A 288,358-nucleotide genomic window follows, 5' to 3' on the forward strand; every position below is an offset into this window, starting at 1 on the left:
TCTTGGATTTAACAATTATTTGTTCCCTATGCTTCTTTCATCTATGCATCTGAATCAGTCTTTGCTTGGAGCCTTTTGTTTATGTTTAAAAGCTGCCCTCACTTCATCATTTCACCAAGATGTTGGCTTTTCCCCTTGCCTTTACACAGTTATTTCTAGGCATTCCCATGCTGTTTCTAGTACAGTATTCCTGTATGCGACCCATTCTATTTCTGCATCCTGAACCTAGTTACTGTCTGTCTATGGAACTCTTTGCTAACTGGCAAATAAGTTAATTTGGGAGGGAGGATTTACACAAGTAGTACAAGAACCAACTTGTCTCAATTACTTACTAGATGTATTCTTGGTTAAACCATGGGAAATTGTTGGTAAAACTGAGGTAATTGAAGGAATAGGAGACTATAAGGCTGTAATAATCGATGTAGAACTCGTACCAAAAAGGCTTAATAAGAGGGTTACACAAGACAAGAAATTGTACAGAAAAACTAAAGTTGATGAATTTGGGACTTACCTTAAATCACAATTCAGTTGTTGGATAAGTGAAAGGAGTAATGTGGATACACTTTGGGCTAAATTTAAAGGAATCATTTGGGAAGGAGAGAAGAGATTTGTACCTGTTAAGAAGGGTAAAATGACCTCAGACCCTGTTTATTATACAAGGGAAATAAGAAAATTAAAAAGAAAATGTAGAATAGTAAACAGGAAAATCAAAGAGGGTAGGGAGAGTAGAGAAACTAGAAAACAGCTAATGAAGAAACTGAATAGAGTGAAAAAGGAAGCAAAAGAGAATTATATGAATGGCATACTTCAAGAGGGTAATGGCCACAAAGGGAAATGGAAAAAGCTGTATTCGTATATCAGGAATCAAAAAGGTAGAGGAATCCAAATTCCTACAATGGTGGGAGAAGGGGGTGAACACTATTTAACAGATACTGAGAAAGCAAACCTATTTAGTAGGGAATTCAGAGATTCAGTAGATGATTGTCAGGAGTTGGAAACCAAAACAGAAGATAGAGAGGGAGAGAGACAGAGGGAAACAAGAAGCTTCTCATTCACAAATGAAGATATTTTCAGAGAAATCCAACTGCTTCAGCAAGGAAAAGCAGCAGGAAGTGATCAAATTACTGGGGAGGTATTAAAGACAATGGGGTGGTACATAGTGCCTTATTTAAAATTTCTCTTTGCTATGTCATAAATAATAGTGTAATACCAAAGGAATGGAAGGAATCTATAATAATACCAATTTATAAAGGAAAGGGTGATAAAAGGAAACCAGAGAACTACAGACCAATCAGCCTGACCAGTATAGTTTGTAAAATACTGGAGAGTTTAATATCAAAGTACATCAGAGGGATATGTGATGATAAAAATTGGTTCATGAGGAGCCAGTATGGATTTAGAAAGAAATTTTCTTGTGAGGCACAACTGGTGGGATTTCAGCAGGACATATCAGATCAATTGGATTCAGGAGGTCAGTTAGATTGCATAGCCTTTGATAGAGTGGAACATGGAATATTAAAGAAATTGGAGGGAATAGGATTGGACGTAAGGGTTACACGTTGGATAAAAACATTTCTAAATTCAAGGGTTCAGAAAGTCAAAGTAGGAAATAATGTATCGCAGGAAGATAAAGTTTGGAAGGGAATTGCACAAAGTAGTATAATCGGTCCGTTACTTTTCTTAATATACGCAAATGATTTAGGGAACAATATAACATAAAAAATAAGATTGTATGCAGATGACATAATTGTTTATAGGGAAATAAATAACATTGAGGATTGTTCAGAATTACAAAGGGACCTTGAAAGTATCCAACAATGGGTTGAAGAAAATAATATGAAGGTTAATGGAGGCAAATCAACTGTTACAACTTTTACAAACAGGAGCTTTAAAACTGAATTTGAATATACTTTGGGTGAGGTAGTTATCCCAAAAGATGGCAAGTGCAAATACTTAGGTGTGAGATTTGAAAGTAATTTGCACTGGAAGGGTCATGTTGATGATATTGTTGGGAAAGCATACAGATAGTTACATGTCATAATGAGGCTACTTAAAGGATGCAACAAAGAATTAAAAGAAAAAAGTTACTTGAGTATGGTTCGTCCATTATTGGAATATGCAGATAGTGTTTGGGATCCTCACCAAGAATACCTAATAAAAGAAATAGATAGTGTGCAGAGGAAAGCAGCAAGATTTGTAACAGGGGATTTCAGGAGAAAGAGTAGTGTATCAGAAATTTTAAAGGAACTTGGGTGGGAAACTTTTAAGTAAGAGAAGGGAGAAAACTAGACTTATAGGATTATATAGAGCCTATACAAGAGAAGAAGCATGGGGAGATATCCATGAGAGGCTTCAGTTGGAAAATAATTATATCGGCAGGGCAGACCTCAAATATAAAATTAGGAGCAATTTTAGCAGAAGCGATTGGGGTAAATTTTCATTCATTGGGAAGGGTGTGAAGGAGTGGAACAGTTTGCAAGGGGTAGTGTTTGATCCTTTTCCAAAAACTGTACAGATATTCAAGAAGAGAATAATCAGCAACAGAGAAAATAAATGAAGTGTTAGAGGGCATTCAACCAGTGCAGGTTATTGTAAATAAAAAAATGTGTGTGAATAAATTAATTTCATCCCCTGGTCTAAGTGATGGAACCAACCAGAGGGAAAAATATTTTGGATGTGGTGCTGATAAAACCAGATGAGCTCTATAGGGAAACTGAAGTAATAGATGGTATTAGTGATCATGAAGCTGTTTTTGTGGTAGTTAAAAATAAATGTGATAGAAAGGAAGGTCTTAAAAGTAGGACTGTTAGGCAGTACCATATGGCTGATAAAGCAGGTATGAGGCAGTTTCTAAAAAGTAACTATGATCGGTGGAAAACGGTAAATAAAAATGTAAACAGACTCTGGGATGGGTTTAAAGAAATTGTTGAGGAATGCGAAAACAGATTTGTACCTTTAAGGGTGGTAAGGAATGGTAAAGACCCACCTTATTATAATAGAGAAATAAAGAGACTAAGAAGGAGGTGCAGACTGGAAAGAAATAGAGTTAGAAATGACTGTGGAAGTAAGGAGAAATTGAAGGAACTTACTAGAAAATTGAATCTAGCAAAGAAGGCAGCTAAGGATAACATGATGGCAAGCATAATTGGCAGTCATACAAATTTTAGTGAAAAATGGAAGGGTATGTATAGGTATTTTAAGGCAGAAACAGGTTCCAAGAAGGACTTTCCAGGAATAATTAATGAACAAGGGGAGTGTGTATGTGAGGATCTTCAAAAGGCAGAAGTATTCAGTCAGCAGTATGTAAAGATTGTTGGTTACAAGGATAATGTCGAGATAGAGGAAGAGACTAAGGCCAAAGAAGTAATAAAATTTACATATGATAACAATGGCATTTACAATAAGATACAAAAGTTGAAAACTAGAAAAGCGGCCGGAATTGATCAGATTTCTGGGGATATACTAAAGACAATGGGTTGGGATATAGTACCATATCTGAAGTACTTATTTGATTATTGTTTGACCGAAGGAGCTATACCAGATGAATGGAGAGTTGCTATAATAGCTCCTGTGTATAAAGGAAAGGGTGATAGACATAAAGCTGAAAATTACAGGCCAGTAAGTTTGACATGCATTGTATGTAAGCTTTGGGAAGGCATTCTTTCTGATTATATTAGACATGTTTGTGAAATTAATAACTGGTTCGATAGAAGGCAATTTGGTTTTAGGAAAGGTTATTCCACTGAAGCTCAACTTGTAGGATTCCAGCAAGATATAGCAGATATCTTGGATTCTGGAGGTCAAATGGACTGTATCGCGATTGACATGTCTAAAGCATTTGATAGGGTGGATCATGGGAGACTACTGGCAAAAATGAGTGCAACTGGACTAGACAAAAGAGTGACTGAATGGGTTGCTATATTTCTAGAAAATAGATCTCAGAGAGTTAGAGTAGGTGAAGCTTTGTCTGACCCTGTAATAGTTGAGTGGGGAGTTCCTCAGGGCAGTGTTATCGGACCTTTGTGTTTTCTTATATATATAAATGATACGAGTAAAGGAGTGGAATCGGAGGTAAGGCTTTTTGCGGATGATGTTATTCTCTATAGAGTGATAAATAAGTTACAAGATTGGCAGCAACTGCAACGTGACCTCGAAAATATTGTGAGATGGACAGCAGGCAATGGTATGTTGATAAACGGGGCTAAAAGTCAGGTTGTGAGTTTCACAAATAGGAAAAGTCCTCTCAGTTTTAATTACTGCGTTGATGGGGTGAAAGTTCCTTTTGGGGATCATTGTAAGTATCTAGGTGTTAATATAAGGAAAGATCTTCACTGGGGTAATCACATAAATGGGATTGTAAATAAAGGGTACCGATCTCTGCACATAGTTATGAGGGTGATTAGGAGTTGTAGTAAGGATGTAAAGGAGAGTGCATATAAGTCTCTGGTAAGACCCCAACTAGAGTATGGTTCCAGTGTATGGGACCCTCACCAGGATTACCTGATTCAAGAACTGGAAAAAATCCAAAGAAAAGCAGCTCGATTTGTTCTGGGTATTTTCCGACAAAAGAGTAGCGTTACAAAAATGTTGCAATGTTTGGGTTGGGAAGAATTGAGAGAAAGAAGAAGAGCTGCTCGACTAAGTGGTATGTTCCGAGCTGTCAGCGGAGAGATGGCGTGGAATGACATTAGTAGACGAATAGGTTTGAATGGCGTCTATAAAAGTAGGAAAGATCACAATATGAAGATAAAGTTGGAATTCAAGAGGACAAACTGGGGCAAATATTCATTTATAGGAAGGGGAGTCAGGGATTGGAATAACTTACCAAGGGAGATGTTCAATAAATTTCCAATTTCTTTGAAATCATTTCGGATAAGGCTAGGAAAGCAACAGATAGGGAATCTGCCACCTGGGCGACTGCCCTAAATGCAGATCAGTATTGATTGATTAAGGAGTTTGGACAGCCAAAGTAGGGGACTGCCTGTTGGGGTGAAGTACAATGGGGACTTCGAGGGCCCTGGGACTGCTACGGTAGCTGTGAAGGCCCTTCAGGTACTCTGAAAAGTGGTGGCAAAAGGGGCTCTGGTTAAGACACAGCAGGTCGTTATGCTACTTAGGTTCCAGATTGGGGAAAAAATAAATAAATAAATAATTAAATAAATGCTATGTAAATTTTAATCTTATACCAATTGTATAGTATCATTTGAAGTAATTCGACATACTGTATAATAGTTGACTATATTTATAAGTAGTTCAGAGATATTATAAGTAGAATTTTGTAAACAATATAAATTTATTAAGGATGAGCTGTGTGTTTAATAGAAAAAAATGTTGGCATAAATTGTGTAATATTGTATTATAGGAAAATTTTCTTCTCTTGTTAATTTAATATTTAGTGCTTGACAATAGTGTATTTTAGTGTACCATTTGCCACCGAGGTAGACATCTCATTTGCAAATAAAGAGATTTTGATTTGATTTTGATCATATCCACGTATTTCTGTCTAATTTCTTTGTCTTGCAGATTCTCTACCCTTATTTGTCTGCAGACAAATTTCGTCTTCTCTATCCTAGGTTGCATCGCATATAATAATGTGGCACCAGTACTAGGTCTATACTTTCCCTGTTAGCGCTGGTGGGGTAATAGCATTACAAGAGTGGGCTGGAGAAGGGAGACCAAAATAAATACAAACAACATAAAAATAATAGCACCAAACAAAACAAGACGATTACAGAACACTTACAGTACCTTTATACACTCCCTCTCCACAAGACGTACTGGAGAAAACCATACTGCAATTAAAAAGAAGAGGGGACAAGACCTAACACAATGTGTGGACAAAATTGACCAGATCAGTGACAGGATAATTAAAGTTAGACTTGGACTTGAGAGTGGAATCAGGATTTTATACAGGTTTATGCATCCCAATCAGGAATGCAGATGAATATATAGAAGAGTTTCTAGAAGAACTGGAAAGCTGTATTGAAGACAAAGGGATTATAATAATGGGAGACATGAATGCACATGTTGGAACAGACAGACAGGGAATAGAAGAGATAATTGGCCCTTATAGCTATGGAAACCAAGATGAAAAAAGAGATTTGGTAATAGATTTTTTTAGAAGGAATGGATTAACTGTTGGCAATACATGGTCTAGAAAAAAGAACTCACAAAAAATAACTAGATATGCTTGGGGAGATAGAAAGACAAATACAAATATTCTGGTGGAGAAGGAGAAACGTAGACAACTGGAAGTTGTGACAGCAATGTCAAGAGCAGATTTCAAAGGTGACCTTAAAATGGTGGTAGCAGCCTAATTAAGACTTGGTAAAATAACAAAGTTAACAGAAAAAAGGGAAATAAAAATAAAGGGATGGAAGTTAAAAGAGAAAGAAATAAGGGAAAAGTTTCAAGAGGATCTGAAGAAAGAAATTCCCACAGATGACGTGAACAGTGTGGAAGAGGAATGGACATGTTTCAGAAAAGGTTTTGTAAAGTATGCAGTAAACACCTGTGGAAGACTATCAGGGAGGAAAAAGGAAAATGAGACTCCTTGGTGGAACAGCAGGGTAAAGGGAGCAGTAAAGAGAAACAAATGGCTTGGAGGAAGTCGAAAGGTAGCAATAGTATAGAGAATTAGCAGAAATATAAAGAAGTCTTGCCTTTGCTGGCAAGATGTAGTGTTTACAGTGCACTATGTCTTCTGGTATGGGCTAGAATAAATTTGTTACTTTCATTGACCTGTCTCAGTTTTATCCTTAGCTTTGACAATATGAAAGTGACTGAGGTATGAGTGATGTTAGTAATGCCATTCCTTATGCAGCCAGTCCCTGCTATGAAAGGTGTGAAAATGTCGTTCATAGGGTCGGTTAGTGCACGCATTTTAGTGGGCTTGGCAGACTGATATGCAATAACAACTTCTGGCTCAGTGAGGAAAGCAACAGGAAACTACCTCACTCCTCATTTCCCTAGTACGCCTCTTCAGTGACACCTTGACCATCTATGACAGCTAATAGTGGACCTGATGAGGATCCAGCCAGCCTTCAGGCTGAATACCCAACATACATGCATACATACATAAAGAAGCCAAAAATGTATCTAAGAAAATAGTACAAGAAGAGAAACAGAAGAACTGGGAAAATTTCACAAAAACTTTACAGGAGGATGTATGGTTTGGTGAAGAATAGTTTATAAAATAGGGAAGATACATAATTTGTAAAAATTGAAACAGGGCAGATATTGACGCAAAGAGAATACTTCTTAGAATTGCTAAATACACTGACTGACAGAGCAAATGCAACACCAAGAAGGAGTGGTCAGAACTTTATGCCAATTGCAGGGTAGACTGACGTCACTGAGGTATGTTCATGATGTGAAATGCGCCGCTGTGCTGCGCACGTAGCGAACGATAAATGGGACACGGCGTTGGCGAATGGCCCACTTCGTACCGTGATTTCTCAGCCGACAGTCATTGTAGAACGTGTTGTCGTGTGCCACAGGACACGTGTATAGCTAAGAATGCCAGGCCGCCGTCAACGGAGGCATTTCCAGCAGACGGACGACTTTACGAGGGGTATGATGATCGGGCTGAGAAGGGCAGGTTGGTCGCTTCGTCAAATCGCAGCCGATACCCATAGGGATGTGTCCACGTTGCAGCGCCTGTGGCGAAGATGGTTGGCGCAGGGACATGTGGCACGTGTGAGGGGTCCAGGCGCAGCCTGAGTGACGTCAGCACGCGAGGATCGGCGCATCCGCCGCCAAGCGGTGGCAGCCCCGCACGCCACGTCAACCGCCATTCTTCAGCATGTGCAAGACACCCTGGCTGTTCCAATATCGACCAGAACAATTTCCCGTCAATTGGTTGAAGGAGGCCTGCACTCCCGGCCCGGCGTCCGCTCAGAAGACTACCATTGACTCCACAGCATAGACGTGCACGCCTGGCATGGTGCCGGGCTAGAGCGACTTGGATGAGGGAATGGCGGAACGTCGTGTTCTCCGATGAGTCACGCTTCTGTTCTGTCAGTGATAGTCACCGCAGACGAGTGTGGCGTCGGCGTGGAGAAAGGTCAAATCTGGCAGTAACTGTGGAGCGCCCTACCGCTAGACAACGCGCATCATGGTTTGGGGCGCTATTGCGTATGATTCCACGTCACCTCTAGTGCGTATTCAAGGCACGTTAAATGCCCACCGCTACGTGCAGCATGTGCTGCAGCCGGTGGCACTCCCGTACCTTCAGGGGCTGCCCAATGCTCTGTTTCAGCAGGATAATGCCCGCCCACACACTGCTCGCATCTCCCAACAGGCTCTACGAGGTGTACAGATTCTTCCGTGGCCAGCGTACTCTCCGGATCTCTCACCAATCGAACACGTGTGGGATCTCATTGGACGCCGTTTGCAAACTCTGCCCCAGCCTCGTACGGACGACCAACTGTGGCAAATGGTTGACAGAGAATGGAGAACCATCCCTCAGGACACCATCCGCACTCTTATTGACTCTGTACCTCGACGTGTTTCTGCGTGCATCGCCGCTCGCGGTGGTCCTACATCCTACTGAGTCGATGCCGTGCGCATTGTGTAACCTGCATATCGGTTTGAAATAAACATCAATTATTCGTCCGTGCCGTCTCTGTTTTTTCCCCAACTTTCATCCTTTTCGAACCACTCCTTCTTGGTGTTGCATTTGCTCTGTCAGTCAGTGTATTAAACAGTGAATTGGTAGATGAGAAGGAGCAAGAAGAAACAATGGAGAAAGAAGAACAAGGAAAGGAGATATCGATGTTAGAAATAGAGTAAGCCACACAAAAGGTGAAGAGTGGTAAAGCAGCAGGAGTGGATGAGGTAACTATGGAAATGATAAACGCAGCAGGACCAATAGGGCTACAGTGGCTGTATAGATTATTGAGAATAATCTGGAGGAAGAAAGGGATCCCAGAAGAGTGGGGAAAGGGTTTAATTATCCCGATATTTAAAAAAGGTAATAAAAGGGAATGTAATAACTACAGAGAGAACACCCTTATCGCCCATGTAGCTAATATATTTGAGAGAGTATTGGAAGGAAGACCGAGGTGGAAGCTAGAAGGAGAAATGGAAGAAGAACAGTAAGGTTTTAGGAAAGACAGAACGACATTTGACCTGATCTTTACATTAAGACATATGATAGGAAAAAAGATGGGAGTTTGGAAAAGACATAGTGATGACATTTATTGACATTGAGAAAGCTTATGACAGTGTGCCCAGACAGTTGGTATGGGACACATTAAGGAAAACCAAGTTGACAGAGTGGAAGTGCAAATGATAAAAGCTATGTACAAAAATTGTGTTAATAGTGTGAAGACTAGTACAGGAAAAACAAAAGGGTTTGAAGTTGAAACTGGTCTCCGACGGGGAAGTGTACTATCCCCCATACTATTCATCATAGTCATGGATGAAATTCATAAAAATATTAAATAGAGATTGGGAAGACAGACAACATAAGCTATGTTGTTTGCAGATGATATAGTGATATGGGGTGAGGATGAAGTGGAAGTGCGAAAACAAGTAGATGTATGGAATCAAGAGATAGAAAAATTTGGGATGAAAGTAAGCACAAAGAAAAGTAAAACAATAGTTATGGCAAAGGGAAGAATGAGGAAAGATAGAACTGAATGGTGAAATTCTGTAAGAGGTTAAAAGTTTCAAGTACCTACTTGGAAAGTGTGATCACACAAGATGGAAAGATAACTGAGGAAATTGGGAAAAGAATACACCAAGCAAGCAGCTTCTACCGGAGTGTAGGGGTATTTTGTGGAACGAAGATGTCCTGAAGAATTAGAAGAAAGTATTATATTCAACCTATTATGAACCCATACTAACCTATGCAGCTGGATCATGGACTACAACAATACTAAGCAGTTAGACAGAGCAGTGTCCTTCTTTGCTGCAATTGTAAGGAACAGAAACCCCAAGCTCAGAAATCTGTCTACGCAGCAGGTATTAATGGCAATTAATATGTCACCGCTGCACATCCGGCGACAGGTAGCTGACCTGAGTTTCCTCCACGGGATCTTAAATGGGCATTACCGCTCGGAACATCTTGTCTCACTCTTCTCTCTCCGTGTTCCTTCCCGCTCCACCAGAACCAAAGACCTTCTCCACATTCCCCACACTCAGCACTCAATACTTCAACGATCTTTCCTAATCCGCCTCCCAACACTCTTTAACAATATTAAGAGGAGACAAGAACTCGATATAGCATCAAATAAAAGTGTATTCGAGAGGTGTGTAAATAGCCTCTTAAAGATAAGTTGATGTGAAGGGATTATACCGCCATCTTGACCCACGGCGACTTGGCTATGAATATGGACATTCTTATGGTTTTCGATTTGGACAGTTGTTATTAGTAGGCTGTGTACCTGATCTTGTTATATTTTGTTATGTTTGTTATATTTTATTATGAAAGTTTACAATTGTTAAATAGTCTGTTGGCAGTGCAAGTGAAATTTGCTCAGTGTAGCTGTATCTTGTGCTTTGTGAATAAATAAATAAATAAATAAATAAATAAATAAATAAATAAATAAATAAATAAATAAATAAAACGAGAGGAGAGTAGAATACAGGCAGTGGAGATGAAATTTTTAAGAGGTATCGAGGGCAAGACCAGAAAGGATAGGATTAGAAATGAAGCGATAAGGAAAAGGACAGGAATCTTGAAACTTCAAGACAGGATAGAAATAACAAAGCTAAAGTGGTATGGGCATATGATGAGAAAGGGAGAAGAGAGAGAGTGCCAAAAAAGAAGCTTTTTCAGAGAAGTTAACAGGAAAGAGACCACGAGGAAGACCCCGAAAGAGGTGGACAGATTCAGTGTGGGAGTGCATAGAGAAGAGGGGAGGAAAGCCAGAAGATGTACTTTTTTTTAAGAAGAGTGGTGGAGAGACAGGCAGCTATGGAGGTCCTTGATTCACAACCCGACCCAGGAAGCTGGAAACGGGAAATGAAGACGATGATGACAAATATCGTTCACTAACCTGAGGACCAGTATCATGTTATGTCTATGTAAATGACAAAAACCTTTGTAAGTTTTAAAAAGAAAATTTAATGCCAAACAGCAAACTAAAGATGAAATTTAAAAACATAAAATTTAAATAACAATACTGAAAATCAACCAGCAGATGTTAATCCAAAAGTATAACATATTATGAATAATTAAATTGAAAGGGAGGCTTCCTATAAATAAATAAATAATTACATACCCAGAATTTCTTTTTTGTAGTTAACATACATCACTAGCAGAATACTGACAGGGAAGGTTAAGATAAAATGACAAGTAGAATTCTTACAATAGAGTGCTGGCAATCATCCCTTGGTCAAGTCAGTTTAAACATAATAGGCAAAAAAATAAAATTTAAATCCATATGGCAGTGCAGGAGATTACTGGCAATGACCCAGTGTCGAGTACTGGGTTAGCTGTCTTTCTGTGAACATCTTGATGCAGTGGACGGAGGGATCGCTTCTTCCAGACAACTGAACATTAGTACACAGTGTCTCGCTTCTAACTCGTAGTGGGCACAAAAATGCTCGGTACCGAGCAACAATGAAGTTCACGCCACTGTCACCAGATGGCAGACAAGTCCAGTATCGTAATGATCGCCAGAAATATGACTCGTAGATAATAGAATAATACTCACGTTCATGGTAAGAATAAGGTGGATAACACCAAGTTTAACATTTACACAAAATCAAGTAGATGCGAACCGTACATATAAAATAAATATTAATTTAGCTTTAATAATGCCACAAGGCTTGGAGATACTTAGTTCACTACAGATCAGATAGTGGTCAGTATTATTGAAAAATCCCTGGAACACCTGCACATTCCTAACAGATTTCCAGAATTCAAAGTCTGTTATGATATAGTCTTATGCTAGAAGAATGTATTCGTGGCTACTATTCCCATACTAGCAAGAAGTCTAATTAAAGATTTCCATTCCTATTAGCTTTCATATCTTCCCCACATTTACCGATCACCTTCTCATATCCTTCAGTTCTATTTTGATATCTCACATTGAAATCACCCATTAGCACTATCCTATTCTTGCTGTTGACCATGACTACGATGTCACTCAGTGCTTCATAAAACTTGTCAAATTCATTCTCATCTGCACCCTCACAGGGTGAATAGACTCGAGACAATTCACGTCCAAATTCCTCCAACAACTGAATCTACCTCCATCATTTGCTCATTTACGTGCTTAACCCTCTATGTAATAGACAAGAAAAATGTTCCACCGATCAATACTATTTATTGTGAATGAATTATTGCACTAGTACCGGTTTCGGCCTCTCTTGGCCATCATCAGCTAGCACACAATATTTACAGTCATTAGACAAAATTACAAAGGTGTTACGTTAGAGCATCCGGATGTCTAATGAAAAATGGAAGTAAAATATATTGCAGTATGTTGCGTTAAAATATCTCTGATTAAAGGTGGTGATGGTTATAATAAACTAAAACCTATTAAGTGTGCATGGACATGAGTACATAAACACATTAAAATATATAGGCCACATCATAAGACACTAAAAAATATAGCACATTAAACACATTAAAACATAGTATATTTTAAAAACGTCTATTAAAATTTGAGTTCATGTTGCGTAGCATTCATTCTTCAATCCTCGTGTAGTTCTTGTGTTGATTAAGTTGTATTAGGTGATCATCGAGAATGTTCTATGGCTGATATACTTTGTATTGGTATGTTATAAGAACTCTTGTCATTTTTCTATCTCTTGATTCTATACATCTACTTGTTTTCGCACTTCCACTTCATCCTCACCCCATATCACTATATCACTATATCATCTGCAAACAACATGGCTTATGTTGTCTGTCTTCCCAATCTCTATTTAATATTTTTATGAATTTCATCCATGACTATGATGAATAGTATGGGGGATAGTGCACTTCCCCATCGGAGACCAGTTTCAACTTCAAACCCTTTTGTTTTTCCCCTTTGGTTTTCATCTGAAAAGTGCCAACGTTCTTTCAAAAGGACGTTCAGTATTTATTTGTTATTATTAAAAGTAACAGTCGTTTCTTTTCAGAATTTCCCAATATAGTTAAAGACTTACTATTTTTGCAATAAACAGCCTTGTTTATTTTCAAGGCCATTCTTTCAGTATATTAGTCCAATCAGCAAGCATATTTATTGGCGCGACTGTGCAACTTGTCCGCTCTGTGTGTAGTTGTTCTCGATCTTTTACTTGTTCATTTATTGCTGTGAAAATGATTATATGAGTCGTCTATTTACAAAACCGGCCATCTCCAAATGGTTAAATTTTTCAGGAGACCGAAAAAAATGTATAAAATCTAAATAAAGAGGTTTGGAAGTATTTGTATTTGCTTTATCACTTATAAACAGCACTGTAATGAATGTTACAGAATGCCAATGTTTTATTCGTATAATTATTTGAAATATTTAAAGTTCAAATTTGGAGATGGCCGGGTTTGCACCAAACAAAAGAAACTGAAGGAATGAAAATGTACAAAAAAAAAGAAGCTTTATTTAAAAGTTAAAAAATCAATGCAGTATAAAAAGCCCAATGTATTTACGCAAAATTAACCACACAAAAAATTAAAATTATACTTTAAAAAACATTAAACATTAATGCCATTGTCTACACTGTGCTCACATCCATCTTCGTCATTTTGTGGAAGGTTATTGTTCTCAATGAGTTCTTTGTAAAACTTAAGCACTTCAACATTTCTCCACTGAGTCCCAAAATGTTTAGTCAATAGAGATTCAATATCTTTTGCCTTATATTGTTTAGTATTTTACCAGCATGTATAACTTTTGGATTCGTCATCAAAACACTTTTGCCTTTCTTACAAACGCGTAATTTTGTTCCAACGTCTATTCCGTAGTTGGGTTCACCTTGGATTACCATTGAATTGCCTCCTTTTGATTTGGTCAAAATAACCCTTTCCACAGCAGAAAATTTGAAGCGACATTTCCCTGTAGGCTTGAAAATAGAATTCTGTTTTCAAGTCAAAGTCGGGAACATTGTCATCTTTTCCTAGATGAAATAATTTGGATACTGAGAAAGAACATTATGAAATTCCTCAGGTTGTATTAAAGTTTCTATTTTCTTTGTTTGTTTTTCAATGAGCCAGAAAACTCTATCGGATGGTAAAATTGAATGGCCTGTCACAGGGAAAATTAACTCAATTTCCTCAATGCTTTTAGGTACCTTTGTGACAAACCAAAAGGAGAGCAGTGACATCATAACAGAATTTTTGTTCTCCCCCCCACATCCATCAGCAAAACACCTTATGAAAGAAACATTGGACATATCAGTAGTATTTAGCTTATGATAAAGCGCTGATGCTATTTCATTACCTTTTCCTGGACCTTTCAGGTGTCACTTCATCAACCTTAGTGTCCATTTTTCCCAATATGATTATAATAGCTACACAGTTCTATGATAAACCACAACTTTCCTTACAACACCTACAATAGTCACCATGAATCAGCTGTTCTTTCCCACACAATTGTTGCAATAGTCTGCCCTCTAGCTTTAGAGGAGATGGCCGGTATTGCAACTCATGACCCTACGCGGACGGCCGTGTTTGCAACCAACTCCAATTTTTAGTGAAGTAAATAAGCTGGACGGAGGCCGAGCTTGCAGCTAATACTTTGTTACCTTTGTAAAAGTGGACAGAGAACACATTCAGCACAAAAAAGTGGATTTTTTTGGGAGATGGCCGGTTTTGCAAATAGACGACTCATATATCCATTGTGCTTGACAAAACATAAGTGTGTTTGAGAGGTCTTGGGGAAAATATACTTGTACTAAATTTTATTATTATTATTTGTAGTATGTTATGTGTTATTTAAAAGACGTTTGTACCGTTATCTAGTAAGTATTGATATATAAACGAAACGAGTGTAATTAAAGTTGAATTTTTGGTTCATTTGGATATATATAGAGCCTCCGTGGCTCAGACGGCAGCGAGTCGGCCTCTCACCGCTGGATACCGTGGTTCAAATCGCGGTCACTCCATGTGAGATTTGTGCTGGACAAAGCGGAGGTGGGACAGGTTTTTCTCCGGGTACTCCGGTTTTCCCTGTCATCTTTAATTCCAGCAGCACTCTCCATTATCATTTCATAGCATTTATCACTCATTAATAAATCACCTTGGGAGTGGCGACCCCATTGTAATAACAGCCTATATATGTTTCATTCATTACATCCCTGACCCGGTCATTGACTGGAAAACAGGTTGTAGTTTTCATTTTCATTGGATATATATATTAATTATTTTTACTACAGATTTATTTTAGGCACAAAATGAATGAAATTTTCAATGTAGCTTCATATTAGGTTGTACTATTCAATAAATATGTTTGCAACGTATAAATTTTTTTTTGTTCTACCTAAAGTTTATTGCTAAACTTTTTTGTTTTATTTTTAATTAATATTTTTGGGTTTTGCCTGCCAAATGTTTACTAATGGTCATAAATGAACTAAGTAAGGCTTTATTCGTATAGGCAATCACATTAGTAAAAAAAATAATGAAAATTTTAAGTTTCTATCTACAATAACTGCTGAACTATGAGTCATCAAACAAAAGCTTGCAAAAACTGGAAACTGGCCTTGGCGTTCAGCGGTAGGAAAATCATAATAGCAGGCGGCACTCAAAAGGTTAATAGAAACTATTCCTGACGAACAGTTCACCACACTGCCCTTCCCTTTTTAACACTAGTTAAGAACACTTTATAATCTCCTATCTCTTGTTTGTTACCTTCCCTTACCCAAATGTCACTTACTCCTAGCACATCCAGATGCATGCTTTGCTGACTCAGCCAGTTCTGTTTTCTTTCTGCCATAAGCCCCATTATTATTGATAGCTCTCCATCAAATTCTATTTTGTTCACTAATGGCCGGTTTCTGGAATGACAGTTATCTGTAGATGCGCAGTTATCAGTGACTTAACATGGTGATATGTTCAAAATGAGTTTCTGAAACAACAGTTATCGACTTCTCCACAGTTATCTCCGCAATGACTGGTAACTGCAGCTAGTGCTGTAGTTACCTCTATATTAGAACTGATGCCAACAAATACCGCTATAAGGCACCACTACATACCGTTTCGTATAAGGTCTTATATTAGTTTCGTAAACATTAGAAAGTGATAATGAACTGGTTATAATATATTTACAGTCATTCATTGTAGTTTTAACGTGCTTGGGTGTGCTGGACTCAACAATATTTTGGTTAGTGCGTTTACTTCCATGTTATCACTGGCTTTAGTCACTGATTCCACTTGTATGGTGTCATCTGTCCCAGCTGTTTAGGTTCTTATCTCCTCGGAGCATGACACCTCTACTGTAGTTATATCTTCCAATACAGGAAATGAATCGTCAAATAAAATAGAACTGGAATCAAATGGATTTGCATCAGGCTCTAATTGATCTTTCAGTGTAGCTACCTTTGAATCATGAGTCCCACCAACAGTTAGTGAACACAATCTGAAATTATGGAGAATTTAACATTAATATTTATATTTGTACTAAATAATAAATATCTTAGGTACCGGTATGCATTTAATATAAACCTGCTGAATACCTAATAAATATCGATATTTCATTGCTTTTTTTAAAAATGCTTTTATATCCTTTAACAGGTGACGTGAGGTCTCATAGACTCCCAATAAACATAAAACATCTGGACTTCTTTAATTAAAAATATTGCAGGGAGCTGTAGTTTATGTTGCCTTCACACCCTGAGTCAGGGTTAACTTGCTACGTTGTGGACTTCACGTCAGCAGTTGCGAGAGTATTTTTGTCAATGCATGTTGCGTGGTCAGTGTAAAAAGATCTACAACAGTTGCAGCGAGAACAGATAGATATCACACCATCAGTCCAGAACTTCACTGACGGAATGAAAGGTTCCAAAGTGTGCGGCACGTTGTCATTTATGTGATTATATTAGTTTACGCTCGTTGTGTTCTGGATCAGTGAAAAGTGATCTGTTTGGTAATTGCGGTATATTTTTATAATTTCAATGACTACAATGATCAAGGTGATATTTAAGACGATGTCTGCATACTGTGAATAAGAAAGAAGGGGAAATAATATATACCTAATTTTTGCATCATTAAATCGTACATATTTTCATATTATGAGAGATTATTACATGCTGAATCAGATTGATTGAGATGACTGTGTACATATTTGCCAACCATTTTTCACTGTAGAAAACTTCTGCTAGTAAAAGTAACTAGATATTACCAAAATAACCCTAAAAACATTTGCGTAGAGACATCTATTGGAGGATGAGAGATACTAAACATGACGATAACTGTACTGTTTACTACCAGGGCTAATAAATCTGGATTTAAGTTTCCGGAAACTCATTCAAGTTAACAGCACAGTTAAAGTTACAAGCACTTTTAGGTAACTCACAGGTAACTGTGGTGTACCAGAAACCAGCCATAAGTTGTGTTTCCAACTTGTCAAATGGAAGTGGGACTCCGTTACTCCCATAGGTCCCAGGCTTGCTGTTCTGAGTGTGCTTGGTGAAAATTCAGAGTTCCAGTGAGAATCTCTTCTCTAATGGATTAGGGACCATTGGTGGATTGTGTAGTTGTAGCTGCTTGAGCACAAGAAGGGAAATGACTCAGAATATGTCCGAGATGCCCACTCGTATTCCATAGCAACTGGTATCACAAGTCTCAGCACCACTTACGAGGCCACTCAGCCACTACCCGTTTCATGAACTAGGATGTGACTACAGTAACCCGTACCTAAATATAAGGATATTAAAATGCTTATAAACTCTCTTTAGTATTAAAAAAAAAAAAAAAAAAAAAAAAAAAACATGTCCGGCTCCATGGCTAAATGGTTAGCGTGTTGGCCTTTGGTCACAGGGGTCCCGGGTTTGATTCCCGGCAGGGTCAGGAATTCTAACCACCATTGGTTAATTTCGCTGGCATGGGGGCTGGGTGTATGTGTTGTCTTCATCATAATTTCATCCCCCCCCCATCACGACGCGCTGGTCGCCTACGGGCGTCAAATCAAAAGACCTGCACATGGCGAGCCGAAGTTGTCCTCGGACACTCTTGGCACTAAAAGCCATATGTCATTTCATTTCATTTTAAAACCATTAGCAGTAAAATATGATGGCTGGCTACATAAAACCTCTCTTTATTAACAGGGCAGGACAGCTAGTCATGTTTTTACTATCAGGAGATTTTGATATGAAAATCAGGAAAAATCAGGAGATTTTGATATGAAAATCAGGAGATACAATTGGTCAAAACTGCTTATACTACATGTGTTGAGCAATACATACATTGCCCTAGCAAGCTCAATGCATCATGTCAAGTCCACATTTAAATTAACACAAATTTCCAGGGAAACTGAGTGGAATCAAAATGCACAAATATTTTACTCTCATGTATTCATATTCATTGATACCTAAATACTTGTTTACAACAATGGAAAATTTATAAGAACATGCATGGCATGGTATGGTAGGCCTACCTTCGTTCCATCTTACTGATTTACAGAAACTTCTCTATCAGTAGAAAATTTCCATTGATTAAAAGAAGCTTCAGTGGCAGATTTTGCCTGTCTGAGAAAACCTCTGTCAAAGGTTTGTTGAAAGCACTTACCCTGTAGCCTTGATTTTACTGTCAACAACCTCTCCAGGTTTTCATCACCAATAGATGACTTTATCTGTGTTTGTGTTTTAGTCACCTGATTACATATCCTCTCACATTCAGCGTTTCTGTGAGGGATTGTTAAAATACCAAGAATAACACAAACTAATCTATCATCAGTGAAGTACGTTTGAACTGATGAGAAAAATTCCTCCTCCTCGCCATGCTTCAGATGCTTTACGAATTGGGAAGTGCAACTACCAATGACCAAGTCACAATCATTCTTCTGGTTTCCCCTGCTTTAGTAATTGACTTACAAAAGAGAGGAGGATTTAACCACTGAAGGTTGTACAAATTTTGATATCAAATTCCTTAATGTGTCCAGCATCAGATCTTGCAGTAAATGGATGTGAGGCACACTTGACTGCAAAATTAAATTTGATTTATCAAATGTAGGTATAACATTTGATAAAAACAGACATAAAGGCTTATTTAAATGTGGTGACAGGAACATGAAAATCCTTTCTTCACGAGACAGACTGCACTTAATGAAGGAATCCTGTTTAGTTGTTTTGGGTGAAGAAGTACATGGGTTCTTGGTTCTTTTCCTTGAAGGGGCAGCACCCTCTACTGATGTTTGTTTCATCTTTGGAATATGGTAAGTTTCGAGACTTCTAAGCTGACCTGTCTTACCAGACTTCACTTCATAACTGAGCAGACTGGACAAAGGCTGCCACTGTTCCAACAATCTGGATAAACATTTGCCCACAGAAAGCCACCGGGTAGACACATGCTTTAAAATTTTCCTTGTTTCAACATTGTACAATTAGCTTTACCTCACAGCGACACAAATAAGTCTTATGGCGACAATGGGATAGGAAAGGGCTGGGGAGGAAAGGAAGTAGCCGTAACCTTAATTAATGTAGAGCCGTAACATTTGTCTGGTGTGAAAATGAGAAACCATGGAAAACCATCTTCAGGGCTGCCACTTGTGGGGTTCGAACCACTATCTCCAGAATGCAAGTTAACAACAGCGCGCCCCTGTCCGCACAACACCAAACTCACTCGGTCCGATTCCTTAGCTTTGTACATATGACGGCTTCCCCATAATCGCACATTAAATTCAATAACACTTCTAATAACATTAAGAACACTGCCACTACAACTTCAAATAATACAGGAGTACTATGGTATATATTATAAGACTTATTGTCTCAAAACCTGACTATTGCTACAAGGCTAAAAATTACATATCTCTATTCCTTCACAGGAAGTATATGAATGAGACTATCGGTCTCTAATAAGCCTTCCGAAAATAGTATAAACTCATGCTCCACAAATGTGAATCACTCATGCACTTTGATGCCATTACTTAGCAAATACATAGATGAATATATTGCATCACGCACCCATGCGGTTATGCAAAGTGCAATGCTATTTATCTATATATGTAAGATAACATACTCTGACTGACTGATTCATCATCGCCGAGCCAAAACTATTGAACATAAAGAAATTAAATTTTGAGGATACATTTATATCACATTGTAGGTGCTCAAAAGGGAGGATTTTTGGATATTCCATCGCTAACGCGGTGAAAAGGGGTGGTGAATTTTTTAAAATCAGTATATCTCAAAAACTTAACAGTTTAAAGGCGTCAAAATTGGTATTTGGAATCTCCATTAAAAACAATGAAACACTTTTTTGTTTTTGGAAAATCCACTTAAGGGGGGTAATAATAAGTGAAAAAGGGGTAACATCCTTTTTATGAGGATACTTATATCTCAAAAACTGAAGATGTTACCGATGTGAAATTTGGTACATGGAATCTCCTTTAAAAATAAAGAAATGTTTATTTTTTTTCGTTTTCTGAAAATCCACACAAAAAAGGGGGGGGGGGGGTGAATTTTTAAAATGAGTACATCTCAAAACTCAAGATGTGAAAAGTGGTATTTGGAATCTTCTTTAAAAATAAAGAAACATGCATTTTTTTTTTGTTTTCGAAGAATCCACTTAAGAGGGTTAAATTAAAAGAAGTGAAAATTGGGTGAATATTTGAAATTAGTATACTGGTATCTCAATAATTTAACATGTTATAGACGTAAAAATTGCTATTTGAAATCATCTTTATAATGAAACACGTAATTTTCTTGTGGATAATCCACTTAAGGGGTGGGGAGTGGAAAGGACTGAAGAAGTGGTTGCATCTTTTAATGGGGATACTTATATCTCAAAAGCAGAATAAGATACAGACGTGAAAATTGGTATTTCGTATCTCCTTTAAAAGGAAAGTAACACGTTTTTTTTTTTTTGGAAAATCCATTTAAGGGGGTGAAAAGGACTGAAAATGGGTTGAATTCTTTTTATGAGGATATATCTCAAAAACTTAAAATGTTACAAACGTGAAAATTGGAATGTGGGATCTTCTTTAAAAATAAACACACATTTTTTTGTTTTCGAAAAATCCACTTAAGAGGGATTAAAAGAATTGGTATTTAGAATCTCCTTTAAAATAAACACATATTTTTCGTTTTCGAAAAATCCACTTAAGGGGTGGAAAGAATTGGAAAATTGGATACATTTTTAAAAAGAGTGTATTTACAGTATTATATCTCAAAAACATAACATGTACCAAAAATTAGTATTTGGAAACTCCTTTAAAAATAAAGAAACTTGTACTTTTGTTTTAGGATAATCCACTTAAAGGGGGGAGAAAAGAAGTGAAGGAGGAGTTGAATTCTGATACACATATCTTTGAATGTTAAAAAAAAAGCTAAAAGCCTGTCAAAAATCGGGAGTCTCCTGCCTAAATTGGGAAAGTTGGCAGGTATGCTTGTGGAATGATTTCCACACCAGGATCTATAGCTGGTCCACTCATCTAATTGGGTGTCTACCTCAGGGTATTAACCTTTCCTCCCACTACAAGTTTCTCCAGGATGCTTTCTTCTGGTGATGTGTCTAAAGTACTGGGACTAAACCTACTTGATCTGCTCTAGAAGTCTAGTCTGGACGACTTCCAGCATGGTTTAGCATTCAGTCCAAGAAATTTAGAGAGGCGTCAGTAACCCATATCTTCAAGATCTCTGTTTACCTCTTATCTGCTGGTTTGATCGTCCAGGTCTCAACTGCCTAGGTGACAATGGGAAATTGAGGGCTTGTGCTACTGCAGTTTTGTGTTCTTGGTAACAGTCTGATCGTTTTGTGGTAGCTGCCGTGGAATAACTCGTCATAGTTATTTTTCTGGAGAAGTATTCTTGAGGATAAACATTTTTAATAACAATAATATGAAATGAAAATTTAAAACAAACTCAACATGATAATACAGTATAAACACTGGAAACACAAAACTGATTAGTATGTTTCGTGGAACAGAATCTTTAGAAATTAGCATCTTGATGAAGGTCTAGTTTCATTGAAAAGATTTTGGAGAAGTGGGTTTCTCTTTGCCTTACTTTGTTTTGTCTGTTATTACACTCAGCACAGTATCCTGTAATATTCTGAGTGTGCAGCTTGATGAAATGTGATTTATGTCCACCAACTCTTCACCTCTATTTTATAGATGTGCTATTGTGTTAACACATGCTACTTGTAGAATAAATTTATGCCAAAAGAGCACAACAGGAGACTGTGATGTCAGAACATACCCAACATATAGAATAAAGAATAATGTACTGTAGGTTCATATGAATATAAGATATTAAAAGATCACACCTGACCTATCCTCAGGCAGTTTAAAAAATAACTATGACTCTGCATAGTTTCTGTTTTGTACAAGGAATTCAGGGAATAACACAGAAATATTAAGTTTCTACTAGTCAGTTTATGACTTTTTGAAACTTTTGATGATGTATTATAATATTTTACAAAATAATCATAAACTTGTAGCCACAATGATTACTATATTATTATATCACCTATAAGACAATGACTGTACAGTTTATACATTTCATAATATAGTTGTTGCTGCTTCATTTTAAGAGTTTGGAATAACAAGGTCATAATGATGTTTCAAAAGGTTCACCACGAATGGACTATTGTAGGTATAATTTACACATTTTTATTAATAAGAAGTAAAAATAAGCAAAACTTGTGGTCCAATCAAACAATATGATGTCTAATAATATATAGTAATAACTACAATGTGGAATGGCACAAGTTGAGATTTTATTTCCACTGCAACTACCGACGTGTAATAGCTGGTTGGGAAGAAAACCAGTATTTGGTACCAAGCCAAATCAAGAGTGACAGAATTCCTGTGCAGCAAATGCCAGCAATAGCTCGAATCTTCCAGTGAACACGGTAAGTTCTGAGAATAGACAAGATCCTCAACACTTGTTCTCGAGTGTCTTCCACTGTTCCTGAATTTTCCACAACAAAGTGAGCTTTCTCACACTTACTCTCCAGAGGCATCTGTGCACTGATACGTTTCTTGGCTCTAGATTCAGGCATACTATTCCGATCCATTAGCCGTTGCAACTGCAAGTCTTCTTCACTGCAAAATAAAGAATTTCACAATCACTGTCATTATTTAATTTTAAATAGGTAAATCTTCCAAAAATATGCAGTATTCCAAGATATGGTCAGATGTGATATTGCAGATGCAGCGTAATCTACTATTGTTTAAATTTTGAAGGTATAAAAAAGAATGTAAACTTTCTGTGGGTAAGCTTTGAATACAGATTTCAAATTTAGTTTTTATTGTAGAATAGGTAATTAACAGCCAGTTACATTCTTCTTTTGTTACCATACTACTTATTTATACATATAACAAAAATGTGAGACGGCAGCGCGTCAGCCTCTCATTGTTGGATACCGTGGTTCAAACCCTGGTCACTCCATGTGAAATTTGTGCTGGACAAAGCGGAGGCGGGACAGGTTTTTCTCCGGGTACTCCGGTTTTCCCTGTCATCGTTCATTCCAGCAACACTCTCCATTATCATTTCATAGCATTTATCAGTCATTAGTAAATCACCTTAGGAGTGGCGACCCCATTGTAATAACAGCCTATATATGTTTCATTCATTACATCCCTGACCCGGTCAAAGACTGGAAAACAGGTTGTAGGTTTTCATTTTCAACAAAAATGTAAGCAGGAGCAATATTTGCCTCTATGTTTGTTCTCACTCGGAAATGGCTGGAGATATTTCAATGACATCGTAGCCTACAACGAATCAGGGGATATGGGATATATGATAGATCCCACAGTTTGTTTTGAAATCTCCACAGACCAGCCAGAAGACGTTAATAGGGAAAAGCTGATCTATAACTTATTATAAAAAGAAATTTGGATTGAAGGACATTAAAATATGATTAATGGTAGGAGATCGAGGGACTATTCCTTGATTCATTATGTATATGGGAAACCAGACTTTGCTTGCCTGTCACCACAAGCACCAGGACAAAGGGTGAATGACAAAAGAGTAACCTTGGTCAAGCTGGCTTGGCTGGTACACTTGTACCCTGGCCAGTTTTAACAACAGCTTCAGCAGAAAAAAAGAGACCTTCGGGACTAATAAACACAAAAGGAGTTTACTCTGAAAAAAAAAAAATAAAAAAATAATGCTTGTCTGTGTTAGGCATAACAAGTCAGAGGAAAAAGAGGGATTGCCTCCTTCTGAGGCTTGTTCATTCCCACACCCAGACTGCTAGAGTGAAGAATTTATTGTAATGAAGTCAGCAAAGAATGTTCAACATTGACCCATAAAAGTCCTGATTGCAGATAGAGCAAAAATGGCAAGGAAATACTTTTTAGATCTTAACTACATCTACAGAAATGTATGCAACATATTTATATTTCCAATAGATGTTATACTTATGATTTACAGACAAGTCGAATATCTGCATGATTATTGTGGAAACCTGAAGCACTTTTTGAAAATACCATTACCGCTCTTGAAACGCGAGGATATTCATAAACTGTGGATAGCCGATGGCTGAAGAGATGACACTTAGAATCCTACCACTTGCACAATAGGTTCATTGTACACTGACTGACAGAGCAAATGCAACACCAAGAAGGAGTGGTCAGAACTTTATGCCAATTGCAGGGTAGACTGACGTCACTGAGGTATGCTCATGATGTGAAATGCGCCGCTGTGCTGCGCACGTAGCGAACGATAAATGGGACACGGCGTTGGCGAATGGCCCACTTCGTACCGTGATTTCTCAGCCGACAGTCATTGTAGAACGTGTTGTCGTGTGCCACAGGACACATGCATAGCTAAGAATGCCAGGCCGCCGTCAACGGAGGCATTTCCAGCAGACAGACGACTTTACGAGGGGTATGGTGATCGGGCTGAGAAGGGCAGGTTGGTCGCTTCGTCAAATCGCAGCCGATACCCATAGGGATATGTCCACGGTGCAGCGCCTGTGGCGAAGATGGTTGGCGCAGGGACATGTGGCACGTGCGAGGGGTCCAGGCGCAGCCCGAGTGACGTCAGCACGCGAGGATCGGCGCATCCGCCGCCAAGCGGTGGCAGCCCCGCACGCCACGTCAACCGCCATTCTTCAGCATGTGCAAGACACCCTGGCTGTTCCAATATCGACCAGAACAATTTCCCGTCGATTGGTTGAAGGAGGCCTGCACTCCCGGCGTCCGCTCAGAAGACTACCATTGACTCCACAGCATAGACGTGCACGCCTGGCATGGTGCCGGGCTAGAGCGACTTGGATGAGGGAATGGCGGAACGTCGTGTTCTCCGATGAGTCATGCTTCTGTTCTGTCAGTGATAGTCACCGCAGACGAGTGTGGCGTCGGCGTGGAGAAAGGTCAAATCTGGCAGTAACTGTGGAGCGCCCTACCGCTAGACAACGCGCATCATGGTTTGGGGCGCTATTGCGTATGATTCCACGTCACCTCTAGTGCGTATTCAAGGCACGTTAAATGCCCACCGCTACGTGCAGCATGTGCTGCGGCCGGTGGCACTCCCGTACCTTCAGGGGTGCCCAATGCTCTGTTTCAGCAGGATAATGCCCGCCCACACACTGCTCGCATCTCCCAACAGGCTCTACGAGGTGTACAGATGCTTCCGTGGCCAGCGTACTCTCCGGATCTCTCACCAATCAAACACGTGTGGGATCTCATTGGACGCCGTTTGCAAACTCTGCCCCAGCCTCGTACGGACGACCAACTGTGGCAAATGGTTGACAGAGAATGGAGAACCATCCCTCAGGACACCATCCGCACTCTTATTGACTCTGTACCTCGACGTGTTTCTGCGTGCATCGCCGCTCGCGGTGGTCCTACATCCTACTGAGTCGATGCCGTGCGCATTGTGTAACCTGCACATCGGTTTGAAATAAACATCAATTATTCGTCCGTGCCGTCTCTGTTTTTTCCCCAACTTTCATCCCTTTCGAACCACTCCTTCTTGGTGTTGCATTTGCTCTGTCAGTCAGTGTATTTCAAACAAGAGGATTTTGAAGTCATCTGCGACGATCAATTTTCGTGGTTGTGTGTAGAGGTGTGTTGGTGACGTTATTTTTAAAGAACACCTGCACATACGTGAACGAAGTCGCAGGAAATAGCTGGTTATCAATGTAGTGTAATTTCAGAACATTTAAGAACAAGAGAGAGGTACATAAGTAGATCCAAACGAAGCAAGGCATCCTGCACAGCCCTCCACTGGTAAACTTACCGCTGGAATGTCCGGTCTGCGCTCACTAGAATGTAATTTAGTGAAAAATTCAACTACCAGGTTCATTCTTAACAAGAAAACCCGCAGGTGACAAACTATTTTAAGTGAGGAAAAAGCATGTTGAAATAGGAGCTCTCTTGGAAGAACTCGAACAAAATCCTTGTCACGTTTCACCATACAAGCTAATGTGTTGTTATCTTCTGCCCACAAAGCAACACGACTGTTAAAAGCCAAATTGTACAAACCCATGGCTGCCCAACATTTAAAAGGACCTGACAGTTTCACTAGGGTTTGGTACTGTAAGTGGTTGCTTCAGTCAGTTCACGATGAATGTGTTGACCCAGAAATTCTAGTTTTTAATGATGAGGCATGGCTGCACTTAAGTGGCTATGTAAATAGTCAAAACAAACACTACTGGAGTGCAGAAAATCCACATCAGCTGCACGTTTGTCCCCTTCCCGGTGTAAATATAACATTTTGGTGCACAATAATTGTTCGCAGAATTATAGGGCTTATATTTTTGCATGAAACCATATGCTGACTGATAAATAGAGCTCATTCTCAGGCCATTCTTTCAAGAGCTGACAGAAGAAGAAAGGAACAACTGTTACTTCATGCAAGATAATGTGATGGCACACATTGCTAATCGGTCTATAGAGATAATACAGGAAGTTTTTGAACACTGTGTAGTTAATTATCCTGTTAGATCTCCCAAATTAAATCCCTGTAATTATTACCTGTGGGAGATGTTGAAGGGAAAAGTTTTATGTGTACAATCCTCACACAAGAGAACAATGCACCAGTTATTTTGAACAACACACGAGCTGAGATTCACCGAATGTCGGCAAACCTGTTTAAGGCCCGGTTTCACAGTATACGCTTAAGCCTTGGATCGGGCTTAAGCGGGAGCTTAAACTCTGGACAAGTTTCACAGTGGGGAGTGCAAGTGGTAAGCCAAGCTTATCTGTGACTGGCTTAAGCTGTATGAAACTGAGGTTTAAGCTAAGGATTCAGTTCAGATGGTAGAGCGGTGGCCTTCTTATAGCCCAACTTGGCAGGTTCGATCCTGTCTCAGTCCTGTGGTGAAGGTGCTCAAATTCATAGTTAGTGGGACGTAAAACCAATAACATTAACATTAAATAACTTATATTTCTGAATATATTTAGAGGCTCGTGAAATAATACAGTTTCCGTGTTCCGATTTACAGTAAAAGAGACAAAAATGTCGGTCGGTCACTTGCTTTCTTGGCTTACGCTGCGTGAACCATCAACGATAGACCCCAAGTGTAAGTGTACGAATTGTAGAGCATAGAAACCTCTACAAAAAAAGTCCGCGATGGTATATACCTATTTCCAACCGTTTGCCCTCTAGAAGCGATTTTATGCTATACTCAGCGGTAAAAAAAATATAACGCCTTAACATTAAATAAATATTTCGATGTTATCCTCGAATTCCTCATCGAAATAAATTGTTTGACCTCCTCCAGTATTTTATAAGGATTACAATAACCTTGTCAGGACATTATTTGCATGAATGGTTCAGAAGTTATGGCCATTTTAGACTGTAGTGGTAATACGTGTCAGCAGGACGGGCGAGTGACCTTTTTTAAACTTTATTTTTGTTACTATTATTGGAATCACATTTTCCGTTCATTTTTCTAAATTATCTTGGCTGATAAATGATGTATAACCTACAAGTCAATCAACCATAGGCTACGGATGTAAACAAAGATGAGAATTGAATCATTGCGCATGCGCAAGCATTACCAACTTCGGAGATGTTCAGCTTAGTAAAGCTGCAAATGGTCCCCCTACTGTGAAACTCGCAGCGTTTAAGCCAAAGAGTAAGCCTTGCTTAAGCGGCGTGCGTGGCTTACTAAAGCTTCGGCTTAAACTCAAACTGTGAAACCGGGCCTTAGAGGTGCCAGGTCCAATGCTGCTCGTCCAATGTAAGTGACTATGTGTTGAGCCCTTATTGAAGTGCTCATTTAATTAATCAGTCATTTATTCAAATATACAGAGAATATTACATTTTTATTAACTACTAGTAAGTGGCAGGAAACATTATATTCAGCAGCACAGGTCGCAATTCCTGTAGGGAGCTTGGAGCTCGGGTTTGTTTGCTCGCCAGCTAAGTTTGTAAGGTGGAATTTCGACATGACGTACACAAAGCAGAACAGGGAAACAATAGAACTCCAATGGACAACATTTCAGATGACCGGCGAGAGGCTAGGGTCGCCTACGAGAGATGTTTGAAGTAAGCGTCAGGTACGCGAAGTGTTGAGCCAATGAAACGATAGAGCCACCGTTGATATGGCTAGGCATTGTTCTAGGGAAGATATGGCTCCAATCGAGCATACAACGGCGTCTTCGAGGATGAATTAATAAAAAACAATGACCGCGTCAGTTACCCTATTACTCGGCAAACTTCTGTGCAGGTAACATCGTAAGAAGTTTTTATTTACGCGAGTGATCGTGTGGGGACTTGTAAAATTTTGTTGGAAGACTCTCAGTCTGCATTTATTATTATTTATTTATATAGTTTACGCCCACATTGGAGCACTTTAATCAAACCCAAATACATTTATGTTAACAAAGAATTAACTGAAGATTTAGCTTGCATCATCTTCTTCCTTTCCCAAAATCTCTTCATTCTGGCTGACCTGGCTGCCCTTTCTTCATCAGATATGACATATTGTTTGTGTTGTACAGTTTTTAATGACAATCTTATTTTTGTTTGTTCTTGAGAATCCTTTTTTCTTCTCTATTTTCAATTTGCTTCATTGTAATATTCAGCTCTTCTAAATCATTCTGAACTTCTTTAAACCAATTATTTTTTGTTTTACTCTTCCAAAAGTAATTAAATAGTTGTTTTACTATCCTATTATCATTTAATCTAGAAAGATGACAGAAAAAGGCAATTCTTCTTTTTCTCATTGTATCTATTATAGATTCACTTTCCCTATAAACCACTGCATTACGCAATAATCTCCACTGCCCATCCACCTGATGTTTTTTATTAATGATTTTTCTGAGTATCCTTCTGTCAACCTTTTGCAGTGTATCCATTGTTGCTTTGGTGTTCAATTTAAATAGTGTTTCACAAGCATAAGTCGCTTCAGGTTTAATGACAGAACAGTAATGTTGAAGTTTAGCATTTACTGAAAGAGATTTTTTCTTGTACGTTGGCCATGCAATTCGTTGTGCTTTTTTTAACTTAAATGTTCTGCTTTCTATTGATGATTTTTCATTGGAGTTCCAAGTTATAATTTCACCAAGATATTTAAACTTATTCACAATTTTAATTCGTTTGGTATTGACTAAGGTAATGGTTGGTGCTGTAACAGGGAAGGTTGGCATTATTTCTGTTTTTTCATATGAAATTTGCAATCCAACTTTTCTTGCTATGTTATCAAGTTCTTCTATTTGTAATTTAGCTTCTTCCATATCATTAGCAAGTAGTGCAAGATCATCAGCGAATGCTAGAGAATTGAGTCTTATTTTTCTGCCAATCTTGATGTTAGGTTGACACATCTTATTCCATTCCCGCATGATTTTTTCCAACACACAATTAAACAATAATGGTGAGAGTCCATCTCCCTGCCGAAGTCCAGTATTAATGTCAAATGGCTTTGAGAGTTCATTTCTAAATCTGACTTTAGATTTAGTGTTCTTAAGGGTAATTCCAATAAGGCGAATAAGTTTTGGATGTAAACCAAATTCTTTTAGGATATTCAATAATGACTCATGATACTATCATACGCCTTTTTAAAATCAACAAAAGTGATAACTAACTTTTTGTTTTTAACCTTATGATGCTTCATAATCCACTTTAAACTGATAATTTGATCTGGACAACTTCTCCTGAATGAAAACCTCCTTGGTATTCTCCAAGTTCACAGTCAAGTTGTTCTTGAATTCTCATGTTTAATAACTTTGAAAAAATTTTGTAAGTGATATCCAGCAATGATATCCCACGATAATTGTTGGGATCTGATCTATCACCTTTTTTATGTAAAAGGTGTATTATCGCTGAACCGTGTAAACTGCGATCCCCCTCCCAGACTATCTTTCTTCAGTGTTTTTACAGTGTATGTGCTTGCAAGCTGTACTATGTATTGTGTAATTTGATGTATTTACATGTATTTTATTTCCTATCCTTGCCCCTCTTATGGAATAAATGTATTTTTGCCCGTTCCGCATGTCTTCAGGGAAATGTAGAAGTATTCTCGCCCTGAAGAGTCCTCCCTCCCTTCCGAGCTCTCTCTATCTCTCTTGCTTCGCGCCCCTCTGCAACTCCCTTCTCTTCTAGAGGGGAGTTTCGGTCCACGTGACCGCTGCTCGGGTCGCGGTCGTTCTCCTCGGCCGGCCGGGTGATTCTGCTGTTGGCACTCTGAGCAGTCTGTTATCTCCCGGGCTTGCCTTCTAGCCCGTCGATCCCGGCACGCTAGCGCGGAGGTAAGAGAGATAGAGGGATCTTGCTATTGTACTGTCCCCTTAAGATGTCGAAATTTAAGGTGCCTGAGGTAAAAAGGAGGCTTGTCACTGTGTAATGATAGGAACCTTGTGCTTTGGATTCGATCTTTATTTAAGATTTCTAGTTGATGTGTTTGATTCAGTTTAAAGAAAGTATTTTCATGGCCGAAACATTCCATAGTGGGGTTAAGTAGGTGTTGCTTTTCTACGTTATTGTAATCCACTACGGATTCTCTATGTGCCTTCGGGCGTTGCGTTGGTTAAGAATTCGGAAGGCCATGCTTAATTTATTCTCAACCTTATTGTAATATTTGAAGGTCTTTCATATTATGTTCGGGAAGTTGCAAAACGAAACCCTTCACGTATGCATGTGAACTTGTACCTGGTAGAGAGGGCTGGCTCCCTCATTAGTGTTTTGTAATAATTCTGAGTGTATATACGGGTATTATCCTCTTAATTGTAAATTGTTGTTACTTGATGTTTTTAAAGCAGTTAAAGTTTCCGAACTTGTAATTAAAGAAGCTTGGCGAGATATCGTTGTTAATTGGTGTTGGTATCTTTCGCTTAATACGACCTTTATCCAGCCCCTTCGGGCCGCCGCTTTTCCTAGCCCGTACCTGCCGTACCAGCTGGTAGCAGAGCGTGGTTGTATGGGGCTGGTGTCGTATTAGTAAATGTACTTGATCGCTTGGGAGGGGGTCTCTCGGTGTCCCTCCGCCACGTCGTGCCCCATTTTGTCCCTTAAGTTATCAAAATGTCCACTCGAGATGTAGCTTATCCGGGCTCACTCCGAAAGGAAGAATTACTGTATGAGTTGACCATTCGGAATCTTGAATCTCGAGGTACGGTCAAGAACGATGAAGCATTATTACGAACCAACTTAGATAAGCCAGTCGTTGTACCCTGTTATACCGATGGCGAGGTGGGCAGTGCCGCGTCCTTGATTGATACTAATTTAACTGATATTGCTTCAATTATGGAATTTTTGGAAAGCGACGTAGTGTCTAGTCATCAGTTGAGGAGAGTTCAAGGTCGCCTCACGCATTATGTTCAGCGTATTGGGGACCTTTTGTCATTGGAGTTAAAGGATGAATTGAGGACCCAAATCAAGGACATGGAAGGTAGAGCGCTTAGCTTGTTGGAGAAAACTGACTTATGATTGACGAAATTGGCAGGCAAAACCAAACCTGTTTTGGTCTCCGTGGTAGGTGGAGATGATTCGGATAAACCTATAGGGAATAGAGAGGTTGGAGAACAGCAAGAACAGCAACCTTTGCAATCTATCCCACCGTCAAATGTGTCTACATTCTCCAATATTCCTCATCCATTAACGCTAATGTTGAAGGGGGCCCCATACTACTCTGTCAATTCGGCGAGCGACACTGTAGCCTTCCTTCGTTTCTTGGTCGAATTCCTGGACCATGCCCTGGTTTTTGGAATTTCTCATAGTCATATATTGCAGATTATCTATCCCTTCGCGAGTGGTGGGTTGTCGTATAGGATTGTTAAGGCCATTAAGGAACAGGAAACTATTCAGCAATTCCACGCGCACTTATTGACGCATTTTATTCCAGCTAGGGCGTTAAATTCGTTTGTGCAGAAATTTTACTTCAGAGTCCAGCGTAATGATGAGTCGTTGGCTGATTTCATTTTGGATATTAAACATTACGCCAGGGTTTTTGCGCTCCATTTTTCAGAAGAGCAAATCGTCTCGACTATTGTTGAGGGCATAAACCCCTTGTATCGTTCTTGTTTGTGTTTCGCGGCCCATCCCCGCAATTTTTCGGAGTTGGAGGCAATGGTCGTCGCCGCGGAAGGAGTTCGTCATGCGGACACCTTGCGTACGGGAAGGAGTCCTTCATCGCCCTATGTATCCGGCGCTCCCGCTTCCAGAAAGCCTGCAGACCTGAGAAGGTGTTATGAGTGTGGATCACGCGATCATTTGCGGAACCGTTGTCCCACTAGGACTCCTGGTCGTCGCCCGGTGGGCACGTCGGCTAATGCCAGTGTTCCTAATAGGAGTAGCAATTTGGCTTGTTTTAAGTGTGGGCGCCCGGGGCATTTTGCGAAGAACTGTGCTGGAACTTCAGCGTCAAGCTGACTAGGTAAGGGGGCTTCCGTCCCTCACAGTCCCCCAGTTGATGACAGCCCTCGTTGTGCTTCTGTTCAGCCTTTATGTGATACGTTTCCGCCCGAGTGTTTACGGATTTCTGCGGATTTGAAAGGTAGTGCTCCCTTCATTAAGGTTGAAATGGGGAACGAGCCTGTATCGGCCTTGCTGGACTCGGGGAGTGTAGTTTCCTTGGTCAGCGAGAAATGGTATATCGCACATAAAGCTATATGTAAGTTTTCGGACTTGCTTCCTGACTCTGTTTCCTGTGTATCAGCCAATTCTTCTATGGTCGATATTATAGGTAGCTTCACTAGTAAAATTAGAGTGTCTAACTTTTCTTGGAAGTTCTCCTTTTATGTAGCCAAGGATTTGTCATGTCCCGTAATCCTTGGGACAAATTTCTTTTCTTACTCCGGATTGGTTCTGGACCTACAAAAGGGAGTTTGTTGGTTCAGATTCTCCCAATCGGTAAAGATTCCCCTTGGTTCATTTAATTCTGTGTCTTTCCGGTCGGTTACGCCCCCTCAAGAGGAGCTGGTATGTGATCTTAGCCATCTCCCTGAGGATCAGGCGCGGAGTGTGAGGGAGTTGTGCGACACTTTTTCGGACGTATTTTCTGAGGAATTGGGCGTGACCAATCTTTTGGAGTATAAAATCGAACTCTCTGATTCAACTCCAGTAAGGATTCCCCCTTACCGTTTGTCTCCGCCTAAGATGAAGGCGCTGAAGGAGATCATCGTTAAGATGCTTGACCAGGGGATTATTCAGCCGTCTACGTCCGCTTATTCCTCGCCCATCTTCCTAGTCCCTAAACCTCAGGGCGGGTTCAGGCCTGTCCTGGATTATAGGGTCCTCAATAAGAAAATTGTGTTGCAGTCCGTGCCGCTCCCCGATTTACACTCCTGTTTCTCCTGGTTTAGGAAGGCTCGATATTTTACTATCTTGGATTTAAATCAAGCCTACTACCAGATCCCCTTGGCTCCTGAGTCGCGGCATGTGACAGCATTTGCCACAGACTGGAATTTATACGAATTTTTGCGTGTCCCTTTTGGCATATCGACGGGCGCCGCCGTTCTTACCAGGCTTTTGGATAAGCTGTTTTCGGACATTAAATTTAACTACCTATATCACTATCTGGATGACCTTGTGGTCTATTCTGAAACTTTCGAGGAGCACCTGTTGCACCTTAAGGAAGTGTTGATACGCCTTCGGGAGGCGGGCCTTACCGTCAAGCTTTCTAAGGTCTCCTTTGCGAGGCCCCAGATGTCTTTTCTTGGGCATGTGGTTTCGCCTGACGGTGTTTCCGTGGACCTCTCTCGTACCCAGTCCATTCGTGAATTCCCCCCCCCCCTAAGGACGTGAAAGGCGTAGCACGGTTTGTCGGCATGATAAATTTTTTTCGCAAGTTCATTCCGGACTTCGCTAAGCGCGCCAGCCCGCTTAACTCCTTGCGTCGGAAAGGGGTTAAATTTGATTGGGGACCCTCTCAGCAGGCCGCCTTTGAAGATCTTAAGTTGGCCATCTCCAACGCGCCTATTCTTGCCATGCCCGATTTTTCTAAACCGTTTATAGTCCAAACCGATGCTTCTGCATCCGCTGTCGCCGCGGTGTTGTTGCAGGAGTCAGAATTTGGCAGACGCCCGATTGCCTATGCATCCAGGACCTTGTCCGCCCTGGAATCGAAATACTCGGTGTACGAGCTTGAAGGTTTAGCCGTGTTATTTGCCCTTGAGAAGTTCCGGATGTATTTAGAGCACGTTAAATTCCAACTTGAAACGGACAACCAGGCGTTGAGCTGGGTTCTGGGTCGTCCTCGAAGAACTGGCCGTTTGGCCCGGTGGGCGATCAGGATCTCTGCCTTTCAGTTCGAAGTGCGCCACATCCGGGGGTCGGATAATATTTTGGCTGATTCTTTAAGCCGTATGTACTCTCCCGAGGTGGTTCAAGATGATCAACCCTTTGCTGTTGAGTCCCTTGCTCTGCCGATTTCTGCGGCGTTTCTGTCAGATACCCCCATATTGTATCATGACATTGGAAAAATTCAAAGAGAAGACCCTTACTTGGGACCCATCATCCAAGATTTAGAGCTAGGTAAACCGGTTGCTCCCTACGAGTTACGGAACGGAGTCCTGTGTTGTACGGCTCGCCACGATAAAAGGATGAAGGTGGTGGTACCTGCCGTTCTCATGCCCATGATTTTTAAATATTTTCATGAGTCTCCTCTTGCGGGCCATCTCGGGGTCTTTAAAACAAGAGAGAAAATCCGTGAGAATTTCATTTGGAAGGGATTGGATGGTGAAGTGCGCGAATTGGTTAGAGCTTGCAAGCTTTGTAAAATTAGCAAGCCACCGCTGAATACTAAGGTCGGGTTTCTATCTTCTTCTCAAGCTACTCGCCCTATGCAGCGTATGTTTATAGACTACGTTGGGCCCCTCCCCAAATCGAAAGGGGATGGTAATAGGTTCATTCTTGTTTGTGTTGATGCTTTCACTCGCTTTACCTGGATGTTTCCTACCAAGCTTGCTACTGCTGACACCACGGTAAGGTGTTTGAAAAGCATTTTTTCTACGTTTGGGCCTTGTCAAGTTTTAGTTTCCGATAATGCGAGGGCTTTTACGTCCAATTGCTTTAAAAAATTCTGTTTCGGCCTTTCTATCTCTCACGTTACGACCTCTGCTTACTATCCTCAGCCGTCGTACGCGGAGAGGGTAAACCGTAATTTGCGCTCGGCGCTTATCGCCTTCCATCATGAAGATGTTTGGAGGTGGGATACGACTGTTCCTTGGTTAACCTATGCTTTCAATACTGCTGTTCATGAGGCGCATAAGTCCTCCCCGTTTTCTCTCATGTTTGGTTTCATACCTAACTCACCCTTGTCAAATTTGTGGAATATAAATGATCTGTTGCCGGAGAATATCGATCCTCCTAATGTTAGGGCTACATGGAAACGTGCTATGGCTAACCTTAAGGTCTTTAATTTAAGGAAACAGCAACGTTACAATCAGGGGCGAAAACCTGTCAGCCTGGCCGTCGGTGATAAGGTTTTTGTGAAGAATTTTGTACCTTCGAGTAAGCTCTCCCCCCGCTTTTGGGGGCCTTGTACTGTTATTAAATTTTTGACTCCTGTCACATTGCTCCTGAGGGACCCCGTGGTGGAGAGGGTGTTTAGAGTCCACCTCTCTCAAGTCAAGCCTGCCTAAATTGTTGGTGCCATTTGCACCAAGTTCGCCTCGCTTCGAATCACTTGTGGAGGGTTTCCTTAGTTAAGGATGATATCTTGTTGTATTTTAAAATGTTTACCATTGTTAAACGGTATCTTTTGATTAATTGTTCTTGTATTTCCTTTTACCTCACGCCCCTTCCGGCCTTTCTCTCCCTCCCGTCTTGATTTCCCGCCTTACCTCCGCGCTGCTGCCGGGTCCTTATGCGGCCTGGCGTTGTCGACCTACCCCCGGTCCTTCCTTGAAAGGTGCAGAGACAGACTTCTGTTGGCTCTGTTATTTTTCCAGTCATTTGGTGCATCCTGTTGCCGAGCTCTCTGAGAGGGCCCCTCGGTGGAGCTGTTGGTACGTCTTGCCCTGGCTGTGACCTGTTTTTCGGCTCCTCATGGACCATGTTACGCCTTCGGAGCCCCCATCTTCGTGCCTATCTGTTCTTATGGCGCACAACTCTTTCTGGTTGCTCGCCTGCTGCGACCTAGCTATGTGAAGGACCGAGTGGGAAATTCGTCGCTGTCACTTATTCGCCAAGTTCCTGTCCCGCTTATGAACTTTCTGTGTGGCTCAAATTCCTCCGAGTCCACTTGTCATTCTACAAAAGTCTGCTCCTAGTAACAGGAGATTATTAAAGGCACAGAACCTCCTTATGTGCATTTCTATTCAAATTTGAATTTGAAGTTTTGAAGTGATTTTGGGAATGTGTTCTCCTTGAACTAGGAGTATTTTCCAACCCCATGGAACTCTTTTTAGAAGAACTGCATTTATATTTTATTTTTAAGGACTACTCTCATCTTCTCCGGCGTCGGCTTTTAGGCGGGGAGGATCTGAACCGTGTAAACTGTGATCCCCCTCCCAGACTATATTTCTTCAGTGTTTTTACAGTGTATGTGCTTGCAAGCTGTACTATGTATTGTGTAATTTGATGTATTTACATGTATTTTATTTCCTATCCTTGCCCCTCTTATGGAATAAATGTATTTTTGCCCGTTCCGCATGTCTTCAGGGAAATGTAGAAGTATTCTCGCCCTGAAGAGTCCTCCCTCCCTTCCGAGCTCTCTCTGTCTCTCTTGCTTCGCGCCCCTCTGCAACTCCCTTCTCTTCTAGAGGGGAGTTTCGGTCCACGTGACCGCTGCTCGGCTCGCGGTCGTTCTCCTCGGCCGGCCGGGTGATTCTGCTGTTGGCACTCTGAGCAGTCTGTTATCTCCCGGGCTTGCCTTCTAGCCCGTCGATCCCGGCACGCTAGCGCGGAGGTAAGAGAGATAGAGGGATCTTGCTATTGTACTGTCCCCTTAAGATGTCGAAATTTAAGGTGCCTGAGGTAAAAAGGAGGCTTGTCACTGTGTAATGATAGGAACCTTGTGCTTTGGATTCGATCTTTATTTAAGATTTCTAGTTGATGTGTTTGATTCAGTTTAAAGAAAGTATTTTCATGGCCGAAACATTCCATAGTGGGGTTAAGTAGGTGTTGCTTTTCTACGTTATTGTAATCCACTACGGATTCTCTATGTGCCTTCGGGCGTTGCGTTGGTTAAGAATTCGGAAGGCCATGCTTAATTTATTCTCAACCTTATTGTAATATTTGAAGGTCTTTCATATTATGTTCGGGAAGTTGCAAAGCGAAACCCTTCACGTATGCATGTGAACTTGTACCTGGTAGAGAGGGCTGGCTCCCTCATTAGTGTTTTGTAATAATTCTGAGTGTATATACGGGTATTATCCTCTTAATTGTAAATTGTTGTTACTTGATGTTTTTAAAGCAGTTAAAGTTTCCGAACTTGTAATTAAAGAAGCTTGGCGAGATATCGTTGTTAATTGGTGTTGGTATCTTTCGCTTAATACGACCTTTATCCAGCCCCTTCGGGCCGCCGCTTTTCCTAGCCCGTACCTGCCGTACCAATCGCCATATTCCACTCTTCGGGCATTTTTTCAGTATTCCAAATGTCTATGAGGTATTTATGTAAATTCTGAATGGTTTGTGTATTAGCATTCTTCCATATTTGTGCAGTTAGTTGAATCTCCCCTGAAGCTTTGTAATTTTTAAGTGAATCGATGGCTTTCAACACTTCATTGTAATCTGGTGGTATAACCTTTTCTAATGGTATTTTATTTTTTGAATGAAGGTCATACTCTAGGTATTGTGTTGGTTCTTTGCTATTAAGTAATTCTTGAAAGTATTGAGCTAAAATTTCTGCATTCTCTTGGTTACTATGTGCCAGTTTTCCATTTGTATTTCTCATCATAAGTGTTGGTGGAGTATAGTTTGATTGGTATTGTCGAAACGTTTTATAAAAATCCCTTGTCTTATGATGTATGAATGCTTCATCTATGGCGTTTAATGATTCTTTGTGATAATTTCTCTTAACCCTTCTGATTTCTTTGACTGTTTGTTTTCTAGCATTATTTAGCTCTCCACGGGACTTTTCTGTTCTCTTTTGTTGATCATTCAACCATGCTTTGTGCCTGTTTTGAATCACTGTGTCACACTCCAAATTCCACCAAGCATGTTTCTTTCTTTTTTTAATAGGAGCAATTTCTTCAGCTATGGTTTTTAATTTTTCAATTACCGTCCCCAAATTGTCGCTTAGAGGAATTTTATACCTTTCAAAATACAGTTTATTATTAATTAGGGAGAGAACAGTTCCATTTAATCATTTCAAAATGCATAGTAGCCTGCCTGTGTGAATAGTTTTCCAAGGGCATAAACTTTACAATTTCCAGTCCAGCCTTTTATAAATGGGAAATATTTGACCTAGTTACGGTAGTAGATAAGAGAAGCGGTTCCGTGACTGAATGGGAACTGGTTTCACGGTCAGTGGAAATTACTACCGGTAAGACACCTGCTGTGGGATGAGCAAATACCCATGAAAACAAAAATGACATTGTACAAGTCCTATTATACACCAATTCTTACGTACAGTCTCGAAACCACAACACTGACCAATAGAGATAATTCCAAACTTCAGGCAGCTGAAATGAAATTCCTATGCACTATGATCTAGAAAACCAGGAAAGACAAGATTAGGAATGAGAAAATTAGAGAAGAAGTAGGAATAGATGATTCTCTCCTCAATAAGATTCAGATATCAAGACTGAAGTGGTTTGGTCACATGAAGAGGATGCCAATAAACAGAACTGTAAGGAAGGAATTTGACAGAAAGGTAGAAGGAAGACGACCCGTGGGAAGGCCACGAAGGAAATGGATAGATTTAGTTAAGAGCGATGTACTGCTGAGAAGTCATGATTGGGACAAGTTGGTGGAGGAAGAATGGTACAAGGACAGGATGAGATGGAGGAGGCTCATATACCACACCCGGGAAACTGGAGATGGTTTAGGATGATGATGATGATGATGTAGTATTCTAGTAACCGGCAGGTCGATCTTGACCTAGTTTCTACATCGTGAACGAGGGGATGTTTTAGACGACATCCAGAAGCAGGAGCAGGTATTATTAACTAGGGTAGTCTGCATTTAATCTATTCAAGTTTTCTAATACTGGGAGAATGGCATTTAACTTACAATTACCAAAGGGAGAGAACAGTTCCATTTAATCATTTCAAAATGCATAGTAGCCTGCCTGTGTAAATAGTTTTCTGACGGCATACACTTTACAATTTCCAGTACAGCCTTTTATAAATGGGAAATATTTGACCTAGTTACAAGAGTAGATAAGAGAAGCGGTTCCGTGACTGAATGGGAACTGGTTTCAAGGTCAGTGGAAATTACTCCCGGTTGTAGTATTCTTGTAACCGGCAGGTCGATCTTGACCTAGTTTCTACATCGTGAACGAGGGGATGTTTTAAACGACATCCAGAAGCAGAAGCAGCAACGGAAAATACGACATCACCTTTCTACCCCTCGATGGAGACAAAAGGACTGATCCAAGTCTTTTCTGAAGGCAGCATCATCATCGATATGGCTGGCTAAAAACAAGATGGGGTCGGCTGTTTCCTGAAGAAGAGTGGCGATAAATCAATGAAACAGATGAGTACAGAGTTTTTAATGTAATTATGTGAGTGTGAATGTGTTTAATGTTGCAAAAGGGGATAGGTTAGTTTTGATATTTAATTTCAGTAGATGTAGCTTTGTTTGGAAGGACTACGTCGTATTTAAAGTAAATGATAGGAAGCTTGTTAATGTAAATATAATTGTAACATAAATGTGGACCGTTTGCATGAGGTCGCAGCTTGCTTTCTTACATTTTATTCTGATTTAATTAGCTGAGTGGTTAGCGTCATTTCTTTTATGAGTCAGATTCTCATTTTAGCCTCATATATTTGATTTGTTTTGCTTTTAGATTTGAGATGCAGTGTACGTCTCGGGGCATAATTATTATTGTAAATAAGGATTCAAATTAAAGTCAGGAAGGACTAGATTAAAGTATTATTAATGGGAGCTCAAAGTGTACGGAAACATGGCGTCACGTTTTCTGGGATTTATTGCATGATCAAACGTCGCATCATTCTAGGACATACAGCTACGGCAAAATTAAAGATGATCTGGCAAGATAGAGCAATATCTATGAATACGAAAAAAAGATTAGTCCATTCACTTGTGTTCTCCATCTTCCTGTATGGATGCGAAACTTGGACCATAACAGCTAAAGACAGGAACTGACTCAACGCTTTTGAAATGTGGTGCTGGAGAAGGATGATGCGAATACCGTGGACAACCGGGCGAACAAATTATTCTGTCATCCGGGAAATTGGAATACAAGAAAGTTTATGCCAAGTTGTGTACCAGAGAATCCTGCAATTCTTTGGTCACATTATGAGAAGAGAGGATGACAACCTGGAAAAATTAATTGTCCAAGGAAAAGTTTCTGGTACAAAAAAAAGGGTTGATCAAGTAAGAGAGATCATGGCCTTACCATGGAGAATTACTGTCCCGAAAACGCAAGTACGTACAGAATGGTATCAGCTTATAAAAGAAACAACAAAGTCCTTGGGTCACGATACTCAGTCATGAGTGGAACGACTGGAGAGAGAGAGTGTGAATGAGAGTGTGTAAGACGGTGGATTGTGGATCCACAAATTTGTTAGCGTCATCTTGACGACTATTTTGTATATCTAGGTTGTAAATTAGTAATTGATTCACGAGTTCCATGAATGCTGTTTTGTATTTCGAGTTACGAGTATTAGATTAAAATTTCTGTAAAATTATTATTATTAATTTAAATTTATTATTATTATCAATAAGAGTTTCTCGCAATGTAGGATTGAGATATTTCAGTAACATTCCGATGTTCAGACATGATCGATTGTCTATGTGGCAATTTCTTAGTTTCAGTTTATCATATTTATTACAGAGTTGGCCACTTTATTATTCATGTTTACTTTAAGGGTGAGTGCTTTGATTCGTGACCAGCACAGTCGTGTTTCATGCGAGCGAATGTTAGAAGATGTCCTTCATATTTCTTCGGGTTTTATGAAACTTTAGGACATGAGATGTTATTTAGTGTGATTTTGAGTAAGAGGACGCGTTCCTCCTCTGAAAGGCCCGCATTTTCTTGATTATGTGATTTGCCTCGGGTAGAATGTTGAGCAGCGTGTGTAAAGGGTTGGACCCTGTGGTTTTGGTATTGCTGCTTTATTTTGGGAGACATGGATCTCCACTTTGAGTCATTCCGCCGTGTGTTGGCAAGGGTGATATGTTGTCTACCGAGGAGAGTTTTATTTGAACGGCCTATACTTTGTGATTTTATTGGTTCTGTCCATGTCTCTATGGTTGTTGCAGTTGACTAATTGTGTTTCCTTTTATTTTATTGAGGCTTTGAGTGGATGCGAGTTGCGTGAATGCCGCATGCTTTTTTTAGTGAGCCCTGGAAAATATGACAATATGTTTTATTTCTGTGAATGTATATATTTTGCCATTTATGTGATTTTGATTTTGTGTGGTTCCGTCCACATTGTTTGTTATGCTCATGAGATTGCTCATGACTCATGATGTATATATTTTGTGCGCAGGATGTTTTACCACTCAACGTGTTATATATTGTACAGTTAGGTTAGTTTTGTTCCCCCCTTTTTGTGCATTAAATCATGTCTTTTCTTAAGGTTAGGGACCCCACTGCAATGTCAAGTGTGCAGAAATGGGGAACGTACTCATCTACAGTTAAAAGTGTTAACAAAAAGTAAAGCCAGGAGCGTGTTGCGGGCACGCAAGCCCATGTGTTAAAATTAATGAAACTTCAAGATTTCATTTGATATGTTAAGTATGTGTGGCGGCATACACTGTAAATTTGTAATATATTCTGATCCTCGAGATGGACTTTATCCAGCTGGAAAAAATAAAACAATCTGAGTCATGTAAAATCTGGATCATTTGATACCTTGCTATTTAAAAAAATATTTATCTTGTTTATTTTTAAAAAACAGATTTTCCTCCAAAACTGACATTATGCTTTGCCTTGCCTTATTTGTAGTTTTAATTGTCCTCACCGTGTCCATATTTAATTATATGTTCCCCATCAAAATCCAGGGTGTAGGTATTTTAGGGCATTATTTTATCATAGTTTGGACTGAGCACGACTGGGATCGGCTGACTAGTCTGGGGCAAATTACCTTGATAGTGGACAGTGTGATTACAGGATGAGGCGACTTTGTGCATATTAGTGCGACTGATCCCAATACGAAGAGTGTAACAAGACTGTGTCCACTGCAAGCGACTGACTACAGCTGAGAAGCGGCAAATCCTCCTCAAATGGGATTTGCTGCTTGTAGTCAATCGCCCGTACACCACTGTTCCTACAAGCACTTGGTTGTCTTCAGTCATCATATGCAACATTATTTTTATTATAGAATGAATCAACATTAGTCATGAATGTAGACAGTGAAAAGGTGATTGGTAAAGTTTGTGAAAAACACCCCTGTGGAATATGAATGATAAATTATCATTCTCGAGATAAAAACAGCGCAAACTATGGACGAATGTTGCAGAGGAAGTGGGTATTGATAATGGTACGTATGTCTATCATTTAGTTCCCTTTCTTGATGGGGGGGGGGGTGAGGGATGAGGTGAGATGAATTGTTTGATGATGCTTGTTGTTTTAAGGGGCCTAATATCAAAGGTCATCGGCCCAAAGAGATGAATTTGCAGGGTGTGTTTTATGACCAGATCGCATCCTGATGCCAGGCTTAGTTGACGAGCTAATGAAGATGAACTGATGATGGTGAATAAAACTGGGTAAGAAGGTGGAAAGAAATGGAAAACCGCAGAAAATCATTCTCAGCACAACCGGTGGCGGGGTTCAAACCCACACATCTCCCAAATGCAGAGGTTGGTTCCATAGCCATAGCATGTTAACACACGTGGCCAATTCGCTCGGTGGATGTTGATAATGGTAAGTAGTCTATTAAATTATTATTGATTCATAATTTCAGTAACATGTGCAGCTTCTGCTGGTATTGATCCACAGCAGTGTAGCTCAACTGCTGAACAACCAAAACTGATGCCTCCAACAACAACCAAAACAAACAACATATGTGCAGGAAAACAAAAGATTTTAAAACTTGATGATGATGACAAAACATTTCTTGAAACAGAGAGCAAAATTACAATAACTTGTCGAAAGTAAAGCCGTTAAGGATGACAGCGATTATCAAGCCTCCTTCCATATAAGAAGAATGTTCCTGACAATCATAAAATAGCTGTGAGAAATAAGCTCGTTTTATTTAAACATAGGAATTTCATTTTGTCCGTATTGAACTGAGAAAGGATGTTAGGAAAAACTTAAAACGGTCCACCTTTTCAATACAAAAATGTTATATTTATTTATAACATGCATTTGCACTTGGAACTAGTTTCGACGCTGTGTTTGCGTCATCATCAGCCAAAATGTGGGAAATAGGCAAGATGTAGGCATTTATATTACACAAGGCGTTACATTAAACAATACACATCTTATAAGGAGATAAAAACAGGGACGAATATAGAAACAAATGAATCGTTGAGAAAACAAAAGTTATACATATTAAAAATAACCTTAACCACATATCTTGCAGTGCGAAAGTGTTCTTCTTGAATGATTCCTGAATATAAAAAAAACACGCGCACACATTTCTGGAGAGCCAGCAGGCAGGACAAAGTAAAGTGAAACCTTAAGAGTTCTTCTGAGAAGAGTTCCTCATTTTTTCTATGTTCCGACTAACTAATGAAGTCTCCCTTGAGTTCCTGATAAACATACATAACAGGAAATTCTCCTTCACTCTCAACAATAGCTCTAAAGACCAACGGTAAAATTTTTATTTTAAATATTGTGCAGAGACGTGAAAGCATGATTTTGAACATGATATAACTCCTTCATATAACCCGGTTTTTTAATACAAGGTGTTGCATTAAATAATACACATCTTACGAGGAGATGAAAACAGGGACGAATGTAGAAACACATGCATCGTTGAGAAGGCAAGTTATACATATTAAAAATAAGCTTAACCACACAACTTGCAGTGCGAAAATATTTGCCTTGAATGATTCCTGAATACAAAACGCGCGCGCACACACTTCTAAAGAGCCAGCAGGCAGGAAAAAGTAAGGCGAAACCTTAAGAGTTCTTCTGAGAAGAGATCATCATTTTTTCTATGATCTGACTAACTAATGAAGTCTCCCTTGAGTTCCTGATAAACATACACAACAGGAAATTAAACAATACACATCTTACAAGGAGATGACAACAGGGAAAGTTATACATATTAAAAATAACCTTAACCACACATCTTGTAGTGCGAAAATATTCGTCTTGAATGATTCATGAATACAAAACACACGCGCATACATTTCTGAAGAGCCAGCAGGCAGGAAAAAGTAATGTGAAACCTTAGGAGTTCTTCTGAGAAGAGTTCATCATTTTTTATGTTCCGACTAACTAATGAAGTCTCCCTTGAGTTCTTGATAAACATGCACAACAGGAAATCCTCCTTCACTTTCAACAATAGCTATAAAGACCACGGTAAATTTCATTTTTAAATATTGTGCAGAGACGTGAAAGCATGATCTTGAATATAATATAACTCCTTCATTTAACCCAATTTTTTACACAAGGTGTTACATTAAACAATATACATCTTACGAGGAGATAAAAGCAGGGACGAATGTAGAAACAAATGCATCGTTGAGAAAGCCAAAATTATACATATTAAAAATAAGTTTAACCACACAACTTGCAGTGCGAAAATATTTGCCTTGAATGATTCCTGAATACAAGACGCACGCGCACATATTTCTAAAGAGCCAGCAGGTAGGAAAAAGTAAGGTGAAACCTTAAGAGTTCTTCTGAGAAGAGTTCATCATTCTTTCTATGTTCCGACTAATTAATTAAGTCTCCCTTGAGTTCCTGATAAACATACACAACAGGAAATTCTCCTTAACTCTCAACAATAGCTATAAAAGACCAACGGTAAATTGTATTTTAAATACTGTGCAGAGATGTGGAAGCATGATCTTGAACATGATATAACTTCTTCATTTAACCACCTTTGAAAGTTTCTCTCTATATTACATAGCTTCATTAACACACCATTCTGTAAATGCACAATATAATCTTGTAATCTTCACAGGTCCGGTATTCAGCTCGACAAGAAATTTGCTCCAGCAAATTTTTAAAGATGAGGATGAATTGCGTCAAACTTCTCTGCACATGCCATCTGCATATACTTATACAGAATCCCTGTCATTCTGAACCATCGAACCAAACGCTGAAACAAGCCCATCCAACGACTCTCTTCAGGTGGGTCTGGCTCTACAGATGTGGGCTTTCAGGTGCACCATAACAAACACAGTGTTAAAGTGCTATGTGTTGTGGAGTTACCAGGAATGTTTCTTGAGGGTTTTAAATTGAAAAAGAAAAATGGTTGAAAACAACATGAAGAGACTTAAAATTAGAACAAAAGGTTTTATATTTCTGTTTAATCTTTCTTACGTGAAGTTTTCTAATGGATGTGTACCTTCCTTATTTTTGTATGTTACACTGATAGGCTATATTAAATTACAAATTCGAAATTTGGTTTAAAAATTATTCTTATCACTTACTTTAGATTCACAGTTAAACATTTCAGAGGTGTTACTGCCTTCCTGAAGTTTGACATTTTGACTAATCTTGGATCTATTACATTTGAAATATACTTTCTGGACGCAACCAATAATAATCGAAGAACTTCTGAGGGCTTTTTTTTTTAACCAAATTATCGTACAGATGATGGAATTCTCCCAGTGGCTTCCTTTTAGCTAGTATTGGGTTTACCGAACACCGATGTTTTCCTCTGGTGCTTCATCAGGTAGGGAATCTCCAAAATGCAAACTAAATCCTTATTGTCCATCTTACAGAATCTATAATGCTTTTAATAACTTGTGAATGCCTACTTAAGGAACTTACACAGTACAGACGCCAACTGACAGTTGCGTGTAGCCTCTTTCAGAGAAGAGCAGCCTAATAGTTTCACCAGAAATAGCTTTCTATAAATGTGAAATGTTGTGATGTAGTGGGAAGAAACCCAGCAGGGCAACTTTACTCACCTGTCTCACTTGTTGCCAAGATACAATGGGTACAACAATTTATTGCATATAGCTGAATAAGACTCCCCAAGCAACCAAGCCCAGTATCCTTCATAACCACATATCACCACCCTGGTTGCCACACAGTCAATCATCTCTCATTCTCATCTCACACCTGTCACCTTCCTTCAACAAACAACCCTGTGTCCGGCTCCATGGCTAAATGGTTAGCGTGCTAGCCTTTGGCAACAGGGGTCCCGGGTTTGATTCCCGACAGGGTCGGGAATTTCAACCATAATTGGTTAATTACGCTGGCATGGGGGCTGGGTGTATGTGTCGTCTTCATCATCATTTCATCCTCATCACGACGCGCAGGTCGCCTACGGGAGTCAAATGAAAAGATCTGCATCTGGCGAGCCAAACTTGTCCTCGGACACTTCCGGGACTAAAAGCCGTATGCTATTTCAACAAACAACCCTACAAACACAATCAGTCACCGACCAAACCAAAAAAACATTCTCACTCTCTATGAACCCCCTCCTCCATTTGGCTCTTTCACCTCTGAACACAACCACTGCAAGATCTGCCACCTACGTTTCACTAGTAACATCATGAACAATTCAGAATATGGACATCAACTAGTGCTCAGGTCTGGGGAAGCACCCAACTTTAACATTAGATAACCACTCCTTTTTTACATTCTCTTGTCTCACATATCTCCCCAGTCCCTTTACCTCACAACAGCATCCACTTGTCAACAATGAACACCGTCATTCTTATTGTATCCTCCACTGACAAAGGCTGCAAGTGAAAATTTTGGACCACTGTCTTTGATTTACGTATAGGCTTACTCCATCTACATGCTTACATAGTAAGTTGCTACTCTCCATTTGTTTCCTATACATATAGTATCAATCAAACACCAATGAGCTTCATTTGGGGCTGACACCCAGGAGGCCATTTACCAAGTCTTTTATTAAATGATTTCAAAAAAGTATGAATTTCATCAAAGACCTTCCTTGGTAAATTATTCCAATCTCTCATTCCTCTTTCTATACATAAATATTTTTCACGATATGCCTTCTTGAATTCCAACTTTATCTTCATATTATGATCTTTCCTACTTTTAAAAACTCACTTCAAGATTATTCATCTACTAATGTCATTTCACTCCATCTCTCTGCTGATAGCTCAGAACATACTGTTTAATCGAGCTGTTTGTCTCCTTACTCCCAAGTCTTCCCGTCCAAAATTTTCATACGCTACTCTTTTGTCAGATAACACCCAGAACAAATCATAGTGCTTTTCCTTGGATCTGTTCCAGTTTTTGAATCAACTAATTCTGGTGACGGTGCCATACACTGGAACAATACTATAAATGGGGTCTTATCAGTGACGTATATGCCCTCTCGTTTACAATCCTGCTATAATTCCTAAATGGCCACCTTCATGTCATAATGGTTAGTACTATTAGCTGCTGTTGTCAGGGGCCTGGGTTCGATTCCTGGTACTGCCAAACATTTAACCCTTTGACACCAACCTCCATACGTTGTATAGATCTCCTTTTCTTCACATGCTGGCGACCTCCATGTGTGGTATGGACCCCTGCAGGCCTCCTTCATTTTGTTCTAGCTTGTTAAGTTTTAAAACTGTCAGGATGGAAATAGTATATCTTTGAAGGTGAAGATCTCTGCCTTCCTTGTATGTATGAATTAGCCCAATTCAGTGTTTCTTTTTTTCTTTTCTAAAGTGTTTGAAATAGTTTGACCTTTTTCTGGTTGAGAGCATGTAGGTTTCAATTTCTGCTGCCTTCCAGCGGATATACAGTATGTTTCAATACAGGATTCCCTTATGTAGACTGATAGTATAAATTGCCATCTCTTCACTGATATGAATGTTGACATCACCTGGTGAGAATTCCCAGGACTATTATACTTTCAAGGCCTTGAAACCTCTATCGAATCATATTTGCTTAAGTCGCTGTCACTTTGAAATCTGATATTGTGTGGCGTAGCAGGTTGGCATGGTGCAGTTTGAATGAAAGAGAAGTAATTAAATTTAATTAATTAGACGATAACAGCACTACACCAGACTGAACTGAGCAAGGCGAGATTGAATGCATAATATAAGGAATGGGAGGGCACGGTGCGTGCGACCAAGTAATGGACGACGAAACACGCCCTCTTTCTCATGAACTAATCGTCGCATTAATCTGGGATACAATAGGTGCTAAGTGAATCTCTGAACTATTGTTCCCGGATCTTCTACTTAAAGTTCCCGAGCCAACGATTATCCTAGTTTTCAACCCAGGCAAATACAAGAACGTCACTTTCATTCCGTACAAAATGTGGAAGGTCTCTTCTACATTCTTTTGAGTCTCTACTGTAAACATTTGAAAATAATCTGAGCTAAACTCTTGTAACAGTGAATTTTTAAAGAGATTGCTGCATTCTGAATCACCTCCGCCCACTGGGTAAAGTACACTCAAATATTTCCCATCGCTGAGGGGTTAAGAACTGTACATACAGCTGACCAAAAGTGGCAGTATGCCTGCAAACAGCTGCACCATTTCGGGACGGGAACACAAGTTTACTTGTTCACTTCCGTAGTGTAACGGTTACAATTGGAGGCCTGGGTTCGATTCCTGGCACTGCCAGAAATTTAAGAATGGCAAGAGGGCTGGTATATGGTTAAAATGGTATGTGCATCCCAAATCTACTGGGGCTGTGCCTGAAGAAAGCTGCCAGGATGAGGACACGAGTTTACCCCTAAATATAACCGTGAAGAAATCTGTATCCTTAATTTACAATCTTGTTAATGTGATTACCCAAATTAAGGTCTTCCCTTATATTAATACCTAGAAACTCACAGTGATCTGTAGCAGGTACTTTCATCCCATCAACATAATTAAAAATGAGAGGACTTTTCGTCTTGGTAAAACTTACAATTTGACTTTTTACCCAATTTTCCATCATACCACTGACTGCTGTCCATCTCGCAACATTTTAGAGTTCTCTTTGCAGTTGCTCACAATCGTGTAACTTATTTAATACCCTATACAGTATAACAACATCATCAGAAAGGTTTATCTATGAATCCAGTTCTTTGCTCTTATCATTTATATATACATACATACATACATACATACATACATACATACATACATACATACATACATACATACATACATACATACATACCTACATACATACATACATACATACATACATACATTATCATTATAGACTGTTATGCCTTTCAGCGTTCAGTCTGCAAGCCTCTGTGAATTTACTAAATGTCGCCACAATCCTCGATTTGCAACTAGTGTTGTGGCCTCATTTAGTTCTATACCTCTTATCTCTAAATCGTTAGAAACCGAGTCTAACCATCGTCATCTTGGTCTACCTCTTCTTCTCTTACCCTCCATAGCAGAGTCCATTATTCTCCTAGGTAACCTATCCTCCTCCATTTGCCCCACATGACCCCACCACCGAAGCCGGTTTATGCGTACAGCTTCATCCATCGAGTTCATTCCTAAATTAGCCTTTATCTCCTCATTCCGAGTACCGTCCTGCCATTGTTCCTACCTGTTTGTACCAGCAATCATTCTTGCTACTTTCATGTCTGTTACTTCTAACTTAGGAATAAGATATTCTGAGTCCACCCAGCTTTCGCTCCCGTAAAGCAAAGTTGGTCTGAAAACAGACCGATGTAAAGATAGTTTCATCTGGGAGCTGACTTCCTTCTTACAGAATATTGTTGATCGCAACTGCGAGCTCATTGCATTAGCTTTACGACACCTTGATTCAATCTCACTTACTATATTACCATCCTGGGAGAACACACAACCTAAATACTTGAAATTATTGACCTGTTCTAGCTTTGCATCACCAATCTGACATTCAATTCTGTTGAATTTCTTACCTACTGACATCAATTTAGTCTTCGAGAGGCTAATTTTCATACCATACTCATTGTACCTATTTTCAAGTTCCAAGATATTAGACTGCAGGCTTTCGGCACAATCTGCCATTAAGACCAAGTCGTCAGCATAGGCCAGATTGCTTACTACATTTCCACCTAACTGAATCCCTCCCTGCCATTTTATACCTTTTGGCAGATGATCCATGTAAGCTACGAACAGCAAAGGTGAAAGAATACAGCCTTGTCTAACCCCTGTAAGTATCCTGAACCAGGAACTCATTCTACCATCAATTCTCACTGAAGCCCAATTGTCAACATATCATTTTATATATATATATATACACAATAATAATTTTGCAAATGTGTATAACATATCAGAAAGAATGTTTTCCCAGAGCTTACATGCAACACATGTCAAGCTGACTGGCCTGTAATTATCTGTTTTATGTTTATCACCCTTTCCTTTGTACACAGGGGCTACTACCTACTATACCAGCTCTCCATTCATTTAATATAACTCCTTCATGCACACAGTAATAAAATAAGTACATCAGATATGGTACTATATTTCAAACCAATGACTTAAGTATATTCCCAGAAATGTTATCTCCGGGCAAGTTGGCCGCACGGTTAGGAGCGTGCAGCTGTGAGCTTGCGTCCGAGCCACACTGTCGACAGCCCTGAAGATAGGTTTCCGTGGTTTCCCATTTTCACACCAGACTGTACATTTAATTAAGGCCATGGCCGATTCTTTCCACCTCCTAGCCCTTTCCTATCCCATCGTCGCCATAAGACCTATCTGTGTCGGTGCGACGTAAAGCAAGTTGTTGTATGTGTGAAATCTTATAAATTCCAGTTGCTATTCTTGTTTTAAACCTTTGTATCTTTATGCAAATATCTTTGGTACCATAGGTAAATTTCAGTACTTTGCTAGTATTAGTCACCTCTTCTACCTAGACATTATCCTTATATCCAACTACCTTTACATTCTGTTGACTGAATACTTCTGCCTTCTGTAAGTCCTCACATATACGCTCCCCTAGTTCATTAATGATCTGTAGAATGTCCTTCCTGGAACCTGTTTCTGCCTAAAAGTATCTATACATATCCTTCCATCGTTCCCTAAAATTCATATGGCTGCCAATTATGCCTGCCACTATGTTATCCTTTGTTGGCTTTTCTGCTAAATCCAATATCCTAATAAGTTCCTTCAATCTCTTCTTACTCCTGCAACCAGTCTTAACTCCAATTCTTTTGAACCTGTACCTCCTTCTTAATCTCTTTATTAATTAATTAAAGTGAGGTTTATTTATCTCTTGAACACTGCTGTCTGGAGAAAGTGAAACACCAAGACCGAGAGCTGTGATCACAATGCAATTTATTCCACAGATTAGAGCCATGACAAGACACAAATGATTACAATTACAGACCTGTACAGGCACAGTGACTGTGGAACTTCAATACAGCGTAGCGTCACCACGAGCTGCAATCAGAGCCGCTAGACGTTGTGGCATGGAATCAGAGTGCTGCTGGGGTGTGTAGGCATGTCCACAAATTATCAACAGTGGCTGCAGGAGGACCTAAACGAACAAGTTGTCAACCGACCACATCCCAGACATGTTCGATGGGCGACATGTAATTGATAAGGAGATTCAACCTATTCAATACAAAATAATAAGAAATGTAGTGAATTACATTTCCATTTAATAATAAGTAGAAATGGTACCGGTTTCGACCCTAGTCCAGGTCATCATCAGCCGATTAAAACATGAAAAACAATGCATAGGAAAAGGAAATAAAAGATCAAGTACACTCCGGATCAGTAGAAAAGGCGATATAAAAATGAACAGGGGTAGACACTGTAATATTCTTCAATACGGAACAATGAAATTTTTAACTTTAAAAGGGCGACATGTCAGGCGAACGGACAGGCCAGGGAGGCAGTGGTACCCGTCGTTCTTCGAAGGAGGCTTGCACATTCCTTGCTACACGCACTGACAGACAGTGTCCTGCAGGAATATGGCATGTGGAACAGCCTGTAGGAGGAACAGTGCCTCAAGCTGTAAAACCTCCCTGATGTAGCGGTAGCTGTTCAGGTTGCCCTCAAAACATAGGAGGCGAGATCGCATGTTAAAGGCAATGGCATCCCAAACCATCACACCTGGTGCTTGTCCGTTATGCCACTGAACAATACAGTCTGCCTGACTGCATTCACCACGGCGGCGTCTAACGCGTATGCGGCCATCACTGTAGGACAAGTTGAAGCGGGATTGGTCCGAAAACACTACATTTTGCCTCTCAGCATGCCAGCATCGGTATTCAACAAATCTTAATTGGTCCGTATTGACTAGGTTCATATAATATGCTACGGGTGATAGTTTGGTCCGCCCTGTCAATATATTATTATATTTTTGCTATTTGCTTTACGTCGCACCGATGCAGAGAGGTCTTATGGTGGCGATGGGATAGGAAAGGCCTAGGAATGGGAAGGAAGCTGCTGTGGCCTAAATTAAGGTACAGCTCCAGCATTTGCCTGGTGTGAAAATGGGAAACCACGGAAAACCATCTTAAGGGCTGCCGACAGTGGAATTTGAACCCAGTATCCCCCAGATGCAAACTCACAGCTGCGTGACCCTAACCACACTATATCATTATATATTATTATATTACTGATAATATATTGACAGGGCAGACCAAACAATCACCCATAGTATAGTTTCGGTGTTCACGTGCCCACTGCAATCTGCGACGTTGGTGATTGCTGATCAATGGAACCTGGTGCAATGGCTCTCAGAAGAAAGTGTCAAACTGTCCATGCAGACATGACCACACCCATTGCAGTGCTCCAACGTCGAGCCAACACTGTGGACGAAGTTGTTCTGTCCATTATGGCCAAGCGGACAAGACGGCGGTCATCTCGTGCTCTGGTCATATCGTGTTGTCCAGTGCCCTGTCGGTGCTGTGTATGGTCCTCTTTTCTCCACTGGTTCCACATATGCCTCGCTATTGAAGCAGTGTGCCCTGTACAGGCTGCAATGTCATGGAACGACAGGCCCACCTCCCGGAGCCCAATCATTCTGCCCTATTTGAATGTACTCACATGCTGATATTCCACCCTGTGATGTTGGTGAGGCACAGTGGCACTCGGGTACACAATCCACTTCGTATGACGGGTCCACACCCACTGAGCATTGCGTAACACTGACCTGGCTGGTCACACGCAGGAGGGCACTGCTGGGACTACATGCACGCCATCTCTCTGCAATTTAAATCACTTATTATGGTTCCACTGTTCTACACGTCCTCTGATTTTTCGTGTTTCAGACCATTGCTCCTGAGTGTTTCACTTTCTCCAAACAGCAGTGTATTTCTTTTAATTCTATTCTAGTTAAGATATATTACATCTCATACATACCATGTGACTACTATTATCTTGTATATGTATTCTATCATACTACCACTCTCAAATAATAATGGTAAATCCATAACAATAAATGGGTGGCCTGGAACAAACCAAAAAATTAAAGTAATAGTAGACAATGTAAATATTTTGAATATATATGCAAGATACACACACTCGAGAAATATTGATCAACAATAGTAAGATGAATTCCTTCTCACCTTTAAAGAAACATTTAACAACTGACCAGTACATTTCTTTTTTAATTTCAGGATGTGTAATCTCATTTAGTTTTTTTCTCATTTCAACATTTTCAAAAATAATTTCACCTAGAGCTTCACGATTTAGGTGCCCATTCTTGTCGAACACACCTTCTCCAAATTCCTTCTTTATTTTATGCCATGCTTTTCTTCCTGGCTCGACAACTGTTATGGAAGGAATAAAGACAAGTTTTCAATTACAGACTTACACAAGCAAACACACAAATATAAAAATGATAATTCCAGTTTAAAGGAAGCTTTCAGTTTTATATGAATACTGATATCTGGATGACTGCCACAGGCACTGTAGTTTTCCTTAAATTCTGAAATGTAGGGAAGCACATTTATATTTCAAAAATAGCACATGAATTGAGTAGATTTAGGTACATTATGTTTGTTTCATATCACAACTTAATGGTAATGTAATCAAAATCCCATGCTGCTGACAATAAATGAATAAATAAATAGGTAAATAAATAAAAATAAATACAGTAAATGTAAGAGCAGAAACAAGTGTACATGCCCATCTTCATACACCCACACACATCTCAATTACACAGAGAAGAGGAGACATGTGAGATGATACTTTAAACTGGCAGTACTCAGCAATGGATCTGTAAAGCATCAAAGGCCAAGTACATGGACTAAGGTTAAATATGTTCCAAATCATCATCTTCTTGGCAGTCCACATGGATTAAGCCTTTTCTGACACCGGGATGTATTCACTATTGCAAGTTCCTGCAGTGGTTGGTGGTGTGTGTCGTATCTAAATGAGGTTGTGTATTACAATGAACACAAACACCGGCCAGTGAACTGGTAGAATTAACCAGAAACAGCTAAAACACTGGTCCAACCAAATATCGAACCCAGGGCGCTCTGAACCGATGGCCACATTCAGCCAAGGAGCTGGACCATAGATATTCCAAATCCTAACAACAAAATTGCGATCATACATTAAGACTAGACACTTCATGTTGAAATATGACTTCTTAATAATGTTTGCCCAGTATATTCACATTTATTAGTAAGGTTTGGGTAGATGTACACAGGGTACCTATTCTTTTAACATTATTTTATAATGAAACAAAAATGTTACAAAGAAAATGATTTACTACAAGCAGAAGCATTAATGCTAAGATACAGGATTTGGAAAGTGCTTAGTTCATTCCACGAGACAGGCACAGTGAACACGTAAGCTGAGGAATATCGATGGCTTTATTTTAAAACCTCGTGTGTCCCAATGCTGATGATATATATGTGCAGTCCATCAGAATAATTTTCATTGTGTTCATTTTCCTATGCTAATCTCTCTTTCTTAGCATTAATCCCGACTTGCAGGGTCTGCTGCTTTGCTACATCTCCTCCATTTCTGTCTGTCGTTGACATCTTCTGGTGTTAAGCCAACACTGTGCATGTCTGCCCTGATGTTGTCAGTCCATCTCTTTGCCGGTCTTCCTCGTGGTCTTGTTCCCTCTGGGTTGATGTGGAGCGTTGTTTTGGCAACTGAGTCGTCCTGTTTTCTCATGACGTGGCCGTACCAGCGGAGACGGGCTTCCCTCACTTTGTCTATGATGGGCGCGACACCAAACCTTTGCCGGACGTCCGTGTTCCTTATGTCACATCGGGTCAGCCCCATGGACCATCGAAGCATCTTCATCTCCATGGCTGTCAACATTTGCTCCTGTTGTTTCGTCATGGGGCGACATTCAGTCCCATAGATCGCTGCTGGCCGTACCACACTCTTGTAAACTTTTGCCTTTAGATATTGAGGCATCTTTTTATCACAGAGGACTCCAGTGACCTGTCTCCACTTGAGCCAAGCTGCATTTACCCTCATCCGAGTATCAGGAGTGGTGTCACAGTTTGAGGTGACGACGGATCCCAAGTACTTAAATTGCATGGTCTTCTGCAGGTCTTCTTCACTGATACTTATGGTACCTCTGGTTTGGGGGCCACATTCCAGGTATTCTGTCTTCCTATGCTAATGTGTAAAGGAAAATGGACCTTACCATACTGCATTGCAGGGATGTTGTTAGCCTGGTGAATTTATGCACTCCTACAGTATAATGTATTTAAGGCTCATTTTCCTTTACATATTGGCATAGGAAAATTAACACAATGAAAATTGTTATTGCCGGGCTGAGTGGCTCAGACGGTTAAGGCGCTGGCCTTCTGACACCAACTTGGGAGATTCGATTCTGACTCAGTCCGGTAGTATTTGAAGACGCTGAAATATGTCAGCCTCGTGTCAGTAGATTTACTGACACGTAAAAAACTCTGCAGGACAAAATTCCAGCAACTCAGCATCTTCGAAAAACTGTCAAAAGTAGTTCGTGGGACATTATAAATTATTATTATGACGATGAAAATTATTCTGATGGATTGCATATATATATGTGGCTGGGAGGCGCGACCAATCTTAAGGAATATAATGGGTAGGAAGAGCATTGGGACATACGAGGTTTCAAAAGAAAGTCATCGATATGAATATTTGCTTGAGGGGGGAGGGGGAGGTTGTACATCTTTTGCTAGCTTAAGAGGGGATGTAACCGAGAATACATCACCAGAAGGCAATTCAGTTTTAGGAAAGGTTATTCCACTGAAGCTCAACTTGTAGGATTCCAGCAAGATATAGCAGATATCTTGGATTCTGGAGGTCAAATGGACTGTATCGCGATTGACCTGTCTAAAGCATTTGATAGGGTAGATCATGGGAAACTACTGGCAAAAATGAGTGTAATTGGACTAGACAAAAGAGTGACTAAATGGGTTGCTATATTTCTAGAAAATAGATCTCAGAGAGTTAGAGTAGGTGAAGCTTTGTCTGACCCTGTAATAGTTGAGAGGGGAGTTCCTCAGGGCAGTGTTATCGGACCTTTATGTTTTCTTATATATATAAATGATATGAGTAAAGGAGTGGAATCGGAGGTAAGGCTTTTTGTGGATGATGTTATTCTCTATAGAGTGATAAATAAGTTACAAGATTGTCAGCAACTGCAACGTGACCTCGAAAATGTTGTGAGATGGACAGCAGATGGATGTTGATAAACGGGCCTAAAAGTCAGGTTGTGAGTTTCACAAATAGGAAAAGTCCTCTCAGTTTTAATTACTGCGTTGATGGGGTGAAAGTTCCTTTTGGGGATCATTGTAAGTATCTAGGTGTTAATATAAGGAAAGATCTTTACTGGGGTAAACACATAAATGGGATTGTAAATAAAGGGTACTGATCTCTGCACATGGTTATGAGGGTGTTTAGGGGTTGTAGTAAGGATGTAAAGGAGAGTGCATATAAGTCTCTGGTAAGACCCCAACTAGAGTATGGTTCCAGTGTATGGGACCCTCACCAGGATTACCTGATTCAAGAACTGGAAAAAATCGAAAGAAAAGCAGCTCGATTTGTTCTGAGTGATTTCCGACAAAAGAGTAGCGTTACAAAAATGTTGCAATGTTTGGGTTGGGAAGAATTGAGAGAAAGAAGAAGAGCTGCTCGACTAAGTGGTATGTTCCGAGCTGACAGCGGAGAGATGGCGTGGAATGACATTAGTAGACGAATAAGTTTGAATGGCGTTTATAAAAGTAGGAAAGATCACAATATGAAGATAAAGTTGGAATTCAAGAGGACAAACTGGGGCAAATATTCATTTATAGGTAGGGGAGTTAGGGATTGGAATAACTTACCAAGGGAAATGTTCAATAAATTTCCAATTTCTTTGAAATCATTTCGGAAAAGGCTAGGATAGCAACAGATAGGGAATCTGCCACCTGGGCGACTGCCCTAAATCCAGATCAGTATTGATTGATTGATTTTAAAATGAGACAGTAGAAAATGGAAACTGTAAACAATTATCAATATAATCTTCACATATTATATGATAGCTTACAGTCACCTCGGTTGAAAAAAAAAAGGTGGCACCAGTCGTGAAGAAAGTTCATTATATGACCTGAAATAGCGTAAGTATTGATAGTATCACAGACCAATATATATATATTTTTTTTTTGCTATTTGCTTTACGTCGCACCGACAGATATGTCTTATGGCGACGATGGGATAGGAAAGGCCTAGGAATGGGAAGGAATTGGCCGTGGCCTTAATTAAGGTATAGCCCCAGCATTTGCCTGGTGTGAAAATGGGAAACCACGGAAAACCATCTTCAGGGCTGCCGACAGTGGGGTTCGAACCCACTATCTCCCGATTACTGGATACTGGCCGCACTTAAGCGACTGCAGCTATCGAGCTCGGTACCAATATTTTGCACACTTAAATTACATATACTTATTTTAAACTTTAGCGGACCTGCAGTGTATGGGTAGCGTGCTGCCTCTTACCGAGAGGCCCTGGGTTTGATTCCCAGCCAGGTCAGGGATTTTTACCTGGACCTGAGGACTGGTTTGAGGTCCACTCAGCCTACGTGATTACAGCTGAGGAGTTATCTGACAGTGAGATGGTGTCCCCGGTCTTGAGAGCCAAGAATAATGGCCGTGAGGATTTGTCGTGCTGACCACACGACACCTCGTAATCTGCTGGCCTTCAGGCTGAGCAGCAGTCGCTTGGTGGGCCAAGGCCCTTCAGAGCTGTTGTGCCATGGTGTTTGGTTTTGGTATTTTAAACTTTTTAAAATTTTCCCAATTTGATTTTCATTGCACCAACACAGATATGTCTTACGGAGACGATGGGGCAGGGAAGGATTAGGAATGGGAAGGAAGCTACCGTGGCCTAATTAAGGTACAGCTCCAGCATTTGCCTGGTTTGAAAATGGTAAACGACGGAAAACCATCCTCGAGGTTGCCGACGATGGGGTTCGAACCCACTACCTCCCGAATGCAATGCTGACAGCTACATGACTCAAACTGTGCAGCCACCTGCATTCTGGAAACAAGAAAACATAGTGCAATATCACAATAAATGCCCTGTAAAACCTATGAATATCTTCAAAAAACATCTTTCAACTTATTATTTACAATCACTAAAAATTTCAAAGCATCAGGACTTGTTATTTCAGAGGAAAGTTTACCTATGTGGTGAGAAATGGTAAGCTCAGAAAACAATGCTCAGATTTCTTGATGACATGATTCTAATAATGTATGTTTAATAACATTCATGAAATAAAGTTCAGTTATTTTAAAAGCCTAATCATTACCAGTAAAATGATCAAATTTGCACATTTTTTTGTGTTTAGTAGGGTTTGCACTTACAATTCAGTGGATAGTTACATAATTGTTATGCTGAAATGATTTAAAAACTAGTATCAACAATATACTATCTTTTAGGAAAAGTTCTTTTTCCTTCTTAATATCTTTCATATCAATTTTACTAATTTTTGTATTAATTCTTTTTCAGAAAAATTACTTGTGTCAAACCATGAGGTGTTGTTTATATAAATAAAATCACTATCATGGCAAAAATTCATGCATATATATTCAATAGTTTTTGAATTATGATGGAAACCAGGTGTAAAATTGAACAATTGAACAAATGACAGGGTGGGACATAGCAGATAACATGCATGAATATGAAGTAATACAGATAATTATACTTTTTCATCAGAATAAAAAGGTAAGTTATTCTATAGAAAAAATTGGACAAATTTATCTTTTAGTGACTGTATAATGGTTCATGTATTCAAAATGCACTAAAAGATATTAAGTGAGGATATTTTGCTGTTATCACTCAAGTTAAATGAATTATTGAGTGATGTGGCTGTGAGTGTTAACGTGCTGGGGCTAGAAAGCCATGATTTGCATTTGGCAGATGAGTGGGTTCGAACACCACCGCCTGGTGTCCTAAGAATGGTTTACTGTGGTTTCCCACTTCTACTTCCAGGTAAATGCTGGGGCAGTTCTTATTCACAGGCTAGGGCCAATTCCTCCATCTCCTTACCCAAATTCATAATAAACTATATCATAACTGACTTTGAATTCAGGAAATTTGTTAGGAATGTGTGAGTAATCTGGGGATTTTTAGATGATACAGACCACTATTTGATCTGCAGTGAACTAACTATCTCTAGGAAAGTGAAATCTACAGAAAATTTCTAGGAGGAGGAAATTAGGCAGAAGTACATGGATATGATCAGTGAAAAGTTCCATACAATAGACAGTAAGCAGGTGCACAATACAGAAAGAGAATGGGTGCCTGTAGTAGAAATAGCAAGGGAATGTCCAGGAACAACCACATGTAAAAATAAGGAAAAACTAACATCTTGGTGGAATGATGAAATGAGTGCAGCTTGTAAATGTAAAAGGTAGGTGTATCAGAAATGGCTCCAAACAACGACTGATGCGGACAGGGAAATGTACATAGATGAAAAAAATAGTGAAACAAATAATTGTTGAATCCAAGAAAAGACGCGAAAATATTTTAGTATTAACCTGGAAAGGTTAGGTCAAGCAGCAGGGAAATGTTTCTGTACAGTAATAAAGAAGAGAAAATAGAAAGTAATACTGTTATGGGTAAATCAGAAGTCATAGTAGATCCCAGGGAATCCCTGGACATGTGGGAGGAATATTTTGAAAATCTTATCAACATAAAAGGAAATCTTTCCAATAATGTTGAGAATAACTGAGTTCTTCAGGAGGACAATAATGTTAGTGAAATTACGCTTCAAGAAGTGGAAAGGATGGGAAATAAACTCCATTGCCATAAAACAGCAGGAACAGATCAAATTAGACCTGAAATGGTGAAATATATTGGGAAGGCAGGGATGTAACTCTTAAAGTTTTTGAGTCTGTCGGAAACTCTAATCATAACACATATAATACACACTATTAAACAAGCAATGACAATAACTTACTCAGATTCTATCAAATCACTTTAAATCATGCACATGTGTACAATATTGTTTACGTTGTGCAAAGTTGTCACGGATTGTGAATTGATGTTATGATCAAGTGAGAACAAATTATGAATGCAGTAGTCTTCTACTGTCACCTTAATAACTGTCCTGTGTTGAAGCCATTTTACAGTACTAGAAGATGACTACACCACACTTGCTCAATCGCAAGAGAATGGTGATGAACTCAAAGTCTTAATGCGTGATAGTACATCGCTGACAATAGAAAAAGTAACCCTTCCAGGCACCATGACTACCACTATGTGCAATATGTCAACTGGAAAATCCCATCCATTCTTGATGCTTCATTTTCAACACAAGTTCTTTGACAAGATCCATTACTTAAGCCATTTAAACTTTCAGGCCACTTTTCATCTACTCTTGGATAGATTTTTTGCTCATCTATTCAAGACACTCGTAATTTGACTGTCGATTGTTTGCCGTGACAACTCAACAAAGTGACTAAGCATAAGGTCTCTTCTTGGGGAATTTTGGAGAACCAATGGCCCATTTCAGCCACATTCACTTGGACATTGTTGGCCCACTACCCGTCTGCGAAGGCTATCATCTCCTCACTGCTACTGACAGATGTACCTGCTGACCAGAGGCTTGGTCCGTGCACACCATCACTACCAATTTTGTCTTCCAATCTATGTAACTACTGGCCAAGGGAAACAATTTGTGTCTACTCTCTTTCACAGACTCATGACACAATTAGTATGACGAAAATCCATACAACCAGTTACCATTCATGTGCTAATGGTGTGGTAGAGCATCTTAAAAAACAATTAAAAGCATCGCTGATGTGTCATGGTGCAAAAGGAAGACCAGAAAGCTTCTCTGGCCAAACCAGTTTTTGGGGAACTGCTACACATCCCTGCAGAAATGGTAGCTTCTTCACTCTTTTCTTCCACTTCAGTTAATCCTTCAGATTTTGCAAATGAACTAAGGAAGGTAATGGCTGGACTCAGGCTTGTTATTGCCTGTCGCCATAGTCAGAAGACAGGGCTTGGCAGTGGTCTCTCATGATTTTGCAAGAGCTGACCATGTAAAAACTCTGGTCCTTACCTTGCAAGTTAGCCATAGTGAGATGGCATTTGACGCTCAAGACTGAAAAAAAGGAAGCAGTAGTGAGTATAGGCTGCGTGAAACCAACATGCATAGACACAAAATCGCTGTTCCTACCTGCACCAACACACCTGACACATCTACTACCCCCACTTCATTCAGTCCACCTAGCACTTCTTTTGCATGTGACTTACCCTATGTGTCATCACCACCTAGGAGGTATAAAACGTGACCAGGACAAAGAATTTGCTTTGCCCGTCCATTCGATTTGTGAACTTACCTTCTCTGTGAGGGGCGGGGAGGGATGGGGTGGGATTCATTAACTGAACATACCCCACTTATAAACACACACTCATTCAACATTCAATATGTTTTTTACAATTTGCTTTACGTCGCACAGACACAGATAGGTCTTATGGTGATGAAGAGATAGGAAAGGGCTAGGAGCGGGAAGGAAGCTGAGCTACTATCTCAAGGCACAGAAGAAAACATTGATCAGGTTGTCATCTGACTGAATAATGTCTCAATCATCAACATCCACAAACCGACATGCATTTTCTGGCCTCAATATGTTGTACCAACTGCAGAACATACTGCAATTTATGAGGGGGATTTCAATAGTCATCATAAACTCTAGAAGTATTCTAAAACAGATGATTGTGAACTTAAATTAATGCACTGGTGCGAAAGTAACAACCTCCGTCTAATATTTGACGCTGAAGATCAAGGACCTTTTCTATCGGCTGCATGGGGTAGAGATTCAAATCCAGATTTATGCTTTGTCAGCTCCAATCCCTTGGACACTACACTGCACGCAAAGTGATGGGAGATTTTCCTCATAGCCAGCAAAGACCAGTAATCCTCGAATTTGGTGTCACAATTCCCATTCTACGATCAAAGCCAAGCCCCAATGGAATTTCCAGAAAGTTGATGCGCCTGCATTCTCTGTTGAGCTAGACAAATGCATTCGTTGGATTCCCCCAAATCACCAAAGTTATCAACATCTTGTTGGCGCAGTTATATCTACTGCTACAAAATGTATGCCCAGGGGCTATCGGAAAGAATATGTTTCTGGCTGGAATACCGAGAATGAGGAATTATCGAAGAATTTCCAGAAAAACAGCGATGCAGAACTCCCTGACAAACTTCTGGCTAGCTTGGATGATTGCCGAAGACAAAAATGGGTTGAAACAGTCAAAAGCTTAGATTTTACTCATTCTAGCAGAAAGGTCTGGGGCCTTCTTAGAAGGCTAGGAGAAGGTGCACCAGTAGTAAAGAGTCAGCCTCAGGTGACACCTGACCAAATAGCATCCCACATTGTAACAACTTCCCGAACTCCAGCTGATAAGAAGCATACAAAGTATGTTAGATGGCAGCTTTGTGCTCTGAAATCATCAGCACCTCGCATATCTAACTATTCAATTCCCTTTACAGCTCTTGATGTTCAAGAAGCCCTCAAAGAACTAAAACTTGGTAAGGCACCTGGATTTGATGGAATTCATCCCGAATTCCTCATACATATGGGAGACAATGCAAAGAGATGGATGGGACAGTTCTACACAGACATTCTTCAGACTGGACAAATCCCACCTAACTTCAAGAGAGTTAAAATTATTGCCACACTGAAGCCTGGAAAACCTGCAAACAGACCTGTTTGTTACAGACCAATAGCCCTCCTTAGCTGTTGCTACAAACTCTTTGAAAGGCTTATCTACAACAGAATTAGGTCTACCATTTTAGAACTCATTCCTGTGGATCAGGCAGTTGCAGACCTAATCGAAACTGCTGCGAGCAAGTAGGCTACTTTGATTAACATCTTAAAAGCTTAAAATATCTGCTGTCATTCTGGATCTCACTGCTGCCTTTGATACCGTATAAGGATTGGTTTACAAATTACTCAGAGCTATACCCTGCAGAACGATTGCACAGCTTATCAACAACATGCTCAACGACAGGATGATGATGATGATGCTTGTTGTTTTAAGGGGCCTAACATCGAAGGTCATCGGCCCCTAATGGAACGAGATGGACGACATGATAGATGAAAGTTAAAATTTTAAAATTTATCCACTGACCAGAGTTTAAAAAATGGTGTTGAAGAAAAATGAGTGTGAGAGTAAAACAGGAATAAGGCATTGCCTGGAAGTACAGGTATATATATAATTTGCGTTAGACGTTAAAATAACACATTAAAATATGCAACACAAACTAAAATGAGGTCAATGGGATAAAAGCGCAATGAACACAAATACACTAGGACAAAGGACATTATTACACACGATAAAAAAAGACCACTATCCCTCATAAAGCAGATGACGAGGTGTGCTGACTGTTTGTCATCTCGCAGGATAAGGGAGATTATACTTGGGAGGTTAAGACTACGGCACAGATCGACCAGGTCTACACACTCCATAAGGATGTGTACCACGGTAAGATGATCACCGCAAGTACACACCGGAGGGGGTTCTCCTTTCAATAGATGGGAGTGAGTCAGGATACTGTGGCCGATCCGAAGACGACATAATACTACTGCTTCCCTCTGCGAAGCCCAGAGGGAAGTCCTCGATACCTTCGTTGTTCCTTTTATCGCTCTCAGCTTATTTGAAAGTGGAATGGCCTGCCACTCCATCTCCCAATGGGACATAATCAGATGTCTCAGCTGAGTGCGAATATCACTTGCTAGAATCTTGTAAGGCAACGGGGGCAGTGTAACTGCCTCCTTGACAGCTTTATCTGCTAATTCATTGCCCTCTACACCCATGTGGCTTGGGAGCCACATAAACGTAATTCTGGTGCCGACATCCGAACACCCGGCCAACAGGTCCTGGACCCGCTGCACCAGAGGGTGCCGAGGGAAACAGGTATCAATAGACTGTAGCGAACTTAGGAGTCAGTACACAGAAGAAAGTGTCGGAGCTCATTGAACAATGCGTACCGCAGAGCTTCACAGATGGCATAGAGCTCCGCTGTGTACACACTACAAGTTTCTGGGAGAGCAAAACGAAACCTATCATTGTCGACAACGAACGCACAACCCACTTTCATGTCTGTTCTCGAGCCATCCGTGTAAACAACGGCTGAACCTGGATACCAGCCAAAAACAGACAGGAAGAGCCTCCGATAAATCGAAGGGTCCGTGTTTTCCTTATGGGCCAGTGTACAGATCAAGGAGTATTTCAGGTCGTCACACTACCCACGGAGGTACCCCACTTGGTTGTCTGACAAGGCAAGGAACCGAAGGTACGTAAAACAATCTGTGACTGCTATCCAAGCGCATTCGAATCGGTCGCGTTGCTCGAGGGCAAGCAGCGTACAGCCGACGGTTTCCATTGTTGAATATGCAAGGATAGCTTGGATGAAGTGGCATCTGTCGCAAATTTGCAGCATACAATAGAAGCATTTGATGGCGTCTCAGGTGTAAAGGCAGAACACCAGATTCAGCGAGCAGGCTAGCAATGGGGCTTGTACGAAAAGCTCCTGTCGCCAACCTAACCCCGCTGTGGTGGATGCTGTTCAGCTTGTCTTGCTGAGCCATATGCTGCACTGCCGTGGTCTAGCCGTGATAAAATATGTGCCCTCTAGATTCGAAGGAGCACCATGCGGTCAGTCCTCCAACTGGTGCTGCTAAGAAACTTCATGATATTCAGCTTCTTAGTGCATTGCACTTTTAACTGCCGCACGTGGCTCCCACGATAATTTGCTATCGAAAAGGAGCCCAAGAAATCGGTAAGTGTCAACTACAGGAATAGCTACATTTCCTAAATAAAGTTCAGGAGGAGGGTGAAGAGAATGTTTGTGACAAAAGTGGACAACACAGGTCTTTGTGGTGGAAAACCGATTAGCCATGTTCGAAGATCCACTGCTCCACTCTCCTAATAGTTTGTTGTAATTGTCGCTCTGCGACTGCCATATTACGCGAGCTATAGTGCAGAGCAAACTCGTCCACATATAGCGACGGTATGACCGCTGAACCCGCAGCAGCATCAATACCATTTATGGCAATCGCAAACAGAGTGACACTAAGAACCGATCCCTGTGGGACTCCATTTTCCTGAATGTGGTATTGCGAGTATGTCCTCCCTACTCGGACACGGAATAGACGGAGGGACAAGAAATTCGGAATAAATACCGGCAAGTGACCTCAGAATCTCCACTGATGCAGGACTGAAAGGATACCATATCGCCAGGTGGTGTCATAGGCCTCTTCTAAGTCAAAGAAAACAGCTACCAAATGCTGTTTGTGGAGAAACGCATCCTGGATAGAGCTCTCCAGATGTACCAAGTGATTAGTGATCGAGCGAGCGGCTCGAAAACCACACGGATACTCGGACAAGAGTCCTTGTTTTTCAAGACACCACACAAGTCGGCGATTTACCATCCTCTCAAATAGCTTACAAGGCAGTTTGCAAGACAAATCAGTCTGTAACTTCCTGCATACTTAGGATCTTTGTCAGGCTTGAGGACTGGAATAACTATGCCTTCTCGCCACTGAGATGGAAAATCGCCCTCTATCCAGATTCGGTTGAACACACGAAGGAGATATAATAGACTATCCTCACTAAGGTGTTTCAACATCTGGTTATGGATATTGTCTGGTCCAGGAGATGTGTCCTTGCAAAGCGCTAAGGCGCTGCGGAGTTTCCACTCCGTAAAGGGCACGTTATAGTCCTCTGAAGCTTGAGTGGCAAAACTGAGGTGATGACATTCTGCCTCCTGCTTCAGAGCGAGGAAATCAGGATGGTAATTCTCGGAGCCAGACACATCCGCGAAATGGCTAGCTAGATGGTTAGCAATCGAGAGTGGGTCAATGACGATATTGCCTGCAATGGAAATTCCCGGTACAGAATATGATCCTTCGATACCCGAAATTATATTTATCATCACATGTAATACCCGAAATACGCTGAAGTTTAGTCCACACTTGAGATGATGGACTATGTGACGTCAGTGACGACACATATCTCTCCCAAGAAGCTTTCTTACTTTGGCGAATAAGAACTTGCGCTTTAGCGCGGAGTTGTTTAAATGTTACCAAGTTGGCCACAGTAGGCTGTCTATGGTAACGTTTATGAGCACGACGGCGTTCCTTGATAGCTACTGCTATTTCTTTCTTCCACCAACGAACGAGTTTTCGGCGAGGAGTCCCCGAGAAGGACGAAATGGACTCCTCAGCAGCAGCAAGAATAACTTGGGTGATGTAAGTTATTTCCTCGTCGACGGTCCGCCTGATATCGTCATTAAAGACAGCTAGTGATGTGTACTTTGGCCAATCAGCATGTTTAAGAATCCATCGAGGGGCAACCTCGACAGATTTTTTGTTTCAACAAAGTAAGGATAATGGGAAAATGGTCACTGTCACAGAGATCATCGTGTGTATTCCACTGAAACAGCGGAACCAACGTTTGGCTGCATAGACTTACGTCTTTTTTTTTTTTGCTTAGTTATTTTATGTCGCACCGACAACAATAGGTCTTATGGTGACAATGGGACAGGAAAGGCCTAGGAATGGGAAGGAAGCGGCTGTGGCCTTAATTAAGGTACAGCCCCAGCATTTGCCTAGTGTGAAAATGGGAAACCACAGAAAACCATTTTTCAGAGTTTGCGGCCGACAGTGGGGTTCGAACCCACTATCTCCTGGATGCGAGCTCACAGCTGTGCGCTCCTAACTGCACGGCCAACTCCCCTGGTAGACTTACGTCTATGCGAGAATATGTGTTGTAATGTACACTAAAGTGAGTTGGTTTCCCTGTATTCAAAATACATAAATCCAGCTTTGTTACTAATCTTTCCAGCTCTCGTCCCCGGGGGGCAAGACGTCTCAGAGCCCCATGTGGGGTGATGGGCGTTAAAATCTCCCAACAAGATGAAGGGAGGTGGAAGCTGATCTATAAGATCAGTGACATCATTTATGTTAAGAGGCTGGCCTGGTGGAAAAAAAATGTTACACACTGTTGCTATGACAGGCAGCAGTACCCGCACCGCAATTGCTTTCCGTTGGGTCCTTAGAGGAACGTCCTCCTTATAAGTATCAGAACGGACAAAAATACCCATGCCACCAGACGCCCAGTGGGCATAATATTGTTCTGTCGAGTATAGTCTGAAATTTCTCAAGACCGTATGATGACCTGGTCTGAAGTTTGTCTCCTGAATACAGACTATACTCACTGCGTACTCATTAATGAGCTGAAGTAGCTCAGCAAGATTCCTGGCATAACCGTTACAATTCCACTGTAACAGTGCCATAGTGTGGGTGTGGACTTCTGAAGTTTAGGTTAGCAGCAGCAATATGCTACACTCACATCCCCATCCGAAGATGGAGATAAATGCTCCATGTTGCAGGCTTTGAATTTCTTAGACATAGTCCGGGGGCAGGGTTTCTTCCTACGACGGGAGCGCGCCTGTTTTCCATGAGGAAAACCCGCTGGCGCAGAATCAGACCCTCCGGGTGCAGGGCGTGAGGCCCCATTTGTAGGAGATGTTGAAGAACGCCTGGTAAGGGCGCTCTTCTTCCCCGCCCTCGATTCTTGTTTAGACGGGCTGGGAGGTGATTTCCCAACCCTGGTCGACGATGCCACCTCCGCCGGCTTAGGCATGGCTTTCGCCGACCTCGTGAGGGAAGGAGACGTTGTCTGTGCCGATGTAGGTTTCTTAGCCGGCACAAGCTTATTGGTGTCGAAGGCCGGGATGGACCCGCCTTCAAACTCGTTCTATTTGCCTTGGGCAAAGGTGTTCCAGTTGAAAATAAGGAACCTGGGAGAGACTGAGCTATCATGTTGAAGTCTAGTGTCTTGGTCGATGCATTCATAGAATTAAACTTGCGGCGCGCTTCCTGGTAGGAAAGACCATCCAGGGTCTTGATCTCCTGGATCTTCTTCTCACTCAGATAGGTCAGACAGTTCCGATCTTGAGGAGAATGAAGACCAGAGCAGTTAGTGCACTTGAACGCAGTTGTGCACTCCTCCACGCCGTGAGCTACTTTCCCACAAGTACCACACACAGACTGATTCAAACAACGAGATACCATGTGTCCGAATCTCTGGCAATGATAGCACCGCATAGGAGGCGGGATGTACGGCCTAACATTGCAACGAAAGGTTGTTACCTTGACTTTCTCGGGCAACAATGACAATTTGAAGGAGACTATGAACGCACCCATGGCAACGTCTTCACCGCTGACTTTGCGTGTGATACACCGGACGTGGGTCACGGCACGGTGCTTCATGTCTTCCATCAATTCATCGTCAGTATTCAGAACGAGATCACGGTGGAAAATAACTCCACGAACCAGATTCAAGGTTTTGTGCTCTACCACTTTGACGGGGATGTCGCCAAAGTGGTCGCACTTAAGCAATCGATCTGCTTGGAGCGCAATGCTCGTCTTCAGAAGCAAACCACCATTCCGCAACTTCTTCAGATCCTCAAGTTCACCGTATACACCTTCGATGTGACGACTAAAAAGAATCGATTTAACCAGCTTAAAATCCTGCCCATCGGTTCTGGTAGCAACCAGAAACCTAGGGAAGCTGGAACCCAGACTAATACGCTGTGCTTGTTCTCAAGGGGCCCTTAGGGCATCAAAAGTTAAAGACTTGGGTAGCGAACTATCCGAGGAGGCAGGCGGAAGGAAGTTGTTTCGACACCATGCCTGAAATGATCCTCCCCGAATGCCACCCACTCCGATCAGGGGTCTTTGTAGCCGAAGCAAACAGCCAAGGCAATACCCACCTGGTCATAGCCGGTACTGCCCGGGGTCCGATGATGGACGATGCCTAATACGGGAAGACTGAGGCAATGAGTACTAGGACTCCCTTCCTCCAGTCACCCGCAATAGCATGTACCCTATAGCATGTATAGAGCACTAAATTTAGGTAAAAGTAAATAAGAATATGTCCTTCTGGCATTCGGCTGTGCGGGGACCTGTGTTGTTAGGCGGATACTACTGCCCGCGTACATGACACTCCCACCTGCCGCTTCCTGGGTGGTTACTGACACGGGCTTTCGAGTGTAGTCACACACGTAGGAGGTCCATCTCCGAGCAGCACGCACATCAAAAATTTTGAAATGGTCTACAACAGACCCTCGGAAAAATGAAAAATAAAGAGGGGACCATGGCCACATGACCCTTTTAGTCGCCTTCTACGACAGGCAGGGATTACCTGTGGATGTATTCAGCCTCTCCCATCCACAGCAGGTCCAACACATTATACCAAACCGCAATCCATGTTCGTGCCTAGGTCGCCCCTTTTATTCGCCTCTTACGACAGGGATACCGGGACAGGAAATTCCAGGTCTGTTTAGATGAAAAGTAAACTGCATAATGGTTTTCCCCAGGGATCAGTTTTGTCACCACAATGTTTAATCTGTACATCTCTGATTTTCCAGAAACAATATCCAGAAAGTTCTGCTAAGCTGATGACTTGACCCTGGGTACACTACACAAGATCTTTGAGAAAACTGAAGACATTTTGACTAAGGATTTATCCACTCTGGCAGAATATTTCAAGAAATGAAGACTCAGACCCAGTAAAACCAAGACGGAGGTTTCTTGCTGCCATTTGAGTAACCAGCTTGCTAACTTAAAATTAAATATCACCTTCTCCAATCGAGCACTTCATCACAATAAGTGCCCCAAATATCTCGGTGTTACGTTGGACTGGACTTTATCATTCAAGCAACATCTTTTGAACTTGTTGAAGAAACTGAAAACCCGAAACAATATTATTCAGAAGCTTACTGGTACTACTTGGGAATCCACTGCAAACATCCTGTGCTTTTCAGCCTTAGCACTGGTTTTCTCTACTGCACACTATTGTGCTCCAGTGTGACATAATATACAGTTAAAAAAAATTAGGGGAACATGTTTTGTAACGTCTGGTATGTGGACGTTAATTTGGTAGATAGGGTTCCAATGGTCGTACAGCATACCTTGAGACCTTAGCTACTCAGGCTATGTCAAATCAAAGTTATACTCCATCTGTAGACGTAGCCATGCATTAAACTGTCAGGTGACCCCTCAAAACAAAGTGAATAGTGGTGCGTCTGTGTGTCGTTGTGAGGTATACAGACTACTGCGGTCATCTGAGCACGTTGTACGTAATCCAGTACATCCCATGAGACATCTTAACAAGGTTCAAGTCACAAGGGCAGTCACTTTGATCCCGGAAGGATGGACTCTTTGTTATGTTGCTGTGGATCTCCATGTCTCTCCGACAGCGCTACAGTGAGGAAGGCCAGTTCACAAGGAGGGTTGAACAAGGTCGTGGACTCATGACAACCCTACAGGGTGACCGATATCTGACCATCTGTACACTGCGGCGGCGTTCAGCAACTGCCAGAGAACTGCAACAAGACCTCAGGAGGGTCACTGGAGTCACAGTGTCTGACCAGACAGTAAGGAACAGGTTAAGAGAAATGTCGTTACGACCCAGACGCCCTGTTCAAGTGCCCATTTAACACAGCAACATCGCGCAGCTCGCCTTCTGTTTGCCCGTACCCATGTCAACTAGCAACTTTGCCAATGGAGACCTGTGTTGTTCACAGACGAGTCCAGATTTCCCCTGACACAGCGTGATGGATGTCAACATGTATGGAGACGTAGTGGCGAGCAGTACATGCCAAATGTTGTCCAGGAATTTAAAGTTAAAAACTTAATAATTATTCTGTATTGAGCTAAGAATCACAATACTAAAAAGAAAATATATAGGTTCCACCTTTTCAATACACTGTTATTAAGTTGTACCAATTAAGAGAACAGGGCAAAAGGACTAAATCATAAACAATTATAAACACACATAACAAATATAAGACGTTAATCACAGTCAAAAGGTTGTAAGTAGAAATTTCAATATTTCGGCTGATGACAACACTTTAAATGTGTCAAAATGGTCCCAAAGTTAACATATTGTAACTTAATATTGGTACAACTTAATAACAGTGTATTGAAAAGGTGGAACCTCTATATTTTCTTTTTAGTACTGTGGTTGTCCAGGAAAGCGCCCAATTCGGACAAGGTTCTGTGATGGTGTGGGGTGGCATCAGTATTGATGGCTGTACGGATCTTGTTGTCGTCCGTGATAATCTTACTGCTGCGGGGTACATCGAGCAGATACTGTTACAGCATGTATCAGTTGCTGCATATGGTGTTGGCCCTGAATTCGTACTCATGCACGGCAATGCCAGGGCTCATGTAGCGCGCATCACCAGAGCTGTCTTGCGAGAACTGGACGTTCAAGGGATGGAATGGCCAGCAGTGAGTCCCAACATTAGTGCCATCGAGCATGTGTGGGATAGGCTTGACAGAAGTGTTCACGGGCATCCTGTTCGCTCACGACTGAAACGCACCTACTTCTAACTTAGTCTAACTCTCACTAACTCCAGGCAGGTCGTTCCTCTATTATATACCTGGGCTGGCTCTTCTAGAATCGTCCGGATGCTGGACGGATCCAGGAACATCGCGAGATGGAACATTCCAGATTAATCGTGGAGTCATTTCCATACTCTTCTGCTACGGGACCGCGAGCAGAAGCGAGTGGGGCTGGCCTAGCACTTAAGCGCTACTAGTGATTGGCGCAGTTGAAGCGTAAGGGGTGGGTCTATACGGTGCCGGGCCGGGCCCACTGCCAGTTGACATGGCAGACGCTATGACCATTACAATAATAATGCCTAAAGTGAATCAATGTTTTCTTTCTTAAGCCCCATTTACAATGCAAATGTAATGTAAACTTAAAATTAACGGTAACTTAGAAGTTAGCGGTCACGTTATCTAATGGAACCATTCACAATGCGCCGACGTAAACTTAACTGTGAGTCCGTAAAATTAGGGGATTGCAAACTCCAAGTTCTTGCGGTTAATTTTACGTTAGGTTTAAGAACCAGCCATTCAAAGCAGACATAAACATTGTATTTTGTGCACGATAATATGACTTCTTTTGACAAAACACTTGTATTTCTCTTTCAAAATAATCTTTGTGTGTATGATAAAAGGAAAAAAGAATTACAAAGACGACGTACCGAAAAATAATACGTGGAAATAAATACGCTGTATGAAATGTGATGGTAAATCAAGGGAGACAAGCTCGCAGCGCCGGCGACCGGACGAGAGACAATCCCTGTCATAGATAAAACAGTGTCCCTGTATATTTCTTAACATCATGACAGACTACTAGTTTACAAAAACAATATCATCCAAATATCTCAGCGGAGTGCGATAGCTATGTTATTTTGACCACGCAACAGTGGAATGAATTGTATTGTATTGAATAGGTGGTGTAATAAAACACTCCTTGTGTAAACTTAGTGTGATTGCTAGGCGCATAGATTACATGTAACTAATCTCATTATTAGACCCGTATTGAACTATGCTATGATATACTAACAATTTGTTGGTTGTTTTGATCCACCTTGTATTGTATTGTATTGAAAATGTGGATCAAAACAACCAACAAATTGTTAGTATATCAAGGCGCATAGATGTCGATAAAGGACGCCTTATACTTCTTTTTATTAGGAAAGGGAAATCAAATCATAAGATAGTGTCAAACAGTTCAGGTTTCATCTGCATGTACAAAACGAACTGATGAGGTTCATTTCTTACAGTAGATTACCAAAATCGCCCTGACCTCCTTTGATTCAAGAGATAAACCCATTTTTCTGCACCGTTGTTTAATTCGCCTTTTCATGTAAACTTACATAGCTCCCAGGAGCAAAGCAAGAGATGTCTGAAGTAATATGAATTCCGCTACCACGTTGTTTGATTCCATCGAGATATTAAAATATAAAACTGCGAAATAGCCTAAAATCTGACTTCCGTGCTAAATAACATGGCAGTGTTTTGATTGGCTGCTGTGTACTCTTTACGTCCATGTTACGTTCCTCCATTGTGAATACCACAAATTTTATGTTAATTTTACGGTTACGTTAGGGCGTTAAGTTTTTGGTTACGTTTCCATTGTGAGTTGGGCTTTACTACGTATAGCCTATATTGTATATTATGTATATAATTTCCTTGCCATTCACTAATAATAACAACTCTGTCAACACGGTAGGTAAGCAAAACTGGTGAAACTTACAACATGACTTTTCACTCTGTTTATTAGCACACCGTCATCCATCTCTCAACTTTTTTCTAAGATCTTTTTGCCGTTGCTCACAGTCCTGTAACTTATTTACTACTCTATACAGTGTAAAATCATGTAAAAAAAATCCTAATCTGTGATTCCACTTCTTTACTGTTATAAATATGTAAGAAAACATAATGGTCTAATAATTCTGCCTTGTGGGGAAATGCCCCCCTCCCCACCTTAAGAACATATAGAGTTACAAGGTACAATGTCCGTTGAATCCATCTTATACCAGTAGTCCAAGAGCACATAGGTTACACACTTAAAGACACAAGTCTTAGAGCCAATATAAGTATATACATTATTACATAGTGCACGAGTGAGTTCTCATGTTGGGGTGTGTTTAGCTTCCGAATGCCACCACAAGACAAACTATTAGTGTTACGAAACTGTTATAATCTTTGAGCTGGTAAGATCTGGGAGTAGAGAGACCAGTTGCTAGAATAAGTAGTCGTTCTGGGCTGTCAGTCGCGAGATGGCGTGGAAAGACTTTAGTTTCTACAAAGACAGTCTCATTCGTGCCATTTTCTCTAACAATTTACAGCAACAAAAGATGGAACAGAAACAAAACAAAAGACTCACGAAATACAAACAAGCATAATTCGCCTACATAATCATGTAATTTAACACATTCAAACATTTTCTCTTTACTTCGTGACCACTGTGGAGACACACCATTCTAGATGACCTTGTGGCTTATTGAAGTTTTCCAATAGAATATAACTGCTTATGGCTTTCTGCTCTAGTATGAGGCTTTCTTAATGATTGCAATGACCTCACTCTGAGTACAGATGAAGCAAGTACAGCAAGTCTAACAGGAACTGTTTAAGTTAGATCTAACTGGGACAAATATTTGCTCATAGGAAGAGGAATCAAAGATTGAAATCATTTACCAACGTGAGGAGGGTTCTCTGTGAATGACATTTGATACAGACCTCTCTCAATAGATTTGGTCAGTGTGAGCACCAGTTTATCATTTTAGTAGATGAATAAGCATGAGTAAATAGGCCTACCTCCAAAGAAAAATATATGGTCTGTTAGGTCAGGAGATCTTGTGAACCAATCAAATGTTTGCACCGACACAGATAGGTCTTATGGCGACGATGGGATAGGAAACGCCTAGGAGTTGGAAGGAAGCGGCCGTGGCATTTGATTGGTGTGAAAATGGGAAACCACGGAAAACCATCTTCAGGGCTGCCGACAGTGGGATTCGAACCTACTATCTCCCGGATGCAAGGATAGGTAATCTGCGACCTGGGCGACTGCTCTAAATGCAGATCTGTTATGTGAGATTCACATCTCTGGGTTCCCAGATATCTCTCATCCGACACTTCTTTATGTGGCCACAAGGTGTCAACTTTTGCACAATACATCTTTTTTACAATTTGCTTTACGTTGCACCGACTCAGATAAGTTAGGTCTTATGGCAACAATGGTATAGAAAAGGGCTAGCAGTGTGAAATAATATAATAATGTTATTGGCTATACGTCCCACTAACTACTTTGACAGTTTTCGGAGACACCAAGGGGCCGGAATTTAGTCCCACAGGAGTTCTTTTAAGTGCCAGTAAATCTACCGACATGAGGCTGATGTATTTGAGCACCTTCAAATACCACCGGACTGAGCCAGTATCGAATCTGCCAAGTTGGAGTCAGAAGGCCAGGGGAGTAAGTGACCATGGCCTTAATTTAATATAATTCCTAGTTGTAATAATATTTTGTTGAGATTTTTTTAACTCCTCAATAAATATTACCTCTTACTTTGCAGCCACCGTATATATGAGGATGACATATACTTCTGTGAAGACCCGGAAAAATCCTGAGTCAAACATCAAACGAAGTGTAAAGTAGCCAAACAGTGCACAAAACATCCAAACGTTGTTACGGGCTCACCAATATCAAGTATAACTGTGATGAATGCAGCTCCAACAGTACAATATGTAGACGGCTGCACTCCTAAACCAGCAGATTTGCAACAGACTATAAAATACCCAGTGAAGAAAATGTTCTGGGTATGTTTCACATAGAGTATGAAGGTGTGAGACCCTTAGTGCCAATCTACGGCATGATGAAAAGGGAACAGTACATCGAAATACTGGAAACGAGAGTTCTTCACGAGCTGCAGAAAATTTTCCAGATAGTGGCAGAATTCTTCAGTAGGATTTGTGTCCAGTGAACACTCGTAACATTAATCTCATACACAACATGGGGGATATTTGTGAAAGGAGACTTAGGCTACAAAATTTGATTGTAGGACAAAAATGTGAATAATAATATAAGAGAATTTATTGAACTCCAACCTATTCAATACATTACAGGATGTTAACATTTTTAGTTAAACATCGTTAAAATGGAGACATGTTTCGCCCTCCATGTGGGGCATCATCAGTCATATCAAAGCACCTCAAAATTAAACCAGATGTCTGGTTGGAAATTATGAACATAATATGTAAGAAAGAATACATTAAAAAACACGTACAAGGTCCTATCCTAAACGAAATAACAATAGACTAGTTACACATAGTAAAATACGCTAGTGGTTTCTTAATATTAAAATGAGGCCATCATATGTACAGTATAACAATGAAAGTAATCAAAGTCTATATGATATTGAGTTTGATGGTAGTTCTACGTGGTATATACAAATGTTGGCTACGTAGAACTACCATCAAACTCAATATCATATAGACTTTGATTACTTTCATTGTTATACTGTACATATGATGGCCTCATTTTAATATTAAGAAACCACTAGCGTATTTTACTATGTGTAACTAGTCTATTGTTATTTCGTTTAGGATAGGACCTTGAACGTGTTTTTTAATGTATTCTTTCTTACATATTATGTTCATAATTTCCAACCAGACGTCTGGTTTAATTTTGAGGTGCTTTGATATGACTGATGATGCCCCACATGGAGGGCGAAACATGTCTCCATTTTAACGATGTTCAACTAAAAATGTTAACATCCTGTAATGTATTGAATAGGTTGGAGTCCAATAAATTCTCTTATATTATTATTGAGATTCTTTCAATACGGAAAATAAAATGATTTTCATTACTTGTAAAAATGTGAATGACGAGTTTAACTGAAGTGGATCAGACCTATCATGATTGTGTAATATAACTTATAAAATAAAATGTTATTAATTTAACACTTCGGTTAAAAGTGCCCTGTTTCACAAACACATTTCCAACATTTGGTATGAAACAATTGTTACAAATTAACACATTTCCGTCAGATTTCTGAATGCGTTTGGTGGTGAGCGTCTTTTGTTTTTTTATATAAAGTGCTCCTAGCGGTATGTTGGAATAGTATTTTGTCACACATATTTGACATTATTACAGGTTACGGTTAGCAGAGACTGCTAAAACGTAAACATGTGTAGTAACAGGCAACAAAAGCGTTATTATTATGAATGCGGGACAAATGTTGTTATAAATTTTAATTTGAAAGTATGCGAGTGAGCTTGAAAAATGAAAGAATGGACTGCTGTATCACAACTTTCAATGTTATTCTTATATGAGTGCAAACTAAGGCTCCTACATCACCGGGTAAATGTGATAATTGATATGTTTTGAATGACTTTCAGGCATTCTTTTACTGCGGGGAAAATAATTTGATGCCTTGTTAATGCTGCAATGGAAGCAGGAATTCTTTGCAGAATTCTACACTCTCTTGTCTTGCACTCATGTACATAGTCACCTACAATTATATTAAAAGTGTCTCAAGCATAATATCTAACAAGCAGCGGCCAGACCCTACGGTCAACTGATTTCAACAAGCTTCAATGTATCTGTGGGGGGGACACTCAACTCGTGTATATGGGTTTAGGTCAATACGCTTTTGTTCTCGAAAAAAAATGAGGTCAAATATCATGACATAGGATTCGCTTCGGACAAAGTGGAGGTGATAGGACACTAAAAGGCGGACAAATTTTACTGAAACATGTCAGATCTGCAACCTAATAATTTCTGAACAATTGATGAATCCCTGATTCCAATGCCATGCATATATACTTCAAGTTACATCACAGTCAAACTGAGTGGTGGCCTAGTGGTCACTGTACTTGTCTGGGAACCTCGCAGACATGAGTTTGAGTCTCGTCGAAGCTATAATTCTTGTACAAAATAAATTAATATTTGAGAGAACGTGAAGATAAAAATGGGAACAGAAATATTATGCAATTTGCAATACACTTAATTTTCTACGTGTAATTAATATAGGCCTAAACATTTTCACAGTTACTGCTGGATCTCTCTCTCTCTGTATATAGGCCTATATATATTAATTTGAGGTAAAAAATTAAGTTCACTGCAGTTTGCCTAATATTTTTATGCACATTTTTACCTTCATGTTCCCTCAAATAATAATTTAATGTGTATAAAAAAATATAGCTACGGCGGGACTTCAACTCACGTCATCGCAGTTCATAGACAAGCACGGTGACCACTCGGCCACCGCTCCGCTTGACTGTGTTGCAACTCTTCAAATATATACACATTGCATTAGAATCTGTGCATTCATCAATTTTTGGAAATTATTAGGTTGCGGATCTTACATGTTTAAGTAAAATGTATTTGTCTTTTAGTGTTTTACCTCCACTTGGTCTGAAGCGGATCCTGCCTCACAACATTTGTCCTCCATTTTTTTGAAAACGAAAGCTTATTGACGTAAATCCTTATACACAAGTTACTGTTGAGTGTCCCCTAACATGTACATTAATTAGCTTGTTGAAATCGATTGGACGCAGAGTATGACCTCTCCTTATAAAATCTATAAACTACTGCTGCACTGGGGACACTGATAAGATTCAATCTGTTTGAAACTCTAAACTACTTTCAATTTCTTCTAGTACCTTGTTCATTATGGCTTTGGTAATTAGATATCTTTGTAGAAATCTTTCTTCTGACAACTCTAAAAAGTCATCTTTTCTTATTGTGGGTCGCCCTTTGCCTTCTTCAGTTTATAAAGTCTTCATACATCAGTGAAGCTTCAAACTTATGTCTTCTACACGCTTCCATTTTGAAAGGTTAGAAGCTATTAAGAGGTACAACACAGGGCTGCTGCCATGTTAATTTAACACAAGTATCAACAATTTGTTAGAGTTAACAATTCTTGATGAGACGGCAATTTTGTTAAATTATGTGTTAAGTCTCCTTAATAGCAATGTTAACACTTAACATTCGTTGAAGAAACTGGGCCTGAAGGTAAGGTATATAAAGATGATTAAGGAAAGAACACATACATTATCATAGGCTACTCCAATTATTTTTGCACGGACTGTACATGACTGTAAGAACACCTCTGCAAGGTGAAGACCCAACAAGAAATAAGTTAAAAGACTGAACTGTGGATGCAAAATGTTGCTCGATGTAATCTCTCTGGTCTCTGTATTTATAACAAACTACAATAGAAGCAGCCATGATCCATCCCGTTATTTACAAGACACTGAAGTGAGAGATCACAGAATACCACTACCAGGATGGTTGAGAGTGAGAATCAAATCCTCCTATCTTCTTGAATGTTCTTATAAGACTGAATATACAGTGGCTTGAAAAAGTATAAGGACACCTCCTTACATAGTATATATGTAGATGGTCATCTGCCTGTATACTTTTTGTACCAGGCGGTACACCTCCGCGCCGCTAATTCAAACATCGCGCCAGTTGAAACTCCTCTACTGGAGGAAGCTTGAACTTTAACTTCCACATTAATGCTAAGATTTCTCAGAAGATGTCATTACTACAAATTTTGAAGAGATCTGAACTGTGTCTTTTTTGATTTATTTTTGTTTTCTCTGTAGTAAGAAGTGTGAACATTCTCTTCTAGATAGCACTACTTAAGAACTACAATTGTGCACCCTAGTGCGAAGTGAAGGAACTTTTTTGTTTTTTTGAAGAAATTTAGTATGTATAAGTTTGCTCTTTGTTAAATTTCTTTCAGTCATTGTTTGAGTTGGCAATGTTAATCCTTTCGTTCCGCCAGTTTTGAATTTAGCCAATCCCGAATTTCTTTAATTAATTTTTGACCAATCAGGTGTATCTTCTCCAATCTAGCCAATAAAGTGAGGGGTGTGTGGGTTCTCATTCATGAAACGTCTCGAATTTTCCGCGAGGGTATATAAACTGCTGTGTTTCTGGTCTCGGTGCCACTTCAGTAACATCTTTCCTAGTGTGATTATATAGCAGGGGGCGGGAAGCGCCTCTTTCTTCGGGCAGCAGTTCAACCATCAGGTAATGGCCGTTTTATAACTTATTTTCTTGCCAGCTCAGCAGTTTAACCCTCGGGGCGGGTTCGAAACTTTCCTCATGTAACCTATATTTAAAATGTAAAAGACACTTGGTATAAATTCTGTCTCTTTAACTACAAATTGGGATAGAGAGTGCCTAACCCTCTCGAGCTCCCATTCATTTTGTTTTGAGGTGACTACGTTTTTATAACAGTTTCCCTTCTACTCGTAATGTCATAACATTTTTCAATCGTGTCACCTCCGTAGTATGGGGTTAGCCCTTGCATAAGCGGCCTTGTGCCAAATAGGATTTAAAGAAATGTATTAGGAGTGCAGTTTCGCCTCTTCTCAAGTTGGTATTTTGGAGGCCATGTAATTGTCCGGTTTCTTTACGGAATAGGCCTCAGTAGGTTGGGTATTTTTACCCCTGTTTTTATGTGCTTGGAGGTCAGCTTGAAGGTGGAGTTTGGTGTGGCCTTTGATAGGCTTGAACTTTGAGAGCGGGTTGCTCTTTCTTAATGTTGGTTTCTGTGTGCCTCAAGCAGGCTTTACTGAGTAATAGGGAGCAAGTGCTCCTGGGCATGATTGGGGTTTTCTGCCCCTTTGTCAAACTTTGTTTTTGGGTAAAGTTGGGCTAATTGCTCAAGAATTGTGAATCTGGGGCTCGAAGCCCAAAATCCATTAATAAACCGTAATTGTACTTTCTTAACTTGTGGATATACAAATGAGTTCCTGTTATACTTGTTGTTTCTTGATCTTGAAAAGAAAATATAACCTTGTAAAATTTTAAATCAACTTTAATTTCGTAAGTTGAGACCTGTTCATCCCAGCACCTTCTTTCACCTCCGCACATCCACAATACACCGTATCACTTTTCTAATATCAAACAATGTGATAAGTTTGGGGTTATTTGTATTAAAACTGAATTGTATTGGTGAAAACTAGAACTCTTGAAGATAAAATGTTATTGATTATTTTGTGATTTTCTGTGTGCATAAAAATTACAAAGTATTTTAAAATAAAAAGTAAATTTTCATTTTTGATCAAAATGAAGCTCTACCAGAAAGGTCTCAGCATTAGTAGTCAAGTTTATTCTAGAACTAGTTCTGCTTGACCCACCTGGGTTGGAACTTGGTTTGAAAGGTCAAATTAAGCAAAAAACATTAATTTGTGCACGGTCCTAAAATAATTAAAATTTCCTGCCTCTTTGACTTGCGATTGCACAGTCCTGTTCATAATGTTCCTTCTACCGGCGAGTTGGCTGTGCGCGTAGAGGCGCGCGGCTGTGAGCTTGCATCCGGGAGATAGTAGGTTCGAATCCCACTATCGGCAGCCCTGAAAATGGTTTTCCGTGGTTTCCCATTTTCACACCTTAATTAAGGCCACGGCCGCTTCCTTCCAACTCCTAGGCCTTTCCTATCCCATCGTCACCATAAGACCTATCTGTGTCGGTGCGACGTAAAGCCCCTAGCAAAAAAAAAAAAAGGTCCTTCTCGCCTACTCAACAGTTGGAAACAACAATGAACTTTCAATAGTCCGTCAGTGAGTCACTGCTGCTTAGTTACTGTTTTATTACTTCTTAGATTGTGCTGGTCCTTGTTTTGCAATATGCCCCATGCCAGCGTCAGTGAAAGTGTGAAGTGGGTGGTTATTAGCATGCATAAGGCTGGTCAGTCTCTTAGGAGCATAGGAAAGGGGTTAAAAGAGAGCAAAACTTGCGTGGAACAAATCGTACAGAAATTTAAAGCTACCGACAGTGTAGCTAATGGTCACAGATCTGGACGACCTAAGACAACTTCACCACGACAGGACCGAGCTTTGATCGTCAAAAGCAAAGCAAGCCATACGGCTACTTTGCCTCAATTGTGTGTGGATATGAGAAGAAATTTTGGTGTGGAAATCAGCAATTTCACTGCATGAAAAAGACTCGAAGAGGCTAGATTGATGTCTTGCACTGCTTTACGCAAAGCACTACTGAGCAACCTCCACAGGAAAGTCGTTTTAAATGGTGTAGGGAACGAAAGAACTGGATGATGTAGAGTTGTATTTTCTGATGAAATTTGGTCTGAACCGTACCCATGAGAGTGGAGAATAAAAAACCGAGTAATTTCTGCCTGTTTATATAGCTCCTGTTGACGAGCAGCTCATCTCCTTTCTCCTAAGTCTTCCCAGCTCAAACTTTGCAACATTTTTGTAACGCTACTCTTTTAACATAAAAATGATATGGAAGCCTCCACCTTATCAATACAGTGTTTATTTACTATTGATTACAGTAAATCCAGTACAGGTTTCGACCCCTATGGGGTCATCCTCAGCTGTCATACATCAAACTAGTTTCAAAAACATCACATTACAAAGCGTTGCATTTGCATGAAAACTGACCCAATTTGACAAATGATTAAAAACAAGTTAAATATTCAAATAGTAAGAATAATAAAATGGGTCCTTTGCTTTTAACTTTAAAAGTTACATGTTGTGAGAGGCATGTGACCTCATTATTTCGTTGATCTAATGAACATCAATTAAAATTTTTACATACTTATGTATACTGATATTTATGAAGTTATTACTATTTACATTTGTGATATTGAGATATTACAATGTTTAAAAAAAAATTATATGTACATAAAAAGTTGACTCGATATAACAGGTCGTTTAAAGAATGAATGAAGTAGTAAAAACAAAATAAAATGGGTCCTCTTTCTACTCTAACTTGTTACATGTTTGTTGATACTACAATATTCCTGTTGGTATGGTAAGTACACAGGTATTATGGAGTGCTACTATTTAATGTTGAAACTTATAACTGTTTTTAGTTCATTCCAGTGTTTTCTTCTTCAGTTGATTGTATAATATTGCAGGTGATGTAAATATCTTGAAGATTCTAGACGTTGTTATGAAGAATTACGTCTTAATTTATAATCGGTCGGATGCATTGTCTGTGTACTATATTCTCAGTATGTACTAAATGCTGAGTTAAAATTGCGTATAATGAGCTGAAGTTTATTTAGTTACAGCGTGCATCTTAGTATGGCATTATACTATGTCAAGTGTCAAACAATATACATTTTGATGTCTTGGTGATAGCGTGAGGGCTTCTTTTATGTTGTAGGCCGTATTGTCTGTAAATAGAAATAAATTGTGTAAAGAACGGCATCTGATGAACTGTAAGGAGTGAAGTATGTGTGTGTTGTACTTACGTTGGGTGTTGACACTGTGTGCGCGTTGCACGGCTGCACGTCGAGATCTGTAGCGTGTTAGTTTGGGACTGTTGCTCGCGGATGTGGAGGGGAGGTTTGGAGGGATGGGAGGAGCGACTGTGGAGAGAGCGGAACTAGAGTGGGAGGGATCTTTAGGCGGTTCTTTTGTATGTATGGAATGTTGTTCCTTGACTCTTCAAATAATGACTTTTTAGGAGGGGGATAACTATATCGAAAAGAATGTTGTTGTTTTTTCCGTAATTTCGTTTAGGTTGAAATTTGGGTTGACGTTTTGATCTAAGTTTATGTAAAATTCTTCTAAGATACTGAGCAAGGGGCTCTTGGGGTTTGTATTCAAGATTTGCATGTCATTGTTAATATTTGTAAATTTATGTTTTTGGTCTTCAATATGTTGTCCCAAACCTGAAAAATGTCTATGCTTAACTGCATTAATGTGCTCGTTGTATCGTATCTGGAAGTTCCTTCCGGTATGCCCTATGTAGCTGGCTTCGCAGTCATTACATTTCAAGCGACAGACACCTGAGTGGTTGTATTGATTTTTATTTTTAACAGATTTAGCATTGTGTAAGATGTTGGCATTGCTACGTGTGGTTTTATAGGCTATCTTTAGGCCTCATTATTTAAAAATATTTGTTATAGGATGTATGTGGCTATTGTTATAGGTGAATAGTACGTAGTCTTTTTTGCTTTTCTCGGTTCTGGTTAACTTGGTTTTGGGTTGGTTTTTTATTTTGTTTATGATCTTGTTGATCATTTCTTTTTTATATCCGTTCTGTCTGGCTATTTCATGGATTAAATTCAATTCTTTGTTTAATTCTTTTTTTTGTTTGTTAGTGGTATGTTGTATGCTCTATATATCATACTGTAATATGCAGCTTTCTTGTGTGTATTTGGATGGGTAGTCTATTTTTATTGTATTGGATGTGTGAGTGGGTTTTCTGTATATATTGTATGTTAAATGGTCGTTATGCCTAGTTATAGATATATCTAGATAATTTATTGTGTTATTGTTTTCAGTTTCCATGGTGAATTTTATATGGGGATCTATTTCATTTAGTTGTTTTAAGATTCTTGTTTCGTTGGTGTGCCTATTGTCTATTATAACAAATACGTTGTCCACAAATCTGCACCAGAAGGGGATATTATTTAGTTTTTGGATTTCTTGATGTTCTAAGTAATCTATATATATTTCAGCCAGTATACCTGATGTTGGAGAACCCATGGGTAATCCTTTTTGGTGATATATAGTGTCAAAAAATTTGAAATAATTATTGTTGATGGCAAAGTGTAGTAATTTTATGAATTCCTCTATTTCTAAAATACTGAGTTTGCTGTGATTTTTGAGATTGGATTCTATGATTTCTATGGTTTTTTGTGTAGGTATGTTGGGGTACATATTTATTATGTCATATGATGCTAATCTATGGTGCTGTTCTATTTTTATGTTTTTAGTGATGTTACAAAATTCTATTGAGTTTCTTATTGTTTTTTTGGCTAAGAATACGTAATGTTTTTTGAGAAATGTTTGAATAAATTGTGATAATTTGTAGGTGGGACTTGGTTTATAGTTTATTATAGGCCTCATAGGGATGTTGTCTTTATGGATCTTTGGGTATGCTTTAGCAGTAGGTAATCCTGGGTTCGTTGTAATAAGTTTCGTGGTTTCATGTTCGTTTAAAAGGAAGTGGGTATTTTTAGTAAGGTTTTTAGGTTTCTTTGAATGCTGTTGGTAGGGTCCTTATTTTTGATTTGAAAGGTTTCATCTTGGAAACAAGTTTTGGTTTTAGTTATGTATACGTCTTTATCCATAATAACTGTTGTATTACCTTTGTCTGCTTTAGTTATTAGTAAGTTGTTTTGTTGAATTTTGTTTTTGAGCTTTTTAAGTTGTGTGTGGTTCATGGCTACTTGTTTGTTGTTCTCTTTACTGATTCTATTAATATACTGTGGCAATTTTTTCTTAATTTCATATCTAATTTCATCCTGTTGTGCATAGGGTATTTTGTTTATGGCATTTTTGGTTTCGGTAATGATGGTGGTGATATTTTGAAATATTGAGTCATTTCCCCAATTGTGTTTGGGTCCCTTGCTCAGTATAATGGATTCTGTTTCATTAAATTCTGTGATAGTTTAATTTTTCATTGGTGGATAGAATACATGCTGGTCATTGTCAATAGGTTTGGTCAAGTGTTGTCTATTGGGTGTGTGATTCTGTATGTGTTGGTCATGTGATTGTTTTAAACATTTAGTTTCTTGTTTAATGTATTCTGCTTCTGTATGGCTATGTTTGTTATTTTTTCATTGGTTATTTGTTGAAAATTATTCCAGTAAGTGTCTGGTAAGCCACGGGAAGCTTTCAGGTGCGTTTCGTACAGTTGTGCGTTGAGGTGTTGTTTTTCCTTGTACATGAAATTAATTTCTTCTTTTAGCCAAATTCGGTTTGTCTTTTTCTGTATATTTCGGGTTTGGTTGGTATTCCTATGTTTATTATTGTATTTTTTGAGAAATTTTGGTGTTAGGTCGTTAGGACGCTACTCTTTTGTCGGAAATCGCCCAGAACAAATCGAGCTGTTTTTCTTTGGATTTTTTTCCAGTTCCTGAATCAAGTAATCCTGGTAAGGGTCCCATACACTGGAACCATACTCTAGTTGGGGTCTCACCAGAGACAAATATGCTCTCCCCTTTACATCCTTACTAAAATCCCTAAATACTCTCATAACCATGTGCAGAGATCTGTACCCTTTATTTACAATTCCATTTATGTGATTACCCCCATGAAGATCTTTCCTTATATTAATACCTAGGTATTTACAATGATCCCGAAAGGGAACTTTCACCCCATCAACGCAGTAATTAAAACTGAGAGGACTTTTCCTATTTGTGAAACTCACAACCTGACTTTTATCCCCGTTTATCATCATACCATTGCCTACTGTCCATCTCACAACATTATCAAGGTCATTTTGCAGTTGTTCACAATCTTGTAACTTATTTATTACTCTGTACAGAATAACATCATCTGTGAAAAGCCTTATCTCTGATTCAACTTCTTTACACATATCACTGATATGTATAAGAAAACATAAAGGTCCAATAATACTGCCTTGAGGAATTCCCCTCTTAATTTTTACAGGGACAGATAAAGCTTTGCCTACTCTAATTTTCTGAGTTCTATTTTCTAGAAACAGAGCAACCCATTCAGTCAATCTTTTGTCAAGTCCAATTGCACTAATTTTTACCAGTAGTCTCCCATGATCTACCCTATCAAATGTCTTAGACAGGTCAATCGCGATACACTCCAATCGACCTCCTGAATCCAGGATATCTGCTATATCTTGCTGGAATCCTACAAGTTAGGCTTCAGTGGAATAATCTTTCCTAAACCCAAACTGCCTTTTATCAAACCAGTTATTAATTTTGCAAACATATCTAATATCATCAGAAAGAATGCTTTCCCAAAGCTTACATACAATGCATTGTCAAACTGACTGGCCTGTAATTTTCAGCTTTATGTCTATCACCCTTTCCTTTATATACAGGGGCTACTATAGGAACTCTCCATTCATTTGGTAAAGTTCCTTCATGCAAACAATAATCAAATAAGTACTTCAGATATGGTACTATATCCCCCGAAACCTTATCAATTCCAGCTGCTTTTCTAGTTTTCAACTTTTGTATCTTACTGTAAATGTCATTGCTGTCATAGGTAAATTTTAATACTTCTTTAGTATTAGTCTCCTCCTCTATCTGGACATTATCCTTGTAACCAACAATCTTTACATACTGCTGGCTGAATACTTCTGCCTTTTGAATATCCTCGCATACACACTCCCCTTGTTCATTAATGATTCCTGGAATGTCCTTCTTGGAACCTGTTTCTGCATTAAAGTACCTATACATACTCTTTGATTTTTCACTAAAATTAGTATGGCCACCAATTATGCTTGCCATCATGTTATCCCTTTTTTTTTTTTTTTTTTTTTTTGCTACTTTGCTTTACGTTGCAACGACACAGATATGTCTTACGGTGACGATGGGAGAGGAAAGGCCTAGGAATTGGAAGGAAGCGGCCGTGGCCTTAATTAAGGTACATCCCTGGCATATTATCCTTAGCTGACTTCTTTGCTAGATTCAATTTCCTAGTAAGTTCCTTCAATTTCTCCTTACTTCCACAGCCATTTCTAACTCTATTTCTTTCCAACCTACACCTCCTTCTTAGTCTCTTTACTTCCCTGTTACAATATAGTGGATATTTACCATTCCTTATCACATTTAAAGGTACACACACTATTTTCACATTCCTCAACAACTGCCTTAAACCCATCCCAGAGTCTGTTTACATTTTTATTTATAGTTTTCCACCGATCATAGTTACTTATTAAAAGCTCCCTCATGCCTATTTTATCAGCCATATGGTACTGCCTAACAGTCCTAATTTTAATCTCTTCCTTTCTTTCACATTTATTTCTAATTATTACAAAAACAGCTTCGTGACCACTAATACCATCTATTACTTCAGTTTCTCTATAGAGCTCATCTGGTTTTACCAGCACCACGTCCAGGATATTCTTCCCTTTAGTTGGTTCCATCACTTTCTGAATTAGGCGCCCTTCCCATATTAACTTATTTGCCATTTGTTGGTTATGCTTCCTGTCGTTCGCATTACCTTCCCAATTGACATTTGGTAAATTGAGTTTCACCCGCTACAATCACGTTCCTTTCCTTATCGTTTCCCACATAGCTGATTATCTTATCAAATAATTCTAAATCAGCATCTGCGCTACCCTTTCCTGGTCTGTACACTCCAAAGACATCAAGTTGTCTATTATCTTTAGAGATGAGCCTTACCCCTACAATTTCGTGTTTGTCATCTTTAACTTTTTCGTAGCTTACAAATTCTTCTTTCAAGAGAATGAATACTCCCCCTCCCACCATTCCTATCCTATCTCTACGATACACCCTCCAGTTCCGTGAGAAAATTTCTGCATCCATTATATCATTTCTCAGCCATGATTCAACTCCGATTACAATATCTGGTAAGTATATATCTATTAAATTACTTAATTCTATTCCTTTCTTTACAATACTTCTACAGTTGAGCACTAACAGTTTTATGTCATCCCTAATTGATTTACAGTTCCCTGTTCCCTTAACACCGCTCCTTAGGCCACCCTGTTTCCCTGAATGTACCTCCCTATAACCCTTCTAAACAAATTTCCTAACTTATATGTAATACCAATATAATGGTCCGTTATTGGACATTATAAATTTTCCAGCTAACTCATTCTTGGTTGCCTGCGTTTCGCCCTCGTGTGCTAAGTTAGGCTCGTCAGTTGGGACTTAGCACACCACCCAAGACGCAAGGCTAGTGCATACCGTGGAGGCCACTGCATAGGCTATTTGAAGCCACCAGCAATGCACTATGAGAGCTATGTCTCATTTCCAAAAATAGATGCCTGCCTGGCCATCAAATGATGTAGTTGATTCCCATAGGGAACCTAAAATATTTGTCCCGAATGAGTGAATTTATAATACCAATATAATGGTCCGTTATTGGACATTATAAATTTTCCAGCTAACTCATTCTTGGTTGCAAGGAACCCAACTACATCATTTGATGGCCAGGCAGGCATCTATTTTTGGAAATGAGACATAGCTCTCATAGTGCATTGGCACTGCTGGTGGCTTCAAATAGCCTATGCAGTGGCCTCCACGGTATGCACTAGCCTTGCGTCTTGGGTGGTGTGCTAAGTCCCAACTGACGAGCCTAACTTAGCACACGAGGGCGAAACGCAGGCAACCAAGAATGAGTTAGCTGGAAAATTTATAATGTCCAATAACGGACCATTATATTGGTATTATAAATTCACTCATTCGGGACAAATATTTTAGGTTCCCTATGGGAATCAACTACATCATAACTTATATGTACCACTACAGTTTAAGTGAAGGTCATCTGAGCGCAGATCCCTATCTCCCCTATCACCCATTAGGATCTAGAAATTTCACTCCCAGTTTCCCACATACCCACTCCATAATCTCATTTAAATCCCCAATCACCAGCCAGTCAGTATCCCAAGGGAGATGTTCAATAAATTTCCAATTTCTTTGAAATCATTTAGGAAAGGGCTAGGGTGCAACAGATAGGGAATCTGCCACCTGGGCGACTGCCCTAAATGCAGATCAGTATGATTGATCCCTCCTACACCGTATTCCACTGATAACAATCTCCGTATCCTTAAACTTCATCCCTAGACCATGGCAATATCAGTCAATTTCCTTCGTTGTGGACACCAAGTTTATGAATTTGCATAAAATAGTTATCTTCAATCATAAGTTCACATGCTACATTACAAAGACGGCTTAAAATAGCAAGTATTAAATAGATCTACATAGCAGTAGCCTAAGTATTAGAATTGTGTAGGCTTAATCATTTCATAAAAGGGTGGCAAAGGTCACCATTGGATTACTGGTCATAGAAAATTAGGCAGATTAATCACTGCTGATAAATCATAAGCACATTTAGCACAGAGATATCTCCATTCACATGTTTATAAGAAATTGAAAACAAGTTCCAATTTTTACACGGATTAGGGCATTGTAATACTAAATAATGAAATTTGAATAGTACTTTTTTATGACGTGTTATATAATAAAACTTTTTGTACCTTTTCTCGCTATAACATCGGCATCGATCACCGGAATTCCGTGCTCTCTAAAAATTTCGGCAACTGTACTTTTTCCTGTGGCTATACCACCTGTTAAACCGACGATAAACATACTTAAAGAACAATTCCTCTTTTTATTTACGTTATGGACACGGTCGACGTGACGTAATCATACAGCTGATAAACAAATAACACTTTACAACATAGTAGCCGGATCACGGATCACGGCTCTATCATCATAACACATATAGCACACCCACCTCTGCGTGATCATTGTACTGCCAACTATACAACAACATACAGCAACCTTTACTGTATATTAGAAATTGTTCACACAAATTTGCCGTAACTCCTTTGTTGTTCTCTGCATATTTGATTTGTGACATTTTGCCTTCAGAAATGAATATATTGAATAAAATGCTTGAAAAAAAAAATATCGTCAACGGCACGGACTTCGTTTATCCGATTCTGTTGTCATTCTGAAACAATAGAAAGCAAGAGTAGAAAGCTATAATAACAAGATGTATGCCGGTGCAGGTGGTGCTAGTTTTAAAATGGTTATTTATTTGTTTTGACAGTATGAGAGTGTATGAGAGTCAGAACATGTATCATGTATATCGAAATGCATAAACCTTACACTTAAGAATTAGACGTGAAGGTGTTAGATAGTTATGCCAGTAATTTGTGAGGTGTGTACAAATTGAACTTAACCTCTGCATTCGTGAAAAGGTGTCTCCAGTTATTTTAAAATCAAGGTGATTTTGTAGTGTGCGCGAAGGTATTTCTTAAATGGCTATGAATAAGAGAGATGTTGTAAGACTTCCACATCATGAACAGCAAGAACTTTGTACTACAAGGGCTAAATACAGGCAAGGGAAGAAACTTACAGCTGTCAAGGTACAAGAATCAATGTGTATCCTAACATCTGGAACATCCTTTAAACTATTCGAGAAATATTTGTTATTATTAAATTATAGAATTCGGGCTGCAAATTTTCACAGATGAAGTTGCAAAGCCTGGTCCTGAGGCTTAGTTTTTTTATATTTTATTTTATTGAGAAATAGGGTTCCAGAGATCAAGAGCTTTGTCAAGAGGAAGGACGATGGTTTTGGATTTAAAAGAAATGAAATTCCCCCTTTTGGTCTGTCCATAGCACTTAAATAATAACTTTAATGCAGCCAGCATGTATTACCTATTGTTTGATAAAGTATCCCTAGTTTTACTGTAGGAGGAGTATGCCGCCACGGTAGAAATTCAGTAAGACTTACATTACTTTTATAGCATTATAAGGATGTAATATGTTGGAAATCTTAAGTGGAATGCCTTGTGGAGGAGCGATGTGTTCACTGCGACAGTTAAGAACCCACCTGCAATCCCCCAGAAGTAATTTTGCTTTTATAACCTAATAGAAGTTATCACGCGCCATAGTCCATCGCCTAACTACGTACCAGCATTTCCATTGGGTGAGACACTATGGGATATGACGTCACTCCTAGCAATGAAGTAAGTGAATTCCATTACCAATCCGCGCACAAGAAATACACAAGGATACTAGAGGCCTAGGGCCGCTTTGCGGCTTCTAACCTGGGGGCTTATGCCCCCAGACCCCCTTTGCTTGATCCAGACCAATGGCTTTGCCACTGACCAATGGTCTAACCAATCCAGACCAATGGCTTTGTCACTAACCTACCCTAACCAGTCAAGACCAATGGAGGTGTCACGCGGGATACTAGAGGCCTAGGGCGGCTTCTAACCTGGGGGTTTACGCCCCCAGACCCCCTTTGCTTGATCCAGACCAATGGTCTAACCAATCCAGACCATGGCTTTGTCACTGACCAATGGTCTAACCAATCCAGACCAATGGCTTTGTCACTAACCTACTGTAACGAGATTCGTAAATAAAAGTAGTGCCGCTGCGTTAACGAGATTCGTAAATAAAAACAGCGCCGCTGCACTAGGAGCAGTTCTTTAAATGAACAGTTGGCAGCTCTGTCCACCGCACGATCAAGTCCTTCGCGAGAAGCGAGCGAGAGAGAAACAAATGACAGTGCAATCGCGCCTGGATGTGTGGCGCTGGAAAATGTAAGCTGTTCTGAACTTTTGCCATTTCGGTACACTAGATTGCGTGCCAAAAGCCTGGATTAAATTCCAAACCTTTCTGCAGTGCTCATATGGAGTGACGGCATGTGATGCTGTTGATGGCGATTCGTCCGTTGAATGGGGACTTTAAGCCTTGAGCAGACCCCTTGGTACTATTAATGAATGAATGAATGAAACGGAATGTGCACATTTGTGCATATTTAAATAGTTAATTCTCCTTGCTGTACTCTTTGAGAGATTTCACTCTTTTTGCACAACTGAGTAGATGATATCTTATACATGTTTTGTTGCAAAGTTCACATTTTACACATTTTACACTTATCACCTGGCGTATGGAATGACTTGATCACGCATATTTTATGATGGAGACCATTGACCGCGAAACGAGTCACCCTATGCCTGAGTTCATAGTTGCCATTGTCCAAGCTCTGTTCATCATGGCTTCGGTGCTGTAAAAATCTTCCCAAGTACTTGATCTCTTTTCATACTGCTCTTTTATATGTTTCTCTGATGCAATCGTGTATGGAAGTTCTAGTTTGATTTTGATATCTTCTATATAGAATGACTCCTTTGCCAGTTCATATACCAGCCTCGATTGTGTGAATTTTGACACGCACAGAGTGCGTTTGAGGAAGCTTGCTTTCACTCTTTCTATGACTGCCAGGTCTGTAGTTGTTAGATTATTCCATATTAATAGAATCCTGTATGCAATTATGGGCGTTATCTTAGTATTGAAAAGAAATAATGCTGTCTTGAGGTCTAATAGTTCTGGGTGTGATATGTCCTGAAAGGCTCTGATTGCTGCTATAGCTTTCTCTTTTACAAGTATTTTGAATGATGTTCTTGTTGATTGTAGTCGTATTCCTAGGTAGTAGGTAGTAGTGATTGACTACCGTGAGTTCTTCTTTTCCATGTTGTATGATATCCTTTTTGGCTATTTTGCCTCCGTTTCTGAACACGGTTTTGCTTCTGTTTATTGTGAAATCATTCTGCTTAGCCCAGTTTTGTAGTCTGTCAAAAGATTTTTGTAGTTCTTCTTTGTTATTGGAGCCGATGACCATGTCATCTGCATACATGTATATTAGGCCTACTACTGGTACATTGTCAGCTATGACCATACACATTGAATAGTATTGGGCTTACTGGGTCTCGTAGGACTCCATTTGTTTGTATAATACTATCTGAAATACTGGTTCCATCATCTATAGTTATTGTGTTTACTGTGAGGATGTTGTTTATTGTGGTGACTAATCTTATTTTCTCCCAAGATCACTTCTAGTTTCTTGATTAATTTCTGCCTGTTTAGGAAATCAAATGCCTTGTTGTAATCAATGAAGATTGTGAATAATTTTTGTTTTGGGTGTCTTAACGTGTCGTCGATACTATCTAGTAGATTCTGTACTGCATGCAGAGTCGATCTTCCTCGACGATAGCCGAACTGGTTGTCCGGAATCTTTTCATCTACTTCTTTTGTCAATCGTTGTGTGAGGAGTCTGGTGAAAATTTTGAATATATTGCTCTCCAGAGCTATGCCTCTATATGAGTCTGGTGCGCTTGTGTTACCTTTGCCTTTGTATAGGATTTTTACTGTAGATTCTCTCCACATTGGAGATATATCCCCTTTCTCAATGCATTTATTGAATAGTGAGGTCCATACTCCAATAAAGAATCCCATTGAGGTCTTTATACGTTCATTGTATATTCCATCTGGGCCTGCTGCTTTATTAGATGCTAGGTGTTTTATTGTTGTTTCCACTTCCTCTTTAGTGAAATTCTGGAATGTCTGATCTTGTTCAGTGCTTCTCTGTTGCATGCATACTACCTTCTCTATTTAAGACACCAGAGAAATGGGTCTTCTATGAATCCATTATTATGTCATGAGGGAATAGCAATTTCCATGGGCTTTGGGCTTGGAACGGTCTTTCTTTTGCTATTTCTGCTAATTTTTTGGCCTTATTCTCAATGTGTGATTGTTTCTTTTCTTTTATCATCATCTTAAATGCTTTGCGTTCAGCGGCATATTCTGCCAGGTTGATAGTTGTATTTTCAGCTTTAACTCTGTGTAATGCTTGTAATACTAGTCTCTTATGTGCATAACATTCAGCATCGAACCATTCTTGTGCTTTCCTTGTGTTTTGCTTGACCGGAATGAAAGCCTTCCTTAGTCTGTTTGTGATGTCTCTTGCTGCTTCCTCAATCGTATTGTGTTCTACTTTTTGTATTAGTTTTAGTGTTTCCTCACTTGATGGGAGTTTCTCTTCGGTCAATTTCCTTGAAAATTTTCGTCTTTCGTGCGAGATGGGGAGTCCAACTTTTGGGAGTGTAAAGGTTATGATTACTGGAAGGTGTTTCCTCAATGGATAGTTCTCAATCTTGCATGAGTAAACGTGTATGTTCTTGTTTATGAATATTAAATCAATCGTACTGGTGCCATTGTAGCAGATATAAGTTGGTTGTGTTTTTGTATTTACCATGTGAAAGCCTTCTTCTTCTCTTCTTAGAGGAACGAAAACATCATATCACTTTTCTGTTTTGGATATCAGGTCTACAGTTCAGGTCTCCTGCTATTATAACTGGATCGTTCTCATTTGTCTTACTTATGGCATCACTTAGTACCTCTATCACTCCTTCCGGTGTGAATTCTGGCTGCATGTATATTCCAATGATTGTTAAGTATTTAGTCTTGGTGATCAATGTATTTTCTCCTCTGAATAAAACTTCTATTGGTGCCAGTTGTGGTTTGGACATACATGTGATACCGGTACCGCCACTGGGTCTGCCTCGTTGACCCTGTTGTGCCAGGTTGTGTGTGCTGTAATATCCATTTGTATGAATATGTTCTGTGAGAAAAGTCTGTTAATATCATAATATCCTCTTTCAGTATATTTCCTGTCTTTAAGTTTATAGCACTCTTTAATCCTTCGATGTTCCATAGAAGCTGCGATATGGTCTTCCTATTAGTAGTTTCCTGTTTCTTCATTGTTTCGGTCTTCCTGTCTGCGATGGAACCAGAATCCAGTGTTTCTTTGACTTTGAAAAATAAATTGTCTTATTGTTATCACCATTGGCCAAAATTCTGCTTTATTTACTAATTGGAGGTTGTCGATTGATATGGCAATTTTATGGGATTTGTTGTACCCTTTTGTTTCGAGTTGTTCACACACCATTGTCCTTCAGATATTCAATTAGATCTTCATTTTTCATCGATGGGTGAACCTTACCTACATACAGCCATCGCATCCTCTCTGCAACCTTCAGTTTATTTTCTTGGTCTTTCCGAAATCCTCTTATTTCTGAATTATGATGTCGCCTCACTATTTCCGTCCGCAAGGGTTGGTCTCCTTCTTTCAATTCCTTTGTATCTCCCTCCTGTAAGCTTGGTTGACAGTTAATCATTGTGTCCTTTATGTCATTTCCTGTTTTTTGTGATCTATCTGGGTCTGAGACTAATGAACGGTGATGTATTTGCAGTTCGGTATCTTGGGATATGTTGTTTCACTCTGGTGGTGGTTTTGGTGCTTTATTCTTACCCTGTTTTAAGATGGTTGGTCGTTGGAGACGTTTTTCCGTTCCCTTTTCTAGAGATGTCGCAATTTCCTCTCTAATTCTCTCTTGTAGTTTAATTTCCATATCTGCAAGCATTTCTTTAATTTTATCTACTATTCCTTCCATTGGATTCTCTTGCCCTCTTAATTTTGTTAATAAATGCGGTTTGCATTCGTTGCAGAGCCATAAGAGTCTACAATATTTTCTCTTTATACATTCCAATTCTTCTTTCGTTAGGCCACTGCAATCGAAGTGCTGCCATCTATTACATCCATCACATTCGATAGCCAGCTCGTCATTACCTACTACTTTCTTACATATGTCACATTTGTCAGATCCTTGATCACTATTGTCTTTGGTACTCGGCATTTTGTACTCCGTGACTTCTTGTTTGATCTAATCTCAGTTGTTGCGTTTTCACTATTCCAGAATGCTATTTATTCTGTGACTGTTCTTTGTAATACTGGCATGTATAGTCTATGACTATATTATCTCTGCTCACTCGCCAAATTAGTGTTCAAACATATTATCAAAATTCACTGCACTCCTTAATTGGTTTTACTTACGGATTTTTTGAAATTTATTATATAGTATTATTTTCGCCTACTATAACCTATTCACAGTTGGTTTATGCTTATTTTTAATACAATTCTTCGTACTGAATTAGACACATCCAGCAGTCAATCTGCCATTTTTTTTTGGTGCTATTAGACAGGAGTAGGCTATGTGCTGGCACTGGGTTTCACCCTCTCCCTACTATCATACATCACATCATTCATTTCATCTCATTAACTCCTCTGATGAGGTTGGTGTCAGGAAGGGCATCCGGTCATAAAAACCCGCCACGGCAGATTCATCTCACTTCATACCCGACCCCGTAAAGAAACGGGACAAGGGTTGGACAAACAAACAAAGTATGTCCTATGGCAATTAATTCCTCAAATACCTCCCCTTTCACTGTGCATTTTTTAATGTATGATACCAAGTCTTTTCTTTTTGTTTTTCCTTCCAGTTTGTCTGCTTGTCGCTAAGTCAGTTTTGTACTGGCCTGTAGTCTTATGTTAAATCTTCCTTTTTACCAGTGAATCCTGGGTGGACAGAAGGACTGTACTCTAAAATAAAAGACTTGAGGCTTTCCACTCATTGTCAATACGGATGAATTATGAAGTTATTAACTTGTAACAGAAGGACTGTTTCAGATCCTGGTATCATGATTCTCTACAAGTTCAACCTCATTGTCACTACTTTAGGTTGATTGTGGTTGAGAGTCTCTACTGTTCTTGTATGTACTGGTACGCCACTACTTCGTATTTTTTATTTCTACTGATTTTCTTGAAGTCATTGTTGGTTTCTTGGATCTGTACTATTGACTAATCTTCTTCGATATCTAGATTTCTTATTTCCTCTTCCTCTTCTTTGCTTTTTGCTATTTTATCCTTGTTAGTCATTGCTCAACAGTAATATGTCTGAATATGGAGAGTGGCAGTAATCACCAAAAATGCAAATTCCATGAATATTCTTGCCCGTGAAATATTGTTTATTCCCTTGAACTCTTTTTTTTTTTTAAACAAAATTTATATTGATTTTGTGTTCATTATCATCATTATTATCATCATAATTTCCCTTTATCTAGCTGTAGCTAGGAAGGGGCAAATATGGTTCCTCTCCACTTTCTTTGGTCTTTCCACCACTCCTCCTCCAACACTGTGTCCCAGTCCAGGTTTCTTTCTATAATACTGCATTGGATTGTGTCCTTCCATCTCACTCGTCATTCTCTATTCTGTCATTCATTCATTCATTCTGTCATTTTTTCCACTTCAATTTCCTCCTGGATTTTCTCATTCCTTATTTTGTCTCTTCTACTCTTCTGTATCATACTCCTCAAGAACTTCATTTCGATTGCCTGTATTCGACTCTCATCCTTCTTTGTCATTGTCCAAGCTTCTGCTCCGTAAGTTGTTATGGGTACGTAATACATCTTGTACATAGTTTCCTTTCCTTCCATTGGCACACCTTTGTCCCATAACATGTTTCTTACACTATGATAGAAACAGTTTCCAGCTTGAATCCTCTTACCAATCTCAAAATCCGGTCGAGCACTCGCCATTAATTCACTCCCTAGGTATTTGAACGTCTCCGTTACTCCCCAAATCACCATATCATCTGCAAATAACATGATGTTCATTTCTCTTCCTCCATATGTTGCTTTTGCTGTGCTCATGATGTCATCCATTACTATTGTAAACAGGATTGGCGATGGAACACTTCCCTGTCGCAGCCCATTAGTTATTTTGAACCAATGTGTCCTGCCAACTTGTGTTTGTACGCAACTACAACATTCCTTGTACATTGCCATGATCATTTTTATTAATCCCTGTCCAATTCCTTTTTGCACCAGACTGTCCCAAACTTTAGTCCTGGGGACACTGTCATATGCCTTTTCAATGTCAATGAATGTCATCACCATATCATTCCCATACTCCCATTGCTTTTCCATTAGTTGTCCCATCATGAAAATAGGCTCTATTGTTGACCTTCCACTTCTGAAACCAAATTAATTTTCCTGTATCTGATTTTCAACTCTCAACCTTATCCTACTTTCCAGTATCCTCTCCAACATCATTGGCAGTCATACAAATTTTAGTGAGAAATGAAAGGGTGTGTATAGGTACTTCAAGGCAGAAACAGGTTCCAAGAAGGATATTCCAGGAATAATTAATGAACAAGTGGAGTGTGTATGTAAGGATCTTCAAAAGGCAGAAGTATTCACTCAGAAGTATGTAAAGATTGTTGGTTCCAAGGATAATGTCCAGATAGAGGAGGAGACTAATGCTAAAGAAGTATTACAATTTACATATGATAACAATGGCATTTACAATAAGATACAAAAGTTGAAAACTAGTAAAGCAGCTGGAATTGATAAGATTTCTGGAAATATACTGAAGACAATGGGTTGGGATATAGTACCATATCTGAAGTACTTATTTGATTATTGTTTGAATGAAGGAGATATACAAAGTGAATGGAGAGTTGCTATAGTAGCCCCTTTGTATAAAGAAAAGAGTGATAGACATAAAGCTGAAAATTACAGGCCAGTAAGTTTGACATGCATTGCATGTAAGCTTTGGGAAGGCATTCTTTCTGATTATATTAGACATGTTTGTGAAATTCGGTTTTAGGAAAGGTTGTTCCACTGAAGCTCAACTTGTAGGATTCCAGCAAGATATAGCAGATATCTTGGATTCAGGAGGTCAAATGGACTGTATCGCGATTGACCTATCTAAAGCTTTTGATAGGGTGGTTCATGGGAGACTAGTGGCAAAAATGAGTGCAATTGGACTTGACAAAAGAGTGACTGAATGGGTGGCTGTATTTCTAGAAAATAAATTTCAGAGAATTAGAGTAGGTGAAGCTTTATCTGACTCTGTAATAATTAAGAGGGGAATTCCACAAGGCAGTATTATTGGACCTTTATGTTTTCTTATATATATAAATGATATGAGTGAAGGAATGGAATCAGAGATAAGGCTTTTTGCGGATGATGTTATTCTGTATAGAGTAATAAGTTACAAGATTGTGAGCAACTGCAACATGACCTCGATAATGTTGTGAGATGGACAGCAGGCAATGGTATGATGATAAACGGGGTTAAAAGTCAGGTTGTGAGTTTCACAAATAAGAAAACTCCTCTCGGTTTTAATTACTGCGTTGATGGGGTGAAAGTTCTTTTTGTGGATCATTGTAAGTATCTAGGTGTTAATATAAGGAAGGATGTTCATTGGGGTAATCACATAAATGGAATTGTAAATGAAGGGTACAGATCTCTGCACATGGTTATGAGGGTGTTTAGGTTGTAGTAAGGATGTAAAGGAGAGGGCATATAAGTCTCTGGTAAAACCCCAACTTGCTATTTGTCTTACATCGCACTGACACAGATAGGTCTTATGGTGACGATGGGATAGGAAAGGCGTAGGAATTGGACGGAAGCGGCTGAGGCCTTAGTTAAATACAGCCCCAGCATTTGGCTGGTGTGAAAATGGGAAACCACGGAAAACTATCTTCAGGGCTGCCGACAGTGGGGCTCGAACCCACTATCTCCCGATTACTGGATACTGGCCGCACTTAAGTGACTGCAGCTATCGAGGTCGGTAAGACCCCAACTAGAGTATGGTTCCAGTGTATGGAACTCTCACCAGAATTACTTGATTCAAAAACTGGAAAAAATCCAAAGAAAAGCAGCTCGATTTGTTCTGGGTGATTTCCGACAAAAGAGTAGCGTTACAAAAATGTTGCGAAGTTTGGACTGGGAAGAATTGGGAGAAAGAAGGCGAGCTGCTCGACTCAGTGGTATGATGAACTATGGATCTCTCGACTAACTTTGACTTTTATTCTCTCCTCTTTACTTTGATTATATAAGATTTTTCGCCATCGTCTAATTAAAACCGCCATGACTATCAACTTTACTTTTATGCAATCTTACTACTTGTTGTATAACAATCTGTTGTTTTATCCATTGTACTTATTTTAGCAGCCTTCTAATGTTAATTTTGTTAATACTTCCACTATTGTATCTCATCACATTGTATTTTCAAACCATCATTGTTATTTTTAATGTTATTTTACTTCAAATCTCTTCAAGATTTTTAAAATTCATTTCATTACTACATGTTATTTAGACGCTTATTTTTAATTTAAGGTTAAGACTATGGCTGATGATGCCTTCAGGAAAGGCGAAACATGTCCCACTATTAGCTAACAAATTTATGTAAATCATCCAAGACGATTTTGTATTGATTAGGTGGTCTAATAAATAACTTAATGTTATTATTTCAATCTAATATCATCAATACGGACCAAAAATGATATTTATTACATGTAAAATCAGTGGTATGTTCCGAGCTGTTAGTGGAGAGATGGCGTGGAATGACATTAGTAGTCTAATAAGTTTGAGTGGCGTTTATAAAAGTAGGAAAGAGGACAAATTGGGCAAATATTCATTTATAGGAAGTGGAGTTAGGGATTGGAATAACTTACCAAGGGAGACGTTCAATAAATTTCCAGTTTCTTTGAAATCATCTAAGAAAAGGCTAGGAAAACAACAGATAGGGTATCTGCCACCTGGGCGACTGCCCCAAATGCGGATCAGTATTGATTGATTGATTGATTGATTGATCTTAGCAACATGGTATATCAGAGTAATTACTCTGTAGTTCTTCAATACTTTCTTATCGCCTTTCTTGAAAATTGGGATGATTATTCCTTTTTGCCCATCCTCAGGGACCTCCTTTATTTAAAAAAATTATCATCTCCATGATACATGCAATGGATCTTGCAGCCAATGAATATTTAATTTTTATGACTGCATTGTATTCAAAATAATCTTTCATCATATTAAGTCATGTTCAGTACATGTATTAGCGGTACTTATTGAAGAGATTTTTTGTTTGTCCAACTTTGTCAGGTTGTGAGTTTCATAAATAGGAAAAGTCCTCTCAGTTTTAATTACTGCGTTGATGGGGTGAAGTTCCTTTTGGGGATCATTGTAAGTACCTAGGTGTTAATATAAGAAAAGACCTTAATTGGGGTAATCACATAAATATGATTGTTAATAAAGGGTACAGATCTCTGCACATGGTTATGAGGGTATTTAGGGGTTGTTGTAAGGATGTAAAGGAGAGGGCATATAAGTCTCTGGTAAGACCCCAACTAGAATATGGTTCCAGTGTATGGGACCCTCACCAGGATTACTTGATTCAAGAACTGGAAAAAATCCAAAGAAAAGCAGCTCGATTTGTTCTGGGTGATTTCCGACAAAAGAGTAGCGTTACAAAAATGTTGCAAAGTTTGGGCTGGGAAGACTTGGGAGAAAGGAGACGAGCTGCTCGATTAAGTGGTATGTAATACCAATATAATGGTCCGTTATTGGACCATTCCCTGTGGGAATCAACATCTATATCATAAGTGGTATATTCTGAGCTGTCAGTGGAGAGATGGTGTGGGAGGACATCAGTAGACGAATAAGTTTGAGCGGTGTCTTTAAAAGTAGGAAAGATCACAATATGAAGATAACGTTGGAATTCAAGAGGACAAATTGGGGCAAATATTCATTTATAGGAAGGGGAGTTAGGGATTGGAATAACTTACCAAGGGAGATGTTCAATAATTTTCCAATTACTTTGCAATCATTTAAGAAGAGGCTAGATCAGTAGTGATTGATTGATTGATTGATTGATTGATTGATTGATTGATTCTCTACGGGGTTGGCTATGAGGTGAGATGAATCTGTCGTGGCGGTTTTTTTATGAACGGATGCCCTTCCTGATGTCAACCTTATCAGAAGAGAGAATGATATGAAATGAATGATGTTTTTATATGATAGTAAGAAGGGAGGGGGTGAAACCTGGTGCTGGCACATAGCCTACACCTTACTTTACAAATGAAAAGTTTTTAGTATGTTCTCCTGTTCAATACATGTGTCCATCTCTTGATGGAGTGATCTTCAATCAAACAAGTTTTGGCTCATTTTGAGCTACCTTCAGAGGAAAAATATTAAAAGCTACATGAATTGATGTTAAGAGTATCATTAAACTAATGAGAAAGAATATATAAAATCCAAGTGAGACATGATGATAAATCTAAAATAAAACAAGTTTGTGGCAAGGTTGGAAACCTCCCACTCGAAACGTTCTGTATGCCATTCTGAAACAAGGACAAAATTACTAATTAAAATGTAACAACAGTCTATCTTGAATAAGTCACATGTTCATGTAGTCTGGAGGGCAACAGAAACGAGCGCATTGTACCAGTCCTATTATCATCTATTACATTGTACCAGTCCAGCAAAAGATGGGTACCGTACATGTATTGAACACGAGGGCGTCATAAAAACTTTTATTTTGTAAAGTGAAAACGTCAGTATGGAATGATATGAATACCTTGTAATAGCCTACTCTTGTTGAATAGCACCAAGGGGTCTGCTCAAGGCTTACCCGACAGACGAATCCCTATCAACAGCATTGTATGCCCTCACTCCATATGAGCCCTGCAGAGATTGGAATGTAATCCAGGCTTTTGGCATGCAATCTAGTGATTGGAAATTATATACCATCACCTCCCCCACCCTACTGTGATGACAATTTTTTTTTCCACCAACGGGACTTGAGCCGGCTAGCCATAATGTCAGACCGTTTAGACTTCAACGCCTTAAAAATCATGGCCATCAGGTGGGCTACCTGTACTTTTTGAAGAGATATTAGGTAGTAATACGTTGTACATTTATTTTGAGCTTCTTAAAGTGCTATGCGATATACTGTGTCTAGTACCTAGGCCTATACAAATGTAAGAACACCCTCCCTTCTGGAGTGGAGAACCAAAGGCCTTCCGTCTGTTTGCTTGCGCCTATTTAATGATCATTCAGTCAAAAAAGTGATGAATTGGTGCAAATGAAATCTTGTTCCCTCTTTGACAGAAAGCCCATGCATTATTCCTTTTACATGGGAATGAACGGGATAGTTTTGTTTATTTATACTATTAATAAAATTAGATGGTGTATGTTTGTTCCAGATAGGCTCAAAAACTTGGGGACCTGTTAAGCTGAAACTATGTAAGGATATAGCTTGAAATTCAGAGTCGTGCAAGGGATACTTTTGATTTTGATATATTTCACCATTTCTAACTTTCTAACTAGTGGGTGATTTTACAGGGGTAAATGTTGGCAATTTTTGCCTTACATCAAGTAAAATAACAAGTAAACGGTTGGCCCTATCGAAAAACGAAGTGCACCATGTGGCCTTGAAATTGAATTTTCTACAAGAAACGTATATATTTTCGTTCAGATCAAAAATTAGATGTATGGCTTTTCCGGCGTTTGCTCTATTAACCAGCGTTTTGTCTTAGGTCTGACACTAGACTCTTCAGAGTGGGATGTGTCAGACCCTACCCACTGACGCTGGGGTGTATGCAGGTGAACTTATCAGAAGCTTATTTATGAAGCACAGTCTGATAACTGCATACGGGAGATAAAACTCCACAATGGAACCATGCCCGCCTAGCAATTCCAAATGGAAATTCTAAGTTCCCATGAAGGGAATTAGATTCTTTTCCACCAATAGAGCATATCAAAAATCAGATCAAAAATTTGATGTATGGCTTTTCCGGCGTTTGCTCTGTTAACCAGCGTTTCGTCTTAGGTCTGACACTAGACTCTTCAGAGTGGGATGTGTCAGACCCTACCCACTGACGCTGGGGTGTATGCAGGTGAACTTATCAGAAGCTTATTTATGAAGCACAGTCTGATAACTGCATACGGGAGATAAAACTCCACAATGGAACCATGCCTGCCTAGCAATTCCAAATGGAAATTCTAAGTTCCCATGAAGGGAATTAGATTCTTTTCCACCAATAGAGCATATCAAAAATCAGATCAAAAATTAGATGTATGTATGTATGGCGTTTGCTCTATTTTCGTTGTCAACTCTTAACGGTTTTTGAGAAAATGAAGCTTTCTTGTGTTTTTGGCTGTGGTCGCCTTCATTAATGAATGGGCCATCATTCGGAAAGTTTTTGCAGATACAGTTTTATTGTTGAGAGTGCTAAGCGTGGAGAACTTCTGTTTGCTGTATTTTTATATTTAGTCACTTTCATTATCATTATGCTTTTGCTGGCAGGATGTAGTGTTTACAGTGCACTATGTCTTCTGGTATGGGCTAGAATAAATTTGTTACTTTCATTGACCTGTCTCAGTCTCATCCTTGGCTTTGACAATATGAAAGTGACTGAGGTATGAGCGAAGCCAGTAATGCCATTCCTTATGAAGCCAGTCCCTGTTATGAATGGTGTGAAAATATCGCTCATAGGGTTGGTTGGTGCATGCATTTCCGTGGGCTTGGCAGACTGATCTGCAATAGCAACTTCTGGCTCAGTGAGGAAAGCAACAGGAAACTACCTCACTCCTCACTTCCCTAGTATGCCTCTTCAGTGACACCTAGGCTATCTATGACAGCTGTTGGTGGAGCTGTAGAGGATCAAACCAGCCTTCGGGCTGAATAACCAACATACATACACATTATCACTGTCATCATATTTATAATCCCTGTTTTTATCTTTTAATATTATGTACTGAGTGAATCAATTATAAACTAGAATTATTTCTTACAATTTTATTGAGTCCACCAACAAATACACAACAAGCACCTTATTTTTCTACATAGTCTCCTGAATTTGAGACACATTTTTGCCACTGATTTGACAACTTTTTTATACCGTCTTGAATAAAGAAGAAGAATATGTGTGCAGCCAGTTGCGCACGTACCCCTCTATTGCTGTATCGTCATGTAATCGCTTTCCTCTCAGTTCTTCTTTCAGTTGTCCGAACAAGTGATGGTTACAAGGTGACCAGACTGGACGGTAAGGAGGATGTTCCAGGGTGTTCAGTGCATTTCCTCCAATTTTTTCCATGTTACAACTGCATTGTGTAGCCTTGCATTGTCATGCAGAAGAACATCATCTCGGATCGGTTGCTGGCGACGTTTGTTGCGATATGCAGCTTTTGTCTCTACCAAAAGACGGCAGTCACTGTCCTTCATTCATGCACAAAATCCACAAGCAAAAACAGTTGCAAGCACTTCTCCAGCAGAAAGGCATTTTGACCTTGGGTGGGCCAGCTGCAACTCGTTCCCGCCACTCCATGCGTGTTTGTTTTGACTCCGCTGTGTAATGTTGAACACAAGTTTCATCTGAAGTCTCAGTGTGTTGCAAAAAATCATATCCTTCTTCCTTGCCATGATTCACATGCCTCCAACAAACAGAATTTCTTTTGTTCCTGGGTGAGGAGACGAGGAACCCACAAGGCAGACAATTTCTGAAGGTCGAGTTCATCATTGATGATGGCTTGAACACTTCCAAAGATTATTCCTATGAGTGAAGCAATTTCAGAAATGTTTATGCACCAGTCTTCTTCAATAAGGTCACGTACAGCACAAATGTTGTTTGCAGTGATGTTTGTCCGCGGTCGTTTTTGGTGGGGCAGGTTTTCCACTTTTTCCCGTCCTGCCAAAAATTGTTTATGTTATTTTTACACCTGGGTCTTTGAAAGAGTTGTGTCCCCAAACTGTGCACGGATACTTATAAAAATTTCCAGTGCTTTGGTGCCTTCTTTTGCCAGAAACTTGATGATGATGTGCTGCACGTTTATACCTCTTGCTCGCTCATGGTGTGCTGAAGTGAGCGATTGCTCTTTGTTATGTGACACATCAAGACCCCTTCTCCGGACATCCCCACCAACATCCTTTCAAAGCCCCACCCATTTCCGTTCCCTACCGGAACCGCTAATTTTAAATTCTGGTTTATATTTGACGCACCTTGTAGGTTTAATGGGTTTATAAATCATATTTCATTTAGCATCATAATCTAAAGAAGGAGCCAGCTTTACGTGACGAAGGCTGTAAATATTGTGTACAGGTGGGCGAGAAGTAACTGTTTAGTATCAAACGTTATGTACGCAGGTTAATAGCTATATTACTTACTATTAATTGTTGGAATCAAGTGTTGGAATACATATTGTCGCAGCTGAGTGTTAGTTTGAAGCCATGGCAGATGTGAGCGGTAAGAGTTACACTATTAAGGTGGGGTTAGCGGCAAATGTGTGGATGCACGAACAACAGCGCACAGGGCAAAAAATGAGATCGATTATGGAAGCATTCCAGGAAAGATTTAATAAGTTCCACCGTGAAAAGCAACACTTATCGACTGGGACAGACGTGCTTTTGCCTCGGGCAGTGTTGAAGGCAGACTGCAAAGTGGAAGGAAGAAGATACGAGAAGAAACTTGTGCTGGAGTCTGTGCTTCGATTGAACAATCTGCTATGAAGTTGACGCATAAACGTGTTTCAGGACTCTGTATACCGAGAACAACAGTGCAAGATTATTTTAAAAAGGACCTTAAGTTCAGACCTTCTTGACCGACATTCATGAACGTGAAGTCAAATAAATATTAAAGTTTATTTATTCCACCTGATCAATACATAAAAAAGATAATGAATTAAATAAAAATTATAGGTACATGTTTTGCCCTTTAATCATGAGCATCTTCAGCCTTAATCTCAAACTGAAAGTTGATTAATCTGGTACCTACATAACTACATATGAATGTGAAGGAAAAGTTGGAAAAGTGCGAAATGGTTGACAGTAGTTATGAAATTGAGTGCATTTGGACTAGACAAAAGACAATGCTGGTGAGCTACACAACACTGTAAAGGTTTCATATGGGTATCGCTTTTGTCTCAGAAGTAAAGTATTAAAGTTCCAACCCACATAAATGCAATAGCTATCATAATAATGCAGTGGAAAGTAATACTGGTATATTTTTATTACAACAAAGCTCATAACAGCTTTTTCTGAAACAAACATGAAAGATAACAATTAGAAATGAAAAGCATTGATCTTAAGGAAAGTACACACAGTAACTACTTTACCTGGCAGACTGTATTCTAGTGTACTGGACATGATAGGCATCAGTAAATTCCTCTTGAGAATATTTTGGAATGTAGACAAGAGACTTGACATCACCAAACCTTGAGCAAAGTTTCCGGAAATCATCCTGCAACCCCAGAGCAGGTACACCACATACCAGAAGATGCTGAGACTCATCTTCTTTACGTCAACCAATTTCAACGTTAATAAAGAGACTTCAATCCAAACTTCCCTTACGACTCTACACAAGAGACTACAGCCGTTCCTTCCTGCTAACATTTAACACAACAACTTACCTTCAAGCACTCCTCTTCTCTAATGCGTCTAGAAAACTACAGTTTTATCACTTCACATTTATTATAAACCCCGCTTGATGTGATTATTATAGTGATATTCAATCTGTTTAAGATCCAAAAGTTTCCTCTAGTGTATAAACTCACGACTATTTGTATTTTAAACTTCATTAAGGCCTCATTTCAAGAATTTCTTAACTACATTCAAGAAAGTGTATAATTTTACGAATATTTGTATTTTAGACTTTATTAAGGCCTGATATTAAGAATTTCATAACTACTGTCAACCATTTCGCACTTTTCCAACTTTTCCTTCACATTCATAAGTAAGTTAATTACAATCAGGTACCTGATTAGTCAACTTTCAGTTTGAGATTAAGGCTGAAGATGCCCATGATTAAAGGGCAAAACATGTCCCTATAATTTTATTTAATTCATTATCTTTTTTATGTATTGTACAGGTGGAATAAATAAACTTTAATATTTATTTGACTTCATTGTACATTTCAATACGGACCTAAATATGAGAATTATAACATGTAATTCATGAACGTGTTATCGGATAGAGATCGGAATGAGCGTGTTTTAGCATGCCATGCTTTGTTAACAAAATTCCCAAATGCAGTGAGCTGTGCCAAGGTTATGTTTTCAGATGAATGTGCTATTTATCGCAGCTCTTGCTAAAAATGTTGTCGTGTGGGCCAAAGGGAATCCTCATTACAGAGTTGAGCAAGAAAGGAACCCGCCTCACGTAATGATATGGGCAGCGATGACATCACAACATCTGCTTGGACTGTACTTTTGAAAGGACTGTGAATGGTGCAAATTATTTACACATGTTACAAAAATGGTTAATACCCCAGTTTGGGGAAAGGAGCCTCACAGAACGCATATGGTTGCAACAAGTACGCTCTTGCAGTGCGCGAGTTCTTAAAGGAACATTTCCCAGGACTGTGGATAGGTCGTGGTTCACTAACAACACAAGCTCCCTTGAAATGGCCGCCAAGAAGTCCTGACCTCACCACACCTACAACTGTTGTGGGGAGTCATTTAGGCGCATGTATCTGTATGTCGTTATGCTACAAACAAAGAATTGCCCTACACTTGGTGATGCATTTCGGACTACAACACCGGACATGCTCAGAAGTATGTCAAGAAGAACACGGAGGCTTATAGAACTGTGTTTACAGCATGAGGGGACACTTAATACGAAAGTAACATAACCTAAATAACATATGATACTAAACACTTACAGTGGTACGGGAACTTCTCACCCACCCAGTACAAGAGTCTGTTGTAAGACCAGGGCCAGGGCGAATTTAATTTAACCACTTTAATCCCTGCTTGTAAATTCATATAAACAACAGGTACTTTGGCTAGGTTTTTGAGAAAATTCAGCTTTCTTGTGTTATTTTCTATATTCAACGATAAAATGACTAATATAAGCGTTGGCCCTATCGAAAAATAAAGTGCATTGTGTGGCCTTGAAATTGAATTTTGTACAAGAAAATTCATATGCATTTTCTTTAACTCATCGTTTTTCAAGAAATTCAGCTTTCTTGTGTTTTTGACTGTCGTTGCCTTCACTAATGAATAGGCTACTCATTTTACCATCATACATCGTCATTCTTATAAATTTGTTGATTGGTAATAGGCCAACATCATGAGCATGTCATTCTGCAGAAAGCATTTACCCATATTTGAGAAATGCTGCAGGCTATAGTTTATTTATTCAACCATTTTCATTATCATCGTTATTATATTAATAGTCCGTGTTTCTACCTTTTTAGTGCTATTCAGCTTTAGGATTCATATTTAATGAGTTTATAATTCACATTTCATTTTAATTCTTGCCTATAGATCCTTACGAAGAACAGTTGCTCTAGCTAGTATTAACTACAGTGGCATATCCTGAGGGCTACCACCAAGTCTATCGATGAAGCCTAAACTTCAAATGAGAACAATGGAAGTCTAAATCTCTCTGACACAGTGTTCCATTTACAAAACTTGAAAGCAGTGAGAAAAAAGGTCGCACGTGTTTCTGAGAGCAAGTCATCTTGAAGCCCAGCCTCTGTGTACCTCTCTCCTTGACCCAGCTCACGCAGCTCGCTGCTGAATGTTGGATAGGTGCGGGGACCGAGGAGGATAGGTGTGCTAGGCTTCACTCCATCGGATCACCACTGCTAACAACCATGCGTTCCTCATTGTATGTACTTCCTCATCTCATACTTCTGACTTAATTATATAGATAACAGAGTGCTGGTATTTCACTCCCATTTACTTCTACATCCTGCAGGGCTGCTGTTATAGGAGTAATATAGTTATAGCTAGATCTGCTAAAATGAAATGCAATCTTTCAGGTTTAGTTTTCTCTTTTGTTGGTTGGAATCAAAGCAGTGATCATGGGTCGGACACCACCACTGATCTCCTGAAATAATAATAATAATAATAATAATAATAATAATAATAATAATAATAATAATAATAATAATGGTGCATGACATCTGTATAGGCTGGGTGGTGACCTAACGAGGATAAAATAAATGGCGAGGTCATCATAAACGCCCAGTCCTCAAGCCAGGGGAATTAACAGTATGAGGGAATTGATTTTGAGAATTGAACCGGGGTCATGGAACCAAAGGCAAACATTCTATCCATTTAGCCACAAAGCCAGACTTTAATTTGCTAAACCTTACACTACCATCTCCACTGATCAGGTGTTGAGTATTGACAGTAGCAGAGGCCAGAGCAGTAGTTTGTGAAGCAGCCTTGACAACACAGATGGCTTCTCCATTGGCTAATGGCTGCAGCTCAAAACGCTTAAGGCTTGACGTTCACTAAACCAACCATTGAAAAGGGGTAGCCCACGTCTTGATTTCAGCATATGCCACTGATTAACTATTGTTCAGATGGTGGCATAAATTGATCTTAATTGGCAAGTTTTTATTCCTTGGGAAATTTACATGGGATTTACTGTTGTAAAATGACATTGAACAGAATAATGGTTATTTGTGTATATGTGTTGATAACAAAATTTTCCTTGACATATTAGCTATCACAGTTCCAACTTTAGGTTTATACAGTAAATAATGAGTCTCAGCATCTTCTGGTGTGTGGTGTGCCTGCTCTGGGGCTGCAGGATGATCTCCGGAAACTCTGCTCAAGGTTTGGCGATGTCAAGTCTCTTGTCTACATTCCAAAATATTCTCAAGAGGAATTTACTGATGCCTATCATGTCCAGTACACTAGAATACAGTCTGCCAGGTAAAGTAGTTACTGTGTGTACTTTCCTTAAGATCAATGCTTTTCATTTCTAATTGTTATCTTTCATGTTTGTTTCAGAAAAAGCTGTTATGAGCTTTGTTGTAATAAAAATATACCAGTATTATTTCCACTGCATTATTATGATAGCTATTGCATTTATGTGGGTTGGAACTTTAATACTTTACTTCTGAGACAAAAGTGATACCCATATGAAACTTTTACAGTGTTATGTAGCTCACCAACATTATCTACAACTCATTGTCAGCGATGTGGAAGTCCTAGAATCCCTGTAGCAACACCTGTTCTGGTGATGTCTCCAATGAAGCAGTCACTGCCTGCAGAATCTTTTGAACAGCCCGGAAGCGAATGCCACGAAATGGTTCCTTCATCTTTGGGATTAAGTCATAATCACAGTGGCTTAAGTCTGGTGAATATGCTAAGCAACCCCAGTGACTGTACAAAAATACTACTGGTTGTGCGATACGTGCCCTCCCATTATCCTGCAACACGATTGGAGGGTTCTGCAGGAAGAATTGATTGAGACACTGGTCTCAGGTGTTGCTCCACAAAATTACATAAATACTGTGTGTTAACAGTCTGTCCTTCCAGTATACCATGTATTATGATGGCACCATTGTAGTCGTAGCCAATAATCACCATAATTTTCATGTTTGTAATGGTCTGATGAATTTTTGTTTTGTGTGGTGACCCATAATGTTGCCACTCATTGAATTGACGCTTAAGTTCAGGATCATACGATCTGGCTGACGTCTCATCAAGTGCAATAATGTATGTATGTTGGGTATTCAGCCCGAAGGCTGGTTGGATCCTCAACAGGTTCACCATTAGCTGTCATAAATGGCCTAGGTGTCGCTGAAGAGGCGTACTAGGGAAATAAGGAGTGAGGTAGTTTCCCGTTGCTTTCCTCACCGAGCCAGAAATTGCTATTGCACATCAGTCTGCCAAGCCCTCCAAAATGCGTGCACCAACCGACCCTATGAGTGACATTTTCACACCATTCATAGCAGGGACTGGCTGCATAAGGAATGGCATTACTAGCGTCACTCATACCTCAGCCACTTTCATATTGTCAAAGCCAACTATAAGACTGAGACAGGTCAATGAAAGTAACAATTTTATTCTAGCCCATACCAGAAGACATAGTGCACTCTAAACACTACATCTTGCCAGCAACGGCGTAAGAAATCATCTCCTTCACAACCATAGTGCTCTAAGTGATTTTGAGCATCATTGCTGTGCTTCTGTTAACTCATAGGGAACCCACCGATTTGCAGTTTTCTGCATTATCAGGCGCTTCTTTTGAATACGCAGCACGGTCGTATCTGATAATCCCGTCTCGTGACTTAACTCTTGAATCGTCTGATGTTGATCTGCGTCTAATAACGTGAGGTAAGTTAGACGTAGAGTAACGCGCGGTAGAAGTGACTATAATTAATTCTGTTTTGTTTCTCGTCCACAGTAGTTTTGTCACTGTTAAAGTTCCAACCCACATGCTTAGATTTACCAGTATTTATGAGATGAAACTAGGGTGACCCGGCCAAGCCATGTCTACCACTCTTTCGCTACACTCGTTGAAAGCTCTAACCTTCGTGGACACTGTTCTGTATGGTAACGCTGTTTCATCACATGCTTCACGAAGACTTTCGTGACATTGTCTTACTGTGCAGCCTCGGGCACATTGAATTTTCTACTGACATTGCTCTTCCTATCTTATAAACATGGTGAATACACACACAACAGTTTAGAGCGGCAACTCACACCTTCAGTGATGTAGGTTAGATGTAGAGTAATATGCGGTAGAAGTGACGATAATTAATTCTGTTTTGTTTCACGTCCACAGTAGTGTTGTCACTGTTGAAATTCCAACCCACATGCTTAATTTACCGGTAATTATGGGATGGCTGTTGCTAGACTGGCCTTGTAAGCAGATCCTCTTGACTAGTGTGGGTAGCATATCCTGTCTATGGGAACATTGTTCTCCCCAGGACTTTTTAATGGGAGCACCATATGGGAAATTTTACTGACTGTCCAACTAGTATAACGTAAAATGTCCTGAGTAGAGGAGATTTAAAATATTCTCGTAATATTTTAGCGACGTTCAATCAAAACAAAAGTAAAATATTAAATTATTTGTTCGAAATGAAGAGAGCCTCCGTGCCTCAGGCGGCATCGCGCTGGCCTCTCACCGCTGGGTTCCGTGGTTCAAATCTCGGTCACTCCATGTGAGATTTGTGCTGGACAAAGCGGAGGCGGGGCAGGTTTTTCTCTGGGTAGTCCATTTTTATTGCATGTTATAATTCTCATATTTTGGTCTGTATTGAATTATACATTAAAGTCAAAGAAATATTAATATTTATTAAATTCCACCTATTCAGTTATTTTAACTTCCTGTATTTTAATACAAGAACCCTCATCAAGAATTAAATATGTTTGGCACGATATTACTTGCCACAGCTGGCATGTTAGAAAAGAAAATCAGAATATCAATTTGAAGTCATGGCAGAAATCAGTCAAGTGTGAATGCCTTTTTCTGATTATTTTCTGACAGAGGTGCCAACCCCATTGAAGGCAAAATGACTAAACATAAATAAAAATCATAGTATTTCTTTATTACAATACAGAAAGTTAAAATAATTGAATTGGTAACAGATTCGTGCGGGAACAAAGATGTACAGTATGTGTTTGTATGTATGTATATATATATATATATATATATATATATATAGAGTTTATCAAAACTCAGTGGCATAACTTCAGGAATTGATTTGTCATAAGAGAGAAGACAAAATAAAAACAGTAAGACAATGTGGGTCTAGGAATGTATAATTACAGCACTATCTGACCTTTTGAAAAGTTAGTTCAATCCGACACTCCCAACACTGTTGTGCTGTTACACTGAATATATCTATAACGCCAGCTGGTACATTCTGTTCACTTATCGGATGAAATGTTTAAAGTGGCCTCGCCCTGCCTGAATAAGTCCGTGAGCCTCCATTCATCGCATTGAGTGCCGATCCCGCTCAGGAATGTCCAGTGCCACTGTGTGCACACGGAGAGTTGGATCATCATCGATAGCATTTATGTGTACCCAAAGGTGAAAGTCCAGGTGTTTAAGTCAGGTCGAGCAAAGGTCGGATAACCCTTTATTTCCTACTCGCAATATGAGGAATTCATTCTTGAGTTTTGGTACACTCTGTGTATTAGGTGCCATCAAGTCGATGACGACTGCATGGATGGAATGTCTCCAAATGTTTCTGTTTTTGACAAATCCTTTTAGTTCTTTCAGTGACATATTCATTGTATTTGTGATGAGGTTTATCCTCTCAATGCCTCCACTTTTCCAAGCATAATAATATTTTCCTGGGAATTGGACCATTTCATACATACTTGCTTGCATACATGGGAAAGCCGAGTCAGAGCGGGATAGAAAATTAAAAACGAATTGTACATGATTAACGCAAGTGGAGATGCAATTATTATTATTATTATTATTATTATTATTATTATTATTATTATTAGTAGTAGTAGTAGTAGTAGTAGTAGTAGTAGTAGTAGTAGTAGTAGTAGTAGTAGTAGTAGTAGCATTAGTAGTAGTATTAACAAATACATCACAAATGGGAAATATCCCGGTGGTGATGGTCACTTACAGTAGTGTAATAATAAAGTAAAGTTAACACAATTAACAACAACAACAACAACAAACAAATAAACAACAAGAGTACAACAAGCAATTCCATGGAAAGAAAATATTACAAGAACTACTACTAGTTTAACATTCTAAATCCAGCATCATCATATACAGTTTCATACACAACTTAATTATTTCCAGTATTTAACACTACGGCTTACAAAACTATAGGTTGAGCTTACTATTAGCTTAACATTACAAGTTATAATAAAGTAAGGTTAAAACATAATTAAACAACAACAACAACAACAACAACAACAAGAGTACAACAAGCAATTCCATGGAAATAAAATGTTACAAGAAATACAACTAGTTTAACTTTCTAAATCCAGCATCTTGGTATCAGTGAGAACTTTAATGTCTATAGAACAATATGCAATATGTGATACCATATAGGCTTTTGGGCTTATGCTGTGTCAAGAAAATAAGGTGAAATTCTTAACGTTTCGCAGAGAACTGGGCTTTGCGTCTTCAGAAGAAATCTCAACTGTCCACGAGAAAGGCTTCTTAAACAATGACACTTTTAAATTTGGATGTTGTTATAGAAGTGGAAATGGTACGTTCATTCGCCACCAGATGGCCCCCAGGACGTGGCACAACACTAGCGTTCGAAGCGGAAGCTGAACGAACCATCACAATCAGTCTAAGCGGTTCACATAACGTGTTTGTGTAACATATGACATTGACAGGTGTATGGCATAGACACAAGCCTGGAATGAAACATCTAGCAACGAGGAACGTACGAATTTGGAAAATACCGAGACGAAATAACAATAGTGAAGGGACAGGGAAGGGAACTACCTTCGTAAATTCTTAATGGCTGGCAACCAGATATTACTTAATTGATAGCCGGTGTCCCTGTTGAAATTGTTAGGATTTCTACGTATTAATGACAACATGCAATACAATACCAATATAAATGGTCCGTTATTGGACATTATAAATTTTCCAGCTAACTCATTCCTGGTTGCCAGCGTTTCACCCCTGTGTCCAATAACGGACCATTTATATTGGTACTATAAATTTACTCATTCGGAATAAAATATTTCCGATTCCCTTTGGGAATCAACATCTATATCACAACATGCAATACAATCGATGCAAAAAGTATTGTTAATATTCTTTTTGAGTGTGTCATAAATTGATGTCATTTCAGGTAGAATAGCCAGAATGAGATATATTAGCTTCACCAAAAAATGAATTAAAAAAGTAACAAAAAAGTCATTTGCAGTACAAGAAACTATTTACAATGTTCACATTTGGAGGGGTTTTGGATAAGTATAGACCAAAAGCCCTAGGGGAAAGAGTGGAAGATCCATCCGAAGGAAATAGATGACTGATTATAGGATGCAAAAAGGATAATAGAATGTTGGAACCACAGATTTAACAGTATGCTTATAATTTATTAAATAAATTTCAAATGTATTGACTAAAATATTAAAGAATTTGAATCCACTTGATCTTGAGCAGAAGGTCACAGATTAGTGATTAAAATAGAATAGTTTATCAGGTCAAATCCTGACTTTAAAGGTAACACTGTTGCAAGTTATTCTTAATTAGGCCTAAGTTGGCTTAATGTCACTAAAAAAAAAAAAAATGAACAAGACAACTTGATTTGCAAGGTTAACATTACATTTATGCCATATAAGTTGGCAAAAATATGGAATACAGAAGGCAACATTAGTTGTAAAAATTTGAAAGTAGTAAGTGCTCAAATAGAATAGATAGGCATAATCTTCATAGTAGTAACATTAATATAAATAGAGTAAAAAAACAAAGCCAGCAAAGTGCCAAAATAAGATGATTGCAGTCCAACCTTAAAAGTTCTTTTTGACCATCAAGATTTAATTAACACATTGCTAATATAATTCTTCAGGTAGGCCTATGCTATTTTTTCTTATTCTTAGAAATATTAAAAACCAATAGCTATCAAACCCACAACTTGATTATCTGAGGGCAAACCTTCCCAGGTTGCCAAGTAGGGAAACGGGGTGGCCTAGGGAGCGGTGATAAGGGACCAGGGAACTGGAAATCAATTAGCGATGACATAAAATTGTTAGTGTTGAACTGTAGAAGTATTGTAAAGAAAGGAATAGAATTGAGTAATTTAATAGATATATATTTACCAGATGTTGTAATAGGAGTTGAATCATGGCTGAGAAATACTATAATGGATGCAGAAATTTTCTCACGGAACTGGAGTGTGTATCGTAGAGATAGGATAGGAATGGTGGGTGTGGGAGTATTCGTTCTCGTGAAAGAAGAATATGTAAGCTACGAAAAAGTTAAAGATGAGACACATGAAATTCTAGGTGTAAGATTCATTTCTAAAGATAATAGGCAACTTGATATATTTGGAGTGTACAGACCGGGAAAGGGTAGCACTGACGCGGATTCGGAATTATTTGATAGGATAGTCGGCTATGTGGGGAACGACATGGAAAGAAATGTGATTGTAGCGGGAGATCTGAATTTGCCAGATGTCAATTGGGAAGGAAATGCGAACGACAGGAATCATGACCAACAAATGGCAAATAAGTTAATATGGGAAGGACAGCTGATTCAGAAAGTGATGGAACCAACCAGAGGGAAAAATATCCTGGATGTGGTGCTGATAAAACCAGATGAGCTATATAGAGAAACTGAAGTAATAGATGGTATTAGTGATCATGAAGCTCTTTTTGTCGTAGTTAAAAATAAATGTAATAGAAAGGAAGGTCTTAAAAGTAGGACTATTAGGCAGTACCATATGGCTGATAAAGCAGGCATGAGACAGTTTCTAAAAAGTAACTATGATCGGTGGAAAACGGTAAATAAAAATGTAAACAGACTCTGGGATGGGTTTAAAGAAATTGTTGAGGAATGCGAAAACAGGTTTGTACCTTTAAGGGAGGTAAGGAATGGTAAAGACCCACCTTGTTATAATAGAGAAATAAAGAGACTAAGAAGGAGGTGCAGACTGAAAAAAAAAAAAAAATAGTTAGAAATGGCTGTGGAAGTAAGGAGAAATTGAAGGAACTTACTAGAAAACTGAATCTAGCAAAGAAGGCAGCTAAGGATAACATGATCGCAAGCATAATTGGCAGTCATACAAATTTTAGTGAAAAATGGAAAGGTATGTATAGGTATTTTAAGGCAGAAACAGGTTCCAAGAAGGACATTCCAGGAATAATTAATGAACAAGGAGAATGTGTATGTGAGGATCTTCAAAAGGCAGAAGTATTCAGTCAGCAGTATGTAAATATTGTTGGTTACAAGGATAATGTCCAGATAGAGGAGGAGATTAAGGCTAAAGAAGTATTAAAATTTACATGATAACAATGACATTTACAATAAGATACAAAAGTTGAAGACTAGAAAAGCAGCTGGAATTGATAAGATTTCTGGGAATATACTAAAGACAATGGGTTGGGATATAGTACCATATCTGAAGTAATTTGATTATTGTTTGGTCGGAGGAGCTATACCAGATGAATGGAGAGTTGCTATAGTAGCCCCTGTGTATAAAGGAAAGGGTGATAGACATAAAGTTGAAAATTACAGGCCAGTAAGTTTGACATGCATTGTATGTAGGCTTTGGGAAGGCATTCTTTCTGATTATATTAGACATGTTTGTGAAATTAATAACTGGTTCGATAGAAGGCAATTTGGTTTTAGGAAAGGTTATTCCACTGAAGCTCAACTTGTAGGATTCCAGCAAGATATAGCAGATATCTTGGATTCAGGAGGTCAAATGTACTGCATCGCGATTGACCTGTCTAAAGCATTTGATAGGGTGGATCATGGGAGACTACTGGCAAAAATGAGCGCAATTGGACTAGAAAAAAGAGTGGCTGAATGGGTTGATATATTTATAGAAAATAAATATCAGAGAATTAGAGTAGGTGAAGCTTTATCTAACCCTGTAATAATTAAGAGGGGAATTCCTCAAGGCACTATTATTGGTCCTTTATGTTTTCTTATATATTGTAACTTTTTGATGAATACTGATAAATAAAATCATGAATAAATGTAAATAAAAATATGTAAATAAATAACATTACTCAAAAGCTTCATAAAATACTTTAAATAAATTAATAAAATATTTAATCGAAATGTCCGTAGTATGGGCGCCAGAGTTCACCAGAATGGATCCCTCGAATTTTGATAGAGCATGATAAACTTTATATCCCAGATCGTGTACATAATGCTGTGTACTGGTACATCTGCTGCAGGGCTTACCTAACCTCCTGAAAACGACTAAATAGGTAGGAACTGCACCTAGGTTCATCAATAACTCCACTGATTCTAAAATAGCTAACTATATTCTGAACAAAATCCGTGCATGAGCACCTCATCAACGCACAAAATTATACATATAATGCACACACAAAACATTGCTGGAAGACTCCATATTTACAACAACAACAATAATGAAAACCGTGGAAAAACGAAAGCGAGAACTAAGCTACCATTTGTGGTTAGTCCGATGAACAATGTACATACATGTAGATAAATACCCTTCACTGTCTCTGTATCAATACTACTTGCCAATTCTCACAATCAGCACTTCTAACACCACACATATACTGTACCTCGTAATACTGTGTTCACAGACTTTAACACTTGTTGTAAAGATATATACATTTTAGTAACACACGCTTATCGATCCTGAACATAAATTCTGGAAAGTCTGAGATAGCTTTCACCAACATATAATGCCAGGCCGCCACAAGTGCTACAATACTTAATGCGCAAGCACTCCACAATCAGCCACTTTCCACGAACATAACAAGACTACGCTCCACGAACGTTTGAAGTCCAGTCCATTGCAGCCGTGTCACTCCAGTACCGTGTATCAGCACCACTTCCTTTCCGTACAGTGTGTCAGTTGTGGTTCTCTTCCGTAGTGATTCTCTTAACAAGACCATGCCCTGAACTTCCCCTTGGTGCCAGGACATAAACAAACGCTCGGGTTTATTACATGAGTCATCGAACTTCCCTAGTACAACAACAAGCTCATCTCATCAGGCTGGGATATATACATGACTCATAGAACTTCCCGACGACAACAACAAATACATCTCGTGAAACACTGGGGTAGCCACATGACTCATCCAAATTACCAGAGTTATTAAAGCAATGTTTTCCCACTCGTGCAATACAAATTACTCATTCCAACATGTGTGGAGATCTCCCAGCTTATAAATATAAATGACAAAACATACAAATGAAATAATAATAATAATAATAATAATAATAATAATAATAATAATAATAATAATAAATTGAATACTGACAATAATATATCTAACTTCTACATACAGTGCGAGGGTGTGATAGATGTACTATCACATAATGCCCCCTTGGTGAATCGATGATATCACATATTATGATTCACCATAAAACAGAACTTCATAAATAATCAGAGAATTACATAACTATACACTTAACTACTGTGATAAAGATATATACATTGCGTCTACTGCATTGTGTTTGCACACACGTAATACAATTTGTACAAACAATAATGATAATAATATGGCTATATACACACAACTCCGATTGTTTCATATAACCATTGAGCACCATCCCTTCTTACTACTGTACACGTAACTCATAATTGATAATACACTGACTGACAGAGCAAATGCAACACCAACGAGGAGTGGTTCGAAAGGGATGAAAGTTGGAGAAAAAACAGAGACGGCACGGACGAATAATTGATGTTTATTTCAAACCGATATGCAGGTTACACAATGCGCACGGCATCGACTCAGTAGGATGTAGGACCACCGCGAGCGGCGATGCATGCAGAAACACGTCGAGGTACAGAGTCAATAAGAGTGCGGATGGTGTCCTGAGGGAAGGTTCTCCATTCTCTGTCAACCATTTGCCACAGTTGGTCGTCCGTACGAGGCTGGGGCAGAGTTTGCAAACGGCGTCCAATGAGATCCCACACGTGTTCGATTGGTGAGAGATCCGGAGAGTACGCTGGCCACGGAAGCATCTGTACACCTCGTAGAGCCTGTTGGGAGATGCGAGCAGTGTGTGGGCGGGCATTATCCTGCTGATACAGAGCATTGGGCAGCGCCTGAAGGTACGGGAGTGCCACCGGCCGCAGCACATGCTGCACGTAGCGGTGGGCATTTAACGTGCCTTGAATACGCACTAGAGGTGACGTGGAATCATACGCAATAGCGCCCCAAACCATGATGCCGCGTTGTCTAGCGGTAGGGCGCTCCACAGTTACTGCCGGATTTGACCTTTCTCCACGCCGACGCCACACGCGTCTGCGGTGACTATCACTGACAGAACATAAGCGTGACTCATCGGTGAACACGACGTTCCGCCATTCCCTCATCCAAGTCGCTCTAGCCCGGCACCATGCCAGGCGTGCACGTCTATGCTGTGGAGTCAATGGTAGTCTTCTGAGCGGACGCCGGGAGTGCAGGCCTCCTTCAACCAATTGACGGGAAATTGTTCTGGTCGATATTGGAACAGCCAGGGTGTCTTGCACATGCTGAAGAATGGCGGTTACGTGGCGTGCGGGGCTGCCACCGCTTGGCGGCGGATGCGCCGATCTTCGCGTGCTGACGTCACTCGGGCTGCGCCTGGACCCCTCGCACGTGCCACATGTCCCTGCGCCAACCATCTTCGCCACAGGTGCTGCACCGTGGACACATCCCTATGGGTATCGGCTGCGATTTGACGAAGCGACCAACCTGCCCTTCTCAGCCGGATCACCATACCCCTCGTAAAGTCGTCTGTCTGCTGGAAATGCCTCCGTTGACGGCGGCCTGGCATTCTTAGCTATACACATGTCCTGTGGCACACGACAACACGTTCTATAATGACTGTCGGCTGAGAAATCACGGTACGAAGTGGGCCATTCGCCAACGCCGTGTCCCATTTATCTTTCGCTATGTGCGCAGCACAGCGGCGCATTTCACATCATGAGCATACCTCAGTGACGTCAGTCTACCCTGCAATTGGCATAAAGTTCTGACCACTCCTTCTTGGTGTTGCATTTGCTCTGTCAGTCAGTGTATATACATCCAGGGTGCAGATCCTATCTCTTATATCTGCGAAGGCTATAGATATTAAATGTCCCAAGGACCTTGTTGTCAGCGGTTAGGAGCCTATGAGCACACTTGCCTATTCTACTGTCCACAGTATATGGACCCTGATACAATTGAAAAAACTTATGCATAGTTTTCTGATCGGCATTCGACAAATGAGGAACGTATACCGTAATAAAACTAACTACGTCTAGAATCCACTCTATCTCACACACAAACATTCATCCCATCCAGTCACACAAGAATCATACAATTTTTCATTCGGAACATTCATAACAAAGAAATCCCTATTTCTGAAATATTCGGCAATCTTACTATGTTTACTCTTCCACAAAACCATAATTAATGCAAACAAACAGATCACATACTTTTTCACACATTCCACATTGCTATCACTCAGCATGGCGCCCGGTAATGACGACGTAGTGTTTTATTCTCCAAGTAAATTAACCGTAAAATGTGACGAAAAGTGCGGAAAATGTCGAAAATTAGTGAAAAATGGAATGTTGTGTGATTCATGTGATCGATGGTGGCATTATAAGTGCGGAAATTGCCCTAGAGACGTAAAAACTAATGAAAATGTTGACTGGATTTGTGAGCAGTGTGTTCGGAATGTTGTTGTTGGGGACGGCGTTGACGAAGCACCGAAAACAGTCGATGAGGAATATAAAAGTGCATTAGAAATTATAAACATTCTAAAAAAGGACAATGAGACTCTTAAAGTTGAAAATCAAGAATTAAAAGAAAGACTGCGATCGCTAGAATTTGGGACTGACCATTCTTCGAGTGATATACCGGTACAAGTAACAAACTCGAGCACGTGGTGTCAAGTAGTTCGTGGATGGCCGGCTAAGAAGAAATCTACAACTGAATTTCTGGAAATAAACATTAGAAATAGGTTTTCTGCCCTAAATAATTTAATCCTGGAAGAAAGTGATCGCGCGCGTGAAACCAAATCATCGCGATCCGTTGCCCTGCCGAGTTTAAAATTTAGGCCTAGAATTCAGACTCAAGACCCAATTAGGCCTAAATCAGCGAAGGTAGCTGTGTTTGGTGATAGCCAAGGAAGGGGAATTGCGGGAGTGATTAACGACGAGAATATAGCAGCAACCGGAGAAATATATCCAGGAGCTTCTATCAGCAGTGTTGTGGAAAACGTAGAAGCAACAACTAAGAACTTCGGGAGCGGCGATGCAGTGCTTATCATCGGTGGGACGAACGAAGTAGCTCGCGACGACGCCAAGAATGTAAGATCCCAACTTAAACATACACTAGGGAAGCTGACCCACACTAACGTTTTTGTAGTGAACGTGCCCCACAGGCATGATTTGAGTAGAGACTCGTGTGTGAACATTGAAGTGGACAAGGTCAATACAGATATTGTTAAAATTTGTAAACATTTTCGGAATACTCAGGTTATAGAATGCAGCAGTTTTGAGAGATACTGTTATACAAAACATGGCCTCCATCTAAACAATTCAGGTTAACGAAAGATAGCAAATATTGTTCTAGATTTTATTAATCTTAAGATATGTACTGTAAAACAGGCAACTCCCTTGAGTTATAATACTGACCAGGAAAACTAGTAGAAAGAGCCAGCTGTACTTCAAGCTGGCTCAGTCAACTAGAAAAAGAAACTCAGGATAGTAAGGAATTTCAAGTTACCCAATTGCAACAGTCAAGTTTTAGGGAGGAAGGGGGTCTGAGATTGCTCTTGGTAAACTGTCAAAGTGTAGTAAATAAACAATTAAAATTCGGTACATTGATGGAATCTTATGAGACTGATGTGGTGATAGGAGTGGAATCGTGGTTGAAAGAAGGGGTGGGTAATAGAGAAGTATTTCCAGAAGGGTACACAGTCTATCGTAGAGACCGAGGAGATAAAAAGGGAGGGGGTGTGTTTATTCTGGTGAAGGAAACTTACTGTTCACATGAATGGTTTACCGATGAAAGGGATGAAATATTAGGGATAAAATTAGTTTGTGATAATATGAAGGAGGTGGGAATTATAGGAACATACAGGCCTGGAAGAGAGGAAAGAGACATGGAAATCTTTGAAAAAATAATAGATTATACTCGTAAAAACAATAATAATGATATGGTAATAATTGGGGGAGATCTAAATTTGCCTGAAGTTGAATGGAAAGGAGCTGCAAGTGAAGCCCATGAACAGAAACTGGCAAATAACTTTGGGAGGGAGGATTTTCACAAGTAGTACAAGAACCGACTCGTCTCAATAACTTACTAGATGTATTCTTGGTTAAACCATGGGAAATTGTTGATAAAACTGAGGTAATTGAAGGAATAGGAGACCATAAGGCTGTAATAATGGATGTAGGACTCGTACCAAAAAGGCTTAATAAGAGGGTTACACAAGACAAGAAATTGTACAGAAAAACTAAAGTTGATGAATTTGGGACTTACCTTAAATCACAATTCAGTTGTTGGATAAATGAAGGGAGTAACGTGGATACACTTTGGGCTAAATTTAAAGGAATTATTTGGGAAGGAGAGAAGAGATTTGTACCTGTTAAGAAGGGTAAAATGACCTCAGACCCTGTTTATTATACAAGGGAAATAAGAAAATTAAAAAGAAAATGTAGAATAGTAAACAGGAAAATCAAAGAGGGTAGGGAGAGTAGAGAAACTAGAAAACAGCTAATGAGGGAACTGAATAGAGTGAAAAAGGAAGCAAAAGAGAATTATATGAATGGCATACTTCAAGAGGGTAATGACCACAAAGGGAAATGGAAAAAGCTGTATACATATATCAGGAATCAAAAAGGAAAAGGAATCCAAATTCCTACAATGGTGGGAGAAGGGGGTGAACACTATTTAACAGATACTGAGAAAGCAAACCTATTTAGTAGGGAATTTAGAGATTCAGTAGATGATTGTCAAGAGTTGGAAACCGAAACAGAAGATAGAGAGGGAGAGAGACAGAGGGAAACAAGAAGCTTCTCATTCACAAACGAAGATATTTTCAGAGAAATCCAACTGCTTCAGCAAGGAAAAGCAGCAGGAAGTGATCAAATTACTGGGGAGGTATTAAAGACAATGGGGTGGTACATAGTGCCTTATTTAAAATTTCTCTTTGACTATGTCATAAATAATAGTGTAATACCAAAGGAATGGAAGGAATCTATAATAATACCAATTTATAAAGGAAAGGGTGATAAAAGGAAACCAGAGAACTACAGACCAATCAGCCTGACCAGTATAGTTTGTAAAATTCTGGAGAGTTTAATATCGAAGTACATCAGAGGGATATGTGATGATAAAAATTGGTTCATGAGGAGCCAGTATGGATTTAGAAAGAAATTTTCTTGTGAGGCACAACTGGTGGGATTTCAGCAGGACATATCAGATCAGTTGGATTCAGGAGGTCAGTTAGATTGCATAGCCATAGATCTTTCCAAAGCCTTTGATAGAGTGGAACATGGAATATTATTAAAGAAATTGGAGGGAATAGGATTGGACGTAAGGGTTACACGTTGGATAAAAGCATTTCTAAATTCAAGGGTTCAGAAAGTCAAAGTAGGAAATAATGTATCTCAGGAAGAGAAAGTTTGGAAGGGAATTGCACAGGGTAGTATAATCGGTCCGTTACTTTTCTTAATATACGCAAATGATTTAGGGAACAATATAACATCAAAAATAAGATTGTATGCAGATGACATAATTGTTTATAGAGAAATAATTAACATTGAGGATTGTTCAGAATTGCAAAGGGACCTTGAAAGTATCCAACAATGGGTTGAAGAAAATAATATGAAGGTTAATGGAGGCAAATCAACTGTTACAACTTTTACAAACAGGAGCTTTAAAACTGAATTTGAATATACTTTGGATGAGGTAGTTATCCCAAAAGATGGCAAGTGCAAATACTTAGGTGTGAGATTTGAAAGTAATTTGCACTGGAAGGATCATATTGATGACATTGTTGGGAAAGCATACAGATCATTACATGTCATAATGAGGCTACTTAAAGGATGGAACAAAGAATTAAAAGAAAAAAGTTACTTGAGTATGGTTCGTCCATTATTGGAATATGCAAACAGTGTTTGGGATCCTCACCATGAATACCTAATAAAAGAAATAGATAGTGTGCAGAGGAAAGCAGCAAGATTTGTAACAGGGGATTTCAGGAGAAAGAGTAGTGTATCAGAAATGTTAAAGGAACTTGGGTGGGAAACTTTAAGTAAGAGAAGGGAGAAAACTAGACTTACAGGATTATATAGAGCCTATACAGGAGAAGAAGCATGGGGAGATATCCGTGAGAGGCTTCAGTTGGAAAATAATTATATCGGCAGGACTGACCACAAATATAAAATTAGAAGGAATTTTAGCAGAAGCGATTGGGGTAAATTTTCATTCATTGGGAAGGGTGTGAAGGAGTGGAACAATTTACCAGGGGTAGTGTTTGATCCTTTTCCAAAATCTGTACAGATATTCAAGAAGAGAATAAACAGCAACAGAGAAAATAAATGAAGTGTTAGAGGGCATTCGACCAGTGCAGGTTATTGTAAATAAAAAAAAAATGTGTGTGAATAAATTAATTCCATCCCCTGGTCTAAGGAGTTTGGACAACCAAAGTAGGGGACTGCCTGTAGGGGTGAAGTACAGCGGGGACTTCGAGGGCCCTGGGACCGCTACGGTAGCTGTGAAGGCCCTTCAGGAACTCTGAAAAGTGGTGGCAAAAGGGGCTCTGGTTAAGACGCAGCTGGTCGTTATGCTACTTAGGATCCAGAACGGGTAAAAAAAAAAAAAAAAGTAAATAAATAAATGCAATGTAAATATTAATCTTATACCAGTTGTATAGTATCATTTGAAGAAGTAATTCCACATACTGTATATCAGTTGACTATATTTGTAAGTAGTACAGGAGATATTATAAGTAGAATTTTGTAAACAATATAAATTTATTAAGGACGAGCTGTGTGTTTAATAGAAAACATTGTTAGCGTAAATTGTATAATATTGTATTATAGGAAAAATTTTCTTCTCTTGTTAATTTAATATTTAGTGCTTGACAATAATGTATTTTAGTGTACCATTTGCCACCGAGGTAGACACCTCATTTGCAAATAAAGAGATTTTGATTTGATTTTTGATTTGATTTTGAAATCATTCACACAACTCTCAGCCTTAAATAAAACATTACACGCTCGCTTGTCAAACATACGCACTTCATTCTCACTCACGCTCACTCGATTACAGAAATTCTTACCATAATACACTTCGAAATTGCTGTCATTACTACTTAATGACCCAACAATCAAGTCATCTTCACCACCTTTCATACCGGCTCCTACTTTCAGTACCTTCATGCCAACAACACTGCTACTCTCGACTCTCTTACCAGAAGTTTCATTAATCTCAAAGTCACCATTTTCACACATAATGGACCTAACTTTACTCTCCTCACATACACTTAAATCAAGAAAAACATCCTCATGATGTATACTCCGTAAACGCTCTTCACTCACAAAACAACCTTCATCAACTTCACAAAAAACTTCACTTTCAATTTCAGATACTTCCACAAAATTATCGATCGCAACACCGCTATTACCATCACCACTAGCACAAAGTAAGACATCCGACACATCTTTCTTACGTTCATCACGCCCCCTATACACAAAATCTCCCTGATACAAAACATATGGTCATTCAATAATTCCTCTTTCATGTCTAATTCATCGCGTGAATAGGAATTTCGGTATCAGACAGCCTATCTGACCCAACTAAGAAGTCCGATTCCGGTTTAAATTACTTGACGTGGACTGTTCACTATTATTATGTCTCTGCACTTGATCTGGAGGTCTTTGATCCGTATGCCCCCTCCTTTCTGATTCACCTTGATTAGGTCTTCTGCCAAAATATTCCTGGCGATTAACTCCCTGATTAGACTGTCTGTTTCCTCTTCCGGAATTACCACCCTGATTCCCTTGCTTAGAATGACTAAAATTTTGATTATTCCTATCTCCCCCTAGCTGATTACCTTGTCTACCATTATCCCCGTAATTTCTACCTTCACTTTGCCTAGTCCTCCCCTGCCCTTCCAAAGCATCAAACCTCTGTAAAAGCTGCTCTAATTCCTTAATCCTAACAATATTCTGCACACAGGCAGCTAATCCGACCTTCTCAGGAAAATGCCTCAACATCTGGCGGACTGTATCTCTCTCCGATGCTAGACCTTCAATATTCTGGCTGATCAGAACATGCGCCAAGAAATACTCCGTCATAGACACACCTTCCTGAGGTCTAAATTTACCAAATAGCACGCGATCTCTTTCCCTTCCCTGAATAGCTTCACTCCAAAATTTAGAACTAAATTTCTCCCTAAATTCTTCCAGACTCGAAATACCCTGTCTATAAACTTGAAACAAAGATCTCGCTTCTCCAACAAATGCAACATCTAACATCTCATCTACCATACTCCACTCAATCATACCATCGTCAAGATTCTTGGAAAACCGTTTCTCCACTGTTTTCAAGAATTCCATCGGATTAAACTGTCGACCATTAAATTTGGGTAATTCAGAGTCCTTCCGTACAAGATACGTACCTATTACATATATTGCTATCTACTTGGATTTGACTGATCACCTGCCTTAACTTCACATGACATGATTTAATTCCTTCTTCCACTACCATTCTGGCATTTCCTTCTACTGACTATAGCAGATATCTTGGATTCTGGAGGTCAAATGGACTGTATCGCGATTGACCTGTCTAAAGCATTTGATAGGGTGGATCATGGGAGACTACTGGCAAAAATGAGTGCAATTGGACTAGACAAAAGAGTGACTGAATGGGTTGCTTTATTTCTAGAAAATAGATCTCAGAGAATTAGAGTAGGTGAAGCTTTATCTGACCCTGTAATAAATAAGAGGGGAATTCCTCAAGGCAGTATTATCGGACATTTATGTTTTCTTATATATATAAATGATATGAGTAAAGGAGTGGAATCTGAGGTAAGGCTTTTTGTGGATGATGTTATTCTCTATAGAGTGATAAATAAGTTACAAGATTGTGAGCAACTGCAACGTGACCTCGAAAATGTTGTGAGATGGATAGCAGGCAATGGTATGTTGATAAACGGGGTTAAAAGTCAGGTTGTGAGTTTCACAAATAGGAAAAGTCCTGTCAGTTTTAATTACTGCGTTGATGGGGTGAAAGATCCTTTTGGGGATCATTGTAAGTATCTAGGTGTTAATATAAGGAAAGACCTTCATTGGGGTAATCACATAAATGGGATTGTAAATAAAGGGTACAGATCTCTGCACATGGTTATGAGGGTGTTTAGGGGTTGTAGTAAGGATGTAAAGGAGAGGGCATATAAGTCTCTGGTAAGACCCTAACTAGAGTATGGTTCCAGTGCATGGGACCCTCCCCAGGATTACCTGATTCAAGAACTGGAAAAAATCCAAAGAAAAGCAGCTCAATTTGTTCTGGGTGATTTCCGACAAAAGAGTAGCGCTACAAAAATGTTGCAATGTTTGGGTTGGGAAGAATTGAGAGAAAGAAGAAGAGCTGCTCGTCTAAGTGGTATGTTGAAATAATAACATTAAGTTATTTATTAGACCACCTAATCAATACAAAATCGTCTTGGATGATTTACATAAATTTGTTAGCTAATAGTGGGACATGTTTCGCCTTCTCTGAAGGCATCATCAGCCATAGTCTTAACCTTAAATTAAAAATAAGCGTCTAAATAACATGTAGTAATGAAATGAATTTTAAAAATCTTGAAGAGATTTGAAGTAAAATAACATTAAAAATAACAATGATGGTTTGAAAATACAATGTGATGAGATACAATAGTGGAAGTATTAACAAAATTAACATTAGAAGGCTGCTAAAATAAGTACAATGGATAAAACAACAGATTGTTATACAACAAGTAGTAAGATTACATAAAAGTAAAGTTGATAGTCATGGCGGTTATAATTAGACGATGGCGAAAAATCTTATATAATCAAAGTAAAGAGGAGAGAATAAAAGTCAAAGTTAGTCGAGAGATCCAAAGTTCATCATGATCTTGAAGATAAAAGACGAAAGTCAGATGCATATGGTGAATAGAAGTTGAAGAACAGTTTCAAATAGGATCACTATGGACCATCTCAAAATTTGAAGTGATGTTCAAATGTTGTAAATTGTGAGTTTGTAGATATTCTAGTTGAAAAAGCATATAAAAGTGGAATCTGTAAATGGAAGCAAGAAACGTAGAGATAATTGTGTGAAAAGATATTTGAAAAATATTGAAGTAGAATAGCATGCACTTACCATTTGACGGTGACAAAGATAGCTTGTAATATTATGAGTTAGAAGAATTTGCAACCGTAGACTTCTTGCTACGTGTGTTATAACTGAAGTTTTGTGCTGGAGGGGGATCTGTTTGCGTTGACGTAACTATTGGAGGGGGGCTGCTATTGGTGGGAGGGAAGGAAGAGAGTGTATTACTGCGCGTGTTGTAACGGTGTAAGGCTATTGGAGGGAGCGATGTTCCGGTGGGTGTGGCTATGGGTTTATTGGTTGTATTTGAATTAGAGGTACTAGCGGCGGGGGGAAGGGAGGGGGGTATATTAGCTGTAGGGGAGGTGGGAACTCTAATTGATGTGAGGTTGAAGATTTTTAAGAATTTGTTGGTGAGGGAAGTTGATTCTCGTAATAAAATAAGAATCTGTTCATACAGGGGGCTTTTTTTATCAATAGTGTCATTTAGATTTTTATCTTTATTAAAATGTTGGTCGAGGAAAATAAATAAGTTTTCATATTCTGTCATGAGTTTGCTTTTATCGACTCTTTTTAGGATATGGAGGTCTTGTTCTATTGTGGTGAATTTATGCCCGGTGTCCCTCATATGGTTGGCCATTGCGGAGAATTTGTTGTGTCTTTGGGCATTGTAATGCTCGGCATATCTGGTAGAGAAGCTGCGGCCAGTTTGGCCAACATAAGAAAAGTTACATGTAGAGCATTTCAATCTGTATATTCCTGATCCAGAGTAACTATTGTCTGTGATGTTGATAGAGTTGTGATTGAAGAATAAATTACGATTAGTGTTTTTTGTTGTGTAGGCTATTTTTATTTCGTGCTTCATTAATGAATTGGTTATCGGGTAAATGCTATGGTTAGTGAACGTGAATTTAGCGTATTTTGGTTTGACGGGTTTTAATGGGGTTAAATTGGTAGCTAGTTTCAGTTTGGTTTTATTGATGATTTTATCAATCATACTCGTGTTAAATCCATTGAATTTAGCTATTTCCTTGATGAATAGTAATTCTTTCTTTAAATTAGTAGAGGACATAGGGATCTTTAATGCTCTATATATTAAACTGTGATAAGTGGCTTTTTTATGTGAGTTGGGATGTAAAGAATCATCTTTTATGGTTGTTGGAGAAAAGGTGGGTTTTCTGTATATTTGGAAGTCGAATTTGTTCAATGCTCGTGTGATTTTGATATCTAAGAAGTTCAAAGAGTTATTGAACTCATCTTCTTTAGTGAATTTAATATTATTATCTAAGTTGTTGAGGAATGATAGTATGTTATTGCTGTTGTTGATTTGTTTATCAATGATAGCTATGGTATCATCAACATAGCGATGCCAAAGACAGAGTCCGTTGATGTTATTAATAATCTTACTATGTTCGAGATTATCTAAGTATATATCGGCTAGTATTCCAGACAACGGGTCTCCCATCGCTAGACCTTCTTGTTTGTAAATTTTCTTATTGAAGGTAAAATAGTTGTTGTCTAAAACGAAATTAAGTAATTTTAACCATTCATCAATTTCGATTTTACTCAATGTGCTATGTTTCAACAGATTGTTTTTTATGATGTTAATAGTATTGTTGATAGGGATATTAGTATACATGTTGGTGATGTCAAAAGAACATAAAACGTGGTTTGGTTGTAGACTGAAATTATTTAGGGAATTACAAAGTTCGATCGAGTTCTTTATGGGGTTGGAGTTGTGAAATTTAAAGTGTTTTTTTAGGAATTTGTGTAGGAATTGAGAGGTTTTATAGGTAGGACTATTGATACTATTAATTATAGGCCGAATGGGGACATCATTTTTATGAATTTTGGGCAGTGATCTGACTGTAGGTAATTTTGGATTCATTACAGTTAATTTCTGATAATCTTGATCATTTAAAATGAAGTTAGAATTTTTAAGAAGGTTCTTTAAGTTACGCTGTATTTTGTTTGTTGGATCTTTGTTAATTAAGGTATAGGTATTGTCTGAAAAAAAGGTTTCAGTTTTATTGATGTAATCTTGTTTGTTCATTATTACTATGGTGTTGCCCTTATCTGCTTTTGTAATTACTACGTTGTTGTTATGGATTTTGGATTTCAGGTTTAGAATTTGTTTTGAGACATTGTAGTTATTATTAGATGTTATCTCATTAATCAAAGTTGGGAGTTTCTTTTTTACTTCATATCGTACGTCATTCTGTTTATCAATTTGGATTTGTTTATCGATATTAGTTTCGGTTTCAGCGATGGTAGTGATGATGTCTTCTGCCTTTTTGTGATTAGGCCAATTATGTTTGATGCCTTTATCTAATAGATTTAATTCTTGGTTAGAGAAGGTTGCATTAGATAGGTTGATTGTAGTGGGAATGTTAGTCAAATGGGAAGGGGACACTTTGTTGTTTGTATTTTGGTCAGGAGTTTTACATTTGTTTTCTTGAAGACAAAGTAATTTATGGTTTAGGGTTTTTTGTTTCTTGTCTAATACGTAAGATAGTTTGATGTCAGTGTACCTTAAAAATGAGCTCCATTCAAGTGGGGGTAATTTCTGAGAGATGGTCAAATGAGTCCTATATAATTGTAAATTTAGTAAAGATTTCTTCTTGTATAATAGTTTAATTTCATTTTTCAACCATATGTTGTTTACTTTCTTTTGAGTGGCATTAGATTTTGAATAGGGATGACTTTTTCTTTGTAAAGATTTGAGAAATTTAGGTACCAACTCCAATTTCAAGCAATCTTTAAGAAACTTGATATCTCTAGAAATCTTGCCTATTTTAATTTTTAGGTTCAAGTACTTGTTAGGTTTTACTATTGCCTGGTTGGCATTGACATTACATGTAATAAATATCATTTTTGGTCCGTATTGATGATATTAGATTGAAATAATAACATTAAGTTATTTATTAGACCACCTAATCAATACAAAATCGTCTTGGATGATTTACATAAATTTGTTAGCTCTTTGAACTTCTTAGATACCAAAATCACACGAGCATTGAACAAATTCGACTTCCAAATATACAGAAAACCCACCTTTTCTCCAACAACCATAAAAAATGATTCTTTACATCCCAACTCACATAAAAAAGCCACTTATCACAGTTTAATATATAGAGCATTAAAGATCCCTATGTCCTCTACTAATTTAAAGAAAGAATTACTATTCATCAAGGAAATAGCTAAATTCAATGGATTTAACACGAGTATGATTGATAAAATCATCAATAAAACCAAACTGAAACTAGCTACCAATTTAACCCCATTAAAACCCGTCAAACCAAAATACGCTAAATTCACGTTCACTAACCATAGCATTTACCCGATAACCAATTCATTAATGAAGCACGAAATAAAAATAGCCTACACAACAAAAAACACTAATCGTAATTTATTCTTCAATCACAACTCTATCAACATCACAGACAATAGTTACTCTGGATCAGGAATATACAGATTGAAATGCTCTACATGTAACTTTTCTTATGTTGGCCAAACTGGCCGCAGCTTCTCTACCAGATATGCCGAGCATTACAATGCCCAAAGACACAACAAATTCTCCGCAATGGCCAACCATATGAGGGACACCGGGCATAAATTCACCACAATAGAACAAGACCTCCATATCCTAAAAAGAGTCGATAAAAGCAAACTCATGACAGAATATGAAAACTTATTTATTTTCCTCGACCAACATTTTAATAAAGATAAAAATCTAAATGACACTATTGATAAAAAAAGCCCCTTGTATGAACAGATTCTTATTTTATTACGAGAATCAACTTCCCTCACCAACAAATTCTTAAAAATCTTCAACCTCACATCAATTAGAGTTCCCACCTCCCCTACAGCTAATATACCCCCCTCCCTTCCCCCCGCCGCTAGTACCTCTAATTCAAATACAACCAATAAACCCATAGCCACACCCACCGGAACATCGCTCCCTCCAATAGCCTTACACCGTTACAACACGCGCAGTAATACACTCTCTTCCTTCCCTCCCACCAATAGCAGCCCCCCTCCAATAGTTACGTCAACGCAAACAGATCCCCCTCCAGCACAAAACTTCAGTTATAACACACGTAGCAAGAAGTCTACGGTTGCAAATTCTTCTAACTCATAATATTACAAGCTATCTTTGTCACCGTCAAATGGTAAGTGCATGCTATTCTACTTCAATATTTTTCAAATATCTTTTCACACAATTATCTCTACGTTTCTTGCTTCCATTTACAGATTCCACTTTTATATGCTTTTTCAACTAGAATATCTACAAACTCACAATTTACAACATTTGAACATCACTTCAAATTTTGAGATGGTCCATAGTGATCCTATTTGAAACTGTTCTTCAACTTCTATTCACCATATGCATCTGACTTTCGTCTTTTATCTTCAAGATCATGATGAACTTTGGATCTCTCGACTAACTTTGACTTTTATTCTCTCCTCTTTACTTTGATTATATAAGATTTTTCGCCATCGTCTAATTATAACCGCCATGACTATCAACTTTACTTTTATGTAATCTTACTACTTGTTGTATAACAATCTGTTGTTTTATCCATTGTACTTATTTTAGCAGCCTTCTAATGTTAATTTTGTTAATACTTCCACTATTGTATCTCATCACATTGTATTTTCAAACCATCATTGTTATTTTTAATGTTATTTTACTTCAAATCTCTTCAAGATTTTTAAAATTCATTTCATTACTACATGTTATTTAGACGCTTATTTTTAATTTAAGGTTAAGACTATGGCTGATGATGCCTTCAGAGAAGGCGAAACATGTCCCACTATTAGCTAACAAATTTATGTAAATCATCCAAGACGATTTTGTATTGATTAGGTGGTCTAATAAATAACTTAATGTTATTATTTCAATCTAATATCATCAATACGGACCAAAAATGATATTTATTACATGTAAGTGGTATGTTCCGAGTTGTCAGCGGAGAGATGGCGTGGAATGACATTAGTAGACGAATAAGTTTGAATGGCGTTTATAAAAGTAGGAAAGATCACAATATGAAGATAAAGTTGGAATTCAAGAGGACAAACTGGGGCAAATATTAATTTATAGGAAGGGGAGTTAGGGATTGGAATAACTTACCAAGGGAGATGTTCAATAAATTTCTTTGAAATCATTTCGGAAAAGGCTAGGAAAGCAACAGATAGGGAATCTGCCACCTGGGCGACTGCCCTAAATGCAGATCAGTATTGATTGATTGATTGATTGATTGATTGATTGATTGATTGAGGTCATCTTTTACCGACTTAAGGTCTTTCTCCAATTTCTCATTCTTCTCATCTATACGCTTCGCTAAAACGTTCTGATTGGATTTAATTCTATCTATTTCTTCGACTTTATCTTCCACTATTTTTAATCTCTTATCGCATTCCCTGCTGTTTTCCACAAATTCTTTCCTAACAACATTGAATCTACATTCAATTTTCTCAGTCAGTTCCAAGCATTGAGCTTCTGCCTTATTATTGACTTCCTGAATTTCCCTGCTTTGATGGCCAAATTTCTGTTTTAATTCATCTATTCTACCATTCACAGCACTGTTTAAACTATCAATTTTACTAGACAATTCAACACTCACTGAATTTTACTCCTTACTTTGACTATCAATCTTACTGGACACTTCATCACTCTTACTATTTAATTCAACACTTTGATTATCGATTTTACTGGATAGTTCAACACTCTTGACTATCAATCTTATTGTTAACAACATTTAATTCATCCTTGAACTCTTTGTTTTGGATAAGAATCAACTGTAGCAAACTACGAATGGAAGCCGCCTCTAAATCCCCTACATTCTGAGTTTGAGACGGGTTACTCGGTTCCTCACCTATCGTTGCCGATTGATCTTTCCTACTATCAGCCATTTCGCTATTCTCACTTAAATTAGATAAACTTGATGTGGTGGAATTCTTTTGACTTCTCTTATTCTGATTCATAGTACTAGCAACTTTAACAACCTCTCTACTTCTCAGTTTTATAATACTCGACTCGCTACAACATTTCTTCATACTCCAACATACATATCACGTACATATAAAACACTTCACTGACATAGTTTGCAGAATTCCAACCACACCTGACAAGTGCACCTACACTTATGAGCCTAACAGATGTACCAATCATTCAGCCCCAGGTTGGGCGCCAATTGCAACTTTTTGATGAAGGAATATTGAATTTTCACGACCGCATTGTAATCGAAACAGACTTTCAACGTATTAGGTCGTGTTACGTACATGTAGTACGTGTTGAAGAGATGTTAAGTACAGAACAAAAATGGCCAGCCGGACACCAGTGGGATCCAAACCCACAACCTCCCGATTTCGCGTCGGTTGCTCTACCAATTGAACTATGGTGGCCTAGGTCATTTTTGTTTTGTACCTAACATCTTTTCAACACGTACTACATGTACGTAACACGACCTAATACGTTGAAAGTCTGTTTTGATTACAATGCGGTCGTGAAAATTCAATATTCATTGACATGCCCCACAATGGGCGACTTAAACGCACTCTACAGTGTGCTAGCAGCAGTGCCAGACCTGTAGCTCAGATCCTTTCAAACAGAACAAAGATGGCGTAGGCCACCATAGCTCAATTGGTAGAGCAACCGACGCGAAATCGGGAGGTTGTGGGTTCGGATCCCACTGGTGTCCGGCTGGCCATTTTTGTTCTGTACTTAACATCTCTTCAACATGTACTACATGTACGTAACACGACTTAATACGTTGAAAGTCTGTTTCGATTACAATGCGGTCGTGAAAATTCAATATTCATTGACATGCCCCACAACGGGCGACTTAAACGCACTCTACAGTGTGCTAGCAGCAGTGCCAGACCTGTAGCTCAGATCCTTTCAAACAGAACAAAGATGGCCTAGGCCACCATAGCTCAATTGGTAGAGCAACCGATGCGAAATCAGGAGGTTGTGGGTTCGGATCCCGCTGGTGTCCGGCTGGCCATTTTTGTTCTGTACTTAACATCTCTTCAACACGTACTACATGTACGTAACACGACCTAATACGTTGAAAGTCTGTTTCGATTACAATGCGGTCGTGAAAATTCAATATTCATTTATATGCCCCACAACGGGCGACTTAAACGCATTCTACAGTGTGCTAGCAGCAGTGCCAGACCTGTAGCTCAGATCCTTTCAAACAGAACAAAGATGGCTTAGGCCACCATAGCTCAATTGGTAGAGCAACCGACGTGAAATCGGGATGTTGTGGGTTCGGATCCCACTGGTGTCCGGCTGGCCATTTTTGTTCTGTACTTAACATCTCTTTAACACATACTACATGTACGTAACACGACCTAATACGTTGAAAATCTGTTTCGATTTGTGATGAATACTGATAAATAAAATCATGAATAATATATAAATAAAAATCTATATATATAAAATAAGAGTTTTGTCTGTACATTGCTCAGAATTTGAAAATAATGGTATTTCTGTATCGGTCATGTCCATAGTAACAAGAAAATGCATTTTTTTACTTTTCCGTAATTTCTGTCTGTCTGTCTGTCTGTCTGTCTGTCTGTCTGTCTGTCTGTCTGTATGTATGTACACGCATCACGAGAAAACGGTTGAAGAGAATTTAATGAAAATCGGTATGTGAAGTCGGGGGATGAGCCTCTAGAATCTAGGCTATAAATCATTTTACTCATGCTGAGTGAAATGGTAGTTTAGGGGAAGGCCTAAAATTGAATTCTCAACTATTTATGTTAATAGTGGTTGTATGTTAAAGAAAATGGGTATGCAAAGTTGAGGAATACGTTGCTACAATCTAAGCTATCAATAATTGTATTCATGCTGAGAAAAATGGTAGTTTAGGGGAAGGCCTAAAATTTAATTCTCAAATATTGTTGTTATTAGTAGTCCTATCTTGATGAAAATCGGTATGTAAAGTCAGGAAATAAGTCGCTATAGTCTAGGCTGTAAATTATTTTATTCACGCTGAGTGAAATGGTAGTTTTTTTTTTTTTTTCTAGGGGCTTTACGTCGCACCGACACAGATAGGTCTTATGGCGACGATGGGATAGGAAAGGCCTAGGAGTTGGAAGGAAACGGCCGTGGCCTTAATTAAGGTACAGCCCCAGCATTTGCCTGGTGTGAAAATGGGAAACCACGGAAAACCAACTTCAGGGCTGCCGATAGTGGGATTCGAACCTACTATCTCCCGGATGCAAGCTCACAGCCGCGCGCCTCTACGCGCACGGCCAACTCGCCCGGTAAATGGTAGTTTAGGGGGAAGGCCTAAAATGTAATTCTCAAATATTTCTTATTAGAGGTGTAATCGACGAATGCTACATAACTAAGGTTATATAGTATTAATTTTCCTATTATTCATGTCTTATACATTGTTACCGTACTGGTTTGATCACAAAGATATTCATGAATTTGAATTTTTGTTACTAAGTCCATATCAGCGCCGAGTAACGAGAAAATGGGTAAACAGTATTTAATGAAAATCGGTATGTAAAGTCGGAGAATAAGAAACTACAGTTTATGGTATAAAATATTTTACAAATCACAGAGTCGAAAGAAAACTAAATGTGAAGGCCTACAATATAGAAAGCTCATAACATTGATCAACAATAACATTACATTTACCATTGTTTGTCGTGATGTGTTTTGTGTCTTCTGTTGCCCCTCATCTCCGGTAGACAGGATTACTGCTGCGTACTGAGTATTTTTTATTTGATTTACGTTGCACGAACATAATTAGGTTTTGTGGCGACGCTGGGATAGGAAAGGGCTAGGAGTGCCTTAGGCCTTAATTAAGGTACAGGCCCAGCATTTGACTGGTGTGAAAGTGGGAAACCACGGAATACCATCTTCAGCGCTGCCGACAATTGGTTCGAATCCACTATCTCTCGGATGCAAGCTCACAGCTGCGCACCGCTAACCCCACGGTCAACTCGCCCAGTCGTACAGAGTGTAACAGCCTGTCTGAATATTGATGGGAAGTAGCTGAGGAGTTAGATAACTTTCTTCTTTAGCATGCCATTCCCCTGATTTATAAATTTTCTGATATTACTGGTACGTAACACACTGGATCATAGCATTCGGGCTATTCAATCCCTACTCTGAGGCACTGATTGGAATGAACAGTGTGCATATTTAGCGGAATACTGGCAGATGAGTGTTCATGGCAATATGCGGCCAGGTCATCCCAGCTCTGGAATTTTGGACTATTAGATTGGCACCGCAATCTAACCGCAGCACTGTTCGTTAAAAGTGATAAAACCGGGCGAGTTGGCCGTGCGCGTAGAGGCGCGCGGCTGTGAGCTTGCATCTGGGAGATAGTAGGTTCGAATCCCACTATCGGCAGCCCTGAAAATGGTTTTCCGTGGTTTCCCATTTTCACACCAGGCAAATGCTGGGGCTGTACCTTAATTAAGGCCACGGCCGCTTCCTTCCAACTCCTAGGCCTTTCCTGTCCCATCGTCGCCATAAGACCTATCTGTGTCGGTGCGACGTAAAGCCCCTAGCAAAAAAAAAAAAAAGTGATAAAACGCGCGGCTTTCCATTTGATCGAGTATTGTATATGATAGCATTGCTTTTAATTGCTACATTCATACTTACGTTTTTGTAATGACCTATGTTGATTTCAGGTTAGGAAAACCACAAAGTCAGTCTTTCTGAGAATCCCGTAGCGAAGCACGGGTACATCAGCTAGTATATAAATAAATAACGTTACTCAAAAGCTTCATAAAATACTTTAAATAAATTAATAAAATATTTAATGGAAATGTCCGTGGTATGGGCGCCAGAGTTCACCAGAATGGATCCCTCGAATTTTGATAGAGCATGATAAACTTTATATCCCAGGGCGTGTACATAATGCTGCGTACTGGTACATCTGCTGCAGGGCTTACGTAACCTCCTGAAAATGACTAAATAGGTAGGAACTGCACCTAGGTTCGTCAATAACTCCACTGATTCTAAAATAGCTAACTATATTCTGAACAAAATCCGTGCATGAGCACCTCATCAACGCACAAAATTATACATATAATGCACACACAAAACATTGCTGGAAGACTCCATATTTACAACAACAACAATAATGAAAACCGTGGGAAAACGAAAGCGAGAACTAAGCTACCATTTGTGGATAGTCCGATGAACAATGTACATACATGTAGATAAATACCCTTCACTGTCTTTGTATCAATACTACTTGCCAATTCTCATAATCAGCACTTCTAACATCACACAGATACTGTACCTCGTAATACTGTGTTCACAGACTTTAACACTTGTTGTAAAGATATATACATTTTAGTAACACACGCTTATCGATCCTGAACATAAATTATGGAAAGTCTGAGATAGCTTTCACCAACATATAATGCCAGGCTGCCACAAGTGCTACAATACTTAATGCGCAAGCACTCCACAATCAGCCACTTTCCACGAACATAACAAGACTACGCTCCACGAACGTTTGAAGTCCAGTCCATTGCAGCCGTGTCACTCCAGTACCGTGTATCAGCACCACTTCCATCCCGTACAGTGTGTCAGTTGTGGTTCTCTTCCATAGTGATTCTCTTAACAAGACCATGCCCTGAACTTCCCCTTGGTGCCAGGACATAAACAAACACTCGGGTTTATTACATGAGTCATCGAACTTCCCTAGTACAACAACAAGCTCATCTCATCAGGCTGGGATATATACAAGACTCATAGAACTTCCCGACGACAACAACAAATACATCTTGTAAGACACTGGGGTAGCCAGATGACTCATCCAAATTACCAAAGTTATTAAAGCAATCTTTTCCCCTCGTGCAAAACAAATTACTCATACCTACATATGTGGAGATCTCCCAGCTTATAAATATAAATGACAAAACATACAAATGAAACACTGATATAATAATAATAATAATAATAATAATAATAATAATAATAATAATAATAATAATAATAATAATAAAAAATCGAATACTGGCAATAATATCTCTAACTTATACATACAGTGAGAGGGTGTGATATATGTACTATCACAATATATAAATGATATGAGTAAAGGAGTGGAATCAGAGGTAGGGCTTTTTGCGGATGATGTTATTCTGTACAGAGTAATAAATAATTTACAAGATTGTGAGCAACTGCAACGTGACCTCGAAAATGTTGTGAGACTGACAGGAGGCAATGGTATGTTGATAAACGGGGTTAAAAGTCAGGTTGTTGAGTTTCACAAATAGGAAAAGTCCTCTCAGTTTTAATTACTGCGTTGATGGCATGAAAGTTCCTTTTGTGGATCATTGTAAGTATCTAGGTGTTAATATAAGGAAAGATCTTCATTGGGGTAATCACATAAATGGGGTTGTAAATAAAGGGTTCAGATCTCTGCACATGGTTATGAGGGTGTTTAGGGGTTGTAGTAAGGATGTAAAGGAGAGGGCATATAAGTCTCTGGTAAGACCCCAACTAGAGTATGGTTCCAGTGTATGGGACCCTTACCAGGATTACTTGATTCAAGAACTGGAAAAAATCCAAAGAAAAGCAGCTCGATTAGTTCTGGGTGATTTCCGACAAAAGAGTAGTGTTACAAAAATGTTGCAAAGTTTGAGCTGGGTAGAATTGAGAGAAAGAAGGAGAGCTGCTCGACTTAGTGGTATGTCACAGAGACTTACAGTAATTGAAAATTTTCCATCCTGTTGATAATTTTTTTTTTTAGTTTTAGCAAATTAATTAATTGTAAACAGTTCATGTTTCGTTCTCACTTGAGAACATCTTCAGCTGTTTTTATGCTTAGGTGAATCGCTAAGTTTCTGAGTACATTATTTTCAGGTACATTGTTTCTCTTAAACACTATTTGAATACAAATCAAATTAAAATGATGTTAAAACAATGTGGGGGTTAATGGGTTGATGAAATGAGACAGGATGAATACATAGATAGCCTACTTAAAAAACTATATCAATTCATTGGAATAGTTGTTAAAAGTTTCAACTCTGTTGTACTAAAATTATCTGTTTGTCTTCCAGTTAAAAGGTTTTTAAAAAATGAAAACTATAAGATCGCATATTCAACCAGTAACAATACAAAGCAAAAATTCTTTAATGACAATAGTGTTAATTCCCTAGGAAAAAAACAAACATTCAGAATCAGGAGTTTATAAATTGAAGTGTCATCAATGTGAAAATATTATGCCGGGCAAACAGGTCGCAGTTTTACTGTAAGATACTTAGAGCATGTCAGTGCTGAAAGGCATAAAAAAATTTCCGCGATGGGCCAACACATAAGTACAACCGGACATCAGTTCACAACTATAGAGCAGGATTTAACTATATTACGTAAAATAAACAAAGGAGCTCTTCTAAATACATTAGAAAATCTATATATTTATTTAGAACCGAAAAGTAATCAGGACAATAACCTGAATGATACAATTGACAATAGGAACCCTATATTTGATGGGATATTATCAAGTCTTGAAACTTTAGGCAAAAGAAACAACACAGACAGTAAAAAAATTAATAAGAACGAGCCTCCGCCATTTTGTACATTCACTCTCCCCACCCCTTCTAAAGCCGAAGCCGTGACAGTAAGCGACACGCCTCCTACCCTTTCCGCAGCCTTGCCTCCCCAGAAGGAGGAGCAAACAACGGAACACACACACCATTATTATACAAGACGCAAACCAGCTTCATACGTAGCCCCTCCAGGGTCACAGTAGAAATGGAGTTTAAGAACAGTAAGGTATGGAACCATTTTGTACATTAAGTTATTATGTAAAGACACATTTTTTCATTATAAAAACAAATCCCTATTTTCCTTATTTCATTTCAGAAATTGAGACGAAGCTCTTTTCTCAAAAACTGAACGGCAATCAGCTTCATAGTTCCGCATTAGACTCAATTTATGCCACATAATGCAAGCTCAAAATAAATAACAGCTCATCTGGAAGGAGTGAAAGAAATGAACAGTCAACAATAATTAGAACAATGTCAAGAAGTCAATCATTTAAAAAAAAAGCCTTTTAACTGGAAGACAAACAGATATTTTTAGTGCAACAGAGTTGAAACTTTTAACAACTAATTCAATGAATAGATATAGTATTTTAAGTAGGCTATCTATGTATTCATCCTGTCTCATTTTATCAACCCATTAACCCCCACATTGTTTTAACATCATTTTAATTTGATTTGTATTCAAATAGTTTTTAAGAGAAATAATGTACCTGAAAAATAATTTACTCAGAAACTTAGCGATTCACCTAAGCTTAAAAACAGCTGAAGATGTTTTCAAGTGAGAACGAAACATGTACTGTTTATAATTAATTAATTAATTTGCTAAAAAACAAATAAAAAGTATCCAAAAGGTGGAAAATTTTCAATTACTCTAAGTCTCTGTGATTAGAATTTGATACGGAAAATGAAGCTGATTACTTGCAAACAATAAGTGGTTTGTTCCGAGCTGTCAGCGGAGAGATGGCGTGGAATGACATTAGTAGACGAATAAGTTTGAGTGGCGTTTATAACAGTAGAAAAGATCACAATATGAAGATAAAGTTGGAATACAAGAGGACAAACTGGGGCAAATATTCATTTATAGGAAGGGGAGTTAGGGATTGGAATAACTTACCAAGGGAGATGTTCAATAAATTTCCAATTTCTTTGAAATCATTTAGGAAAAGGCTAGGAAAACAACAGATAGGGAATCTGCCACCTGGGTGACTGCCCTAAATGCAGATCAGTATTGATTGATTGATTGATTGATTGGAATTCATGGCTTGAGAGTTTGTAAGGTCCTTGGCAGCGGAAAGATGGCTTCAACTAATGCCATATGCAAAGTAGAATACGCTGATGTTTTCACAATGACGCACACAAAATGCTGTCAACGTGCATACATGGATTTATTCACAATTATTTACAAATTAAATACGCATAACCTAAATCACTGCTGTCACAACAAACCACCATTCTTAGTGCATGGAGACTGCAACCACTGCATGTCAACTACCAACTTTACTAAACCAATTCACATTCTTCAAACACTTGTTAGTACGATGCACGTCTGATCAGAACAACTCCTGTTAAACCATGACTCTTACTAAACAGTAATTCCCTACAGTCAAGACCACCTCCTTATATATGTGCCTGGCCAGGCTTCTAGAAAGATATGTTACAAAATAGCTTCTCGTAAATTCTAGAGTGCTTAATACATTGATATAATGTACAGAATATTCTACCATCATCTAGTGTCAACGATACGTCATTCTGGATGTTACAGTGTGTTTCACAATACTGTAGTGTATTACACATCATATATACAGGTAATACAGGTTCTTACATTAACTGAACATGTTTCATGGCATAACCTCACAAAGAATGCGATCATCCAAGTATGTAAATAATAATAGTAATACTAAAGGGATGTAAACACTTCATAGCCATACATTACAAGTCATAATAATAATAATAATAATAATAATAATAATAATAATAATAATAATAATAATAATAATAATAATAAGAAGAAGAAGAAGAAGAAGAAGAAGAAGAAGAAGAATTCGAGGTTGATACTTGCATTATTTAGCCATGGGTGAGAGAATATTGTTTTCAAGTTATATCAGTTTATCACACTTGCATCAACGCCTCCAGCAAGGTGTGAAATACAGGTGCTCGTAGAAATTCAAAGTGACCAGCATAATGCTGAAAGGAGTAAATAGTGGTCCGTAGAGAAGTTCGGCAGCGAGTGATAAACAGACAAGACGTCTTGAGTGGAGAAGAATGCCCCTTATATTCAAAAGGGCGAGGTGAAAAAAAATATACAGATGAAGGACACTAGACTAGAATTAACAAACAGAAATAAAACAAATAAAGTTCAAAAATTCAAACATAAGCCTTAAAGGAATGTCTGTATAAAATTTTCAATAAATAACTAAGGAAAGATCTTAAATAATATAGCCAATCAGAAAGAAAAAAAGAAAAAAAATGCAGAGGATTATGTTATGTCATCAAGAACCAATGACAAACCAAGATGCCGTTGGTGAAGTAGATGGCATGGAGAGACACCTCTAATCAGAAACATTTAGAAAACAATGTTGGATTCCTGCTTGACAGGCAGCAGGTGACACAGTGGAATGTGAACCGGCAGATGGAGCAGTGATGTCAAGGGCAACTTGTAAACAGACGATTAAAGAGAATTCAACTAGAAACACGCAAGAAATACTTTAAATTTACATGAGTAGATGACATAAAGTACATATCAATAAACCATAATAAAGAAGGTATAGGAAAGCTAATTAGAAATACTAAAATGCCAGGATCTTTGCATAGACACGAACAATGTTCAAAGGCGATCTGATGCGGCATAAAAATCTCTGCGTAAAGACATTGACTGCGCTGTATGGGGGTGGTTATTTACCTGGTATGGTATTTAGTTTTAATAATTAAATTTGATTTCAGTTTAACTTTGTAACAAAGTGTTTAATAGATATTTTGTGATTTCTGAAGCCATCTTTTTTCAGTTTTGACTCAGTTAATTTTTAACTGTTAGGTTCTTCAGAATGCAGAAACTAATTTATAAACTATCTGAAAAAAGAAAACACATGGTAACAGAAGAATTATACTTGATAAAGAAACAGCTTAATTAAAGTAGAACGACATGTTTATTCTTGAAAGAACATCATCACATTCTATTAAATCACACTCAAATATGAAGAAATGTATGAACTAACTTCTCTCCACTCTGTGCTAGAGATTTTAAGGATTTAAACTGAAATAAATGTAAATATTTATACGTTCCTAAATATTTGAGTGTGATTTGATACAATCTGAGCCGTGCAGTTTAGAACTGGCTATGGTAAATCTTGTGGTGGCAGCTTTTACTTGTCTAAATAAAATACAATATATCCACAAAATATGAAAAAAATCTACATAAAGCTAAAACATTGAAGATTGTCCTGTTGACATGAATTGCATAAATGTTTTGACAAGAAAATGTACAGTCTGTTCAAAAAGTGTAGGCTAATTCTTGAATATGAAATAACAATAACACTTTTGATCATATGTGCACAAAACTGAAACATATCACAAACAAACTGAGATATACAGATTGTTAATAATGTATCTGTAATACACTGGCAAAAGCTTCATCTCTTTGAGAGGTATATTTTTCAAAACATTAGAGGAAATTTGGCATCCCTTGATCAGGAGGTGTGACCTTAGATCACGTTGTTATGATAGGTTGTGGTATATCAGGCTTGTCATCACTATCACTTGATATTTGATGCGAAGTAATAGCGTATACATTCCGAATCCAACTTGGAATCTGTTGGTTCGTTCTCATTATCCTCAAAGTCGGATCCATCAATTTCATCTTCCAACAAATTTTGCCATACTTCTTCACTAATTTTCCATAATGAAGATGCCATATTTAGACATACACTGTACAAAAAATGTATATAATCAATCAAATAACAAGATATATACAGAAGTAAGAAACTCGCACTGAACGGAAATCTACAAAATAAAATGATATAGAATAACAAAGCAAAGCCCGTGAAGGGTTTGTTTACAAACACTACAGCAACGGTGCTCATACAGATGGTCGGAAAACTGCACTCATTTATTTCCTTGAAATTGCGTCCAAGGAGGATGTATTGATATTTAAAAATTTCAATTTTCATTTTAATTATAGCAAGGAAACTGAACTCACGGCTGCTGTGGACATTGAGAAGGAAAAAAGGTAGACTGTCCTGACATCTGTTGAAGAATTGATGAAATTACATAATGAAATACGAACATGTCGAATATTCGACAGTGCCACTGTAACAGGGACCAAACTGTTGAATATTTGACAGATGCCAGTTCTAGGATTAATTATTGTTGCCATTGATGCTTTCATTGACAAGGTCTTCCGCAAACACAATATAAAAATGGAGTTTGGCATTGTCACTAAAATTGCTCACAGTCTGGGTAAAACCAAGGACAAATTGTCCCCACTGTTACATCCTGGGGTATACGAAATTCCCTGTACTTGCAGCAAGGAATACATTGGCCAAACATGCTGGTCCATTGGTACTCATATCAAGGAACATGAACGAAATATTCATCTCAACCAGCCAGACAAATCAGCAATAGCTGAGCACGCTCTATTGTTGGGTCATGATGTCGTGTTCCAAGATGCTCGAGCTCTTACCCACACTAGACACCACAGGTCCAGGATTATACGGGAAGCTGTGGAAATATGTAGAAATCCTAACAATTTCAACAGGGACACTGGCTATCAATTAACTAATACGTGGTTGCCAGCCATTAAGGATTTACATGGTAGTTCACCCCGTCAATTCGCGATTGTTATTTTGTTTCGGTGTTTTTCAAATTCGTACGTTCTTCATCGCCAGATGTTTCTTTCCAGTCTTGTATCTATGTCATACTTTCACATGTATGTACTCCTGTTGTTATGCGACTCCCTCTCAGACTGATTCTGATGGTTCTGTTAGCTTCTGCTTCGAACGCTAGCACTGTATCGTGTCCGGTGAGCCATCTGGTGACGAATGAATTTACCACTTCCACTTCTGTTATAACGTCTAAATTCAAACCTCCTTGAGAAGCCTTTCTCATGAACAGCTGAGACTTTCTTCTGATGACACAGAGCAAAGTTCTCTGCAAAACGTAAAGAATTTCACCTTATTTTCTTGACACGGCATAAGACCAAAAGCCTATATCATGTCTTAATTATTGTTGCTTCTTGTTCAGGTATAATACTTTCACTGTATGTTTTCTTTTTGAGGCAGTTTGTAAATGTATTTATCAAAATTAGTTTCAGCACACTGGAGAGCCTAACAGTTATAAATTCTTTGATAGATATTCATTATTCTTTTCATTTCCAGATTTGGAAAACGTCACATGGATGGCAAGTCTTTCTTTGGTGGAACCTTACATGTGTGTTATGCTCCTGAAATGGAATCAGTTGAGGAGACCAGAGCAAAGCTCATTCAACGCCGTAAAGATGTTGCAAAACGAATCAGGGGACAAAACACAGAAGAGCCGAAAACCTCCGTTGCATCCAAGCAGTACCATCGGCAGAAAAAGCACCCCGCATTGCCCATCACTGCTGAGCGGTTGGCTGTGGAAAGTGCAAATGCCGAGTGTATTTGGAAGGGCATTCCTCGTGAAATTGACCCGAGGGTCATTTCGCCAGCTGCCGAAATGTTACAGGTTGCTATCTCCTTAGAGCATGCTTTCTTTTAGCTCTTTGATCTTCTTCTTCTTCTTCTTCTTCTTCTTCTTCTTCTTCTTCTTCTTCTTCTTCTTCTTCTTCTTCTTCTTCTTCTTCTTCTTCTTCTTCTTCTTCTTCTTCTTCTTCTTCTTCTTCTTCTTCTTCTTCTTCTTCTATTGTTGTTGTTGAAGTGGAAGCATCAGTTTTAACTTAGTTAATATATAATCCTTTAAAAGTTTTCCATTCTCTTGAAACGAATGCAAGATTGCAAAATACTGGAGAAAAAGAAAAAATGAATTAATATAAATTATTTACTGCTCGTTGTTATTGCACCATTGCATGCCAACTCAACTGATGTTTTTGCAAGATCATTAAGAACTATAAATAATAAATCCCCTATTTATATTCAAGAACTGTGAAATTTTACGTAAGTAAACGGAAATTTAACATCTGGTCATGTGACTATGTAAGGACAACACTTTGGTCATTCCAGTTTTAGTGAGAGTTAATGAATAGACTGCTGCTGCCATTCTCTGTGTGGTAATCACTCCATCATATAATTTGAGCAAATGGGTCACTTAAGACCCTGCAGAATCAACATTTGTTGAGCTATCTTCTGTACCCAGTAGTTCTTCATTTTCATCAATTGTTGTAATTTCTGTTCCTCCGACCAAGTATGTTGTATTGGTTTCTTTTCATCTTCCTCAAATCATTATATTTTTTAATTCAAGTTTATAACACTACAAGTATGTAGATTGGGAATGGTACATGTATGTATGAAAGAGGTGTCAACTGCTACCAACAAATTGTAATGACCATCTGCATATTTTTTAGCTTTGGTGTCTGTTTATCACTTTGTTTGTCTGTTTGTTTGTCTGAGTTCTTATAACTTGAAAACTACTGGATATGTTTCTACCAAACTTCATGTTTAGAACCCACCTGTACTTGGGTTTTAGGGCCAATATTGTTTCTAAATCCCTGAATTGACTGGGGGTTTATGTGAAACCAAAACCATGATTTTGCACTCCTACAAAATATACACAACCAAACTTAATGGAAATCTACCTACCTTAATGGAACTCAATTTTTAAAGCTTTTTTCTCATGTGCATCATTTTTGATACGAGGATTAATAAGGTAGATATCATTAACGGACCATTTTTCGGTACTAGTTCCACGGGACTCAGGAGCAGGTGTGAGTAAAGCTTATTTCTTATGCGTTGAAAACTACTGGAGATGTTTCAACCAAACTTCACATTTATCATCCACCTGTCCAAAGGTAGGTTTTTAGGTCCATACCATTTCAAATTCCCAGAATGGACTGGCAGTTTATAGGGAACCAAAACAGTGATTTTACTCTCCCATAATATATACAAGACCAACTTGACTGGAAATCCATTTTTAAAACTCTTTTCTCGTGTGCATTTTTTTGATAGGAGGATTAATAAGGGAGATATCATTAATGGATGGTTTTGCAGCCTAAGTCCAGCAGTCATGACCCGAAAAGTGTTGTATATGGAGCAGATTCCTTATCTACAGTATATAAATAAAATAGTAATGACCGTATGTCTGCACATTGACTATTTTGGCGAAATTTTCGTACAGTTATCCGTTTAAGGTGTAAAATGACCATCTGCATATTTGTTAGCTTTAGTGTCCTGAAAGTCCTCATTTTTACCCCGTCCTACCCCCCAACCTTCCCTCCCAAAGCAAGATTGCAGCACAATTTGCCAGACGAGCTAGAATATTGAAATTTTGCAATATTATTTGTCTTAGCACGCAACCGACGGAAAGCTTCCAAGATCTTTAAATATTCCACATTTTACTCCTGAAATATATCGAAATATTGAGGCAATTTTAATGTCTGTGCAGACCTTCATTTCAAGGTATTTCGTGGCTAAACGGTAAGTCGTATCACAAATGGCACAATCTCGATTCAATTTGGGATGATCTACAGCTTTGGTAGTATGACATTTTGTCGTATTCCTATTCCTTATACATTAGATTTTTCTCTGTTTCTCGATTGTTCGTACATTTTGCATTTGTACACTATAATTCATAGTTTGAATAACTTATATGATCATCTAATTCTACACAACCATTGGTCCACCCAGTATGCATATATGAACCACAGCTGTCACATAAGTATCCAAGAGTTATGTACTGTGAGAAAACCTCATCAAAATTTACCCTATTCAACTTTTCTGTCTCACTTTTACCCATAAATAGATGCGATAGGAGAAAATATCATAAGACCAGCCATTTAAACCGCGAAATGAGGTGTCTTTTAGTACAATTCATTTGTCGACATAACATATCGTTTAGCAGCAGTTATTCAGTAAATGAAGCTTTGCAAAATTGTAAACATGCATATACAGTTGAACCTGCTTTATACGTAACTCTGTTCTACGTAATTCGTATTTGTACGTAATTTCCTTTAGGTCCTGGCAAAATATAATTAAAAAGCGTGTTAAACCTTATTTATACGTAATCCGTTTATACATATTAAGTGCCAGTGATATATAACTGAGTTTTGCGTAATTGTGCTTTTTAAAAAGAAACTAGTGTATTTACGAAGTTTCCTCTTTGTCGGCGTACGCGGAAGTAGAGCGATCGGGTTTCGGTGCTGAGACAGAACACAGAGTTTCGCCGAGTGACATTGTTGACCCTTACTGGCAGCTTAACAAAGGCGAGTCTCCTTCGCTCCTCCTCTACCTTCGTTGTTTTTGACACGCCGCCAAAGATTAAGATACATTATAAGCAAAGTGGGCGGTTTCGGTGCGGAAACAAAAGAAAACACAGTAAATTTGTTTGAATATGAGAATTTCTTTCGTGGGAACACTGGAGAAGTAAAATGTCCACGATGCAGGTATCTGGTGTTTACTGTTGAACAGTAGTTTTGTCATTCAGTTGCTTTTGATTAGCCATGGAAAACAGAAAAAGGAAAAGTTATGCGAGAAGTGGACCCTAATCCACACAAAACAAAAACTGAAATCGCTTCAGACTTAGAGATTGCTTATACCACGCAATGTACAGTCAATCAGTAAAAGAAACGCTATTTTGGATGAGTTCTTAAAACTAGGTTCAAAACCAGCAAGGCGCAGCCGTCAGCAAGAAGGATGGTACGCAGATTTGTAGAAAGCACTTTACATATGGTTCCAGCAAAAGCGGGCCGCAGCTCTACCAATTAGTGGAGACATGCTGAAGGCAAAGGCGATAACTTAGATTTAGGTAAAATGATGAGTATTCAAGGCTCCATCAGGATGGTTGCAAGGATTTAAAGATCGTCATGGAATCACAGGGAGAACAATTTGCAGTGACTCAAATCTGCAGACGTCGTCACGGCGCAACACTGGAAAGAAGGGGTTCTGCCGGGTATCGTAAGAGATCAGCCTCCGAACATCTACAACTGTGATGAGACCGGCCTATTCTACAATCTCCTTCCTAATAAAACATTACCTGAAAAAGGTGACTCATGCCATGGAGGGTAGAAAAGTAAAATTCGTGTAACAGTTGGCTACTTCTCGCCACCAATGCAGATGGATCTGACAAACTTCCTCCACTTGTGATAGGAAAATCGGAGAATCCGAGGTGTTTTAAGGGTGCGAAAACAAAACCTAAGGAATATGAATCCAATGGAACAGTGCTTGAAAAAACTGGACATTAAAATGAAAAAGAAACATAAGAAGATCCTTCTTCTTATGGGTCCTTGTGCAGCATTTCCACCTCAAATTGTTCTAGAGAATGTCTGAATGGAATTTTTCCCTCCTAACTGTACCAGTGTTCTACAAACGCTTGATTTGGGCATCATTGCAAATTTCAAAGCGCATTATAGAAAAGTGCTGGCTCGACATTTAATAACACGGAGTGATGCAGGAAATGAACCTCTCTCTCCATTAATTTGCTACAAGCCATGGACTTTATTTCGGCTGCCTGGAAGCAGGTGTCATCCTCCACAATCAGCAACTGTTTCCGCAAAGCTGGTGTCGTACTAGAAGAGGCTGCCTGTAATGATGATTATGGGGATGAAGTGTTGTCTGGCAGTGAGCTAACGCTACTGGATGGTGTAGAATTCGATACTTTTGTGCATTTCGATGACAATCTGGCTGTATGTGGAGAACTACCGGATGAAGAGATTATTGCTGATGTATGCCAACAACGCGGCGATGATGGACCAGCTGCAAGCGATGGTGACATTGGAGATGGAGATAACAGCTTGAAACTTGACACCTGAACTGAGTGAAGTGTTAAGTACAATCAGAGTGTGTAGGCGTTACATCAGTGCGAAAAGTTGTAGTGAAGATGCTCTGAATTCATTATTAAGTATGCTAAGGGAGGTTTATACTCTTAATGCAAGAAAAGTGAAACAATCCAAACTATCTGATTTCTTTAAGGCTGGGCCAAGTTCAAAATAATATTTTCTGTCTTAATGTATTTAATATTTGCAAGGATTTACACATGTAGGTCTATTCCATTGGGGTTTCAGTAAATATGTGATGTATTGTGTAAGTCTGACTTCTAAGTAATTCTGAGTTACAAGTAGTTTTTTCTCTTCTCCTTGATATACGTATAAGTCAGGTTCAACTGTACTTCGTATATCGATCTATATATATATATATATATATATATTCATTGATTTGTAGCAATGTAGAAAGGGTGTGTCTGCCATTATAATTGATATTTTACCAATTGATAGTGACTCCCAGCTGGGGGACGTCTGCTATTATAACCATTACTCTCCACAACAACTTTGACTGGCGGTAGGAATGGGATCCTTTTTCAACCCCTGTGTAACTGGCATTAGTAAGGAGGGAATACCATTGTAATGAACAATTTCCTTCTCGATTTGACTAGCAGAAATCAAGACTGCATGCAATTTGTTCAAAGCTCCCCCCACCAATTGTGTTTGGGAGTAGGCAAGTGTGCCTGCCAATACAAACAAATTTACCCATCTAAAATAGTGGTCTGTTATTATAATGATAACAGCAGAACTCAATTTTTATTGGCAGTAGAGAAGATGCCTGCCATTATAAAAAAATCTCCTCAATTGTAATCTGTCTGGTAGTAGGAAAGGTGGCCTGCCATTGTAATGAAAACTTCTCTACTCAGTTGTGAATGGCAGTAGGCAAGTCAGCCTGCCGTTATCATTACAACTCCGCAACTCGCACTTTACATTGGAAACAACGTATGGGAACATCCCCCTCCTGTTTCTGAATAACGCTAAGAGACATGCAATTTATCCCGCTGTCGGCAGCCCTGAAGGTGGTTTTCCATGGTTTCCCATTTTCACACCAGGCAAATCCTGGGGCTGTACCTTAATTAAGGCAACGGCCACTTCCTTCCAACTCCTAGGCCTATCCCATCGTTGCCATAAGACCTATCTGTGTCGGTGTGACGTAAAGCCACTAGCAAAAAATAGAAAATAAAAAAGAAGAATACATGCAATTAAAAAAAAATCTTATTCACTCCGTACAATAATTTACTTCAATATCCATGTACAATGTAGAATACGATAGCGAAGCACGGGTACATTTGCTAGTGTGTATATATTCCTCGTGGCGATGCTTAGATAAGTGTTTTCTGCCTTTCTTTATTTTGAAGTTCATATCCTGGTAGAATCAATGAGAGTTGAAGGATCATGCTATGAGGTACTGCTTCAGGTAGTGTGCTCTGTATCATCTGCTACTTTGCGAGCTCCTAAACAGCATTAAAAAAGTACCGTATTTTATACGCAGGAGATACAACAAAAAAGTATACTAAAAACATTAATATGTCTCTCAGTAATAACATGAAATACCACCACCATCACCACGAGCAGCACTTTCTACCTTAGCTACCAAGGTTCGAACATCCTGTGGGTGGGGCGGTAGAATAACACCCATAGTATCCCCTGCCTGTCGTAAGAAGCGGCTAAAAGGGGCCCCAGGGGCTCTGAGCATTGGAACATGGATTGGCGACCATGGGGCCCTTCGCTGAGTCCTGGCATTGCTTCCACTTACTTGAGGTAGGCTCCTTACTTTCATCTATCCTATCCGACCTCCCTTAGCCAACTCTTTTTCTTTTCCGACCCCGACGCTATTAGGTTTCCGAGGGCTATGGAATCCTTCATTTTCACGCCCTTTGTGGCCCTTGTCTTTCTTTGGCCGATATCTTCATTTTTCTAAGTGTCGGATCCCTTCGGTTCTTTTCCTCTGATAGTGTTATATAGAGGAGGATGGTTGCCTAGTTGTACTTCCTCTTAAAATAGTAATCACCACTACCAAGGTTCGATTTCCTGTCAGTCCTGGGTTGGAATATTCACGTAAAAATCATGTGGCATTGCGAAGGGCATCTGGTCTTAAACCTGAGCGAGTGGCTGCATGGTTTAGGACACGTAGCTGTCAACTTGCAAACAGAGATACTGGGTTTGAACCCCACTGTTGGCAGCCGTGAAGATGGTTTTCTGTGGTTTCCCATTTTCACCTTAAGTAAGGCCATGGCCGCTTCCTTCCCACTCCTAGTCTTTCGTATTCCATCGTCGCCATAAGACCTATCTGTGTCAGTGCTGCATATAAAAGGTATCATTATCCAAGACCCAGAATAAGTCAGATGGCTGTAGCAACCCTATAAATAAGTAGAACAGAATGAATAAAGTACTAATAGTGTTATCAAACATCTAAAATGAAAACCTACAACCTGTTTTCCAGTCATTGACCGGGTCAGGGATGTAATGAATGAAGCATATGTAGGCTATTAGTACGATGGGGTCGCCACTCCCAAAGTGATTTTATTAATGACTGATAAATGCTATGAAATGATATTGAAAAGTGTTGCTGGAATGAAAGATGACAGGGAAAACCGGAGTGCCCGGAGAAAATCCTTTCCTGCCTCCGGTTTGTCCAGCACAAATCTCAAATGGAGTGACCAGGATTTGAACCACGGTATCCAGCGGTGAGAGGCCGACGCGCTGCCGTCTAAGCCACGGAGGCTCCAAAAACATCTAAAATATAAAGTAATATTATAAGAAAATACTACAATGTATCTACTTCTGCTGTTCATAACAGTTTAAAAGTTCAAATTTACAATGACAGCATTGTACTGTATGAATCATTTGCTGTGCTTTACAATTACTGATGCTACAGTTTTTATTCGTGGTGCTTTCTGATTTTTATTGCTGGCACAAGCTTAGTTGTAGGATTGGTGGTCAAGAGTATGCTTAGTTTTTACTTTGAGTTCAGTCTGACATGGATCAGTGGCTTAAAACAGGGAAATTAAGACAAACAGCTTCTACAACTGCCTCTCGACAAGCATCTAGTTCTAGACGTGGTGGAGATAAGAGCTCATCATTCTGAAAAGAGAGCTACTGATCCCTATTATTGAGAGGAAAACCAGAAAATATGATGAAAATGATTTAGTTGTGGGTTTTATGGAGGCTGATTATTGTCCTCAGTGTGTGATATGTGGCAAAGTGTTGCCTTAACAGTTCCATTGTATCTTCGAAATTGTGTCATCGTGTGTTGATTCCCATAGGGAACGTGAAATATTTGTCCTAAATGAGCTGGAAAATTTATAATGTCCAATAACGGACCGACTATATTGGTATAGTGTAATCATTTTGAAAATATCCATCCAGAGTTTCATTATAAGAAAATTGATTTCTTTCAAAGAAAACTTGGCAAGTTATTAAAAATTAAAAGTTGTATGGTTCAGGCATCACGTAAAAGACAACTGAAGCATATTTTATTGTGAGTTACCGAGTGGCATAACCTGGTGAGGCCCACACTATAGCTGATAAATTAAGGAAGTCTTCTGCTGTAGGTATTGTCATATGTGTACAGTATTAGATGAATAAGCTGCTAGGGAAGTATCCCACATGCTGCTTTTGAATGATACAGTTGCTCATCGAACAGGAGACTTAGCTGATGTAATAGTTCTTGTATTTTTCTGATACAAATTGAGAACTCAGTAGAAGATGATCTACTGTTGTGTCAGCCATTGCCAGCTGATATAGCGGGATCTGAAATTTTCAACATTCTTGTTGGCTATCTAAAAGAAAATGAAATGTCATGGGACAACTGTGTTATATTTGCACAGATGGTGTGGGTTCTGTGGTAGGGAAAACAGTATGTGCAGTGATGTACATTAAGGCGGTTGCAAGAAATTATGAAAGTGGACACTGTATTTTATATTATCAAGCCGTAGCTATGAAAAATATGCCACCATTACTGAATATTGTCTTTGATGAGGCACCAACTTCTTCAGGTTAAGGCTGCAAAGGGAAGCTCTTAAGAAATATCAGGCACCATCAGTTAAGAGGAAGGATAGCTGACTTGCTTTCAAAATACAAACCAGTTCAAAGTTTATGAAGAAATAACCTGTATGTAGTGATGTAAAATACCCAGGTATTTAGGGTAAATACCCAATTTGGGTAAATACCCAGGTATTTTAGATTTTTCATTTAAAATCCTGTGTTGTGGTAAGTTGAACCTTGGAAAAGGGTACCAGTATGCAAACTATTCTACCTTTGCTTTTTAGAAATGTAACAACATTAAATAGTTAATAAAATTAAATTTAATTAGAATTGGGACTTAAAAACAGAATTAGAATTGGAAATTAGATCAGGAGATAAAATTCAATAGTTATAACCTGAAAAACTCAGAATTGCACTAGGCCTTTTGCAGACATTGAGATAAAAGTTGGGGGAAATTTATTCAGAGCATTGGCCAAGAAGACAGTCCAATTCATATCGCTGATGTAAGCGAGCGTTGGCTCCGTAGTTCGATCCCCTCAAGCATGTTGACATATCGGGCTATGATATTCACAGACATGATCGGACGACTAGACAAGGTGGTGGGGTTTCTCTATATTGTAAATCAATGCTCAAGAGTAGAGTTGTTCACACGTCTACTCCTGCTGTAAAAACGGCCCCTGAATATATGTTTGTAGAGGTGCTTATCAATTCTGTAAAAGTACTTATAGGTGTAGTATATAGGCCTCCTGACCCAGTGCGAGACTTCTGTGACTTAGAAGACAGCTTACTGAGACTGCTATCATCATACGAGCACGTGATACCTTTTGGAGACTTTAACACAAATTCATTAACCCAGAACAACGACGCCTTATGACTACAAAATATTTTTAAATCCTGTGACATGACTATATTGCCCCTTAAACCCACCCGCCACGTCCATACTTCCACTATTTCTGCTGATACATTCATAGAGCTAGTAATAACAAATAACCCCCCAAAAATCCTTCATCACGGTCAAGTATCTGTTCCTGACATATCCAAACATGACCTCATATACTCAGCGTACTCTCTTCGTATGCCTAAGTACCGACCGAAGTATGTAACGTTTAGAGACTTTAAAACGATGAATTTAAAACAACTGAGACTAGATGCACAACTCTGCCCCTGGCATGACATAATAATGAAGAGCGACATTGATGAGAAAGTGGAAATATTTAATTCCCATTTACATGAATTGTACAACAAACACGCCCCAAAGCGTAATGTGAGAGTAACACGTCTACCCTGCCCTTGGCAGACTACTGATGTTAAGACTATGATGAAAGAATGAGACGCACTTCACCGACGCTATAAGCAGACTCAACTAGCTGACGTACATGAGCAGTACCGTGTTCTTCGAAACCAAATTAAGCTTGTAATTCGTAATAAGAAATTTGATTATTTCCAGAATTTAAACAAAAACATTAACACTGGTTCCACATGGCGACAACTTCGGTCACTGGGTATTGGCAAACCACTTGCGAAGTATACTGATCCTGAGGTGTCCCTTGATGAATTAAATACATATTTCTCCTTGCAATGCCTCACTCCTGACACGACGACAGTACAAAACACCACTGACAATATATTAAGGCAACAATCCCCAGTCCGTCCTTTATTTGAATTTGATACTGTTACAGAGCATGAAGTAAGAAGGGAAGTTATTTCAACTAAATCTCATGCAACAGGAGCTGATGAAATTCCCATTTCATTCGTGATTTACATAATCGACATAATATTGCCCATTATTACGCATTTACTTAATACCTGCCTTACTTCAGGCAATATCCCTATTAAATGGAAAGATGCACTCATTGTGCCTGTCCCAAAAAAGTCTCCTGCAAGTAATACATCTGACTACCAACCTGTCTGCATCCTCACAGCACTTTCTAAGGTTCTGGAGAAGGTAATGCTGCAGTCGCTTAAGTGCGGCCAGTATTCAGTAATTGGGAGATAGTGGGTTCGAGCCCCACTGTCGGCGGCCCTGAAGATGGTTTTCCGTGGTTTCCCATTTACACACCAGGAAAATGCCGGGGCTATAGCTTAATTAAGGCCACGGACGCTTCCTTCCAATTCCTAGGCCTTTCCTCTCCCATCTTCGCCGTAAGACATATCTGTGTCGGTGCGACGTAAAGCAAAATAGCAACAACAACAACATAAACAAATAGTTAAATACTTGGAAAAACATTCTGTACTTGATCCCTTACAGTCTGGTTTTAAGAAAGGGCACAGTACTGCAACAACACTGATCAAAATCACGGATGACATTAGACGGGCTATGGATGATCGAAAACTGACTATACTTATCCTTCTAGACTTCAGCAGTGCATTTGACACTGTAAATATAGACATATTGTTAGCTAAGTTACAAAAACTATACATGGCTCATTCTGCCATTCAGCTCTTGGGCTCATATCTCAAAAATAGACGACAGCGAGTTGTATCAAACATGAAGACTACAGAATGGAGGACTAAGTTACCTGGCATTCCCCAAGGGTCCATTCTTGGACCTCTTTTATTCTTAATCTATATTAATGACATTTCTTCTCATCTGAATGACTGCAGCTATCATCTTTATGCTGACGATTTTCAGATATACTCACACTTTAAAGTACCCAACGCTGACAAAGCAATCCACCATATGAACTTGACTTTAAATTCAATTAGCTTGTATCCTGGAGAGAAATGCCTATTAATTAATTTGAAGAAAACGCAGGCAATCATAATAGGACAATCTAGGCTTTTAAATATGCTAAACATCACACAACAGCCTAATCTCATGCTCTGTGGTGAAGCTGTACCTTTTCAGAAGCCTGTAAGAAACTTAGGCATTGTCATGAATGACACATTAAACTGGAATGACCATATAACAAATGTCTGCAGAAAGGTATATGCATCTCTTCACCCACTAAAAATGAAACAATCCATTCTTCCATACAGCATGAAAATAAAATTCAAACTCTCATTTTTCCAATAATTTATTACTGTGATGTCGTATTAACCGATGCAACTGCAGAACAAACTATGAAACTTCAAAGGGCAATGAACTCTTGCATACGATTTATATTTTCTTTGAACTTTAGGACACATATTTCCCCTTATTATGAGAAGCTATCCTGGCTGAATATTGATCAACTAAGAAATTTACATACTGCGACACTAATTTTTCGACTTCTGAACGAATCTACACCTGAATACCTGTCCTCACATTTTAACTTCCTCTCATCTATCCATTGACATAATACCAGATTGACTTCTACCCTTATGATACCGGTTAATCATTCGACTGTATACAGCCACTCTTTCCTAGTGTCTGGGGCAAGGCTACAGAACACACTCCCTGTCAGTATACGTAATAGGACTTCAATACTCTCATTTAAATGGTCTTGTCGAGATTTCCTCTTAAATACGTGATCAGCTTGTAGGAATGTTAGTGTGTATGAGTGCAAGTATGATTTAGAGCTATTGTTATGTGATGTAGATAGGCTAGATAATATTAATAATTAAAAACAACAATAATAATCTGTTATAATATTACTCCATTAATTAAGGTAGTTCCTAGAGACTGTTAATGTTATTTTTCCAAGTTATGTGACTATGTACTATATGTTGTGGTTAAGTGTAAGAGAGGGCCTTGAGCCCTAATTTCACCACATACAAAGGCATAAAATAAATAAATAAATAAGTAACTATCTGTCCAGCCCTTTCAGTTGTAAGTCGGTTTCTTTTCTTACAATGGATCCAGCTGAATGTGCTAAACGTTCTTTCAATAGCAGCAGATGTTACTGGAGCGCCTAAAATTCTCACAGCAACATCAGCTAGCACGCATGTTCCTTTGAAGCCCCTCCACCATAACATAGGCTAATTGCTTTCTCTTTTTCAGTATCTTTTAATTCTTCCCAAAGAAAGGCCCGCTGCCACAGCCTCTCTTTGTCTCTGTAGTCCGCAATATTTTGCCGAAGTTCAACTACTTTTGTTCCCATGCTACTGCCGACTTCACAGACAAACTCAATAGCATCAAGTAGTTCAACAGGTTTCAAATTTCACACGTTTCTTCAGTTTGGCTAGCACAGTTTTCTCTTCAGATTTTTGAAGAGGGGATGCTGGAATTTCTTGCTTGAGAGTGTTGTGTAGTTTGTGAAACTTTGTGAAAACATTGTGGATTATGGGGGTGTTGGTTTCAAAGGCAGTAATAAGTTCAATGATTGAATCAAAAATGTTCACCAACTTTTGAACTCAAACCCAAAACACTCCATCATCAAGTAGCTGCCTTTTCATTTCTGGTGTCATTTCAGCTTCCTCACTAACAGCAAGCTTTTGAAGCACAGATTGATTTGCTAGTAAACTTTGTAAACAAAACAAATTGCTTCCCCACCTAGTCTGCCCAGGAAGTTTCAAAGATATTCTGTGTTCAAACTTTTTGTCCAATTGAAGTCCGTCAAATGCGGTAATGCTTTCAGGATGTGGCTATTCTTGATACTTTTCATTATGCTAATGACAGTTGCCATGAAAGATTTCATGGTGTTACATTATCTTTGCATAAAAGATGCAAGAGGTGAGCAAGCAACCAAGTGGTGTGATTGACGGATATTTCTCCTTAACCAAGGCCAAAGCAGCTTGCATGTTTTTCCAATTACTACCAGAAACTTCTCAGAACCAATCTTTCAACTCAGCTAAGTAAGGTGCATTGTGTCTGTTTTCCTTTGTTGCTACAAATTCCACAAAAAGCAGTTCTGGTTTTGAGATGACAAAGTTTACTGTTGACTCTTTTCTGATATTACTCCAACCGTCACACTGTAAATGTAACTGTTTCGAGTCATTTAGCTGGCTTGCGCTTCATTTTGCATTCTGCATACTGAGCTTTGAGATATGAAGAAGTTAGACGATACCTGGATGGTGGTTTGTAAGATGGACAAAGTTTATTCAAGAATTCTAACCACAGTGGATGTTCAACCATAGATAATGGAGCTCCGCTTATGAAAACTGCTTTCGCCAAACTTTGGTTGAGGCTTTCCTTTAAAAAAAAAATTAGGCATGCCATATTGTTATTATAGCCTACAACAGAACAAGTGTTCTTGAGTAAACAATCCCTTTACAAGACTAGTTCTATTTACTTTCTGATATAAAAAGCGTTAGGTGTCCCAAACGTGTATCGACGTGTCCGAAAGTCTGATAAGGCAGTTATTGTCCGCAAGCCTTTATCGCTGAACTGTCCAGTGCTAAACCGCTACCATGTCGTGTAGCGCTCGCAGAAGCAACTGCCTCCACAGGCAGTTAGCATCATTTGCGACACTTAATTTTGCTGTTTTTGCTTATGTTTTCATTACAGAAATAAGTATGAAAGTATGAACAAATTGAAGGTGATACAATAATTGTAAACAATGACCCAAAGTTATTACTTAAGCAGATTGATTATGTTCAAGAAGATACTGCAGTTAAATGAGTACCAGTCACCAGACCTAATGTTTATACTGTAACTGAACTGCAGTATATAGTATAAACAAAAACATTTATTTTACTTACATTTAATTGACTGTCCATGTGGTTTCAAAAAGGTCAATAAGAGTCCTCCGCTGGCGCTTGATGATGGTTGAAGTCAACTAAAGATGGAATGGTCACTCCTTCCAGATAGGCTACTCACATTGCACGGAGATGTTAAATTAAAAATTTGGCTACTACTTGAACTCGGCCCTGGATTCGATTCTTGTGGTTCAAAAGACACATTTGCTTCCAATTTCTTTGCTGTTGAAGATATTCAGGTGTTTTCTTTGTGCTGGATTTATGAATGGAATGGCCTACTTTTGTATTTACAGTGTTTGGCTGAACAAGAATTTTCTTTACTTCTTCATGATATTTAAAGCATTTTCTGTTATGATTGGTCATTTTATTAACATTAGCATGTTTACATACAGTATTACAATACTTGCAGACAACACCGCCTTTGTTATTGTCTGTAAATAACTGCCAAGCTGGACCCTTTTTTTCCCCCCCATTTTTCTCACACTAATAGTTCACAAAAATGATGTTATCAAGTGTTTCGACATAAAACATCAACTTAAGCTAAAGATCTCTTCATACAAGTTGAGATAAAAGACTGAAATGAAAATCTGTTGCCACTATAAACTGACAACTCCACTACACTGAAAAAGTTAGGTTAAGTATAGTATGCGAACCTTTTCTTGAGCCCTAGTTCCCATTCAGCACTATGGAGCTCAGGGCTCAAGAAAAGGTTTGCGTACTATACAGTAGGCATCAAACAAAGAATAGAAAATGGGAGGGAAGTACAGTGTCAGTTTGAATTCTGGGTAGGATGAGCTGAGTAGTGTTGCCAACCCACATGCTTGCTGGCTTACATCTTCACCCATTATAGAGCCCACATACTGCAAAAACTTCCTAACATGTATTTATATGATTTAGAGTATGATTTAATTTTTTTAAAAAAAATATTTCAAATTGAATGAAAAATAACTTAAAGCACTTTTTCTAAGCATTTTTTTAAAAATGTCCTTTCTATTGAATATATTTTGTTACCTTTTGAGTTTTGGCATACACATATCATATGTAATTGTAGGTGGCCATGACTATATCATTACATGTATGAGAAGCTCTGTATTAGTACTTTTATAATTCTGTTTTTTCTGAATTGATATAGATTTGATGCTGTTGTTATGAAACTTAAAAGTCATCTTTGTAATATACACTTACTGGTGTCCTGAATTTTATAGTAGTTTTTTTGGAAAATATGAAAATTATGGTGCTGTGAAGGATTAGTGACAGTTGCTATGGTTATTATAAACAAGTCTTTTATATTCTTTGAAGATTGAAGTTCCCTCATACGGTGAATATTTTAAAATTATGATATTTTATACACTTTATATGTATTTTATCTATATCATGAAGAACTTGGCATATTAACCTATTTGTTATTGTTCTGTATATTATCTAAAATTAACTTTATGTGGAATGCATAACCTCTCCTGGCATTGAAAAGGACAGTGAAATGGACAAAGATTGGAAGAAGAAAAATACTTTTAGATGTGCTACATGGAATGTACAAGGTATCTCACACAAAGATGACCAGCTGGACGACATTCTCGCAAAAAAAGACATTTTAATTGCAGCCATTTCAGAAACAAAAAGAAAGCTTCAGGGATCAAAAGAGACAGTAAATTATTTACAGTTTTACAGTGGGGTTGACAGAGATACTAGAGCACAGGCGGGTGTACTGCTCATGGTACACAAAAGATTAAGATCAACAATTGATAACTACACTTTTTGGAATGAAAGGATTATCCAATTAAGACTAAAACTATTCAGGGGTTATCTTACAGTTATAGGGGTATACGCTCCAGTGGAGGGCAATTCAAACGAAAGTGATGGGTTCTATAATGATCTGCAAAAGATAGTCAATAAAATTAACAAACAAGATATGCTACTATTACTGGGAGACTTTAATGCCAGAGTTGGTAGGCCTAATGAGAAAATTCAGAATCACATCGGAATCCATGGAGAAACAACCCGTAATAACAATGGAACGAAATTAATAGATTTCACTGTCTTCAATCAGTTAATGATTATGAACACAATGTTCCCACACAAGGACACCCACAAGTATACGTGGTCTGCACGAAATCAGAAATCGATTATAGATTATATAATTTGTAATGGTAAATTGGCAGATTTAGTCTTGGATACAAGAGTCTATCGAGGCCCTGAATTGGAAACTGATCACTATCTATTAGTAGCACCTATTCGTCTGAGGCCTAGATGGTATAAAAGAAACACACTAACAACACAAGAAATTAAAACTTCTTACAAGGTTAACCTATTAAGAGACCCCAGTATAAAATGGCTGTACCAGAACAGACTTAATGAACTTACACAGATGACACCAGTTAGTGACAACGTGGAAATGGAGTGGTCTAATTTGTGTTCAATTTTAAAGCAGTCTGCTTTTGAGAGTTTGGGAGTTAAGAAAAAATGGCAGAGGAAAAAGGGTTTAAGAATCTGGGATGAAGAGATTGAAAAGGTTATTTCAGACAAAAGAAATGCTTATAAAAAATTTTTGTCAACTGGCAAATTAGAAGATAAAATAGAGTATCACCACAAGAGAGCAATAGCAAAAAGGGAAGTGCGGAAAAAGCACAGAAAGAGTTGGGAAAACTTTGTTTCACAACTGGAGACTGATATAACAAGACCACAACCACAGACCTATAAAATACTCAAGAAACTAAATAATGATGTAAAAGAAGACATACGCATTAATGCAATACCTCTAACGGAGTGGCTCATTTATTTCTGGAACCTTTGGAGAGGTTCAAATATTGAGCCATTTCTTCTGCCAACATCTCTTAACAAGTCTTCGGAAACCATTACACTCAAAGAACTGGAGCTAATACTCAGAAAACTTAGAAATGGAAAAGCATCTGGAGAAGATTCAATAAATGCAGAATTATTCAAGTATTCCACTGACATCTTCAAGCAAAGATTTCTCAAATTCATCAATTTAATTTGGAATGGCAACAGACCACCAGAGAATTGGCAAAAAGCTATAGTTATTCCTCTTCATAAGAAGGGCAGTGTGAAAGATTGTGGAAATTACAGAGGGATAAGTATACTCAATTCAGGTTACAAAATTTACTCAAATATTGTCAGAGAAAAATTATTCAGATATTATGAAAATGTGATTGGAAATGAACAACATGGATTTCGAAAGGGGCGCTCATGTGCTGATGCTTACTTTACCTTGAAAATCTTAGTCGAAAAACGCAGGGAATTTAACTTGGAAACTCACATAGCATTTGTTGATTTTAAGAAAGCCTTTGACCTAGTTAACAGGAACAGACTTCTTAATATCTTAGCAGAAGATAATGTCCCACAACAGTTAATAGATAACATATACAACATGTACAGTGACAACCTTATTGCAATAAAGTTAGGTAATCATCAGACTGAATGGAAACCGATCAGCAGAGGTGTGAGACAAGGTTGTGGACTTTCTCCTTTGCTGTTCATAATCTATATGAACAACATAATACAGGAATGGAGGAATGAAAGGCATGGATCAATCCCAGTCAGCAGATATCTCACACATCTAGATGCCATACTCTTTGCTGATGATGTTGCAATGGTAGCATCATCAGAAGATGATCTTCAGTGGTCAGTATTTAATCTACAGAAAGTCTCTTCAAAATTCGACATGATCATTTCACCACAAAAGAGCAAAATAATGGCCTTTAAGGGGAAGGACCCTATCCCGAGTAAAATTTGTTTAGATAATAAAATTTTGGAAAGAGTCAACGAATTCAATTATCTGGGATACAATTTATCTTACCAAGGAGAAATTGATATCTCTGCAAAAATAACCAAATTTACCAGAACAACAGGAATCATAAATCATATCATGAAGCCATCTCTTGTCCAGAAACACACTCGCTTACGTCTTTATAACACTTTAGCCAGACCAACCCTTTGCTACGGCAGTGAGGCATGGACAATAAGAACTCAAGACATTTCCAGAATTACAGCACGTGAAATGACATTCATGCGCAGAACAGCAGGCTATACGAAATGGGATCGTATAAGAAATGAAGATGTGCTTAAGGGACTGAATGTGAAATCAGTAATCAATTACATCTATGATTACCAAGAAAACTGGAAACGTCATGTTCAAAGGATGGAATCTGGAAGACTACCAAAGGAGATCCTACGCTATCAGCCAAGAGGACAGAGATCTATAGGACGTCCAATGAAGCGATGGAAAGAAAATGCAAGACCGTAACGGGCCACATGGCCCAGTACTTGGAAGGATGATGATGATGATTATGACATAACCTCTCCTGCCCAAAGGCCAACCTCACCTTCCCGAGATGAAAACCTGTTCCCAGCCCTGTTGACAGAGTCACAGCGCTATAACCGTTACATCCATTATGGAGGAAATGCTGTGATTTCAGCTAGTCCATTAGCTGAGAGGTGGCAGCCCCACCAATGGTCTTACTTCCTTCAGGCTAGCAACCCGTCGGAAGGACATTTGACTGCTTTCAAGTCTTGCAAAAAGTAAAATGCAAGACCGTAACGGGTCACATGGCCCAATACTTGGAAGGAAGATGAAGATGATATCATATAGCCTAATCTTACTACAAAAGTAGCTTTTCCCTCCCACATCTTTGTTGCTCATTTCCAGTACCGTAATAAAACTCGACCTCCTCAATATCTTGGTATTTATTAAAAATTTAAAACACAAAACAACTAAAAGGTTTTATCCAATATTTTACTTTAGTTTAAGAACTAAGAAAGACAAGGTTACAGTGCCAAAACATATAAATACCCAAAAATACCTGGACACCCATTTTCCTTTTTTTAAAGTTTTTTTTAGTTTTGAAGGATCAGTATTGTTCTTGATTTCATTTTAAGGCATCAAATACCTGTGTTTCAATCCTTGTTTGCCCAACACTTCAAAAAGTGTTTGTACAAAGCTCATAAACTGAAAGTACTGTACTCTCATTTTGGGTATTTACCCGGCCCACATTGCTACCTATACGTCAACTGAAGTTTCCGTTAAATGAGCGGACATGGTATTCATTGATAGGAAATCTAACAAAGGTGTCATTATCGATCCAACAGTCAGATTTGAGTGAGGTGAAAAGCAGTCCAAAGAGGTTGATAGAAGGAAAAACACTATAAGCCTTGCTTTCGTGACTGGGGACATAAGTATAAATTAAGAACGGGGAAGTTATCAGTATGTTGTTTGGTGGATGCAGAACAATCACAAATTTATCTGTGAATATTTTCAAAAGATTTTGACTCACTACTACGTAATGTTCTACAAGAAATGTTAAATGTGATTTGTAAAGAGTCACTCTGAATAGTACAAAATCATCTGAATTTGAATAAATAAATGAAATCTGGAAAGGCCACTGGACCTGATGACATTCCAGCTGAAGCATGCAAAATACTTGGACAACAAGGTGCTGAGCTGATTGCAACCTTGTTCAACCAGTTTATCAAAGAAGTGGTGCTACTGTTATCCTGGTCAACAAGCATTACTGTGCCTATTTGGAAGGGCAAGGGCGACGTCAGTGATTGCTCAAAGCATCGACCTATTCGCCTACTATGTTATGCCTTGAAGCTCTTCTAACTCATCATAGATCAGCGACTACGGAGCGTTGTCAACGTCATTCTGAACCAGTGTGGATTTGTGAAAGGATGCGGAACGATTGATTCTAATCATGCAGTTTGGTTGCTTTTGGAAAGACACTGGGAAAAGAACAACAGGCCACTCCACATTGCCTTCCTGGATCTGGAAAAGGCCTTTGACCGCGTTCGTCATGAACTGATTTGGCATGCACTTAGATCACACGGCGTCACTGAGGAGAATGTCCGTCGGGTAAATTTGCTCTATCAAAGCTCTACCAGTGCTATCCGATGCCCTGCTGGAATTTCACCGCCATTCCCCATTTGCGTTGGTGTTCACCAGGGATCGGCCCTGTCACCGCTTCTCTTCATTTTGTGTACGGATACAGTCACCTCCGATATCCAGTCATCTCCCCCATGGTCATTCCTATATGCTGATGATGTCCTACTAGTTGCTAAGGAGCATCAACCGATTCAAGAGCAGGTTAAGAAGTGGAACGAAAAATTAAACTCACATGGACTTCGACTCGATACCAAGAAAACTGAGCACATGCAGTGCGGTCCGCAGATAAATGGAACCATTCAGATAGATGTCCAAGGTCTCAATAAAGTAGTTTTTGGTCAACGCTGAGTGTGATACTATTTCAGACGCCCGTGCACGAGTAAATGCGCCCTGGATGAAGTGGCGGCTAACTACTGGTGTTCTCTGCGATTGTTGGATACCAATCCACCTGAAGTCCAAGGTTTACAGGACTGTTGTATGACTCTGAATGCTGGCCAGGAACAGTCAAGCTTTGCTGGTCACTTGAACTGATCCGTCTAGATCATGTCACCAACCTAGAAATCCGGAAAATCATGGGAGTTGGCTCGATCGTAGACAAGATACGTGGTGCTATGTCCACGTAATACGTAGAGAAGGTTCATCTATTGTACAACAGCATCACACCATCTGGAAATAGGCCACGTGTTCGCCTTCAAGAAGATGTGCTATGGTCATGCGCTTAATAGAACCAAGTGAAGATTGGCTTGCGAAACAGCGGACCCTGCTCCCTTGGAGGGGAGTAGCTGCCCGAAAATTAATAAATATTGCAACATTTTTAAAAATTCCAATGAAGATGAATTAAATGTATTTTCTTATTGTCCTTGCAGATTAATCAGTAGGTTGAACCTTTGTGGATTCTCTAGAATTAGGGGAGCTATGCTAAGTGGATTTTCTGTCTCAGATCTCAAAGTGTGAGGACGAAGAAATCTCCCTCAGGAGCTGCTTTCTTTCGTGACTAGCTACTCGCGTAGAACGGGATTTTCAGCGTATGTGTCGACCAAAAATAGTTATTGAAACAGGCTAAGCGCAGACACAGAAATTTTCACAATAAAACCAGGAATAATAATAATAAAATATAGAATATAAAATATTGCACTGAAGTTCATGCTTTCATGACCAACATCTCTAAAATAGAAGAAACTCTTTTCTGAGTTGGTTGGCCGTGGTTAAATTGGGTTCGTAGCTCCTAATATTTTATTGATGTGTATGCTTTCTGAAAGTCAGTAGTGGACTGAAGCTGTGGGTGTGCACTCCCTGTATATATGGCTGTGGCAACCAACTAGCGACAACAGTAAACCCTCCTTTCCACAGCTGAAGTGCGCACTGCCCAGAGAACATCACACCATCACCATACGTATTGGGAGTGCACAGCTTCAGACCACCAAAGAATATGTGTAAGAAGAGTTGAATTCTGATAGGCAACGACTGCTGCCTCCACTGTTGCCAGCTGCATGAGTGATGCCATCACGGTTGCAGGCCTGAACTACAACTGCAAGCGAGTGATTTGAATTGTATTCCACTTGGGGACTGCCCTTCCTTCCCGACTCCCTTAAATACACTGCCTGACTAGAAAATGTAAGCACCCAGATGAGGAGGAGGAAACAAAATGAAACTTCACATGATGTTATTTCGGTGATTACAAAATCAAGTCAAATTTACAAGGAACATGGCAGTATGAGTGTGACGTTGCACCTCTTCTGGCCTGGATGTATGCAGTGTCATATAAACTGTATATAGGATAATATCTTTTGTTTATTTCCACCTATTCAATACATTACAAGAAGTTGGCATTTACTTTAAAAGCCGTACAATCTTACGACGTCCTAATTAACAAAGAACTACATGTGTGTTTATCATTTTATTAGATCTATAGTTATTTCATTGAACATTCTATATGTACTACCTTTGAATCCACTAGTTTTTAGTATCATTTGAATGTAATGTATATTCTCATAGAACTGATATTTTATGCCTTCCACTATGTATTAGACATCTATTAATGACTACGGCTTCAAGCCACCTTCTTTTACTATAGTACAATCAAACAAGTCCTATTCAACAAAGAACTACATATGTTTTTATCAATATATTAGATTTTTAGTTACTTCGTGAACATGTTTATAACTAACGTAAATCTTACCTCTCTTATAATCATCAAACACATTTTTGAATATCTTTAACCAGATGCCTGGTAAAATAATAAGGTTTTTGATAATGACTGAAGATGCCTCACAGTGAAAGGCGAAACATGTCTCATCTGAATAATGTTTTAAAGTAAATGCCAACTTCTTGTAATGTATTGAATAGGTGGAAATAAACAAAAGATATTATCCTATATACAGTTTATGAAACTTTCAATACAGACGAAAAATGATTTTCATCACTTGTAAAAGTGTCATATACCGGACGAGTTGGCCGTGCGCGTAGAGGCGTGTGGCTGTGAGCTTGCATCTGGGAGATAGTAGGTTCGAATCCCACTATCGGCAGCCCTGAAGATATTTTTCCGTGGTTTCCCATTTTCACACCAGGCAAATGCTGGGGCTGTACCTTAATTAAGACCACGGCCGCTTCCTTCCAACTCCTAGGCCTTTCCTATCCCATCGTCGTCATAAGACCTATCTGTGTCGGTGCGACGTAAAGCCCCTAGCAAAAAAAAAAAGTGCCATAAAGCTGTTGTACCCTCTCCTGAGGCAAGCTAGCCCACTACTGTTGTAACTGGTCCTTGGGACGGAGTTGATGTCTGAGCCGGTCCCACACGTGTTCTATTGGGGATAGATCTTGCTGGCCACAGGAGTATCTCAACATCTTGCAGACAGTTCATAGAGACATAGAGTCTTCTTTCTTCATAGTGCCATCAATCCTAGTCATTTTACTGACTCCACCTGAAAACATACAACCCCAGATCATGATGCTACCTTCACCGTGTTTGACAGTGGGCCATATATTTCTGTTTTCTGTATTTGGCTTCCACTCAGCCTACGTGATTAGAATTGAGGAGCTATCGGACGGTGAGATAGCGGCTCCGGTCTAGAAAGCCAAGAATAACGGCCGAGAGAATTCGTCGTGCTGATCACACGACACCTCGTAATCTGCAGGCCTTCGGGCTGAGCAGCGGTCACTTGGTAGGCCAAGGCCCCTCAAGGGCTGTAGTGTCATGGGGTTTTGGGTATTTGGCTTCCGCCACACACGTGCCTTGCCATCTGAGTCAAAACATTGAATTTGCTTTCGTCGGCAAAAATGACATTGTTTCGTGACGTAGTCTTTTTGCAAACTGCAATGTCTTCTTTTGGTTTGTTTTGTTAATGAAGGGTTTCTTCCTCGCAGCTCTACCATTGTATCCCTGTTTCCTCATGACTCGGCATACTGTTTCAAGATGGACTTTCTTGCCGCACTCCTGGAACAGTTCTGCTGCTAATTTAGGAGCACTAACCCGGGTTGTTTCTTAATCTTTCCAATCAGTATCTGTTCTTCTCACTCGGTGTGTTTCTTAGGCTGGCCTTGTTGAGGAAGTGATTCGAGCCTGTCTTCTTTATCAGATCATCTTCTTCTATCATGCTCCTTGGTATGTTCAAAAGCTTGCTTATTTGTTTCTGAGCATGATGGAATGCAATAAGTTGACGTTGCTCCTTCCTGACCCATTTTACTGACGTTCTGCAGCAGCACTTCGATACAGTGATTACGGAGAACTGCCCTTGAGCAAACAGCCGTGGTAGTGGACGACTATTAAAGTGGTGCGCTCTGGTGATGCTTTCAACATATATGGTATTAATTTTGAAACTATAGAAGACCACATATTAGTTTCTGATACGTACATGTGGAACAATTCAACACATCTATCTATTGAACATTCTTATTATTTTTTTCAGCGTATAAACAGGCAGTATTAATAAACAAATATTAATGCGAGTAAGTGTAGGTATATATGTGTATACTGTACATTTATTTTTGAGATTATTTTGTCAATAGACAAGGAGACTCAAAGTTTCATTGTAGAAAAACTATTCACTAACCTGAAATCATATTATAGCTTTAATATGCCAACATATTATTTTGTAGGCCACCTAGTACTACAAACGTTTTTTGTGAATTGGTCTTAATATCTATGTCGTAATCATGTGATTTTTTGAATTGCCTCCTTTTGTAAATTGTAATGTTTATATTTACAGCAACGTAAAATTTATGGACCTCAGAAGCCCGATGAGAAATGGCTGCAGGCTGGAGTTAAAGAACGGAAAATAATTCCTTCCTGCTCCAGTGTTCCTTCAGTAAAAGCTGCTGCAAATTCATCGTATGGGGTTGGTTCAGCTAATACCTCACAAGCTTTGAGATTCATTCCAAGACAAGTGAATCTCAACAAGAGAATTGTTTTCCGAAATAACAGGTACTTATGTTTTACTTTTGATCATTAATTTCTTCTGTAATACAACACTCAAAGCTGATCTGGACCCTTGAAACAAGAAACACTTCAAAACAAGCTGACATCCTCATTAGACTTAACTGCTGACGTTCTAGCTGTTACATTTTATTTGTAATTATTACAGATCTCCCCTCTTTATTCGGGAATTAAACCCAGGAAGAAATTTATTCCAGCAAAACCTCGTTAAGACTTTTGTGCAGGGGACAAGCAAAAATAATGCATTAAGTGAGCAAATGTACTACTGAATAAATGAATAAAAACTATCCAACAGGGATATGGAAACAATAGGTATGATATTTTTCTGTCACGAGGGCATTTTACGTTGTGTGTGCGCGGGCACAGTGAGAGAAGAGTATTAAAAGGTGTGGAAAACATGAATTTAATATGAAAACCTTTTCTGCTGGGACTTGTAAAATAACCACAATGCACTGAACGGTGTGAAAAACACAAATATGAGAACATTTCCACAGGGGATCACACACTTTCTAAAACAAATGTTAGTAGAAGCATTTTGTTTTGGACTGGTGGGTCACACTCTTAGACGATGAATTTGAGGTTACACCTGACCATGTGAGACTTTGGACACCATTTTGGATCTGACAAAACTTCAACCAACTCAAATGATCGGGTTGAAACTCGTTGTTTCAACATTTGTGCCACCTCTGTGCACTTAAAGATGCAGATGCCAGTGTACTTTCTGACAGATTTTAATTTTGTCTTCATTAGTAAGGAATTTCCCGACTTTTCCCTTATCCATAGCTAGGCTATCATGACAAATATGCACCATGCTGGTCAACTTCATACGATTATGCTCCTAATCCAGATGTAGGGTATCGCATGACAAATATTCACTGCCCTTCACTTTGCCACTCATCACAAAATAAATTTCTAAATTCTGAATGGAATGCAAAATACAAGCACAAACAGGCTCACTGTGTTGTTCAGTGATCTCGCTGCTAACCAGCAAGCAAAACTGAACATTCCTGAGGCTAACGGCTTGCTCCCGAAGGTGCAACTTATCCTGTGAAATTCAGGCATTCAGCGCCTTTCCCGTTATCACGCAACTGTGGCAAGAGTTCTTACCACAGTTGGAAATCACGTTCCTTTCACAAGGGATGACAAAGAACATTTTCAGGGCTAGGAAAAATACAATTATATTAAGCGGTAATAGCGAAAATACGCGACGTGTTAAGAGAGGTATTTTTATATAGATTTAATACAATGAGAATCAGGACTTCGAATTTATTACATGTTAAGTGGGAAAACGTGTTAATGAGGAACGCACTAACAAGGTTTCACTATACATCTTTTCCTTGGCCGTATATGTGCTCGTAGTATGGGCACTCCCGAGTATTGCTCACTTTCAGTTCTTCTGATCCGAATTTTGCATTTGGGCCACAGGGATGACTTTTTTTCCTCAAGGCAGTTTTAGCTGTTCGCCACCAAATCCTTGGCTTCTCCTTGGTTCTGCGATGACAGGAACTTTCTCTACAGGTTGATCTTCATCACTCTGACATGCCTGTACCAGTAGAGTTCTCTCTCCTTCAGTTTCTCACCAATAGTGGATGTTATTGAGCGATCCTCACGTGTGCTCATTACGCACTCAGTCGGTCAGCGTAATGTCTGCAGACCGCCGCGTCATTTGATTCTCTGTGGCATGCGTTTGTTCATTGTGCTTCTTCTAAGTTGCTTACTCGCGGGCAGGTCCGATGACCAATTCGAAAACTTCCTTTTAAAATTTTATGGGCATCTGTCTGTTGTATTGAGACACCTGGGAAAATTATTATGGAAAAAGAGTATTATCAAGGAACATTTAGAAGAAATATATAAAAGTCTGTAAATAAAAGAATGGGAGTAAATATGTCAACACTGCTTTGTTTTACTTAAAAGCACAACTTTTGGAAGCTATAGAGGTAAAATAGTTGTTTCCAGTCATTGCTTTCTGCCTCTGTCATTGGTGCTGCGCCAGAATACTTGTTAATCTGCGGTGTTACATCATCAATGGTTGGCGTGATTTGTAAAATTGTAAATTAGACATTTGACACATTATGATCATAAATTTTACTTTATGTAGCTATTATTTCCTGTATTTTAATTTAAATAAATTGGAACAAAATTGCTGATTTTAGAAATGAAAGTGGACAGAGAAATCATAAAACGTTATGTAGAAGTCTTTGCAGTACTGTGTCTGACAGTAATTCTCCTGCAGATAAGAGCTTTCAGTATTCAGAATTTGGGCTTACGTTAAGCTCAACAACACTGGAAACATTCTTGATCTAGAAAACCAAGATGACGGCACAGAGACAAGTACGTTTCAAACATATATTTATAGAAAAGCAACTGTTCAGTGTAGAATGAGAAGAATTAACAGGCTACATCTAATTATCTATCGCATTTTCTGTCGAGCTGTGGGACTTACGAATGAGCTAGAAAGTTCAAACTTTGCATACTTATTCCCTCTACATTGCAATTTCGTCAAATATTTAAACTTCTGGAAGTGTGATGAAAATTCTTCAAATGTTAGGAAAAACATCCATGTATATTGCTTTCTGCTGTTGGGAACTGCTCACTTGCACGTAAGCACTTTTCCCACCAAGCCTGCCTGGTGGCCATGATTAAGGCGTTAAGTCTTTGCAGTTTGACATCGTAATTAGCGGGTTCGAATCCCATCGGTCAAAATTTTTTTTTTTGTCAGCTGGATGATGGCCAGCCGGGTAGGAGAATTGGCAGTTGGTATACAATTCATAATTGCTTTATTGCATGCCGAAAGCCTGAGTTCAACTCCAAACTTCTTTGCTACGCTCATTTGGAGTGAGGGCTTTTGATGGTGATTCATCTAATATCATAGGGTTTGAGGTGATGTTCCACCATTCAACACAGTGTAAAATGTTTGAAATTTATTAAGCGAAGACCAGTTTTGACTCCCTTGGAGTCATAATCAGTTCTTGTAGAATAATTAAATCAAAGGGAATCTGATAACAATCATCATGAGGATTGCCTACATACATCTCAATAGGTTGACATGAAACATAATGACAAAATTGTATGCACAGTGATATGGCACTTTAAGAAAGTTCTTGGATCTTGGTTAAAAATACTGCTGTGTGTTTGTAGACTTGTCGGTTTTGTTTCAATCAACTTGGAAACATAAGAACTAGTTGAAATCTGTTTATCTGTCGAATGGAGATGTTAAGCTTTGTTCAACAGGAGTAAGCTAAGTGCTGAAACCGGGTTACACCCTCTCCCTACTTTATTGTCATCAGTCATCACACTGGACACCGAAACACATACATATGCATAGCTTCTGAAGACAAGAAGGTGCACACAAATAAATGAAGATTGTAATGCACCCATCATCATGGTCAAGGGATCGTATCCAACTACCAGGGCATTAGAAAAAACACACACTCTCCCTCTTTGTTTTTGTTTTGAAGGTCAGTGCTTTGTGCTATTTGTTCTATTAGTTATATTATCCTGATACCTAAATTGAATTCTTAGCTATAATTCTTATCCTTTATAGTTCTTATTGTAATTATTTAATTGCTGATTAATACAACTGCTGTGAAGTCAAAAGAATGGATTTTCAAAATGTCAAGAGCTCACTATTTTGTGCAGTATCAATTTGCTTATTGAAATGGATGATATTTTGCTTGATGAACTGATGAGATTGGATTATTATTTTAATGGAATATCAGCCATAAATACAAGCTTCAGGCTGCAAAGTGTGTTTTTCATTAATTATATCAAATTGATTATGCGAAATTCTTAGGGGGAATCCAACACAAGTACATATCACACACTGGGTAAGTAGACCTACATACTTCGATGATCATGTAATTCATGTTTATAACAGTTTCAACTGAGAAGGGTTTCACTAATACAGAGCTTATTTCCGTCAGCTCTGAGCTCAACTTCACTTCCTATTGTTCAAAGAGAAGCCTGGAAACAGCCTAATTTAATTGAGTGTGGAGTTGTCCCAGTTGCTTTTATGACATCAGAAGCACACAGGACATCACACTCTGCTGTTGGTATTGACGTATAACGCAGTTTACAGGCAGTTTAGGAATCCCATGGTTGTGCAGCACATACGAGATTAGCCTGTGGGGTACCCGATGAAATGCTTTTTCCAGATCGAGGAAGGCTACTGTATATGAAGTGGCTCTTTTTCTTCTTTTTCTCTGTGCTCTCTAGGAAATAATTCCCTCATATTGCGATATTTATTCTTTTAGTTGATTACAGTTCTCAGCTTGAGATTATTTAAATTTAAATTATTTTTATGCATTCTGTGCCATTGCTCGATATGCTCTTCATATTTCAAACGAATTGTTACCCGTCTTGTGTAAGGAAGTTACAGAAGATCTATTATGTTTCCATCCTTTATTTCAATGTTCAACAGGTCAGTTCTTCCAAGTGCAGCAGAGGGGAAAGCTGAAGAAAAACCTGGAAATAAGAGAAACCACGAGGCTGACAATCTGTCAGTTGAGGAGACAATATTAAGTGTTCGCAATAAGATTCGTGCTGTAAGTATCATTGAGCACTTAAAGAGAAGTTTTGTGATAATTAAATTTGATTGCTTACCATAATCATCATTCTGTCACGTATTGAGCTTAGTGGCCTGTTATGGTCTTGCCTTTCCTCCTCATTGCTTCATCAGATATCCTGTGGATCATCTTCTTTCTGGTTGATAGCAAAGAAACTCTTTTGTTGGTCTTCCAGCTTCCATCCTTTGGGCTTGGCTTTTCCAGTTTACCTGATAATTGTAGATGTAATCAGTTTCACATAGGCTGCTGTTTGGTGCATATATTTCATTTTGTATGCTGTGATTGAAGGAACATTCATGGTTCTTAGAGTCCATGGCTCACTGCATTGAATAGGGTTGGTCTGGCCATAGTTTTATAAAGTTGCAAACGGGTGTGTTTTTGCACCAGACATGGCTTCATTATATGGTTCAGTATGCGTATTGTTCTCGTATACTTTACTACTTTGGTAGATGTACTGTACCAGTAAAAGATAGTCCGTACTAACTTGTAATTTGAACATAGCATGAATTAAAGTTCTCAAGGTGCTTCCTAGGCAAAAATAGCTAAGGTTTGGCACAGTAAGTGAAGGTGTACTTTGAACTCTTGGTTTAATCAAAATTTTGGCAAGTTTGAAGTTCATATCACATTGGTACAGTGAACCGCCATCTCCCAAATTGTCTTCCAGAATGGTTCTCTAGGAAACTCATATTCCGGGGTCCTTTCATCACCATGGTGTTGTACCCGTACTCCAGGATCCACTTTGCGACTGGAATCGAACCTGTACCTTGTACCTGAAGATTTCAAATTTCTCGGAGGTCTATGGTGATTGCTCGTGGTTTAGCTTTATACGAGTGTCTACAGTCACTTGTCACGCAAAGTACTGCCAGGCAGACAACACGTTGTTTGGAATATGCCATTGTCCGGTCCCAAGTCCGGAGGAGGGTTTGCTGGTCTGGCACCCAGCTGTGTGTTGGGCGGCGGGAAATAACCTGGCTCCCTAAGGGGCCAACGGCTTTGGGCGAATGAGCCCCTTTAGGTGGGGTGAGGGTCCTCACAGTGGAGGAAATGCCACTGGAGTCCATTATGCAGCGTCTGTACTCCAGAGGAGCGGCCTCATTATCACCTCACTGGATCACATCCAGAGTTGTAATTTGGGACCTAGTCCCATACAGGTGACACCTTGACAGTCAACTATGAAAGGTCTTGTAAGGAATACTCCACTGGCTGAACCAAGAGTTCGGATACGGTGGGCTGCCACCCGAAAGATACCTTGAAGTCGGAGGCACGGAAATACCCCAGTACCACATACATGAAGAGACAAAATCAAGAATCAAACCAAAGCAGATAACATACTTTTCTACACACAATATAAACTCACTCATGTAAACCGGTAAATTAAAAGTGATCACCGACATAATGGAACAATTATTGCAAGCTGTCCACTTCATGGCCGTGTCGATGAGTTTAATCAACAAATTAATCTAAAAAGCCACCTAATCGATACTTTATTTCTTTTGCCTTTGGCAAACTTAAAAATACACTAACAAACACACTACATGTTTCGACCACTTAGTGGTCATCTTCAGCTGTATATAAAAAATCTTAGATGATAACATTTAAAAGCAAGCACATTGGATCTTAAAACTATATCCCATGGGAATCCAAAAACTATTGTTCTGGATGCTTTAAATGAATAGGAAGATGGGGGGGGGGGGGGGTAAGGAGATTTATGTGAATGATACTTAAATTACAGTATCGTTTACAATTGTGTTTAAAAAACTTAAATGATGAAAAACATATTTAAAATATTTAAAAGCGTCTATGGTAAAATTCTTTTTGATAAAATTAGGTGGCGTGAATAAAAAGTTTGTGTTTGTAATAATCTTCAGGCATTTGTGAGAAAATAATTAAAATTCGTGTCTGTGGTGCTGTTAAACACTTTGTTTTTAATAAACATACTTTAAAATATTCTAAAGTGTCTATGGCAAGGCACTTATTCAAAAACACTTGTGCTTGAATGAAAGTTTATGTCAGATGCACCAGTCTTCAGGTATTTATTGTATATATTTAATAACTTCCTTGAGTGATATTCTTGTGGTTAAAAGGCCGTGTTGACTGTTTAACTTCCGAGAATTGCTCTTCGGAATGTGATAAAAGAAATTGTGTTAGTCGTTTAACTTGTTAAAACCCTGTGGTGGCTTCTGTTATACAAAATGGCGATCTGATTCGGGCAGCTTGCCTCGCGATCTGTAACCAGCAGGAGATCGTAATATGTTAAAATATGACATATGATAAAAGTAAAAAGCTCCGAATTCTAAATAGATAGCGGGAAGATATTTGTATTCGAGATTGCGTGGCCTTGACTTACCTTATCTGGCAAATGTTTAATCCGCGTTGCCTTCGTGCACGACCTAGTGTGATAGCGGTGTGACATGGTCTGATTGTTCGTGGAATATTCCGGAGAAAGGGGAAGTAGAGTTGTGTCGTCATCTAGTACGTCTTGTGAGGGGGGAGGGATAACTGGTTGTGTTTCAGTGACGTCGTGTTCGAGTATTTCATTTGTTTGTCTTGTTTACTGTTTACCATTTCCACGTATTTACTGAATTGTTCGTATAGGAGGTTTTTTTCGTTCGTTTCGTTTAGATTCCGTTCCCTGTTCTCTAGTTTATCGAGAGTAATGTGGATGTTTTCTAGGTTATTCATTAAACTTCCTTTATTAATCCTACTGATAATTTGGAGATCTTGTCTGATGTTAGTGAAATTGTGATTTGCCTCCTTCATATGAGCTCCCATAGCAGAGTATCTTCTGTATTTCTCTGCATTAACATGTTCCTGATATCTGATTAAAAAGCTCCTCCCAGATTGCCCCACGTATGTTTTTTTGCACTGGGTACATGTCAATCTGTATATGCCAGATTCCTGGAATTCGTCATCTTTAAGTTTATTGACTTTATTGTGATTAAAAAATCTGTGTTTTATATTGTTGTTGGTTGAGAAAGCTATTTTGGTATTGTGCTTCTTAAACAAATTCGTGATTTCATAAATCCTCGGGTTATTAAAGGTGAATTTGACGTATTTCTTTGCATTCTCCGATTGTTGCTTTAGTTTAATTTGTTGTTGATATTTGCACTTAGTAATGATTTTGTTAATGAATTTCAAACTGAAACCGTTATGTAAGGCTTGTTGACGAATGAAAGATAGTTCCTTCTTTCTGTCTGTATCTGTTAACGGGATTTCAAAGGCCCTGTTGACGAAACTGTAGTAGGCGGATTTCTTTTGTGAAGTGGGATGTAAAGAATCGCTTTTAATTGTAGTCGGTGTAAAAGTGGGTTTTCTGTGTATTTTAAACTGGAAATGGTTGTTTATCCGAATTGTTTGAATATCTAGAGAATTGAGTGTACCTTCTTCTTCTTCTTCCGCTGTAAATTTAATGTTTGGGTCTAAAGTATTCAAAGTATTTAAAATACTTTGACTGTCATTAAGTTCTTTGTTTATAATGACAAAAGTATCGTCAACAAAGCGTACCCAGAAATCTAGTCCTTTAATGTGGCCTACTATCTGAGTGTATTCCAAGTGATCAAGGTATATGTTAGCTAAAATTCCGGAGGCCGGTGCTCCCATAGGTAGTCCGTCTTGCTGATAAATTTTATTATTAAAAGAAAAGAAATTATGGTTCAATACGAATTCCAGGATAGTTATGAAGTTTTCTATTTCAGGTTTACTGATGCGTTTATGGTCTAATAAATTAGTTTTTATAATCTTCATAGTGTCTTTTATAGGAATGTTCGTATACATGTCTTTAATGTCGAAGGAACTTGTTACATGAGAACAAGTTAATTTGAAATCATAATTGGCAAAGTATCAACAACAAACTAGAATTAATACAAACATTAGCAGAAACAGAAATGGCCATACAAACTCTTCCAGTCGACATTCAAAATGATGTACGGTACGAAGCAAAGAAAAAGATTCCCTCCGTAATTAAAGGATTATTAACTAATTCCGCCATTTCGAAAGTTGAGAAGGATCTTCAGCGTAAAATTAGGCAAAATGACGTAGTTATAACAAAAGCCGACAAAGGAGGAACAGTGGTAATATTAAATGAAACCGAATACATTAAGAAAACAGAAACTTTTTTCAATAGTAACAAGTTTAAGGTAATTGAGAAAGACCCCACCCTAAAAATCCAAAGGAATTTGAAAGGAATACTGAAGCAATGCACCTTCCTTTTAAATGACCAAGAAGTCCATAAACTCATAAATATGAACCCTGGACTTCTTAAGGCAAGAGCTATGCCTAAATTACATAAAAAGGACGTACCTATTAGACCAGTAATTAATTTTCAGAAAAGTCCTACGTACAAAGCCTCTCAATTTATTCATAAGTTTTTGTCCCAAAACTATGTTTTTTATACCAAAACCTCGATAAAAAACTCTAAAGAGTTTTGTAAGGCCGCTAAAGATTTCAAATTAACTTGTTCTCACGTAACAAGTTCCTTCGACATTAAAGACATGTATACGAACATTCCTATAAAAGACACTATGAAGATTATAAAATCTAATTTATTAGACCATAAACGCATCAGTAAACCTGAAATAGAAAACTTCATAACTATCCTGGAATTCGTATTGAACCATAATTTCTTTTCTTTTAATAATAAAATTTATGGGAGCACCGGCCTCCGGAATTTTAGCTATTGATCACTTGGAATACACTCAGATAGTAGGCCACATTAAAGGACTAGATTTCTGGGTACGCTTTGTTGACGATACTTTTGTCATTATAAACAAAGAACTTAATGACAGTCAAAGTATTCTAAATACCTTGAATACTTTAGACCCAACATTAAATTTACAGTGGAAGAAGAAGAAGAAGGTACACTCAATTTTCTAGATATTCAAACAATTCGGATAAACAACCATTTCCAGTTTAAAATACACAGAAAACCCACTTTTACACCGACTACAATTAAAAGCGATTCTTTACATCCCACTTCACAAAAGAAATCCGCCTACTACAGTTTCGTCAACAGGGCCTTTGAAATCCCGTTAACAGATACAGACAGAAAGAAGGAACTATCTTTCATTCGTCAACAAGCCTTACATAACGGTTTCAGTTTGAAATTCATTAACAAAATCATTACTAAGTGCAAATATCAACAACAAATTAAACTAAAGCAACAATCGGAGAATGCAAAGAAATACGTCAAATTCTCCTTTAATAACCCGAGGATTTATGAAATCACGAATTTGTTTTTGTTTTTTTTTGCTAGGGGCTTTACGTCGCACCGACACAGATAGGTCTTATGGCGACGATGGGATAGGAAAGGCCTAGGAGTTGGAAGGAAGCGGCCGTGGCCTTAATTAAGGTACAGCCCCAGCATTTGCCTGGTGTGAAAATGGGAAACCACGGAAAACCATCTTCAGGGCTGCCGATAGTGGGATTCGAACCTACTATCTCCCGGATGCAAGCTCACAGCTGCGCGCCTCTACGCGCACGGCCAACTCGCCCGGTAACGAATTTGTTTAAGAAGCACAATACCAAAATAGCTTTCTCAACCAACAACAATACAAAACACAGATTTTTTAATCACAATAAAGTCAATAAACTTAAAGATGACGAATTCCAGGAATCTGGCATTTACAGATTGACATGTACCCAGTGCAAAAAAACATACTTGGGGCAATCTGGGAGGAGCTTTTTAATTAGATATCAGGAACATGTTAATGCAGAGAAATACAGAAGATACTCTGCTATGGGAGCTCATATGAAGGAGGCAAATCACAATTTCACTAACATCAGACAAGATCTCCAAATTATCAGTAGGATTAATAAAGGAAGTTTAATGAATAACCTAGAAAACATCCACATTACTCTCGATAAACTAGAGAACAGGGAACGGAATCTAAATGAAACGAACGAAAAAAACCTCCTATACGAACAATTCAGTAAATACATGGAAATGGTAAACAGTAAACAAGACAAACAAATGAAATACTCGAACACGACGTCACTGAAACACAACCAGTAATCCCTCCCCCGTCACAAGACGTACTAGATGACGACACAACTCTACTTCCCCTTTCTCCGGAATATTCCACGAACAATCAGACCATGTCACACCGCTATCACACTAGGTCGTGCACGAAGGCAACGCGGATTAAACATTTGCCAGATAAGGTAAGTCAAGGCCACGCAATCTCGAATACAAATATCTTCCCGCTATCTATTTAGAATTCGGAGCTTTTTACTTTTATCATATGTCATATTTTAACATATTACGATCTCCTGCTGGTTACAGATCGCGAGGCAAGCTGCCCGAATCAGATCGCCATTTTGTATAACAGAAGCCACCACAGGGTTTTAACAAGTTAAACGACTAACACAATTTCTTTTATCACATTCCGAAGAGCAATTCTCGGAAGTTAAACAGTCAACACGGCCTTTTAACCACAAGAATATCACTCAAGGAAGTTATTAAATATAAACAATAAATACCTGAAGACTGGTGCATCTGACATAAACTTTCATTCAAGCACAAGTGTTTTTGAATAAGTGCCTTGCCATAGACACTTTAGAATATTTTAAAGTATGTTTATTAAAAACAAAGTGTTTAACAGTACCACAGACGCGAATTTTAATTATTTTCTCTCAAATGCCTGAAGATTATTACAAACACAAACTTTTTATTCACGCCACCTAATTTTATCAAAAAGAATTTTACCATAGACGCTTTTAAATATTTTAAATATGTTTTTCATCATTTAAGTTTTTTAAACACAATTGTAAACGATACTGTAATTTAAGTATCATTCACATAAATCTCCTTACCACCCCCCCCCCCCCATCTTCCTATTCATTTAAAGCATCTAGAACAATAGTTTTTGGATTCCCATGGGATATAGTTTTAAGATCCAATGTGCTTGCTTTTAAATGTTATCATCTAAGATTTTTTATATACAGCTGAAGATGACCACTAAGTGGTCGAAACATGTAGTGTGTTTGTTAGTGTATTTTTAAGTTTGCCAAAGGCAAAAGAAATAAAGTATCGATTAGGTGGCTTTTTAGATTAATTTGTTGATAATGGACCAACACAAAATTCTTATCATGGGATTACAGGAAATTAGAAACACTGACCAGGATGCCTTGGAATCCCAAGGGTACAGACTTTATAAAGGTATACCCGGGAAGAGAGTGATGAAGAAGAATGTCCCACAATTTGGAACATGATTTTTGGTCAGCCTTAAAATAATAAACTCATTTCAAGAATTCAAGTCACGGTCTCCATGACTCTCCACGCTTGCTTTAAAGGCATCTAATAAAATCTATACTATAGTAAATGCCCATGCTCCCACTAATGATAAAAACAACTCCTCAAAAGACCATGAGGAAACAAGAATTTTTGGACCTATTGGACCAGACCATAGATAACATCCCCAAACACCATGTAAAATTATTAATAGGTGACTTCAGCTCTCAACTAGGCAGAGAAAGAAAATACCGTGACATCATCGGAAAAAAGGCCAGCACACAAGAAAACAAATAAAAATGGAGAGAGATTAGTTGACCTGTGTAGAAACCATAACGTAATCTCAAAATCTACATGTTGTAAGAGAAAACCTCAGAAACTCAAAACATGGAAACACCCTGACTGCACTAAAGGAGAGTGGCAACTGGATCACATCTGCATTGACAAGTACCACCACAAAGAGATCTATAACGTCAAGGTCCTCCGAGGAATAGACACCGGTTCAGATCACTACATAGTTAAAATTAAAATGAAACTCACTCCCCACAGGAGACAACAAAAGCAAGCCCCTAAAATTAAAATAAAAATAGGTCCTACCCAGCTAATCAACAATGAAAATTACCAGGAAGCAACTGAAAAAATAAAAATCACAGATAAAGTTGAAGACTTAGTACATAACCTTAAACAAATTGCAGAAGACCTGGCTCCAATTCAACCACGTAAAACACACCAATGGTGGAACAGTGAATGTAATTAAACAGTGGAGAAAATATATCAGGCATGGCTATTACATCAGTCCCAAAAATCAGAAATATCCTATCAAAATCTAGTAAAACAGAGAAAAGAAACTACCAAGTCTTAAAAAGACAGCATCATAAGGACACACTGCAGTTAATTGAAGAACAATTCAATAAAACTCAATCAAGGGACTACTACAAAACCTTCAGAAAACAGCTCGAAAAATATGAACCCCTGGCCCTACTGATAAAGGATGAAAATGGTAAGCTGGCTCATAACAATAAAGACAATGTAGAAATTCTGGCTAAATATTTCAACAAGCTTTTAAATTGTGAGGAACTTATGGACCTCCTTCATTTGGACACCAACACCCCGATAAAAACACCACCAGAGAACATCAATCCCCTCACAATAAAAGAAGTCGACCAAGCACTGAATAAATTAAAAAACTACAAAGCGCCAGGAGAAGATCAGACGTGCGGAAATCTGGAAATATTACAAGAGACTATCCTCATTTTTCCATATTAAATGTCTATTAAAGAAGAAACAATAAAACTTTTGTACAATATATTAAAAGCAATTATAAAATTAGGATCTAATCCTTATTTTATTGCTTAAATATTAAAACATAGGATATGTTTCATTCATATTATTGCTTTTAATGTATTGAATAGGTGGATACAAAAGTTTTATTGTTTCTTCTTTAATCTGGAAATATGCAGGAAGATCAGCAAAAGTTGCCCTCCATCAACAACTTGTCTCTATTTGTATTAAAGAAGAACTACCAGAACACTGGACAACAGCCATCATTCACCCACTGCACAAAAAAGGAGACAAAACCAACCCTAATAACTACAGGGGAATCTTGCTCCTAGACATAACATACAAAATATTTTCAATAATCATCCTTAACAGGATAAGTTTACAACTGGAGAAAGAACTAGGAGAATATCAAGGAGGTTTCAGACCCTGGAGAAGCTTGTCCTGATCAAATCATGATTCTTGTAATGTTCTCTTACTTTCCGCCATCAATTCACCATGGCACAGATTTCTAACCTTACTTTCTTCCCTGGATCTCTACACTTCTACTTACGCTACACGCATCGTCAACTACTCATATGTTCTTGAACTTTCCAGTGTTTCTTTTTCCTCTTATCCCTACCATTACATCTGTTTATGTCACACTCTGCCGACTGTAAATTTTCGGCCGTCACTTCATTCTTTGTCAGTATGCATCGGATCAGCTCGGGACCGGAACCTATTTCCACTCCGTGTACACGACGGCTCTTTACTTCATTCTACCTGAAGATTCAACATTGACCCAGGTAGGGGGAGAGACCTTTTAATTTTCTGGGTAAGCTGGTTCTTCCCAGTTCAGTTCTTCCTTATAAAGTTTTATTTTACAGTGTCACTTTTCTTGAAGTGTTAGATGATCCTGGGGACCCTAATCCATGGACTGGTAAAGTTTTCTGCTCTCCTTTATTTTTCTTTAATCTTCGATTTGTGCCTTCAACTGAAATGCGTACTATAGAAGTCTAGACTTTCCCTGTCATGCTGATGCACTGAACTTGTGAACTCCGATCGTCTTCTTCTTCTTTTTGAACTGTTCGAACATCTTTATTGTGTGTGGTCAAGTTGCCTGGACTGTTGTGTCATGGCTACTCTTGTAAACAGTGTGTGACATATCTCTTTTGAACATGCTCGGATCTTACCGTAATTTCCCTAATTCTCCCTTATTTATTCACTGCGAGTATTGAAATTGTCAGTTCTTTTCTATTAGTTGAAGAAGGAACTTTACTCCTCTGGTTGTCGATCTTTCTTGCTTTCAGGTACGTAGACCTTGTTATTCTATCATTGTTATTGTTAGATTTTTAAATTTTAAATTTTCTTTAAAGATATGCTAGCCTTTGGATCATTACTTCTTATTACCTATTGTTTGATCGCATTTATCCTCATGCTGAGGTTATTTTCAATCGTTTATATATCACAATTCAAACCGTTCTTAATGTCCTTAATTTCTGCTTTAAAAAAAAATTATTGTTCCATTTAAAAACACTCATGATTATTATTAATTAAAATTAATACTCGTTGAAACATTTCTTTCATTCCTTTGTACATTCACGGATCCACTCTGATACCAAACGGCCCTGTAAATTGTTATATGCTTCCACTCATTTCTCTCGAATATTCCTGCAATTATCCGTCTATTTTATTGTATAGTTGTCTGTATGACATACCAAATATCACCATACACCTCAGTCTTAAGTTGATAATTGACTATAACAGGAGAAGAAACAGAGATATGGTGATAACGTTTGTAGATTTCAAGAAAGCTTACGATTGCATCCATAGAGAATCTCTGTTTAAAATTTTAAGACACCTTGGAGTACACCCCAAATTAGTAAACGTGATACCAAGCTCAATAGCTGCAGTCGCTTAAGTGCGGCTAGTATCCAGTATTCGGGAGATAGTAGGTTCGAACCCCACTGTCGGCAGCCCCGAAAATGGTTTTCCGTGGTTTCCCATTTTCACACCAGGCAAATGCTGGGGCTGTACCTTAATTAAGGCCACGGCCGCTTCCTTCCCACTCCTAGCCCTTTCCTGTTCCATCATCGCCATAAGACCTATCTGTGTCGGTGCGACGTAAAACAACTAGCAAAAAAAAGTAAACATGATAAAATTGCCTCTCACTAACACCAAATCAAAAGTGAAGTTTAGGGGTGAAACATCAGAGACATTTGAAATTAAAACTGGACTACGGCAGGGAGATGGGCTCTCACCACTATTATTTAATTGTGCTCTAGAAATGGTAATGAGGGAATGGTTTAGGAAATGTCCCCCCAAAAATAAAGATTGGCCGAAAAATCAAGACAAATTGCCTGGGTTTCGCCGATGATTTAGCATTACTGGCAGTGGACATAAAAGAAGCAAAAGCCCATATATCATAACTTCAAAACATAGTAAATAAAATTGCCCAAAAACCAACACAACTAAAAGAAGTTACCATAAATGGTAATAAAATCAAAATAGTAACTCAATTTAAATATCTTGAAGAAGTAATAATACATAACCTAAATGAAAAAATCTCAATCCAAACAAGCACAAATAGATTAGCTAAAGCACAAAAATTAACATGGGATATCTACAAAAAGAAATGTCTATCAATAAATGCAAAAATAAAACACTACAACACAGTTATAAAACCAGAAGCTACATATGCAGCAGAAACTCTTTTTCACCTGAATAAACAATCGAAGACGGACAGACTTCAGAAAATTGAAAAGAGGATTGGAAGAACCTGCATCAACAAAAAATACCAGAAAGATGGACAGTGGCAGATTATACCTAACAAAGTCATGTACAAAGAGCTAGAACCCTTTAGAGATACTATGCGTAAGAGGAGACTGGGATTCTTTGGACATATCTTGAGGATGCAGGATTCGAGACTTCTGAAACAACTAGTACAACACAATCTCTTCTCAAAAAATACCACGACACGATGTAAATGGATCAGAGAAGTAAGAGAGGATCTGAAGGAAATAGGCCTTGCAACGGAAGACACCACAAATAAGATAAAATTGAATATAAAACTCAAAAATACACACCTCCACTTTACCCTTAAATGAAACAAACCAACAACACGCATATTTTCAACTGAGGAAAGGGCATGAAGATCGGAGTGTCTGAAGAAGTACTGGGAGGCCCGCAAAGCCCGAACAATCCCTTCAAAGAGACCTGAACGATGGACTGACTAAAGTGATCCTATGCGGGCATAGAAGTAGAAGAAGAAGAAACTTGACACTTTGTAGATAGAAATTAATGCCTGTCACTTCAAAATGTTAAAGTTGAAAATGCGGATAGCATTGATTTAAAAAATGAAAATGTTAGCAAAAAAATGAAATAATGATGGAACACAGTTTATGGTTATTTACCACTGAAAAACGATGAAACTAAACACAGTTCACGTGCTATACACTGTCTGTGGTTACTTGCCACAGTGTAAAAATAATACTGTCGTACTTGACACACAAAGAAGAGCTATTAAAGAGTTTATCTGTACGACACTGTTAATAGCGATGAAATAAATAATAACTAGTCAGTCACTTTTAGCACAGTGAGTCTCATAAAATAACAAACTTACTGAAGAATATTTAGAAGCAGTTATATACAATTATCCATCCATATCCATAATAGACCATATCTCGACCGACTTTGAATTCACAAAATCTGTTAGGAATGTACGAGTTTTCCGGGGATTTTTCAATGATACAGACCACTATCTGTAGTGAACTGAGTATCTCTAGGCCTAGGGTAGAGAAAGTGAAATCTGTCTGCAAACGAATAAGGGTAGAAAATCTCCAGGACGAGGAAATTAGACAGAAGTATATGGATATGTTTAGTGAGAAGTTACAGACAGTAGACATAAGCAGGTTCAGGATATAGAAAGAGAATGGGTGGCATACAGGGATGCTGTAGAAGAAACAGCAGGGAAATGCCTAGGAACAACTCTGTGTAAAGATGGTGAAAGGCAAACATCTTGATGGAATGATGAAGTGAGAGCAGCTTGTAAACGTAAAAAGAAGGCTTATCAAAAATGGCTCCAAACAAGGGCCAAGGCAGACAGGGATTTGTACGTAGATGAAAGAAACAGAGCGAAACAAATAGTTGTTGAATCCAAAAAGAAGTCATGGGAAAATTTTGGTAATAACCTGGAAAGGCTAGTTCAAGCAGCAGGGAAACCTTTCTGAGACAGTAATAAAGAATCTTAGGAAGGGAGGGAAAAAGGTAATGAACAGTGTTTTGAGTAATTCAGGTGAACTCATAATAGATCCCAGGGAATCACTGGAGAGGTGGAGGAAATATTTTGAACATCTTCTCAACCTAAAAGGAAATCTTCCTGGTGGTGTTGCGAACAGCCAAACTCATGGGGAGAAGGAAAATGATGTTAGTGAAATTACGCTTGAGGAATTGGAAAGGATGGTAAATAAACTCCATTGTCATAAAGCAGCAGGAATAGATGAAATTAGACCTGAAATAGTGAAGTATAGGGGGAAGGCAGGGATGAAATGGCTTCATAGAGTAGTAAGATTATTATGGAGTGTTGTTAAGGTACCTTCAGATTGGACAAAAGCAGTAATTGCACCAATCTATAAGCAAGGGAACAGGAAGGATTGCAACAACTATTGAGGTATCTCATTGATTAGTATATTAGGGAAAGTATTCACTGGCCTCTTGGAAGAGAGGGTGCGATCAGTGGTTGAGAGGAAGTTGGATGAAAACCAGTGTAGTTTCAGACCACAGAGAGGCTGTCAGGATCAGATTTTCAGTATGCCCCAGGTAACTGAAAAATGCTATGAGAGGAATAGGCTGTTGTGTTTATGTTTCGTAGATCTAGAGAAAGCATATGACAGAGTACTGAGGGAAAAGATGTTCACCATACTGGGGGACTATGGAATTAAAGGTAGATTATTAAGATCAATCAAAGGCATTTATGTTGACAATTGGGCATCAGTGAGAATGAATGGTAGAATGAGTTCTTGGTTCAGGGTACTTACAGGGGTTAGACAAGGCTGTAATCTTTCACCTTTGCTGTTCGTAGTTTACATGGATCATCTGCTGAAAGGTATAAAATGGCATGGGGGGATTCATTTATGTGGAAATGTAGTAAGCAGTCTGGCCTATGCTGACGAGTTGGTCTTAATGGCATATTGCACCGAACTGAGCTTGATAGCTGCAGTCGCTTAAGTGCGGCCAGTGTCCATTATTCGGGAGATAGTAGGTTCGAACCCCACTGTCGGCAGCCCTGAAAATGGTTTTCCATGGTTTCCCATTTTCACACCAGGCAAATGCTGGGGCTGTACCTTAATTAAGGCCATGGCCGCTTCCTTCCCACTCCTAGCCCTTCCCTGTCCCATCGTCGCCACAAGACCTATCTGTGTCGGTGCGACGTAAAGCAACTAGCAAAAGAAAAAATAAAATAAATAAAAAAATAATAAAAAATATATATATATATATTGCACCGAAAGCCTGCTGCAAACTAATATCTTGGAACTCGAGAATAGGTGCATTGAGTATGGTATGAAAATTAGCCTTTCGAAGATTAAATTGATGTCAGTAGGTAAGAAATTTAACAGAATTGAATGTCAAATTGGAGATACAAAGCTAGAACAGGTCGATGATTTCAAGTATTTAGGTTGTGTGTTCTCCCAGGATGGTAATATAGTAAGTGAGATTGAATCAAGGTGTAGTAAAGCTAATGCAGTGAGTTCACAGTTTCGATCAACAGTATTCTGTAAGAAGGAAGTCAGCTCCCAGACGAAACTATCTTTACATCGGTCTGTTTCGAGACCAACTTTGCTTTATGGGAGCGAAAGCTGGGTGGACTCAGGATATTCATAATTTAGAAGTAACAGACATGAAAGTAGGGAGAATGATTGCTGGTACAAACAGGTGGGAACAATGGCAAGAGGGTATTTGGAATGAGGGGGTAAAGGCTACTTTAGGAATGAACTCGATGGATGAAGCTATACGCATAAACCTGCTTCGGTGGTGGGGTTCATGTGAGGCGAATGGAGGAGGATAGGTTACCTAGGAGAATAGTGGACTGTGTTATGGAGGGTAAGAGAAGTAGAGGTAGACCAAGACGACTAAGGTTAGACTCGGTTTCTAATGATTTAATGATAAGAGGTATAGAACTAAATGAGGCCACAGCACTAGTTGCAAATAGAGGATTGTGGCGACGTTTAGTAAATTCACAGAGGCTTGCAGACAACGCTAAAAGGCATAACAGTCTATAATCATAATGTATGTATATGTTTGTGTGTATATACAATTATGTGCAGAAATCAGTTCGAATCCAGTTAAGATTAACATGTAATGTATTATCAGTTTAAGTCACTCATATTTAATAGTACGGTTGGCACAGTCTATCGCACTCAAAGTTTATCACTAGTTAAGGAGCACTTGAGTGTTGAATGGCAAGAAATATGCAAACACTTGTGTTACTGGTATAATGATGAGAAATGTCAAACTCTTTCAAATATCACAGTTACTGAAATATTAATCCTTTCCCTGCCGAACTAAAATGCTGTAGTACTGCTAAAACTGCCAACCTGAATTGAAGCAAAATATAAGGTCTTACTAAAAATTTTACACTCGCCTCAGTTTTGAATCTATATAGATGAAACTTTTTTTTTTTTTTTTTTTTACATGATTCATGATATTTCCATGTACAGTGGAACCTCGATTATCCATTCCCGGAAACTACGTTTTCCCGGAATATGCGTTCAAATTACATGATCCGCGAGCATCGTAATTAAATCACGTTGCAAAAATCCTGCATTATCCGTTCCTCGAAGAAACTATTTCCCGGATGAACCATCCAGAAATTTCAGTCCCATCAACGCTAAATCCTCGATCAATCGTTTTTTAATAAAATGTGTCTCACGAAAGGACTGCAGTGGCATGCTTATGGATCTTGGCGTTAACGCCCTGTCATTGCGATAAAATTAGAGCAAGTACTGTAGTGGAAAAACGATCACGGTGAACTTGCATAAGCATTGCATTTGGGTGGTATTGTTTAGAGAATCTTGGAAATCATAAAGAAGAGAATGGCCACAACAATTTATTGTAAGGGGACACGGCGCATTTCGACAGCTCTGCTTGAAGATGGAACGTGTTTCGTCAAATGTTCGCACTTATAAAACATCCACATTATGTCCAGGGTTAGATGTATATATTTTTACTTCTTTCGATCGTACTGCCGAACAGGTTTTCGGCACTTTACTCAGGGCACTGTAGAGTAACTGGACTTTCAGGCAGGAATCGAAACTGCTCCTTAACACAAATTTAGTACGGTATTTTAACATTACCGTATCGTACACGATTATGTTATCGAGACCAGAACAGATGTTGCACCTTACATTTAAAAAAAAGCCATGTGAGGTCTTGGGATTGCCTATTACTGTTTTGGTCCTAATGTAAGACTGGCAATTTTACGTTTTCGTGTTAAAATGCCTAAAACAGCAGTTGTTTTATTTGCACACGTTACATTGAAATGGTTCGTATCATTTCCAACTCGTACTGACATGTGCAGCGAGCGCACTTTCCATATGACCTCAAGGTCACGAATAACTAATTTCTGGAGTTTTGATTTTTTTTCTCTTTCCAATTTGAATGGATTTGTGACGGGCAAAATTGAATATAATGCATTCGAGAACTTTTGAGAATCGATACGTACATTCGAAACCATGTTTTCGAGTTCAACATAACCTTTAAAAGTCGATGTAGTCCTAATTTACGTGGTACAAGTTTTCCAGAAACTGACTACAAACAGTATACTGGAGACCAAATTACAATGGAAGATTAAGAAAAGAAGGGATTTCGCCATTACGTTGGGAGTTTTCGTATCTATTGTGCTTTATTTTATTAGATGAGTGAGTTATAAACTACTTGAGGTCGATTGTCGTTTGGCTTGGCGTTATTAGATTTTTCAAAGTTTGGCTAATTAAAGTTGCTGAACTGAAAGAAGTTTTCACGGCAAACTGACGAAGTTTCCCCTGTAAAGTTAAATATAAAATATCGAGATTTTGAACTCGCGTACCGGTACCGTAATGAATACGGTTTTGCGGTCTTACATGCCTGCCTCTCATCCAGAGGGCTCGGGTTCTATTCCGACCAGGTCAGGCAATTTTATCTGGATATAAGGGCTGGTTCCAGGGCCACTCAGCCTATGTGATTACCTTTAATTGAGGAGCTATCTAATGGTGAGATGGCGACCCCGATCTAGAGGGCCAGGAATATCGGCCAAGAGGATTCGTCACACTGACCATGTGTCACGTCGTAATCTGCAGGCCTTCGGGCTGAGCAGCGGTCGCTTGGAAGACAAAGTCCCATTGGTGCTGTAGTTTGGTTTGGTTTAAGAGTTTTTGTAAGATTATAATTGTACATATTTCATTTTTGGGATGTTTAGCCAAATTGTTGATGGTTTTCATTCATTCCCGGATTTTCCGTTTTCCCGTGTTGTATGTTTTATTTTCACGGTCCCTTGAAAAACGGAAAATCGAGGTTCCACTGTATTCCAATTTCTATAATTAATTGTGCAAATTTGAATCGGTATTCGGCATGGTAATAATTATTCCATATACATGTTAGTGTCACTGTTAGAATCATTAAACTGTGTTGTCTTTTAATGTTAAAAGTTTTAAATCTCTTTGTTTAATAATGTCCAAATGATTTTAGGTTTCGAAATTGAAAATTGAGTTTGGGTTCGTCGTGGTGACTTGCATTTCGCTGGTTAATATTAAGATAATTGTCATCTTCACTATCAACAGCAGTAGTAGTAGTAGCAGCAGCAGCAGCAGCAGTAGTAGTAGTAGTAGTAGTAGTAGTAGTAGTAGTAGTAGTAGTAGTAGTAGTAGTAGTAGTAGTTTGAGGAGGGTTAACACCATTAGGCCTAATATCTGTCACATGAACTGTTATTGTCTGTCGCATGGTTTTCATCACTAGGAGATATAATACTGTCACTTCCTAACAACATAGCCTGAATGTATTTTTAACACAAGTGTTCCGAATAATATTTTACCATCTTACCCTACACAAATTCACTGTATAATATACAAAAGCATGATAGAAGCAATACCTCGTGTTAATCAAAGTTAAAATATTCAATTTATTTTAAAGTAGTCCACCTATTCAATACATATGTTATATTTTAAGCTTAGGACTTATGCAATATTATTCACAATCCTAATTGTTACATGTTTCGCCCTATCAGCCATTAGCTCACCCTCAAAATCATGAAGCATCGGGATCCCGATTGTGTATTAATTGACCTCATTATTGCTTAGGCATAATGGATGTAAAAAGAAAGGTACATTAGTCTATCACTCTTAGTTGACTAGTTAAATATTACAAGTTTGATTATGAAAACACACAAAATGAATGTTGAACACTCGGTGAACACTTATTAGAAACATGTTAAAACGTTCATTCAAATGTTTTGTCCAGTTCTTAATCTTTGATCTTGTTGTCTTCTACATTAAAGTGAAACACATTTAAACATTTATAAAAAAACATAAGTTGCATATAATGGTCATTTACGAGGCTTAGCTGGTTATAGATTTCTTAATTTTGTTTGTTATCTTCAGTGAATGCTATTGTCGTCTTGGATATCCATATAAATATACTTTTTTCTAGTAAAAGTTTTGATGTCAGCTAAACAGCCCTAAAATTTAAGGGTTTGTCCTAACATGTGAATTTTATTGGAACCCCTTGTGGGTGGGGGATGCAGACAAAGATTACACCAACGGGATCCCCTGCTTGTTGTAAGAGGCGACTAAAAGGGGCGACCAAGGGATGATTGTCTTGGAACCATGAAACTACTTGTGATTAGTACCACCATGCGGAGAACATCGTGGGTCGCTTTTACTTGCGCGTAGTACCACTATATTAGGTACCAAATAGGTTTGTGATTAGTAGCACACAGGAGCACCGTGCGGTCGGCTTTTGCAGTACCTGTGGTTAGGACCACCATATGAGCAGGACCATGGGATGATAGCTACCATGGTTCTGCCTTGCCTGTGATTAGTACCCACTATATGAGGAGCACTACGGGATAGTGCAAGTCCCTGTGGTTAGTACTCTTTTATGTGATGAACACCATAGGCTTGCGTTGCCTGTAAATGGCGCCGCAAAATGAGAAAAACCATAGGTCTGTGTTATATGTCGAATTTCATAACCTGTGAGTAGTACCATACTTTGTGGAATGCCGCAAGTCTCTGCTACTTTTGATTAGTACTGCAACATGACCAATACCATGGTTCTACTTTCCTAGCGGTAAGTACCGTTATGAGGGGCCGATAACTTGGATTTTGGACCCCCTTTGGACTTCAAGCTATAGCATAGCTATAGCAGCAGTCCCTTGGTCAGTAATCCTATTGTTTTATGTCAGTTTCTGTGAATGTAAGGCATTGCGGGTCGCATCCACTGATTGTTTTAAATTCATGTCCATCCATTCATTCTTCGTCCTCACGTTTTGAACTCTGGTCAGTGGAGACTTTTGGACTTTTAATTTGTCATTCCATTTCGTACCAGTAGGGGCCGATGACCTCGATATTAGGCCCCTTTAAACAACAAGCATCATCATCATCATCATCATCATCATCATCATCATCATCATCAATTTTATTGGAAAAATTTGCACTCCTCGTTTTTTGTTATTATTATTAGTTATCATGATGTCAAAACCGGCGTCATTTTTATTAATCTGAAGTTTTGGTAATGGATGGTAGTTGTCCAAGTGATATGCGTTTGTTATGTTGAAAAGCGAGTTGCATGCCACTGTTGTTGACGCCAGTCGAAGGGGAGACTTCTCAAATTTTATGTTAGATGATGAAATTAGTAGTTTTCTGTTCCAGAAAGTAGTTATTTAAGTGTCCCCTCGTTTGTTGCATGGCAGGTTTGTTATGTAGATGGTCCCGCCTTGACTGACTGTCACTGTGCTTCAAGCACTATTCAATTCTCGGTGTGAGAATTTACAAGTCGCATTTTACAATCACCACGTTGTCATTTGACTTGACTTTCCGATGGACAGAATAACACAGGGTCTGACCAGGCAGAGCTTTTGCCGAAGAATGTCTGTATATCATTGAGCAGCCCCGTCTTTTATACTGTCGAGGTCTAAACGTCATATGATAATGTGATTATTTCAAAGTGGATTTACTCAAAAGTCCCTCAATGGATTTTCTTGAGATTTGACCACAGAGACGTTCTTGTGATTGGCTACAGAATGGCGTATCTCCCAAGACAATACGACCATTATTTAAAACGCTTTGTAAATTTCTGAGTCGAAAATTGTCGAATGCATGACTCATGGATTCCAGATGCATCCAGTTCTCGCCACGAGGTAGGTTGACGTCATGCACAGCTGTTCGCTCGCTCGCTGCCTCGTCCTGGCAGATGTAAACACAGCAAGCTTGGAGTTCTCAGCGCGCCTGATAATTATATGACAGTGCTCTTAATAAATATGGCATGTACTGTGTTCCTGGTACAATACCCCAGCTAATTAAATTCATTAACCTTCTAAAATGTTATTTTCTTAATGTATTTGACTTCGTGTAAGTCTTTCCTTTGAAAGCCTTTTCTTTTCAGCTGATATACTCATGTTAAATTTTGAAGAAACATACTGAAGCTTGAACCAGTCCCGTGGTATAGGGGTAGTGTGCCTGCCTCTTACCCAGAGGCCCTGAGTTCGATTCCCAGCCAGGTCAGGGATTTTTACTTGCATCTGAGGGCTGGTTTCAGGTCCACTCATCCTGCATGATTTCAGTTGCGGAGCTATCTGACAGTGGAATAGCAGCCCTGATCTTAAATGCCAAGAATAATGGCCAAAGGAATTTGTTATGCTGACCACACAACACCTTGTAATGTGTAGGCCTTGAGGTTGAACAGCAGTCGCTTGGTAGGCCAATGATCCTTAGGGGCCAATAGCGCCAGAATATTTATTTGATTTATTTATTCTGAAGATTAAACACAGATCTTGGCAGGTCATCTTCCGAAGTTTCTAAAAATGCTAAATCATCGGCAATGTGGCTTTTAGCTGTCTGAGATTTCTGGTAATTGGTATGAACCCTGTCTTGTCCGTCTCAGTTCTTTTATTAGGGCATTCGTAATAGATGTGGAAGTCCACAGCCCTGTCTCACATGTCTGTTAAAAGGTCCGTTGGACGCGTAGTTTTACTGAAATAAGTTTAGAATTGTGTTGTGTTGTCCTTGGCTGAAATTTTTAAGCATTCTGTTTCTGTCAACTTGGTCAAAGGCTTTCTCGAAATCAACAAATGCTATGTGGGTTTCTATGTTACATTCTCTAATGTTTTTCTTTGCATGATCGACCTGTCTGAAATCGCTGTTGTTCATTCCCAATTTTATCTTCGTAATATTTTTCTTTAATTACACTATATTTGCCTAAATTTTATATCCTGAGTTTACAGTGCTTATGCCTTTGTAGTTCTCCAGATATCTTATATCACCCTTTTTGTGAATAGCAAAAACAATTGTTGTTTGCCTACTCACTGGTGATCTTTCTCCATCTGTTCTTCCTCTTAAAACAATAACCACCACCATCAACATTCTTTCTTTATTTTTTGTTAAATTTATAAATGTGAGAAACATCATCATCATCATTTTCCATCTCCAGTTTCCTGGGTGTGGTGTACAAGTGCTCGCCACTTCTTCCTGTCAGAGTATAGTTTCTGTTTCTTTGTCCTCGGGCTTGACATTCTTGTTGTTGACCTCCGATTTCACTGTGTTTATCCATCGATTTCTTGGCCTCCATACTGGTCTCTCCCCTTTCATTTCTCGGTCAAAGTAATTCCTTGCTGTTCGCGTTCTGTCCATCCTCATAACATGTCCAAACCATTGTAGCCTGCTTCTTTCTAAAACAGGGGTTCTCAAACTTTTTTCATTCGCAGCACACTGTTTCGCGATGCTGAATATAGCGGCACACCCCAACGTACAAGTAACTATGCCTGCTTTAGAGGAATTTCGGACGCTGCAGAGCAGTCCCGAAAGAATGAGAACCCTCGTGAAGGATACACAAACCACTGAAAATTAGTAGAGAAATATGTCGATCAGTCCCGAACGCTACTGGAGCATATATAAACCAATCAGCGCTCACTTGCAGTTAATTCAGTACTTCAGTTGGAAACAGAGAGATGTTTAAATGTAGTACACAATTTATTTTTGAATAAGTCGCAATATTTGGTGTTGTTATGAAACTGAAGTAAATGTACAGATATTGTGTTGTAACGTGAAGAAGTTGTTAATTAATTGCCAACTATTATACAGCAGTGAAGGACATCAGAGTGAAAACAGAACAAGTGAATCACCCGGATCAATTGTCAATGAAAAGCTACTTCCACAGCAGAGCAGTTCATCGTTCGGTGCTGTGCGCAGGTATCAGGATTCTTATTTAAGCTTCGGATTTACATTTACTGAATCTGGAAATCATGAATTTCCTGAGTGTGTTGTATTTGGCGAAAAATTAAGCAATGAATGTATGGTTCCTAGCAAACTAACGAGACACTTGAAAACGAAACACAGTCACTTGGAAAATAAAGCTTATTTCAGTCGTTTACTCTCTTCTCAAATTAAAGAAGGCAAGGCAAGGAATAAAATAATTACAACTTCAGAAAAAGCGCTAGTACCTAGTTGTAAAGTAGCAGAAATCATTGCCAGGAATATGCAGTCACATACAGCAGCAGAAACTTTGATTTTACCTGATTATAAAGAAATAGTTAAATCTATGTTAGGAGAGACTGCCGAGAGGGAGATATACAAAGTACCTTTGTTAAACGATAGAATTGCTGATGTCAGCTGACATTAAAAACAACTAGTGGAAAAATTACATGATGGTAATAAATTTGCACGTTATTTGTACATAAAAATCAATTAATGATCTATATAAGATTTTTAAGCGAAGTATCACTCACTGAGCAGTTCCTATCTTGCAAAGAATTACCTCTGACGTCATCAGAATCAGACACATACAGTATAATTCTATGACAGCGACATTGGAAGAAAATGGACTGAGTAGAAACAATTTAATTTCGGTGTGTACGGATGGAGCCCCAGCAGTGACTCGTCGAATGCGAGGTTTTACTTCAAAGTTGAAGCAAGATTTTCTGCACATTGGATCCACACATTGTTTCTACATTGGGGAGCTTTTGTGTTAAAAACCATTCCTTCAGATGTAAGAAATGTAATGAGCTCAGTTGTTGAAATGGTTAATCATATTAAAATAAGAGCTCTAAAATATATACTCCTCAATGTCATGTGTCAGGAAGCAGGAGCTGTTCCTGAAACTCTGATCCTTCACACCAAAATTCGCTGGATATCCAAAGGAAGTGTACTTTCCAGATTTTATGCACTTAGAAATGAGTTATAACAAAAAACTTGAGTTTGCTGACCTCATTAGCGACGAAACTTGGTGTTCGAAAGTTGCATACCTAGCTGATATTTTTGGACATTTGAATAATCCCAATGCCAAGTATGCACGGAAAGAAAGAGAATATTCTTAAATCAATTGACAAGCTGAATGTGTTCTTAAGAAAAATTCAACTGTGGAAGTCAAAAGTTGAAGAAAGTGATCTTGAAATGTTTCCTCTCACAGCTGATACTGACATCTGTTCCAGTCTGATTTTAGAACATCTTTCTGGTTTGGAGAATAAACTGCGTGAACAAATGTGACTGGGTTCACAATCCCTGAGAACACAAAATATATACCATTAGAAGAACTGGCTGAACTTCAAGCCGATTGAACTTTGAAGAAATACTACTTCAGTTCTGGATTTCAGTGAAAAGAGATTTCTCAGTGTTATCAGAGTATGCCATATCTGTATTAATACAGTTTTCAACAATATATCTGTGCAAACAGGGATTTTCAGCACTGACCTGCATTAAAGGTAAGAAACGCAAGCGACTTCTTTCTGCAGACTAAGAATTAGGGTGTATTTTTCTGCGATTTCTCCTCACGACGAACAGTAAACAAGCCCACATTTCCCACTAATTGCAACAGTAGTGTAATATTATTGACAAAGCATCTTATTTTTGAGTTCTTACTGCATGTAGGCTTACGCCGTTCTGTATTAGTAAACAAGCAAGAAGCCCTGTTCTAAAAGCCTCCTTTATGTTTGCTTCATTTCCTGGTCTTTTGGTTCATTGTTCTGATGAATTTCACTTCTGTTGACTAGATTTTACTATTAATCTTGTTATGCAGAGTTCATAGGTGACAATTGGAATGAAGTAGGTATGAAACATGGTCAGTTTTACTTTCTGGGGTATTTTGTCATTCCAGAGAAAACTTACTTGAGTATTTGAATAATTCTGCCTTTAATGAATTTTTTCCAGATTTTTTTTGGCTGATTACTTGATGTTAAATGTCATTCTTTGTTCTTTTTTCAGGTTAGTGTTCCTAATGTACAGATATTTTTGGATCGAAAACAAGATGTATAGCATTAAAGGAATTTGAAAATAATCAGTTTGCTTGGAATTCTTGATTATTACATCCTAAACTTCTAAGTACCTACCATGCTGAATCCCATCTTCATAAAAGATTATAACATGTTTGTTATTTCCTCAGAATTATGTAAAATAATAAGCTTTGAGCAAATATTGATTAGGTTGAGCAGCATATGATAGCCAGGTGACTTTTTCTTGCTGGTTCTCACCTAAGCATCCTTGGTTTGAGTCACTATCAATGCAACTAAAATTTTGAAAATGAAAGCCATGTTTTTGATGTTCGTATTCCGTATGGAACTGGAGGTCCCATGGCTGTGATCATGTAAAACTTCAAGCTTGTAGATGAAAAGTAATATTTCACAAGACATCGCATTTGTGATTGACAGCAAAGATAAAGAATGGTACTAATGGAGCTGGTATAATTGATGGAGGGAGGAGAAGTGCTGTATGGTGTAGAGGAAGGAACCTCCCTAGATTTGTTTATCGACTGTCATCCATTGTCATAAGTATGTTGTTGTCTTAAGTGGTCTAACAGCTTGCTCATCAGCCTGTGAGAATGTCTTGTGTTAAGGTGAAAGGCACTGCAAATAATAATGGTACTTGTTTTATACTGCACTAACTACTTTGACGGCTGGAGATGCCGAGGTACCAGAATTTAGTCCTGCAGGAGTTATTTTACGTGCCAGTAAATCTGCTGACATGAGGCCGACGTACTTGAGCACCTTCAAGTACCAGCGAACTGAGCCAGGATCGAACCTGCCAAGTTGGGGTCAGAAGGCCAGCGCTCAACCGTCTGAGCCACTCATACCAGCTAAGGCCGTTGAAGATCGATGATGGAGAATTTGCTGTTGTTGGTTATAGAATAGTCTATTGAATGCCTCCGCATTGTCCTCAGCCATAGTATGGTAATCTATGGTATCATGGTTGTCTGCATATTTAGGGAGGATTAAAGTTTTGTCGTACTTCTATGCACGTTAGGAAATAAATGGAATTATTTTCTGAAGATATTTATCTTTTGTAGTTTGACCAATTGATTTGGAGGGATGATATGGATACCGTATGTATGTACTATATTTTGTCACATAATTAATGCCCTTGCATAATTTACGCATCCCAGTATTTTTGGGCCAAAGTGTAAAAGAGAAATGTTCACGTATTTGATGCGCCCACTTTTTCAAACATCCCTCACGCAGCTCTGGATGCGTTTTGAAATAAAGATGTTAATTACTCAGGTAGCAGCCTTCTTTTGCAAAACCGGCCATTCCAAATACTGGGCAACGTGTTGTTACCAGCCAGTAGGAAATACTACTACACTAGTTCAGTGAGAGGGTCAGCGCAGAAGTGACTAGTGACGCTGTATTCCAGTCTGGTACAAACATATTTTGTGAGTGTTTTGGATATGGGACATGCATTTTCTGTGATCTCATAATTGTTTGTTAATCCACAGAGAGCAAGAATTTAAATAATACTGCATCTTATAAACTTGTGGTGATCAGTTACGCCAGAACATATGGCCATCGAGCAGCGGGTCAATGTCCGAATGCAGCGGGCACTACCGCGGCAACAGAGAAGTGCACTTCAAGCGACCAACGAGTCTCGCAGAGCGTTTTGCAGACCAAAAAGCGGCAAGAGGAGCATCTGCTTAAATATATGATTTCGTTATGCAACGTTGGATATGCTGTTTCTCATGAAATGCTGTATTTTAAAGGACGAGAAATAGCTGCTGCTCTTGGAATCAGCGTCTTAGATTTGAAGGTTAGCCGAGGCTGGATGATTAATTTTATGAAAAGAAATGTACTTTCTCTTCGATGAAGGACAACATTAGGCATAAAATCTCAAGGATAATTTAATAAAACCACCTATTCAATACTTTCCACGTTTAATGTGGTTTGAATCTACATGAATTTATGTAGACTTATCAGGTCAGGTACATGTTTCACCCATTATTTGGGCATCTTCAGCCTCTTAGACAACCTTTTAACCATATATACTGTAGTATAATATATGAACGTTAATAATCCCTTAAGACTAACATGCTAGGATAATAATTTAAAAAATGTGAACAAATCAGTGGGTAACATAAATTAATGGTGTTTTAACATATTACCAGTATGCCATAAAATGCCGAATGATTTCTACCAAAAAGTAATTAATTTTCATTGCTTTTTCATTGAGAAAAGTAAAGTGAAGGAATATTTGCTCTCCCGAATAGGAACCTCAGGACAGACGCCAATCAGTTTCCATATGGAACAAAGTTGAACAGTCAATAAGAACGGGACATTGAGTGTTAATGTATGCACTGTCGGAAGTGAAATCAGTGATGTACTGCAATGTTTGCTTTAACAGGTGACGGCAGAAAGCTTGCACCTTCCTCAGTTCTAAAACGAAAACAGTGCCTAAAGTAAAATTTCTGCAAGGGATCCACGTTCGTATCAAAGATAAAGGGTGAATTGACACGTCACTCGTACAAGATTGAGCGGTTTGGGGAAATCTAGCAGGGTCCCTCCTTCGATGGCCAGCCCTTCTCATGTCGGACAGTTTTCATGCCCGTATGCCATTATTATGGACTTCCATGAATTGTACTTTTATTAGTTCTCAGGTCATATTGCCAGTTCATAACGGGAAGAATATTTTCCAGTGTTGGTACTTCAAACCGACAAGTCTGAATTACCTGATGTACCCTTTTTGACATTTCAGAAAAAATTCTCATGCCAGAATTTTACGCCCAAATGGCAATAACCGAAAATGAGTTGAACCAAATGTGTGTATATTATATTTGATGTATCTTTAAAATGTAAATGAATTGTAAATAATTTTTTATTATCTGTATTCCTTGAATCTGAAGTTTTCACCTGATTTTTCATTAAAAAAAGCGCATTAATTACGTGAGAAAATACGGTATTTATGTATGTATGTACAAAAGCACGCCAAATAACGTAAGAAGAGCTTGTTCAGATAAATTTTATTTTACAAGCACATGTAAGGATAAAAAGTATTCAACATAGTTTACATTCTTGTCCAAACACTTGTTGCAATGGTAGATCAAGGCATCAAAGCTGGAAAAATCTGTGTCCAGTCCCTGAAGCGATGACATGCTGAATTGCTGCAGGTGCTTCTTCAATGGTCCGAAGACATAAAATAATCATGGGTGTCAGGTTCGGGCTACAGAGGAGCAACACTGGAGTGTTTGTAGAAACGAACCTACTTTCTCATGTGTACCAACTCGTTGATACCTGTTTCTGGCAACAGTTAGCCAGGTTGTGCAATGGTGGCACCAAAACCATGTTGGGATTGGAGGAAATGAACTTGTGGATCAAGCTGCAAAGAGCTATGAATGTACTTGCTAGGGATATTTGTTGGCACTTGGCAGTCAGATTGGCTAGGTATCCAAACTCCCAACAAGCTGAGAGCATGTAGCGGTTCTCTTTCTGACCTTCATGAAGAGGCTATATTGCAAGTGATGAAATTTTTTTTTTTTAGATTCCGTATTGACTATAATGATCAAAAGAATAATAACCTAAGTGTACACTTATTCACTTCACATATAACAATCTCTTAGATTATTTTACATAATTTTGGTTCATGGTTTGGCTCCTTAAGCCGTCATCATCATGTTGAACCAAGTCCAGTTTTTTCGGTGCGGTGAATGAGCACCCTCTGTTCACTTCTGTCCATGTAGATGTCGCCTTCTTCTTCCTTGACCCATCATCAGCTATAAAACTTCATAATTGAGCAAGAATGAAGAATGCTTAGTTCACCTATATTGTACATATTAAAATATTTTGTGATATTTAAAATTTTCTACCAATCAACACTTTAATAGGTACAATTTATACAAATTTAATAAATAAGTATGGTTTTGATTCCCTTGGAATCATCCTCAGCGTATATATATCACATTAAATGCTTTCTTGAAGTATGCAGATATTGTAAGTTTTATGATGGTATGGCCGTACCTGGCTTTTCTCCTCAGCATTCAACAGACAAGATAACAAGGATGTTCCCTCAACTCCACAACATGCCGTCAGGTTGTCAATTGTAAATGGGCAATTCCAATCTCTTTAACCCTTCAAGAAGGTACATTAACTCTGAACAACTGTTTGATTGCCCTCAATAGAATTTTGTAAAAATATATATATATATATATATATATAAAAAATAATAAATTTAGATAGTGTTTATAATGTTCCAAATCAGTGGAGTGTTTTACCCTATGTGAAAGCTCAATGGCAAGCAGTATGTCTACTCTAACAAGGGTTGTGCAATCACTATACAACCTCACAGAATAATGAATAAATGACGTTACCTCCACAGACAATTCCGCAAATTCTGTTCTGTTCAAGCACACATTAGACATTTTAAGACAGTCTTTAATCTAATGAAGCCCCCCCCAGTGGGTGGGGGCGGTAGAATAACACCCACGGTACCACCTGCCTGTCGTAAGAGGCAACTAAAAGGGGCCCCATGGGCTCTGAACTTTGGAGTGTGGGTTGGCGACAACGGGGCCCGTAGCTGAGCCCTGGAATTGCTTCCACTTACTTGTGCCAGGCTCCTCACTTTCATCTATCCTATCCAACCTCTCTTGGTCAACTCTTGATCTTTTCTGATCCCGACGCTAGTAGATTTGCGAGGGCTAGGGAGTCTTTCATTGTAACGCCCTTCATGGCCCTTGTCTTCCTTTGGGCGATACCTTCATTTTTTGAAGCGTCGGATCCCTTTAATTTTTTCCTTCTGATTAGTGTTATATAGAGGATGGTTGCCTAGTTGTACTTCCTCTTAAAACAATAATCACCACCACCACCACGAATCTAACGAAGTGTGCATACACTTTCATCCAGACAATTTTGACTTCAAGAAAGCTATTTTTAATATGTTTGTACCGTATGAAACAAACTTTTATGAGGTTAAATCAAGCTTATTTTTAGGCATCTTAGAAGTGAAGCTTCCACGGTGTGAAGAATTATTTAGTTCAACCCGGAAATTGTATTGTATTTATTCTTGAACATAACAGACGTTCAGCCCCAAATACATGTTCACAATAAAAAGATAATAATAATAAAAAACTTACAAAAACAGGAAAAAGGAACAAAGAAAAAAAAACAACACGAGACTCTCAGGGCATGCCATGAGGTCCATTGGATACTCCGGAAACGTGACACTCCCTAGGGAGGATCACCAGAGTAGTCATCCTCAGTCCCTACATGCCACGCCCATCGACCCCGCTGGATTAAAAAAAAAAAAAACCGACTGATTGTCCGGCCATGTCATCATCCCTGGTGAGAAAAAGACCGCCCTCCCATGATGACACGACCGGCCCTTCGTGGGGTCCACAAGACGCCCCCAACCATCCCTACCAGATGACAGTGCAGCTTTCTCACCATTCCATTAGCGGCCGACCTTGTGAGGCTGTAACCGCTCTCCTCTTTGTTCCGCATATATTTATCTCTTTTATTTGTAATGGGTAGGCCCGGTTCCTAGCCCTCCTCTTCCGCAACCCGGAAACTAAATAATTATTTTTAGGCATATTGTTTGTAATGTGTGTTTAAATCTTAACTTCTTATTTAATGTGATATATATAAGCTGAGGATGATTCCATGGGAATCAAAACCAGTACTTATTTGTTAAATTTTATAAATTGTACCTATTAAAGTGTTGATTGGTGGAACATCCATCATTGAATGTCTTATATGAAAGTTATGCGTCAGCACAGAAATGAAGAGAATTAATTTTGACTAAAAGTAGCGTTCCGAGTGAGTTGGCCATGGGGTTGGGGTTGCACAGCTGTGAGCTTGCATTCAGGAGATAATGAGTTTGATCCCCACTGTCAGCAGCCCTGAAGATGGTTTTCTGGAGTTGTCCATTTCCACACCAGGCATGTGCTTGGGCTGTACCTTAATTAACCCATAGTTGCTTCCTTCTCATTCCTAGCCCTTTCGTATCCCATCGTTGCCATAAGACCTATCTGTGTGCGATGTGAAGCAGAATGAAAAAAACAACAACAATAAAACTGGAAATTTTGTAAGAATTTATTGAAGTCAAGTAATCAGTATACGGTGTAGAACTGTACCTGTTTCTTAGAGGCTTCTCCAAACTATTGACCAAGCTGAAATGTAATTAGTGTTAGATGATTGACAGATTGGAATATGAGGGTCTGGTGTAATCCCATAACTGTACTGTTAGAGAGTGACAGAGAGAACATTATTGTAACAATAATGAAGAAGGGGAAAAAAATTGAGTTCAGATAATTGACGTTCAGATAATCAATGTCTTACTGCATTATATAATCCTTCTTGGAAACATTTATAAGCTGTAATGACTAAGTATTCTTAATGGATGCTAGTGTACTGTATATTTAAATTTACTGTTGCTTTTTGGAAGATTGTTTCTGCATATTGTTATGGGAGAAGGGTTTTTTGATAAAAATATACAGATATTCATCCAAAAATAAAACCAGTTTGTTTTTACAGATTTTATTGGCTGTAAGTCTTTATATGAACAGTTTGGTGATGATTGAATTTGATACAAGTATATTTTATAGATGTGCTTTTGCTGCTCGTATGATAGGGAACTTATCACCGGTACATACACCTCTGAAGTCATCTAAAGACACATCCCATACTGCTATTCCACCCAAAGATTTAGTTTTTGTGTATGCTGCTTTGTAACCAGCTGTATCAGGATCCTCATAAGCTGCCCATACTCCTCCTTCAGAAGTTGCTGAGTCTGGAAGTCTAAATCCATAAGATCCCAGTTTGTTGGAAGGATCAGTGACTCTGCGTAGTGTGTGAGTTGTACCCTTAGTGACAGGATTGATTGCAATACAAATTTCTGCATAGGACATCAGTCCAGGAGTCTTGGTGTAAGGTCCTTCTTCTCCAGGACCATCTGCTGGTGTGGGAGGTACACCTGAGATTTTGCTCTCAGCTGTCAGTTTCCATGTTCGTGCAAATGTGGGAATACCCATAATGATCTTGCTCCCTGAAATATTGAATGTTTCAATTAACTCTTCAATTGGTACACTATATTATGAACAAATATTTGGGTGCAGTCATAATATGTATACAGGATTATGGGAATATTGTAGAAGGGAAGAGAAACTTATGAACCGTCCATTAATTTTTAATTAAATATTTGTCTTCAGAAATGATATGAAAAATTCTAATTTATTTCCCTTTCTATTGTATGTTTTTTACTAGTTCCACCAGTAGAACAGAATACATCCTAGGAATCTTTTAATCTTTTATAATTTTGTTGATATATAGGGCAGAGAAATTACAGAGCAAGTTTGCTACATGGTATGAGTTGTGCAACTATGGAGGGTTTGATACACACCATTGAAAGATGATTTTCTATGCTTTTCTATTTTCACACTGGGCAACAGGCCTTTATTATTAAGTCCACTGGCGCTACTTTCCCAGTCTTAGCCCTTTCTCAGCCTGTATATATGTTAGTAGAAGGTATAAAACCATAATAAAAATATATGTACACTGGCATATAATATCTTAGTACATAGAAGCTCTGACTGTGGAGTGATGGATTCAGATCCCCTGGAATAATAGTATGATTTAACTTTAATGTTCCAAGCGATTCTATGATGACTTACCATATTGTTAAGGTTCATAGACACTTCTTTTTTGTATTTAACATGATTGCTTATTGAAGTATCATTCGCACACATTTTGAAATGCAATCTGCAGCTCAGCACCCACAGTAAATGGAAATAAATTTGTACCTGTGACTCATATATTTCTTTCAATCACTCAATCAGTCAACCAATCAATGTCACTACTGATCTGCATTTAGTGCAGTCGCCCAAGTGGCAGATTCCCTATCTGTTGTTTTCCTAGCCTTTTCAAATGATTTCAAAGAAATTGGAAATTTAATGAACGCCTGCCTTGGTAATTTATTCCAGTCCCTAACTCCTCTTCGTATAAACAAATATTTGCCCCAATTTGTCCTCTTGAATTCCAGCTTTATCTTCATATTGTGATCTTTCCTAGTTTTAAAAACACCACTCAAACTTATTCATGTCCTGATGTCATTCCATGCCATCTCTCCACTGACAGCTCAGAACATACCACTTAGTAGAGCAGCTCGCCTCTTTTCTCCCAAGTCTTCCCAGCCCAAACTCTGCAAGATTTTCATAACACTACTCTTTTGTCGGAAATCATCCAGAACAAATCGAGCTGCTTTACTTTGGATTTTTTCCAGTTCTTGAATCAGGTAATCCTGATCAGGGACCCATACACTGGAACCATACTCTAGTTGTCTACCAGAGACTTGTATGCCCTCTCCTTTACATCCTTACTACAACCCCTAAATACCTTCAGATTTGTACCCTTTATTTACAATCCCATTTATGTGATTACCCCAGTGAAGATCTTTCCTTATATTAAAACCTAGGTAATTACAGCAATCCCCAAGCACACTCAAGCTGCAATTGGAAATAAAATCAATTCATCATAGAAATGGTTTGTATTGCTGGAAAGCAAATAAAATTAAGCTTTACAGACTATGAATCTCATGTTAAATCCGTAATGATGGTTGAGCTTCTTACAAAATTGTACAAAAACTTTTTTAATCCTCCTAGTCAATACTATATATATATATGTTGTTGTTGTTGTTGTTGTTGTTTGAGTCATCAGTCCATAGACTGGTTTGATGCAGCTCTCCATGCCACCCTATCCTGTGCTAACCTTTTCATTTCTATGTAACTATTGCATCCTACATCTGCTCTAATCTGCTTGTCATATTCATACCTTGGTCTACCCCTACCGTTCTTACCACCTACACTTCCTTCAAAAACCAACTGAACAAGTCCTGGGTGTCTTAAGATGTGTCCTATCATTCTATCTCTTCTTCTCTTCAAATTTAGCCAAATCGATCTCCTCTCACCAATTTGATTCAGTATCTCTTCATTCGTGATTCGATCTATCCATCTCACCTTCAGCATTCTTCTGTAACACCACATTTCAAAAGCTTCTATTCTCTTTCTTTCTGAGCCAGTTATCGTCCATGTTTCATTTCCATACAATGCCTTGCTCCACACGAAAGTCTTCAAAAACATCTTTCTAATTCCGATATCAATGTTTGAAGTGAGCAAATTTCTTTTCTTAAGAAAGCTCTTCCTTGCTTGTGCTAGTCTGCATTTTATGTCCTCCTTACTTCTGCCATCGTTAGTTATTTTACTACCCAAGTAACAATATTCATCTACTTACTTTAAGACTTCGTTTCCTAATCTAATATTTCCTACATCACCTGCCTTCGTTCGACTGCACTCCATTATTTTTGTTTTGGACTTGTTTATTTTCATCTTGTACTCCTTACCCAAAACTTCGTCCATACCATTCAGCAACTTCTCGAGATCTTCTGCAGTCTCAGATAAAATAACAATATCATCGGCAAATCTCAAGGTTTTGATTTCCTCTCCTTGGACTGTGATATATATATTATTAAGCAACCCACCAAGAACAAGAGATTTGAATAATTGAGAAATAGATAAAAATACTAGATCAATAAAAGAACATGTTTTTGCTAATTTCAGCCCAAAACCATAATAAACAAGACAAATGTGAGGAAAGAAATCTGAGCAAGGTGAAAACGGAGGAGATGAACACAACTATTAGTAAGCATGTACAGGTACACTTTTCTCAGGTGCAGTGGCTATCCACAGGGAAGATGAATCATTATAGCTATCAGCCTCGAGACTGTGAAACAAGAAGAATTCCATCTTTACAATTGAACTTATTGTGTTCCTTGGACTTCAGTTTGTGATTTATTGATTTGTTAAAAGCAGAAAAATGAATAACTGAAAGAATTTGGGCAATAAACCTTACCTGAAACACCTTGCTCCAGCCACCATCTGATATTGCCATCAGCCGTGGACTCTGCATCTCTGCCTCCGCCTGGATAAAGGGCGGCGGGATAGTCTGCTTCATCGCTGTTGCGCTCAGGAGTTTTAAAATCAAATGTCATGAGATTAATGAAGTCCACATACTTGGGAATTTCCTTGGCTTCATAGTAGAGCTGCAATACAAAATAAGTGATGCTAAGCTTTATACACTTACGAGCAGTTGAATCAGAGATAATTAGACAGTAGTGTGTAGCACCCATTTTGTCTGGATGATGGTTGTGATGTAGTGTGACATAGTCTCCACAACACACTGCAAGTGTTGGAGTGACCACTGCACAGCCTCGCACAATGCATCGAGAGTCCAGGGTGCGCGCATCGCATCCTGTTCGTGTGCGATAGGATTGAGGCAGGTTGACTTTGGGAGTTAGACAAGCATCCTCATATCCACGGAGTGTTCATCGAACGAATTGGCCACAGTTCAGGAGCTATGGCTCGGTGCATTGTCATGCTGTAGGTACTGGAAGTGAACAGATGGGTGGACATGATCTGTCTCATTGGTGGGTCTTCCAGGGCCCCCATTTCACCCCATGTGAACAGGCCCAATACCACCAGCCTGAACTCTGCCCTGTTGGCGATGCTCTCTTACCCCACCTTCAGTGTGTACCAACTGGTACCTCGACTCATCTGTCCAGGCGACCTTTTACTTTATGTCGAGAGTCCAACGGTGGCGTTCCCATGCCCACATCAATCTATGTGTCTTGTGATGTTGTTTATACAAAAACAGAACTCCAAGAAAAATGACAATGGGCAAAGAATACCTGTGTGAGATTCATATGTAATTTGAATTTCTCTGATAACTTTACCCGGTCTTATGTTGACCTCGGTTGCTACACCTCGAAGATACCTTGACAACATTGCAGCAAACACTTCCCCTGCAGCAATTTCATAGCCTTTCAGAACATCATGATAAAAATACCAGAACGCTGAATACGATACTGTGTTAACTCAGATCTTCAACCTACAGCAACTCAGTAACTGGTGTGGCCATGAATGGAACCTCCTTCCACTGGAAATCAGAATATTGAACCATGGAAGTTTTAAACAAATGTGCTCAAAATATCTCCATGGAATGAACTTGTAAAATGACTTCTTTTGCTTCATTCTTGACCTCATATTATTACTACCATCATCACCATGGGGGCATGGTTAGTTCACCAGCTTAGCTGCTGGCTTCCCACCTGGAAGGCCGAGATTCGAATCCCGGTCGATCCTGGATTGAGATTTTCATCTCAAAAACACATGGTGTCAGGAAGGGCATTCAGCCTTAAAACCCTGGTCAAAACCAAAATGAACCTGCATGTCTGCAGTGATCCTAGAAATACTGGGATAAGCTGAAGTAAAGTTTATCATCGTCATCATCATTTCTAAAATTAAACTAAATCGTGGTAGTATTACTTAGCTGTGATTCCTTTTTAACATTAGATTATAAATTACAGTACAATTATCAAGGTGGTTGTTGTTGTTATTATTATTACCGAGTGAGTTGGCCATGCAGTTAGGGTCTCGTAGCTCTGAGCTTGTGTTCGAATTCCACTGTCGGTAGCCCTGAAGTTTCCCATTTTTACACCAGGCAAATGTTGGGACTGTACCTGCCGCTTGCTTCCCATTCCTAGCCCTTTCCTCACTGAAAACCTTCACTGCGTTAGTGTGACATTAATGACTGGAAACATCCTCATTACTATTACTAATAATGTAGAAAACTTCCTTGTGAACAGTCTAGACGCAGAGCAAAGTTCTCTGTAAAATGTAGAGTTTCACCTCTAAAATTACGGGCCATGAAAGCATCAGTGTTAATATTGTTATTATTTCTGTTAATTCGTACAGATGTATTAGATCATTATTGTATTTTATATTTTGTATATTATGCAGTATACTAGATTTTAAAAAAAAGTATGGTAGTGTAGGAATTAGATTCAGATTTTATGTTACTAGTGTACTGAGTGTGACAGGGTCAAGTGCCCATAAGTTTGCCAGGTAAAATAAATTATACCTATCTATCTACTCTGGTAATATTAAAGAAGGGTTATTTTGCCTTCTTTATCTGTTTTTCTTATTATCTGACATTTCCCACATCAAGATAGAAGATGTGTCAAGATGTCCCCTCATTGAGTGCCGATGCCTGCAAATCCTTCCGATTTACCCAGAAACTTTCCGTTTTTTAACTTGTCTTCCGGTTTTTCAATTTATTTTTAATTCTCCTATTTTTGACCAATATAACCTCCAGTACGGTCAATACTCTTCTCCTAGGATAAAGGATAAATCCTTATGTGCTTGTGTAATTTACCCAGTCTCATTTTCAAGCGTATTTATTTGATGCTTACCGAGCTCGATAGCTGCAGTCACTTAAGTGCAGTCAGTATCCAGTATTCAGGAGATAGTAGGTTCGAACCCCACTGTCAGCAGCCCTGAAAATGGTTTTCCGTGGTTTCCCATTTTCACACCAGGCAAATGCTGGGGCTGTACCTTAATTAAGGCCACGGTCGCTTCCTTGCCACTCCTAGTCCTTCCTTGTCCCATCGTCGCCATAAGACCTATCTGCGTCGGTGCGACGTAAAGCAACTAGAAAATAATAATAATAAAATAAAATTTAAATTTAAAAAATTGATGCTTTATTTTGCAACTGTATCATCCGTCACCTTCGTGTATTGTGTTTCTGCTCGCTACAGCAGTGTGTGTGCTTTACGGCTGGGGATTTGGGATGGCAATCGTCCTACAAGTAAGGGAGTCTTAACGCACACTAGCGACTCAGTTAATCAGGATGAAAGAATGAGTTTGTTGTTGTGTGATTTGTGCGTTATTAACACCGTTTCTGTGCGTAATTTCGTTGGAATTGTAGACCGCGCGTTCTGTGCTCTTCCCCCTGTCATATCTTAATAATCTGTGAGACACAGCGATCTGTTTTGTATGTGGGCGTTTCGCATATTTCAGTGCATTTTTATTCATTCTTATGAGTTGCGTGTGTTTCAGGGAGTTGTGTCGGTGACAGCTTCTGGTATTTTCTTTTCAGATTGTGGCCAAAAAACATAACAAACGTTATCTCCAAGTGTTCAGAGATACCTATAAAATTAAATTTCCGTTCATTTGTCCGGCTCCATGGCTAAATGGTTAGCAGGCTGGCCTTCGGTCAAGGGGTCCCCGGTTCGATTCCCAGCAGGGTTTGGAATTTTAACCATCATTGGTTAATTTCGCTGGCACGAGGTCTGGGTGTATGTGTCGTCTTCATCTTCATTTCATCCCCATCTCGCCACGCAGGTCGCCTACGGGAGTCAAATCAAAAGACCTGCACCTGGCGAGCCGACCTTGTCCTCGGACACTCCCAGCCCTAAAAGCCATTTGCCATTTCATTTCCGTTCATTTTACAGTCTAATAAAGGAACTATGCATTTTGTTGCGTGTGTTGGTATGGTATAAATATTATTATTCGTATGTATGTGTCATAAATGAGAGTCATTAGGTACCTTTTCTTGTAAACCTTTTTATGTTTTTTTAGTTTAAGATTTTAAATTTAATGGTCAATTCACATTGTAACTGTAGATATGTATGCCTTTTATCCTGTCCTTTTTTCACTTAGACCATGGTGCAATATATTTGATGAAATCCAAGAATTAAAAATATCTTCCTATTTTTGATTTCTAAAAGTTGGCAGCTCTGCTTCCAGGTGAAGGTAGGAAGCAGCAACAGGGATTTAGAAGAAGTGAAAATGATGAGGAATGAAGATTGTCCTTGTCTTCTCTTTCTGTTGCTTCCTCTGTCTTAATAATGCTCACCATAGATGGGACAATCATTTAGCATGTGCAACTTGTTACTGAGGCACTTGATCGACATAGGACTTGTGACGTAGGCTCTCTGAGACCCTTCGCAGTTTCATTTTTTTTTTTTCATTATTACTGCACTTCATTTGATCGATTCCTTTTCACTTAAAAACCAAGTATCAGGTCAGTATTAAAAACGTAGACTGCCGACAGATCCACAAAGCCTTTAAACATTGCTTTGACCTCCACATCTTCAATCCCATTTCTACGTCCATCTCTTTTCAGCTCCACTGAGCTCCTTTCTGTTTCTTTGCTTCATCAGAGGAGCACGTTCAACACTCTTGACAGATCTTCAGTCGTAATTCAGGAAGTGCAGGATAAATAGAGGAAAAGGGAAGAAATACGGCTCGTAAAAAATTAGGAATACAGGAGAAAGAATCCCAAGTGTCAAGTCAAGTTTTATATAGAGATAGGAACATAAAAAGACAAACATAATGGGAGATCAGCATGGGAAGAGGGAGCAACAGAACATCATCAGTCCTATAGCCATCTCTATGAGCATTGCTGCAATGTACATATTTCCTTTGAAAACTCTACTTTTAATATTTGTTTCTAGTGGTGACAGTCTCAGGCAATCCAAGTCTACAAGGAATGGAAATGAACAAATAAATGACAAATCAAGTTGTGAATATAAAGATAGAAACATTGATAAACTGAATGATGCCTCAGGTGTCGGAAACGACGGAAGGACAATGATAATCTCCACATATACAGGTTGGTCAAGAAAACAATGTGAACCTGGAGCACGAGCATTAGAGGGTTGGTCGTACTGGTAATTAATTTGAAAAAGAATAATACGATACCTCGCACCTTTCTTATTTTATCAGCTTCTGAAGTTAGCCGATCGATCACTTTACGAGGCGATGTTGCTAAATCTCCATGTGACTTAAAACGGGCTTGAGGGCCTAACAGTGGGTGTCACCGAAGTGTACTTGGAGCTCTGAGTTTAAATCCCCAAGCCGGTCTTCAGTCATGTGCAAATTTAGCAACACTGCATCTCAAAGCGATCTGATTGGCTAAATTGAGAGGCTGATAAAATGACAACGGTACGAGATATTGAATTATCTTTTTCAAATTATTTATCAGTTTGACCAACCTTCTAACGCTCGTGTACACGGTTTACGTTGTTTCCGACCACCCTGCTCTTCTCAGCCCTCGACAAGCATATTCCCAGCTTCATCAGGAGTCTTGGGTCTTCATGTTGGAAATGTAGGGTGTTCATGTTCCATTCCTTTCTTTCTATATACTTGACTTGTTTTTTCACTTGCCATTACTTATGTTGGCCCATTGGCTTCCTTTTCTCCTTGTATGTTTGTCCGATCTTCCTAGCCTTTATATTCCCCTTTCTGTCTTTCTTTTTGTTCTACTCTTCCCGCATCAAGACTGAAGATATGAGAAGATATGGATGTAGATTGTCCGTGTCTCCGTCGTCCAATGTTGTGTTCCCCCTATTCTTTCTATCCATGGCCTGATTCAACTTTAAATGTAATGTGCTAAACAGAAGAGAAGAACCAGTTTAAGAAATTGGGTTTTACAAACCGATTCATTGACATTGGGCAGAACTGTTGCAGTCAGAAGGAGGTTGTCAGGTTTGAGAGATTTCTGCAAATCCTTTACTAATTTAGTGAAGCCCTCACGATGTTCCTCGGCTTTCTCGTCTTTATGGCTGTGAGCATAGCCGAATGTTTTCTTAATGCCGTGCCACAATGAACCTGAAACAAATAAGGTATTTCTATTTATTGATGAAGTGTGCTTTTTGAGGTTGTGAGTCAATCATTTTCTTATAGAATATGCAATGATGAATTCTCTTTTGAAACTTCAGAACTGTCAAACTTGCTGTCAGCTGAACAGTCCTGTTTTTCTCAGTTCAAATATTTAAAGCCTGCAAAATTAAATGTATTGCAGCATGGGTTCAAAAAGTCGCTAATCACTCAATCAGTCACTACTGATCTGCATTTAGGGCAGTCGCCCAGGTGGTAGATTCCCTATGTGTTGTTTTCCTAGCCTTTCCTTAAATGAAATCAAAGAAATTGGAAATTTATTGAACATCTCCCTTGGTAAGTCCATTATTATTGGTATTGCATACCACTTAGTCGAGCAGCTCTTCTTCTTTCTCCCAAGTCTTCATCCAAACAATAGTCAAATAAGTACTTCAGATGTGGTACTAACTCCCAACCCATTATCTTTAGTATATCCCCAGAAATCTGATCAATTCCAACCGCTTTTCTAGTTTTCAACTTTTGTATCTTGGTTGAGGCTCTAGTCATGGGGAATTCCATCATTAGACATGTGAGGAAAGTATGTGGAGGAAAGGGAACCAGGGTAGAGTCTTATCCAGAATTAGGTTGAGGCAGATTTTGAGGAAAGTAGAAGAGAAGGAGGAGGGGAAGGAGAAGGTGGTAATGTTTCACGTTGATACCAACAACGTATGGCAAGCTGATACAAGTACCATTAGTTTTTGATGTGATGGAGAATTCAGATCAGCCTCGCCAGTTCTCCTTATAATGCAAGGTTTTGTACAAGGTTTGAATGCAATATTTTTTGATTTCTAGTTAATTTCACCAAAAAATATGCAAATTCCTTAAAGGCTAACATTTCAATAATACATAGGTTGGTTTTTAAGGTTTGGCAACGATGCTCCAGTGCAGCCGTACAACGGTGCCAGACTTTGTCATTCTTATCAAAGGTTGCTGACCTGCACCCCCTCCCTCAGAGCATATGACTCACTCTTTCCTCTCCACATCCATTCACAGTGGCCAGGTGAAGATGCGCAGTTGTGAGCAAGCGCTCATGAAAGACAGTTGTGATGTTTTCCAAGTTTGAACAGAGAAGCTGGTTAAAAATCAAGAGTACTAGAAGTCATACGGCATTGCAGTGTTACCAAGGATTGCGAGACGTGTACGGTGCAACTGTGTTTACCTTACACAATGTTAGCAAGGTGGGTTGCAGCCTTCCGACAAGGACGCAAACATGCGTTGGACATGCCTTGATCTGGTTACCAACCAGTAAGTAATAATAATAATTGTATGGCCTCAGCTACCGTGTGCAAACATTTCAATTTGACGCCATCTGGCTGTCTGCTCGTCAATTTCGACGTTCCGTTTCACTCTAGGCCCCCGCTAGATGGCAGACCGAGTAAACCGAAACTCTCTTGGGCGTCTATGGCTGAGATTTAATTAATTTTGTCGGGTAAACACCAAATGTGTCACCAGAGATCTTTTACATGCCAACATCGTACGACATGGAGTGTCGAATGGACTTTTTTCTGCCCTTCAAAAATCCGACTACCTCTGCCGGGTTTGAACCCGCTATCTTGGGATCCGGAGGCCGACACTCTACCGCTGATCCACAGAGGCAGCTAACCAGTAAGTGACGAACATGTACAAACCATGTCCGTGTTCGTGGGGAGCAATTGGAATGCAACGTTTCATGACTTAGTGCAAGATACAGGACTGGCGCATTCCCTGTGCTTCACATTCTGAAGGACTGCCTGAATATGGGGAAAATTGCATCACAATGGATTCTGCATGAGTTAACAGACATGTAGAAATGGCTACTATATGATGCTACTTGTACGCACTTGCAGTGTTACGAGCGCGAAGAAGAGGGCTTACGGTGTATCATTGCCATTTATGATACCTGGGCAAAGTCTTACAAACCACAGCTGAAACATCAGTCAAAAGAGTGGTATCATCACGGGTCACCATGAAACAAATCGGTTTGGCAGGCTCCCACCAGTGTGACGGCAATGCTGATTCTTGCCTATGATTGGGAAGGTGTGATCTTAACACATACCATTCCCCCAGGCCAGACCGTTAATGCAACTTACTACTGTTAATTTTTGTTGCAAAACAATCTGCGAGCAGCTCTGAGAAGGAAACAGCAACACTTCATAGATAATCCACCCATCATTCTGTATGACAGCGCTAGAGCACACACAGCATGAGTTGTGTCTGAATTGTTCTCGCTGGGGCTAGGGTGGGGGAGTTCTCTATCACCCCCATACGCTCCGGATTTAAGCCCCTGTTACTTTGATCTAATCCCTAAGATGAAGGAGCCACTATGCATGTATGTATGCTGTGTATGAATAAATAAAGTAGTTGCCAAAACTTCAAAATCAACCCTTGTATTAGTACAACACATCAAGACACTTAGTTTATACTGAACTTTCAACGTGGAAATATCTCCACCAAAAAGGAACTCAAACATTATTTAGGGTGAAACAAAGGATCACCTTACCCAGAGTTCCACGGTCTTTCTTCTTTTTCATTCCTGGGAATTCCCACGCCAGGTCTAGGCCATCAAAACCATACTGTTTCATTAGAGTCTTGGCAGAACTGATGAATGCTGAACGCCGGTCAGACTCCTCCAGCTGATAAAAGAAAGACAATCTGGTATTAGAATTGACCAGACATAATTTGTATATTGTATGAAGAAAATGATAGAAGGCTGAAAAGAAAACAAAAGAGGATAATATATGCTCAAACAGTTGCCTAATAGAAAGCTGTTTTATTCTGAGCGAGCAGTGAGAATTGTAGTTGCGTTGTGAGATATTTCAACAGTTCACCTACCATAAGGTAAACTATGTTCAGACAGTCTGATGATCGAGTGGAAGTTATTTCTCTTTATGTTGGTGGGGGCGTATGTTCAGTGTGCAGTCTTCTTTTCGGATAAATAGTACTGCAGTTACTGGGCAAAAGTGAATCATCGTCAGTATGGAGTTTAACATGAAGTTTATCACATGTAATGGTAAGCCCTGTGTAATTATTGCACTTCATTCAGGATATAGTGGGTTAAAATCCAACTATCAGCAGCAGGTTTTCTGTGGTTTACCATTTTCACACTAGGCAAATTATAACTCTCACTGCAGCAGTCAACTTTTGTCGACTGACTTTGATGTAGTGTTCACTGCAGCAGTTGACTTTAGATGATTCAGTGTTTTTCTATTACTGCATGTTTATGCATCACTTTGGGGGTATACTGAGCTATATGGTGTATTTGTTGTCATCCGCCAACATTCTTATCTGTACAGCCCCATGCTAGTGAGCAGCCATGAGCACACGGAATAACATTAATAATGACAGTGAAGAAATATATCACATGCAAGTGTTAGATATTGAAAGGTATATTTTTACATGGTGCTGCATGTGGCGGTCATATACTTCGGAAATGTTGAAAATGTATACCTGTCTTTGAATAGGTAGAGCAAAGAAGTTTTATTGAATTGAGCATCATACATTGGACCACAAGGGCAATAAATGGATGGATTTCATAGGTATTCGTGTTGTGTGTTTTGTCTTAAAATTCATAAATAATCGCTTCTTAATACTTCATAAATTTCTTGGTTTAATTATGCAGTTAATGATCCATGTGTTGCAAGAAATGCTGCAGTGAAAGAAGACTATGGTCCTTGGCCTTTCCCATCCCATCATTACTGAAAAATCTGAGTTAGTGAGATGTTAAATCACTGAAATGGCGTATGGCTTTTAGTGCCGGGAGTGTCCGAGGACATGTTCGGCTCGCCAGATGCAGGTCTTTTGATTTGACACCCGTAGGTGACCTGTGCGTCGTGATGAGGATGAAATGATGATGAAGATGACACGTACACCCAGCCCCCGTGCCAGCGAAATTAACCAATTAAGGTTAAAATTCCCGACCCTGCTAGGAATCGAACCCGGGACCCCTGTGACCAAAGGCCAGCACGCTAACCATTTAGCCATGGAGCCGGACGTTAAATCACTAGTAGCTGGGTACCGGAAGACTCTGTTTAAGTGCAAGCCTTCTCCTGTGAGACTAAAAGTTGTTGGAATATTTATTTGTTTCAATAGCCACTCTTTGAGATTGTCCTCAAGTTTACCATCAGTCGTTAATTGTAGACAGCCACCTATCGTTAAGAGTTGACAGCTTCTATTTTGGGTGTTCCATTATACCTTGCCTTACTAACAGACACAACACAGCTGACCAACGAGTGGTCTTAAGTTGAGTTTTGGGTAATTCTTTTTATCAAAAAACTTGTTTAGTTGGAAAGAAAATGTCATTTATTTCACGTTTCAACTTAGGAGAATTTACCCAGTTTTCATATAATTATGATAAAGCTGGTCATGACTTGCCATTTTCCAGAGGCTGTATGTGATATTATGATTTAAGTTCCCACTAAAATCACTACAGTACAGAATATAAGAAGGCAGTCGTGGAATTTATAACTATACAGATTCTGGCACATGCATTAAGCTAACTACATATTCACCTTCTTATATTAATAGCTGTTGATATGTCTGTTTCCTCTCTTTAGATGTTTTTCTCCCGAAATGATTGTTTCTGAATTACTCTAAGAATGTCTCATAATTGTCTTTCCTACTGAATTATAAAAATAATAAAATAAAGTACTTGAGTAAGAATTATTCTCATAAATTTTTATCTTGGCTTTCAAGATTTCAAATGAGTTGCTTGTATAACTTAACAGTTATCCAGGGAAGTGCTGAAAAATGTGTAATGACCTCTTCTTTCATTTAAAACAGATGTGCCATGAAAGTGAAGAAAATAGGGAAATAAATAATCAAATGGTATTGTTAAACTCAATGCTGGATCTTGTGGGGGGATGGGCTGACCGAAGTAGAGCTGCTTTGTGATACTGCGCAGTTGCTGCTAGGCTTAGTAGTTGTTTTTTAATGAATTTTAAAAATGTGACCGTGTGAAAAAATGAATCTATTAAATCAGTGCTGGGCTATGCATGGGTGTCACATTGCTGAAAAAAATTAATAAAGAATTCCAGACAAACTTTTTATTGATTTTTTTTGGGGGGGGGGGGAGAAATGAAGTTAACAATTGATAATTGTTATTTATAATTTTAGTAGTTAAAATTTTTTTTAATAACAATTGTGTGGTTATTTTCTACATTATTCTTTATAACATGTTTATAGTGGCCTTTTCCTTAATTCTTATAATTTCCATCTGAGTGTCTTAATTACCATTATAGGCGAGTTGCATACAATTGTTTATGCTCAACGATAATTATAACTCCATTTTTTAAATATTCATAAATTTCGTCGAGATGTCACTTGGCAGTTGAGTTTACTGAACAGAGATCATGCGCTGGGTTATTGATTTTCTGTGAGTGGATCAGAGATCTTCACAATGTCATACGTTTTCAAAGCTTTGATAGAACGTTATCATAACCTAGCTTTTATTTCAAATACGAATTGTTTATTGTACAGTTGGTGAAGTGAATTTACGGGAATGTGCCGTGTGGTTGTGAGGTGCATGGATGTTAATATGTGTCTCCGACATGTTTGGTTTTGGGAACAAGTGCGAAGCTAGTGCGGTGCTATCCTTGCAAAGCTAGTGCATTGAGTGCAGGTGCAATGCTATCCTTACCTAATTGGTCAAACAGTTGTATCATAATGAAAATCTGAACTCTGATTGGTGGAGAACCTGTATCATAATGATACTTGAACTGTAATGAGCCTCATTAAGTTTCAGTTTTCTGGCATATAATATTTGTATTTCGGCATTGTTGAGCATAAAGTATATAATTGTTCATAAGAACTTGTCCATTAATCACTACATTTTCTGTGAATGTAATGTAATTTTGGTACCATTAAACAACTGCTGATTTTTATTTTATAAGCCTGTTAATATCCATGTAGTCATATTAAAACAATTTTTAGTTTAAAAAACATTAATGCGAGAATTGACACCTCCCTCCCTAGATCCAGCACTGGTTGAACTGGTAATTTGTAGTAGATAGCCATACTGCAAATTTATGCGGATCTTATATTGAATTTATAGGTTTATGTAACAGTTACCAGTTTCAAATATTTCTCTGGTTCATCTACATCTGCTCCTCCTCCAACTGAGAGTAGAACAGACAGTCCAGGATGTCGTTTCTTCAGGGTTGTGATGGCTCGGTAGTTGCCTTTTCCTGAGTCTAGATCCAGCTGCTCGTCCAGAGCTCCAACATGGTAGTTGGAGGCATCAACTTTAGCATAGCCATAAATAAGGTGTGTGCAATAAGTCAAACTGGGTTCAATATCAGCTGGCAACATTTTTCCAGGTCCTTCGGAAGAACACAAAAACAAATTTCATTTTTAGGAGACATTGCAAGGCAAACAAGGTGTGCTATAAAGAACATCTTACCAACATACTTTCTTTGAAATTTATTACATCATTATGTTCTCTTAACTGAACAATGGTAGGAAAGTATGCTGTTCATAATGGTAATGGATAAAAATTTGGAAGGAGACAAATGAAATATGGTGACACAGAGTGGAAGGTGATGATATTGGTGGTCTGGGGAGCAAATAGAGAGGAAACAGAATCAACTGGATATATTCAGTGGGCATACTGCTAAATATGGAATGAAAATAAGCGTGGTGCTGACTGGAAGAAAAAGTGCTGTAAACACTGGGGACAAGACCTTGAAATTGTGGAAAGCTTGAAATACTTGGCAAGTAACTGATCCAGGATTGGACCTAGAGATCAGTGAAAAAATACAACTGGAAAATGCATTTTATTTGACTGTGAGGAACTTGATCTTGAAGAAGGAAGTGTGAAGCGGTGATGTATAATTTTTATTATTGCCCCATACTGACATATGCAGCAGACTCTGCTGAACAGTGACCATCACCAGAGGGTCCCGGGTTCCATTCCTGGCCGGGCTGCGCATTTTAATACGTACAATTAATTCCGTTGACTTGGGGACTGGGTGTTTGATTTGTTAATGTGATCATATTTTCTCTAATCTGACAGCGGGACGCATAGCAATAGTCAGAACTTCGCAACCCTAACATCCCTTTAATCGTACAACATTGTGTGTATTTATTATTTCATTTTTAACTGGTAATGCAAATGGAAAAACCATAGGCCTGCATATCTGTTTACTATAAACATAAGTCAAAATTATTACATTATTTAATGAAATAACACAGCTGTGTATATGACTCTTTACCTATTTACTATAAACATAAGATGACTTGCGTTTTCCAACAATACGGAACAAATTGGCATCCCAACAAAACCTCTCAGGAGACCAGGACAAAAGGTTGAACATCTGGTCACTTTATATTGTCCGAATCCTTTCCTCTTCATATGCACACAACATGTTACACCACCAATCACCACAGAAACACGCAATAGTCCAACAGAGACCCGGACACTGACGAAAGGACAGGAGAGTAATATCCAGACCAAGGAGATGAAATTTTTGAGATGGTCAAAAAAAGGATAGAGTAAGAAATGAGGATGTAAGGAGGGAAATCAGTGCTGGAAGGCTTTCCAGCAGAATTTAAAGGAAATAAGCTGAGATGGTTTAGACGTGCTCTGGGAATGGAAGAGGGAAGCATGCTCAAGTGGATGATGAGGCTAAGGTTGGAGGAAGGAGAACAAGAGGTAGACTCAGATTTGATCGTTCCCTAGATTAAAACACAGAACAGTACAAGTTAAGTCAAGTCCATCATTTACACTGCTTGTTATAAAACAAGTACAAGAACAACTTGATGCTGTATAGTATGAAAATCAGGAGAGAAAAGCAACACCATGGTGATATCAAGGGGTGAAAGGCATTTGAAAATTGGTGGTCATAGCCTTGAAATTGTTGACAGTTTCAAATACGTAGGGAGCGAATACAAGACTGGACATGGAGATTAGCAAGAGGGCAATGGATTCTACCTGAGTGTAAGAGACCTTGTCTGGAATAAGGAGAGAATGCACAAAATGTAGCTGAGACCTGGACAGTGACAAGTAGGGAGGAGAGTAGAATTCAAGCCAGTACCTAAAAAGTAGAAGAAGATGCAAGAAAGGAGGTTGGAATGGAGAACCTAAATAAGAGAACTGATAGGAGTAAACTAAGATGGTTTGGACATGTAAACAGGATGGAGGAGGAAAAAATACCAAAACAGATGGCGGTGATGAAGTTTGTGGGAAAGGGAGTGAGAGGGAGGCCTAAAAGATGGTAGATTGAGTCAGTAAAGAGGAGATCAAGAAGAAGAAACCTGGAGTGGGAAAAAATGATGGAGGGTGGAGAAAGGAAGAGGAAGATAATGTAGCTGTGCAACTGGGCCTAAGGAGCAGCAATGATGGCTGGGTTAGAGGAAGACTGTAAAGTACAAATAATGTCATGACTTAACTGTGTAACTCTGGTATTGTATTCAGAGGAGCAGGTGTCAGTTATTTGCCTTGTGTATTGGAAGAATAGTTTGGAACTTGCAAATCAAATATCATGGTAATTATTCAGTTGCTTTAGTTTGTTGCCTATAGTTTTAGTCTAGTCATATGTGTCAAATTATACTGATTCTGGATTTGCAATATAAATATCTGAAGTCTATACTTATTCTGTTCAAATGAATCAAGTCTTGTGTGATGACTACCAAATTATGCATCTAGTATTAAATTTTATGTTAAAAATTATTACATAACATATCAGTTATTTTTGTAACAAAGGTGAATGAGGCCCCTTCCTACAATTATGCTATTAAATCATATATAGAAACATAGAAACACGGAGTAGGATAAACAAACGACAGCTCACTGTGGAAACAACAAACTTGAAAAGATCTTCGTGTCTAAATAGACAGGCTCTGGCAGGCAGAAATGTTGAGTTGCCTGTGATATTATCGATGGATTCTACTGCCTCCACCCTCAAGGTTAGCCTATGAACACAAAATTCCACTATCGCTAAAATCATTTGCAATTAAAGAGGATTATTAGTATTAGTCGGTGTTATTTCAAACTGCTCAAATACATCAGCCTTGATGATAGAGTTATTGACATGTAAAAGAATGCGGGACAAAATTCCGGCTCGGCTCCTCCAAAAACCGTTAATTTGTGGACTGTAAGCCAATAACATTTTTATCTTGGGAACGTAAGTTAGTGACCACAGGGTACCCAGTTGAGTCTACCATTTATTCCACCTGCTTGTATCCGGATCTTTCCGATCTAAGTCCCCTGGACAATTCTTCTTCTCTTTCGACTCCGATGGTATTAGGTTTGTGTGCCTGGGACGTCTTTCATTTTCACACCCTTTTGCCGATACCCTCATTCTATGAAGGATCAGACCTCTCCTCATTTCACTTGTTGTGAGGAAATGGTTGCCTAGTTGCCCTTACAACAGTAAACATGTAGCCCAAGTACCTACTTTCGGTTGCTTTTCTCTTGTCATCCATTCATAGAGCCTTCTTTGAATCAACGATATATAAACATATTAAGATAATTACTGCCCATTCCTCCCGTTCCACCTCCATCACTCCTGCAGCACATTGGCCTCTCACCGCTGGGTTCCGTGGTTCAAATCTTGGTCACTCCATGTGAGATTTGTGCTGGACAAAGTTAAGGTGGGGCAGGTTTTTCTCTGGATACTCCACTTTTCCTTGTCATCACTCATTCCAGCAACACTCTCCAACATCATTTCATTTCATCTGATAGTCATTCATCATTGCCCCAGAGGATTGCGACAGGCTTCGACAGCCGGTACATTTCCTATCCTCGCTGCTAGATGGGGGTTTATTCCATTCCTGACCCGGTCGAATGACTGGAAATGGGCTGTGGATTATCGTCATCCTCCCGTACCCTCTTAAAGTGAAAACTCTCATCACAGAAGCCTCATTAATGTTTTACAGGGGCAGTGAGTACTTTTTGCTTTAGTCCTGTCTAGCTTATAATTTTGATTTGTACCTATATTTATTCTCTGACCAAATTTTATTTTCCTAATGTTCACTCGTTTCCTTCTACAATGAATCTAAATAATTTATGTTAGTATGGTAATGGTTAAGGAAATACCTTCTATCATGCAAAGAGGCTCTCTTTTTGCCTACTCAGTCTAGATTATGATTCATTGGGTCACTAATAGCTCTGTTTCATAATTTCTGATCACTGCTGCTGACCTTATTGGTGCAGTCGATTGGCCGTTGTCCTCTTCCAAGGAAAGCGGGTTCGATCCCAGCTAAAGTCAGTAGCATATGATAGCATTTAAATGCAACTTCCAGCATGTTAAAGAATGCATCTGAGACAAATCCATAACAATTGAAGGAACGTTGAGAAAATATTATTATTATTATTATTATTATTATTATTATTATTATTATTATTATTATTATTTCTTTCTTGCCTAATCTGTTTACCCTCCAGGGTCAGTTTTTCCCTCGGACTCAGCGAGGGCCCCGCCTCTACCGTCTCAAGGGCAGTCTCCTGGAGTGTGAAACTTTGGGTCAGGGGGATAAAACTGGGAAGGAGGCCTCACCTGCTAAGCTGAACAGGGGCCTTGATGGGGGATGGGAAGATTGGAAAGGATAGACAAGGAAGAGAGAAGGAAGCGGCATTGGCCTTAAATTAGGTACCATCCTGGCATTTGCCTAGAGGAGAAGTGAGAAACTATGGAAAACTACTTTGAGGATAGCTGAGGAGGGAATTTATCCCCCATCTAGTCGGTTGACCTCCCGAGGCTGAGTGGATCCTGTTCCAGCCCTCGTACCACTTTTCAAATTTCGTGGCAGAGCCGGGAATCGAACCCGGACCTCCGGGGGGTGGCAGCTAATCACGCTAACCACTACACCATTATTATTATTATTATTGTTACATCCATTTAGAAAGGCTCGGCTTGTGCCGGTAACATAATGGGTCGTCCCCAACACTTCTACAACTCTGCGTTTCGCTAAACTATTGCGCAATTTCCTATACACGACGGACGCCGTCCACCCTCATTGGAGGGTCTGCACGAGGTTATTAACAGCCACGTGAGATTGTTGTCAATAGATTTTCAACAGCGATCTTCATTCGTCTTTTCCCTACCAGCATTGACATTGTCTCTGAAGCTGTAATTTTCATACCATACTCCCCACATTTGCTTTTCTTCTATATTTATTATGTTCTCTTTCAGCGTGAGCTAAGGATTGCAATAATATCAGAGTCATTCCGTTTGTTACGCTTTGTTCTACAATATTGATAGATCTGGTCTTTACCCGTAGGCCCATCCAAAATATTCCTGGCTAGCAACCACTTTTTGTTTACATGCTACTTGTCATTTCGGGTGCCTTGAAGGACTGTTGCTATGGGACCTCTAGTTTTACTTAATCACAAGAACATGCCTTTTCATTTAAAAAATTGAGGAAGTTTGGGTCACGTAGCTATCAGCTTGCATTCGGGAGATAGTAGGTTCGAACCCCACTGTCGGCAACCCTGAAGATGGTTTTCCATTTTCACACCTGGCTGTACCTTCATCGCTGTAAGACACCTATCTGTGTCGATGTGATGCAAAGCAAATGTTAAAAATGAAACAGTTTCAAAAATCGGTTGTGCCTCGGCTGGTGTGTGGTTAGAAAAGTACTTGGAGGTGCCTCAGTAGAGCTGCACCACCTCACCCCTATTATCTATTCTTCGGATTATTTCTTCTAATAACGTCTCAAGGTTTTTATCTAATTCGTATATTCTGAATTCATACACTTCTATCCGTTTCCAGGTAGATTCCACTTCGTTGCAGTGCAGTTGCATATCTTCATAATCGAGAATTCAATCAATGTCAGTCCATTCTTTAAAGACTTTTTCGGAATTCAGTGATATACAAAGTACTTATGAAGTCAGCCATCACTTATCTATTGCCAGGGTGAAACCCAGTTCTTCCAAAGAGTACCAACAAATTACTTTGCAGTTGAGGGATTAATTCTCTTTCTTTCTTTCTTTCTTTCTTTCTTTTTTCTTTCTTTCTTTCTTTCTTTCTTTCTTTCTTTCTTTCTTAATCTGTTTACCCTCCAGGTCGGATTTTCCCTCGGACTCGAGGGATCCTACCTCTATCGCCTCAAGGGATCGCGAGACATTGGGCCGCATACAACTAGGGGGAGGACCAGTACCTCGTCCAGACGGCTTCACCTGCTATGCTAAACAGGGGCCTTGTGGACGGAGGGGAAGCGATTGGAAGGTATAGACAAGGAAGATGGAAGGAAGCGGCCGTGGCCGTAAGTTAGGCACCTCGGCATTTGCCTACAGGAGAAATGGGAAACCACGCAAAACCACTTCGAGGATGGCTGAGGTGGGAATCGAACCCACCTGTACTCAGTTGACCTCCCGAGGCTGAGTGGACCCTGTTCCAGTCCTCGGACTATTTTTCAAATTTCGTGGCAGAGCCGGAAATCGAACCCGGGCCTCCGGGGGTGGCAGCTAATCTCGCTAACGACTACAAGAGGGATTAATTCAAAGTATTTATTTCCATACTTGCACTGAAATCGAAAGTATCTACTTTTTCTATTAGCTTCATTTTTCATTTTTTCAAACTAACTTTCAAATAACCTTCAAGCCCGCCTGGTGGCCATGATCGTTGAGGCGCTGAAGTCTAAAACGGTCCGACACCTAGGTTAGCCGGTTCGAATCCCGTTGGTCGAAAACATTTTCACCATCAGAATGTTGGCCGGCAGGGTAGGGGAGATGGTGGTATACAGTTTCTAATCACTAGATTGCGTGGCAAAATCCTGGATTAAATTCCAAACCTCTCCGCAGTGCTCATATGGAGTGAGGATTGATGGTGATCCGTCGGATGGAGACGTTAAGCCTTGAGCATACCCCTTGGTGCTATTCGACAGGAGTAGGCTATATGCCGGCACCGGCTTTCACCCTCTCCCTACTATCATATATATCACGTCATTCATTTCATCTCATCTCTGATGAGGTTGACGTCAGGAAAGGCATCCGGTCGTAAAAACCCGCCACGACAGATTCATCTCACCTCATACCCGACCCCGTTGGAAAACGGGACAAGAGTTGGACAAACAACCACCTTCAAATAACCTCCGGTTTTGTTTCCCATTCTGACATCGAAATCAGCCTGATCCTTCTAACTTTGTCTACTAGACTACACGTTGTAATAATGAAAGAGATAGCACGTTTCCTCCCGTGTGTTTCTCTTAGGCATGGGACATCGTATTCTCTGTGAGTGTATGTAAGTCAAATACCTTAACTGAATTCCGAAAACTCTGTAGTGAAATAGCATTTTCATGGAGTGCTTTCACACCCGATATTACACTAAACATACGACTGGAACTCTTAATGACTAAGACTCTCGGTGATTGTTGTTTTAAGGGGAAAGACAACGTGATTATCAATCCTCAATATCTCAGACCCAGTGAGAAGTGGATGTAACTGCTTGTCAAATAACTACATATACCGTACTGTACTTAAACTAATACAGGCACAGGATCTCAGCAAATCTCGTATATACCGGTACCTTTAAGTATTCTTCGTTTATGATCACTATAATATAGTATATTTTTTAAAATTTGTTTTTCGTCGCACCGAACCGTGCGGTTAGGGTCGCGCAGCTGTGAGCTTTCATTTGGGAGATAGTGGGTTCGAACCCCGTTGTCGGCAGCCCTGAAGATGGTTTTCCGTGGTTTCCCATTTTCACACCAGGCAAATGCTAGGGCTGTAGGCCTACCTTAATTAAGGCCACGACCGCTTCCCGCCTACTCCTAGCCCTTTCATATCCTATCGTCGCCATAAAACCTGTGTCGGTGCGACGTAAAGCATATTGTGAAAAAAAAAAGGTTAATACTTTATAATTGGAAATCGTACTATAAGTCTACCAGCTGCAATCAGGATCACGGTACCAATATGTGGTCTAATGTTCACATTTTATGCTTTCGAATTTTTATTATTTAATAGTTGCTCACTTACCTTCCCTGTAGAAAGATCGGCTGTCATAGTAGCACAACACTCTGTTAGCTGTCGTTTGTTTTGGGAGGCCAACGATGGCCACCACACACAACAGTAACCATTGGACGCCCATGTTTATACGGGCAACGGTAGATCGCTTTCTAATTCCTCTCCTCTTGACGACTGGAAGTGAAGTGAACCGAGTGCGGAAAGTAAGATGCCTGCCCAGTCCGCTCTTGTGTTCGGCCAATGGCGATCGTGGGTATGTGCTTCTCTTTCCCACGTACCACTCCTCCAAACATTTCTCCTTACCTGCTGAAATTCGACCTATCGTCATTGTGCCTGAAAATACCTCTATGAACGATGTTGTCGGAGAAATACTAAGCCACGGCACTTGTGATTAAGAACAAGAAGAATATTCTTTGATGAAAAATGAAATGGCGTCTATATAACTAATAAAATGGGAGTGTCCGAGGACAAGTTCGGCTCGCCAGATGCAGGTCTTTTGATTTGACGCCCGTAGGAGGATGAAATGATGATGAAGACGACACATACGCTCAGCCCCCGTGCCAGCGAAATTAACCAATTAAAGTCAAAATTCCCGACCCTGCCGGTAATCAAACCCGGGACACCTGTGGCCAAAGGCCAGCACGCTAACTATTTAGCCATGGAGCCTGGCATATTCTTTGATGTAAGTTGCTTAATATTGAACCTTTGACGATAGAATCTGACCGTCCTGATTTCTAAGCTCAATGATTGGTGATAAGAGAAAGTTGTGTTGTCAGAAAGTGAGCGGAGGAGAGTTAAAGTGGGAGAAGTTCGGAAATTTACCTCTTATTATTTATTTTGTTTACGAAGTTTTTATCTTATTTGAATTTCTTTTGCTATTGCAGAAAGCCGCAAGACAAAGATTAGTCTACCATCTGCAATAAAAATAAGTTATAGAAAATTTTACACGAAGAAAATGTACTGTTCGATATTTGTTTTTATATCCACACAGACAGTTATTCTTAATGAACAGTATAAAATGACTCCGCAGAATTTCTGTGGACCTTTTTAATACAAGAGGGGCCACTTCTTGGCTTGATTATTTATAAATTTAAAATGACTTGCAAAAATGAATGAATGTCTTTGGATTAGCTCCATGGTTGCTGATCATTAAGTCAAATAGACTTTCTCCAAAGCGTATTTCTTTTCGAAATATTCTGCTGTCGCTTTCGCCGTCTTTTTCTCGCGGATAATTTCTGTAAACCAACTAATGAGAGAAATCTCTCCTGAGGTCTAGTATTAGCGAGTGTTGGAAAGTACTGTATTTTAATCTCCAGTTTTCTGGCACATCTGTTGTGAGACGAGTGCACAGACACCGAGGAGGAATTATTCTTAGAGGGAGTTACAACAATAAAAATAAAATGAATTATTGGTAATGAGCCGAAGTAGGGAAAAATTTTCTTGCCATGAGTGGGCGACTACCTTTTTTCCTTAATCGAACGCTTAGTCCCGCGGCGTCCTTCTCCTTTCAAGCTCTACGAGTGGGCAACAATTTCCTTTCTTGCACCATTCTTATGGGTGACTATTTATCTAGAGCCGTGCTACAGTGCCTATACCACCTTTCGGTCCTACTTAGCAATCAAGAAAATTCAATGTTCGAACAATATCTCAGGGAATAAGTTACATCAGCATTCCTTTTTACCGTGAATCCGACTGGGATTACCTTCTCTACCTTTCATTATATGCGAACATCGATTGGAATATTTTGGTCACGAAGACTCGGTTTCAAACTCAATTAGTTACCATCATCAGGTAAGATATTACCTTAAATTAATCTTATAATCTATAAATAATATAAAATCGCTTAAATTCTAAATTATTAATATTTATTCAAAATTATATCATATTTTCAGATGAGCTAAATGTTTTCTAAATATTTTGTATGTACATTGGTATTTCATCCAAGCAAAAAAATCTTGAACTAGTCCTTGAACTCCATGATAATTAATCAAAAAAAAAACTGCCTCATTATTACCTATGGTCTCATCCTACCAAATAATTCTTCTCCTAAAATTTTTCATGGATTAAGATTGTTCGACGAATTCATCCCGACTTTTCATGAATTACAATCTATCTTCATATTCTCATTCTCTTATATAAAAAAAATATAATTGTATAGTTCTTTATATTGACATTTATAAATTAATTAGATTAATGAATTAGCTTGAAATTGTGTAAATGACACAACAAGAGTAAAATAAAAGTGAATCTTTCATGAATAAAGTCAAATTCTCGTGAAATTCCAGCAGAAAGTTGAGTTCTGACAAACATCCAGTTTCGGTTATTGATATTTTACAAAGTTTCAAACTTAAGAATCCGAGAATATTTTTTTTTTGGTAAGTAATCATCTGTCTAGGCTTTCTTCAACTAATTTTATCATCTAAAAAAAAAAAAAAAAACTCACGCAGAATAAGAAATGTTTCATGTCTGTAGCTCTTAATAGCTACCTATCTTAATATTAAAAAAAAATCATCATTTAACATGACTAGATATAATAAAAATATACCTATAAAGTCTGTAAAATCTCCAAGATAGACTCAACAGCTTTGCATTCAGGTTATAATATGTCGCACCGCTTAATAAATTCAATTAAATGTTTGCAATAAGTCAAGGAATACCTTAGATGACAGTTCCTAAGCCATTAATAGTGATTAGCTGACATTACGATGACACTAATTTCATACCTGCCGACACTAATCTAGTGTTTCAGCTTAAATCAACTTAAATATCAAATAGGATGTGGAAATTTTCTTTGAGGTTGCCATAATAGCCTGAGTTGTAGGTTAATTGATATTAATTTCCGATGACCATACTTCATTAACATCCTGTAAACCCATCTTCAATTTGCCAATACGTCACATATAGATTATTCGAGGTTACGTCGCTTTAAGCATTAAATAAAACCTTAATTCTACACTACGTTACATACACTCTCATTAATTACTTATACGTGAGGTTCTTTCCTCAAACGACCTTCCATTTATTATCATTCCCCAAACAAATATTCAAGGATATCTATTATTTATTATTCGCACTCCCTATCTCATATTTCCATCATATCCTTACATCACCGCATACATAAACTTCATTTGATCTATTCAATGTAACGCTCGATTTGAATAATTCCATATCCCAATGAAATTACAATATTATGGGTCGACAACATCTATTTCTGACAATATGCACTTGATTTGTCAAAATATATATGTATAAATATAACCCATATTTATTCACGTTTGGCGATAAGTTGGTGTTAATGATGATCTAGGTAACCTACGATTCGGTCTGCATTACCGGTATTTACTTACTCCAAGTACATTTGAACGGCTTGATTATGGCATAACTCTTTGAAAATCGACTGACAAGACGTTATTATAGTGCTTCATTGGCGAATGCGACATTTCCTACATATGGAAGTTCTTATCTGCTTTTGAAGATTACCAAACACCTTCATCTGAACAGCATTATCAATACGTTCGCGATGAAACTATCTTTATAAGTCATCTCTCGAAGATACATCGATCCATTCCTTACATCAACACAACCAACAAATTACTACATAATACTACACAAATATCTACTTTTGAAAAAAAAATACAGTTTTGAAACTTATCTTATTCTGCCTGTGTTTTGGGCTGGGACTGCTGTCATTTCGTCCTCTTATGTGGCGATCATCTCTGGTTTATATCTGCGGCATCTCCGAGTCTTGATCGCTGGACTTGTGTTGTCGGGCAAGGCCGGTTCGGTTCCCGTCTGTCGCCAATCCCATCTTCATTTAGCAGGCCATCACAGCGTTTTCACGTACATGCATGAAAAACATAGATAAATATAACATTAATTCCACGGTCTCCATAGTTATAAAGCCTTCTTAAATTTTTTTAGGATCTTATGAGGAGAATATGATGACGTAAATTCAACTACGGTATTGCAGTTTTAACAACACGAATTGCAGTGTAATTTGCCTATGAGCCTATATCTTTACGAGAAATATAACATTTGGACTTCGTATTTTTGTTAATTCTTCCGATAATGTTAGTATCTTCTCTCTAAAATCTGCTATTTCTTTATACAGTAGCTTCTTGAAATCTTCTGTGAATATTCTTCCTTTTTACGATCTTCGAATGTTCCTACTGTTGTAGTGATGGGTAGTTCGCGAACGAACTAGTTCTCGGGAACTACTTCACTCCCACGAACTGTGAAGTGTTTACTCGTCTCTCGAGAACTACTTCTCGAACTGTAGAACTTCACAAGTGTGAAGGGAATGGGAAAGAACTTGTTCGCTGACGAACTACTTCAGCGGTTGCAGAGTAGTCTAGCGGGAAAGTTAAACATTTTGAAGTAGTTGGTGAAGTAGTTCATGAAGTAGTTCTTTCTTGGGAGCGAGAGTAAATGAACTAGTTCCCACAGGTGAACTGCTCCTTCCCATTACTATACTGTTGGTTTATAGTGAACTTTTCTTATATCACGGTTACCTGGATTCCGTTTGCCTGTATATTTTCCCTTATGTTAGCGGCCACATGGATTCCATTAGTTTGTATTTCATTACTTCGAACTTTCTGCCGCACGATTTACGGAACTTTACCGCTATTCTCGGCAAATGACGATTTCAATGTCGCGATTCTAAATGACCAGGGCAATGAAATGGTACATTTTTCTCCCCTGCTATGTGTAAATAAATGTACTGCTTGCAGTATATTTATTTCCATTCCAATTTTCCATACAAATGGAACTTTTCATTGACCTATTTGTATTATTCTATCATTTTCTTAATTTCTAACATCATATTTTAGGCTCTATTCCTGGTCTTGTTCATGGTACAATTTCATGTTGATGGCATTATGTGTGTTTCTATATGTACCTGTCAAGTTTTCTATAATGTAGGCGTTGTTACCTAATACCTTCTTTATGATGTATGGGCCGTCGAATAAATGGACAAATTTGGAAAATATGCGTTCTGATGCATTTGAACTAGGTGATTTTCTTATCAGCACCATATCATTAATCTTGAAAGGTGGATGAAATCTTTTATTTTGGACTCTTTTCTGTCGCCTATCAGCCTGTCTCCTCAGTCTTTCGTTTACCATCTGGTTGATTTCTCCGCTACCAGGTCTTTGTTCGTCATTCTCACCAAATATTGTATCCCATGGCCTTTTCGGATATTGATTTAAATGCACAACACTAGGTATCTGGTCGGTCGATTCATGGACAGTATTGTTAACACTTTCTTCAATTATGTTTAAAACGTCAATCCACTTCCAATGACTCTCAGAACAATATATTCTGCAAAATTTTGCTATCTCTCTCATACATCGTTCCACAGGATTGGCTGATGGATGCCTAACTGAGCATAATATGTGCTTAATTTGCATCTCCTGCATTGCATCTTGAAACTCAGCCGACGTAAATTGGGTGCCTCTATCAGTTAGTATTTTCTTCGGCTTCCCCATTTTAGGTATTACATATTTATTTATTGCCCTCAGTAACTGCTTGGTTGTGGCTCTTTGAATCGGCTGCAATGTTATAAATTTTGAAAATACGTCCATGATGACAACAATGTACTTCCGTCCTTTAGTAGCAGATGGTAATTTACCAAAAATGTCTATTGCATATATTTCTCTTGGGGCTGTCGGCAATATGGCAATTGGTTTGTGCTTAGTTAAGAATGAATTGTGTTTCGTTCTCTGACAAGTGTCGCAAGTCCTAATGATATTCCTGATTGTTCTTCTCATCCCTTTCCATGTGAATCTTTCTAATATAGTTTTTGTTACTTTGTCCACCCCTCCGTGTCCTGTTATCCTATGAGTGTGCCAAACCATTTCCTTTTGCAATGCCTGCGGTACTACTATCCTTAATTTAATATTATGCTTGCTGATATGACTCATTAACATCCCATCCTTTAGTACATATTGACCCATTCTATTTGCTTGCCCGTTATCTTCTGGATTATTATGCTCTATTCTTATGACTTCTTGTGCTAGTTTCTCATCTGATTTTTGCAAAAGGGTAATATTCCTTAATTTTTCTAAAAATTCTTCATCCTGCTGTACCAGTTCAATCTGTTGGATTACTTCCTCTTTTTCTACAGGATTCCTACTTAGAGCATCAGCTAAGATGTTATTTTTCCCACTACAATGTTCCACTCTAATCTGAAACTGCTGGGTAAATAAGATCCAGCGTGTGATCCTCTCACTTGTCATCGCCGCTTTGAGTCCGAATACCAAGGCTTTATGGTCGGTCCGAATTGTTATGGGGAATCCGTATATAATTTTTTTCCACTGTTGCATTGCGTACACAATAGCCAATAGTTCTTGCTCGGTGGTAGTGTAATTTAGTTCGTGTTTTCGCAGTTTACGGCTGGCAAATGCCAAGTAAGTTCGTTTCCTTATTTCGTCCGTTTCCTCTTGATATAGATAAGCACCTATTCCAATGTTGGAAGCGTCAGTTTGAATGACGAATTCTTTGGTGTAATTTGGATATCCCAGTTTGATACTATGAGCCAGTAAACTTTTCATTGCAAGAAATGCCTGCTCAGTCTTATCATTCCATTTCCATTTGTTATTCGTTTTTAATAATTCTTGTAATGGTGCTGCTGTATCCGTGTATCCCTTACAATGATTTGCGAAAAACTGGGTCATTCCTAAAAATTGTCTGACTTGTTTGATTCGCGTCGGACGGGGAAAATCACATATCGCTTTGATCTTTACAGGATTCGGTTTTATTCCTTCTCCGTCGATAATGTGCCCTACAAAAAGTGTTTGCTCATGGCAGAACCTTGATTTAGTTAGATTAATTTTGAAACCAGTACTTTCCAAATTTTCTAGCAATCTGTCGAGCTTATCACAATGGTCATCGAAAGTTTCGCTTGCGAATACCAAATCATCTACGTAGCATGTTACGTACTCCTTTATTTCAGGCAATAAATGCCTGTCCAAAGCTCTTATCAACACCGCACAACTGTTTTTTAATCCAAACGGTAATCTGCAATATGCGTAAGTTTGATTATCAAACATAAATCCAGTTAAAAGTCTTGACTTTTCTTCTAATATTATATGGTGAAATGATGATGTGAAATCCAAGTTTGTAAAATATTTCATGTTCTTGAATTTCTTCACTATTTCTTTGATTTTCGGGACTTGATTATATTCCGGTATTAGCTTTTCATTCAATTTTCTAGCGTCGAGACAAATTCTCAAACTCCCGTTACTTTTCTTCACAATTACAATCGGATTTAAATATGGCGTTGTTGTCTTAACGATTATTCCATCATTGACCATTTCTTGGATTAGCCTCTTTACATCTTGAAAATATTTTTCAGGGACGTCATATAGTTTTCCCTTGAACGGAGTCCAGTCGTTCACTACAATTTTGTACTTAAAATTTGGTATTTGGCCAGGTTTGTCCTTAAATATCTCAGAATACCTTTCTAAAATTGCATACAATCTTTGTTTTTCCTTTGCATTCAACTTGGTTTCAGCTATCTTTTCCCATATGCTTGATTCTTGCTTTTCGTCTTCAACACTCAAAATCTTTTCTAAACTTTGCATTATCTCCTCTCCTTCTTCCGATTCACTTAGACTCCCTTGTGCTGTATAATCTTCCGCCTGTCTTTGTATTTTAATTCCCTCAACTTTCATAAATCCTGAATCCTGAGTTTCTTCATTCAGTTTGATTCTTTCTTTTGTTATCTCTCCATCTACCTCGATAATAGGGAATCTTATTTCCTGTTTCCTTAAATCAATGGTCATGTTCGTGGCTATCATAAAATCAATTCCAAGGATTATATTGTACTTTATCTTGTTCATAATCATAAATGGATGTTCGAATAGCATTCTGCCAATTTTTACCTTCAAGTATGTTTGTATTTTACATTCAATTGTTTTATCTGGTATTATTCCTCGTATTTTAGTCTGTGCAACAGGTATTACAGGTAATTTATCCTTCAGGTTGATTTCATCAAACAATATTTTCGATATGACGCTTATGCTCGCTCCAGAATCAACTAAGCAATGCGTTCTTAGCCCGTTTACCCGCACGACAATAATGGGTAAGCGTGCTCTCTTATCATCACTACCTCTATGTGTTTCCTCCAATAATTCATCTGGATCTACATCCCACGATTCGATTTGTAATATATACCTGCATTCAATTTGGTGATTTAGCTCATCCTTCATATAATTTGTTTCATTCCCTAATCTAAAATTGGCGTTTTTTTTTTGTTCCGGGTATCCAACTCATATGCCTGGGCTTCCGGGTTTAGCTTTTGTTCATCTCTTTTTTTTCTTTTATACTCTTGTAGTTCCAAGCTCTCGGCTCCTTCTAAGTCTCCGTTTATATCCCGATCCTTGATTGTGTCTTCCCATTTCTTCTTCTCTTGGGTCTCTCTCCTCAGATCCTGAATGTATTGCCTATTTCTGTTTTCTCTTCCGTCATAATTGTTAATCTGTCTTCCTCGATACATAGGTCTCCTTCTATAATTGCCTCTATCTCCACTAATCCTGTATTGGTTATATGGTCGATGATATGGCACAAATCTTCCGTTTCCATCTTGCCTTCCGACATCGTGACACTCCTGCCTGCACCTGCATCGGCTCTCTTCCCTCATCCTTTCCTCATCTTCTTTCCGTTCTCTTCTTCTATGATCCCTATCATTTTCTCTCCTTTCGGTAAACGATTTCCTCTTGTCGTTTTCCCGAGTCAATACATTTATTACTTCTTCATTGTTCGGGCTTCTATTTATTCTATTCGTTGTATGACTAGATGTCATATCGAGTTGTCTGAGTATACTCTCCATTTCTATTGCCGACTCTACATTTGCAGCCGCAAGTAGCCTTTGGATCTCTGGCGGGAATTGTTTTTGTATAGTTTTTATCGCCTCCAGTTCACTAGGCGCTGAGTCCAGATCTTGAAATCTATGGAACTGGTATGAAAAATACTCGCTGTATCGAGTCTGTGCCGTTGATGAGTATCTCTTTGAATACAACTCTAATCTGAGATTCTGTTGAATCTCAGGATTCCAAAATCGTTTTAGAAAGGCTAATTTGAACTCTTCATAATCGTGAAAAGTATATTTGAAAGCCTGATACCAAAGATTTGGGTTGGCGTCTAGGTGTTTCTCGACTACCCTGAGCTTTTTCTCATCTGGTATCCTGTTTTCTCGGAAATACTCCTCAATTTCACGCAGAAATCTCTTTGGTGACATGGCTGCGGTATTGTTGAAATGTCTAGGTCGGTCATCGTAAGTTTTAATAATATTTATGATAGCTGGATGTCCATTGCCGTTAGTTCCTATTATGATGTCTTTATTGCTCTGGTCTGTTTCTCCAGATACAGTCGGTGTTCCCTCTCTCTCATTAATCTGCACTTCCACCATCCTCTGTTCATTCGGTTGCTTGGATATTACCGATTTTGTTATCTGGATTTCATTTTTAATATTTTGGATCTCCTTCCTCATCTGATCCAATCCTTGCTCTGTCCTAATCATTCTTTCTTCGGTTTCATTCTTATTCTTTTCTATTTCTTCTTTTATGATACCTATTTTGTCTCCAATCTGGTCACGCGCTGTTATAAAGTTCACTTCCATTGTTTTGTTCGTCGTTTGTACAATTTCGTTTATTGTTTCTATCTTTCCTTCGTACTGATTCCATTTTTCTTGTGAATCTATTTTTATTGACTCCATATTGTCAGTTAGTCTCTTGATCTCATCCTCTTTCAAGCTTTGAATATACTTCTTACTTTCTGTTAATTCGCCTCTGATTCTGTTTACTTCTTCATAGATCTCCTTATTCTTATTTTCCATTGTTTCAATCATTTCGGTTCGAAGATTCGTTAACCCAGTTTTTATTTCGAAAACTTCTCTTCCGATTTTACCAATTTCTGTTTTCATCATCTCCTTCTGCCTCTCTTCCATTTTTCTTATCTCTTCCATCTGGTTTCGCTGCAGCTCTTCCTGTTTCTGTTGGTACTCTTCTTGAAATTTTCCAAATAATTCTTCCAACTGCTTCTTCTGTTTCTCCTCTTGCTTCTTAATCATTTCCTGCTGTCTCTCCTCTTGTTTTCTGACCATTTCTTCTTGTTTTTCTTCTTGTTTTCTGATCATTTCTTCTTGTTTTTCTTCTTGTTTTCTGATCATTTCTTCTTGTTTTTCTTCTTGTTTTCTGCTCATCTCTCTCAATATTTCTATTATTCCTTTCTGCTCTTCTTTTGCCTTTTCTAAGTCCTCGGTTATCTTCTCTATCTCCTCATCCTTTTCCTGTAATCTCTCTTGCTGCTCCCTCTGATACTCCTCGAATTGTGAGCGAAGTTGATTTATATTGGACATTTTAATATTTGAACTATACAGTTTCGCTAAAGTTCCAATTTCTCAATATATGTATAGATTATAATTACAATACTTATATCAATACTTCAATCCAATTTGGGATTGACGACCAGACATTCACCAATAAACAGACTATCCTATTGTCCCAGCCCTTCATAAAAAATATTCTCGGTATTTCTTAAATTATTGTCTAATTAACTATATCTATCTTAATATTAAATCATACCATAATCTAAAATAATACTATTAATTATCTTAGCCTATCAATTATTCAAATTATTATTGCAAGTTTAATTAATATTTATTATCTATTTCTTCTTTTGTTTCTGTATGCATCTGCAGGATTTCTCTCTTGACTGTTGATTTGTCCTCCTTTTCCTCTCTTGACCTCCATCATGAGTGTCAAATTTTAGCTATCTTCGCATTCATCTCAGTTTCATTTCAAAATTATGTATCAAATTTTCTTATTTATTCTTTCTCTTGGTCATGTTATCCTCTTCCTACGACTTGCCTCACTGTTGGGCATCCTCCAATCTCTCAGTCCTGCTGTACTGTTAGGCATCGACTTTTTGTTGTCGTTACGCCCAACATTTATTTTTGTATCCGCGTCGGGTATCCTCAGTCTTGCTCCAACGATGGGCGCCAATTTTTCTTGAGCCGAAGTAGGGAAAAATTTTCTTGCCATGAGTGGGCGACTACCTTTTTTCCTTAATCGAACGCTTAGTCCCGCGGCGTCCTTCTCCTTTCAAGCTCTACGAGTGGGCAACAATTTCCTTTCTTGCACCATTCTTATGGGTGACTATTTATCTAGAGCCGTGCTACAGTGCCTATACCACCTTTCGGTCCTACTTAGCAATCAAGAAAATTCAATGTTCGAACAATATCTCAGGGAATAAGTTACATCAGCATTCCTTTTTACCGTGAATCCGACTGGGATTACCTTCTCTACCTTTCATTATATGCGAACATCGATTGGAATATTTTGGTCACGAAGACTCGGTTTCAAACTCAATTAGTTACCATCATCAGGTAAGATATTACCTTAAATTAATCTTATAATCTATAAATAATATAAAATCGCTTAAATTCTAAATTATTAATATTTATTCAAAATTATATCATATTTTCAGATGAGCTAAATGTTTTCTAAATATTTTGTATGTACATTGGTATTTCATCCAAGCAAAAAAATCTTGAACTAGTCCTTGAACTCCATGATAATTAATCAAAAAAAAACTGCCTCATTATTACCTATGGTCTCATCCTACCAAATAATTCTTCTCCTAAAATTTTTCATGGATTAAGATTGTTCGACGAATTCATCCCGACTTTTCATGAATTACAATCTATCTTCATATTCTCATTCTCTTATATAAAAAAAATATAATTGTATAGTTCTTTATATTGACATTTATAAATTAATTAGATTAATGAATTAGCTTGAAATTGTGTAAATGACACAACAAGAGTAAAATAAAAGTGAATCTTTCATGAATAAAGTCAAATTCTCGTGAAATTCCAGCAGAAAGTTGAGTTCTGACAAACATCCAGTTTCGGTTATTGATATTTTACAAAGTTTCAAACTTAAGAATCCGAGAATATTTTTTTTTTGGTAAGTAATCATCTGTCTAGGCTTTCTTCAACTAATTTTATCATCTAAAAAAAAAAAAAAAAAACTCACGCAGAATAAGAAATGTTTCATGTCTGTAGCTCTTAATAGCTACCTATCTTAATATTTAAAAAAAATCATCATTTAACATGACTAGATATAATAAAAATATACCTATAAAGTCTGTAAAATCTCCAAGATAGACTCAACAGCTTTGCATTCAGGTTATAATATGTCGCACCGCTTAATAAATTCAATTAAATGTTTGCAATAAGTCAAGGAATACCTTAGATGACAGTTCCTAAGCCATTAATAGTGATTAGCTGACATTACGATGACACTAATTTCATACCTGCCGACACTAATCTAGTGTTTCAGCTTAAATCAACTTAAATATCAAATAGGATGTGGAAATTTTCTTTGAGGTTGCCATAATAGCCTGAGTTGTAGGTTAATTGATATTAATTTCCGATGACCATACTTCATTAACATCCTGTAAACCCATCTTCAATTTGCCAATACGTCACATATAGATTATTCGAGGTTACGTCGCTTTAAGCATTAAATAAAACCTTAATTCTACACTACGTTACATACACTCTCATTAATTACTTATACGTGAGGTTCTTTCCTCAAACGACCTTCCATTTATTATCATTCCCCAAACAAATATTCAAGGATATCTATTATTTATTATTCGCACTCCCTATCTCATATTTCCATCATATCCTTACATCACCGCATACATAAACTTCATTTGATCTATTCAATGTAACGCTCGATTTGAATAATTCCATATCCCAATGAAATTACAATATTATGGGTCGACAACATCTATTTCTGACAATATGCACTTGATTTGTCAAAATATATATGTATAAATATAACCCATATTTATTCACGTTTGGCGATAAGTTGGTGTTAATGATGATCTAGGTAACCTACGATTCGGTCTGCATTACCGGTATTTACTTACTCCAAGTACATTTGAACGGCTTGATTATGGCATAACTCTTTGAAAATCGACTGACAAGACGTTATTATAGTGCTTCATTGGCGAATGCGACATTTCCTACATATGGAAGTTCTTATCTGCTTTTGAAGATTACCAAACACCTTCATCTGAACAGCATTATCAATACGTTCGCGATGAAACTATCTTTATAAGTCATCTCTCGAAGATACATCGATCCATTCCTTACATCAACACAACCAACAAATTACTACATAATACTACACAAATATCTACTTTTGAAAAAAAAATACAGTTTTGAAACTTATCTTATTCTGCCTGTGTTTTGGGCTGGGACTGCTGTCATTTCGTCCTCTTATGTGGCGATCATCTCTGGTTTATATCTGCGGCATCTCCGAGTCTTGATCGCTGGACTTGTGTTGTCGGGCAAGGCCGGTTCGGTTCCCGTCTGTCGCCAATCCCATCTTCATTTAGCAGGCCATCACAGCGTTTTCACGTACATGCATGAAAAACATAGATAAATATAACATTAATTCCACGGTCTCCATAGTTATAAAGCCTTCTTAAATTTTTTTAGGATCTTATGAGGAGAATATGATGACGTAAATTCAACTACGGTATTGCAGTTTTAACAACACGAATTGCAGTGTAATTTGCCTATGAGCCTATATCTTTACGAGAAATATAACATTTGGACTTCGTATTTTTGTTAATTCTTCCGATAATGTTAGTATCTTCTCTCTAAAATCTGCTATTTCTTTATACAGTAGCTTCTTGAAATCTTCTGTGAATATTCTTCCTTTTTACGATCTTCGAATGTTCCTACTGTTGTAGTGATGGGTAGTTCGCGAACGAACTAGTTCTCGGGAACTACTTCACTCCCACGAACTGTGAAGTGTTTACTCGTCTCTCGAGAACTACTTCTCGAACTGTAGAACTTCACAAGTGTGAAGGGAATGGGAAAGAACTTGTTCGCTGACGAACTACTTCAGCGGTTGCAGAGTAGTCTAGCGGGAAAGTTAAACATTTTGAAGTAGTTGGTGAAGTAGTTCATGAAGTAGTTCTTTCTTGGGAGCGAGAGTAAATGAACTAGTTCCCACAGGTGAACTGCTCCTTCCCATTACTATACTGTTGGTTTATAGTGAACTTTTCTTATATCACGGTTACCTGGATTCCGTTTGCCTGTATATTTTCCCTTATGTTAGCGGCCACATGGATTCCATTAGTTTGTATTTCATTACTTCGAACTTTCTGCCGCACGATTTACGGAACTTTACCGCTATTCTCGGCAAATGACGATTTCAATGTCGCGATTCTAAATGACCAGGGCAATGAAATGGTACAGTAATTTTATATTATCATCCTACAAAATAATTTTAAATTTCCTGATTAAATTGGTGAGTTAGTTATTGAGGAGGTCGTGTCTAATACTAGCGAAGTAAGTACTGAAATTTACATATGATAGTAAAAACGTTTACAAAGTGATATAAAAGTTGAAAACTAGAAAAGCAGCTGGGGCTAATAAAATATCTGTGGTTATCCTGAAGGCAACGGGTTGGGATCGTTCGATTGGAGGGGGGGGGGGTGTTAATAGGTGGTGATTATTGTTTTAAGAGGAAGTACAACTAAGCAACCATCTATATACATAAAATAAGAGTTTTGTCTGTACATTGCTCAGAATTTGAAAATAATGGTATTTCTGTATCGGGCATGTTCACAGTAACAAGGAAATGCACTTTTTTACTTTTCCGTAATTTCAGTCTGTCTGTCTGTCTGTCTGTCTGTCTGTATGTATGTATGTATGTATGTATGTATGTATGTATGTATGTATGTACACGCATCACGAGAAAACGGCAGAAGAGAATTTCATGAAAATCGGTATGTAAAATCAGGGGATGAGCCACTACAATCTAGGCTATGGATCATTTTATTCACGCTGAGTGAAATGGTAGTTTAGGGGAAGGGCTGAACTTCAATTCTCAAATATTTATATTATTAGTGGTCCTATCGATAAATACTACATAACTAAAGTTACATAGAATTAAATTTCCGATCATTTATGTCGCATACCTTTTTACCGTACCGGCTATGATAACACAGATATTCATGACTTTCGATTTTGTTGCTAAGTCCACATCAACGCCGAGCCACGAGAAAATGGGTGAACAGAATTTAATTAAAATATGTATATAGAGTCAGGTAAGAAGAAAATATAGTCTACGCTATAAACAGTTTTACTGACCCTGGATGAAATGGTAGTTTAGGGGTAGGTGCCTAAAATTTAATTTTTAAATAGTTATGTTATTGTTCCTAGAGAAAAGTACTGCATAACAAAAGTTATAGAGAATACAATTTATGATCATTTATGTTTTATTCAGTTTTACCGTACGGACTATGATAAGAGTAGTATTTCAGAGTCGGAAGAAAACTAAATGTGAAGGCCTACAATATCGAAAGCCCATAACATTGATCAACAATGACATTACATTGACCATTGTCTGTTGTGATGTTCTTTGCTTCTTATGGTGTCCTCAACCCCGATAGATGGGATTACCGTTGCGTACCGAGTATAACAGCCTGACTGAGTTAACTGGGGATTTAGAAAACTTTTTTCTTTAGCATGCCATTCCTCTGGTTCATACATTGTCTGATACTGCTGGTACGTAACACACTGGTTCATCATAGTATTCCAGCTATTCGATCCCTACTCTGACACTCTATTTTGAATGAGCAGTGTGCACATTTGGCGGAAGCTCACTTAGTACGGTAATAGTCGTATGACCTGGTCCAGAATTACAATTTAGGCCTATTCCAAATTATAGCATCACGATTCACTAAATAATTCAAAATTCAACCCTCAAAAGACCCGTTTCTCAAAGCATCTTCCTCTTCACTTTTTATTAAATTTTACATTCATTTTATTCCAATTAGCAGTGAAGAGGGATTTTCTCCTCTGGCTTGGAGGAAAAATTTGCCTCCAAGTCAGGTAGATTTTTCCGCCGCCAGTGTAGTGAAACGAAATTTTCCGACTTATCGGGTACACCTAGGAAACAGATTAGTAAAAGGGCATAGATTTGGCCTGGGACTCTCCACTATTCGAACCCCTCCCCCCGAAAAAAGACGAAGAGTGTTCACGGATCACGGCTGTCTGCCGCTTGGTCGTTCCAGCTCTGGAACTTTGGACTGTTAGATCGGCAGCGTCGCACTGTTCGTTAAAAGTGAGAAAATGCGTGGTTTTTCATTTGATTGAGTATTTCATATTGCTTTTAATCGCGCCATTCCTACTGACGTCATTGTAATGATCTATGTTCATTTCATTTGGGAAAACTATGAAGACAGTCTTTTTGAGGATGTAAAAAAGCAGGTGGAGAGTGAGTGTCTGCCATTATAATGAAAACTTCCCAACCTGATTGTGACTGATGGTAGGCAACTGGGCCTACCACTACAATGAAAATTCCCTAACCCAGTCTTCATATGAGAAAAGACGTTTGGTGACTTCTCCGTCGCGTTTCTAGGGTAGCGTTGAGAGCTATGCAATATAATACAATGTTGCTCACAAGGTGTACACTACCTAGCCTAGAAATCTGTAGCCTATACAATACAGAATTCCGTAGCGAAGCACGGGTACATCAGCTAGTCCTCTATAGGTCTATAACAACAATCAGAGGGGAAAAATGGAAGCGAACCGACACTTCGAAACATGAAGGTATCAGCCAAAGAAAGGCAAGAGCCACGAAGGGCGTGAAAATGAAAAACTGCCTAGGTCTCAAGTGCTCTAATACCGTCGGGGCGGAAAAGAAACACAGTTGAGCAGGGGAGGTCGGACAGGTTAGATGAAAGTGAGGAGTCTGGCACGAATAAATGGCAGCAATGCCAGGACTCAGATGAGGGCCGCACGCTCCTAAGAGCCCCTGGGGCAAGGGAAGCGGGGATGTATAGTTACAAAATGATGATAGAACACAATTAATTAAGGTGAGCGTATGCAAGACTTGTCATAAGGACCCTGATACAAGTCAGTTATGTTGATATTAGATTGCAGTACACTAACAAATCTTACATTAAAATGCAGATCAAGAACAATACGATAAACTACAACAGTAGCTCAGTTTACAATCTAAAATCCATCTTTCGGGCTTCCATAAAATAAATCCAACAGATCTGTTGGTTCTACTGTCAGTCCGTTTCTGTTTATTTTCTACGCCGCTGGTTGGGACATAGTGCCGTATCTGACATATTTCTGGTCATTGTTTGCATGTAGTAGCTATATCGGTACCAAATGAATGCAGAGTTGCAATAGCAGCTCCAGTGTTCAAAGGGAAGTGTAATGAACATGTAAAGCGGATAATTGACTTGTGTTGCTTGTAGGGCGTAAGCTCTGGAAAAGTACTCTGGTTTGATAGAAAGCAATTCGTGCTTCGGAAAGGTTGTTCCAGGGAGGCTGAACTTGTAGGATTCTAACAAGATATAGGGCCTACATGTAGTAGGTATTTTAGATTCAAAAGGTCAGATAAACTGTATTGCTACTGACCTCTCCAAAGCTTTTGATCCATGTGAGATCACTAAGGAAAAGGAGGGCTATTGGACTTGATAAAAGAGTGAATGGGTGGCTACATTTCTAGAAAATAGAGTAGGTGAAGCATGATCTGATCCTGATCGACTAAGAGGGCGTCCCGCAAGGTCGTATATTGGACCTATGTACTTTCGTATGTATAAATGATATGAGTAAAGAATTGGAATCACAGATAAGGCATTTTACAGACAGGTTATTCTGTATAGAGTAATAAATAAGCATAGTAATGTTATTTGTTTTTACGTCTCAATAACTACTTTTACGATTTTCGGAGACGCCAAGGTGCCAGAATTTAGTCCCGCAGGAGCCAGTAAATCTACGGACACTAGGCTGACGTATTTGAGCACCTTCAAATACCACCGGACTGAACCAGGATCGAACCTGCCAGCAAGATACAGGATTGTGAACGACTGCAAGAAAACCTCGACAATGTGAGATGGTGTGTGGTAAGCGGGATGAGAAGTCAACCTCGATATCTCGAATCACCTCGGGAGATATCGAGAATACCGTTTTGAGCATATGTAGCGCTTAATTGAATCATATGTGTCTACGGGCTTATGCTGAATACAGTATTTGCCTAGTTGTACTTCCTCTTAAAACAATAATCACCACCACCACCACCTTTAAAAATATACTAACAAACTTTTATTTTACGGCATCGCTTTGATTATGACCCGTATTAAAGTACCTTTTTAGAAGATAGAGTACATACAGTAGCGAAACAAGAAACATACCTCCGTTAACACATTTGGAAAAATAATCGTTAGTCTCTTCTGTTTTTTTACCGTTCACCTTCTTTTCTTCCACATACTTTTCAACAATATTTATTTCTGTGAGAAACAGTCATTTATATTCGTCTGACTCCGTATGTAGGTTCGAAACCACGCAGCCAACATTTGTAAATGGAGCTTGTCATCCACGACTTCCGGGGTTGCTTTTGTACGTGACCGGTAATGAATTCACACCCGAAGAACAACGAGGCTTCGGCGATTTTCCGATCTCTGCAAGTTTGTGTTACGGTTCCCAGCACCACTGTAACTTGTTAACTGTTCCTTATTATTGCACAGTCAGTGTTGTACAACATTCGAGTCAAGGAGTATTTTTTGCTCCAAGGGTGGGAACGTTTGCTTCGAGAAATTCGTTTAACCGAATTTCGAGTAACAGAGAAATAAATACATTGAAGAATGGGACAAACGGCCGGGAAATTGAAGTCACTTCGAGATACTGAAAATTCGAGTTATGCAAGTTCGAGATATCAAGGTTCGACTGTATAAGGAAAGATCTTCATTGGCGTAACCACATTAGTTTTGCCATATATCCTTTTAGGAGAACAAAATTGCATTATTTCATGTACCGGTATAGAATCAGATTCAGAATTTTTTCCCTAACCAAGCAATTATTTAGACATCTCGTATACCGATGACGTGTTCGGGTTGAGCCAGCTATCTTCATAGCCGAGTCATTGCCTAGTGCAGACGTCCCTACATGATTTCTTTTTTATTGCCATAATAACAGATAATAGCCACTACGTATCCAAACTTGAGTGGTCGTCACTTTGATGAGGAAGGTTACTTCATCTCTAGACCCGTGACTAGCATCATTGAATCTGTAGTGTGTGGAGGGACTGGGATATTTGTAACTGACCATGATTGGTGCGGGGGACGGAGTGTTGACATCTGTCAGAAGGAAAATAGCCTCTTGAACTTTAAGATTACGTTATTCTCTTACTAGAGCGATGGCAACGAAAATCGCACTTTCTGTTTAAACCTTGTTTATTGTAAAGAGGTAGAGCCGCCTCCTTATATCAGAGGTAGAGTGCCGGCAGGTTGGAATCTTCAATAACAGACAAAATATTTACACTCTTCACGCCATAACATAGCTATGGAATTGTAAAAAAAAGTTCCGATGATTTTGGTTTGAGTATCGTTATCACACAACGATCGGGTTTGGAATACGGACATTTGTTCCTTACAACGGGGAATAACGACAGCTCCTTGGTATGATACGACTGTCAATTCATTTGTGTTATTTGTAAGAACGTAGTCAAGATAGTAATGGAGTGCTTGGTTCATCCGAAAAGACGTAAGTGTTGCATATCATGGGGATCACACAGCACCCAAAGAAACTGGTACCAGGATAACTTCTGAGGCACTCGGGCATGGAGCTAACCACTATAGCTCCAGGTTTCCTCCATTATAGAAGTAGGTGAAAAATGACACGTGGCATTCTGCAGGACCGTTCAATTTTCCAATGACCAGGCGTACGCCGGTGCTGCATCAGCCGATAAACCTTCGCTCACGCCACAAGAACTAGTTGTAGCAGCTCTAGAGCGAGTCTAATAAATTACGAAGTCTATTTTTTAAGGACCCGTTGTCTATTGCACCCGTCCACCCCCGACTCCCAGACTAGCATTTATCTCAGGGGTGTCGGTTCATTTTTTAAGTCATCAAAAATATAAATATAGAGGCATCAGCGAACACAGGGATCAACGGGGCATATAAAAATAAAAGTGGGAAAAGCTCAATTGTAAACATGAATTTAAGGACTCCATGATAGGACTAGGAAGTGACATTTAACTTTCAAAAGGGCATAACATCTAAATACAATAAAAAGATTATGAGAATGGTTTCCTTTGAAATAATTGCCAGAAGGAGCAGTTTATTGCGCCATCCGGCGCGTTGAATTTCGATACACTTAATAAAACACTTGATTTGACAACACATTAACTAAACAGGTCACTTGCTTCACCGCAAGTGGTGACAGTACGCTGATAATGTTCATCCTGGAAAAGAAATACATCTGTGGGGTACAATTCACTGATCGATCACGTTAGGATCGAACCAGTGTTCATATGACCTGATGGTCCCCAAGGACGAGCCTTCTTCAGATCGAGAGCCCGAGCATAAACTAGGTTTATCGTCGGCTTCTCGACTCAAATTAGATTGAGTACCTCCGACTAACTACATTTTCCCAAGGTCGGCACTCGGGATGGGTAATATTACGGTGATTTTTAGGAAAGTATTAATTCACGAACGGGTCCTATATTATACATCCAGCTGATACCATGCCACTGGAACTAGCATCTTCAAATTATTTACACATGATTTAAATTACTGTCAAGCTCGACCACATGGCCCCAGTAGGTTACTGTCATTCTGCCACAACAAATGATGTAACGGAAATCCCGGCCGATAACCTCGTCTCACTCCGCAAGAAAAATAAACAAAATAGGGTGTTACAGTAATCTGACTCGCGCTGAGCCGGCTAGATACGAGACAACATATGATTATATTCCACACAAAATCTCAAACTGTGGGATGTCGTCGTCACTAATTTAATTCATTATTATTAGAATAATCCTTCATTCGCGAAATTGTCATTATTATTATTATTATTATTATTATTATTATTATTATTATTATTATTATTATTATTATTATTATTGTACCGCGCGGTACACCTCCACTCCGCTAATTTAAAATGTGCGCCAGTTGAAACTCCTCTGCTGGAGGAAGTCTGAACTTTATCTACGCTATTAATTCTCTACTTTCTCAGAAGATGTCACCACGTGGAAAATTTTGAGTTTTTGAACTGTGTCATTTTTGATGTGGTTTTGTTTCGCTTGAAGTAAGAAGTGCGAACTTTCTCTTCTAGAGGACACTACTGAAGATCAACAATAGTGCAACCTAGTGCGAAGTCAAAGAACTATTTTGTTGGAGAAATTTTTATTTCAAATGTTTGTTTCTTGTTAAATTTCTTTCTGTTATTGTTTAAGTTGGCTGTATACCCCTCTTTTCCCCCTTGTTTTAGATTTATCCAATCCCGAATTTCTTTTAGTAATTTCCGACCAATCCGATGTATCTTCCCCCAACTTGGATATGTTTCTGTCCCCGAGCCAATAAAAAGTTTGTGGGAGGGTGTTTTCATTCCCCTAACGCCTAGAACCTTCCGCGAGAGGATATAAACTGCTGATTTTAGGGTCTCCGGGCCACTTCTGTTCCATCTTTCAGTGTATAAAGTACATAGCAGGAGGCGGGAAGCGCCTCTTTCCTCGGCAGCGGTCATCAATAAGGTAATGGCCGATTAATAAATTCTTTCTTTGCTAGCTCAGCAGTTTAACTCTCGGGGCGGGTGCGAAGCGTTCCTCCATGTAACCTTTTCCTAAAATGTAACGATCTTTCTTCTATTCTCTTTTAAGCTGCATATTGGGATAGAGAGTGCTAACCCTCTCGAGCTCCCACTCACATTGTCTTGAGGTGAACTTATTTTCTCAACCTATTCTTCGTTAATGTAAAACAAATTGCTCTTTTCTAAAGTCACCTCGGTAGTATGGGATTAGCCCTCGCATTAGTGGCCTAGAGCCAGATTAGGTTTTTAAAAACAAGTGTATTAGGAGTGCAAGATCGCCTCCTCTCAAATTGTTATTTTAGAGGTCATGTAATTGCTCATTTTTATTTAATAGACCTCAGTAGGTTGGGTATTTTACCCCTGTGTCTATGTCCACTGAGGACAACTTGAAGGTGGAGTTTGGTGTGGCCTGGGAGAGGCTTAAATTTTGAGAGCGAGTGGCTCTTTTGAAAATTAAGTGTTGTATGCCTCGTGGAGGCTTTTCTGTGTAATTTGGAGCAAGGGCTCCTAGGTATGAATGGGGTTTTCTGCCCCTCTGTTAAAACTCGTGTTTGGGGTAAAACTGAGCTGATTGCCCAAGCTGTGTAAAATCAGGGCGCGAAGCCCAATTCCTGTAAATATTGTAACTACCCTTTCTTGACTTGCTACTTTGTACCTGCCATGCTTGTTATTTCTTGTTTTTGAAAAGAAAATATAACCTTGTTAAATTTTAAATTAATTTTGCTTTCGTAGCTGGAGACCTATTCACACCCGCACCTTCTTTCACCTCTACCTACCACGGAAAAACTCCGTAACAAGTGGTAGCAGAGCGTGGTTGAATGGGTCTCAATTTTGCCCCTTTTGACGGCTAAACATTGTTTGTTCCGAACTCTAACTATTTTCCCAGTTGCTGGAATTTTTTGAGTTGTTCAAAATTGTTCTGTCACCATGCCCGGCCCTCGCGATGTTCTCCATCTTAACTATTTGCGCAAGGAGGAGTTGATCTATGAATTGACTATTAGAAATGTACAATCTGGAGGCACGGTTGCAGTAGACACAAACAAGCTTAGAGAGTCCCTAGATTTGCCCATTTCCATCCCCAATTTGGGAGAAAAAGAAATTGACGACTCTCTTTCCACGATCACGGAGAATATTACTGGGCTAGCTTCTGTAGTTAGTTTTTTTGATGAAAATGATCCTTCTCCTAATCAAATTAAGCGTGTGCAAGCTAGGCTATATCATTTTTCGAATAGTGTTAATGATCTCTTGTCTCTAAAGTTGAATGACGTTCAGAAGAAGGAAGCTAGTACGCTGCTTGAAAATATGTCTGAATTATCTAGCAAGGTCACTCAATTGTTAACTGGGGAGGTTCCTCCCAAAAGCGATCTACCCACCACAGTGAATGCAGGTACTGAGGAAGCGCCTCCCAAGGGAGAAGTTAATAGGATAACCGTTGCTGCTCAAACTATCCCTGCCCCATTGGACAACGAATCTGAACGTCGTGCATCATTGAGTAACATCCGTTCTGAATTAACTTCCTTGCCATTGAAACCTTTACCTACTATGTCACCCGGGTTTAGCAGCTTGCCTCATCCATTGGCAATGTTGCTCAGAGGTATCTCTAAGTTTTCCGTTAATACCACCAGTGATGTAATTTCATTTTTAAGATTTCTAGTTGAATTTCAGGATCATGCCCTTGTGTTTTCTCTTTCTCCATGTCAAATTTTGCAAATTATCTATCCGTATGCTATTGGTATTCTCTCAGATAAAATCGTAAGAGCCATTGCCGAGCAATCATCTATTGAGGATTTCCATGCCCATTTGCTAGCTAACTTCATCCCGGCTAGGGCCAGGTCCTCCCTTATTCAGAAGTACTATTACCGTGTACAACGCTTGGATGAAAACTTGGCTGATTTCATACAGGACATTAAGTTTTATACTAGGGTGTTTGCTCTTCATTTCCCTGAGGATCAGATTGTACAAGCTATTGTGGAAGGGATTTCACCACCCTACAGGTCATATTTGTGTTTCGCGGCGTGCCCGCAAACTTTCTCTGAACTTGAAGCATTGGCCGTCTCAGCGGAAGGAGTTAGATACGCCGATTCTTTGCGTGTCGCGAAAGAACCCCCGCCTTCCTTTAGTAATACTCGGCCTCCACCTCGCCGACCAGTCAATCCCCGTAAATGTTATGCTTGCGGGTCGCCTGACCATCTGCGCAACAAGTGTCCACTGATCAAGTCAAGTGGGACAAGGAATGGAGCCGGGTCATCACAAGGCTGTTTTAAATGTGGGGCTTTCTCACATATCGCCAAGAATTGTCCCAATTCGAATAGCACCCCCTCCTGCTCAACTTCTGGTGCAAATTCCACCTATGCCAATAACAAAAAGTGACTAGTGGCTTCGGCTGAGTCGACTAATCCATCTTCCCGAGACTCAGCCCCGGGTAAACAGGTTGTAAATTCAGGGAACGAGCAATTTTCAAATTCATCTTTTGAAGGTCCCAAAGAGTGTCTTAGGATTGCGGCGGATTCCCCCGCACCGGTCCCCTTTCTCAAAATTGAGTTAAATAACGAGCCTATAACAGCTCTCTTAGATTCAGGTAGTGTTTGTTCTATTATTTCGGCTGATTGGTATTCAAAATTGAAATCTGTTTGCAAGCTTCCTAACTATTGTTTGTCGGCGATCCAATACGTTTCGGCTAATTCCTCTCCATTAGAAATTCTCGGTTCCTTATATGTCAAAATTCGTATTTTTCAATTCACATGGAAAGTTAAATTGTTTGTGGCCAAGCATTTGTCGTGCCCCATTATATTGGGAGCGGACTTTATTTCTCACACTGGTCTTGTGCTCGATCTTCAGAGTAGGTCTTGCACTTTCAAATTTGCCTCTAATTGTAATATCCCTCTATTAAAGTGTAATTCTGCATCATGTTCTTCTATTTCGCCTACCCAGGATAGTATTCGCAAATTGTGTCAGTCGTTTCCCGAGGTGTTCTCTGATACTCTTGGTGTTACTGACCTTATTGAATACAAAATTGAGGTCACGGGTTCGATTCCTGTCCGTTTTCCACCTTATAGGCTATCTCCACCTAAAATGAAGGCTCTAAAAGAAATCATCGATCAGATGTTGAAGGACGGTATTATTAGGCCCTCTAAGTCAGCGTATTCTTCGCCTATTTTTTTAGTCCCGAAACCCCAAGGAGGCTTCAGGCCTGTCATTGATTACAGGGCTCTCAATCGGAAGGTGGTGTTACAATCTGTGCCCCTTCCCGACCTTCATTCTTGTTTTTCATGGTTTCGTAAGGCCAAGTTCTTTACTATCTTGGACTTGAATCAGGCCTATAATCAAATTCCCCTTGCCGAAGAGTCTAAACATCTTACAGCTTTTGCCACGGACTGGAATTTATACGAATACAACCGCGTGCCTTTCGGGCTTCCCACCGGAGCAGCTGTACTCACTAGGCTACTAGATAGGGTCTTCTCCGACATCAAATTTGAGTACTTATATCACTACTTGGATGATGTCGTCGTATTTTCAGAGACTTTTGAAGAACATCTAGATCATCTGCGAGAGGTTCTCGATCGCCTTCGTAAGGCTGGGTTAACTGTTAAGTTGTCCAAGGTTGCCTTTGCTAAGCCCTCTATGTCTTTCCTAGGGCATATTGTGTCACCTGATGGTGTAGCAGTCGATCATTCTAGAACACAGGCCATCCGTGATTTCAAACCTCCCAAGGACATTAAAGGTATCGCCAGGTTCATTGGTATGGTGAATTTCTTCAGGAAGTTTATTCCTAACTTCGCTAATAGAGCGGCGCCCTTAAACCTTCTTCGTAGGAAAGGCATCAAATTCGAGTGGGGACCTTCTCAACAAGCCGCTTTTGAAGACCTTAAATTAGCACTTTGTAATGCCCCTGTACTTGCTATGCCTGATTTCTCGAAGAAATTCATCGTCCAAACCGACGCGTCGTCGTCAGCGGTAGCTGCAGTCCTTCTTCAAGAGACTGAACTAGGGAGGCGCCCCATCGCCTATGCGTCTAGGACATTGTCGGCTCAAGAAGCCAAGTATTCCATCTATGAGCTCGAAGGTTTGGCAGTCTTATTCGCCTTAGAGAAGTTCCGTCTCTATCTGGAACATGTCAAATTCGACCTGGAGACAGATAACCAAGCCTTAAGCTGGGTCTTAGGTAGGCCGCGTCGTACTGGTCGTATAGCCCGCTGGGCCATCCGTATTTCTGCCTTCCAGTTTGATGTTAGACATATCAGAGGTACCGAAAATGTTGTTGCTGATGGACTCAGCCGTATGTTTTCTAACGACGTCGAGACCCACGAACCGGTCGACAGTTCATCACCTTCCGAGTCCATACTATCTGAGGTTAATGCCATCCTAACAGATGCTCCCATGCTCTTTAGGGATATCGAGAAATACCAACGTGAAGATCCGACGCTGGCTCCGATAATGGAAACCCTTTCTTCTGGGGAACATGTTGTCCCTTATGTTCTGAGGAATGGTGTTCTATGTTGCCCTTCGAGGCATGATAAGATGATAAAAGTTGTTTTTCCAGCGGTTCTTGTACCTATGATCTTCAAGTATTATCATGAGACCCCATTAGGAGGGCATCTTGGTATCTTTAAAACTCGTGAAAAGATTCGTGAAATGTTCATCTGGAAAGGTATGGACGGTGAAATCCGTGAACTAGTAAAGGCTTGTAAATCCTGTTTGCTTAGTAAACCGACCATGTCCACCAAGGTAGGCCTCTTGTCTTCTCAGCAAGCGTCGCGCCCCATGGAACGCCTGTATATTGATTATGTAGGACCATTCCCCCAGTCAAAGGGTAATGCCAACAAGTTCATCCTTGTGTGTGTAGATGGTTTTACCAGATTTTCTTGGTTATTTCCGACTAAGCTGGCTACCGCTCAGTCTACCATTACTTGCTTAAATTCTATTTTTGCTTCTTTTGGTCCGTGCCAATATATTGTATCTGATAATGCTAAGGCTTTTACATCTAACTTATTTCGTAAATTCTGTTTTGACTTATCCATCTCTCATGTAACTACTTCTGCTTATTGCCCTCAACCATCTCTGGCTGAACGGGTTAATCGTAATCTCAGGTCCGCACTTATTGCCTATCATCATGAAGATCATTCCAGGTGGGACACGTCCCTGCATTGGTTAGCTTTTGCTTTGAATTCGGCGGTTCATGAATCTCATAAGTTCACTCCAGCTTCCTTGATGTTCAAGTTTGTTCCCAACACGCCGCTCTCTAACCTTTGGTCTCTGAGTGACATTCTACCCGAGACAATAGATCCGGATAATATTAAAGATCTTTGGAAGAAGGCTAAAGCCAATCTTAAGGTATCTCATGAAAAGGTTAGGGAAAAGTATGATCGTGGACGGAGACCCACCACTTTGAAGGTAGGTGACCAGGTGATGGTCAAGAATTTTGTTCCCGCGGGCAAGCTTGCCCCCAGATTTCAAGGGCCATGCATCATTCTCGATTTTCTTACGCCGGTTACATTGTTAGTAAGCAATCCAGCCACCGAGAGGATATTTAGGGTTCACCTGTCCCAGGTGAAACCGGTGTAAATTTTGTGTCAACTTGCTTCATATAATTTGATAGGAATATGAAGGTTAAATTTTTTTTTTGAGTTCCACTCTTAAGGCATTCTGCTCCTTCTATTTTATTTTATATGTAAGCATTTCTGTGAACCCTCCCCCGAGTTGTTAAACTGCCATCCTGTCCTTGCCACGGCCATTACCACGCTCCCGTCTCCTGCTCCACTACACACAGTGGCTGGCTTAGATGAAATGCCATGGATATCTGCACGCCGCTGGCCCCTCTATCTCTCTACATGCCTGTGCCCTCAAAAGAAACATGATGGTACAACACAATTCTGCCGCCTAGCTTAAATGTTTCAGTGCCCCCGCAGCCGCGCGGCGCTGTGTCGCGGCTGGGTTCGAGGACGGGCCCCCTCGGCCCCCGCGAGGACGACATGTGCACGGCGAGCCGGAGCTCTCCTCCCGGCCAAGGCTGATGTGCGGCGCACGACCTGCTACTTGCCCGCAGCCTGTATATGTTCACCGCGGGCGCGGCGTGTTTCAACACCTCTGCTCCCCTCATAGTGCGGGCGAGCGGTATCTCAGGGTACTTGAGGGGTCCGAGCGGCCTCCTTTGGACGCAAGCTGCAACGGCCGGTCTGGCCATCCAACTTCATTAACATCAACTACATGAACAGTTACTATAAGCAATGACTACACTTGGGAATTCAACAGCAATATTTGGTGGACATTACAAAATTTTTCATCACTTTTAAGTATTAAAAGTCTATCTTCAGAATTCTACTTCTACAAAATTAAAAACTATTCTTCATCTGCAACAACAAAATTTTGAAACTAAATCAAACCAAATTAAGAAAATCTTATAATTTTTTTTTGGCAATTAATCTCCATATCTACATCAAAACTTGGACCTTGTTTTCAAACAATTTCATGTGTCACCCCAGGAGGAACTTTTGGGGGGGAGGTCTGTACCGGGCGGTACACCTCCACTCCGCTAATTTAAAATGTGCGCCAGTTGAAACTCCTCTGCTGGAGGAAGTCTGAACTTTATCTACGCTATTAATTCTCTACTTTCTCAGAAGATGTCACCACGTGGAAAATTTTGAGTTTTTGAACTGTGTCATTTTTGATGTGGTTTTGTTTCGCTTGAAGTAAGAAGTGCGAACTTTCTCTTCTAGAGGACACTACTGAAGATCAACAATAGTGCAACCTAGTGCGAAGTCAAAGAACTATTTTGTTGGAGAAATTTTTATTTCAAATGTTTGTTTCTTGTTAAATTTCTTTCTGTTATTGTTTAAGTTGGCTGTATACCCCTCTTTTCCCCCTTGTTTTAGATTTATCCAATCCCGAATTTCTTTTAGTAATTTCCGACCAATCCGATGTATCTTCCCCCAACTTGGATATGTTTCTGTCCCCGAGCCAATAAAAAGTTTGTGGGAGGGTGTTTTCATTCCCCTAACGCCTAGAACCTTCCGCGAGAGGATATAAACTGCTGATTTTAGGGTCTCCGGGCCACTTCTGTTCCATCTTTCAGTGTATAAAGTACATAGCAGGAGGCGGGAAGCGCCTCTTTCCTCGGCAGCGGTCATCAATAAGGTAATGGCCGATTAATAAATTCTTTCTTTGCTAGCTCAGCAGTTTAACTCTCGGGGCGGGTGCGAAGCGTTCCTCCATGTAACCTTTTCCTAAAATGTAACGATCTTTCTTCTATTCTCTTTTAAGCTGCATATTGGGATAGAGAGTGCTAACCCTCTCGAGCTCCCACTCACATTGTCTTGAGGTGAACTTATTTTCTCAACCTATTCTTCGTTAATGTAAAACAAATTGCTCTTTTCTAAAGTCACCTCGGTAGTATGGGATTAGCCCTCGCATTAGTGGCCTAGAGCCAGATTAGGTTTTTAAAAACAAGTGTATTAGGAGTGCAAGATCGCCTCCTCTCAAATTGTTATTTTAGAGGTCATGTAATTGCTCATTTTTATTTAATAGACCTCAGTAGGTTGGGTATTTTACCCCTGTGTCTATGTCCACTGAGGACAACTTGAAGGTGGAGTTTGGTGTGGCCTGGGAGAGGCTTAAATTTTGAGAGCGAGTGGCTCTTTTGAAAATTAAGTGTTGTATGCCTCGTGGAGGCTTTTCTGTGTAATTTGGAGCAAGGGCTCCTAGGTATGAATGGGGTTTTCTGCCCCTCTGTTAAAACTCGTGTTTGGGGTAAAACTGAGCTGATTGCCCAAGCTGTGTAAAATCAGGGCGCGAAGCCCAATTCCTGTAAATATTGTAACTACCCTTTTTTGACTTGCTACTTTGTACCTGCCATGCTTGTTATTTCTTGTTTTTGAAAAGAAAATATAACCTTGTTAAATTTTAAATTAATTTTGCTTTCGTAGCTGGAGACCTATTCACACCCGCACCTTCTTTCACCTCTACCTACCACGGAAAAACTCCGTAACATTATTATTATTATTATTATTAGTCGGTCATGCCCGCATACATCTCAATATACCGGTCGCGTTTACAAATATTCAATGATCAACAAAAATGTCATTACAATTATTATTATGATAATAATAATTATTATTCTGACCACGACGACTTATCACTGTCCTAACATTATTATTATTATTATCATCGGTTTTCACCTCATCAGTTATATTCCCTTTATCACATTTATCATCGTCCATTTATTTAACACGGTTCAACTTTTGATATGCAATATTTATTATTATTATTATTTTTACGGTATCATGATTATCATCACCCGTCATTCTGAACTATCACAACATACGATCATTTATGTGGAATCTGACCCTCTCGTTATCTTTAGGTCCGCAGTATTTCAACGAATATCTGCCCAGTATATTTATTTCGTACATGCTGTCACGGGTTCGACTCCTGCCCTCTACGTAATTCAGTTTTACTCTGTTACATTGCCCGTACTTGTACACTAATTTCTCTGTGTTCATCATTAATTTCATACATTTCCTCGTATCATATTATATTTTAACAAACCTTCACTATGCGGTAAGTGTTCCCATACGGTATTTATATCTCTTTCTATATCAACATTATTTTATTCATTTATTTATCACAGAGTTTTCAACTGACTTATTTTCTTATCTATGACATCGTACGACATTTTATATTCTGACTGCCTGATCTTTATAACATCTCTCTTCACATCTAATTTACTTCTGAGGTCATTCTCCACAAACGATCGCAAAGGCTTTGACGTAATGTTCGCCAAAATTTTACAATCATGATCACGTAAAAATTATTCCTACGTGTTCCGGCTAATACTTGCAAATTAAACATCTGACATTTATAAAATATTGGACTGTAATTTAAACAATACGTTTATTAGCATTTACGGTTTATTAGCACCGATATTATTACTCATGATTATTAATTCACCAATTTAAATTATCATCTTTTAATTCCGAATTAGAAAACTATACCGTCATTAACGATTCCCGATAATCTCAACATATTATCCCTTCAAACTTTAACATTACTCACTGTTCACACAGAAAGACGATATCTCGTGAATTATTATTTTGTGACATTTCCTACAAATTTTGACAACGTCAATTAGAGAATATTAACACAACACTACCACAGCTGGCATGACACATGGCTGGATTTTCCATAAACCTTATTATATAACTTGTCGTTAAATGACTGACATAAAAGCAAACTCCGGGTCGAATTTAACATTTACACAAAATCAAATGTCGAAATATCTCGACTACCAAATATGACAATACATGCATGACTTAACTCACTACCCTACACCCACAGAATTATATGTACAACAAAATGAATACATTATTCGACCCGACATTTACGTTATTATCATTTAACCCCGTCCGTTATACAAATTTAGAATGGCATCGGGAAGCGATCCATTTTGTTACATGACGTAATCAATTCAAAAATCCAACTACTTCCCTTAATCACAGTAACATTCCTCAAATTTATTTACATATCGGTACTCATCTTGTAGTTGAAATCCTTGGCGGGCTCAGCAGATGAGAGACCAATCTGGCCCTCCCTGCTTACTCCTCCATAACGGCTGGTTTCATTTCACAGTTGATTTCCTGCCGTTCCGCCATTTTTACACCAATTAAATCATCACACTGATTTACTATTTCAAATATTAACACTGATACATTGATATTTACTTGGATAATATAATAACACTTAATCACCCTAAACCCAAATTAATTTATTTATACTATTATCTCTTCGTCCCTTTCCCGCATAAAAGGACTAGACACAAACGGTGGAGTGTCGATATAATCGCTCGACGCAGTTTACGGTGTCCGGCACGTCCGAATCACGTTGCACTCTTGATGCGTTCATTATGATGGCGGTTCGATTCCCTAAAGTACAGGCTCAATTAATTACTGTTACTCCCATGTACTGTTCGTCACACAGCATCGTACCTCTGCGTTTACTGTTTTTAAAAGAAGAATTATATTATTCCCTCCTTGCAAATACTATCTATTTACTTGACTTCATATTACACACAACTCGGAACCTCAGATCGTAACATGATCTGGAACATATAACTTTACTCGACTGACTGGCACACAACGAAAATATTACAAGTCACTTCGCCCGAGCGTGAGCACATTATGGTGTACCTGCGGTCGTTCGTACAAATGAAAATTGAATCAGCTGCGCACGGCGAGTTAGCGTCAAAGTGAATTCAGAATAAGCTGTTGAGTATTCCTTGCGCTCATATTTATTGGCGAAGGCCTTCCTGGTGGCTTAGCTGACGTCATGTCTTGGAGAGAGGGAGTTGGATTTCTCAACTCGGCACTTGCATCCCGAACTGGAAATTATAATTTATATCAAACTAATCCCCTCCTCTGGAACATATACTGGATCGAATATGATCTAACGATCATAGATTTCGGAGATATAGACAGATATCGCCCCCTGATTTTTTGCGGCCATCATAGCGTCTCTTAGGGCATGGTTACCTTTCAGCCAATAGCATTCAAATTACCCTGATTCCAAGAAATCCAGCCTTCAGTTTATTTAATTTGCAACTTATTATTGATTATTCTTCCATGCATGACATCTAAAAAGTTCCTGAAGTTGATCCATATAATTGCAATAATTTATTAATGATTACTTTCGAAATTAAATTTATATTTCATTCATATCTTTCAAGATGGTATCCCTGAGTTGCCAACTAAATTTTGTGATTGAGCTAGGACGAGCGGTCTATTTGAATCTTCCCCTGTAACAACCTGACAAATATATGCCTTGGAGCTCTGTATTTTTCCACTCTCCGATTCCGAGAATCCGTGACGTAGTGGAAAGTTTGTGCTGGCCACAAATATACCTTTGCAGCGCTAACGTTGCAACATCCCCATTGTTCGTTTCTGGCCTTTCTCTTCCTGTGCGAAACTTATTTGTGTACCTCTGTATCTTTGAGTTGGTAAATTAATAGGCATCCTGCTGGGAAGCAACTCTCTAATGTTGTGACAAGCTAATCCCTTCGGCTCCGCTCTGTCCCATGACCAGCTCGCGTTTCCCCGTCGCTCAGATGAAATATTTTCAACTAAAATTCTGTACTTCAATAAATGTACCCTATTCTCTTTCATATATGAAATCATGATTAAATTATGACCCCTATCACACGGGTTAACTATATCTTTTCAAACCCCGCGTGTTCGCCCTTCTGCGCATGCGCACTGACTCCCGGGCTCGTTATTTTGGTACTGTATGTTGCTTTGTGCCCCCTCTGTGGTGTAGTGGTTAGCGTGATTAGCTGCCAACCCCGGAGGTCCGGGTCCGATTCCCGGCTCTGCCACGAAATTTGAAAAGTGGTACGAGGGCTGGAACGGGGCCCACTCAGCTTCGTGAGGTCAACTGAGTAGAGGTGGGTTCGATTCCCACCTCAACCATCCTAGAAGTTGTTTTCCGTCGTTTCCCACTTCTCCTCCAGGCAAATGCCGGGATGGTACCTAAATTAAGGCCACGGCCGCTTCCTTTCCTCTTCCTTGCCTGTCCCATCCAATCCTCCCATCCCACCACAAGGCCCCTGTTTAGCATAGCAGGTCGTCTGGGCGAGGTACTGGTTATTCTCCCCAGTTGTGTCCCCCGACCCAAAGTATGAACCTCCAGAACACTGCCTTTGAGGCGGTAGAGGTGAGATCCCTCGCTGAGTGCGGGGAGAAAACCGACCCTGGAGGGTAAACAGATTTAGAAGATGTTGCTTTGGAGTGTTCAATGGAACGAGCGGCCCGTTCCCCCGTCCTTGACGGCAAAGAATGTGCTTCTGTCAGAGGTTCATCGCCAGATCTGTTAAATGGAAGACACCAACGCGTTGATTGATGGAACAGTCTGTAAATGTGTACGGATATTGAAGAAAGATCGGGAGAATGTTCATGAAGACCCACACTCTGCTCGGCCGATATTGTGCGTGAGATTGACATCACTCTACGTGCGTTCGCGATATCTCCTCTCTTACTTTTAATGTCGGCTCTCATCCATATTGTGTAAGAAAAGTTGGACTACAGAAAGTTGCGAAAGTGCTGATCAAGGAACACAAAATGAAAAGATGTGCCAGTCCTTTGACATTTTTGTCCCGGCACCTTGAGGAAGGTGATGCGTTATTGGACTATATCGTGATGTGGGAACCATGGAGTGGCGATACATACAGTATTATCTACGACGAAGGTAAAATTCAAACAACTCGCAAGACTATGGTAACGGGAAGAGGCGAGGTGTTCTGCTAGTGGACTTCATGCCGTCAAGGACAACAATCAATGCAGCTGGGTGTTGGACTACCTTGACAAAACTTGGCCCCCGCAATCTTCTGTCTGTCGAACTGTAATGGCTCTGCACATCAAACGCAAGCTTACCTTGAATCATTTGGCTGGCAGCAGCTCGATCACCCCACTTATAGTCCTGACCTTACACCTAGTAACTACCATCTCTTCTTTCATTTAAGAAGCTCCCTCCCCAGCGAGCATTTCCACACCGTCGAGAAAGTAACAACAACGTTTCAGACATGGCTGTTATCGCAGGTAGAAGACTCTATGTCGAGGGTTTACAAAAGCTTATCTCACGATACGAACATGTTTGGAAAATAATGGAGATTATGCATGAAGTAAGTAGCTGAATATATGTAGAATGGGATGAAATATAAATTGCCCACAAATATTCACTAGTTTTTATTTTATTGCAAAATGGTCCTTACTTAAAATAATATGTACTATCCGCGAAACTTTTAGTGACACTTCGGCTCCCTAGTACTGAATCGGTACACCTCGGTTAACTTCGAGATTCGTATTGGCAACCTCTGGTACACACACACGCACAAAATGAATCGACTGTACATTACCGTGAGACATCTAGCGGTATAATTGCAACACTTTAAATACTATTGTTATTTACACAGCAAAGCCAAGAAAATAGGAGAAGCCTGAACATGAGTGAGGAAATTCTAAGTACATCACATGAACAACCTAGAACTCCTACAAGGAAACGACCATCAAGGGCTATACACAGCGAGGGAAGAAAAGCAATAGCTCAAGTTGCAGAGTGCTGTGATATGGAGAAAGGAAATAAACAGCTGACCTTCCTCCTTAGCCAGTCTATTGTACGAGCTGCCACATGTACGGGAAAATCTGTTTCGACTATTAAGAGGATTAAGACAATTTCTACCTCTCACCTCGGCGAATCTCTTGGCACCCCTCTTAAAAAGAGGTAGGCTAGTCTAACTATTCTATTCTAACCCATATCATTATGGATAATAGTAGGTTTTCATGTGCAAGTTTTATATGATGTTCTCCTCTTTCTCTTAGGGAGAGAAGGCAAGGGAAGATAGAAGTTCACGAATTTCAGAAACGAGTGATAACGGATACAATCGAAGAATTCTGTGGCGTCCAAAATGTAGTATCTACTGTGAAAAAACTGATCCCTGTGCTGGAGAAAGAAATTAACTGGAAGTGAAGCACAACTTCCCTCCGAAACGTTTTGAAAGATATGGGATTTTGTGGAAGAAGGTCCAAAACAAACGTGTTTTATTGCTGGAGTGGGCAGGTATCGTTGACTGTTGGGTACGATTCCTTGTCAAAATTAAACATGTTAGGGAAGAAGTCAAGGAAGTATTTCACCTGGACAAGTACTGGATTGACAACAATATGGCAACAGGAAAATCCTAGCAGAGAGAAAAGAATGTTGAGGGCGTTGCAATATGAGTGAGCTCTTCCAAAAGGCTAATAACTGCAAGTGGTAGATCCGAGGAAGGGCTCATTGGAGAAGCACAATTAAAATTTGAATCTAGAAGTACCCAAGGCGATTGCCATTGCCAAATTAGTTCTCATAATTTTGAGAAATAGTTCAAAACATCTGCGCTCCCTAATTTGCTTCCTCCATCTGTAATTGTGATGATAATGCACCATATCACTCTCGATAGGTGTGATACACGAGTAACGGTGGTCCAGTGGCTGCAGCGGAGTGCCAGATCAAAGGAAAGAGGTCCTTTATAGTGCACCCAATATGCGATTACCCCCAGGAATAATTTAATTAAATTTACCAATTTCACATATTATTATTATTAATTTCGTGTGGCTATTTCTAGCCGAGTGTAGCCCTTGTAAGGCAGACCTTCCAATGAGGGTGGGCGGCATTTGCCATGTGTAGGTAACTGCGTGTTATTGTGGTGTAGGATAGTGTTATGTGTGGTGTGTGAGTTGCAGGGATGTTGGGGACAGCACAAACACCCAGGCCCGGGCCATTGGAATTAACCAATGAAGATTAAAATCCCCGACCCGGCCGGGAATCGAACCCGGGACCTCTGAACCGAAGGCCAGTACGCTGACCATTCAGCCAACGAGTCGGACAATTTCACATATGAAATACGCATTGAAAATCTACGGAAGATAGTCTCTAGTTTCGGCAACAAAGACAGTCTTGGAGCCAGAGCAAAGCACGTACCGGAAGACCCAACCGACCATAAACCACCTCCAATAAGCCTGAGATATTTCTGTTGCAACTTTCTCATGGGAAGCGAAATTTGGAAACAAAGAAGAGCCACACCTTACTGTAAGACAGAGACACATTCTTTGAAGGAGGACGCACGTACATCTGCTACCGCTCACCGAACTTGATACAATCCTGGTCGGAAGACATCTTTAGTGCCCGAAGCAAAATACAGCCAATCAGAAAATTACAAGCGAGAACCGCCTAACCGAGATAAATCTGTTAATCAGTCAATTTCGAGATTATGAACTATGTAAAAGGAAAGAGACAGTGGACGCATTTCTAACAAATTAATGTGAAATTTCCTGGTAATTGTCATAATTAATTATTTCGTAATTAATTAAATACAAGCATCTACGTCTTAAGTGTAAGTGGAGTGAAATCGTCCAAAAGTGGGAACGTCAACACCGGTGACGCCTCTCCGATCGATTTCCACAATTATTAGAACATGTATGGAGTGGATGAATATAAATCAATATTAAATTAAGTGATGGACATTAATTTGTCGAAGTGTAATACAAATTGTTCCGCCATCCCTTCCCAGGATCATACGGGGGCGTGGCGTAAGAAGATACAAAAGAAAACGTCGAAGCCGACAACATACCCATTCACTCAGTCTTCTTTCAGTCGGTCGTTCAGTCAGTCAGTTGTCAGTAATCAATTGTTACTCAGTGTTTATTTGCTCAGTTGTTAAACTCTGAAGCACGGTCGCGATACGCGGAGTGTTGTTGATTGTGGTGAGTGTTACTCTAACACAGGAACTCTGTCGTGAGCAAAATAGACTATGCACTCGTCATTATGCGACAGACAATGTTTGGTCCTATATTTGAGGAGCTGATGTGTTATTTGACCAGCTTGTGCTTCATCGCGATTTTTAAGACATCTCTACGGATAGTTACATCATTTAATAAACTCTGTTGTACTCAAAGTAATAAACATTTTTCTGTCACGTACGGTCATTGCCAATTGCAAAGCGGTAACGACTAATTTCCATCGGCAGTTGCACGCTAATCATTCTCAAAAAGGTTAGCTGCAAGTAAAGACATAAAAATAAACGTTATTGAGAACAGGGTTATGAGAGACAATGCATAATAGGAACTGATCAGACAGGAAAAGGAATGCCGCTGACAGGTCGCTAATTCCGGGAATCCAGGGACAAACTTCCCCAGCTTGCCGGCGCAAGGTCAATGGACGGGACTCGTCATATTTATAAACAATTAAAAGCGGAAGTACGCACCGAAATAGCATCGATATCAACTGCACGCGTCAGAAGAAATGAGCCGGTAGTGAAATTAGGTAATTTTCACAGTACAAACGCTGATCCAAAATTAAATATTTTAAAAATTGTGTTAGTTTGTAAGTTATATTATAAGCCATCAAGAGTCAAGATATGCGTGTGCTACGAATAATTAAAATGTTGTTAATTAACAAGTGCTACGCAAATAACGTCGAAATTATGATGTGCTAAAGACAGGATGACGAGATCCGGCGGAGTGCAGTAGTGGCCAGCAGATAAGGTAAAGAAATGTTAAGACTGTAGATTAATGCGTTGTCCGATATGGTTATAATGTAGTGTATTTGTAAATATTAAGTTCATTTAGCGGACAAGCTAAAAATGATGACAGTTAAGTGACGTACCTGTTGTAATAGTCATATGTTAAATCAAGAGATTAAAGCAGTCAGATTGGCGACCGAAGTCTCATTGTTGTAAGCTCGATCCAATGATAATAATAATTATTCTTATTGGATTAATGGATTTTCCATGTAAATTTTTGATGCATGCGGATACATTGCAAGATCTAACATATGTGATTGAATCGTAATATTTGATTTCGTTTATCGTCGAATTACCATCCTAATAATAATAATAATAATAATAATAATAATAATAATAATAATAATAATAATAATAATAATAGCCCGTGTGGGGATTTACCGGTTACCTCCATCGGGCGCGTCCCATTGGAATTGGGGAAGCTCGCTGGCTCTGCCGCCAGCAGAGTCAGAGGATAGTAGGGAAATAAAATACCACCGTGAAAAAAACTGGTCCCTTGCCAGGGTTACGGCGAAGACTGGTAAATGACCAGAAGCCAGAAAACATCTTGAGGCAACCTCTAGGGCTAACAACCCTAGTTGTAAAAGCATGGGTACCCGTCCAAAGCAAAGCAAAGTCAAGTCAAAAAGCATGATGGCACAACATTTCAAGAAACATACCCCAGGGGGTAAATCTTCGGATAAATCCCTCGTCGTGAATGCCACGGCGCACGAGTCTCGTTCGGATTCTGGGGGAGACTCGACATCATGCAAGAGACGAGTCGGAGCGTCTCGGTGTACCCCGAAGAGTCAAAAACTCAGGCCAAAATCTAAAACCTTTCTAGCAACTTTCAACATAAATTCACTTACACAAACTGGCAAGCTGAAAACCCTCACCAAAGCTCTTCACGAAAATCAGATATCCATAATGGCCCTACAGGAAACAAGGTACCCAGATGAAGAGATTTTTGAATCCGAAGGCTACCGATTTTTCAAGAGCAAAGCGCAAAGAGGAATCCTCAATGGAGCTGTGATGCTTGGAACCGCGTTTGCTGTTAGAACCAAGATCCTTAAATCGGTTGCAAATTTCGAACCTGTGAATGACAGATTGCCTATACTCACAATTAAATGCGCGAACAAAACCTACGCCCTAGTTAACGCACATGCTCCCACAAACGATAAGAACAAGTCTGATCCAGACGAAGTTGATAATTTCTGGGACTTACTGGATGAAAAATTAAACAAAATCCCCAAACACACTGTCAAGCTTCATTTGGGTGACTTCAATGCCCAACTAGGTCGTGAACAGAAGTACAAGAAAGTTATAGGAAATTACCCTGCTCACAAAAGAACCAATTCCAACGGCAAAAGACTGGTGTCCATTTGCGAAAATCACAACCTGCAGGTCATGTCGACCCACTTTCGCCATCTACCCAGAAAGCAAATGACTTGGCGTTCTCCCGTCCAAGCTCTCGGAGAGTTCCAAATTGATCACGTTGCAATCTCCAGGAGAAACAGCCCTGAGATTATGAATGTGAAGGTAAAGGAAGGCATCAATGTGGCCTCAGATCATTATATGTCTCTTATCAAATTCAAACCAATTCCCGCAAACACAAGGAAGACAACCAAACAGATCACACGCTTCGACAACGATAAACTTCGGCAAAGGGTCGAGGAGTTCCAGGAAAGACCAAATGACTGTGACTTTAACAACGCCAAAAGTCTCCTTGTTGAGGCTGCCAAAGACGTTGCAGAAATCAAGAGGAGCAAAAAGCATGCCTGGTGGAATGGTACCTGCGAATCAGCCCTCCAAGAAAGTCTCAATGCATGGAAACAGTACTACTCTACGAAATCAGAAAATGATTGGGAAACCTACAAAACCCAACGTGCCCAAGCAGCTAGGGTGTTCAGAACTGAGAAACGTAAATACGAAAAATCTCTCATTGAAAAGATAGAACAAAACTTTAGGAAGAATGAAAGCAGAGAGTACTACAGAGCCTTCAAAAGCAAACTCACTGGCTATAAACCACCATCTCTATGCTTTGAGCGAAAGGACGGCACACTGGCGACGTCAAATGAAGAAAATTGCAGCATTCTGGCAGATTTCTTCAAGAATTTACTTAATTGCTCTAAACCGCAAAGCGCCATTGAGACTAAGGAACCCTTACTCAGGTACCCAGATTCCAGACCACCCGACAGAGATGAAATCAAGCGCCACATTGCCCGTCTCAAAAATAATAAAGCGCCGGTGAAGACTCAGAAGTAGCAGAACTATGGAAATATGCCCCAGAGGAATCACTTGATATCTTGCAAAAGCAAATAGAAGAAATTTGGAACAAGGAGACCCTACCCGAAGATTGGAAAATAGCTTTGATCCATCCACTACAGAAAAAAGGCAGCATGAAGAACATCAACAACTACAGAGGAATAACTTTGCTACACGTGACTTACAAAATTCTATCACTTGCCATCCTGGAGCGTTTGGAAGCACAAGTCGAACATCAAATAGGTGAATACCAAGGAGGGTTCAGAAAAGGTCGCTCAACAGCTGAACAGATCCAAAATCTCAAAACGATCATCAGATATTACACACTAAGGTCCAAGCAGTACGTGTCTGTCTTTGTGGACTTTAAGAAAGTGTACGACTCCATTGACCGGGAAGTCCTGCTAAACATCTTAAATGAATTTGGAGTTGATTTGAAACTGCTGGCATTAATTAGAGCCACCCTGACCGATACAAAATCCAAGGTGAAGTTCCACGGATGTCTCTCGCATTCCTTTGACATCAAAACAGGAGTCCGACAAGGTGATGGGCTATCCCCGATACTCTTCAACTGTGTTCTTGAAAAGATCATCAGAACCTGGCGGGTGAGATTACAGGAAACCAATTACTGTACATTCCCTTGAGAATAGGAACCAAATCCAAGGGGATCGCAACAGACTGCTTAGCATTTGCCGATGATGTTGCTGTTCTCTCAAACGACATAGAAACCGCTAGAGCTCAAGTTGAAATTTTAAAGGAAATTGCTGAACAAACTGGTTTGCAGATATCGTTTGAGAAAACAGAAGTAATGACTAACATCAAAGAGGCTCCACCAAAACTCCATACAAAATACGGGGACATCACCCGAGTAGACAAATTCAAATACCTGGGTGAGATCATCATGAAAAATGGACTGGACAAAGAAGCACTTCAGGAGCGAGTACGCAAACTGGAAATAGCCTACCAAACATCCCGCACAATCTACAACAAAAAATGCCTTTCCCAAAACACCAAGATACGTCACTATGAAACAGTTCTGAAGCCAGTAGTTCTATATGCAGCCGAAACCCTGTCTCTAAATGCCAACAAAGGACTCCTTGAAGAACTGGAGAAAAGAGAACGCAAAATTGTGAGAGGAATCTTGGGATCAAAGTACAGAAATGGAATCCATCAAAAGAGATCCAACAAGGAAGTCTACAGCAAAATAGAGAAAATTACCGACACAATCAGAAAAAGACGGGCACGATTTTACGGTCATCTGAAAAGAATGGACGGAAGAAAGTTAACTAAAGAAATCTTTCACTTTTTTGATTCAAACCCCCAAACCACTATTCCCTGGTTTATAAATACCAAAGAAGACCTGCAAATGCTACATATCTCAGCTGAAGACGCCCTTAACAGAGATCTCTTCCGCAAGAAAATATTGACGAACGGGTTAAACCGAGACGAGCAACCGGTGAGAAGACACGGAGCCCCTTGGACAGAGGAGCGTAAGCAGGCCCACTCACAAAGAATGAGGGAAATTTGGGCTCTAAAGAAGGCCAAGTTCAGTGTCAAATGCAACAAGACTTAACGTGGTCCTTGATGGCCCCAGAGAATTATATAATAATAATAATAATAATAATAATAATAATAATAATAATAATAATAATAATAATAATAATAATAATAATAATAATAATAATAATAATAATAATTTTCCGGGGTATTGGTGGATCGCAGAGGTGAAAGAAGGTGCTGGGGTGAATGGGTCTAACTACAATATCAAGAATTGAATTTAAAACCTAAACTGAAGGTTATATTTTCAAAACACAAAATTTAACAATTTTCCAGGTACTAGTAGCAATCATTAAACAAGTCTAGGAAAGACAAGATTAGTGGTATAAACAGATCGTGGGCTTCAAGCCCTCACTTTACTTTTCCTGAGCTCCTAGCTCAAATCTACAAAAGAGCACAAATTTATACAAGGGCAGAATCCCCTAATTCAAAGAGCACTTGCTCCTAAAATTACAATATCTAGCCTTCAAGAAGCATACAATAATCTTACTTTGAAAAAGAGCTAACAGGCTCTCTGTTTTCCAAGTATACTCAAGGAGCATTGCATGAAAATCTAATAATCTCTGGCCTTACATGGCACTATTTACAAATAGAAATATCATTACACAGAGGTATCTAGTACCCAAACTACAGGGCCTTAGTGAAAAAGAACAGGTTAAATAAACGGCCCGGGTACAATTCGAATGGAGTCGAAGACTGAGCTCCAAAAATTTAAAACCTATAGGGCGCTTGTCCGACGAAACAGGGGCTATTCCCAAACTACTGAGGTAGCACGCATGGAAATAACTTTAATACATTGCAGAAACAAAAGCGTGGCACCTCAAACTAAGATGAAAAGCACCTCGAGAGGGTATATCACTCTCTATCCCGATTTACAGTTAAAGATTTTATGAAGTTTTTACATTAGCCGGGAGAAGTTACATTTTTAGAAATGTACTAGAAAAGTAGGTTACATCGTTGATAATTCTGACCTTTCCCTTGGGTTAAACTGCGGAGTTAGCAAGAAAGAAAGATGTTATGTGGCCATTACCTTGTCGAAGTTCTAGCAGCTGACGAAGAGACCGCCCGCCTCCTGCTTTGACACCCACACTTAGTAAGATGACGATCAATTGGCCAAGAAACGTGAAAATCCGCAGTTTATAAACCCTCAGGTAAGGTTTGAGATCTTTCACGAATAAACCAGCCACACCCTCTCAATTAATTGATTAATTTAAAAGTTACACTCAAAATCGAAGAAGAAGACTGCGATTGGTAGGAAATTAATTACAGAAATGAGAGATTGGCTAGATTCAAAACTGGCGGAAATAAAAAGGAAATATTGCCAACCCAAAAATTAATGAACATCAATCAGTAAAAAAAGTTTATGAATACAAAACTTCTTTGAATTATAAGTCCTATACCTCGCACCAGGGTGCATGATCATAGTTTTTTGGTAGTGTCATCTATGGGAGAATGTCTAAAGTTCTTGATGAATGCCAAACAAAACAAGTAGAAATTCACACAGTTCAGGAAACTTCACAATAACAAAATTACATCAGATTTTAGTGGTGACATTTTCTGAGTAAACTTCTAAGTAGGTGTAGTTTCAGTTTCACTGTTTTACCGATAGAGGAGTTCTTCAGGCGCTATATTTGAATGCACGACGTTGGGATGTACCTCCCGGTACAATAATAATAATAATAATAATAATAATAATAATAATAATAATAATAATAATAATAATAATAATCAGGGAGTAAACATTGAATAATTGTTTTGTCAGATCATCTTAATCTGAATGATAAGCGTGTGTCTATAAATAATAAGGGATAAATTGAGTCTACAGAAATATAATGCTAAGTTCAGATGAATATAGTAATAATAATTGTGCTGGGAGGTACACCTCAACTTCGCACATTCAAAAGATGTGCCTTAAAGAACTCTATCTATCTAACCAAACGTGAAACTGCTACTACATGAAGTTGGAACGTTAATCAGAAGATGTCACTACTGAAGTATTAAGTAATTGTGTTATTGTATATTTCCCTAAACTGACTGGATTTATTTGCTTTGTGCTTGTTTACTTCAAGAAATTTAAATTTTTCTCCATAGATGTCATTTTAAAACTCTGGTCATGCACTCTGGTGCAAGGTGGAAGAACTTATATATTAAAGAAGTTTTGTGTTTCTAGGTTTTCATAACTGAATCAATGTTCATTTTATTTTTGGGTTGGGAACACTTCTTTTTCATTCCGCCAGATTTGAAACTGGCCTATTAGAAATTTCTGTAATTATTGCTCAGCCCATCACAGGCTTTTCATTCATTCATTCATTTATTTACCATAAACCTTTACAGTATCTATGGAAGGCCAGGGAAAAAGGACAAGCCCCCCTACACGTAGTGCCCCCTGACCTTTGAAATAATTACCTAAATCCTAAAGTAAGATAGTCATATACGTTATTTACAGGTAAAGTAACAAAGTATAGCCTAATGCATACATATTTCTCATTTATACAACCTTTCACTCCCTCGTTCATTCTTCCACATATTCCCATGCATTTTCTCCCCGTATGTGCTTCCTAACGTAACATTTAACTATATTTACATTTCTATATTTAATGTTGGCGGGTAGATCGTTCCAAAGTCGCGCTGAACGAGCAAAGAAACCTAGTTTGTAGGACTCAGTTCGCGCACACCCCTTTGCCTCTACGGACGGAGCTGTAAGATAAGGAGAGCCGAGGGAATGGTGAAAGGTGAATGGCCCCTGTGAGGGACTTGTGTAAGAAGGTGATGTCGCTTTGTTTACACAAGGAGGCGATTGACGGGAGGGAAGACGACCAGCTGTTCTTGTTTAGTCGTTCAGCGCGACGTTGGATTCCTTCTACTTTGTGAAGGTTAGCTGCAGTGGTAGGGTGCCAGGCAGGTAGACCATACGTTAGTATAGGTCTCACTAGTGTCAGGTAAGCCGTCCGTATAGCATTCGACTTGCACCCACGGAGGCTTCTGTGCATAAAACCGAGCACCCTGGCAGCTTTGCATCTCACTTCCTCTGTTTGTGTGTTCCATTTTAGTTGTTCAGAAATGGCTATTCCTAACAAATGCATAGTTTTAACTCGCTCAATATGTACATTATTAATGTTATATATACATTCTACTGGGTGTCGAGACCTACTTAACCTAATGTATTTACATTTGCCAGCATTAATGCTGAGACCGTTGATGTAACTGCACAACGCTATAGTGTCCAAGTCCGACTGTGACTTCAGACAATCATCTGCACATTGTATATCCCTGTACATTACTATGTCATCAGCGTACTGAGCTATGGTTGAGGTCACACATTTAGGTAAATCAGAGACAAATGCATTAAATAATAAAGGTCCGAGGACGGTGCCTTGACATACTCCTGAGGTTACTTTAACGGTCGACGACCGAACTCCATCAAACACAACACGTTGAGTTCGACCCTCGAGAAATGACCGCAACCATGCCAGTACACTTCCCCTAACATTCGTCTGTCTTAATTTTAACAAAAGTCTTTCATGAGGGATTTGATCAAAAGCTTTAGCCCAGTCCAAAGCCACGCAGTCAACCTGAACAATTTTAGATTTCTCCAGAGAGAACTGCCACTGATCAATAACCTTTTTAAATAAAGTATTACAGGATCTTCCTGGAAGAAAACCGTGCTGGCTTTCACTTAGCAGATTACCTTCCCGGAAGTATTCCCGTATATTAGAGGCTACCAGGTGTTCCATACATTTACATACGTGGGATATGAGAGACACTGGCCGATAGTTGTCAATGAGTGCTTTGTCCCCTTTCTTGAAAATCGGAACTACATTAGCACACTTCCAATCTTGGGGTAGTGATCCACAGTGAAGCGACATCGCAGAGAGATGGTGCCAGTGACTCAGCGCAGTCACGGAGTATACGGCTGGGTATTTCATCAGGGCCGCTCGCCGCATGGGTCGAATCTTCTTCAAACTTGCTAGTACCTCAAGTTCCGAGAAGTAGTGGCTGGTGGGCGGGAGAGGGGTGGTACGGATGTGTTGGTTATATACTGTACCCTATAGGGCATAAACAACACTGCAATGTTGACCTCACCTTCTTACCTGCTATTTGATGAATGCGCCAGCCCAACTGCAGTCGGCAGGAAAGGTCGTTTACAGGGTTCTTGTGAACGAGAGTAGGGATATAAAAAAAAAATTGTTCTATACGTATGCTTACGAAATGAGGAACACAAACGCACCTACTGACATTTTGAGCAAAAGTTGTGTATTCTAAAATCAACATTTCTTTTCTTTTATATTACAATGATTGCACTAACAGTGCTAAAATGGTTGCCCGAAAGGCTCACATCGTAAATTCAAATATAAACATCAAAAAGATATACCCTAGCTGGTTAATTTGTCGTGCGGAGAATCGATAAGTGAACCCAAGAAACAAATGTGTCCTTACTCGGAACAGCCTCGCTGTACCTGCACATAAAGTATATGATGCCAGGGTGAGAAATTGTCCTGCAGAAATAACGCCACTAAAAGATCCCCACACATATTTGGGAAAGTGCACACAACAAAGATAATAAGTTTGAACCTACAACTACAGGCATAACCTTTCTAATCTCGCATGAAATACCTTCTTTTTTATGGATATGAACCAAGGTCCATTCAAACAAACATTATATTTACAAAATGTACTGATTAAGCAAGTTTTCTTAGTGCCCAGTTCCTACATAACACATCGCCATTTACAACAAATAAAGAAAGTAAGAGAAAAAGAAAGGATGAATGAATGAAGCCACCGTCGCATGCTTGTCTCGCCTGCGAGAAGGAATTCCACCCCTCCCCTTGTATTTTAAAAATGGCTGCGAGACTCCCTGCTGTGCAAGCAGGGGAAACGACCTCCAAGTCTTGGGCCGTGAAACACCCCTCGCACAAACAAAATAAAAACATAGCCTAGTTTTCAAACATGCGGAGCTCTGCTCTGTCTCGACCTTGTCTCAACACATGACGAAGATCGCCACAATAAATGAGTGAGGAAATCACATACGTGTCTGCACTATCCAATGTCCGTGACAGACCGCCCTGGGTCTCGATTATACCATCTGGAGTAATACACATTGTTATACACATCCATCTCGCCGTCAGCCTAATGCGACGTGTTCCAGTTAACCCTCAAGTCTAGGGTTCAATCCCTTACTCGGCATAGTACAAGGGGTCGCAAATATACGTGACATAGCCTACGGGGTCTTTTCATTACACTCACAGTCAACCCAACACAATATAGACATGGAGTAAACAATTAAATCCTGGCCGCATGCGTGCTCTACATTATGCAGACAGATTCCCTTTCCAACATAAGGGTACTCTACCATAATTCACCTATAATTATAAGCAGATATCGTCTGATGCCGGGCACTAAGAAACATTGATTTAAGCTCGTACATAAGCTTCTCTACGACTATGTGTACAGTCACACTATCATTTAAACTACCTTAATCCTTGCTTTCTATAAACAATAAAATAAAAAAATGTATATGCCTTTTCCTAAAATATATAAAGGAAATACCTTAATAAATGGCCTAATGGGCCGTAATCCTACTCCTTACTATATTTACAAATTAATCACCGTATTTCTGCATAACAACCCCCCAACCCTACACATATATATTAATTATTGTTCACTTATCTATCATCTTGGAGACCTCTTTATCCCTCTGTCAGGGTTAGGCTGTGCCTGCTCAGCCCATCATGGTAGCGATGTGGTCCTGGGTCGATCCTCTGCGTCCAGTCTCCATGGGTTGCTCGTTCATGAAGCCGTCTTCTTGAGGGATGGCTCGTTCATGAGGCCTTCTTCTTGAGGTTGTGGTCGGCAGGTCTCGTATCACACGTCTCTTGAAACACGGCACGGGTCTTCACTGGAATGAAATGCCTAATTTATTAACAGCACAGCATTCTCGGTACTTTTATTTAATTTTCGAGGCAAAAATCAGTACTGGCGATCTGCGACGTTAAAAATCATTGTTCACCTTTAGCTGCTTAACCGCACACGAATGTATATAGGCAATATATCTACTATCTGAAATCAGCAACCTAATCGGTCGAACAAATTGTCATTATCTCATGCTCGACTGATTCAGACCCATAAGTATAGCAGGAATAACACAAATGACTTTAGTTTATACTTGCACTTCTTCCGCACTTCACAATATTTTACGTGGTTACCCGTACCGCTTCATGATGAAGTCTACATGTACGGCATTGTCTACAGTCGGTTAATTAGGCACTTGCGACCTCACTGTAAAGCGTCTAAATACAATCATACGATTGAATAATTACTGGAAAGTTTATGGATCACCGATTCATTGAATAAACATTAGCGCAACTGCATTAAAGTAATCACAGTCTTTGTCCTAAATAAAGGTTTCTGGCGCGAGTATCAGCAGAAACGCAACGTGCACGGACAGCGGTCTTATCATGGACTGATCACCTCCTTCCACCTTTCTCTGCTCTTATAGAATCCCGGAACCCACGCGACTCGCTGGGAAGTCCCGGGAAACAACTTGAGATTGGCATGTGGCCTCGAAACATTTTCTCACGGCAGTCGGCCTCCCACGTAGTTATTTATTCGATTATATATTAATAGACTTTGAGGTATCTATGGCTTCGGAAAATTCTGGCACCGATTCCCATCCTATTACTTTCCTGTAAAACCTTCAAATATATGAATTATGACTCAATTTCCATAGCGTGGTGAGCCTGTCTGTTCCCGCTGAAAATCTCTGTTAAGGTGGCATGTCTCTCCCCCAGACAAAATCCCATCTCTCTTTCTTTCTTCCTCACATATTCTTTCTTCGTCGCACATGACCACGCCTTGCCTCGGGAATCCCCTTCTCGATTCCCGCGCTCTGTATAGCATCACGCCCTCACAGTTAGCGTCCTGTTGCGCATTATTTTATCAGCGTTAAATATCCATTCTTATAACTAACAGAATGGTACAATACATGTCCCCAGCTGATTGTGCCTGGGAGAAATTCTCTTTAAATTTGTCACTGAAGGCTGAAGCAATGTCTGCGGGCGTGGAGATGGATTTCCCATTAGCTTGAAGGGAGCTTGGTGCAGCGCTGCCACCGTTCCTTTTTAGTAGCTCCCACAGCTCTTTGTTATCTGAGCAAGCCTTGGAATGTACTGATCGTAAGCCTCCTTGATCCTATTCTTAGTGTCTGCGTGCGCATTTGTACTTTTCCCACGCTTGTTCCGTTTGGCACTGTTTCCACTTTTTGTATAGATTGTTCCGTTTCCTTATTAACTTCAAAAGTTCTTTCTTAATCCACGGAGCTTTGTTCTCTCTTTTTAAAGTACATTTCGGTACAGTTTGGTCAACGCACCAGAAAAATGTATTTTTCTAGGCGAGCCACAAAAAGTCTATGTCACAGGTTGATAAGGAGGTTGGAGTGGGTAGGTGATTCAGTCGTAAGGTGGAGAGGGATTTCCAGTCAGCTTCCCTGAAGTTATATTGAGGCCTGGATTTGTGTTTGTCAGGTTTTCTGCAATCTAGGGTGGCTAGAGTCGCTTGCATGGCGTGGTGATCACTGAAGCCGGGTATGATTTCAACTCGAGATACTGAGGAGGAATGATTGGTGAGAGATAGATCTAATATAGAACAGGATGTTTTGGTGATACGCGTTGCTTCTAAAACAAGCTGTTCTAGAAAGAGATCGTAGAACGCTGTTAGAAATGTGTCTGCCAATGGATTTCCAGGGATGGGAGCGGAATCACGGGTCCATATTATGTCCAGGTTAAAGTCGCCTGTGAGGTAGACGGCATTACACTTGTGCTGAATGAGTTGCATTCGTCTTAGAGATTCCAGTAATGCTTCATTTATACCTGGCTTGGATTTCGGAGCCCGATATATGCTGCCTATCAAGAATTTGTTGCCCCTACATGTCACCTCCACCCATAGAGCTTCACTGTCAGTTTCCAAGTATCCGGTCGTATAGCCAGGAGAACACCCCCTCCAGATGTCCAGGTTCTATCCTTCCTGAATACCAAGTATGGTTGTGGAAATACTTCACCGTCATAAGTAGCACTGCTCAACCATGTTTCACAGACACTTACGATTGATGGTTCAATACTTCCCAATGATGTTCTTATCTCCTGCTCTCTCCTATAACCCATTATACTACGGGCATTAAATGAGAGAATGGTGATGTTTTGGGAGCCCTGTACACTGGTAACTGAGTCATTACTATTTACAGAGTTATTTACATAATTTACTTTGTCTGGAACTTCGAAGAACGAGTCCGATGGTACCGGGAGACAACACTTTCAGCACTGCCAAGACGACAAGCCACGTTTAATTTTATAGTAATCAGATGGAGAGATTTTGGCGCAGGTCTTATACGTGGACATTTCACACGACACACACTTCACGTACAGCTGATTGATGCGGCCCTTAGAATAGCAAATATGACATTCTATGTTACTCACATTTCTGTTCGGAGGTCCTGGATTTGTTTCTACATCTCCACACGCAGATATGGTCAGGAGAATGAGGTGAAACTTTGAAGAGGGTGGTCTGGCAACCCTGCGCCTCGCTTGAAGCGCACTGCTAGTACCAGCGGTACACACGTACGATATTTTACAATTTTTCATAATTAGCAAGTTCTCTTGGAGGATTGAACCGCTAGGACACTCACTGAACACCCCACCATTAAAGATCACGTTGTTATTTCCACACGTGACGCGTTTAACCACTATAAACAACAAGAAAATACGGAGCACTTGGAACACTACATGTCGACCTGCCGCCATCTTGGATTTTGGCTTCTTGGATTGGCTTCTTGTCGCTTTTGAATTGTCCAATAAAAATTGAGAGGGTGTGTCCGGATTAGTCCAGAATCCTCTCGAACCTTCCCTTCGGGTATATAAGCTGAGGCTTTTCTGGCTACCTTGTCTCATTGGTCGTCGTTTTTCTGAGTGTGTCTGTTAAGGCAGGAGGCGGGGCGCTCATTCTTTGGCAGGCAGAACAACAACCAAGTAATGGCCACATAAATTCTATCTTTCTTGCCGTCTCCGCAAATTTATTGGAGGGGAAGGTCCGAATTTCTAACTATGTGACCACCCCTTTCTAAAATATAAATTTTCGTTCGGCTAATGTAAAAATTTCATAGAATCTCTTAATGTAATTCGGGGAGAGAGAGTGCGTTACCCTCTCGAGTTCCCCTTCAACTTGGTTCGAAGTGACTACGATTTTGTAACTGTTTTTTTCTTTTCTGTAATGCCTTAAAGTAACTTTCTTTCGAGTCACTTCAGTAGCTTGGGATTAGCCCCTGTATCACTGGGCCGAGAGCCCCGTTAGGATTGACATTGTACCTGAGATTTCATTGTTATTTCACCTAGTGAAAATTTGTTAATTTTTTTTGGAAAGAAATATAGGCCTAACCTTTATTTAAAGTTTGAATTCAAATTTTGATAGCGTAGTTAGACCCATTCAAACCCAGCACCTATTTTCACCTCTTTCTGCTCCACGGATAACCCCGGATCAATAATAATACTAATAATAATAACTAAAGTTAGCATCGAATAATTGGTTTATCAATTTTTTCAGGTCTTGCGAACAGGTGTAATTTGCAATGGTAATGGTGGTGACAGTTTCACGGCCACATCAAACCTAACAATAACAATAATAATAATAATAATAATAATAATAATAATAATAATAATAATAATAATAATAATACTGTTATTCTGTTTTTCAAACGTGGAAAAGTGGAGATATGATAGCGTGTTGATTGTCAAAATACGCATTGTAATGCAGTTGTTGAACTTAAACTATAATAATAATGACAGGTCGGAATTTAAATTGTTTTAAATTAAAGCATTACGCGTAAATTTTAGTTGGAGAATAGTGTGTATCATTGTGAAGGCAATCATACGTGCAGACAGACGGCTATGATACAGGCTGTGTTAATGAGTCATTATTAACTCCCGAGATACAGAGATAAAGGAAATACGGGTCCAGTTGAAAGCTAGAGAAGCTGATTATAAGTGATGAGTGTATGATATCCCTGAAAATGTGAGAAGTGAATTTTGTCTTTAATATAAAGGACAACTGAAGATAATTGAATATATGTAATGTAATTGAATATAGAAGTGAGCCAGGGACGGCTGCACACATTCGCGTCGCGACGAATGATTAAAATACGTCTTTTAGAGTGTAGGACGAATAAGGAAGAATATTAGTAGCTCAATGGATGGGAGCAAATCTACGATGACATAGGATAAGAATGAATATTAAAGACGCAAACGATGAACGGCGATAATAAGGAATGAATTATATGACGGACCCATATGAGATCAACTTAGTAGCGAGCTAGCAATGAATATCATATAAGTGTTGCTTATGAAATGTTAAAATATCTGTTGATAAATGATAAGGTAGGTAATGCTTTGTAAACGTGAAATGATTGCCGACATTGATAAATATACCAACATTAAATATTATAACAGTAGTGAAACACCGTATATACCAAAAGGATGTTTGCATGTGATTAACCATGGTAACTCACGAATTAAAATAATTGAGTAATTAATTGATTTGGTGAACATTAATCTTCATTACACGAATTTGCGTGTATAAGAATCATGAATAAATTTAGGGAAGTTAATTATCGTAATTTTTTGCAGACACTTGTGTCACTTATAACAATTTAAATCAAGGGTTTCATGATTATTTAAATAAGCTTGGAAGGTCGTGAACATTAAGTTATGTAAATAGTACTGTAGGTGAACCATGCTCCATTAACATGTTTCTCATATGCAACGTTTTACTATGCAAATTAGTTGTGTCGACCTCAGTTCAAAAAAATGTATTTCCATCGATGCGCTACAGAGCGCAGCACTCTGCATGATGTGTATTGACGATCTTTTCTTTTACGAGACATCTAGGTTTTATCTTTCGACGCATATCTTTGCCTTGCTTGCTCGAGATATTTTTAACAATGGAGCCCAGACCGTCCGGAATTGCCTTTCTCTGTTTTAGGTGGATTTTCAACTTATTTAAAAGTGCTTTTACTACATGCATATCGTAAGTTAAGTATGGATATAACAGCTATGTGCTTTTAGTTGTTACTTTATTATTACGATGAATTTTGGTCTCCGACTCATCGCATTTTTGGTGCACTTCGTTTTGTTTTATTTTGCCATCTATGAAGCCATGACTTTCGTGTCGACTAAAAGTTTCATTTGGGTCGTACGAAACTCGAGCTTGATGGGCTTTGGTACGTGAACCTGCCTGTTTTCCCTGTTTGTATAAATATATATATATATATATATACAGTTATATTGTGCTCCCGTAGTGCACGCTACTTATTGGAATATGCGAGACCTGGGACAGTGTTAAGGTGAGTCATGTGATGTGTATCGGCACCTCGTGTGAATGTTTCGAATGAATGCTGGTGTCTGAACGAAGTGAAAGATGGGCTATCGATTAGTTTATGTACTGGATGGTACACCTTTACGCCGCAATTTTAAATCTTCCGCCAATAAGTACTCCTCTACAGGAGAAACTCTGAACTTAAAAAACCGGATCAACTCATTAGTTTCTCAGATGTCACTGCCATAAATTTTGTGATTACAAAGTTGTCAATACTGTGTGGATTTCAACTTGTTTTGTTTTCCATTAATCAAGAAGTGTGGACATTCTCTCATAGATGTCACCGCCTCAAAACTATGATCATGCACACTGGTGCGAAGTGAAGGAACTTTCCTGAAGAAATTTTGTATTCATAAGTTTTTGTTTTTACTAAATTTCGTTCTTTCATGTGTGGGTGGCAATATTAATCTTTTCTTTCCGCCTGTTGTGAATTGAGCCAATCCAGAATTTCTCTAATTAATTTTTGACCAATCATGTATTTCTTCTTCGACTTTGAGTATATTTTCAAGACGGACCAATAAACAAAGAGGGTATGGCTTGATTATTCATGAAAGTTCTTGAATCTTCCACGAGGGTATAAAAACTGCTGATTTTCTTGTCTCTCGGCCACATCATCAACATTTAGCTTAGTGTATGGACGTGTAGCAGGGGGCGGGTAGCGCCTCTTCTTTCGGGCAGCAGCTCTTCAACAAGGTAATGGCCGTTTAACATCTTTTTTCTTGCTAGCTCAGCAATTTAACCCTCGGGCAAGGTCCGAAACCTTTTTATTATGTAACCTATCTCTTAAAGATGTAAAATTTTGTAAAACTTCACATATCTTTAACTGTAAATCGGGGATAGAGAGTACTTTACCCTCTCGAGCTCCCCTTCCTTTTGATTTGAGGTGACTACGTTTTCGTAACCGTTTTTCTAATCTTCCTTAATGTGTTAAATTTATTCTGTGTACGAGTCACCTCCATAGTCTGGGAATAGCCCCTGTTTCATTGGCCTTGCGCTTCTTAGGTTTTAAGAAGTTTCATGTACGAGTGCAAATTCACGCCTCCATTCTGTTTTGCATTTTGGACCATTTTGTTAACCTATTCTTTTTCAACGAAGGCCCGGTAGGTTGGGTATAAGACACCCCTCTTTCTTTGTAAGTGTGCGTTGAGGGCAGTTGATAGTAAAGTCTGTTGTGGCCTTTGATAGGCTCAGAATATTGAGAGCGGGTCAGCTCTTTCTGATGTGGTAAAAGTGCTTCGAGGAAGCTCGATATGGTTGTTGGAGCTAATGCTAATGAAGGGGTTTTCTGCCCTTTGATCAAAAGTGTGCCTTGGTAAAGTTGGGCTAGTACTCAAGGATTGTAAAATTGGGGCTCGAAGCCCAGACTTGTGTTTCGTTGGTAAAATTATACCTTGTACCTGATCATTGGCTTGTTGTTGACTTGTTATTTTTTAAAGTTTTTTGAAAATATAACCTTTAATGAAATTTTGATTCATTTCTCAGCATTGTAGTTAGACCCATTCTAGCCCGCACCTTCTTTCACCTCCGTAAATAATAATGCACTGTAATTATGAATAGTATGAAGAGTAGAAAATCTCCAGGACGAGGAAATTAGACAGAAGTACAAGGATATGATTAGTGAGAAGTTTCGAACAGTAGAGAGTAAGCAGGTTCAGGATGGATGGCATACAGGGATGCTGTTGTAGAAACAGCAAGGGAATACCCTGGAACAACTGTGTTTAAAGATGGGAATAATAGAATATCATGGTGGAATTATGCAGCGAAAGCAGCTTGTAAACGTTAAAAGAAGGCTTTTCAGAAATGGCTCCAAACAAGGACTGATGCAGAGAGCGGATTGTACGTAGATGAAAGCAACAGAGCGAAACAAATAGTTGTCGAATCCAAAAATAACTCATGGGAATATTTTGGTAATAACCTGGAAAGGCTAAGTCAAGTAGCATGGAAACCTTTCTAGACAGTAATAAAGAATGTTAAGAAAGGAGGGAAATAGGAAATGAATAGTGTTTTGGGCAGTTCAGGTGAACTCATAATAGATCCCAGGGAATCGCTGGAGAGGTGGAAGGAATATTTTGAAAAATCTTCTCGACGTAAAAGGAAATCATCTTGATGACCGAGCTCATGGGGGAGGAGGAAACTGGAAGGTATCCAGGCAAAGTGTTCACTGACATATTGGAAGGGAAGGTGCGATCAGTGGTTGAGAGGAAGTTGGATGAAAACCAGCGTGGTTTCAGACAACACAGGAGCTGCGAGAGGCAACGGAAAAATGCTACACTTATGTTTATGTTTCGTAGATTTAGAGAAGGCATATGACAGGGTACCGAGGGGAAAGATGTTCACCGTACTGGGGGACTATGGGATTCAGGCAGTTATGTTGACAGCAGAATGAGTTCTTGGTTCAGGGTACTCACTGGAGTTTGTTGTTGCTCGTGTTTGTAGTTCATAGTTTACATGCATCATCTGCTGAAAGGTATAAAATGGCAGGGAGGATTCAGTTAGGAGGAAATGTAGTAAGTGGTCTGGCCTATGCTGACCACTTGGTCTTAATGGCAGATTGTGCCGAAAGCCTGCAGTAATTTGAAAATAGGTGCAAAGAAAATCAGCCTTGCTAAGAATAAATTGATGTCAGTAGATAAGAAATTCAAGAGAATTGAATGTTAGATACAAAGCTGGAACAGCTGATTCAGAAAGTGATGGAACCAACCAAAGGGAAAAATATCCTGGATGTCGTGCTGATAAAACCAGATGAGCTCTATAGGGAAACTGAAGTAATAGATGGTATTAGTGATCATGAAGCTGTTTTTGTGGTAGTTAAAAATAAATGTGATAGAAAGGAAGGTCTTAAAAGTAGGACTGTTAGGCAGTACCATATGGCTGATAAAGCAGGCATGAGGCAGTTTCTAAAAAGTAATTATGATCGGTGGAAAACGGTAAATAAAAATGTAAACAGACTCTGGGATGGGTTTAAAGAAATTGTTGAGGAATGCGAAAACAGGTTTGTACCATTAAGGGTGGTAAGGAATGGTAAAGACCCACCTTATTATAATAGAGAAATAAAGAGACTAAGGATGAGGTGCAGACTGGAAAGAAATAGAGTTAGAAATGGCTGTGGAAGTAAGGAGAAATTGAAAGAACTTACTAGAAAATTGAATCTAGCAAAGAAGGCAGCTAAGGATAACAAGATGGCAAGCATAATTGGCAGTCATACGAATTTTAGTGAAAAATGGAAGGGTATTTTGTGCCCTGCAGGACCCTATGGTTCCGGCCAGGCGAAAGCCGGTCTCGAACCCAGAGTACAGTAGTGAAAGAACTCTCACAAAAGTGAGCTTGTGCACATAGTCTTACCTGAACACATATCCATGCTCGGCCGCACAATAGCGCACTTCTCAGGGATAACATGGGTGAACAAAAGGCAATATTAAGATAAAACACTAGGATATGTGACTAATCAGGTAAGAATCAGCTAAAATTAAAAAAATCTAACAGAAAACATCGCTGCATTCAAAGTTTTACAATCAGGGATTTATTACATAAAATATACTATTTACAAATATAAGAGCTTTCAAATATGATTGGGGTAAAGATAATGTTGAGCCGATGACAACCAGTTCACTGCCTTCACGAAACAGCTGTGCTGTAACAAGCATGTTACAATTGTGTAAGTAATGAAATCTAGAAAAATGGATATCTGCTGAAATACATATCTAACAGTAATTTTCATAAAATTTTACTATGCCTCGTACCATCGAACCCCGGTGCAAACAAATATAAACACATAATGTACCGTGTCCTAACTCGGTATCGAACCCAGGTCCCATGAAGAGTAAGGCGTAGAATATTCATATACAAACAATATAAAAAACCACAACCCACATGTCCAAGGGGTCAATATCAAACGGGCCAGTGTTAAAATTAAAGTAGAACAAACAGAACAAAAATCTCTCCCTGCGTTCAAAACATCAAGGTCGTCTTCTCCCCCTAACACACTCGACAAGCTGCAGACAGCCAAATAACCAAGTTGCAAGACTGTGACGTCAGACACACAAACCCTCACCCGCCAAGCACTCAACAAGCGGCAGTCCACATAATTTATGAGTCCAGCTGACTGCGTGCTAAAAAAACCTCGCGAATCCCACTATCGGCAGCCCTGAAAATGGTTTTCCATGGTTTCCCATTTTCACACCAGGCAAATGCTGGGGCTGTACCTTAATTAAGGCCACGGCCGCTTCCTTCCAAATCCTAGGCCTTTCCTACCCCATCGTCGCCATAAGACCTATCTGTGTCGGTGCGACGTAAAGCCCCTAGCAAAAAAAAAAAAAAAAAAAACCTCGCCTTTCAAAACACCTCACGTAATCTGGTTGCTAAAAGCACTCCTTTAAATACACCTGTGCTATCCGCCCTCATCTCAATATCACCAGCAATATAACAAATCTTATTTCCGCCTCCCATGGGCTCAACCTTGATAATACAAAGGCACAAATCAGTAAGCTATAGTCACCTGGCCATAATAAGGCATCTCAAATGCATCCAATACACTCTCAAACTGTGCTGGGGCTTTCTCATATCAATTCATACAGTCAGCTATATGCATAATGCTCACATCTCTCAAACATTCGGACTTGCTCGCCCTGTCAGTAAAGCTAGGTGAATTACGGGGTAAATCCTGGTCTCAACTATACAGCCTACGTCTGCAGAGACAAATGCCTAAACGCGACACAATAAAAAGTGCCTGCCTGTTAGACTAACCTACCATGACCAAGGGAGTTCGACCTGACCCATGAAGATAACACGTACGCTAATATAATACTATCGAAATGAAATATAAACACACCAACAAGGAATCTACAAACTATCATCTACCCTAATGTACGGGGTTCGAGCTTGAGACCTAGCTCTTTATTACCAAGAATTTTCCTACCATAAACTAACCTGTTGGCTGACGGCCCCCCTATTCCTATCTAAATTTAAATGACATGCTTGAAACAGAATTGGAAAGCTCTGACCTTATATGATGATGACATGACGGAGCGGCCCTTCCTGTGGACCACTGAATTTACCACATCATGACAAACTGCGACGCTTGCAGCAGATACTGGTGAACAATTGGAGACATTCTATCTTGCGTGAGTCCTTCGTACAGCTCCTTAGATGGTTGTAGGATGTCCCCTTCGACG

At 39.1% G+C, this 288,358-nt stretch overlaps 3 protein-coding genes across 5 annotated transcripts; 1 reads left to right on the top strand and 2 right to left on the bottom strand.

Annotated features, from left to right (window-relative positions):
- Positions 1 to 22,444: 22,444 nt before the first annotated feature.
- Dpck (Dephospho-CoA kinase) lies at positions 22,445 to 90,562 on the bottom strand. The gene is made up of 4 exons (XM_067149415.2): positions 90,302 to 90,562; positions 54,124 to 54,327; positions 53,918 to 54,005; positions 22,445 to 23,138 (listed from the first exon to the last, which is right to left on the bottom strand). Exons 1-4 carry the CDS (start codon positions 90,411 to 90,413, stop codon positions 22,826 to 22,828), a joined length of 717 nt encoding a protein of 238 aa, XP_067005516.2. The 5' UTR covers positions 90,414 to 90,562; the 3' UTR covers positions 22,445 to 22,825.
- A 248-nt stretch (positions 90,563 to 90,810) lies between these two features.
- LOC136875809 (RNA-binding protein 48) lies at positions 90,811 to 200,894 on the top strand. 3 transcript variants are annotated; one of them, XM_067149417.2, is made up of 6 exons: positions 90,811 to 91,198; positions 110,782 to 110,972; positions 147,890 to 148,217; positions 172,108 to 172,322; positions 176,755 to 176,878; positions 200,825 to 200,894. In XM_067149417.2, exons 1-6 carry the CDS (start codon positions 91,091 to 91,093, stop codon positions 200,873 to 200,875), a joined length of 1,017 nt encoding a protein of 338 aa, XP_067005518.2. In that variant the 5' UTR covers positions 90,811 to 91,090; the 3' UTR covers positions 200,876 to 200,894. The 3 variants fall into 3 exon arrangements, with proteins under 3 accessions (XP_067005518.2, XP_067005520.2, XP_067005519.2); XM_067149419.2 differs by having other exon boundaries at positions 90,811 to 90,990; XM_067149418.2 differs by lacking the exon at positions 90,811 to 91,198 and adding an exon at positions 91,760 to 91,804.
- A 6,441-nt stretch (positions 200,895 to 207,335) lies between these two features.
- On the bottom strand, positions 207,336 to 230,587 carry LOC136875371 (chitinase-like protein EN03). Its single transcript, XM_067148924.2, has 6 exons — positions 230,257 to 230,587; positions 222,411 to 222,661; positions 218,845 to 218,977; positions 216,145 to 216,317; positions 210,718 to 210,907; positions 207,336 to 207,859 (listed from the first exon to the last, which is right to left on the bottom strand). The coding sequence occupies exons 1-6, from the start codon at positions 230,570 to 230,572 to the stop codon at positions 207,414 to 207,416; spliced, it is 1,509 nt and encodes a 502-aa protein (XP_067005025.1). The 5' UTR covers positions 230,573 to 230,587; the 3' UTR covers positions 207,336 to 207,413.
- Between the last annotated feature and the right edge of the window lie 57,771 nt (positions 230,588 to 288,358).

This window comes from Anabrus simplex, chromosome 6, assembly GCF_040414725.1.
Source record: "Anabrus simplex isolate iqAnaSimp1 chromosome 6, ASM4041472v1, whole genome shotgun sequence".
NCBI lineage: Eukaryota > Metazoa > Arthropoda > Insecta > Orthoptera > Tettigoniidae > Anabrus > Anabrus simplex.

Bases quoted from the DNA above. Each gene is read 5' to 3' on its own strand.
- LOC136875809 (XM_067149417.2), top strand. From the start codon at position 91,091: ATGGCTATGAATAAGAGAGATGTTGTAAGACTTCCACATCATGAACAG. The intron at 91,199-110,781 runs GTACAAGAATCA...TTCCAACTTTAG, and splicing joins AGAAACTTACAGCTGTCAAG to GTTTATACAGTAAATAATGA. The intron at 172,323-176,754 runs GTACTTATGTTT...AATGTTCAACAG, and splicing joins ATTGTTTTCCGAAATAACAG to GTCAGTTCTTCCAAGTGCAG.
- Dpck (XM_067149415.2), bottom strand. From the start codon at position 90,413: ATGTTTATCGTCGGTTTAACAGGTGGTATAGCCACAGGAAAAAGTACA. The intron at 54,006-54,123 runs GTGAGAAGGAAT...GGTTTGTTCCAG, and splicing joins TGTTAAATGTTTCTTTAAAG to GCCACCCATTTATTGTTATG. The intron at 23,139-53,917 runs GTATGTATGAGA...TTTATTTTGCAG, and splicing joins AAGATAATAGTAGTCACATG to TGAAGAAGACTTGCAGTTGC.
- LOC136875371 (XM_067148924.2), bottom strand. From the start codon at position 230,572: ATGACGATAGGTCGAATTTCAGCAGGTAAGGAGAAATGTTTGGAGGAG. The intron at 222,662-230,256 runs GTAAGTGAGCAA...GTTCTTCCGAAG, and splicing joins CCGATCTTTCTACAGGGAAG to GACCTGGAAAAATGTTGCCA. The intron at 218,978-222,410 runs GTAACTGTTACA...TTCTTTTATCAG, and splicing joins CAGAGAAATATTTGAAACTG to CTGGAGGAGTCTGACCGGCG.